At 45.0% G+C, this 288,358-nt stretch overlaps 2 protein-coding genes across 2 annotated transcripts; one reads left to right on the top strand and one right to left on the bottom strand.

Moving 5' to 3' along the window:
- The first annotated feature begins 19,182 nt into the window (after nt 1-19,182).
- On the top strand, nt 19,183-195,847 carry ERN2 (endoplasmic reticulum to nucleus signaling 2). Its single transcript, XM_069209679.1, has 22 exons — nt 19,183-20,167; nt 66,985-67,102; nt 87,924-87,957; nt 88,807-88,879; nt 94,135-94,207; nt 96,471-96,593; nt 103,982-104,083; nt 115,718-115,979; nt 117,965-118,043; nt 123,462-123,612; nt 124,243-124,364; nt 127,399-127,581; nt 153,486-153,762; nt 164,903-164,993; nt 165,646-165,835; nt 166,589-166,688; nt 167,775-167,974; nt 169,901-170,048; nt 171,325-171,452; nt 175,834-175,957; nt 184,080-184,147; nt 184,455-195,847. The coding sequence occupies exons 1-22, from the start codon at nt 20,099-20,101 to the stop codon at nt 184,644-184,646; spliced, it is 2,907 nt and encodes a 968-aa protein (XP_069065780.1). The 5' UTR covers nt 19,183-20,098; the 3' UTR covers nt 184,647-195,847.
- Nucleotides 195,848-205,148: 9,301 nt separating this feature from the next.
- PLK1 (polo like kinase 1) lies at nt 205,149-227,649 on the bottom strand. Its single transcript, XM_069209680.1, has 10 exons — nt 227,074-227,649; nt 220,498-220,666; nt 210,603-210,747; nt 209,943-210,036; nt 209,163-209,379; nt 208,502-208,654; nt 208,158-208,235; nt 207,028-207,182; nt 206,475-206,657; nt 205,149-205,999 (listed from the first exon to the last, which is right to left on the bottom strand). Exons 1-10 carry the CDS (start codon nt 227,452-227,454, stop codon nt 205,793-205,795), a joined length of 1,782 nt encoding a protein of 593 aa, XP_069065781.1. The 5' UTR covers nt 227,455-227,649; the 3' UTR covers nt 205,149-205,792.
- Nucleotides 227,650-288,358: the final 60,709 nt, after the last annotated feature.

Raw genomic sequence — 288,358 nt, forward strand, 5'->3', positions numbered from 1 at the left:
TCCGGTTTTTTGTGCCTTAACTACGTATGTTCTGAACAACGAACATGCGTGGTTAAGGTACATAGAAGTGAGTTGGCGAAGGTAAGTGGTGGGTTTAGGTTTTGGGGAGGGGGTGGGGGGTCAGGGGGTTTTAGGTTTTGGGGTGGGGTTGGGGGGGTGGGGCGTTTTTGGTTTTGGGGAGTGGGTGGGGGGTCAGGGGGTTTTAGGGTGGGGTTGTGGGGTGGGGCGTTTTTGGTTTTGGGGAGTGGGTGGGGGGTCAGGGGGTTTTAGGTTTTAGGGTGGGGTTGGGGGGTGGGGCGTTTTTGGTTTTGGGGAGTGGGTGGGGGTCAGGGGGTTTTAGGTTTTGGGGTGGGGTTGGGGGGGGTGGGGCGTTTTTGGTTTTGGGGAGTGGGTGGGGGGTCAGAGGGTTTTAGGTTTTGGGGTGGGGTTGGGGGGGTGGGGTGAGGGATGTAGGGTGAATGGTGCCTATTGCTAATGATTTTATCAGGAATGCCTTTACAACGAAATATCGTTGTTAAGGCATTCGTGGTAAAATCATTAGTAGTAGCAACGAGGTCGGTGTTCCGACCTCGTTGTTAAGGCAGTAGTTGTTTTTGAAGTCGTTGTTTCGTCATACAGTCCTTTTTGGTGGCCAGTCTCCCTATCACTAACTTTGTTCGACACTGCACCTCGAGAGAGAGCACCGCAACATCTTCATCTCGCCACCTCAGCAACTCCGTTGTTGAGTTTTTGCATCCATTTCCTCCCCTGCACCTCCTAAATGGTAACGTGCACTCCCACGGCTCAAGGCTTCACCACCAAGGACAGCCAGAACAACTCTTCACCTGGGCCCCACGAGCCAGGCAAAATTGAACTGACTGTCAAAGCATGGTCCTGGGACCCGCATCACCAGTGGTTTCTGCTGGACTCAACCTGCAAGTGACTGATTGTCACTAGTTGTTTTCTCTAATGACCACAACGTTAAAATATTGCAGTAGTGAATTGCACCAATATATTTTTACTTTAAAAAAATCATAACTCTGGTTATACTTATCTGATTTTGTTTGTTTTGCTGTCTACATTTATATAAAAATACTCCCTGTTTTTATAAATTGGTGTCAGATTTCTTTCAAGTCACGTCAGTTCCTTATCGTCCATATTGGTGCTCTGAAATGATCCTCTAGTAAAGCCTGACTGCTCTGTGCCACACTACTAGGACATTGTTGAGGAAGTATTAGTGTGAATTGAAAGGACCCAGTTTGGGGTATTGTGAGAATGTTGCATAGTGAGACCTAACCATCCCCACTACACAATATTCCACTTGTCTACATCTAGGAATCTGTGACACATATATTTATATATATATATATATACATATATATATATAAGTTACAATTGTGACAGGGGACTGGGTGGTGTCCTTGGATCTGCAGGACATGCATTTTCACATACCAGTCCTGCAGTTTCCACATATGTTGCCTGTGGTTTATAGTGGACTCAGGCCACTCCCAATTGGCTGTTCTTTTAACCTCTTCTCAGCCCCCCTGGTGTACATGAAAGTGATGGCAGTGGTCGCAGCCCATGTCTTCCTGTACCTCAACAACAGCCTGTTGAAGGCAAGCTTACTGCAGTCCATCACTGAGTACCTCTGGACGACGGTCCGTCTTGACATCTCTTAACTTCCATCACCAAACCAAAGTCCAACCTGGTGCATAAGCAGAGGATTTCCTTTATAGGGGTAATCCTGGTGTGCAGTAGCATTGAAGGCCTTTCCAACACTGCAGCGAGACTGGAATATTCAGGATATGTTCCTGATATGTCAGACTCAATCGTGGGCCTTGGTGAGGGTGGTTCTGTGGCTTCTTGGCCTCCTACTCTAGTGCATCCTCCTTGTCCCATGCACAGGTGGGCTCTGCAATGGAACCTCCATATTCAATGGATTTAGCACAGGGACAGTTTTTTCTCTACTTTCCGCATCAGGGAGAAGACAGCCAAGGACCTCCAGTGGTAGCAAGCGGGCACTAACCTCACTTATAGCAGGCTGATCTCTCTCCCCCACGGAGAGCTCACAGTAGTGATGGATGATTACCTGGCAGATATGGAAACCAGGTCTATGGCCTCCAGCAGAGCGCCGCCTCCATATCAGTCTATTGGGCTTTGAGCCATCCAGCTGGCTCTCATAACCTGCCTACCAACAATAAAGACAACATGACCGCCATGTGTTACTGCAACAGGAAGGTTGGGGTGGGGTTCTGGCACCTGTGCCAGGAGGGTCTTTGCCTTTAAAGAGTTATGAGCCAGCAGGGAATGTTCCTGGTGGGCAGTCACGTATCAGAGGCTCTGACTGCATTAGCGCTGAATTGAACAGACTTGTGGAGGAACACAGCTCGTCTGGTAAGGGTTGCCTCCTTTACTCCTCCTGTCGTGATTTCTTTGATTTCCCTGGATTGGGGCAGGAGAGTGTGATATCCAGATCTCTTGAGTTTGTCCATTTGCCATGCAATTTGGCTACCCCCTTGAGAGGACATTCTTTCTCAGCAACAGGGAACAGTCCTGCCCTCAGATGTCCACAACCTAGACCTCCAAGCATGGAGATTGAACAGCAGCATCTGACCTATTTTTTATTTGTCATCTGAAGTAATGGGCATAATCCTAGCAGCCAGATGTTCTTCAACAAAGTATACTTTGAATGATGGGAAAGGTTTGTCACCTGATGTAGGGACTGTAAACTTGATCAAGTATGGGCAAAAACATTTGTTATTTGTTTTATCTTTGAACTAGCCAGGCTTTGCAGTGGGCACAGTTTAGGGTTACACATCTGCTCTTTCACAATTTTTATGTTCGCCAACTCAGCCCACCCTTTTCAAACCACCTATTATAATGTGTTTCCTGAAAGGCCTGACATATGTATTCTACCCCACAACCTTTTAGAATGTTCCTTGGGACCTTAAGTTAGTGTTTTTCCTGTGCATGCCATTTGAGCCCATGCACAATTGTTCCTTTTGGCTTTTGACGAGATTAAGATGATGTTCCTACAAACGGTCTGGCTGGTGATTGCAGCAAAGTGGCTAAATGATATATTGTGCAAGCTTGGGGCTCAGCAACTGCCCCTCGAAAAGAACACTTGGAGACCGACCTAGATTAGTGCCAACATGCTGAGCAAGTGGTCTATCAAAGCAGGGACTGCCCGATGAAGTAGGAAATATATGGCATAACTGGCGCAACTATTGGGGGTACTGAGCATGGTGGGTGGAGCCGGGGAGAGAAAGATGGGCACTGCCGCTTGGAAGCCTGCTTACTCTGTATACAACAAAATGTAACTGGCTGTAAAGGCCTCATTTTAACTGTATAATAATGCTATATTTTAGCAATTTGCTGCTTTAACTCAAATGTACATGGAATGCTTGCTTCCATGTCACTCCTGTACTCACTGTATGTTGAGCAGTGTTTCAATAAAAAGAGTTAAAAAAAGATGATGTTCCTTATTGCGATAACCTCAGCTTGCCATGTTAGTGAGCAGCAGGCACTGTCAGTTCAGCTTTCTTACTCCATATTCTTTCCAGATAAATTGGTACTGAGAACTGTGGCCTAGCTTCTACCCAAGATGGCACTGGCCTTTTATACAGGACAATCGATCATTTTGTTGGCCTTTTTCTCTCCGATGCCTCCCTCAAAAGACAAGAGGCTTTTGAGCAAGCCTTAAGCTTTTACACTGAACGCATAAGAAAGTATTGTTTGGGTGGCCAGCTGTTTTACGGGTATCCCAGATGGTAAATCCTGTATATGAAATTGTGTTATGTCATGGCCAAGAATGCAGCCCTTGAACCAACAGGCTAATTCCGTCAGAGCTAAGGCTATGAGACATCTATAAGGTTGCAACGTAAGTGTCAATGGAAACCACTCACTGATCACTACTGTCTTCATAGTCCCAGCCATAGGGAGGGGGATTGTGCCTCCTCAGCCAAACATTACAAATGTTTTTCGAGTCCACCCTTCAGACCTGATACCTTTTCCGAGGTACTGATTAGGGTCTTAACTGCGGTTTAAAGTATCCATCAGAAGAACAACTTATTTACCTTCAGCAAATTATTTCTGTTTGACAATCCTTTATCACAGATTTCTCACTTCCCTACTGTCTCCCCATTGTGTGGAATAGATAGTTGTGCCTAAAAAAAAAAAATCCCAAGTTAGGATTCAGCACTCTGTCGCCTGCAATTTGTCTCAGGTGATCGTCGCCTGAGTGTGCCGTAATAGAACAATGCGGAGCTAGCGCCAGTGTGCTGGAGTGCCGTCTATATATGGCTCTGCTCTGTTACTCCTGGGATAGTGCGGGGTCACTGCAGATACATGTGGAGCCACCTGGCAGCATGCAGGAGCTATTGTTTGAAAATCTCTGGCATAGCTTGGTGCCTGGGAGTTTTCTTTAGGTAAGAAATATGCAGTTAGATAGTATACACCAGAAACAACGTTACCAAAGGTAAGTAGATTGTTCTTAGTTCTGCACTCTCATTGTTGGTACCATGCCGCCTAGTGGATGGACTGGAAAATGTTTAAAAGCTGTTAGGTCATGCTTTACATCTCAGTAGAGCGTACCTATGTATGCGTTTTTTGCAGAACACTCCCTTATCCTACATGCATATACACCCTTTCTACTTTTCTTCCTAATTGTATTCTTATGGGGTGCCTCGGTTCTGGTCTTGTTTTCAATCTTTGATTCTTTTTTTGTTCTTTTTTTCCCCTCATTTTATTTCTTAGGGTTGGGTAGTCTATGTTGCAACATTTCAACTTTAGGCCCTAGACATCTTGTCTCTGGCTGTTTGCTGCACCTGGCCTGGATAAATGCTGTGTCTCTTGTCCGAACAGTCAGTTATCAAGTGCTCCCCTGTACCCCTGAACAACCAGAACTGCATTCAGAGTTAGATTGTGGCTATTTCATATGAAATACTGGATTTAATCAATACCATAATCAAGAGCAGAATTTCAGGGCTCGCCCACCAGGCACCTTTTCCAATGGGGAGGGTTCTGACAGGCAGGGAAACCTAACCACTACATTAGGCACTCTCCCTTGGAGGCCCAATCTGACCAGGCCAGTCAATCTCCTGACGCCTCCCACCTTGCTGTTCCAACCCACCCCCATCCTCAAGACGCAACAGTCTGAGAAAGAGGCGAACATCACAAGAACCATGGACCCACACCAAACCCATTCTTAAGGCTAGCAATCCATAGAAGTCTTGTTGAGGGCCATCTTGACACAGGAGGTAGACTGATCGCAAGAGTAGGTTACCTTGCTGTCCAAAATACAAAGCCAGTTTGGAGGAGCAGAACCTTGCTCTTGACTCTGGTGTAGTCATGGGCTCAAGTCCCCCCAAGAAACCAGCCAGTACTGGTGGCCCATCTCATCACGCTCAACTTCTTTTGGATTCTCTCCTTGCTGCCACCTTTCCAGGGTAGGTGGATACATGGCAGATACATCAGATAGGCCTTATGACTGGGATCAAAAGCAGCTGGATCTCCAGTTGCCTCATAATTTCACTTCCCATAGTACCCAAACATAGTCTGTGGCTTTGTTTGCTTCCATCCTTAACTCGGGCTCCCTGGTTGTTTCCACTCCCTCTCAGTTTCTGGTGCCTACTGTGCAGCTACCAGTACCTTTGATGAAGTTCCTAATACCTGAAGATAAAGCCCTGCCCTGGTCCCACCTCAGCAGCAGGTGACCAGGATTTCCTGGATGCTCCTGTGAGGCTAATGGGGTGGGCGGGGGGCACGTGGAGCTCATCCCCTGACCTCCCATTAAGCGGATTCAATCTGCATATCCAGATACCCATCTTGATGCCAGCACTGAATACCATAAAAACCTGTATCCAACTAGTACTGCACTACCCATTAAGGCACTAGAATCCTGCCGATGAATGAAGGCTCCTATGATCAGTTCCCTTCATACCCCCCCACCAGACAGTTTTAGCACTAAGGCCCTCGATCTTTAAGTTAATTCAGGTGATTTAAAGAAAGCCAAGGTCCATGCTGACTGCCCCTGAGACCTTGGACATAAGTACTGGGTTCCCAAAGGGAGTCTGGTATTTCTCTAGGATCCCCAGCTCCATCTTCTTACCTCAAGGTGAACACTTTATCCTCCAACGCGGACGAGATGGGTAAATGCCTTTAAACCTGTATCAAAATTATTCCAGCTGACTGATTCCTAATGTCTGCTATGAGCTAGACCTGTATTACAGGTTTGATTGTCCTCCTCGCTCACAGAATCTGCCCAGGAAGGGTATACGTTTACACTGAGCCAAAAGCCAGGTGTCCTGGACCTCTTCAGCACTGCCACGAGGACCATGCACACTGGTCAGGAAAAAAGGCAGCAACTAGAAAAAATAAAACATCTGACCCAGCCCAGTGAGAAAAACCAAGTGAAAGCGTGGGAAAGTGAAATCTCATTAAATACATTTTTGTTTCTAGTAGACAATGTTTATTGTTTTGCATTCAGTCAGCATAGGGGGTAGGCCCACCATGACACAAGCATGTGTGAGCAGCTCTGGTGCTCATCAGTCATGTTTAGCTGCTTTTGAAGCCGATTCAGTCCCACTGGTGGGTGGCAGGGCACCCTCACACTGTTAATGGGCAATAACATAAGCCTGGGAGTAACAGCATCATCAAGATGGGTGGTAACTTTCTCACCACCTCGTGGACAAGGCAAAGTGGATACACAGGATGAGGAAAGGAAATTATGAGGGGTGGAACCTCAAGGTGATAGCTCAGTACACCAGATCAGGGGGAGGTTCACATCTCTCACCGCCCAGTTAAAAGTGACATGAGACGTTCTCGTTTAAAACCTTTCTATTTTAGTTCATCCCTTAGCTATAACCAGCACTTCTAGGCTATTTCTCACTCTTTTAACTTCTGCCGCCCCTATGCAGCCCTTTGCAATTCACCCTGTACCTTACCTGGACTATCAGCATTTCGTCATTTCTTTCCTACCTACCTGACCTCATTAGGGGAAGTGAACTTACGGCCTCATGTAAAGTATTGATTTGATAAAAGTGGTCACAAACAGCGAACCAACCTAAGTACTAATAGGTCAGTTCACAAAACACAGAATCGTAGCGTCGCAATTCGATCTACCTCATCATTATTCATGAGGTTGGTCACAAATTGTACCCACTAAGATTGGCCACAATCACAGAGACAATGGTCTGCTTGGGTCAGCAGACCACCATGTTTGTGATCGCTTTTAGATAAAGTAACCTTATTTTTTTTATGCAGCCTGTTTTCCTTAAAGAAGAATGAGATGTGTTTAAAAAAAAAAAAAAAAGTTACATAAACCATTTTTTAGGAGTAGGTAATTGTCCCATGAAAAATTACCTACTGCCCACGTTTCACGGAATGGGCCACTTGCTGGATACCTCTGTGGCTCATGTTCTATGGAACAGAATCACAGTGTTGTTGCTTTGAGACTAGTTCATAGCTCTCCAGTAGGATGTTGCAAGCAGTGTGAACCAACACCCCTCCCACCTTGGAGTGGTGGAGGGCTGAGTTGTGCATATACCTTATTAGTTTTATGTGTTTGGAATTTTTCCATCCATGACGTCATCAGTAATGGTTACTGCTGCTGTCAGATCCGCTTATAGGAGGGAGAGGTGATACCAGTAGAGAGGGTGAACTCCAGGCTGCGGGGTGTGCCTTTTATTAAACTAGAGGTCATCTTATGCCTGGTGCTTCATTGGGTCACCAGGAAAGCAGGGACATGAGCGCGCACCTTCCTGTGGTTGCAGTTACTTGAAACCTGTAAAAATAAAGAAGAAATGTTGGAGCAAAAAGACAAGAATGAAGACAAAAAGTTGCTAATTTCTTATGTCACGCCTTGTGTTCTTCCCCCTCTGGATTCCACAGCGTGATAGTGGCGGCAAAATACTTCTGAGGGGGAGCTGCTTGATTAAGCAAGCGTGGACTTCCTATTGATCAATGAATAACTGAAGGAACAGATGCTGCTGAGCCCGTGCACAGCTCTACTGCACGGGGACCTGCCCTTGTGCCAAGAAGGGAGTGCCCATGCGCCTGAGGGAGGGAATCTTTCTTCTCTTGGAACTGTTTCCTTGTACGTTTGTTTGTTCCCGAACAGAATATAAGCACCAGGCAGTCTGCAGAACCATACATGCCAACATTTTAGACCAGGAAAATTAGAGAGCTTGAAAAATAATCTGGTTTATGTATTTTCCTCATTGCGTTCTACCGAAGCAGAAGCAATTTCAGGCGGAGACAGCTAAAAAAAGCCATTTTGGCTGCAAAAATCGAGAGTCTCCCAAGTGATTCAGCTCTGTTGGCATGCATGCAGATCTCTGAGCCATCCCCAGCTGTGGCTGAGCTTGAGGGAGAGGTAGTGACCGTGTAAACAAACCCCCCAACTACAGTGTACGATGACTGCATAGGATATTGCCAGGATTAGGTGCCCATAATCTTCATTACACTGAGTGTGTCTGTTCCTAGTCCTTGTAATTAACGCTTGAGGGTGAACCATCCCTGGACTCAGGCTTCCTTTTTTTTAAAAACAAAACAGGTGCCTCCCCTACCAGCACATACTATAGAGATCATGTGTTCTGAAGACACCATCCTAGACATTGCATAAAGAAGACCTCAAACCCACGAGAACGCCCATTACACTGGAACCTCTGGTGTGTAGCTGGACTGTGACGACAATTACTAGGACTTATTGTATTGAACATACTTTGAGGATGGCTAGCTGGCTTCCCAGGAGCTATCCAGTATATAGACACTTTTCTTTCTGCTCAGGGGATTGCCACGCACCTGGTGGATCGAAATAGGCTGATGTAAAATAGGTGGACACCAAAGGTAATGCCCACCCACTGGTTGGCCACTGAAGGTTTTCTTACGAGTCTGACCTCTACTGACATCAATAGTGTGAAGATCAGGGACCACTTATTCAGAGATACTCTTGCCTCCAATGTAATAAGACCATTGTGTTGATGTAGATGAACTCCAATATCACCCTTTGGAGAAAAGATGGAAATGGCCGTTGTAGTGAAGCTGTTCTGTCCTTGAACATAAATCACATGTAATTAAACTGGCACGTCTCCCCTCTCACTTCTTGACAGCCATGTAATAAAAGACCCTCTGGTAGAGTATGCACATAACATTTCAGGCATAGAACTCACTTCCCCCAAACATTTCACAGATGTGATGGTGGCTAAAAACAAGACCTTGGTAGAAAGATGATTCAGCAGAATCTCCTCCAGAGTCTCATAAGGACAGTTGTGGAATCTATTTTTCTTAAACTATAGTGCTTAACATATGAGAATCAAGCTTGCTTGAACTTAGGACAACTTTGTGTTTTCTTCCATTTTGGGCGTGCCATTGTAGCATATCACATGATCATTTCGCTGTTAATATTTTCACTGTATTGAAAAGACTAAGGTTTTCTCAGCCACACTCAACATGATGTACCTAATCAAGAATATCCTAACAGTCTGAAACCGAATAACCTACTATTTAACAAAATCATGTCACCTGAATCGACTCTGTGAATGTCTGAGTCTAATGTAGTAGAATTGTGAGAGAATCTTCCAATGTATTCTGTAGTAAAATGTTTCTTCCTGCTTGTTCCCCATTGGTGCATACCCTGTGAACCATGTATTTGGATAATAAATGTATGACACCTTTTGTCTAAAGTCCTAAAAAAGAATGTGTTTTCTCTATGTAGAGAGCTTACCTTTTTTTTTCTTAGAAGGTGAATCCAGGTTGGATTTTCATCAAAACTTTAATGAGCTTGTGTATTCCTGTACTTAATACTTTTAAGTAAACCTTTCAACTAGAGTCCTTGCCTGTCATTCTTAATGCAGACATTTACAGCATTATTCTAATGAATGAGATTTAACAGAGATAGAGGCGGGTCCAAAGGGGTGCACCAAAGTCTGTTAGGAACTACACCGCTCCCGGTCTAAGCCTTTGGCAATCTTTTAGGCAAGTGAATGAGATGCAGGTTTGCATGCTGACACAAGGCAACCAAAACTTTTTCAAGGGTGGGAAGCAAAACATTCCAATGAAACAAATGTCCCTCTAACGATCTAAAAAAGCCATAATGGCTGCATGATTCCATATAATTGGAGAAGGAGCAACAATCTGCAGGAGCAGAAAAGATGTTCCACAATCTTTGGGTTGTATTGGTCAGTTGACTGTTAGTTGCCTGGGTCTACCAGTAAAGGTTTACCTCTCTGCCCTGGACTTTCAGGAAATACACTAGAAGGTCCAGTACCTGCATGAGGACAAACACAGAGTCCACTTCAATCCAAAGGGGATATGGGGGTGTTGAATTGATATTGTCTTATTGACATCACAAAAAAGTTGGTGTTGTAGGAACATGGAAATTAGCTTACTTTAGATAAATGGAGAACAGGGGAATTCCCTAAAGTTAACATCTGAATTATGTCCTGAAGTGATTACATTCTAAAGGAGATGTGAAAGACCGATATGTTGATGTTCTTCAAGTCTATGGTGGGTTGGTATGCACCATACACTTTTGGTACCTAAGAGAAGCCATAGAGCCATAGAACCAAGTGCCATTGTTCCCTGGCTTTGAATAAATGTACCCTTATGCAGTATATTCAAAATCTTGTGTTATTCATACTCAGTAAAACGCTTAATGTTATCAAAAACTTCATAAACATGCTACATATGATTACTGTATATTGTGTGTATAATATTCTTATGGACCACGTTTATACAAGATTTTGAAAAAAATAAACTTTTTAATGAATAATAATAAACTCTAAAAGAAGCTAGGAAACTACTAGAGTTGTGTGAATTACACATTTGAAATGTTCGAACTACATGAGTAATTATGGATCTTGGAATGTTTATGCATAATCTCCCCAAGGGGATGTAATATACATTGCACAATCATAGACATCATTGGGTATTGGTGTCTCTGAGGGCTTGAGCTTTGGGCTATTCTCTGATACCTGTCTCTTATGACTAAGGATGTACTATGTCCACCTTGGGATGCTGGGTGTGGCTTTCCAGTCATGATGAGAGAGGGACAACCGTTGGGGCGGCTCTGAAAGTCACGAGCTACCCGGGATTCATTGACATATCTTCTGTGATGATTGATTCAAGTGGGATCTAAGGACTCCTGCCAAGTGCAATAAAGAGCATTCGGCACTACACCAATATCAAGTTGTAGAAACAAATCTTTTGCCATTAGTTGACCATTTCTAACCACCTCTTTTTGTCCAGAGTGAGCTACCTGGAGGATTTGGTCAACACGAAGCAAGAGTGTTTGGTGTTTCCATATCCTCTTTCTCGCCTCACAAGCATTTATCAGAAACCTCTTGGTTATGATAGTTTCTAATTGTATTTAGGAGCAAGCATCCCCCTAGCTATAGTGAAGATTCTTTTTGCTCTATGGTTTGTTGCCAAGAAAAGATATTGTTGAGGATGCAGGAAAAGATCAAACAGACCAATTTGGGGACCATGACTTATAAAGACACGCTGACCTTTACAACATGAGCTGCATATACTCTTCAGTCTCTCTGCATGCTCTGCCATCCCTTCTGCGGCAGGGTGGGGATAGCATGATAGATAGTTGGCAGGATTCCTGATCCTGGACTTAAAATCTGTGTCCCTGAAATTGAAGGATTCAGTAGCCTGTCTGAGGTGTTGATTTTAGGGCTCGCCCTTGGACGAGAGGGACTAGAGGTATGTGGTGGTTGTTACTTGAAAAGACTATCCTTGCAGGTTGAGGTGGATGTGACAACACTCCTACAGTACAGCTATCGCATCTTTTTCAATGTGAGAGTACCTCTGTTTTTGTCATGGTAAGGACCCAGTGGATGAATGTGATGGGTGCCTATTCTTCACACTCTTGTTTCTAGTAGAATACTGCTCCCAGCCCTGTAGAGCTTGCATCCTGTGCAAGTCAGGTTCTTTCACTGAAGTCTAGTCTCTTTAATATACAAAAAGGTACACTGTTCCACAAGTGCTCAAATAGCCTAGGGCACCCGAGGTGTCAGGAGCAAGAGCCCTCAAGCATCACAATGGATGACTGGCATCATCATTGGGAATTGCTCCTCGCCAGGCCGGCGCTGCAACGCCTGACGGGCTCCCCTAAGAAGGGGGGTACTCAGCCGTACTGTTCTGATGGTTGCTCGTAAGTTTAACCTGATCAGACAGATATGCCTATATTCAGGCACCAGCATACGCTCGGAGAGAATGAAATGTAAGAATAAAATTGGTTATTCATCCCAAAAAATATTTCATAACTTTAATCAATATACTGGGATGAAGACCAAGATTAAAATCAAAAAGAAAGTAATAAACTGAGTGTTGATGCTCAATTACTCTCAAAGAGCAACAAACTGACGGGGACTATAATTTTAATAGTACCCTCAGGTTAGGGTCGACATGTTTCGCGTCGTGTGGTCCCACAGGATCCAGTGACGCTTCATCAGGACCAAAAGGAAAATTTTATATCAATTCTTCTCCAATTAAAAAAAGAGGAAGGTGGCGGAAATTAAATATATATACCGGTCACTTACACTTCAAGTAAACTGGCTACGTCACTGTCAGGTCGCCCTAGGGGACAGAGAAGGGTTTTGTCAAAAACAAAAGTATATACATACACCTAATAATACCTCTTATTGTGAATATCATGGTGTAGTTGTGCTATTCTCATAAGGTGGATCAAACAGTCATTAATGTAGAGAAATGGGCTTACCATCCCCCAATCAGGAAAGGGCTCCTTGAGAGGCACGTTTCGGGGACTTGGAAACACACTGCCTAATGGTAAATATAAGTCGTCAACAAGCACAAAATTATCATGTAACCAATTTACACAGATCGTATGGGTGGCACCACGCGCTCTATTGAGGGTGCGCAACATTAGTGAGACCTAATAGGTGCCACTCACAACAACATGAGTAACACAACAAATTGGGTGCGTCAAAAGTGTTAGTAGAAAACATTAAATGCAGGTACTCCGTATGAGGTTAGTAAAAGTCAGTGCAAACATCATAAGTGCCACACAAGTAAAAGCAGATGTCAAAAAATGTGCCCACATTAGTGTATTTAAAAATTATTAACTGGCGTCTCTGTGTCGTAATGACAGTTATAGCAGGTTATTGGCAAGATTGCGGGAGCACTAAGACAAACGATGCACCAAGAAGTAAAACAATGGGCGATATTATTGGCGTATCTCAGCTCGAAAAACGAGCTCTCGAATCACAACAGCATTACTCACGTCTGACTTTTACTAACCTCATACGGAGTACCTGCATTTAATGTTTTCTACTAACACTTTTAACGCACCCAATTTGTTGTTTTACTCATGTTGTTGTGAGTGGCACCTATTAGGTCTCACTAATGTTGCGCACCCTCAATAAAGCGCGTGGTGCCACCCATACGATCTGTGTAAATTGGTTACATGATAATTTTGTGCTTGTTGACGACTTATATTTACCAATAGGCAGTGTGTTTCCAAGTCCCCGAAACGTGCCTCTCAAGGAGCCCTTTCCTGATTGGGGGATGGTAAGCCCATTTCTCTACATTAATGACTGTTTGATCCACCTTATGAGAATAGCACAACTACACCATGATATTCACAATAAGAGGTATTATTAGGTGTATGTATATACTTTTGTTTTTGACAAAACCCTTCTCTGTCCCCTAGGGCGACCTGACAGTGACGTAGCCAGTTTACTTGAAGTGTAAGTGACCGGTATATATATTTAATTTCCGTCACCTTCCTCTTTTTTTAATTGGAGAAGAATTGATATAAAATTTTCCTTTTGGTCCTGATGAAGCGTCACTGGATCCTGTGGGACCACACGACGCGAAACATGTCGACCCTAACCTGAGGGTACTATTAAAATTATAGTCCCCGTCAGTTTGTTGCTCTTTGAGAGTAATTGAGCATCAACACTCAGTTTATTACTTTCTTTTTGATTTTAATCTTGGTCTTCATCCCAGTATATTGATTAAAGTTATGAAATATTTTTTGGGATGAATAACCAATTTTATTCTTACATTTCATTCTCTCCGAGCGTATGCTGGTGCCTGAATATAGGCATATCTGTCTGATCAGGTTAAACTTACGAGCAACCATCAGAACAGTACGGCTGAGTGCCCCCCTTCTTAGTGGAGCCCGTCAGGCGTTGCAGCGCCGGCCTGGCGAGGAGCAATTCCCAATGATGATGCCAGTCATCCATTGTGATGCTTGAGGGCTCTTGCTCCTGACACCTCGGGTGCCCTAGGCTATTTGAGCACGTGTGGAACAGTGTACCTTTTTGTATATTACATTATTGGGACACTGTACACTGGACCAGATAACCTCCCGGTCCCTCCCTTCTTTGTTTCAGTCTAGTCTCTTTAGTCACATCTTTGATTGGCGGGCTTCTGTGCTTCCTCTTCTCGCTTTTAGGGAACTACTTTTTGTTTTTGTTTAAGCACCATGAGAGTATGTGCGATTTTCTGCGGCCTTCCGCATGTCGCTCTCTGTCCATGTGCTTCTCTTCCACCATCCACGCTTGTGTTGCTCTCTCGCCATTGTGCTTCTGCCACGGCACTCCAAGTTGCTCTTTCACTGCGTACTTCTGCCCCCACACTCCACGTTGCTCTCATTCGCTCACGTTGCTCTCCCCACTAGCCATGTTGATTCACTTCCGCTCACTCCTGCAACCAACTTGTTCATTATTTTATTTTTTTAAGGGAACCCTTTGAGCTCCATTTCATGCTACTTTTTTCATTTACCGATCTATCTCGAATCAGTAAATAAAAAAGATAAAACAGTACCCTTTGCACGTGTGAGTATGTATGTTGAGAGAATACGTGTGCCGACAAAATAATGCAGCAGTCGGGTCATTAGATCTTATTTTCACTCTGATACACAGCAGTTGTAATGCTGTTCAACATCGCTAAAGTACTTAACAAACCCAGTTGGTCTCACAGGCAAGACCTACAGCTTTGCCACTAATTGTTTATTTTGGTATGTGTGGATGCCATCTGTCAGATCTTCCTCAGATTGCTTACTTAAAGCCTCCAAGATCAACAAACAAGGACAAGGTGGCTAGGCTTTTTCCTATCTGGCCGCTAAAAAGTGGAATGGCCCGCCCTTTGAACTACCTCTGCCTTTTAGTACTTCCTGTTCTGGAAAGCACTCAAAACCTGGCTTTATACTCCTTGAGCTCCTGGGTAGCTTGATTCATATTCGATTCTTAGTGTCAGGCCGCCCCCACACTTGTATTTCCACATTCAAAAAACGAATAAATAAAAAATAAAAAACATGCCTCGCCCTTACTTCTAACTTTACACCAGAGCTGTCGATTTTCAAACTGGGAAACCAGGTTTAGGTGTTGGTGTCGGCTCAACATCCTGTGATTCTGGTCAAATCACATAATTTCCCCATTCCTAGAAAATAATGTAACCTTGTGTAAAGTAACTGTGAAGTGCTCTTCGGGTCGCGTTTGCTCTATTTAAAAATTACAAACAAAATTACTATATTATGCTACTGCACTACAATTAGTAATAAGGCTAGCAGAAGCAGTTTAAAACTGGTCATACAACACTTGAAATGTATTTCTTATTCATGCCTGTAAACTCATTTGGCGACTCGCTCTCCTTTCAATTATATTCACACTTCTAAAAAGCAACATACCTCCATAGACAGACCTGCTTCAACCTCAAAAACATGTTTTCTCTATTCACTTTCAGAGCATCGCCATCTTATACAATTGACGTCATCCGCAATTGTTTGTCAACAGGTCTGCACATGCAGCCCTGCCAAGTTCCACGCATCAGGCGTTAGACTAACGCAAATTAGTTTGGTGGTCCGCATCACTGCACTAAAATGCATAAGTCATACATTTATAGCACCATCTGACACCCCGCTTGCACTGCTTGGCACAAGTTGAGATGGTAGGAGGAGCTGCGCTCCATTCGGCAAAGCAGTGCGACCCTGGTGCGCGGAGCTATTGGTTTTTTTTACTGACATTTTAACAATGTCATTGTCATTTTGTGGCTACTGTTTTTGCTATTTTTTCCAGGCTGCGGTGGGAAATGTCCACTTGTGCTTGTTCTCAAAAGCAGGTTACAGCAGCACGTTCAGTGCGTCTTCCAGTTTGCAAGCATTTCTCTTCTGTTACGGTACTTTGTTACCTTCATGTGTGTCTTTTAGCAGAAAATTTTAAAGTTTGTGCTGAAAACATCTGCACAGAGTTACTTAATAACGCGCTCCACAGCAGGAACTGAACTGCGAACTACAACTATGAACTGAGCGATGTGCAAATTAAACATTATTTTTCTTATCACGCTGCTGGATGCATGGGATGTATGCTCTGTGTGTGTTGACCACCCTTCACAGTGTTGCGAGCGCGCTTGACCTGCAAGGCTGACAGGATGTTTTTACATTTTAACAGCATGCAGGGGTCCCTGTAAGAAGCAAAAACTTCTGTAAGCCAGAGCAAGAAACTCCTGAGGAGAAGCGCCTGGCGCTCTCCATGTGCTCTGACACATCTTTACACTAAAGCTGTAGACCTTCACACTCCTCTCCGGCTGAAGCACCAGGGCACATATCTCAAAACTGTAAACAAAGCTAGCCAGCGAAGCGCTCATGTTCGAGAAACGCACCCAGGCATTGTTGGGATGCAGCTGTCAGGTGAGTCACCTTAGAGTTGAGACCTTTCCAAGAGAAAAAATACTGGTCATTAGTTAATGTTCAGAGTCCCCAAAGGCCTGGAGCTGACACTAAACAGGACTGGAAACAAAATTGTATTATTTATTTGTAACATGCTATTCTATATATGTTTACTTTAAGTATTATTCATGAATCACCTCTGTAATGCCTTTTAAAAGTGCCTATGTGGTCAGTAGTAAAAGTAGGTATGTGGTGCTCTCTCTTTGGAGAACTTCTGATATTACAAGCACCAGATTTGTAGTGTCCTTCGGACGCGTCGCAGAAAGTTGACCCTACACCTACAGAGACCCATCCCTCAAAGGCGGCCAGGCGCCTGTGCCCTCATCCAGGTACTTCCAGGTCTGTGAGTCTGTTTGGTTCTCCAGGCGATGCCCACAACACTTGAGTGGTATCGAGGTAGCTGAATCCCAGTCTGTCACCCTGCTTTTAGTGAAACTGGCTGAGAGCAGTGGCCCATCAATGACACCAAATAACAGATTGCACAGGGAAATACATTCAGGTCCGGTTTAATGCAATGGTAGCAAAGTTACATCCACTGCGCCATCTATTAACCACTGCCAAATCTCAATCTCCTAATACAATGTGCTGAAATGTAAATAAGCATCTATCAGCGGAGAGATCTTAATAGAAATAATATTTCTACTTGTTTTTATTGTTTTTGCAACACACAGCAAAGGGTACTACACTAAAGAGACAACGCATATCAATACTACTTGAGTATTCAGCAGTGTCACAGACTGCATCATGAAAGAGGTTGTAGGTTAGTGACCTTCCATTTCAGGTCTTCTGCAGCAGTTTCAATATATTTTTAAAAAACTTCTCATTGTTCAAAAGGGTATCTGTTCCGATATTTATCTCATCCCATGCACTTCATTGCTTGGTGTTACTCGTGAAAAAGTGTCACACATTTTGCAATTGAATGTCACTTTATCTGAACTGAAACCATGGAAATGTGACTAACAAGCTATGTGAAAACTTGCCAGCTATGGGGTCGGGGACAGGGGGGACTCGAGATTTAGAGCCAATGTGGTGCATTGCAACTGTTACTGAGCTGAGGTGTGAACTTGCAGGTAGCGGGTGCCGCAGCATGCTGGACCGGGCTGACGCTCCTATTAGTGATCATTTTCATAGAATAGTGACCGAGCTAAGTCTTTCTGAAATATTGGTGCTTTGCAGCAGTTTTTAAATCTTCTTAGAGTTTCTCGTTCCTCAAATAGGTGTAAGTTCTGATATTTATGTTTTGCTTGCCTTCAATGCTTGACTTTGCTCCCGAGAAAGTGTCAGTCTTAGTTGTTGAAATGTCACTCATAATTACACTGAAATTATCAAAAAAAAGCTACACATAGCAATCTGAAACCTTGGCAGCTATGCACATGATAAAATCTGGATCAGAAGGTAAGTGGCGCAGTAGTATGTATATGACCAGGGGCTGTGTGATGTACTTCTGAGCGATGTCATAGTTATGCTAACTGCTGGTTTTAAACTGTAACATTTTGTGTTTAGTTTGGTCACAAGCTGTTGACCCGTAATGAGTACCTAGCCTTTTTAGGGTCGAGCCTGCGTTGCATGCGCTCGCGCATGCATATCGCAGCGAGACGCTTTAGTATTTAGAAAAGGGCTCAGAGCCCTGTCAACTTCACGTCAGTGTTTTTTATTGGTTTGTGGGCTTGCCTAATAAAATCTGCTTGTTTTAATTAGTCGAAGGCACGCATATGTCATGCCTTTTCCGGTGGCTAGCCCTCCTCGAGCGCATTGACCAAGTACAGAAAACATGCGAGGCTCGCTGTTTTCCATCGGGCTTGTGTACTTCTTTTTCTCTAATTTACGAGCGCAATCTCGCTTGGCAGAAGTCGAGCGCTTTACATAGTTAATTTCACTTTTTCGGGTTGTGTACATAAATGCACTTTTGCCCGATAGGTGAAAAGTCTGGTTAGGAGTTTACAACGCGATCAGCTCTAACATGAGCAAACGCGAGACCCGTTGCATTGTAAATGCTTGTTTAATTTGCAAAGGGGAGTTCCCGCACTTCGTAGCACTGCTGCAACATATTTAAAGTTAGAGAACCAGCACTTATGGGAGGAAACGTGCTCTACATAGTGAGTATATGCACTTGTATATTTACAATTAAAGCCATGTCCATCATACGCTTGATGAGAAACTAGCTCGCTCCCCTAACTAAAAGTGGTTAGAACTCTTTCCTTCTTTCCGTCCCTATTCTGGGTGACAAAACCGGATGTCCGGGGTCAATGCGTCCGTCGTGTCAATCATGCCGTCGTGTAACCCCACCAGCAAACACTGCCTGGACTGCCGGCCCACATGCGGCTGTTCCATCTTTTTCCGGGGAAGAGAGGCGGTCTAATCAGGGGCGGTCCATTACGGCACAGGTGGGCGTCTTGGTGGGGGCGGGTCTTTATCCAGTAACCAATCGCAGGATCTTGTGGGAAGTGCTGTCGCAGTCGTTCGCCTGGCCCCGCCCTTTACCTGTCAGTCGGTACAGAGCCGGAGTTCGCAGTGCCTGTCCGCGTCTCCAGGCACGAAGTTGACTAGAGCCGGCAGCGAGGATGTGCAGTCGGATTTCAGGATGATGTAACTGGAGGAGCGCCTTCTGCAACCTCCTTCCTGGTTAGGAAAGATGATCACATGCGATTGGTATCCACTTCTGGAGCGACACCCCTCTCCTGAAACTGATTTCTGGAATCCACGCCTCTCACCTCCTCACCTCTCCTCATGTCCCTGGAAGAGGCAACTTTCCATGGACTTCATCCTTAACACTGCGCCTCATTCCTCTCACTAGATCCCATCCCTGGTACCTGGAACCCGCCACTGACACAGAACCCTGACACCATCCTCTCTTTGGAAGCCACCACAGGAACATCTAAAAGCAGCTCTCAGAGACTTGACTGTCTTCGGCTCCCGTTGGTAGATGCTTTAAGCCAGCTGTGGAATAACTGCCCCTGCTATCCTGTAACTGCCACCACTGGTACTGCCCTCTGCCACCTCAAGGACCCACCTTTACTGTTCCAGCCAATCAGCAACGGCCTCTGCGACCAATAGAATTGCCCCTGCTTCCATAGGAGCTACTTCTTTGCTATCACACAAATATAGTGTTTGACTATTTTAGCCTGTTTCTCTTATTGTTGGACTTTCTCTTCTAGCCCTGGGTATTTGACCATAGTTATTCATGCAATCAATCCGTGATCATCCTAATTATCCCCTATGCCATTGCCTACCCTGGAGCTAACTTACCACCGAAACCACTTGTGCTGATGATACGAGCTACCTTGCCAGCTGATGACCCTGCAGTTCACTTTTCAGTACCCCACTGACAGCCGTTAGTGATCTTGGGTGATATATTGCCCACTGCTGACCGTGGAGCTCCTCTGTCACAGTGTCGGACTTGGTCTGTGTGGCTAAAACATCATGGCCGGGGCCGCCTTGCCTCAAATGCTCCATTTGCTGGCTTTCCTTTGCACCTTCAGATTACTTCAGGTAAGGCAGCTCCACAGTCGTTTATTGTTATCAGAAGGTGGCTTTGGATTCTGCAGTTTCTGTGAAACGCTGTTGCTTTCCATTTAGTGTTCCTTTTCCTGGTGGTAAGCTTCACTCTTCACTCTTTATTAATAGCATTTATTGCTCTCTTTTTCGGACGATGGGAACCCGTGGTAGGCGTTGTTTTAATGCTAACAAGGAACCCTATTTGATTAACAGAAAAAAACCGTATATGTTGTTTTTCTTGAGTAGAGCATTTGATTCTGCGGAAGGTATGTGTTTCCATTAAAAAGGACGATTGTTTTGCACTCATCTGAGGGATTTCATATTGTTTTGACAACTGTTCGTTTGACCATATTAATATTTTTATTACAGTATACATGAGGGTTTCCTTGTGGGAAAGTTTATGCTGCCTCAGTTGGTTATAGTGATAAGCAATATGTCACCAAAAGACAAAATTGTTATTGCACAATGTTTAAGCCTACAAACATCTTTGTTGTTAGATGAAATCTAACAGATTATTTTTGTAGGCAAGAATTTTGGTGTTAATTACCCACTTTGACTAACCCGAGGGGTAGCAGATTTGTACTGTAAAATGCATGCTGACTTTCTATAAAAGAATATGTAGTTCCCTGTCAGGATCTTGTAATACAAATAAAATAATTGCAAGTGTGCATGTGTATTTTTTTCGCAGTGGTGGATGCTAATGTGTGGTTATTATTAGAAGATAGGACCAGGTTTCCATAGGAAATAGCTTTTTTGGTGTGATAATAACTTTGGTGCTGTTCTGAAGAATCTTCACAAAACGTTAAAAAAAGGTTCATCCACCTCAGCTCTTTCCTGGATTGTTTCGGGGTGATCCGTCAAGCAGGGTCTGAGAAAAAGGGAGTGTCCCACAATGAATTTTCCCTGTGCTATTTCCCATAGGAATTTAGACATAGCTACACCCAACACAGCTGATCAAATTTACACCACATTTGGTAGAAAGCTAGATCTTGATCAAGAAAATATGTTTTTTGTGATTTGGTGTAAATCTGTTAGGTAGTTTTTGAGAAATTAATGTTCACATTTTATAGATATCTAGTGACACAATATTCCCACCTCCTGTGCGTCCATATAGGAGAAAACCCGATTTGATTGCCTGATCCCACAGAATTGACCAATGTGAATGGCTGGCTGCAACAGAGAAAAATGTTGGCGTCTCCAAGTCCTGAACGCTAAAAAGAAAAACAATACAAGGGGACAGTGCAGGGATATCCTGAGCCCCCTAATCCCTGTGGAGGGGCCCAGAGTCCCACCCACTGCACACATGGGCCAAAATGTAAAAAAAAAAATCAAAACTATCATCATGATCCTTCTGGACTCCCGCTGAATGCAATGCAGCCCTGTGTTGTCCAGTGGGAGTCATGCCGGATCAGAAAAAAATGCTACATAAAGGTCTTTGTGCATGGCGGAGTTGGCCACCCACAGGGTGTTGGGTACAGGACCTGCGGCCAACCCCACACCAGCATAGCCACTTGGGCAGGAGGGGGGTCAGCCACCCACAGGGCTTGAAGCTGGGCCCTGAGGTGAAATGCACACTTTGGGGTTTTCTGCACTCCTCTTCTTTTAGTGATTTAACTGAAGACTGCTCAATTCAAGGTGGTTAGTTATATTCTTAGCTCTTTCTTCTATTTGTAGCTATTGCTCCCTTTTTGCTTACTTCTATTGCCTCAGTTTGTTTATTGCCCTTGTTTCCTACTTCCATTCTTGGATGCAGCTTCTCATTGTTCTCGCTTCCATTATTGGCTCGCTGTTCTTGCTTCCTTTGTAGGTCATTACTCTTCCTTCTGTTGTTGGTTCCTGCTTCCACTGCTCTAACCTTCTCTGTTCCTGCCTCTGAATTCTATTCTAAGGTAGCGCTTTCGTTCTCGACCCTGGCTTCCGCTCTTGGATCTGGTCTCCACTCTTAGCTGTGGGTTTCACTCAAGGCTCCTGCCTCTGTTCTTGGTTCCACCTTCCTTTTCGTCTCATGACTTCATTCTTGGCTCTTCCTTGCTTTGTTGTCTCTGACTCCATTCACAACTCTTTGCTTTTATTTTAGATCTTTGCGTTTGCTTGCATTTTTACTCTTTGCTATTACGTCTCTTCCTGGTTATTGCGTTAGCTCTTGGCACTTTACTCTTGCTTTTATTCTTGTCTTCTTGCTTTGGTTCTTGGCCCTCGTTTTCATTCTTAGCCCCTGTTTCCATTCTTGGCTCTTGTTATTTTGTTTCCACAACTGGCTCTAGCTTTCATTCTTTTCTCTTGCTTTCATTCTTGGCTTTTCATGCTTGTATACATTCTAAGCCCTTGCTAAAATTCTTGCCTCCAGTTCTGTGAGAACCGTTTATCAGCACAGGTTGTTTTGTACTGTCAGCGTGGGTCTGAAGAGAGTGGAACTGAGGTGGAAGAGGTGGTTTGCCCAGGCACTTTGCCACCCACATTCTCCCAACCTTCCTTTGGTCTGCTCGAGCCGGAAGAGAAGGAAGAAGGTGAGACTGCGAACAGCCTTGACGTCACCACGCTCATGTCTATGGAAACCCAGGTGAGTTGGCTGAACAAGGGGGAAGCGAGCACTTCTCCTGGTGCTGCACAACAGTGGATAACCCCTTTAGTTGTTCAGTCACTGCGGTGAATGATCGAATTTCAGTCAGGTTGTTCACGATGGAAGCCGTACATAATGATATGATAACCCTCCAACCAATTGGCAGCATTGCCTGAGGTGTATTAAATCATTGAGACATAGACCTCTGTTGGAGCTCATTCCCTGATGTTTTCCCAAACACATAGTTGTGGCAACCTGAGGTTTATCACCCTGCTGGGTCTCAATACATTAGATCACAACTTATTTGTTTTTAGAAGAATGAAAGCAATTTGTTTATATTGGTTTATTGCCTTTGGTTCTCTTACAGATGAACTTTTGCCTTGAGAGAGCTTAATCCCTATTTCAAATACTGTTTTCCACTTTTGCAATTCGAAAGAAGAATCAACATTCTCTCTTATAGTCCATATCTTAGAGTGCTACATCACTGCTGAAATAATCAGTTTAACTAGTTTTCACTTTTGGGCAAATGTAGGGCACACGCCTAGCTGACCCATAACTTGCTGTGGTCCACATCCACTTCCAAGTGAAACATTCACTTCCTGGTACCTTTGTTATTGTTTTATTTCCTAACACCTTTATGATCTTGAGTTCGGGAGTAAGTAACATCTGGGTCTGAGCGTTTGCTTCTGGCTCTGAGTTTACGAGTAGTCCAACTATATTAAGCTTTTGTCTATATATACCTAGTTGTCTTAATAGCCGAGTAAACTCATGCCTATAAAATTACAACTAATGGTGAACCAAATTCTAAAACGCAGTGTGCAGCCAGCGAAAAATGCAAATTAAAGGCAGAGGTCCGATGGCTTTCCACAGGTCCTGGTGCTTGGAGGTGTATATTTATTTAACAGGACACCTGCATAAACAATCACTTCACTAGCCTTCCTTACCTGCGGTCACCAGTCACACAGTGTTCCAGGTGCCGTGGTAGAATGGCAGACTACAGTAGATAGCTTGAGGTATCCTTCTTATTTCTCATTACCCATCACATTGCAGCACTAAGGTCCTAGTCGAAGATACATTAATCTCGTCAAGAGTTAGACATTTACTGACATGATTCTTGAGAGATGCATCGCTAATCAACTTGTTCAACAAACTTGGAAGTATCATTTTATTAACACCACAGCCAACCTCATCAGGATGATGGATGACACATAGTGCATGTTTGACAAAAAACAGCCCTGCTTATTAGACGTATGAGATCTATCTCCACTCTGTGGTATGGTTGACTGTGACATCATTCGTAATATTCTGAACAAGGGAAAACGTTTTAAAGACACAGTTCCCTAGTCACTTAAAAAACAGAAATGTACAGATGACAATTATCGCTTCCACCCGGACGTACATTTCAATTTGTAAAATTCGCCAGCCTTCCCTGAAGTACAGTGTGAAAGCTGCCCCAGGACAGGCTTCCAGGCTTACTTCTCAGAATTTCATGTGGCCATATTGTGAAAGCCTCATTCCCCATGAATTTTCAATTTAATGGAAAACGATTAAACAATTTAATTAATTTTGCAGTGAGAGTGGGAATCAGCCCTTGAATAAGCAATTTTAGTTTGCACTAACTTATGATTTAAAACAATACATAGAATTGCATTTTTTTTTTTTAAAACAGTGAATGAATATTTTGAACTACGTGAGTGTAAGTTGTGCACATTTTGTGGCAGAATTTCTGCAACAAACGCAGTGCATCTGTGAGACTAACTGTTTTTCTAAATTTATCCTGACAGAATATTGTGATAAAAACATCGACTACCATAATGTTGTAAAGGTAAGTATGGATAGGTAAGTACGGATTACTTAACACCACATGTATGTACCTTGGCAAAAGGAACATACATTTGGAGTTAAGGATAACAAATCTGTACTTGCTTATAGATGTTTACCTTCGCGATACTATGGTTGTTGATATGTTGGACATGAAATTCTGTATGGACGATATTTTGTCACCCAATGTTGTGGCATACAACCGTTGGCTATAATGTGGCTTTTTGGTGAGACCCTCCCAGCACTTTCCTAGCTGCGATATCAACCATATTTTATGATTTCTAGTCATCATCTTGTAATACATTTAATGGATGCCTCCACTGTAATATGCTATGCCCACAGCCATTGCGTGCCACCTTTCTTCTGCCTGAGAACACATATCAGTATCAGAGTGCAAGTGGAGAGCATCTTTCCACAATGTTTAGAGGGGGACAATGCCCTAGACCAGTGGTTTTTAACCTGTGGTCCGCGGACTCCTGTTGGGTATGTGAGGCCCCTACTCAGGGGGTCCGCGACTGCTCAGAAAATGAAATGATATTAACAGATTAATAAAGGGTAGCCCAGTTTTTTATTTCAGTGTGAAATGAAGGTCGGGTGGCAGTGGAGCGGTCATTATAGTCCGTCTTTGGGTTTTATGACACTGAAAGAATTGAAGGGCGATAAAGGTGTCATGGCAAACCGACCACCATGGCAAACAGAAAGAAAATCAGGACTGTAATGCAGGCAAGAAGAGGCCCTTTATTACAGACCGGGCTTCGCGGTGGCTGTTGAAAAGTCGACCTAAGAGAGAAGCAGGAGAAACTACAGAAAGGGAAAAGCAGGAGGGAGGATTGAGATGGAGTAGGGCGGACGAACGAGGAGTAACACAGAGGGAATGAGAGAAGGTCGGGGGAGGAGAAGAAGAAGGAAAAAAGTACATTTTTTCAATATAAAGTTTTTCCCCTTGCTGTGCAAAGCAACTACTCGATTAGAAACAGAAGAATATACCCAAACAGCATTAGTGAGCGAGAGAAATATTCAGCCGAGCTGAGACAAGATGGATGGATGAAATATAAAGCTAATGGCTGGGAAAAAGCCAGTGGTTGAAGCAAACAGACCCAAAGCCCACTGTAAGTGTATTATCTATTTGACATTAATTTGGCAGAAACAAAAGCTTTACACTGGAGAAGAGGAGAAGTGTGGCTCAATGGTTAGAGCGGCAGACCCTGATGCAGAAATCTGGCCCGGGACCAGGGTTCAATTCCTGCCTCGGTGGGTCTTGGGCTCAATTTCCTCGGACCTGATAATTCTCGCATCGGTGCCTAATCTAATTCATGGGTCCCACTCTGTAACTCTGGGCAATAACTTGCTTAATCTCCACAATGGCCCCAACAGTGCTGGGATGCCTGGCTTCACCTTGGAGGTTGCCCAGGAGTGGGCACTTCACAGGGAAAAGCCAGGAGGGGTTCCACAGCGGTATGCGTACAGTGCCTTGAGACCCTAACGGGTGAGTAGTGCGCTATACAAGTACGAAGTTTTTTTTACAGTTTTACACTTTCATGACCAAGGAGTTACTGACAGCACTTGCATTTGTGTTAGGAGGAAGGCTCTTTACCTTGAATGTGGACAACATCCTCAGTTGGCTAGTAGATGGGCTTTCACTTAAATTGGCGTCTCTCTGTCTCACCTTTGCCAGCTGGCTTTAATACCAAGCGCTGTTGCTTATGTTTCATCATTTTGTCCTATGGCCGTGTAATTACTTGTGCCTGGCTTTTGTGGCATATGTCTTTAACCAGGAATGCTTCCTGACACCGCCACTGACCCCAGCAGTGAACCGCAACTGGTAGGGTCTAGACTCCTGGTCTTCTTAGCATGGGCACTTTCCCAGTGTCAGTCTGCATGTTTTGTTGAGGACTTTCTATATTTCTTGTGTTTGCATTTTCCTGGTGTTTTACATTACCTTATCTGTCCTATTTTGTACCATTTGACACTTGATAGGCTTGTGTGTGGCCTGATGCACCTTAGAACGAGGCCGGCTGGGACTTGTTGAAGGTCATTTGTTTTGAACTGGACCTCAAGCTCAGGGATGTTCACGTGTGCTCACACATAACATCTTTTAGTTTAGATAGAAACACATTTTGTATTAATGCGAGGAGCCTCAGCCCAAGTGTTCCCCTTATGGATTCAAGACCACAATAGACCCATGCGCCGGAGAGTGCCCCTGCAGGAGCACAGCAAGCCAGGCAGAGTTGTTTGATGCCCATTGCTGGGCGGCAGCAGAGGCAGCTCTTTAGGAGCGCGTGTTCTGAAGAGGGGTTGCCGAGGACGAGTTTGGTGAGGATGGAGTCCAGCACTGACTGTGAACTCTGCACTCACGAGTGCAAGAGGGGCTGGCGAGGCCTTCATTCTTCCCACCACAGCGTCCAGCTCCTTCCGAGCTCGCCCCGTGGCTGCCTCCCCGGGGCAGGCCTGCGCGTGACGGCGGGTCGCGTGCGCGCGGACAATACAGGCCGGTGGGGCGGGGGCGCCCAGAGGCTTCGGCCCCTCACAGGCCGCGCCCTTCAGGGGCGAACAGCTGAGTGGGCCAGGCCTGCGGGTGAAGAGGAGGGCAGGCTACTCGGGCCTGCCCAGAGCCGTGCCCAGGGCAGAGCGAGGGAGTGGCACGAGGTGCACGAGACCGAGGTGGCATACTGTGCGTGTAGGAGGGGATGGACTGGGCCTCGGTGCGCGTGGGAGGGACACTTGACTCATACAGATTTCTCAGTCACCCTGTTGCATTTGGGGGGCGTTGTTTTGCCGTTGTGAGCCGATACCCACTTCCCTGAACAGCAGGACAAGGACCATGACCCGTCGAAAGCTGCAAATGCATGTCTCGCGACAGCAGCTCGAGGGACTGACTGAGGGCGCTGTCTGGGCTTCGATGCTCGTTAGCGAAGAAACGATACAGGGGTTAAAGTTGGTCAGAGCACTCAGTGGTAACTCACATACCCTTGTGTTCTATTGTCACGATGTCACCTGGATCAGAAATCAAATTTACGTTTCCGCTGATGTGGGTCCAATGTCGTGATATGATTTTCCTTAATGCCATAATTGTGGTGAAAGTTATGTATATTTTTCCAGTCTTGCCTACATTGCATTTATTTGGGATGTTGGAACTAAAACCCCCCCACCTCGTATTGGTCACAGAATGTTGGTAAAAGTGTGTGAGTCTGGATGCACGAGATGCCCGTGACTAGTGGCATCGTGTATGAATGAGAGGCTGTGGTCTGGGCATCAATGTATGTTAATCCGAGGTTGTAGTCAAGGAATCAGTGTCTGGTAATCAGACGCCGTCGACTGGGCATCAGTGTTCATGAATAGGGTGCTTGGAGTTAGCGACAGTGTGCGCAAATGAGAAGCTATGGATTGGGCGGCAATTTGCATGAATGAGAAACTGCAGACTGGACATCAGAGTGCGTGAATGGGAAAATGCAGACTGGACATCCGTGTGCGTGAATGGGAAAATGCAGACTGGACATCCGTGTGCGTGAATGAGAAACTGCAGACTGGACATCCGTGTGCGTGAATGAGAAACTGCAGACTGGACATCCGTGTGCGTGAATGAGAAACTGCAGACTAGACATCCGTGTGCGTGAATGGGAAACTGCAGACTGGACATCAGAGTGCGTGAATGGGAAAATGCAGACTGGACATCCGTGTGCGTGAATGGGAAAATGCAGACTGGACATCCGTGTGTGTGAATGAGAAACTGCAGACTGGACATCCGTGTGCGTGAATGAGAAACTGCAGACTAGACATCCGTGTGCGTGAATGAGAAACTGCAGACTAGACATCCGTGTGCGTGAATGGGAAACTGCAGACTGGACATCAGAGTGCGTGAATGGGAAAATGCAGACTGGACATCCGTGTGCGTGAATGGGAAAATGCAGACTGGACATCCGTGTGCGTGCATGAGAAACTGCAGACTGGACATCCGTGTGCGTGAATGAGAAACTGCAGACTAGACATCCGTGTGCGTGAATGGGAAACTGCAGACTGGACATCAGTGTGCGTGAATGGGAAAATGCAGACTGGACATACGTGTGCGTGAATGAGAAACTGCAGACTGGACATCCGTGTGCGTGAATGGGAAACTGCAGACTGGACATCAGTGTGCGTGAATGGGAGACTGGGTATCTGTGTGCGTGAATGGGAAACTGCAGACTGGACATCTGTGTGCGTGAATGAGAAACTGCAGACTGGACATCCGTGTGCGTGAATGGGAAACTGCAGACTGGACATCAGTGTGCGTGAATGGGAGACTGGGTATCTGTGTGCGTGAATGGGAAACTGCAGACTGGACATCCATGTGCGTGAATGAGAAACTGCAGACTAGACCTCAGTGTATAGCAGTGCGCATGAATGGGGAGCTGTAGACTGGACATCCGTGTGCATGAATGAGAAACTGCAGACTGGACATCTGTGTGCATGGATGAGAAACTGGACATCCGTGTGCATGGATGAGGAACTGCAGACTGGACATCCGTGTGCATGAATGAGAAACTGCAGACTGGACATCCGTGTGCCTGAATGAGAAACTGCAGACTGCACGCCCGTGTGCATGAATGAGAAACTAGACATCTGTGTGCATGGATGAGAAACTGCAGACTGGACATCCGTGTGCGTGAATGAGAAACTGGACACCTGTGTGCATGGATGAGAAACTGCAGACTGGACATCTGTGTGCGTGAATGAGAAACTGCAGACTAGACATCCGTGTGCGTGAATGGGAAACTGCAGACTGGACATCAGTGTGCGTGAATGGGAGACTGGGTATCTGTGTGCGTGAATGGAAAACTGCAGACTGGACATCTGTGTGCGTGAATGAGAAACTGCAGACTGGACATCCGTGTGCGTGAATGGGAAACTGCAGACTGGACATCAGTGTGCGTGAATGGGAGACTGGGTATCTGTGTGCGTGAATGGGAAACTGCAGACTGGACATCCATGTGCGTGAATGAGAAACTGCAGACTAGACCTCAGTGTATAGCAGTGCGCATGAATGGGGAGCTGTAGACTGGACATCCGTGTGCATGAATGAGAAACTGCAGACTGGACATCTGTGTGCATGGATGAGAAACTGGACATCCGTGTGCATGGATGAGGAACTGCAGACTGGACATCCGTGTGCATGAATGAGAAACTGCAGACTGGACATCCGTGTGCCTGAATGAGAAACTGCAGACTGCACGTCCGTGTGCATGAATGAGAAACTAGACATCTGTGTGCATGGATGAGAAACTGCAGACTGGACATCCGTGTGCGTGAATGAGAAACTGGACACCTGTGTGCATGGATGAGAAACTGCAGACTGGACATCTGTGTGCGTGAATGAGAAACTGCAGACTAGACATCCGTGTGCATGAATGAGAAACTGCAGACTGGACATCCGTGTGTGTGAATGGGAAACTGCAGACTGGACATCAGTGTGCGTGAATGGGAGACTGGGTATCTGTGTGCGTGAATGGGAAACTGCAGACTGGACATCCGTGTGCGTGAATGAGAAACTGCAGACTGGACATCCGTGTGCGTGAATGGGAAGCTGTGAACTGGACATCAGTGCTTATAAATGAGAAACTGTAGACTCGACACCACTGTGCATGGAGGAGAAACTGTAGACTGGACATCAGAGTGTATGAATGAGAAACTGTAGATTGAATATCAGTGCGTATGAATGGGAAGCTGTAGACTGGACATCAGTGCGTATGAATGAGAAACTGCAGACTGGACATCAGTGTGTATGAATGAGAAACTGTAGACTGGACATCAGTGCACATGAATGAGAAACTGTAGACTCGACACCACTGTGCATGAATGAGAAACTGTAGACTGGACATCAGTGTGTATGAATGAGAAACTGTAGATTGGATATCAGTGTGTATGACTGGGAAGCTGTAGACTGGACATCAGTGCGTACGAATGAGAAACTGCAGACTGGACATCAAAGTGTATGAATGAGAAACAGTAGACTAGACATCACTGTGCATGAATGACTGTAGACTAGACATCAGTGTGTAGGAATGAAAAATGGTTGATTGGACATCAGTGTGTATGAATGAGAAACTGTAAACTGGACTTCAGTGTGTATGAATGAAAAACTGTAGACTGGACATCAGTATGCATGAATGAGGGCCTATCGACTGGGTAACTGTGTGTATGAATGAAAGGCTATAGACTGGGCAGCAGTGTGTATGAATTAGAGGCTGTGGAATGGGCGGCAGTGTGCATGAATAAGGGGCCATGGACTGGGTGGCAGTGTGCATGAATGAGAGGCTACGGACTGGGCGGCAGTGTGCATGAATGAGAGGCTACGGACTGGGCGGCCGTGTACATGAATGAGAGGCTATGGACTGGGTGGCAGTGTGCATGAATGAGAGGCCATGGACTGGGTGACAGTGTGCATGGATGAGAGGCTGTAGACTGGGTGGCAGTGTGCATGAATGAGAGGCCATGGACTGGGTGGCAGTGTGCAAGGATGAGAGGCTAAGGACTGGGCGGCAGTGTACATGAATGAGAGGCTATGGACTGGGTGGCAGTATACATGAATGAGAGGCTGTAGACTGGGTGGCAGTGTGCATGAATGAGAGGCCATGGACTGGGTGGCAGTGTGCATGAATGAGAGGCCATGGACTGGGTGGCAGTGTGCATGAATTAGAGGCTGTTGTCTGGGTGGCAGTGTGCATGAATGAGAGGCTATGGACTGGGTGGCAGTGTGCATGAATGAGAGGCCATGGACTGGGTGACAGTGTGCATGGATGAGAGGCTGTAGACTGGGTGGCAGTGTGCATGAATGAGAGGCCATGGACTGGGCGGCAGTATACATGAATGAGAGGCTGTAGACTGGGTGGCAGTGTGCATGAATGAGAGGCCATGGACTGGGTGGCAGTGTGCATGAATGAGAGGCCATGGACTGGGTGGCAGTGTGTATGAATGAGAGGCTCTAGACTGGGTGTCAGTGTGCATGAATGAGAGGCTATGGACTGGGTGGCAGTATACATGAATGAGAGGCTGTAGACTGGGTGTCAGTGTGTATGAATGAGAGGCTCTAGACTGGGTGTCAGTGTGTATGAATGAGAAGGATTTGGACTGGGCCTCCTGTGCATGGATGAGAGGCTATGGGCTAGGTGGCAGTGTGCATGCATGAGAGGCCATGGGCTGGGTAGCTGTGTGTATGAATGAGAGGGTGTAGACTGGGTGACAGTGTGCATGAATGAGAGGCTGTAGACTGGGTGACAGTGTGCATGAATGAGAGGGTGTAGACTGGGTGACAGTGTGCATGAATGAGAGGGTGTAGACTGGGTGTCAGTGTGTATGAATGAGAAGGCTATATTGTGGTTGGCAGTGTGTATGAATGAGAGGCCATAGACTGGCTGACAGTGTGCATGGATGAGAGGCTGTAGACTGGGTGGCAGTGTGCATGAATGAGAGGGTGTAGACTGGGTGACAGTGTGCATGAATGAGAGGGTGTAGACTGGGTGTCAGTGTGTATGAATGAGAAGGCTATATTGTGGTTGGCAGTGTGTATGAATGAGAGGCCATAGACTGGCTGACAGTGTGCATGGATGAGAGGCTGTAGACTGGGTGGCAGTGTGCATGAATGAGAGGGTGTAGACTGGGTGTCAGTGTGTATGAATGAGAAGGCTATATTGTGGTTGGCAGTGTGTATGAATGAGAGGCCATAGACTGGGTGGCAGTGTGCGTGAATGAGAGGCCTGTAGACTGGGTGTCAGTGTGTATGAATGAGAGGCTCTAGACCGGGTGTCAGTGTGTATGAATGAGAGGCTCTAGACTGGGTGTTAGTGTGTATGAATGAGAAGGATTTGGACTGGGCCTCCTGTGCATGGATGAGAGGCTATGGGCTAGGTGACAGTGTGCATGGATGAGAGGCTGTAGACTGGGTGGCAGTGTGCATGAATGAGAGGCCATGGACTGGGTGGCAGTGTGCATGAATGAGAGGCTGTTGTCTGGGTGGCAGTGTGCATGAATGAGAGGCTATGGACTGGGCGGCAGTGTGCATGAATGAGAGGCCATGGACTGGGTGGCAGTGTGCAAGGATGAGAGGCTGTAGACTGGGTGGCAGTGTGCATGAATGAGAGGCCATGGACTGGGCGGCAGTGTGCATGAATGAGAGGCTACGGACTGGGCGGCCGTGTACATGAATGAGAGGCTATGGACTGGGTGGCAGTGTGCATGAATGAGAGGCCATGGACTGGGTGACAGTGTGCATGGATGAGAGGCTGTAGACTGGGTGGCAGTGTGCATGAATGAGAGGCCATGGACTGGGTGGCAGTGTGCAAGGATGAGAGGCTAAGGACTGGGCGGCAGTGTACATGAATGAGAGGCTATGGACTGGGTGGCAGTATACATGAATGAGAGGCTGTAGACTGGGTGGCAGTGTGCATGAATGAGAGGCCATGGACTGGGTGGCAGTGTGCATGAATGAGAGGCCATGGACTGGGTGGCAGTGTGCATGAATGAGAGGCTGTTGTCTGGGTGGCAGTGTGCATGAATGAGAGGCTATGGACTGGGTGGTAGTGTGCATGAATGAGAGGCTACGGACTGGGTGGCAGTGTGCATGAATGAGAGGCCATGGACTGGGTGGCAGTGTGTATGAATGAGAGGCTATGGACGGGCCATCTTGGTATGAATGAGAGGCTTTGGTCTGGGCCTCCTGTGTATGAATGCGAGGCTATGGACTGTGTGACAGTGTGCATGGATGAGACGCTATGGACTGGGTGGCAGTGTGCATTTATGAGAGCTATAGTCTGGGTGGCAGTGTGCATGAATAAGAGGCTGTAGACTGGGTGGCAGTGTGCATGAATGAGAGGCTATAGTCTGGGTGTTAGTGTGCGTGAATGAGAGGCCTGTAGACTGGGTGTCAGTGTGTATGAATGAGAGGCTCTAGAACGGGTGTCAGTGTGTATGAATGAGAGGCTCTAGACTGGGTGTCAGTGTGTATGAATGAGAAGGATTTGGACTGGGCCTCCTGTGCATGGATGAGAGGCTAATGGCTAGGTGACAGTGTGCATGCATGAGAGGCCATGGGCTGGGTAGCTGTGTGTATGAATGAGAGGGTGTAGACTGGGTGGCAGTGTGCATGAATGAGAGGCTGTAGACTGGGTGACAGTGTGCATGAATGAGAGGGTGTAGACTGGGTGACAGTGTGCATGAATGAGAGGGTGTAGACTGGGTGTCAGTGTGTATGAATGAGAAGGCTATATTGTGGTTGGCAGTGTGTATGAATGAGAGGCTGTAGACTGGGTGGCAGTGTGCATGAATGAGAGGGTGTAGACTGGGTGACAGTGTGCATGAATGAGAGGGTGTAGACTGGGTGTCAGTGTGTATGAATGAGAAGGCTATATTGTGGTTGGCAGTGTGTATGAATGAGAGGCTACATACTGGGCGGCAGTGTGTATGAATGAGAAGGCATGTCTCGGTAACTGTGTATATGAGTGAGAGGCAATAGACTGAGCAGCCTGTGCATGCTGGGCAGCAGTGTGCCTCACTGACAAGGCGTGCATTGGGTGGCAGTGTGCAGAGATGAACGTCTATGGAGTGGGCGGCAGTGTGCATGTCTGAGAAGCTGTGGATTAGGCTGCTGTTTTTCCTTAATAAATGTTTTTATGGGACAAAGTTGTTAGTCTTGTGCCCAATCCCTAGCCTGGAGGACCAGTAGATCCCGCGTCGTCTAGCCACCCTCGTTTGTTCTGTCCAGCGACGCTGCCAGCAGACAAAGCTCCTGCCACCATAGCTCTCCAGTTACTGAGACAGGCAAGCCCCTCAACCACTTTAAGGTGAAGATCCGAGGAGGAGGGTTTAGGCTGCAGTGTGCATGAATGAGAATGAGAATTTTTACTCTTTGCTATTACGTCTCTTCCTGGTTATTGCGTTAGCTCTTGGCACTTTACTCTTGCTTTTATTCTTGTCTTCTTGCTTTGGTTCTTGGCCCTCGTTTTCATTCTTAGCCCCTGTTTCCATTCTTGGCTCTTGTTATTTTGTTTCCACAACTGGCTCTAGCTTTCATTCTTTTCTCTTGCTTTCATTCTTGGCTTTTCATGCTTGTATACATTCTAAGCCCTTGCTAAAATTCTTGCCTCCAGTTCTGTGAGAACCGTTTATCAGCACAGGTTGTTTTGTACTGTCAGCGTGGGTCTGAAGAGAGTGGAACTGAGGTGGAAGAGGTGGTTTGCCCAGGCACTTTGCCACCCACATTCTCCCAACCTTCCTTTGGTCTGCTCGAGCCGGAAGAGAAGGAAGGAGGTGAGACTGCGAACAGCCTTGACGTCACCACGCTCATGTCTATGGAAACCCAGGTGAGTTGGCTGAACAAGGGGGAAGCGAGCACTTCTCCTGGTGCTGCACAACAGTGGATAACCCCTTTAGTTGTTCAGTCACTGCGGTGAATGATCGAATTTCAGTCAGGTTGTTCACGATGGAAGCCGTACATAATGATATGATAACCCTCCAACCAATTGGCAGCATTGCCTGAGGTGTATTAAATCATTGAGACATAGACATCTGTTGGAGCTCATTCCCTGATGTTTTCCCAAACACATAGTTGTGGCAACCTGAGGTTTATCACCCTGCTGGGTCTCAATACATTAGATCACAACTTATTTGTTTTTAGAAGAATGAAAGCAATTTGTTTATATTGGTTTATTGCCTTTGGTTCTCTTACAGATGAACTTTTGCCTTGAGAGAGCTTAATCCCTATTTCAAATACTGTTTTCCACTTTTGCAATTTCCATTTTCTTTGATTTGCAATTCGAAAGAAGAATCAACATTCTCTCTTATAGTCCATATCTTAGAGTGCTACATCACTGCTGAAATAATCAGTTTAACTAGTTTTCACTTTTGGGCAAATGTAGGGCACACGCCTAGCTGACCCATAACTTGCTGTGGTCCACATCCACTTCCAAGAGAAACATTCACTTCCTGGTACCTTTGTTATTGTTTTATTTCCTAACACCTTTATGATCTTGAGTTCGGGAGTAAGTAACATCTGGGTCTGAGCGTTTGCTTCTGGCTCTGAGTTTACGAGTAGTCCAACTATATTAAGCTTTTGTCTATATATACCTAGTTGTCTTAATAGCCGAGTAAACTCATGCCTATAAAATTACAACTAATGGTGAACCAAATTCTAAAACGCAGTGTGCAGCCAGCGAAAAATGCAAATTAAAGGCAGAGGTCCGATGGCTTTCCACAGGTCCTGGTGCTTGGAGGTGTATATTTATTTAACAGGACACCTGCATAAACAATCACTTCACTAGCCTTCCTTACCTGCGGTCACCAGTCACACAGTGTTCCAGGTGCCGTGGTAGAATGGCAGACTACAGTAGATAGCTTGAGGTATCCTTCTTATTTCTCATTACCCATCACATTGCAGCACTAAGGTCCTAGTCGAAGATACATTAATCTCGTCAAGAGTTAGACATTTACTGACATGATTCTTGAGAGATGCATCGCTAATCAACTTGTTCAACAAACTTGGAAGTATCATTTTATTAACACCACAGCCAACCTCATCAGGATGATGGATGACACATAGTGCATGTTTGACAAAAAACAGCCCTGCTTATTAGACGTATGAGATCTATCTCCACTCTGTGGTATGGTTGACTGTGACATCATTCGTAATATTCTGAACAAGGGAAAACGTTTTAAAGACACAGTTCCCTAGTCACTTAAAAAACAGAAATGTACAGATGACAATTATCGCTTCCACCCGGACGTACATTTCAATTTGTAAAATTCGCCAGCCTTCCCTGAAGTACAGTGTGAAAGCTGCCCCAGGACAGGCTTCCAGGCTTACTTCTCAGAATTTCATGTGGCCATATTGTGAAAGCCTCATTCCCCATGAATTTTCAATTTAATGGAAAACGATTAAACAATTTAATTAATTTTGCAGTGAGAGTGGGAATCAGCCCTTGAATAAGCAATTTTAGTTTGCACTAACTTGTGATTTAAAACAATACATAGAATTGATTTTTTTTTTTTTTAAACAGTGAATGAATATTTTGAACTACGTGAGTGTAAGTTGTGCACATTTTGTGGCAGAATTTCTGCAACAAACGCAGTGTATCTGTGAGACTAACTGTTTTCTAAATTTATCCTGACAGAATATTGTGATAAAAACATTGACTACCATAATGTTGTAAAGGTAAGTATGGATAGGTAAGTACGGATTACTTAACACCACATGTATGTACCTTGGCAAAAGGAACATACATTTGGAGTTAAGGATAACAAATCTGTACTTGTTTATAGATGTTTACCTTCGCGATACTATGGTTGTTGATATGTTGGACATGAAATTCTGTATGGACGATATTTTGTCACCCAATGTTGTGGCATACAACCGTTGGCTATAATGTGGCTTTTTGGTGAGACCCTCCCAGCACTTTCCTAGCTGCGATATCAACCATATTTTATTATTTCTAGTCATCATCTTGTAATACATTTAATGGATGCCTCCACTGTAATATGCTATGCCCACAGCCATTGCGTGCCACCTTTCTTCTGCCTGAGAACACATATCAGTATCAGAGTGCAAGTGGAGAGCATCTTTCCACAATGTTTAGAGGGGGACAATGCCCTAGACCAGTGGTTTTTAACCTGTGGTCCGCGGACTCCTGTTGGGTATGTGAGGCCCCTACTCAGGGGGTCAGCGACTGCTTAGAAAATGAAATGATATTAACAGATTAATAAAGGGTAGCCCAGTTTTTTATTTCAATGTGAAATGAAGGTCGGGTGGCAGTGGAGCGGTCATTATAGTCCGTCTTTGGGTTTTATGACACTGAAAGAATTGAAGGGCGATAAAGGTGTCATGGCAAACCGACCACCATGGCAAACAGAAAGAAAATCAGGACTGTAATGCAGGCAAGAAGAGGCCCTTTATTACAGACCGGGCTTCGCGGTGGCTGTTGAAAAGTCGACCTAAGAGAGAAGCAGGAGAAACTACAGAAAGGGAAAAGCAGGAGGGAGGATTGAGATGGAGTAGGGCGGATTAACGAGGAGTAACACAGAGGGAATGAGAGAAGGTCGGGGGAGGAGAAGAAGAAGGAAAAAAGTACATTTTTTCAATATAAAGTTTTTCACCTTGCTGTGCAAAGCAACTACTCGATTAGAAACAGAAGAATATACCCAAACAGCATTAGTGAGCGAGAGAAATATTCAGCCGAGCTGAGACAAGATGGATGGATGAAATATAAAGCTAATGGCTGGGAAAAAGCCAGTGGTTGAAGCAAACAGACCCAAAGCCCACTGTAAGTGTATTATCTGTTTGACATTAATTTGGCAGAAACAAAAGCTTTACACTGGAGAAGAGGAGAAGTGTGGCTCAATGGTTAGAGCGGCAGACCCTGATGCAGAAATCTGGCCCGGGACCAGGGTTCAATTCCTGCCTCGGTGGGTCTTGGGCTCAATTTCCTCTGATAATTCTCGCATTGGTGCCTAATCTAATTCATGGGTCCTACTCTGTAACTCTGGGCAATAACTTGCTTAATCTCCACAATGGCCCCAACAGTGCTGGGATGCCTGGCTTCACCTTGGAGGTTGCCCAGGAGTGGGCACTTCACAGGGAAAAGCCAGGAGGGGTTCCACAGCGGTATGCGTACAGTGCCTTGAGACCCTAACGGGTGAGTAGTGCGCTATACAAGTACGAAGTTTTTTTTACAGTTTTACACTTTCATGACCAAGGAGTTACTGACAGCACTTGCATTTGTGTTAGGAGGAAGGCTCTTTACCTTGAATGTGGACAACATCCTCAGTTGGCTAGTAGATGGGCTTTCACTTAAATTGGCGTCTCTCTGTCTCACCTTTGCCAGCTGGCTTTAATACCAAGCGCTGTTGCTTATGTTTCATCATTTTGTCCTATGGCCGTGTAATTACTTGTGCCTGGCTTTTGTGGCATATGTCTTTAACCAGGAATGCTTCCTGACACCGCCACTGACCCCAGCAGTGAACCGCAACTGGTAGGGTCTAGACTCCTGGTCTTCTTAGCATGGGCACTTTCCCAGTGTCAGTCTGCATGTTTTGTTGAGGACTTTCTATATTTCTTGTGTTTGCATTTTCCTGGTGTTTTACATTACCTTATCTGTCCTATTTTGTACCATTTGACACTTGATAGGCTTGTGTGTGGCCTGATGCACCTTAGAACGAGGCCGGCTGGGACTTGTTGAAGGTCATTTGTTTTGAACTGGACCTCAAGCTCAGGGATGTTCACGTGTGCTCACACATAACATCTTTTAGTTTAGATAGAAACACATTTTGTATTAATGCGAGGAGCCTCAGCCCAAGTGTTCCCCTTATGGATTCAAGACCACAATAGACCCATGCGCCGGAGAGTGCCCCTGCAGGAGCACAGCAAGCCAGGCAGAGTTGTTTGATGCCCATTGCTGGGCGGCAGCAGAGGCAGCTCTTTAGGAGCGCGTGTTCTGAAGAGGGGTTGCCGAGGACGAGTTTGGTGAGGATGGAGTCCAGCACTGACTGTGAACTCTGCACTCACGAGTGCAAGAGGGGCTGGCGAGGCCTTCATTCTTCCCACCACAGCGTCCAGCTCCTTCCGAGCTCGCCCCGTGGCTGCCTCCCCGGGGCAGGCCTGCGCGTGACGGCGGGTCGCGTGCGCGCGGACAATACAGGCCGGTGGGGCGGGGGCGCCCAGAGGCTTCGGCCCCTCACAGGCCGCGCCCTTCAGGGGCGAACAGCTGAGTGGGCCAGGCCTGCGGGTGAAGAGGAGGGCAGGCTACTCGGGCCTGCCCAGAGCCGTGCCCAGGGCAGAGCGAGGGAGTGGCACGAGGTGCACGAGACCGAGGTGGCATACTGTGCGTGTAGGAGGGGATGGACTGGGCCTCGGTGCGCGTGGGAGGGACACTTGACTCATACAGATTTCTCAGTCACCCTGTTGCATTTGGGGGGCGTTGTTTTGCCGTTGTGAGCCGATACCCACTTCCCTGAACAGCAGGACAAGGACCATGACCCGTCGAAAGCTGCAAATGCATGTCTCGCGACAGCAGCTCGAGGGACTGACTGAGGGCGCTGTCTGGGCTTCGATGCTCGTTAGCGAAGAAACGATACAGGGGTTAAAGTTGGTCAGAGCACTCAGTGGTAACTCACATACCCTTGTGTTCTATTGTCACGATGTCACCTGGATCAGAAATCAAATTTACGTTTCCGCTGATGTGGGTCCAATGTCGTGATATGATTTTCCTTAATGCCATAATTGTGGTGAAAGTTATGTATATTTTTCCAGTCTTGCCTACATTGCATTTATTTGGGATGTTGGAACTAAACCCCCCCCCCACCTCTTATTGGTCACAGAATGTTTGTAAAAGTGTGTGAGTCTGGATGCACGAGATGCCCGTGACTAGTGGCATCGTGTATGAATGAGAGGCTGTGGTCTGGGCATCAATGTATGTTAATCCGAGGTTGTAGTCAAGGAATCAGTGTCTGGTAATCAGACGCCGTCGACTGGGCATCAGTGTTCATGAATAGGGTGCTTGGAGTTTGCGACAGTGTGCGCAAATGAGAAGCTATGGATTGGGCGGCAATGTGCATGAATGAGAAACTGCAGACTGGACATCCGTGTGCGTGAATGAGAAACTGCAGACTGGACATCCGTGTGCGTGAATGAGAAACTGCAGACTGGACATCCATGTGCGTGAATGAGAAACTGCAGACTAGACATCCGTGTGCGTGAATGGGAAACTGCAGACTGGACATCAGAGTGCGTGAATGGGAAAATGCAGACTGGACATCCGTGTGCGTGAAAGGGAAAATGCAGACTGGACATCCGTGTGCGTGAATGAGAAACTGCAGACTGGACATCCGTGTGCGTGAATGAGAAACTGCAGACTAGACATCCGTGTGCGTGAATGGGAAACTGCAGACTGGACATCAGTGTGCGTGAATGGGAAAATGCAGACTGGACATCAGTGTGCGTGAATGGGAAAATGCAGACTGGACATCCGTGTGCGTGAATGAGAAACTGCAGACTGGACATCCGTGTGCGTGAATGAGAAACTGCAGACTGGACATCAGTGTGCGTGAATGGGAGACTGGGTATCTGTGTGCGTGAATGGGAAACTGCAGACTGGACATCCATGTGCGTGAATGAGAAACTGCAGACTAGACCTCAGTGTATAGCAGTGCGCATGAATGGGGAGCTGTAGACTGGACATCCGTGTGCATGAATGAGAAACTGCAGACTGGACATCTGTGTGCATGGATGAGAAACTGGACATCCGTGTGCATGGATGAGGAACTGCAGACTGGACATCCGTGTGCATGAATGAGAAACTGCAGACTGGACATCCGTGTGCCTGAATGAGAAACTGCAGACTGCACGTCCGTGTGCATGAATGAGAAACTAGACATCTGTGTGCATGGATGAGAAACTGCGGACTGGACATCCGTGTGCGTGAATGAGAAACTGGACACCTGTGTGCATGGATGAGAAACTGCAGACTTAGACATCTGTGTGCGTGAATGAGAAACTGCAGACTAGACATCCGTGTGCATGAATGAGAAACTGCAGACTGGACATCAGTGTGCGTGAATGGGAGACTGGGTATCTGTGTGCGTGAATGGGAAACTGCAGACTGGACATCCGTGTGCGTGAATGAGAAACTGCAGACTGGACATCCGTGTGCGTGAATGGGAAGCTGTGAACTGGACATCAGTGCTTATAAATGAGAAACTGTAGACTCGACACCACTGTGCATGGAGGAGAAACTGTAGACTGGACATCAGAGTGTATGAATGAGAAACTGTAGATTGAATATCAGTGCGTATGAATGGGAAGCTGTAGACTGGACATCAGTGCGTATGAATGAGAAACTGCAGACTGGACATCAGTGTGTATGAATGAGAAACTGTAGACTGGACATCAGTGCACATGAATGAGAAACTGTAGACTCGACACCACTGTGCATGAATGAGAAACTGTAGACTGGACATCAGAGTGTATGAATGAGAAACTGTAGATTGGATATCAGTGTGTATGACTGGGAAGCTGTAGACTGGACATCAGTGCGTACGAATGAGAAACTGCAGACTGGACATCAAAGTGTATGAATGAGAAACAGTAGACTAGACATCACTGTGCATGAATGACTGTAGACTAGACATCAGTGTGTAGGAATGAAAAATGGTTGATTGGACATCAGTGTGTATGAATGAGAAACTGTAAACTGGACTTCAGTGTGTATGAATGAAAAACTGTAGACTGGACATCAGTATGCATGAATGAGGGCCTATCGACTGGGTAACTGTGTGTATGAATGAAAGGCTATAGACTGGGCAGCAGTGTGTATGAATTAGAGGCTGTGGAATGGGCGGCAGTGTGCATGAATAAGGGGCCATGGACTGGGTGGCAGTGTGCATGAATGAGAGGCTACGGACTGGGTGGCAGTGTGCAGGAATGAGAGGCCATGGACTGGGTGGCAGTATACATGAATGAGAGGCTGTAGACTGGGTGGCAGTGTACATGAATGAGAGGCTATGGACTGGGTGGCAGTGTGCATGAATGAGAGGCCATGGACTGGGTGGCAGTGTGCATGAATGAGAGGCTGTAGACTGGGTGGCAGTGTGCATGAATGAGAGGCCATGGACTGGGTGGCAGTGTGCAAGGATGAGAGGCTAAGGACTGGGCGGCAGTGTACATGAATGAGAGGCTATGGACTGGGTGGCAGTATACATGAATGAGAGGCTGTAGACTGGGTGGCAGTGTGCATGAATGAGAGGCCATGGACTGGGTGGCAGTGTGCAAGGATGAGAGGCTAAGGACTGGGCGGCAGTGTACATGAATGAGAGGCTATGGACTGGGCGGCAGTATACATGAATGAGAGGCTGTAGACTGGGTGGCAGTGTGCATGAATGAGAGGCTATGGACTGGCTGACAGTGTGCATGGATGAGAGGCTGTAGACTGGGTGACAGTGTGCATGCATGAGAGGCCATGGGCTGGGTAGCAGTGTGCATGAATGAGAGGCCATGGACTGGGTGGCAGTATACATGAATGAGAGGCTGTAGACTGGGTGACAGTGTGCATGAATGAGAGGCCATGGACTGGGTGGCAGTGTGCATGAATGAGAGGCCATGGACTGGGTGGCAGTGTGCATGAATGAGAGGCTGTTGTCTGGGTGGCAGTGTGCATGAATGAGAGGCTATGGACTGGGTGGTAGTGTGCATGAATGAGAGGCTACGGACTGGGTGGCAGTGTGCATGAATGAGAGGCCATGGACTGGGTGGCAGTGTGTATGAATGAGAGGCTACGGACTGGGTGGCAGTGTGCATGAATGAGAGGCTATGGACTGGGTGGTAGTGTGCATGAATGAGAGGCTACGGACTGGGTGGCAGTGTGCATGAATGAGAGGCCATGGACTGGGTGGCAGTGTGTATGAATGAGAGGCTATGGACTGGGCGGCAGTGTACATGAATGAGAGGCTGTAGACTGGGTGGCAGTGTGCATGAATGAGAGGCCATGGACTGGGTGGCAGTGTGTATGAATGAGAGGCTATGGACGGGCCATCTTGGTATGAATGAGAGGCTTTGGTCTGGGCCTCCTGTGTATGAATGCGAGGCTATGGACTGTGTGACAGTGTGCATGGATGAGACGCTATGGACTGGGTGGCAGTGTGCATGGATGAGACGCTATGGACTGGGTGGCAGTGTGCATGGATGAGACGCTATGGACTGGGTGGCAGTGTGCATTTATGAGAGCTATAGTCTGGGTGGCAGTGTGCATGAATAAGAGGCTGTAGACTGGGTGGCAGTGTGCATGAATGAGAGGCTATAGTCTGGGTGTTAGTGTGCGTGAATGAGAGGCCTGTAGACTGGGTGTCAGTGTGTATGAATGAGAGGCTCTAGACCGGGTGTCAGTGTGTATGAATGAGAGGCTCTAGACTGGGTGTCAGTGTGTATGAATGAGAAGGATTTGGACTGGGCCTCCTGTGCATGGATGAGAGGCTATGGGCTAGGTGACAGTGTGCATGCATGAGAGGCCATGGGCTGGGTGGCAGTGTGCATGAATGAGAGGGTGTAGACTGGGTGACAGTGTGCATGAATGAGAGGGTGTAGACTGGGTGTCAGTGTGTATGAATGAGAAGGCTATATTGTGGTTGGCAGTGTGTATGAATGAGAGGCCATAGACTGGCTGACAGTGTGCATGAATGAGAGGGTGTAGACTGGGTGACAGTATACATGAATGAGAGGCTGTAGACTGGGTGACAGTGTGCATGAATGAGAGGGTGTAGACTGGGTGTCAGTGTGTATGAATGAGAAGGCTATATTGTGGGTGGCAGTGTGTATGAATGAGAGGCTACATACTGGGTGGCAGTGTGTATGAATGAGAGGCTGTAGACTGGGTGGCAGTGTGCATGAATGAGAGGCTGTAGACTGGGTGGCAGTGTGCATGAATGAGAGGGTGTAGACTGGGTGACAGTGTGCATGGATGAGAGGCTGTAGACTGGGTGGCAGTGTGCATGAATGAGAGGGTGTAGACTGGGTGACAGTGTGCATGAATGAGAGGGTGTAGACTGGGTGTCAGTGTGTATGAATGAGAAGGCTATATTGTGGTTGGCAGTGTGTATGAATGAGAGGCTACATACTGGGTGGCAGTGTGTATGAATGAGAAGGCATGTCTCGGTAACTGTGTATATGAGTGAGAGGCAATAGACTGAGCAGCCTGTGCATGCTGGGCAGCAGTGTGCCTCACTGACAAGGAGTGCATTGGGTGGCAGTGTGCAGAGATGAACGTCTATGGAGTGGGCGGCAGTGTGCATGTCTGAGAAGCTGTGGATTAGGCTGCTGTTTTTCCTTAATAAATGTTTTTATGGGACAAAGTTGTTAGTCTTGTGCCCAATCCCTAGTCTGGAGGACCAGTAGATCCCGCGTCGTCTAGCCACCCTCGTTTGTTCTGTCCAGCGACGCTGCCAGCAGACAAAGCTCCTGCCACCATAGCTCTCCAGTTACTGAGACAGGCAAGCCCCTCAACCACTTTAAGGTGAAGATCCGAGGAGGAGGGTTTAGGCTGCAGTGTGCATGAATGAGAATATGTGGACTAGGCGGCAGCTTGCATGAATGTTAGGCTCTGGACCAATAGGCTGTTAACTGTGTTGAGATGTGCATTTTTACGTAAACAAACACATTTTCCTATAGGTGTCCTGCACCCAGCCATAATTGTGGTGTGCTTGCAGTTAAGCCAACCCTTAGTTGGGCATACGCTAAGGATTACTCGGTGGTCTGCACTTAAAACCTATTGGATGCTGACAAGGGCTGGACGTATATCACAGCTGGGTGGATTCTGTTTAATACTTACATTGCCTCCAGCGATTGGGCACCTGTCAGTCCTGGGTGGACTCCATGGAGTACTTACCGGTGGCTTGATAGTGCCGCCAGATGCTGGGCCTATATCCATCATGGGTGCGCTCCATATAGTACGTAGTGGGGGCTTAACTGTGTCTACAGGGGTTTATGCCTCTGCTGCTCCTGGTTGGACATCTTTAACTTTAGCAGTGGTTGGGCTTCTGTCACTTCCAGATGCACTCACGCCAAAATCTCCTCTGGTGAAGCTCTCCCTCTTTCATGACATGTAAGGCCTGGAACACACTCCCAGAGAAAATAAGGTTCCTCAACATGCATCTAGAAATCATGAAAACAATACAGACCTGGTTGGTCTGAACTCGGCCTGCTTTGGGATGCGGTCTCTGAAACCATCACTCGCACTCGCTTTGCATTCTACTCCACACGTAAATTGCTCTTATCTGCCTCTGCACCAAGCCTTGAGCACATCTACTCATAGCTGACATCTTAACCAACATTCTTCTCTGGCCATGCTCAACAAATGGAGTTGCCAGTTTCTGGACCGTTCTGAAAGTGCTTTGGCACTTCGTCAAGAGGTAGGAAAGAACTATAGAAATATTATGATACAATACTTGGCAGCAGTGTGCATCAATGTGAGGCTTTTAGCTGACAGCATTGTGCATAAACTTGGGTCTGTGGGCTCAGCACTGTGTATGAAAGCGAGTCAGTGGACTCTGCACTCTGCATAAATGTGATCCAGTGGACTCGGCACTGTGCATAAACGTGAGCCTGCAGACTCAGCACTGTGCATAAACGTGAGCCCGTGGACTCAGCACTGTGCATAAACGCGAACCAGTGGACTCAGCACTGTGCATAAACGTGAACCCGTGGACTCAGCACTGTGCATAAACGCGAACCAGTGGACTCTGCACTCTGCATAAACGTGAGCCTGCAGACTCAGCACTGTGCATAAACGTGAGCCCGTGGACTCAGCACTGTGCATAAACGTGAGCCCGTGGACTCAGCACTGTGCATAAACGTGAGCCCGTGGACTCAGCACTGTGCATAAACGTGAACCCGTGGACTCAGCACTGTGCATAAACGCGAACCAGTGGACTCAGCACTGTACATAAACGTGAGCCTGTGGACTCAGCACTGTGCATAAATATGATCCAGCGAACTCAGCACTGTGCATAAACGTGAGTCTGTGAACCTAGCACTGTGCATAAACGTGAGCCAGTGGAATCAGCACTGTGCATAAACGTGAGCCTGTGGACCTAGCACTGTGCATAAACGTGAGCCCGTGGACTCAGCACTGTGCATAAATATGATCCAGCGGACTCAGCACTGTGCATAAACGTAAGCCCGTGGCCTCTGCACTGTGCAAAATATGATCCAGCGGACTCAGCACTGTGCATAAACGCGAGCCTGTGCACTCAGCGCTGTGCATAAACGCGAGCCTGTGCACTCAGCGCTGTGCTTAAACGTGAACCAGTGGACTTGGCACTGTGCATAAACGTGAGCCCATGGCCTCTGCGCTGTGCATAAATATGAACCAGTGGACTCAGCACTGTGCATAAACGCGAGCCTGTGGACTCAGCGCTGTGCATAAACGCGAGCCTGTGGACTCAGCCCTGTGCATAAACGGCAGCCTGTGGCCTCTGCACTGTGCATAAACCTGAGGCAGTGGACTCTGCACTGTGCATAAACGTGAGCTTGTGGCCTCTGCACTGTGCATAAACCTGAGGCAGTGGACTCTGCCCTCTGCATAAACCTGAGGCAGTGGACTCTGCATAAACCTGAGGCAGTGGGCTCAGCACTGTGCATAAACGGGAGCCAGTAGACTCCTCACTGTGCATAACGTGAGCCTGTGGACTCAGCACTGTGCATAAACCAGAGTCAGTGGACTCAGCACTGTGTATAAAGGCGAGCCTGTGGACTCAGCACGGTGCATGAACGCGAGCCTGTGGAATCAGCGCTGTGCATAAACGGGAGCCTGTGGCCTCGGCACTGTGCATGAAGACGAGCCTGTGGACTCAGCCCTGTGCATAAACGGCAGCCTGTGGCCTCTGCACTGTGCATAAACGTTATCCAGTGTACTCAGCACTCTGCATAAACGTGAGCCTGTGGCCTCTGCACTGTGCATAAACCTGAGGCAGTGGACTCTGCACTGTGCATAAACCTGAGGCAGTGGACTCTGCACTGTGCATAAACCTGAGGCAGTGGACTCTGCACTCTGCATAAACCTGAGGCAGTGGACTCTGCACTTTGCATAAACCTGAGGCAGTGGACTCTGCACTTTGCATAAACCTGAGGCAGTGGGCTCAGCACTGTGCATAAACGGGAGCCAGTAGACTCCTCACTGTGCATAACGTGAGCCTGTGGACTCAGCACTGTGTATAAACCAGAGTCAGTGGACTCAGCACTGTGTATAAAGGCGAGCCTGTGGACTCAGCACGGTGCATAACGTGAGCCTGTGGACTCAGCACGGTGCATAAACCAGAGTCAGTGGACTCAGCACTGTGTATAAAGGCGAGCCTGTGGACTCAGCACGGTGCATGAATGCGAGCCTGTGGAATCAGCGCTGTGCATAAACGGGAGACTGTGGTCTCAGCACTGTGCATGAAGACGAGCCTGTGGTCTCAGCACTGTGCATAAACTCGAGCCTGTGGACTCAGCACTGTGCATACACGTGAGCTTGTAAACTTAGCAATGTGCATGAAAACAAGCCTGCGGACTGAGCACTGCGCATGAATGCAAGCATGTGGACTCAGTATTGGAACCTGTGGACTGGCCTTCAGTGGGTGGATGTGTATCAATGAAGGCTGTAGATTGCCAGCCTGCGCATAGGTGGGAGGTTGTGGACTTTGCAGCGGTGTGCATAAATGGCAGTGTCCTCGGTCGCATTGTGTGTAATCACCCCCACCCCCTGCGGGGATCTGTTGGGCGGCACCGCAGTGGCCATCAGGGTACGTGCCTCTGGCCCAAGTGATGGGACATCCGAAGTGGATCAGTCTGAAAGGGAATTTCTGATACTGTTCTCCTCAGCTCAATTAGTAGTCACACAGTGGCTGGGACCTTCACGAATCCAGGCAAACGCGTGGCTTGTTTATTGACTGTCTCCTCCTTATGTCTCGTGACTGCGAGCGCGCGGGGTGGGGGGGGCGGCTCGGGCAGAGGCCTGTCCTCCTTCCGCCATAGTGGCTCTTTGAAGCTGCATGACACCGTCAAGAAATTCCAGTTTTTTTTGCCAGAAGTTCCAATGCTAGAAATGTTGAGTTACTTAATCTAAAGGAAAAATGTCCGATCCCGTTTTTGGCGGAAAAGTCAGGATTGCCTCTAGAAGATCTGACTCTATCCCTAGGACTTTGAAAGGATTGCTCACGTCTTAGTTTGGTGAAGGCTGACCTTAAAAGAATGGTTGAGATTTAATGCGGAGCCTGACTTTAAAGATAGCTCAGGCCTTCACCCCAGTAAGCCTTGTACTTAAGACAGCATGCTTATATTTCATTCCGCTGGGAGTCAACAAAGAGTCTTCAATGGTTGCTTGACATGTTGTCTTCTGCATAAGCACATGCGTATTGTGGATGCATATTTTGTAATCTTTATAGTTTGGTGAGATTTTAGGAGGCCCATCATTGCATTTGTACTGTACTAGAAGCCTGAGAAGGCGCTCAGGGCTGCAATGATTTGCCCACACCTTCTTAGTTTAGGAACATTCTCACTGCCTTGTTCAGTAGACTTTTAATTTTGGATCAGTGGTTTTGGGGAAAATCCATGTATATGATGTTAGATCAACCATTCATGAAAGTTCTAGTAGTCCGAACGTGGTGTCACCGGTGCCTAATGTCACCATGCTCCATGATCAGCCAGCAGGAATTGGAAGATTGTAAGACTGGAAGATGATGCTCTTGGCGACAGCATTAATCTAGGGGATAAAGATGAGACTTGAATTGAAAATACTTCCGATGGTTCTCACTTGCTCCCAGGAAGGATGGGCCTCCATGAATGAATGAATGAATGAATGAAGTCTGGTGATATCACGGAGGACGAGTGCACAGTGATGAAATCTCATAATCTCTTCACACAGCAACATGATTGTACCAATTTTAAGGTTGCTGTTTTCAGTTGTTCCACAGAATAAAACAGAGTTTTATTTTCTACAACCCATGTGACAAACATCTCAGAGGTGGTCTCTCCCACTTTCAGTGCCAAGGCAGCTGCCTGCTGCGCCCCCAGTAAGAGTGACCGATGTCAACTGAGGCATGAAGTAGGACCTCATTGCCAAGGGAACAGGATGGCAAAATGTCATTTGGCCGGGGGCGCCAAGTTTCCTAACATTGTTCCTGTTACACCAAGAGTGCCAACACCCTAGCATAGTCTGTGACAAACACGTTATATGTTCACATATGTGTCGACTGGTTCTAATTTAGGGGAGTTGGGATCATTTCCAGTTTTGCAGTTTGCTGAGGTTATTTGTTTCCTTTATACTTTCCTCTGTCTTTGCTTGTATGTTCAGGTTCTGCGTTTTCTAAAGTTGATCCCTTGTGCCTGTTGCAGAATCAACAAGAGTTCCAGTGCCCCAGCACTGAAAGGATGCATGTTACCAGAGGAATTCATGTCGCAGGGACACAGCGCCTCAAGTCTTGCCCTTTATATTTATTTATGTTTATATCGTTGTTTCGTCGAGCCCACTAGACAGTGAATACTCTATCTATTGCAGTCATATTGTGGCTTTTCATAAATACAGAGGAGCTTGGAGCCCGCCCATTGGTTGACTTCCCTGTCACTCTCATTTGCCTGCTTCTTATTCGTTCCCCAGCTTTTCGGTATTGTGTGTGCCGAAAAGCTGATGCACACCCTCTTTACCATTGCGTTGATTGGAAGACATCTCTGCTCGCGTTGCTTTCTTTTCAAGCAAGGCTGTTTCCTTTTGTGGTGAACACTCCATGAGAGTGCATGTGTTTTTGAGCCGTCTGTCTCATGTACGCCTCTCGCCATTTAATGTCCTGTGTTAATCCGCCCCCTCGTTGCATTCGTCCCCTTTTCAGCTGACTGTGTGTAGTATCTCCAGCAATCTGAGCCAAGGCGCCCCAAAACACTTAAACCTTGTACTGTCCGGTGCTGTTGTCTGAAGCTCCCCTAATCACTGAGAAATTGCCAAACCAAAACAAACTGAAGTTTAATGACGCTAAAGAGGTCCAGTCAGACAGATTAATGAACTGTGAAAGGACAGGGATAGCCAACTGACTCCATGAAGGACATTGGGAAAAGTAACTCCATGGACGAGACCTGAACCTCGAAATTCTGACCATAAGGCAATAAACAAGGATTCGAAGTTATTCGACTCCAACATTGACCTACGTCAGCTCATCCATTCCAGGTGTTTCACTTTCACGCTCTTAAAGACACGTTTACAACACAATAGCATCAGGACTACAAGTCCCAGAATGCAAAGTTAAAAAATGGTCTGAATGAACTACTAATGTGTGAATCTGGGAAATTTGAGCACTCTCTGCTTTTTTGCATCAATTTCATGGAGTACTCTGATGAAATGTATTACTTTCTGATAGCTTGTAAGAGCTTGTCTGTTCAAGGGCAGGTTGCAGGCTACTTCTAATTTGGACACTCAGTCAGCCACGGCTCTCTTGCCAGCGCGAGCAGCTCATAGGTCCAGTCCTTCTAATTGTATAAGGTCATTTGCAGTCCGGGATCACAGTGGGATAAACAGCACTACAAGTTCCAGATTCCAAAGGAAAAAACATGGACTGGATGAGCTACTCAGGCATGAACCTCAGAAATTTGCTAGGTTAGTTTCGGTGATCTGTTATCTCACATCAGAGTCACAAGTTCCAGGAGAGTCAACCTCTCCCAACCCTCATCCCAGTAGGCCTGGCCGGACAATGCCACCACCAACCCCGGCTACCTTATCCCACAGTGGGCTGTCTGTCCCCACTTACATGTAAACCCAGACAAGTATCTGAGCATCTGCTTTGAAATGCCCAATTTGTGTATGAGGGCCAGTGAACTATGCCTCTTTTATCAGGCGCTGCAGCAGCGGCCGCCGCAAATGTCAAGTAGGGATGTCGGGGGGCACGGGGACAGGGGAGACAACTTTAAAAAAGGAGAAAAAGCACTTACCTTTCTCGTTGCCGCAGCTCGCCGTCTCCTGCCGCCTTCCACTCTTCTTCTGGTGTCCCAGCATTCACTGGGACACCAGCACAGGGTCCCCAGCAATCTTGGCGCTGCTTTCATGCTAAACCTAGCATGAAAGCAGTGCCAGTATTGGTCTGAGCGGCTTGGACTGCCGCTCCGGCACAACCCTGGGGTCTGTGCAGTTTCTCCAGCCCGGCTGGAGAAACTTAAGTGTGCTTGTGTGTTTGGCCCGCTTGAGACGGCTGGCCTAACACACATGCGCACTTAGGTGAACTCTCTCCTCCTCCCACCTCCCACTACCCAGCCCCAAACCCTCCCTGCCCTGATGGCTGAGCCAGCAGATAAAAAATAAAACGATATTAAACTATTGTTTTAATTTTCATCTCCTGGCTGTTGGCCAGGGGGTGACGCTCCTCCGACATTGCGTAGGAGCCGCCCCTGGACGCAGTGGCTTATGGGGCTGCTTTTTCATGGTTATTAGCAGTGAATTAGCTTTGGTGAAGGCACGTTTTATTAATTTTATTAACTGCAGCAGCTATGTGGCTACCATGGACTTTTAGGAGGTTGTTCGTATTGCATCATATAAGAACCTTCAGAAGGGCATGAAATACCTTATTATTTTATAAAAAAATGAAATTGCCTTTGGTAATAGTAAAATCAAGTAACTTGATTGTGTTTAGTGTGAACTGATGCACCAAATGAGGAAATAACTAGCATTGGCATACCTAAAAGGTTTTACCTATGCGAAATCTATTGGCTTTGTTAACATTTTTGTACGTGTTGCACAGCAGTGTGAACTGCTGTGCAACATGAATTAAACTATATTTTAAAAGTGCAGTGATACAGCCAGCATTGACTGCATCATATTGCTTTTTTTCTTTAGGCCATGTTTCACAGCAGCCTGTGCTGCTGTGCACATTTGTAAAAACAAGCATTTTCAATGCAATGGGTCTCGCATTTGCATGAGTTAGAGGTATTAGCGTTGTAAAGAAAAATAAAACACAGCGCGATTGCACTATGTAAAATGCAGCGCGATTGCGCTGTGTGGAAAATAAACAGATAAAGTAGTCCGGACACCATGCTGAAAACATGGAGCCTCGTATGTTTTTAGTAGTTTACCGGTGCTGTGTAGGTGGGCTAAACACTGGAAAAAGCATGACGTATGCATGCGTTTCACAAATGAAAGCAAGTGGATTTTAAAAGGCAAGCCCATGAACCAATGTAAGTGACTGACATGGCATGGGCGTGGTTGGAAGCCCAAAGAGAGATTACAGAATGGGACGGAGCGCTTTGCACTCGCCCATAAAAAAAACAGTGCAGGGGTCGTGGGGAGGGTCAACACCGTTTCCAGCTCTCTCCCTAGTGCGCTTATCTCACACTCTCTGCGCTGCTCTGTCGCTTGTGTGCTTCTTCTGCCACTCCCTCAGTGATGCCCTTTCCCACAAGTGCGCACCCTTCTGTATTGCTTTCTTCCCTCTCTGCTTCTACCACCTCCCAGCTCTGCGTTGCTTTCCCTCTTGCCTGTTTGCTCCCCTGCACGTTTTGTTTTATTTCTGCACACCCTAAGTGTTTCATACCTCTCACACCAATGCGCCCACCAACTTTCTAAAAATAAAAAGCTTTTGCATGAGTTGATAAAACTAAAAAACAAGCCTCTGTGTCATTTTGTAGTTGTGTGTGGTGAATGCACCTACAAAACGTTGGGATCGCTTTTTTTCTTATTTAGCCCTGCTGCACAGCAGATCAGTGCCTAATTTGAGCCGGTGATTGCTGGTGGTGGCCTCCGGCACTCATTTTTGGAGACGAAACATATTTTTCCACATCAAACATTTTCCCGAGAGCAAAAGAAGGAAAAACAAACGGAGTGGAAAGACAGAGGAAAAGAAGGGCTTGAAAACAGTCACAAAGGGAGAAAGCAGGAAGTTTCAGGAGTGAGACAAAGGGGAGGGATGGGAGTGGTTGATAGTGGTTTAAAGAGGCATGAGGTGGGTTTAGGACCAGCAGCCTTGGATTTAGGTGCTGTGACTATTAAAGGCACCGGCTGCGGGCTTCTGAGTAGAGCCCTGGGCATCAGCGCTCTTTCTTTCACAAATTAAGGACCGCTGCAGATGTTGGTTAACATATTTAAAACTATTGACCAATTCAATGGGCCATAAAGATGAGACCTATTGCCATTTCTAGTGCTTGTTTTAAGGGATGCTAGTCTAATTTATTCAGTTGAACTGAAGCAAAACGGTAACGCCCTGACGTCACTGACTTAACTGAAGGCCTAGGGCTGGAAACCGGGTGTCCGGGAGACATGGAGCCTTGGAAACCCCTTGCTGTCGACAGTTGACTGCTCGCTTCTTGGCGGTGGCCATTATTCCCCCCTATGGGGCCTAGATTTACTAAACACAAAGTGGCACTGCGCAAGGCAAAGGGATGAAAATTGTAACGCCTCGCAACTTGTGTGCACAAAAGGTTTGGTATCGAAAATTGAAGCAACACCGGCGCAAAAAGCATCTGTGTGTGGACCATAGCGCCAAAAGCGTCATTAGCTTATTCAAAGGGGACACGATGGAGAAAGGGGCAGTGCAGACACCCGCAGTGGTCCAAACAAAACCACATCTACTACCGTTGTTTCCAGTGGCAGGTTCTGGGTTTAGGTGGAATCCTAAGTGCAAACACCAGGCAAACGTACCATCACACGATTTCTTCGAAAATTGCAAATATTACACGATTGTCGGCTGTGCGAGATTTGTATTCAAGCGTGTGCCTTGGGTACAAAACTCACACAAACCATCACTGGTCCTTCTTGCCTTTGAGCGTCGCACAAAGAGCATGTTTAGTGGGCGCGTGACCCGAGCAGTCATTGGGCACGTGGCATTGCATACATGGCGCTATGCTATTTCTGACGTGTGCTGAGTTTTGGGCGCAAGTGTTTGTGAGTCTCATAGATTGAAGGATGGCGGCCCAGCCAGCCCGTGCCTTAATTCGGTGGGTAAAGATGCTCGTTTGTGTGAAGAACAGCGAGAGACGACCTCGGGTGTTTGGCGCCAGCCCCGGTCGCCGTGCCCTGGAAGGCGCCTGGATCTGATGGATGGCGCATAGGTTGGGCACCGGCCGCGGCAGACCAGGTGGGCCCCGCACCTTTGTTTGCAGAGTTGCGCAGAGCTGGGCACGGCCGTGACACGTAGCACTCACACCACAAGCACGAGGGGGCGGCGGCGGGGAGGGTGACAAGGCCACATCTGCACTCAGATGTCGCTGTTCCTGGCTGGGAAAACCGTGAACCCGGATGTGGGTAATCTGAGGTTTGTCGCAATCCGGACAAACCTGATCTCCACCTTGAATGGAGAGGGTGGGGACCAAGTATCCATCTGCAGACCTCCAAGTCTGGCAAACCTCGGAGGCCGTTCAGGCTACCTGACTGGAACAAGGAGCCACACCTGGGAGCTATGGCTTTTAAGCCAAACGCAGTGTGTGCTTGGTATTAAACCTATACTAAAAATGGCAAAAACTGAACTGCAAGCCCCACAGAGTGACTGCTTTTAGGTTATAACCAAGTGTGACTGCAGGGGCCACACTTGACACAGGGCCCCCTTTCAGATATGATGCGTTTCGTGATGGACCCTTACATTGAAACTAGTTCCTTCAAGTGGAGTTGGCCGGTCAGAGAGGCCAGGGGATGTTTACCTGTCTAGTCGGTCTTTGCAGCTCTGAAGAGCTGTCTCTGATAAGCAGAGCATTCAAGAATCCCACTCACACATGCGTGAGCAGCTTACCCAGCCCTTGGATGTATTGGGATTTCCCATTCGCACATGCATGAGTAGTCTCCCCAGTCCATGTATGTATTGGGATTTCACATAGTGCAAACCTAAATATGAAGCAACAACGTGCTGTAAATTACATTAGGGCTTGGGAGATGATCTACAGTGTCATGTACATCAAGTGAGGATTACACAAATACATTTGACGGACCGTATTACATTTCACAATTTAGGCACAGGGAAATTAAATGATTTGCCAGGAACCCAACAATGTTGAGTCTACAGCTGAGGCTGGCACTTGAACCTGGCTACTCATGTTCCAAACACAACACCTCGAGCCGCTAGGCCATATCTTCGCTATATTATTTTCTTTGCACCCTGGTACTTATAATTGTGAATTTATAATGGATATAATCAAAACTAAAAGTACCGCAAGGCGTAGAGAAAATATGGACCAGATTTTCCACTCAGGCCTGGACCAGGAGATTCAATAGCTCAGAGGTGTATGGCATTTAGGCACCTAGAATTGGAGGAGGATTTTGAGGCCTCCCAAGTTTGATGGATTTGAGTTTAATGTCTGGATCTCAAGGATAAGAGACAACTTTACCTTGGTCTTTCACATTTGCTCCAGTTGTTACTATGTATTTCAGTTACTTTGGACACATGCTTGAATATATTTTATGCAAATGTCATGAATGTGCGATATATTGTTCCAGAGTTCTGTAGCTTCCCCAGCCCATTTATGAATAGCTCATACTCCACTTTATTATTTGCATTCTGGGAGTTGTAGTTCTAGATGTGATTTTTAAAAAGTATCAGTTATACTACAAATACAAATATTGCACACACATAAAAGTGGGAACTCCTGGGAGCATTGTACTGCTGTATAGTGCATTGCATGCTGTTGTTGGTCATATAATTCCTTCTCTGCTCGAAGTTTTTTATTGATGAAATTACCCAATTGAAGATGAGCTAGTTCCAGACTTTTCAGGCTTCAATTACAAACCTGCTCCAACCTGGAGTTTTATCATATCAAGTGTGAATATATCAAGTGTGATTGTATTTTGTGTTCTGGTTCTTGTCTTTTTTTTACCAACATAACGTCAGGAATGCAAGTATCAGAATGCAAGGTAAATGCAGCCAGGTCTCAACGAGGTACACACACCAGCTATGGATGAGTTTGAAATGTCTGAAACCTCTTGTAGTGGTCTTCAACAGGCCACTTTATTGGGATGCACAGAAAAGTAACCATAAGAATCACTAGTAAGAGAGGGGCTGTGACTCATCCTACCTGTTGATTACCTTAACTACAGCATTAGACTGGGCGGAAGATGTGTGCTTCCTTCTGCCATCTTGAAATGTAGTCGGTTGGTTAAGGGGACAAACCAGTGATGCCATATCTCAGATGTCGTAGTTATGGTCTGTAAATATAAAAAGTTTAAGTTTATGTCTTAATTATTGTGAAAGTCATATCTAAAATAGGCCTTAAGTGGCCTATTGTTATTGCACTGTGGTGAAGCCTGTGGATGGGTGTTTCAAGACACAGAATCTCATAGTTTAGTGTCAGTAGGCAAGAGTTTTAGATTTGGGTGCACCCCTCTGTCATACACTGGGGTAGAATATTTGCACTGTGATGATTCTTGTTAAGCCCAATTAGGAGGGTTGTATATTGTTTTGTCAAATGTATAATTTACATACTTTTAATTTGATGTCTGTATGACTGATGCTTGCCTTGTAGGGAAAGCCTACATTAAATACCGTAAGGTTCGGTTGTTTACGTTGATAAGCCAACAATAAAGGCTATGTACCTTGTTGGTTCATTTGGAAACGTGGTTTATGCGATATGTCGGATTGTTTACTATGAAAAGTTATAAAAGAGGCAGTAGAACTGACTTACTTATTGTATACTGTAAAGCATATTTTAAAGCAAAAGGCCTTTAGCGGTGCGTTTGTTAATACTTTGTAATAGAGCCTGTCACCAGCTACTTTGCTGCGTAGAATCTCATAGTTTGCTACAGGAGGCAGATATTTCGGTGCTGGTGCACTGCTTCTGACATTTTTTTTTGCGATAATCCTTGGTAGGTCATTTTAAGAGGGAGTGTATATGGTTCTATTAAACGTAATTGTGCATATATTTGTATTTTCTATGAATGCATGCCTGATGTTTGCCCTGCAGTATATCTTACACTGAGTATAGTAGGCCCTCTTTCTTTAGTAATAAGTATGCCAGCTACCATAAGTCTGATCTGTTTGTTGTGATCAGTTATGATAAAGGCAGCAGTCCCGGTCGATATATTGTGAAAGGTGTATGTTGAAAGCAATAGACATTTAAAGGTAGATTGTTGTCACACTGTGGTAACACCTCCAACAGCATATTCTGTTGCATGAAATCTCACAGATTACTGTGATAGGCCACCGTTTTGTTGTGGGCTGCCCCCTCTGACAAACCCTGTGGGCATAACATTTGCAAAATGAGAATTCTTATTAGACCCACCCATTTGGAAAAGTTAATTCAGATGCAATGCATCTGACCTGTTTTTTGTGAAAACGTATGGCAGAGGCATTATACCTAACATACTTATTGTGAAAAGAATATGTTAAAGCTAATGGGCCTCAAGAGTGGGTCGTGTTACACTGTAGTAAAGCCTGTCAGTGTGCATTTTGCTAGTTGACATTTTTGGAGTGCCTGACAACTCGGCAGACAGTGCTTCTGGGCTCCTCACTTGCTGCACATGTCATCTTCAGTGCACCGCATCCCATGCAGCCACTGCATCTAAGCTAGGCAGCCATCTAGTAATGGTATTGTCCACAGTGTATCATTATTTTACCATCAAGGTTAGCCCCCATATGTAGAAACAAGATGACGGCCATCTTGGATCAGTAATTCGATCATACATAATACCATACCAAGATGTCCACACACAACTGTCTATTTAAAAAAATATATATTTTCTCTCTGTAAGTACATGACCACCACCTTGTTGTGGCAGTATTTTAACTTTTCTGTACTTATATTCTATTAAATATGTGTGTGTGTTTGATTGTAGATGAGGAAGTGGTGAAGGTTAGAATCGGCCAGAGAGTGGAAGAATTGATAAATAAGTGAAAGGATGAATTACCGAATTCATAGATGATGAGGTATTGAGTGCCTAAACTCATCAATGACTGACGAAGCACTTCTATTTGTAAGCCAGGCCTATTGCCATTACCAACGCTTGTTAAAGGGGGCATTGATGAATGATGTCACAATACATCTCAAAGCCAAAGCGGACATGATGTGAGGACTGTTGGAGATGCAGAACTGAGGGTAAACAACTGATTTTGTTCTTTACACTGAATTTAAAGAGAAGCGCTCACTAGCACTGTCTATTTTACACTGCTTTTGCTGCCAGTGCGACCCTTGTGCAGCAAGTCCTTTTTTAGTTAATAGGATGATGCCTTCTGAGACTAGTATTTTCGCTCTCAACATTGTATATTCCTTTTGTAAAAATAAATCCCTCATGCAAAGCGCTGTTGACTAAGGTCCATTACTAACGGAAGAGGTCGCATGTGTCTTGTTGCCCACATGCAAGCCATGTCCGCATCAGATGCCCTAGCTTAGGTGGGAGAAGTAGGCACTGGGGAGGGGAAGTGTCGAGTAAGAACGAATGAGTAAAGTAAAGCTGAAAGACGGGAGGCTCTGTGTATGAAGCAAACACAATGTTCCGCGATAAGGCAGCATCATACATGTAATACATCCCAGGAATGTTTGCAGAGGGCAAGGGCGTGGCTGCGGAGTACGGCGCGCCTTAATGCTCGCTGCGGCCTAGGGCCACGCAGTTTCCTAGTAAGCTGGAGGCAGCCTTGCTCCACTGTGACCGGAAGCGGAAACGGAGCAGGCATGACACTTTCACCAGAATTAGCGCCTCCAGGGCCTGCGGTGTGCCTGTGACCAACAACTGACGCCCCTTTTGAGTAACATTTCACTAGGAAAGTTTTCCCCTGTGTGTTACATCACGCAGGCAAGCCGTGAATTGTTACATGTGAATCCAGAAAACAATTGAATATCAAAGAACAATCGGGCACAGCAATTGCCAGCAAATGCAAACGTCAATATTATATATAATTTACTTCTAGGTTAGCAAAAGAGCTCAGTGGGTTAGTGTACTTGTTGCTCATATCTGTGTGCAATAGGTGAAAGGTTTGAATTCAGCAGCTTTTCATACTTCTATGTCCTTAAAATGAGCACTGTTGGGTTACAGTACTATTAATTTTAGTGGTGTGAAACTACAAGCAGAGTATTCAAGTCTGCTCAGTCTGTGGCTCACTTGCCAAGCCAGATCCATACTTTTGCTGTGCATTCTGGTACTTGTAGTTCTGGATTTATAATGAAATAAACAGGACTTTAAGTGCCAGAATTGAAAGGAAACTATTGGACTTGATGAACTACTCAAACCTGGACTTTCTAAGTTTCTGAGTTCTCCACCAGACTTTGGGTGCACAGCTCAGAGCTCGCAAGTTGTCCGTGTATGAGAAGCTCATCCATGCCAGGTTTTTGGTTTGCTTTATGGCACCTATAGTCTTTTTCTCTATTTTAAAATCAGCACTACAACGCCCTGAATGCAGACAAATAATCTGGGCCAGATAAGGTAGTCATGCATAGGCCTGGAAACCTTGAGAGCATTATGGCACTATTTAAAAAGATGAATTGAATAATACAGAATATTTTGCAACTTTTAAACCTGGTGAATGGGTTCATGTGGGTACTCTCCTGATTCAAGAGGGGCAATGCTTAAAAGAACCCTGGTTCACCTCTATGTTCATTACCGTTTAAAAAACCGTCACAGGTCATTTTAGTACCAGATTTGGTGTTGTGGTTCCTATCTGCCCTGTTGTAAATAAACAGTCTATGAACTTATACCCCAACCTTTGTGTTTTACTGAAGGCCATCATGCTCTGTTTCTCCAACTGTTTTCATTTGAAGCATTCACCCACTCTCAAGTGTTGGTCTATCTGCTCTCATGACTGAAAGCCGACAGGCTATACCTAGTAGATATGCTGATGCCAGTGTTGTATATGATTTACTACCATTTTTCAGCATTGGAAGTCTCTATCATTCAGGAATTGTGAAACCTCAAGTGATACCATTTCCCTCCGTCAACTATTTTGTTAAAATAGCATATAATCGAAACAGCACATTTACACTTGCGAATCTGCATATGTGGTATATGCCATTCTGATTTAGGTCTCGTCTGCAGGAAGCTTTGACCAGTCTGTGGTCAAAAGTTGTATTGTGGACCATAACAACATATTATTTGGATTAAAGCCATCTCATTGCTTACCATTGGTTGGCTCTGTTGTCACTTTAATTTGCTTACTTCTCAATCAGTAGCCTGCCTTTCTCTTCATGTGTTTGTCCCTCCCCAGGAGCACAGCTTTTTTACCATGACTTGTTTCGTTCCACCACTCACATTCAAGGAAAACACTGTTCTCTATTTACTTTTTCATACAGCACTCCATGAGAGTGCTTGTGTTTTCTTACTCTCTCCTTGATGTGCTGCCCCCCTCAAAAATGCACGTGTCTGTGTTGCTCCCTCATCCTCACACACCCAGCTTGTCCCTTACATCCCACATTTGCTCTCACTCTCCTGTGCTGCTTTTCCTTACTGTATGTGCTCCGTGTTCTTTCCTCCTCTCTCAACCCGTCCATTGCTTTCTCTGTTCAGCTTTAAAAAAAAAAAAAGTGTATTATAAACCTCTTTGCCAAAAACCTTTCTGTTTCTTCCGTCCCCATGGGTTGGGGTGTGAATTCTTCATGTTTCATTCCTAAAGCTAATCTGAAAAAGAAACAATATGAGTGAGTGGAATAGCACACATTCTTTTCTTGAAGGCCCGAGCCTTATGTAGACCCTAGACATCTAGGATTGGATGAGTGAGTGATAGGATTTAAAGAGGTGGAAGTCACTAGCAAGTGAGTTCTTTGGTGTCCTAATGGTGTTTTTGTTTTACCGTTGGCTAGATAAACCCTTGGGTTTCCATAACCTTGGTGAAAATCACTGGAGAGTGGGTGGGTCTTTTCAGGACCCCACTCATGGGTGCCCGTTGGATGTGTAGAGTCATATTTGGACCAACATGTACCTGTTGTGTAGATAAGGTGTATCCCTCAACCGTTGGAATGATACAATCTGCTGTAACAACACTTGAAATAATGTCAAAAGAGTATTCAATGTTGTTAATTTGACAAATATGATTTTGCGGAGAGCGAGCCGATTATATTAATAAACTGTATCAAACTTGTCTTATGTAACTGTGCAGCTAAATAAAACATATCTATAAGTACCTAAGTATAATGTCTTAAGCCACTACAATTGATGTATGGCCAATCATATTGAAATAGAAAAGTTGTGACTATACCACCCACCTTTTTGCGTTTTGAAATACAGATTTTAGATACACGTTCTTAGACAGAGACTAATTTTGTGTATGAAAAGTAACTCATTGTTTCATCTGTAGGATACAACACAGTGCAATCTTTGTGTGCAATGTAGAGGTAAGGGGACAAAGTTTACAACGGTGACAATTAGAGTTGTCCTCAGCAACCCCTACATAGTCCTTTAGTTTCCAAACAGTGGAACTGTGGAACTATCTATGGTGGATAAGATGACGAGATAAGGCCATATGCACTTAGAATAAGTGTCTTTACACATTAGAAAGCATGTGTTATTGGTTCTCATCTCAGACAGCACATGTGCTTTCCCTTGCAAGACATTTTGTAAACAAAGGTGGGCTTAGAGCCCGCCCATTGCTTTGCATTCATTGTAGTTTGCTGGCTCTTGATTGGTCAGCATGTGCCGGTTTCGCTTTCTCTTTGTTTGTTTTTCTCTTCTGTGGAGTATGGCCCAAGTATGATTACTTCATTTTGATTAGTGCCCTTCCAGTGCTCAAAGTGGGTTGAGGTACTTTGCTCACTGTCCTGGATCCATCTTTGATTTTCTGGTGTTTGTGAACATCCTTCCTCCTTTAGTTGTTTTCCCTAAGATAGGATGCCCTTTTGCAGGAGATTAAACTCCACATCACCATTCACTAAATCATCTTCTAAAAAGATCCAACACTTTGCTGATGTCCTAGATATGAGAGTGCTTGGATGCATTGAGGTTAACTTGTTTATTTCCTGTCAGAAGATGACAAACAAAAGGACGTCCCTCAGTATAGACTACACAAAATGTTCATGCATTGCCAAATTAGCAGATCTGAAAGTATTCATTGGCCATGCCTTGCCTTCTTCTGCTAGAGGGGTGAAGGAATTAGCCACCGCTGCCACTCCAGCTGAAAGAGGATACTGGTCCTTTTCTAGGCACCACTTAGACCAAGGCGGCCAGGTAATCAGTACCCTTTTAAAGAAGCTGTAGCACAAGATTAATATAGGAATAATTCAGTCTCTTTCTGAGTCCTCCTGTAGCCCACCTAAACTTGAAATGTTGCATGCCACCAGTGATAGAAGATCTGCCTCCAGCAGGAGGTGAACTCACTGCTGGATCCCAAGAGACTTTGACCAAAACATTGATTTGACCAGGTATGAGTAGAGATCTTCTAGTCTGTAGAGTCAAAAGTCATTGACCCCGGTTTGCCACCTCCTGAGGTGATCGATATACCTCACTGTGCAGATATTGTCCACAAGCAAGAGAATGCCACGCTGCACCCTAAACCTGGCAGGGCATTTGAGTGCAAAATAGACAGCAGATCCAGGCATTAGGCGTAGTGGCCCTATCGTGAAATTTCAGCCAAGTAGAATATCTACAGTGCAAGGAATGCCTTTTGCAGCCTAGTGGTCGTTATTATCCTCTTGTTCTCCCAGAATGGTTTGTGTCAAGGAAAAGAGTTATGAACCATTTGACGTAGCCATTGTTTGCCCTAATCCATATCAGCTTGCTCTTCAGCCCAGTGATTCCCCTCTTTTCACTGACGAGACTGAGAGTCTCTTGCTGTTATGGCTTAGTAATGAATTGGCACTCCTGGAGCCTCCGAAGCTCAACAACAGGGACGACACACCATACCTCCTGGAAATAAATTAAAATAAGCCTCATCACAAATCCATCCTCTAGCCCACAAAGTAAATATGGATGAGCCAAAGACACAATAGCGTTACTTATGGCACACTATAACTCTTCCCTCTCATCTCTCTCACCTTGAACGTCTCATTTCAGAACTCTGGCATGAAGACAGAAACAGGATGTGGTATACTCTGCAGTATAAAGTGATGTGTTGATCTGCTGGCTGTTGGCACATTGCTGTTTTCTCTGGTGCCCTTCTTAATTTCAGTGGATGGTGTGGGTGTTGGTTTAGTCTGATCCCACATCTGGGTATCAAGCCCTTAAAGCTCATGGAGATCCACTGGAGATGGATGGTTTGAATCCTCCTGTCTCCCCCTTTGGTAAACTGATAGATGCACCAGAACCGATGTTGGGAGGGTTGGCCGGAGATCCTCTCCCCTAAGGAACTGTGAGGTTGACTATCTATAAACGTTAACAAGGGGATGAGGTATAGGGCAGTGAGACTCCAAAGAACAGTCACATACGATTTAATTCAGCTCAATTAAGGTAGCATCTGGACAAGGAGTATAATTGCACCTCCCAGGCATACCAGCATTCCTCCACAGACTGCTTTGTTTGAACATGGCTGGTAAGGCCTTCCAAGATAGTGAGGCATGGGGGGTCAACCCCTTTTCATCAAACCCTTACAGAGACCAAAGGAAGGTACACATATGTTTCTTAACAGCATCATAGTGACGCTACTGATGGAGTGGGCACAGAACACTGCACCCGATGAGGAAATTGTATTGGTGTTTTATAAATATTACTGATAGTTTTGTTTATCTTAAATACCCGGCGTCTTGATGAGTGTGTTCTTTGAAGTGTCTTTTGTATCCAGAACAATAAGGTACCTGTTTAAAGGTGCTACTGTTCAGCTTAGTGTCTCTCTGTAAACCTCTGTGGCTTGGCTCAGAGAGTGCAGACCACTAAGCTGGTAAGTTGTGTCTGGATAGGTTCAGGTAACACTCTTCCCTCATGGCTCTAAGCAAGTGTCCCGCACCCCACAAGGTCTTCTCTGGCCTGTCAGGCCTTCTGAGGAAGGGTCTGTATAGAGCATCCTCTTCAGTGTTAAACTCTTCTTGAATCTGCATTGGCTTCATAGACAGCTTCTGCTAATTTCTCTCGTGTTTGACCTGAGTGTGTCTAGATTGACCCAGGTCTCCGGTCTCTGCCTAAGCTTTTTGAGTATTTTGTACCCATAATATTTCTCCTTATGCATTAGTTATTCCTATTTCTCTGGCAAAACTGCGATCTCGCCTTGGTTAATCTATGTTGTCCTGTTAGGTCCTGTATCCTCCAGGTAGTAAATAAGTACCTTTAGTGAAGCCCTTAGAACTGCAAAATACTTGTGCTTGACCTGGCCTCAGCTGCATGTTTCCTTACAGTGTCTGCCTTATTCTGCCTGTCAAGTGGCTTCATCTGATCACCATATTCAAGATCTGTTTAATCTGGTACTAGTAACGGATTTAAACGTGGCGCCTACATTAATCTGATTCCAGTGATGGAGCTCCTGGTTATGTACCAGCACCGTTATGGTTCATCGGCAGAGGCGGTGCAGGTGTATGGCCCAGACTGTGAGAAGTCGGGGAAGTCCACAGAAGTCCAGGAGACAGGTTGATGTTCAAACTCCAAGTTTATTACAGAAGATAAGAAACTCCATCCACTCAGGTCTCCCTCCTACTTTGGAGTCCACCACAGGCTTTAATAAGATTACATTCCAAATTCTACCGGGCATGCAGGGTCCTAAGAAAACCATACATAAACCATACATAAAATGAGAAGCTACGAAAACACAGATAAAACAATACAAAGATATCACACTGTGCCGTTTTGATCAAGTACTGAAATGATAACTAGAATCCATACTTTATAGGGAAAAATGTAAGTAATTTTTATTGTTTTTCCTGGGATCACAATTTTCAGTTTAGTGCCTACATTCGAACCCATCTCCTCCGACTGCTTAGTAAATAGACCACATTTCCTCCTCTGTCCTTCATCTTTCACCTTACATCCTTCCTCGCCTTTCTCCACCTTCTTTTGACCCAGTGTCCTCGCCCAGTGTCCCAGAATAGGTAGACAGGAGAGTTCCATGTCTTCGGAGGTCGGACTGGCCTATAAGGCAATCAGGAAGTGCATGATGGGCTGCTCTCACAGATCATTGTGTGGGCCATTTTTTTTAGCAGTCTATGAACCTATTTTATGGCCACTTGGGCTTGTTTTTATTTCGCAGCCTACCACACAGCGCAGCTGTCTGTTATGCGAAAGACTTCTAGTGGAGTTTCGGAAAGTTGACCTGGGAATGCATTCTGTCCATCGCTTGCCATTGGCTTTGTGGTGTGGAACTCAAGTTTTCTTGCTTCCCATTTGCTGGATTTATTTGCTTTAGTCTCCCCAGCTTCATTTAGTACCTCACCATGCAAAAGCCGTGTTTACAGTATTTTTCCAGGAATTTGTTTTCTGTAATAAACAGGCTGTAAATCTTATCTCGTCACATTTCCTGGGCATTCAAAGACCGAGGTCAAATGTCAGGCACTGTCTTCCGAGGGCGCTTGTTTAACATGGGCAGAGGTGCCACGGGCCAATCAGAATAATCTTAAAGTTCTTATTAAAGACTACTTAATAAAATGCACTAACTAGAGCCACAATGAGTCAGTGGCGAACACGGAACCAGAAAAAAGCACAGCAGTGTGAATAAAAGGATTTTTGTAATTGTGCTGGGAGGATCTTCATCCCAAGGGCAACGTGTGTTTAAAGTGGGAGAGGCAGCGTGCTCTGACATGGTGTTGGGCTGAAGTGAGGGCGTTCAACTTTTAAATAAACCAAGACTATCAGGGCATAATTTCTCATGTTATATGTTACATGTCACAAATATTGTTATGTAATGCATGTCACAAACATTGTTAACTTATTACTACTCTTGTAATACAAGTCACAAATATTGTTACTCCAATTCCCTGAGTGGGCGTAATTCACAAAGGTCTTCCGCACTTGTGGCCGGACCTCCACAATGGGAAAATGCAGTGCGGGACCCGTCACAACTGGGGGGTCGCCTCCACGAGTGCCGAGGCCCTTTGTGAATCAAGCCCAAAATGCGTAACTGCAATGATAGATGTTTCCCCACTGTATCAAGATGCTATGGGCCCTATGTATGAAAACATTTTCTCATAGACACTGAATGGGTAAAAACCTTTGATACATCTGTCCCTATATGTTTAGCACTCTTTTTCAGTAAACACTTTTAAACAAAAAGGTCAGGTGCACCGATAGAGATTCTCTCAGCAGTCAATTCCTGACTCCCCCAAGTGGTGTGATGTAGTTAGTGCAAGAGGGTACAGCTGTTCCGCTTGCCTTGGTGCTCCAGAGCTATTTTGAAAAACATTCCCTGATGAAGATGTCTCCACTGTCCAGCTCCTTACGTAAGAGGAGCAGGGGACGCTGCTTGGGCCAAGAACTCTAAATATGTGTGGAGTGAACAGCATAAGTGAAAATGTACGACCCCCCTCGTCGGATGTTACATAGGGCCTGTCATTTTTCACCTTAGCCTACCATCAGGGCCGGTCTGGGAATCCAAAGCAGCCCAGGCAATGTTGTCAGCCCAGCCCCCGGGCCTGAGGGGGTGGTGCGGGGGGAAGAAGGCGAAGCACTGCTGCAAAACCGTCCCCCAGTAACAAAACCAGTCCCCACCCCTTCAAAACCGCCCCCCACCCTTCCAGCCCACCAGGAAACACCTGATGCCGCTACAACCAGTCCGGCCCTGTCTGCCATTTCCAGAAAACTGCAGGTCCCACCTTCCCAATGAGTCGCTGGTTTGGCCAGGTTTCAATATATGATTTCCAGAATGTTTAAAGTTAAGTTATTTGGTGGGCTTTCTAAATTTCTTTTATTTGTCAGTTTAGATGTAATCATTTTGTCTGCAACACGTTTAGCTTGGAGAGTGAATGTGAAGTGCGTCACAGATGTTTGTGTTCACTCTAATTCAGTATTAAAACTGCATCTGTTTTTTTACTGTGAGCATGTCTTTCACTAACACTAAACTTAGGTCATTCCTTCTTCCACGTATTGGTAACTCTACACTATGCATTGTCCCTTCTTTGATTTTTTTCATTGGTACTGAAGGCTACAATCTTGTCGTCTTGCAGTGTCATGCAGGAAACTCGGTGACCTTGCCAGAGTCTCTCCTGTTCATATCCACCCTGGACGGGAGCCTGCATGCTGTCAGCAAAGTCACTGGAGAGGTTAGGTGGACAATAAAGGATGGTAAGAAAAAGGCAATTATTAATTATTATTCACTCTATCGCAGTGGTTCCCAACCTGTGGTCCGGGGACCCCTGGGGGTCTGCGAAGCCTTCTCAGGGGGTCTGCGACTGCTTAGAAAATTTAGAAATATTGACAAATGTTGACAAATTAGGTCCCATGCTTCCAGTAATGACTCAGTGGGGGTCCTCGGATTCCATTAATGATAAAGTGGGGGTCCCTGGGTTCCATTAATGATAAAGTGGGGGTCCCTGGGTTCCATTAATGATAAAGTGGGGGTCCACAGAAGTCAAAAGGTTGGGAACCACTGCTCTATCGCATGTTTTTCTACTCTAAATAATTGACATCTATATGTCCTCTTTGGCCATATGAATGAGGTACATGGTCTCAAATGTGTGTCTACAACACCTGTGCTGTACTGTGCCTCCATGAGGCTCTGAGGATGCTGGAAGTGTGGGTGTATGACTGAGGCACTGCAGCAGTGGACGCAGGACAATTGGTTAGGTCTTACTGGTGTAAAAAGTCAAAGTCTTGGTACCCAGGTGGTTTTGCTTAAAGTCTAAACCCATTGTTTATGTTCTGGGTTCATTTTTCACCAACTATTACATTTTTCACCAGCCATTAAAGGTGTTGAAGGGGTGGGGGATACCGACAGGAGACAGCTGGTGACATGCTAATGCAAATTAGCATGCCAAAGGTTTCAGGCAAAGAAAATCTAACTTTTTAAAATGTACTTTTTCTAAATATTTCTTAAAACTCCAACTTCACCTGTGAATTGGGTTTTTAAGATTTTTAATCAACATAAAAAATCGGGGCCCCGGTTTTATGGTATTTATTTTTTTGCCATTTCTGTCTGTATTCATCCATATTTATTTTTTGCAAAATTCTTCTGTGTTTATCCATAGTTATGTTTGGTTCTGTAAAAAAGTGAAGTTGAAGCCAGTAAATTTGCACTTTTATTTAACCAATAATTTTACACTCATACTTGAATGCCTGGCAAGTTTCAGTGATATAAATGAACATGGTTGATAAATTAATACATTCTTATGATAACATGCATATTTCAGTATCAGTATAATGCACATCTACAGCTGCTTAAACCTCATTAGGAAATGTTTCCCTTAGTTTCTTATCAATCTGCCCAGCGTTTGGCCTGTGATTGGCAACACTTAAAATCAGTCAAACGCAACCTCATTTTCGTTTTTATCCATATTTAAAAATAAATACAGATTAGAAAATAGATGCTTTTCTGTCTGTATTTATCTGTAAAAATGGAAAACCGTGAGCCTTAATTAAAACATTAGTTATCCCAAACCAAAGATGCCAGAAATATTTTATCAGAAATGTAGTTTTTCTAATATAAACTGCTGGAGACTTTTAGAGCGAAAATAGCTTTTGGGCCCAGCCACAGTAGATACATGCTAAGACTAAATTCTTTCATGTACCACAATTTTTATATACAAGGCACTCTACCTTTGGGCTGCAAGGACTACTTAGTAGTGGCTTACTGAATATTAAAAACTAGAGTTATTTTCAGTTAAATGGGATATTTTGACAGGTTTGCCTGCACGTTTAGAAGCTGCAGCAGTCAGGAAACACAGGTAGGTCTGACGCCATGCTTTCCTTGTCAGAGTATTGGGTGACACTACATATGCTGAATTTCACAGGTAACATTTAACTTTCCATGCCATTGGTGTATTTTCTTCCACCACATGCTGGGGCCTTTCTAGAAAGGTCAGTAATCCAGTTGGGGATTAGTCGTTTTTACCATTTTTAGGGTTCAGAGCACATACACCAGGGATTTGACAGTAGCGTCCAGTGTACACAGTTCAAAAATCAGCAATACCAGTCTACATAAAATGGGGGTGATCATGCAAAAAGAGGGATTTTCTCACATGGATCACCTAGCTGAAAGGAATGGAGCAACTTTAGCCAATCCTCTGGCAGATGTCATTTTCTAAGCGGAAGGGATGTGGAAAAGTCACCTGCATCGGCGTGGTCAGTTCCAATCTCACATCCTGTTGTCAAGACCACTCCCTGTAGGGAAGAGGATCACCCATGTTCCCTCAGTTCTTGCCTTTTACGGTACTGTCATTATGTCATGCTCAGCCTTACCCGCTGACCATACCCATGGTAAACCCTTTTCATCTACGGATCCCACCTGGGAGAGGACTATCTCTAGGCAACCTATGGATGCATTCCAGCCTGCGAAACAAGGCACCAAGGTCCATCCTGCCCAGAGGCCACTCTTCTCTCTCCAACTTAGGGCCCGCTCTACCACAAAGACAGCTTCCTATGCTTAAAAACCTCCAACATAGAGATCCTTTAGCAACAGAGCCCACTGACAGCGGGTTCCTCCTACAGTTTACGCATTGACTTGTAATTTCCAGCCCTGGAATAACATACTGAGACAGTTCTCCATTTTAAACAACTTTCTCGCATTTCTTTTAGGATTTACCTTTACTCTCTGAACATCCATAGGATGTCTGTCCTAATGATGATTGATTCTTTTATCAGTGGAAACAATAATATATATGCATATGCCCTACCAGTGCCCTTCTAGTTGGTTATTGTCTTTTTATTATCACATTGCTGTTTCTTTATCCCTTCGCCCACTCGCACCGTGTGATCATTTGTTCACAGAGCACCACGTGATGTAAATGTAGATCCTGAATTACATAATTTGTATAAAAAAACTATTGTTATACACAATTGGAGTCTTGTTATATTCATATTTATTCGTCAATTTGAGATAAGATCTGTTGAACAATCAATAATTGACAAATCATCTAGTGTTAACTGAGGCATCGAAGGACTTTTGTTGCTTACTGTATTGCAATGTACCCTGCCCATCCGTAGGCTTATGTATTGCTTCTGTAGCTTTTCAAAATCTCGCACTCACTCCCTGCTCCCTCACTCTGCTCATTCTCTTATGAAGTGGTCTGCAGCTTACGGAGCTCTTCTCCAGCCATGAAGGCTTTGTAGAAATCTTCCTTCCTGGAATCTCTGCCTAATTACAGCCCCTTCTACTTGGTCAGGGCACTCAGCTCTCCAGTGGCAAGCCTCTTCATTGCAGACAGATCCACACCCACTTTCCCAAAAGATTTAGATGCAAAAATAGGCTGCGTTAGCTGTGGGTGGGAACACAGTGCCTAGTTCCTAGCAGTGTCGACGTCCAGTTGACACTTGGGACACTTGGGGTTAGACAGGGACGGAAAGGCTGAGGGTGATATGCATAAGTATCTTTAACTCAGTTATAAAGGTATGTCTTTAGCCATGTGTAAAGCACTCGGATGCTCATATAGCTATGTCCACGCTACAAAAATGCAGATGAGAAACTAAAAATAAATAACAGAATTCCGTGAAGGGCTGGGTTTTGCATATTATTCCTTCTGAGTTTAGCAGTGGATTAAGAGGGGCACAGATATTCCTAAAACACTGCCAGCTTTGACAACTACAGTCAACTAATTTCCAGGACATTGCCCTCAGCAGCACATGCGCAGATCAAAGCCCACTGAAACCTAATCATGCTTAACTTTTAGAATGTTATAGGAGTTTGCTGCGGGTTCAGTCCACACTTCGCTCTGTCTCTGCTGCCCCTGTCATTCTATTCCTTTCGCTGACCTGATTCCCTCACGACTCTGTTGCCATGCACAGCTCACCATTGCTCGCCAACTAGGTTTGCACAGAACTTTAGCTATTTCAGTACATACATTCCATTTTGCTATTTGTTTGAGTTGGGTAGCATTTCACCTTTAAGCAGAGATGGACTGAGTCTGAGATGTTGTATGTCCAGTATGAGTTGCTTGTTTGATTTTGTTATTTTCTTTGCATTCTAGTATGATTTCTTGTAGATATAACGAAAAACAATGAAAAGTGCCACTAAAAAGCACATGGCTACATATGTTACTTGTTTGCGAACAATTTATTTTTACAGTTGTAAATAAGCATACCAAGCTGTCCCCGTGGTGTGGAATTCCATATTCAGGATATATTGTTTGGGGTCAAGTACCAGATGATTTCCTGTTTACTTTGGCCAGTGGACCAGTAGGACACCCCCTCCAGCACAAATCCTTTGACTGCCAGTTTACAGTACCACAGTATGTCTTTGTGAAAGAAGCCTCTAAGGCAGTGGTTCCCAACCTTTTGACTTCTGTGGACCCCCACTTTATCATTACTAGAACCTTGGGACCCCCACTGAATCTTTATTGAAATTCGGGGACCCCTCCCACTGAGTCATTACTGAAAGCTGGGGACCTAATCTGTTAATATTATTAAATTTTCTAAGCAGTCCCGGACCCCCTGAGGAGGCTTCGCGGACCCCCAGGGGTCTCCGGACCACAGGTTGGGAACCACTGCTCTAAGGCAAGCTTTGCATCAAGACGTATACGTTGTTAAAACTTCTAAATATGTCTCAATAGTACAAAGTGCACTTTAATGAAATTGTGTGAGCTCATCTTTCACTACTGACAGCGGCTCCAGTACAAAAACATGCACACGTTAGCTAATTTAACAGTTGAGGCAAGTTTTCAGCTTTGAGTTTTCTGAACTTCATGTTGTTGAGTTCAACTCTCCATTGTTATGGTTAAATGTGTTCCAGAGTCACAGTTGTTTCACCTGAAGTCTCTTGAGATAGTTTCCTGGGAAGACTAAAGTAAACAATATTACACTAGTCTAAGTGTAAATGTGAGAGGTCATATTCAAGAGTAGGCAGACGTCATGATCGCCACCCTTGTCACAGACTTGACCAGCGGACTTAAAGTGAATTTGGTGCAGAAGAGACTCCCCAAATTTCCTACTTTTGCCAGGGCTGGAGGTGGTGTTCTGTGGTGTGAAAGCAGTGCTAAATTTGTAAAATAAAATACTGTGTAAGTGCAGGAGCCATCAGGTTTTTTCAGAGTCTGCTGTTGCCTCCACACAATACCACCACTGGTGAATACCAAGGCTGTCCGGTCTTGATTTCACCTCCCGCTATTCTCTTACAGCACCCTACACTTCCCCCCTCTATATCTCACTCTTGCGGGTTCTTTGGCATCCAGCTTTCATCCTGCGACACTGTTTTCCTATATTTCTCTTCATCTTTTTTCCCTTATTTTATGAATTTCTTTTTCTTGCTTTGGTTAGAGTCTTACGATGAAAAGTACGCCCAGGCTCTCTAAAAATGATTGCTGGTGCCCACTATAGCCCACCCTGGCACAAAGTAAGCACTTTTATAAGCCTGAAAATCAATGGCCCATACGACTAATTATCTCTGACCTCTAGGATCTCTGTGTTGGAGGTTTTCATGCATAAGAAGCTGTCTTTAATCTACTGGTCAAATTTCATACTAAGGCTGGTTGGATTCTAAGTGGAAGTAAATTTGGGTATTGTCAGTGTACATTTTTTACCTGTTGCTGCCAGGGTGCATGGGTATGTGTTGAAAAGCAGGCATAAGAGGAATACCCTTGATGAACACCACGCATGACAGTCAGTGTGGATGATTCCATTGATCTGATTTTGATCCTGTTAGTGAAGTTGCTTGCCAGGATCATTTGATTCAATTTTAGTTTGAATAACACATTCAGATATGCTACCATACCACGTTGCAGCAGTCCTTTACAGGGCTGGTGTCTGGGGCTATAACAAAATACCCTCTCTCCAGAGCGTTGAAAATAAATTCCTGCGCAGATTATTGTTGGTTCCAAAATGTATCGCAAACATCACCTGCCATGAAGATCTTGGCCAGCGCTTTTTGGAGGACAGGGTCTCTATGGCTCCCCTACTGCTCTGGATCAGATGTTGGTCAAACCCTATGGCAAAACTTGTCCAAGACTGTATTTCTGATTGTTTACAACTGGAAAATTCAAATAGGATCCCTTGGCTTATGTTTCTGCGAAATTCCTTTGTGAACCTAGGGCTTAGGTACATGTTTGACGAACCACATTTGTTAACTACAAACTCTAGGTCTGTTTTGAAGTCTACTTATTCCAACCATATATCAGAGCTGAGATTTTATAGTTCCCTGAAACTGAAATCTTTCGATCCCTATTCTCGGATTGTGACTGTTCCATGCCTTGAACCCTATTTGACCTGGTTCTCAAGTTTTAGAATAATTTCTCTTTTAACATTTTTTAGACTTAATCTAATTCATTTTAAGGTAACTTTCCCTGAACCATGTCTTTGGAAAAAGGATTTACCACTTTGTCCCTGTGATTCCAAATCAACTCAGAGTACCTTTCATTTTCTTCTTTTTTGCCCTTTATATGCTGCTCCCAGAGGGGCTTTCATTCTACCCATTTTATGTCCTCTTAGACCCATTCACTACAAGGAAGCTCTACTATATCTTCAGAGATTGCCAGATATTCAAACTTGTCATCATGTATTCAATTTTGTTACAGCTTCTTTAAGTATTAGGAAAAGGCTTATTCCGTTTTAAATTCGTTATATGTATGTATAGTTTATCATTTTAAGCAAATATTTGTATTTTTCTGATTTTGTGATTTTATTCATGTTTAGTATATTTATCTGTTTATGTTAAGGGGTTTTAGATTGGATGTTTATGCGGTGTTTCTAGTAATGGTTTTTAAGTTTTATCTGTGTTTTATAATATTTATAGATCGGCAAATGCGTTCTGGTTCACACTTTTATGGCAATCGCCGAATAAAGTTATTTGACTGACTGGCTACCATTGGAAGATTATTCTTTTCTGGTAACCTTGAGCCTAAACTTGGAAATGGGCAAATGGAAACAGCTGGTTGCCGTGTGTCTACCGCCTGTCTGTCCACTTCCGAAGATTTAACAATTATACGTTTATTTTGCCCGTATTAAAAGGTTGCAGTGACGCTTCAACTATGTTTTTCTTTTTCCAGCATCAATAGACATTGATATAGGTCATTAGCTCAAATGGGTACCTTTAAAGTGTTTTCATGGAGGAAGGACTTGGTTACACTTATCTCATTTGGTAGTCTATTCTTAGGTCAATGTGTATGACTTTATGAATTTTAAAAAGACCTGCCAAGAACAGCTGGCATCATCTGAGGTATCCCTGAAAACATCCAGATTTGTGTTTTTTTTTGCTTGATAGGAGGTACTTCCCTCTTGGGTTTGGTGTGATTATTGTGCATAATCACCCAGGATGCTAGAGTCCCAACCACTGCACCATCAGCAGCCTTGTAAACCCCCAGGTGGTGTACTCTTGCAAACCTGAGTCAAGTGGAGTTGCTTACATTTAATGTAATCAGTAGTTAGATGAATGCTCATCTTCAGCAACAACGCAGTAGACATTTTGTTGGGCAGAATGTCCTTTTCCCTCACGCAGCCGAGAGATTTGTATGATGTCATACTAACAGAGGGGGTAGGTAAACTAAATCTATTGAATGGGTTTTAGTCTCCACCATTTACTCGAGTCATTGTTGACTGTTTGACACACAGATGGTACCATTCCAAGCTGCAGCCTGGACTAACTTTTTTGCATTGCATTTATTCATAGAACGGACCTGTTGTCTTTTTTAGATGCTTCCCGAACGTTAATGGACCTGTGTAGACTTTAATTTCAATGCCTGCTCATTTCACCTGTTTCACTTATCACTCAATCCTAAAGAGTTAAACATTTGCCCTGTAATAGCAAACAGTCTGTCTGCAATTCGTAATCTTCAATCCAAACTGCATTCTCCATCGCAGATGTCATTCTGGTAGACCAAAGCTTTAAGATCATTGACCTGACCTTAGAGTGGGATGTTTGGATGACTACAGAGCTCTGGAGGGTATTGCTTCTTTATTAGGATTCATATCTTATTTATATTTTTAAAGCGCATGGCTACCCTAAGGCAGTGGTTCCCAACCTTTTGATTTCTGTGGACCCCCACTTTAACATTAATGGAACCCAGGGAACCCCAATGAATCATCATGGGAATCCAGGGACCCCCATCTGAGTCACTAGTGGAAGCTGGGGACCTAATTTGTCAATATTTATTAATATTTTTTAATTTTGTAGGCTCTCGCGTACCCCCTGAGAAGGCTTCGCGGACCCCCAGGGGTCCCCGGACTACAGGTTGGGAACCACTGCCCTAAGGCTTTCCAACACTGCGGGGAGCAGTATAAGCAGAGCATGCAGGTTTTTTGTGAGACGAGTCCTGCTTCAAGCATTTTTCTGAAGTGAGGTTCATCGTCCAGGTGTCGCAGCTCAAAAAAAAGTGAGGTTCATCGTCCAGGTGTCTCAGCTCAAAGGGGAGTGAGTTCTGAAGTTTGCGGTCCAAGTATGCAAAAGATCTGCCTCCCCATCTAGCTCTGTAGATTATTGGTATCCTCAGTAATAAGCCATAGGCGGACCTTAGTGATCTAGTTGCTTGGACATCCATGAATAAGACTTTATCCGGCCACATTCCCAGGCTCTTCAAAGGGGAGTTGGGGACAGGAAGATTCCCCAGAGAGTTTGGTCAGCTGGTCACTGGCTTGGGATCTAGGTTGTTTCCCAGGATCATTAACTCAGTCTTGTCACCATTCATTTTAGGCAACAGTTCACCATCCACCCGGCCACTTTTTCAAGGTAGGGGACTAGCTAATGTTGCTCCAGCTTCTTGCTCTTGGCGAGGGATAGAGCTAATTGTGTATCATCCTCGTAGGACACAATCGACATCCCAAACTCCTGCACAATGTCTGCCAGAGATCTCATGTGAATAATAAAGAGAGTGGGGCTAAAGGCTGAGACCCTTGGGACCCCACACTTCGATGACAGGACATCTGAAAATATCCAAAAACTGTTACTCGCCTTCAAAATGAATGTTATCTTCCAAGTTCTAAATTCTATAGCTTCCTAAAATTGAAAGTAGATATAACTAAGAAACAAAACTAGCTCAAATAGAAGGCATTTTTATGCTGTTGCTAAAATTTAAAAATCAGGGCAACGTGGCATTGAAAACATAGTATTTTTTGATCCACCCTTAATCTGAAGGCAATGAAAATGAACTTAATCGAAGACCTCAATAAATTCCACTTCTCACCTTTAACATAAAAGTAATGGGATCTTACATAGTATTACCCATTAAGGCAAAATAACATTGGCATTTTCTCAGTTCAGTACAATAACCCTATATAGGACATTTTGGCCTACCTGGAAGATGCATAAAATAGAACTGCTGCCAACTCCATCATGCAGGCACTGCCAAAGAAAGCAAATAGACTTGATTACATTCTTTGAGTGTACATTTATTAAACGTTACTGGGGTGAAATTTGGTAACTTTACCTAATATACTTTCAGTACAAATCTCTCATAAACTGTCTCTTCATTTCCTGCCTGTGCTATTCACACCAGCATTGCAAAAAATTTTTGTAGTCGTGCTATCATCAACTGCACTTGACATTATATTTTATCATTGGAAACAAGAGAACAGGCTGTCTAAACATACTTGTTGGGTGTGGGTAATGTACATACTAACTCTGGGCCACAAGGATCTCCTTTCCATTGACTGACACCTCTGAGACACATCAGACAAAAACCTTATTTAGTCGAACCACCATGACTATTTAACTCTTCCCCAAGTAGGGTCCTGAACGATCTTAGGAGAATGAACTATTTTTATAGCTAATAAATGCAAGATTATGCGCCATTCTTTGCCCCCAATTCTCTCATACTTTTTCCCGTGTATACTGGGTTACCCTGTTTTGTTAGTTGCTGTTTCTCCATTTTTATGATGACTGCCAATCCTATCAACTCCTCTTTATTATTCTTGTAATTGGTATTCCAACCCCTCCCCACCCTTCACACTTAATCAAATTTTGATACTGTAAGTGGCCTATAGTGGTTCCTGTATGTACATTTTAGATGTCTATGACATTTTTTCCAGCTAACCAAATAAACCAGTACAAATAACTTTGTTAGAGATGTATGTATATTTTGTGCATCAGTATTTCCCTAGCTTGCTTATTTATCATTTTATTTAATCTCCATGGACTGTCTATTAATTGGCTTAATTAATGATTCATGAACATAAAAAACATCATCTTTGTTAACATGGTTACACCTATTTTTCTTCGTTTAATTTCACAATTTTCATTTGTATTGCAACAAAACATATCCTTTGGAATCGCCATTGCTTGAGATGTACTGTAATTCATCTTCTTAAAGCATACAGAATGCGCTTGTGCCTCCCGAAGAACCTCTGGTGGAGCCGAGCCTTTGGTGAACCAAAGGGTACTTAAGGAGACCTCCTTTGTCACTTTGTCCTGTAAGTCTCCGGGTTTCGCCTCTATGGAAACACAAGAAAAATGTAGAATATCTAACCCCTCATCCATTATTTTCATTGTCATCCCATTTTCCATCAGAAAGCTCCTTTGTTTCTGTTCATGCTAGTGCTAATCCCTTGTCACTCTGGGCCCAACTTTAAACCTGTAGTAGAGAATGCAAATGTATCACCAAAGAGCTAAGTTAGTTGCTGGTACCAAGTAGGACTAGTATATTTTTCTGTTTTCGCGTATTTAGAAGGTGTTGTTGCACAAGCTGCAGGTTATTCAAATATTGTGTCTAAATCACCAGCTAGAGCACATTTTCCAAATTTAGCAAATAGACCCCTGGTTACCTGCTGCAGCCGCACACCTTTCAAAATCTTTAATATTACTGGTAGATCATGCACAGTTCTGCGCTGGCCTTCCTTAAAGTGAAGCACACTTTCTGTGCTCCAGTTTGTCGACATAGATCTTTAGACCAGACTCGGCTACTTGCACCGTAGGCTTTTATCAAGTGGTCAGAATTTGTTCATGGAGTTGTAGAATGATTTGGAAGATTGACTTTAAAAAGTTTTTTGCCAAGAAATGAAGGCTTATCGCTTTAGGAATGTGTCTGGACCCCTTAGGTTTTTTGTGGCATCGCTTGGATACCTTTCAGTCTTAAGGCCGTATTGTATGTGAACCTTGGATTGTGCTGAAAAAGGTCAATGCAGATAATTCCCACTGGAGTTCATCCCAGGTATACGAAAATGAGGCACACAATCAAGAGCACCACCACATAAAACATCTTGCATGCCAAAGGATCTGCCATACCACCTGGTTGTGGCCTTCACAAGACCCGCTGTGGCATGCACACTTGCATCGGTAAACTGTATCCCCTCTTCAGTTAGCTATGTCTTCAGCTTCACCCAGGTCCACACACATCAGAGCAGAGTATTTACGGGCTTTTGGGGGATGTGATGGGGTAGAATGACGTTTGCTATACTCTGTTTGGCAAAAGGGGAGCATGGACAGATTTCCAGTTTGTCTCCTTGCTGGGGTTTCTTATCTTATGCCTTCCAGGGAAGGCTTGGGACAAATCAACAGTGCAAGATAAATTGTACTGCAGAAGTCGTCCTTACCCTCCAGTGTTTTCTGTTGGTCAACTTTTATCAGCACTAAAGCCGAAGTGCCTTGAAGGAAGCCAGCACACTGTGCTCCTGTATAGAATATGTAGTCTTATAGGCCGTGCCTTGTTTTTTTCATTGGTGTTGTGCCTGTTTTAGTCTGTCCTTAGTTCCCTAGCACTCTTATAGCCTGGGTGACTGCTCTACAAATAATGTACATAGTATTTTACTGGATCTAGCTGTACCCTTCTGCCCTCTGCAGCATGGTGATGCCACTTGTTGGCAACATCACCATCTAAAGGAAAGAAATAACCAATTCAATCCGCGGGATACAGCTTTCTGCTTGCATTGAGAAAGCTTAGTTTACTTAATTAATCTCATATGTTTTTTCCTGTGGAGTGCAAACATACAGCTGATGACAGCTTCCTTATTCTCATATAGAAAACCGGGCATTAGAGTGATAATGACAGTGCTTTTCTAAGGTTTTGCTTTGTTTGTAACAGATATTTGCCGTTGGTCTTATTCATATACTGACTGCACTTCTATGATTTTTTTCGTGTCTTGGAGAGAACTAACTGTTTCTCATGTAGTTAAACAATGCTTCTTTTATAAGTACAAAATAAGCAGACCAAACAGTGGTGGATGGTATGCTTGAATTAATCTCTGCCACTGATAATCACTCGGGCTGCATACTAGTCCATCATTATTTTACACACCATGCCACCTCAGTTTGGACGCAGCTATATGCAACTCAACCTTGACCCTGCTCCAGTCTGAACAGTCCAGTCCGAACCGCCAAACCAGGTCCTCCCTGAACCAGAACACAAGCAACCCAGGACCGGTTTTGACCTAGTCATGGGCTCGTGAGCCGGGTACAGCTGGGTTCCTGTTACATAGTGTGCACGAGACCCATGTCTGGGCATACCCGTCCCACTTAAAGTGCCACAATAAGTATACCAAACAATGATGGATGGAATGCTTGAATTAATCTCAGCCACTGGTAATCACTCAGGTCCGCATCCCAATCCATTGTTATTTTGCACACCATGCCATCTCTGTTTGGACCCAGCTATATGCAAATCAGTCCTGACCCTACTTCAGTCAGAACAGTCCAGCCTGAACTGCCAAGCCAGGAGCTCCCTGAACTGGAATACTTGCAACCCAGGACCAGTTTAGCCCTAGCTATGGGTTCATCAGACAGGTATATTTAGGGAGAAACCCGTCCAAGGTTGCTTGTTTGCCGGTTCATGGAGAACCTTGTCTGACAGTTTGGGCTGAACTGTTGACATGAGGAGCAGAGTCAAGACTGATCTGCATATGGCTGGATCCCAACTGAGGTAGCACGGAGGGCAAAAAACAATGGATTGCGGTGCAGCCTCTAGAGATTGCCAGTGGCTGTGATTGTTTTCAAGCATTCCATCCATCACCATGGTGTTTTTACATTTCATGCCCTAAGTGTGGCGGGTATGCCCAGACATTGATCTCGGGCTCACTGTGCCACTGGAACCAAGCTATACCTGGCTGACGGTCTCCAACTAGGGCAAAACCTGTCCTAGGTTGCTTGTGTTCCCGTTCAGGGAGGATCTGACCCCGCAGTTCGGGCTGGACCGTTACCATGAGGAGCAGGGTCAAGACTGATTTGCATATGGCTGGGTCCAAAGTGAGATGGCATGGTGGGCAAAAAAACAATGGATTGGAGTGCGGCCCAAGAGGTTGGCAGTGGCTGAGATTAATTCAAGCACTCCATCCATCACCTTGTTGTTTTTGCGCTTGTATGAGTACAGCAAGAGCTGGCACTGTAACATCACCATCACAGCCGGCCAGGAAGACCTTTCTGAGCACCACTTTCTAGCAAATTCCCAGTGTTGTTATGGCGATTGATCGCCTCTTATCTGTTTATTGTGATACAAGGCCGGTTTACTCTTCAGAATATCTATTTCTAGTGGATGCCCAGGGTCTTTTATAGCTAGCTTCCTCTGTTCGCCTCTCTAGATCTGGCCCGCGCCGGTGGTCCTCCTGAAATCAGTTACCCTCTTGTCTGTATTTCTGCTGAATATGACAGTCGATCCTGAAGATCTCGACTTTTTTCACTTGTTTATTTCAGAATTTGGTGGTCACTGGTGGAGACCTTTTGTTTCTTCTCCTGTGCACTTCTGATTGATTGTGAGGGTCATCTTTAGTGAGCCCTCAGGATCTAGAAGACAGAACTAAATCACACCTTTTCTGGCCACCCTCAACTAGCTCCTTCTGAAAGCCAGAAGTCTTTTTAAATTGGCATTCATGGTGCTTCACCCAGCTTTTTCTCCTCTTTTATTCATTCCTTTATCCCGTCCTTCCTTTCACTCATCCTACTCTTTTCCCATCTTGATACTTCTATCACTCCCTTTCTGAAACACTTCATACATACAGTGCATCTGGACTGATTGACATCAGATTTACATATGTTCCACCATCCCCCTCCAAGTCTCATTCTTCCATTCAACACCAAACCAAACGTATAGATATGAACATGTATGTGTGACTGATGGTCTATTAGTTTTTGATGTTACAAACCAACAAGTTGAGGAATATTGATGGTCTGTTTAAACATCCATGTATGCCTTGGTCTGTATAATCAATATACGATGCATGTATCCTGATACACAGTAGTATTCTGTTTACACTTTATGTGTGAACTGTACCCTTTAAATCTGAAAAAAGTAGAAAAACTCTGCACACTGGAACTCTACACTTCTTGAAAAAGAAACGTGCCATTTCCAGGTGAACGGAATTTCTGTGGGTCTGTGGAACCCTGCTTCTGTAAGCTCCAAAGGACTTTCACGCAAACTTTCTCTGAGAGTGCCTAGAAGCCATGGCACATGATCCTCCCAGCCATCCCCAAAACGAATGACCACAAGCTGTGCAAATAGGAGCTGAAGCAACACTGACCCCTCCAGACCCTCGGTGGACTTTAGGAAAGTCAACTAGGCGGTCTCTCTTGCGCCCCGCCCCGAAAGAACTTGCCGACCAGTCCTCAAAGACTTCCTTTTCAAGTGGTCTGTGTATACTTGTACACACGATATAGGTGCCTGATGCAGTCTTTGTAACGTCATTACTTTTTATTTTGCTCTTATAATTGTTTCTTCTCTTTATATAAAGATCTCTGCCTCCCTTTCTAAGTATGGTTCGTGCTATACAAAAATCTTCAATAAATAACCTAATAAAATAAGTTTTCTGCAGAACCCCCCTTTCCTCGAGTGTTTGTTTTAATAATTTTAGGCTTGACTGTATTGTACTGCAACTCTCACTGGCATCATAATACATGTGAAAAGGGCCTTTGCAGAAACTGATATGGAAAGTGCAGCAAGATGGAGATGGTTCGTGATTCTGATTGGAGTTCATCGTTGACTTGCCAATGTCATGTTTTCGTTGTTAAATTAAGAGTTGTGCAAGCACAACTTTTCCCAACATTTTTCTGTGGTGCTGCAGTGATTGGCCTTCGACCAAGCTAAATGTGTCATGGGTCTGAAGTTGTTGCTGTCTGTGACTTGAGCCATTGTGAACACGAAGCATTGGTTGACAGGTTTTGGGAGTAATTTGGCCTACATTTAAGGGTTGGCCATCAGTGTGCAGAAGCACGAGGTTTTGTGGAAAGTTTGAGAATAAACCTAGCAGCTCATACCTATTAATGTAGGAGTGGTCAGTATTATAAAGATGAGGCTGTAAGAATGTTTTGTCTGTGGGCTTGTGGAGCGCGCCAGGGAGTTTGGCATATGAAATACGACTAGAAACAACAGTGAACCTAACCCTGCTCACTGTTAAATCAAACGGTACTCGTGTGGGTCCACCAACAATTAACAGGGAGTACCCCCTGGAGACACTGCCAAGTGGCCAGTGTGTGGAAGATTGGTGTAGGTGTGCATCCTGGAGCACTGTTCATCCGGAAACTATGACCTTGAGGGTCCACTATGTGGAATGCTTGAAAGGTGTTTTGACTACCATAACCTGTTTGGTGCAGGGTGTATATCTATAGACTGGTGACTAGTATCTGCCAGGTATGGGAGTCCTGCATTGACAAAGTGTTTATAAGATGTAGGACTCTACAAAGTTGTGACTGAGTCAGAGGGGCAGTGGGCGCTCCTAGCGTTTACACCAAAAGGGCCAGGGGGTCACAGGCGGTCAAGGTAGACACACAATCACTTGTGAAAAGCAAGGCTACTGCCTTATGAATGACAAGACAGCAAATGGTTAAAAGAGGACTCACAGCTGGTGACATGAGCAGGAGTGTTGCAGTGTTTTAGGGGCAGTGATAGCGCCTACTGCTGTACGTACACAGCCCATGAGTGAGTTGGGAAGGGGAAGAGCATTCAAAGTTAGCAACCTGGAAAGAAACCACCCATCCTTTAAAGGCCCACGTTTCATGGTTTGAAGGGAGGCAGATTTTGAACAGCTCCTTTCTCACGCCCGAAGGCTCTCCAAGAGGAATGGCTCAGTCCTTAGCCGACCTGGCACCCTGCCCACTGGAGGGTACGAAATGAAGCCCTCAGCAATTGCTGCCTAGAAAGAACAAGACTGATTCGACGTGTTTGTTTGCATTGGTGCTGCACTTGTTCCCACGTGAGAATACACATTTGTACGCGCCAATGAGAAATCAAATGCACAGACCTTTGTCAGAGACGCCTGGGAACTTGGGACTCTGCAGGCGTTCTGATGCACTTCTCGGTGGTTTCTGAATCCCCATGAGTTGTAAACCTTCTCCGTGCGAGCAAGGGGCCCTGTGGGTGCAGATTCACTGGCTGCTTTGAAGATCTGGCCACAGTGGTTGATGTGGCTGGGACTTATATGTTTTATATGGCAGTATTAAAGAAATTAAAATGCTGAATTGCAAAGCACAAATTCATGATTATACAAAAAGGCAGAGGGCGGAATGACAATGTCGATATAACTGAGTTATTACGGACACCTGATTACTCCAAAGTGGGCAGCGATTGAGTTCGTTTAGAGACTGGAGTATTCCGTAAATCAGTAACAGTGGTTTCTCTAAAGGGAAGCCAAAGATTGAGTAGCCATTGGCACCAATCTTTCCTGGGTCCATCAATCCGTGCATCCTCCTTGGTGCAGTAGTTACCATGCCCCTCTATCGTTGCACCTTTTTATGTGGTGTTTGATGGTGCCTGTGATTTATGGGACTCAAAGCATGCCTTTATGATTGTTGTTTCTGTGGGTCAACGTCAGGGTTGTAGTTTGCAAACATGGCTAGTTGCTTGTGAATTGGCTTCCCCTTGCATCCTTATGCCACTCCGTCATGACTAAATCTACATCTGGCCCCACCCAGCGCAGACTTTCCCATTTACCCTTAACTTGTACTTCTTGCCCTCTTCTGCTCCTTCTCTCTGTCTCCTACTGCCCACTTTCTCACAGGTTTTCTCCAGTCAGATGCCTAAGATCAGGTACCACCCTGTTCTGAGGACGATCCTTTCAGTCGAAAGGCTCCTTCATCTTTCCTTCCCGCCCTTTACCTCATTTCCACTTGGCCACTTCTAATACTTTTAGATGAGCCAATTTTTAGAACAGCAAACTTGTTCTACCCACCTTCCTTCAACGAACATGAGGCATGGACGATGCTTGAATGTAACGGAAGCATCGTGCGATAATACACTGTAATTTACAGATAGCACCTGTTCCCTTGAAGCTGTCACTAAATTTGCACAGACAGACAATTTTACTGATAATCCTACACAGCACACACATGATAATTTGGTGAAATTAGGTTTCTCTGAATAGTTATCATTCGTTCATCACCAAAGTAAAGTATCTTGATTTGTTTTGATCCTATTAAAATCGCTGTTTCCAGTACAATTTAGAATCACAAAAAGCGCTTCGTTTTTTTCCTATCTGCTGAATGCACACAGTTTATTTACAGATATTTACATTTTATTGTCTGTTGCAGATAAACGAGATCCTACTGCCTTTACTTTCACATTCCCTGTACTCCAGCAAGAATGTACCATAATTCACATTAAAAACTCCTCTCACTTTGCAGTCAGAGAAAGAAATGTAGACACCAATCCCATGTTAAAAGAATAAGCAGCGATATGTCTGAAGACACAGCCTGATTGATATTTGCCACAAATGTGACAAGACAAATCCCGAATATAATATTTATTTAATACTCAGACTCCCTGATCTGCTAAACATCGGCTCAACTAAGAGTTTGGGAAACACTGCCATAGAACATTATTTGGCACAACACATGCAAAAGTGTCTCTCTGTCTGTGTATGAGTAACTGCATGCATGCTGATATGTGTTTGAGTGGCTGTAGGACTGTACGCAGGGGTGGCCGTAGATATGTTGATCTAAGTGTGTGTGGATGTCAGTAGGTATGTTGCCTGTCCTACATTTTTGCATGGATGTCTTGGTTTTGATAATTTATGCGTAATAATATGTCTTTAAATGTGCATGTAATATGCAGAAATCGTGCAGCCGGCCTCTGTAACGGCTGCTGTGGTTGTATGCTAGATTTGATAGATAGATAGGTAGATTTTATTAGCATACTTAATTAAAACCAACGCCAATTCAACGCATCGCATTTATGAGCTATGAATACACACAAACACGTATGCATTAATATGATTAGAACAGGCGATTACAAACTGGCCGGGTGGGTTTGCCCCACTGGTTTTCTTAAAACTTAAAACAAACAGAAAATTGAGGACAGATCCTCCTTAAAACTTAACACAAACAGAAAGATGAGGACGGATCCTCGATTCTGATCTTAATTTTGCAATGTCAATATAGCATCCCGAAGTCTGATGGTGCTTGGTTACACCTCATACTGGATGTAGGACAATGACACCCCTATCAACCATGGCTTTGCACAGACCTTTCAGCTACCGGTTCGGCCGTGTTTGACAGAGATTTGCACGCTTGTCATAAACTTCGTCCCCCGGCAGGCAAAAGGAATCAAAGAGCCACTTAGCCAGCTGATGACAGCTGGTCTGCAGGAGCGTGTGCTAAGGGGCGTGAAGGTTGTGTTTCAAAAGTATTCTTCTTTGCTCCAACAGTGCTGGACATACACAGAAAAGATGCACAAGGGACTCTTGTTTGTACCCACAAAGACGACACGCTTCTGACCTGAATTGCTGTTTCCAGGAGGGAACCATATCTTTGGTGGCAATCGACCCAAAGCGCAAAAGCATAAATTGTTGTGTCAGCGTTTGCCTAAAAAAAGCTGAGAAATATTACTGGGATCTGAGAACTTTGTATGAAGGTAGTACCGCCCAGGCATGTTGTATTTTGGCAAGAGTGCTCTTATCAGTGATGAGTGACAGTGACCGGGTTGCAATGTTGACCATCTGGTAAAACTCCCTTTGCTCAAGCTCATGCCCCAGACAGTGTCCAGGCCCAGGTCCTTTATTGAGTTATTTAGATGGTTTCCCCATGAGCCTATGATATTGTGGCGCTGTTGTTCCTTGATTTCAAGCCAGCATAGATTGCCTATTGATCCTGTTTCTGCGGCTTGCAGTCGCCAGCAGAGTTTTACATACGCATTCTTGCTCTGGAATATATAGTTTTTTAACCCGAATTCTAGGTGAACCTGAGCTGGTGAAGCTGAGTAAGGGATCTGAAACACAACTTTGTAGGCCTTTGTTTGACTTTGATTAAAAACTGCTGTTTCTTTGCTCAGCATTATCTCAGCCCCATAAGTGACTGTTGGGATTAACCGTGCTGTCATAATGGAGAGCAGATGATTGTATAATGGAAAGCTCAGTTTTTGTTTTAGTGTCTTGAATCCATATGTCAGGGCTTGTGCTTTTGCTTGAGCAGCAACCAGCTGGGGTTTGAAGGACAGGTTTTTATCTACTATGAAGCCTAGATATTTGTAAGCGGCAACAACCTCCACCAGGGTTCCAATGATGAACAATAAGCCACATTTACGTTTCAAATCCACCAGTCTGACCACTTTGGTTTTATTCAGGTTCAGTTCTAAACCTTGTTTGATGATGTAACCAGTAAGTTCCAGCTGCAGGCCGATTGGAGTTTGACTAAGAAGCACAATGTCATCTGCATACTGTAACCATGCAACTGTGTCCTGAGCCAGGACCGGTGGATGTTTTGATATCGGGGAGAGAGCCTCAGTAAGATCGGCTAGGTATAAATTAAAGAGCATGGCGGGTAAAACACATCCCTGCTTTAGACCATTTAAAGTATGAACTCTGTTGGTGACATGGCTGCCTGCTCCGATCTTGACTTGCACCCAGGTGCCTGTGTAGAGTTCCATCATCAGGGTCAACCTGCAGCTGGATAGACCCAAGCTTTTCAGTTTTTACGACAGACGGGCTCTTGGGACCTGATCGAACGCTGACTTGAGGTCGATGAAACAGGCAAATAGCCGACTTTTCTTGTATCTGGACTTAAAGCCTAACAAGGCCAAGGCAGTCAGGTTGGTTGAAGTTCACATGCCAGCTCTGAAGCCAGTCTGGCTTCATGGTAAGTGTTGTCTCTCTTGGATCCAACCCAATATTTGTTACAGCAAACATGATGCATAAAGCCTAGCTTCAACGTCAATGAAGGCTATTAGTCTATAGTTCGTTGGAGAGGCAGGATTGCCCGTCTTGTAGATAAGATGGAATATGCTGCCTTTCCAGGCATCTGGAAGCATCTTGGAGCCATGGAGGTCGTTGAAAAGGAGCGCCAGATAGTAGGCCCAGTATGTTGCATCACCTTTGAATAGGGTGTTGGGAATACAATTCTGTCCTGCGGCTCCTGCCATTTTTAGCTTCTTTATAATGCCAATTAACTGATCGATATCAATGTCCTTGATGGCACTGACTTGGTCATGGTCTGCCTTTGTCTTGACTCTAAAGGCAAAATCGGACGGCCTTGAAGTGCTCCAGATTGTTGGTGGGGGGTCCTCTTCTATCTCCATTTGTGCTGGGGACGAGTATAGTGCCAAGGCATGGGTTTCCCAAGAGGCAGCGTCTATGCCTGTGATGGAATGACTTTGTTTCCCATGTACCAGCCTGTATGCTGGATTTAAATGTCTATGCAGGCATCCGTGACTAAGGTAGAGCACGCTCCGGCTTCCAACGTACTCAGTCATTGTTTCAGCCATGCTCAGTGCACACGGGCGCCTGTAATAAAAGTGTTGTTCCTACCTTGCAATGAGTTCTTCAGCTTCACCTTCTTCCAAACCTTTGTGCTATCTAATATATACTACTTATAGTACAAACTACTTACCTGTAAATGAACAGTTACATAAAGTAGTGTTCACACCATGTACTTCCAGCCTTTCATCAATTTCCCTACTTCAGCTGTATGATGATGTGTACATAACATTTGTATACCACACTTCATCCTGCTGGTTCATGCATTCACACTTTATTAATGCGCTACAAAAACTAGGCCTATTGGTTTTGCCCGTGCTTGTTTGCACTCTGCTGTCACCTCCAAGGAGTCTTTGTCCTCCGAGCGCTGAAGCTTCCTTGTTGATTCTCTGTGCTGGTCTCTGATTGCTTGTTTCTGCTTCCTTCCTAGATCCTATCATAGAAGCTCCTGTGTACTTGGCAGAGTAAGTCACTTAAATTCACTCTTTCAAACAACACCCTTTGTGGTTGGGTGTGTGGAGAGCATGGGAGGGAATTGTAACTTTAGCAATTGTGGTAATATGATAACTAAATACTATATGTGTGACCTTCCGTGCCCCCTGGGATTGAATAAGGTATGTATTTTCTAACGTAATCAGGCATGAAAAAATAATATTTTTTAAATAGGCATCGACCCCTGTCTTGCTGAATTAACAAAATGGAGCATCAGGACATTTTTAAGTTTTGCAGATAACAGTTGTCTAAGTTGTGTGGATAAGGGAGGAAATTGACCCACAGAAACCCTGCACCTTTCCAACACTTCATACCTCTTTGATGTTCACAGACACTCATGCACTTCATCAGTATTGCTTAGAGGCACAAATATATTGAACTGATATTGCTGACAGGCACTCCTAGACTTTTGTTGTGTTTTCCAGGCACAGCTCACACCTTGTAGTCTTTGCTTGGAGAAACAGCCAGGACTTTGCTGACTTCCTCTCAGATAGCCCTGAAGGCCATCAGTATTGCTTTTAGATTCCCTTGGACCTCGTTGACCGTTCTCAGTTTATTGGCATTTCTGATGCACCTCTACATCTCATTGACATTTCTGAGACACCGCACCTTGTTCACGTTGCTCACAGATGTCCCTGTACATCATCATTACTTCTTGCAGACCCACCTGCACTTGATGAGATTTTACACAGCTATTCTCTTACTTGCTACACTGGTTGTTTCAGTGGTTAATAGGTTTAGAGTTGCGCAAAGTACCGGTGAGATGTCTGGACTCCTATGGACCTACAAAGCATTAATTTCAATCACCCTTGTTCTTTCAGGCCTGCGTTCCTGCCCGACCCCACCGACGGCAGCCTCTACATAATCGGTGGGAAGAACAAGGAGGGGTTAATGGTGAGTAGAGCAGCGTTTAGGATTCAGGAACGTAGCTTCCATCACACAGATGAGTGACTGGCCAGAGGACTGATGAGGAAGAGTGTAAAGTGTTCCTGTTTGGCAAGGCAACATTCAACACAGTATCCAAATGATCATAGCTGTAGGTTATCTAACTCAACATTGTAGCACTGAAATTCCTTTGTATCATAAAACTAGAGGCTTAGCGTAATCTTTTTCAATATCTCGGGATCTTCTTGGCAGAGAACAAGTGAGATCAGTAGATGTTATGTCACTCTCTTATTAACAGAAAGGGAAATGAAGGAATAACGTGATTGACCAGATGGAAACGATTTTGTAGCAGTCCACTCTGCATTTAAGACAGAGTTCACTATCTGTAGCTCTTTTTTAAGAATTTGCCTGCGCTCAGCTAAAGAAGAAATGATTTGTGTTGCAATGAACTGGAAATTTAAAATATTAAAGGGTACATCTGGTTTGCTCCTTCGACTATTTGGAGTTGAATCATCACCAGGAAAGACAATAGTTAAGATTAGTTGGTGTGACAATGCAGGAGATTTGGTTAGTAAAATGGAGTTAAGCGAATGGCTAATTCACCAGAGATTGGTATTTCTATTTAAACAATTACATTTAAATCTTAAGCCCATTTCTGGAATTTAAACTTTATCTGATGAGCCTAGTTATTAAGCCATGTTTTGATTAAGGAATTAGCTAGCTTTTTTGGATTATCTGACACATAAATTCCCCTCTAAAATTGAGTTTGTCATTTTGCACTTCTTTTTTAATCAAATGTCTGTGATAGTAATTAAGAGAATGTGGATTGGGCTGTAAAACATGGATTGTGTCTGTTAAATACGCGTTAGGTTACGCGAAAATACCTTTTAATCTTTATTTTTTACCTGATTTTATGTCTTTAGACTTGGTAAACCATATCACAGATCTCTTGTCTATGGAAAAAAGCAGCAGTTGAAGGCAGAGTAGAGTGTCTTCCAAATCTATATATTATTAATTGATTTAGGCCCTCATTACGACCTCGGCGGTCTTGTTCGAAAACCGCTGAGGAACCGCGGTGCTGAAGACCGCCAGTGCAGGCGGTTTTCCGCGCGGCGTATTATGACTGCTGGCAGCCCTCCGTCCTTTTTCGGACGGAGAGCCGCCAGCAGCCATACTGGCGGTCGGCGGGGAAGTGGAGGTTGCTCCACCTCCACCGCCCGTCATCAGAACACCGCCCACCGAATCACATCCCATGATTCGGTGTGGCGGTGTTCTGGTGACGGTGAGCTGGCGGTGGAGCAGCTCCCATGGATCCCATCCCCTCCCGGAGGATCAACGAACAAGGTAAGTTGATCGTCCGTTAGGGGAGGGGGGTGGGGGAGTGTTGTGTGCGTGCATGGGGGTGTGAGTATGTAGAGGGGGTATGTGAGTGCGTGTATGCATGCAGGGGGTGATGTGTGTTTGAAAATGTGTGCGTGTCTGTTTGTATGTCTGTGAGTATGTGTGCGTGGATGTCTGTATGTATGCGTGCGTGTATGACTGTGTGTGTGTGTCTGTTGGTATGTTTGTTGGTATGTGTGCGGGTATGTGTAATGGTGGTGTCTGCATGCGTGTAGGGTGGGGGTGTGTTTCAATGTTGGGGGTAGAGGTGGGGAGGAGGGTCCTGCCACCTTTAGGGGGTGGGGGGAAAGGACTTAGGGGAGGGGGGTGTGGGAGACCCCATCAGTGCCAGGGAAGGAATTCCCTGGCACTGATTGTGCCTACCGTCATGGATTTCATGGCGGTTCCAAACCACCCGAAATCCATGGCGGTATGCAGGGTCGTGATACCGCCGGCGGTCTGGTGACGGCTGCCGGGCTGGAGACCGAAGTCTCCAGCCCTGGGGTCAGAGTGGAGAAGTGGCGTATGACCATGGCGTTAACCGCCATGGTCATAATTTCCTTTTTTTTCCTCTGGCCTGTTGGTGGTATTACCGCCACTTCTCCCCCGTCCACCAGGGTCATAATGAGGGCCTTAGAGTTTTAACAACAAAACTCTTGTATTTAAGTGGCTGCCTTCTATTGTTAATGTCATCACACTGTGGGCACTGTAGCATCATTATTATGCATATATGTGCATGTGCTTTTACAAATCTTTATTTGTTTTGTATGCCAACAGTGTTCTACATCATCAAGCAATATTTTTTTTTCTTTTTGCCGATGCAGAACAGGATCCACAAAAAACTTTGCAAAAGCCAAAAGATCAGGAGATGTAATTTGCCAGTGGTTGTTATTTTAATGTTTTTTAAAACTCTTTCCAAGGTCTGACCCTCTGAATGGTGCTGTGATTCTACACTCAGTAAATACCATATTCAGTCGTATTTTTATTTAGTGGGTGCACATCTTGTACTCAGGATTGTGCCCACTGTGGCTTACGGCCCTACGTTTGTGGAAGAGTGTTGGAAAAGGTACTGAGGAGGAGGGGGAGGAAGATTGAGGGAGCTGCAAGAGGGCGATGGATGGAAATCATGGAGGAGAGGAAAATAGAGGAAAATACATCCAAAAGGAGGGTAAAAGTGAATGAGAGGAAGCAAAAAACGACAAAGGGTAACATGAAGACTAAGGGTGAAAGGCAAGAAACATGGAAGAAGAGATGTGATCAAAAAGAAGATGCAGAGAGACATGTAAATGAGGTAATGGAACGTAAAGCAGGAGAAATATAAGGTGTGGTTTAGCAGAGATTGAAGAGACATGAAGGATGGGGAAAGTGAAGGACAACGAAACTATGAAGTAAATAGAGAAGGAATACTGATAATTATAATAATAATAATAATAATAAATCCGGAGCAAAAGGGAAAATAATTTTTTTGAGAGAGGGTTTTGTGCCAAGTCTCTTCTAAATTGGAGTAAGAGTCTGATGGAAACAAAGGAAACCAAGTTTTAAGGAAAGAAATGAGAAGCTCCTGGTATTAAAAATAGCAGATATTAGCAGGTTCTGATTAAGAGAAAAGGCCACTTTAATAAGCTTTACCCAGTGGAGGTTTCACTGGCACCCTGTATGATAAATGGTCTCCCTTAGGACTATTGGTAATGAACTTCATGTGCCATCCCTTCATGCCAGGGTTGGACCATGAATACTTCCTGTAAAGCTATTGTGACTGTTTCAAACTAAACTGATAATATTAGAAGGTAGATACAATCTTCCAAGAGAATGGCAGAGCTGCTCCTAGCATCCTAACCTGGAACAAGGTTTCTCATAAGTTACCCAAGGCCTAACTCAAAGACAACCAAAGCAAATATATTTTCAAGAGCAATGTTGAGATGTTTCTCAGGCATCTCGTAGACTTGAAGTAATGGAGAAAACAGGCATAGAACTACATTAAATCTGCAGTGATGGAAATTAGAGTGGATAAAATAAGAATGAAACCCGCATGACTAAAAATCAAGGACATTTTGTAACTGAACACTGGTTTTGAAGGAGCTTTTACAAGTCACTAAGGTAGTCATTCGCAGATGCTGTGTAATTCACCCATCAGCCAGTGAAAATGTTGCTTTAATGGCATAAACGGTTCACACGGAGCCTTGCCATGTAACAGAAACAAAGTAAAACCTTGGAAAAGTCCCATAGATTTAAACTGGCATAGAAAAACGTGGTGACAGTCCTAATAGGTATAGAGTTAATGCCGATGGGAGCTCAATGCATACTCACAACTCAGAGAATCAGAAATAGAACAAATAAATGTTTCAGAAAATGAGTCCACTAAACAAGTACATGAGTTCAACTGCCTTCTTCCAAAGTGATGTTGTTCTACTTCCAATTTTTTCCTTTCCCTTATGTTCCTTGTTGGTTCATTCCAAGCTAGCTATGGCAGCTTAGAGTGTTGGATGATTTCTGTCAAATTTTGCGAGGATGTTGGTGGATGAAGTATATATATGTATATATATGTATATATATTGATATCTAAGAGCGGCAATATGGTGAATTTTAAGCAGTTCCACTGCCAGCTGAAAGATTAAGCGTACCTAGTCAGTTGATCAACGTCTGAGTTGGCAAATAAGAGCTCTGCACTACTCTTAGGCTGGGCTGGCACTATCTTTATGAGAACTGGGTTGTTCGGTGACATTGAGCCTTTGGTAAGATATAATATTCAGCACCTTGATTTGATTGGAGCTAGCTTTTTTTAACTTATTCATTAAAACACCCCTGGGCCTGTTTCACAAAGTGATTTGAGCCTCAAAGTTCAACTCTGGAATAACAGTGGCCTAATGTAGGAGCACATGTTAACCTTTTGTGTTCACAATAACCATCATGTTGTAATACTATGTGGAAGCAAAGATGCTCCCATCTGTGGGAAGTGGATTTTAAAGGGAAGACGTGATGAGAATTTGGTGAACTTACACAGCCGTGTGAATCACTGGGAATTCAGGACCTCTCCAAGAAACCTTCTGACTCTGGGTACAGTGTACATTTCAATCCAGTGTGAGCCCATAATTGGTGAGGTTTTAGGGGAAGGGTTTTTTAAAAGGAAAACGAATTCCCCGTTAAGGAAAAAAGTTAGCATTGAAAATGCACATTTGCTTAGCACTGTACATTATGTTCATTCGTTTAAAAAGCAATACTTTTTGCATACCTAAAATAAGGGGAATGGGACTGATTTACGTATATGGCCCCAGACTATTTTGTGGCATTCATCATAGGCTCCTAAATTTACCTTGTGAAGGTTGCTATTTCTGACACCGTTCTTGCTGTAGCTTGAACAAGCTGGCATGGATTGTATCAAATAATGCTGAGGTTCTTACATTTTACCCGTTTGTTGACTTATCTGGTATCCACTACACACCGTAAAACCAAGAATAATTCTGAAGCTTTCTTCTTAGGCAGGGGTTTGAGTGACCACGTGCTCCCATAGTGTCTCCTGCTCGTGTGGTTGGTCATGCTGTTTCCTGGGCACCAGCCCTCTTCTAAGGGGGTGGATGGTTCAGGAGTCTCTATGCACCTATCACTGCCAGAAGATTCTCCGCTGGAGGATCCAGCCTTCATTTTACCTGTATTTTGCGTTATACAAATTGCAAATTTTCTGCTGTGACCCGCCTAAATATCTATTTTGGCCCAGTGCATTGTAATGCCAGATAAAGCCATGACCCCCATCTTCATTGAGAAATAACCCTCAACCCAGCTTTGAAAAGATGGGACCTATGGAAATAAGCTTGGAATGATGTCGATCCTCCAAAGTTCTCATCATGTACCAGACAACTAACCCCAAGTCTCATCATTCCATCTTCCAGAAACTTCCATTCACAATCCCGGAGCTGGTGCAGTCCTCCCCGTGCCGAAGTTCTGATGGTGTGCTCTACACAGGTATAATCAGTAATGGCTGTACGTTGTGCCATTGCCTGTGTGCATACTGGCAGTGAGTGTATGTCAGAAATGTTTTCCGGCATTGCTGGTGTCAACTCTATTCTAGATGGGTTTCTCTATTTTCTAGCAATGGAGCTGCCTTATATAGCACTAAGGGGGTCATTACAACCTCGGCGGCCTTTTGAAAAGACCGCCGAGGCTGCGGGAGCCAGAATACCGCCATTGCCGGCGGTATTCCTGGCTCCCTATTATGACATTTCCGCTGGGCCAGCGGACAGTAACAGCGGAAAAGTCACATCAACATTGCTGCCGGCTCGTAATAGAGCCGGCGGCAATGCTGATGTGCAGCGTGTGCAGTAGCACCCGTCGCGCATTTCACTGCCCGAAATTCGGGCAGTGAAATGCGCGACGGGGCTATGCCTGGGGGCCCATGCACTGCCCATGCCAAGTACATGGGCAGTGCAGGGGCCCCCAGGGGCACCCCAAGTCCCCTTTCCGCCAGCCTTTCAATGGCGGTGTTTACCGCCACGGACAGGCTGGCGGTGAAGCCTGGCGGTATAGTGGAGGGGCCGGCGGTATGGCCGTGGCTATTGCGCCACGGTCATAATAGCTGGCGGAACACGGCCTGCCTGTTGGCGGTAGTACCGCCAACTTACTGCCGGCCGCCAGGGTCGTAATGACCCCCTAAGTGCCATGGAACAGTTGTGCCTCATGCATGTTTTGGAGCTATAGATGTTATGCATTTTTGGGTTGTTTGAGTACAGTCCTTAGGTAATGACTTGCTTTCTGGAGCTTCTATACCGTCTTCTGGCAAGTCTTTGCAATCTAGATCTGGTATGTGTTATGTAGCAGTTGGTGTGAATTCCAGTGCTATGAGTGAGTGTTCACAAACTTGTTTTATTACGAGTTCATGATTTCGCCTTGCAACTATTGATGTGATTTTTTGGGCTTATTTGTTTTTTTCTGGAGATTTTCGTTGGTTTTGGAGCCGTCATGCTTTCTGAAGCCTTTATTGTTTGTTTTACAATTGTCTGTATAATCTAGAACTGATTGGTTGGGTTTTATAGCTGTCAAATTGCTTTCTTGTGATGCTTTCTTGAGATGCTTGTGTATGCTTCTTGAGTGTTTATTTGAATCATGGTCTATTCCTGCAAGATTCATCTGCAGACTGCTGCTGTTCTTGTGTGTTCTGATATGACTGGTAATCGCAAGCTGATAGCGTGCAACTGTGTTTTCTAGCAATTCTATTATAGTGTGTAAAAGTGAGGATGCGTGTTAAGCTGTTTATGTAGTGTTTGAAGTTAAATATCCCTTAGCTTCAATTCTAGAGTTGGAGTGTTTTCTGATATCACTGGTATTCTTTCTGGTGCCCCTCTCGTGCACTGTAAAGACTCTGGGGGTCATTCTGACCCCGGCGGGCGGCGGTCGCCGACCGCCTGGCGGGAACCGCCATTGGACCAAAGACCGCTGGCGGCATTCCGACCTTCCCGCTGGGCCAGCGGGCGCTAACAATTTTAGCGCCCACGGCCCAGCGGGAAGGGGGCCTGCAACATTGAAGCCGGCTCCGAATGGAGCCGGCGGTGTTGCAGGTGTGCGACGGGTGCAATTGCACCCGTCGCGCTGTTCACTGTCTGCTATGCAGACAGTGAAAAGCAGGCTGGGGCCCTGTTAGGGGGCCCCTGCACTGCCCATGCCAGTGGCATGGGCAGTGCAGGGGCCCCCAGGGGCCCCAGGACACCCGTTTCCGCCAGCCTCTTCCTGGCGGTGTAAACCGCCAGAAACAGGCTGGCGGGAAGGGGGTCAGAATCCCCTGGGCAGCGCTGCTTGCAGCGCTGCCCTGGCGGATTCGCCCAGCCAGGGGAAATCCGGCGGGAAACTGCCGGACCCGGTTTTCTGACCGCGGCTTTACCACCGCGGTCAGAATGGGCAGGGAAGCACGTGCTTCCGTCATTCGCGGCCCTGGCGGTCTTTGACCGCAAGGGTCGGAATGACCCCCTCTGTCCCTTTTGACACTATCACAGTATTATGAGACTGCTCCTGAGTGTTCTGTAGCTGTTACTTTTATTCTGATAGTTTTGTGTTTTACTGATGGCAGGGTGAGAGTCTTTGATAGAACTGTGCTCAGGGGGATCTTTGGTGTGTATTAATTGCTGCAGGACTGCAGTGTCGGCGAATGTCTGCTCCATGGCAGTACTTATGTTGTGCATAGAAGTCCAACCGTCTGCTTCATCTCTTAGTTGTTCAACATGTCCTATTCATGCAGGGAAGAAGCAGGATACTTGGTTTATTGTCGATCCCAAGTCAGGAGAGAAGCAAACCACGTTATCAACAGAATCCTCGGAAGGCCTGTGCCCCTCTGCCCCTCTACTCTACATTGGTCGCACACGTGAGTACATGCATGTTTGCTTGTGTCGTCCAGAACCTGTAAACATTCCATTCCACACATACACACTCTGCATGTCCAACTCAGAACATATAAACTACTCCATAACACAGTGCACAAAGAAACAGCTGCTGTATAATTCAGAACAAAAATACCCTGTCCCTGCCATTCAGTACACAGACGCAGTGTTTCAACATTCTAGCCCACTAAAAACACTGCCTCAACTATCCAGCCATGTTTTGACCCTTTTCAAGGGTGGCTAAGGACTTTCAAGACTGAAGGAAGAGAGAGGACCCCGTTCCTGTGTAGGGAGCCAAGTAACCAAAGGAGTGCTACCACTTCTGACCTTATGAATCCAACAGTGCAGAACCAACACCACATTTGAAGATCTAAGATTTCTTAAAAGCCCATAAAATTTGACTAAGGAACAGAGATGGTATGATCCATCTTTATGTGGGGCTTCTTACGACAGTGCAATTACGTGCATACTGCCCTTTATGCCAACTGGCATGTAGGCAGCAATGAAGGGCCTCCACTTTTGTCTGTCTTGGACAAGTTTCTATATGGTTCCCCAGCTGTGGTTCGGGGCTTTGTTTCTGGTTCCACAGTTTGCCTCCAGGTGCTCTTCAACCTGCCGCTCTTCCGTTTCCCTTCTGGGATCCCATGGACAGCTGTTCTTGTGATGAAATGTTGTTCTCAACTGATGGTGTGTCCTAGCCAGCACCATCTTTTTCTCGTAATGATGGTGTCTAGGCTCCCCTGTTTGCATCTGCTTAGCAGGTCATGATTGAGGCAGGGTTCGAGGGCAGAAAATGTGCAAGAGTCTTCTAAGGTTTCGAGTGTGTAAGGTAGACAGTTTGGTGTTGTCATTAATCTTCAGCATTCTGATCCATACAAGAGTGTGGACAGAAAGAAGGTAATGCCTCTGCATGGTGTGGGTGCCGTACTGAAATGACTTCCACACATTGTACTGTATGCTAAAGACATTCCTGGCCGTATTCAGTCTTCTTTTGATGTCACTGCTGCCCCTTCATCATGTCTGATAGTAGTTCAGCCTTCAGTCGTGGCTAGGTCCTCTCTATCTACCTTGATAGGTGAAGGGTTTGGGATGTTGAGTGGCATGACTTATGATTTCTTTGTGTTGACCTTCAGGCTCACTTGTTGTGCATAGATGTTGAAGCGAGACGTCTTATCCTGCTTGTGGGAGAGCAAGCCTAGTTCATCCTCATAATCAGGGACCTCCAGTGTATAGAATAAGGTCCACCTGATGTCTATGGGTTGATCTTCATTTGTGTATTGCATCACTCAATAACTAGGTTGAAGGGCAATGCTGATATTACGCATTCCTGCCTCACATCAGTCTTGACTTCACTGCTATACGTGATGTCTCCCAGTTTACAGGTAAAATTATCATAGAAGCTCTTGATGAGGATAACAGTCTGGTGGATACTGTCAAAGGCTTCCTCATACCCAATGAAGTTCACGTATAGTTGTCGGTGCCTCTCTGTGCACTGCTTTATGATGTTACGTAGAGTAAGGATCTGATCAACACACCCTCTTCCCTTTCAGAACTCACTCAGCCTCTTCTTTTCTTGATTGCTTGTCAACTACATCAGAAATGTGCTGTCTAGTGATTTTTGCCAGGATTTCACTCAGGATTGACAGAAGGGTGATTCCTCGCCAGTTGTTACAGTTGGTGAATACTTCCTTCCTTCCAAGCTTGGCGATGATGATGCCTTGGTTCCAGCCATCTGGTACTTTCGTTCCCTCCCAAATCGATGTAAACAGTGGTTGGAGGATCTTGGCTGGTATTTCAGGGTCTGCCTCCAAAATTTCTGCCTCAGGTTGTCTTGGCCAGGAGCTTTTCGCTCTTGAGAGTTCAGGTAGCCCTGACAATTTCTTCTTTCTGTGGTTGGGGCTACTGTTCACCTCCACATGTGGAAAGATGTCCAATTCAGAGACTTGGTACAATCCAAAATGAGAAATAAAATTAGCCCTGGCACAATCAGAAAGGCTATCACGATTGCATTGTTATAATGAGAACACTTAAAAATAAGGAACACGGAAATCCTCATTATTTCCTCCATCTTCAGATTTGCCTTACCATTTAGAACATGAAAACACTCAATGCATCAGCCAGAGCATTCAACTGCCACGTGTGCCATGCGAAACATACAGACTCTGTCTGCACAATCCAGAAGGTAAAAATATGATCTTCAGTGGTTAAAATATGGCAACACAAACAGTACCATGAAGAACATCCACAGACTGTCTGTACCCCCAGATCCTGCAAACCAACATGATATGTATCAACCAGAATACACAAGCAGTGTTTGTGACTATCCAAATAAGCACTGCCTACACTACACAAAACATACATGCATGGCCTGAACGGCCAGGAGCATGCACTTGCCTTCAGGAACATACACACACTGCCTTCACCATCAGAAGCATCCAAAGACGCTTAGGATGCCATTTCTTCTTTGGATAAGGAGTCTAGAGTGAAAGTGTAGAGGATGTAGCCCAGTGTATCTTTACCTTTTAAGTCTTTCAGACAGCAGAGTGGGGAGGTGGGACTCTTGAAACAAACTTCTGCTAGGGAGCCTCTTACCTGAATCTTGCCTGCCTGAACAACTCCACGTCTGGACACTGAGTAAAAGCCCACATCAGAACACCCAGGGTGGGTTCTCAGTTGCTGTGACAGCCACAGTAAGTTTTCAAGCTTCTAATGTATCGGAGAGATGCTTGATAAGAGGACAGGGGCAGAATAGTGTGGGCCCAACGGGATGTTTTGCATAAAGTCCCAGTACATATAATTTGCTTCCCAGCAGCCAGCCCTTGCTTGAGATGGAGACAGGAAGTAACAGTGCCATAATACCCGAATGGAGGCATGGTACCCTGATGGAGCTATGCCTAATGTAAGTCCTCCGTTATGCAGTCACACACAAACCAGATGAGTGGACATAGAAATAATAATACGTAAAACTGTTAGTACTAATTCTCAATATTTATTTACTAACTAAAGTACTTCTACCGACATATACGTTTTTTTAAGTTCCCTTTCAATGAGTATTCACTACAAATAGCTCAGGAGGTTTCAGGCCTGTGCCACAAGGATGACAGTCCCTGTGAAGTGATTGCTGAGCAGACAAAATACAAAACAATCAGGTAGGAAGGTGGGTGATTTCCTTGTGGCTCTTCAGAACTTACAAATTATACTGGTACTTTATAGAACCATCAACCATGTCCCACATCACCTAGGACATGGTGGCATGCTGTGTACCATGCAGAAAGAACATGGACATACCTCCAGAAACATCCACAACACATGAGCACCCTCCAGAGCATGCAAGCATTATGTGAACATTTCAAAACATGAAAGCATGATGAATACCATATAGGACTTTCAAACTATGTGTACCATTCAAGATGTGCAAACATGCCATAAGCTATTCAGGATATGCAAATCCATTCAGCACCATCTAGAACATACAAACACTGCTTCTAACATCCAGAACATACAAGCACCAAATGCACAATCTAGAGAGAGAGCACGCAAACTTTGCAAGTATCTTCCGGAACATAAACATATTCTGTACCATCCATGGTACATAGCAATTGGGAACAACAAAAAATGCATGTACGACAGGAAAAATCCACTCGACCACACGCCATGGTGAGTCTTAATTGATCAGGTTGAGCTATTTTTAATACTTCGTCTTACTCGTCCCTTCTGGCGAGTTGACACAGAATAGGTGTTCTGTTCAGTTGAAAAATGGAGGGGCAATAAAAGATGCATTTAAATCAGGTTCTTATGTCACATTTGCTCTGTGTTCACAGACAGAGGTCAAAAGTCAGTTTTTCTTACAATTACTTTTCCTTCTGACTGCAGAGTTCCAGGACTTTGTAAGGTGAACTGTGTGACCTGCTGCCTAGAATGTAAAATAAAAGGATATAGGGTGTCAGGTTTTTCCTAACACACAACATTTAAATGACTAAGTCAACTGTGCAAACATTTCAAAATATATTTCAGTAGTTGTGAAAGCTCTTTTTTTTATTTCTTTATGATGAAAAAATATTTTAACAGGATGAAAACAAATCAGAATACTTTACATGTTGATGTGCAAAGGATATGTTTTCTGAAACCCAATTTTCACAGATTGTTAATACACTATATAGTTTTATCAGTAAAGCTGCAAGTTAGTGGAGAGGTTTTGGGACATTTCTTGGAAAGTTACTGTGTGTAGATGGCAATATGTTACCACATCATGGTTTAGTAATTTATTTATTAAAATTGAATGTTTAAACAAACTGAGAAACACTCTTGCCCTGATGGCAATGTTGTTAGTAAACTAAAATAAGTCCTAGGTTATGGGGGCTAGATTGTTGTGATGCATGCAGCAAACTTTACTCTACCTAATCAAACAAAAGAGTTTTTTTGTACTGCAGAAATGCTGAGCTCACATATTTGAAGGTGCAATCATATGTGAGAATTAAGAAAAAGGCGACTCTGTAAACTATTTGCCTAGGATCACACAATTTGAGACCTGTTTACGGGTCAAGTCCATTACAGTTAGGACGAGTAGATTATTTAAGTTACCCGACCTGCAGGGCTAGTAACATCTTTATGATTTTTCGAGCCCTTTACCATTTAGGATGTACTAACATTGTCAGTACCGCCCGGAACACTTAAGTACTGCTTGTATCCACCAGAACATGCAAGCACTGCTTGCTCCATCCCTCCAGAGCATACAGACTCCGTTTGACTCATACCACACTTTCTGTACTGTTCATAACTTAGAAACTACAAGTACTGTCTGCGTTCTGAAAATGTCTCCAAAGCATTCCATCGTAGCCTGTACCTTCTTCCTTTCACATCAGTAAGATTCATTCTGGTCCAATTCTATGACGCAGTCTCTCCTTACCCTTCTGCTATTTCTCTTCTGCTGCTCCCTCCTGCTACCATACAGACAGTGCAAAAAAGCCAAACAACTTTTAGTATAGTGCTTGCGTGAAGTCTTTCCTTTATGGTAGTCTTTTGATCACTTGGTCACAAAAACTTGTAAGCAATTTCAAAAGCATTGTTGAATTCTTTATTTGGAATTTTCATCAATAATGGCACTTAATTTTCCAAGTACTCAAGACTGACGGTCTGTTTTTATGTATCTCACGATTTAGGCACTCATGGCTTCATTACGACTTTAGCGGTCCTGCCACCGGACCACCAAGGATGCAGGGAGAATGCCACCATCATGCCGGTGGCATGTCCCCCTCTACCCTTGTCTTATTACAATGTTCCCACTGGGCTGTCCGGCGGGAACATTGTACTACAACGTTCCCGCCAGGCTGACTGGCAGGAACAGTGCTATTGTATTTGCCAGAGGCCAATACTGTTGCACACCAGCACCATCAGAATGTGTACTGTCTGCAAAGTTGGGCAGGAAGGCCCCTGGCAATGGCTTTCCACCAGCCTTTCCTTGGCGGGGTGACCACCATAGAAAAGCTGGCGGAAAGCTGAGTTGTAATCAGCTGAGTACTACTCAGAAAGCCGCCAGCCCATCGGGAACAATGTTGCTGGCAGTGATGGCTGTCCCCATTAGTCTGTCCGCAAGGGTTGTAATGTGGCAGTCGGACCTCCACACTCGTAATGAGGCCCTCAGATATTTCATTTATTACCCATACAGACTCCACCTGTACTGCCACCTCTTCTACTATCCATATCATAATAACATTGTTTGCATCACCTAGAACATACAAATACTGCATACCACTCAGAACATAGGCCCACCCCCTGCTCAGCCAGAACACACAAGTACTCCATGTGCAATTCTGAAAATGAAAATACCACAGGTATATTCCACAACATTCAGTTATGCATTGTACCATTCCAAACATATCTAGACATCGAACTCCTGGTAAAGCTAAATGCCTTTGTGTGACCCAGAACATATGAACAGGCAGTAGTATTCAGAACACACACAGAGTGCCCTTGTGGTGCGTAGAACATGCAAACACTGACTGTGCCCTCCAGAATATACATTTTCTTCCATCCACAACACACGAACAATGGTGTGCATCTAAAGCACGTTGATTTAGTCTGTTGTAGTGAGAAAATGCAAATATTCTGCCAGAACCATCCAGACCACGAAGACACATCTTGAATCTTGTGATCAGGCCATGCACCCTTTCAACGTTAAATACAATGTAGGCAGGACATGTTAATGGAGCATTCACAAATATGGCCTCTCATCTTTGCCTGTACATAAAGAACCTCAGACACAGTTACATGCTAAACCCCATGGTTATACAACCTCACCTCATTAACCTGGCACTAGTAGCTGCATTTTGAGTGGAACATGAACAACCTCGTACAAAGCATCATAATCATGCACACTGCCTACCACAGAACTACACATCCAGTCAGCATGTAAGATTACCTGATACCTCCATCCCATTGAGACACAAACCACCTGCTGCTCTGTTAAGTACACTGCAGCCCACAGGTAGGCATAGGATGAGGTACTGCCACCCACTGCCATTCTGCTGTTGTGGCTGCAGGCATGGCGTGGTGGTGGTGGGAAAATGTCAGTGTGATGGTGGACATCAGCATAAAGGTGTCTTCCAGAAGCATTCACTCTGGGGAGTTCTGTCATTTTCAGTGAAAGCTTGCAGAGGAGGTGGGGATCCTGGGGATTCCCCAGGCTTGAGGGGGCTCATATTATCATGGTGATCCTTATGCTAATCATTTCTAGGGTGCCCTAGCACCTTCTAGCAAAAGGGAACCCCCAAAGTTTCCCTTTTGGTCAGAGGTGTTTTCCCACCACAGAGAAGGTTCTGGGATTAAACAAGCTGCCCACACTTCCAGGAAGTCCGGAAATCTACATGAATTTCCTGTTCCTGAGAAACACAAAGTGAGGGAAAATCTACCATCAGCCCAAAGCTTGCAGGCTGTACCACAATGCCTCCAGCATGCTTCTTCCATGCTAGAACAAGTGAAAGCCAAGCCTCAAGTGCTTCCAGGCAATTCTTATGTGGCGGGTGTCTGGCGGAGTAAGGCGTTGGTGACGGTAACACTATCTGATTAGCAATATCCTTGACTGTGCCCCGCGTGAAGCGATAGGTATGACCTTGTTAGTGGAACAATAGTGGCTCCCTCAGCCATGGTTTAAATAGAGACCTCCAAGTCTCCATGCACACTGCCTAACACGTACACACTCAACATCGCCTGCGGCCTACACTCTAAACACATTCGACGTATTGCAAATGTTACGTAACCTACGTATACACAGCCTAACACACAACTACACAGTCGTCAGGACCTTAAACTTTTTTCAGATGTTTGATACCTCCTAGAACTCAATGCATTTCAGTAATCTAATGTTTCTCCCTAGAATATATGATCACGATGTTTGACACCAAGTCCCGTGAGCTGCGATGGAACGCCACTTACCACGACTACTCGGCATCACCCTATGACGAGAGCTACAACTACAGTAAGACCCTACCCTTTGTCAGAAACATACAGTTCTCTGTTATGTTATGAAGTTTATGAGTGTTGAGGTTAAAATATGACGCCTAAAAAACTGAAAAATAAGCAATCCCTAATCATCTGAAAAACATATTTAAAAAGAAAAAGACTAATAATAGCTTTTTACCAGTAACTTCTGCCTATTAACTTTTGCCCTACCATACCAACATTTTTCATCACTAACAAATTTAAAAAAGTATGAACTTCCCGTCACTCCCTCTTGGAAGGACAGACCTTGGACTTCCTTCCAAATCTTACCTAACTTTAATGGTGAGGGGAGTCCCTCATTAGTCCTCTCTGGGTCCCCTTTCGCCTTGTACATTGTTATAATCTCATTTGCTCATTTTTTCAGTGAAACTGATTTCCCTTAATACATATTAAAAGATACTGAGTTAAGTTTTAAATTACGATTTATATTAACAAAACACAGGTAGGCTACAGGTGGAAAAGCTGCGGTGTCGATGCATGTATGGGTGCTTCGCTGACAGAAGCTGAACTGAATACATAGAGAGGCGGATGCTGCAGGATAGGCACCGAAAGGATGAATGAATGGAAAGACAGACATCAGGGTCGATAAATGCATGGGTAGATGATGACGTCAGAAAGGAGGATGAATGAATGGCTAGGTTGATGGCAGGAAGCACTATCGGCAAGTGTGAAAACTAATTGATGATAGCATATAAGCAGCACAGTGGATGAATGAAGGGATAGCTGGATAAAAGACAGAAAGGCGTCACGGTGAATGATTCAATGAACAGGAGAGATGGATACATGATTGGAAAGATGGGGGCGATGTAGGCGAGCAGATCGTCAGGACATAGGTACACACAATGTATTATCATCATTGTTTTGTTTATAGAAATCATAATTTAAAACTTAAAAGCCCAATTTTAACATAGAAATTTGATTTTATTGTGTGCAATTATTAGCAAAGGACCATTGTCTCTGTTAATATACCTTAGGTGTATTTCAAGCATACATAATGTATATATCATCTGAAAGAAACTTCTTGTTGCAGATTCCTTACCTTAGAATTTTCCCCCAGGCGTCAGACTGGATCCGGAGATTTTTTCTTCGAGCAATACCCTTGCGCATTAGTAGGTGGCGTCGGTTGACTCCGCGGGCACCGTTGGCGTCGTAGACGTCGCGATGACGTCGGGGGTAGTACATAGACGCCACCTCAGTGCAATGACGTCAGTTCTTTTCTTTCCGTGCCATGCGCTGAACTGGAGAGAGCTACCCTTGGTCACTTTTGACCGACTTCTGGTGACTTTTTGTGAGTTTTCGGTGCGTCAAGGAATGTCCCCGAAGACCGGCTTCCAACCGTGCGAGGACTGTCATCGCATAATGTCGGTGACGGATCTGCATCAGGTCTGTTTGTGGTGCTTGGAGCGTAACCACGACCCGAAGTCATGCTCCAAGTGCCGGGCCATGCCCTCGAAGGTCTTGAGGGAGCGGTCCTTTAAGCTTATGGCAGCCTGGTGCTCGACTCCGCGTAGGTCCTGGTCTCACTTGAGGGGAAGGTCTCAAGACCAGTCTCGGAGCCACCACCACTTGTCTTCTTCGAAGTCTTCGGGTCAAGGTAAGAAGAAGAAGTCGAAGAGATAACGTCACCCTTCGAAGTCTCCTCTGGATCCACCCTCGGGTCCCCACCAATGGCGATCGTACCATTGAGATCTTCCCTGGCGCTGGTTCGATTTTCGACGCTCCCGACATCGGTGGTGCCCACCATCGATGTCGGCCCGATCCTGATCCCCAGTGACTCGGAGTTGGACTGGCGTCTGCCGCCGCCACCTCCTTCTTCGGTGGGGCCTATTCACCCCTGGTTGGATTCTGGGCACAGGCATTGGGCGAGGCCAGTGGTCTGGATACCTCTCAGACACTGGCATGCTGTCTCCTCCTACCGTGGCTACGTCGGAGGGAGCAACTTATTCCATGGTGGTCAGTAGAGCGGCTGAAGTCCTCGGCCTTTAGCTGCCTACTATTCAGGTCAGGTCTAATCTCCTGACGGAGCTGCTTCAGCAAGGGGCTTCCACATCTGAACCTCTTCTCCCATTCAATGAAGCCCTCACTGATGTCCTTTTTGGGTACTTGGTCTAGACCCAACACAGGGGCTCCTGTGACAAGACTGTTGCATGCCGCCATTGGCCCACCCCGAACTACCCTAAATTCCTGTTCCAACACCCCATGCCTGAGAGCCTTTTTCATCCAGACATCCTCATCCTCGGGCGCATTCCCTTCCGCACACCTGGATAGGGAATCAAAAAGGCTGGAACAGTTTGGGAAGAAGATGCTTTCTTCTTCTAGTCTCGCGCTGCGGTCAGTGAACACTGCATGCCTTTTGGGCCGCTATACCCACTCCCTGTGAGATACAGTTGCGCAAGTTCTGCCTCAGATACCGGAGGAGGCTTGTGCTATCCTCTCCCAAGCTGTCACCGATGGGAGAGACGTGGCAAAGTTCACTATCAGATGTGGGCTGGACACAACCGACTCCCTAGGTAGATCGGTTGCAGCGATGGAGGCCTTGAGGTGCCACGCCTGGTTAAGTACATCTGGTTTCTCAGGGGATGTTCAACAGACTCTTATGGACATGTTCTTTGATAGCTCCCGTCTCTTTGGAGACAAAGCGGACACGGCTTTGGAGAGGTTCAAGGACTCCCGGGCTACGGCTCGGTCCCTTGGTCTTATCACTGCCCCTCGTCCCCAACAGTTCACCTTTCGACCCTTTCGTCCCTTTCGTGACCAAGGAAGGGGCTTCCTGTCACGTCCCCTTCCCAGCCACTGTGCCACCCATGCTGTTCAACTGCTGCCTGGGTGGGACGCGGAATCCCACGAGGTCATGGGTCAGGGAACCAGAGGCCTGCTCAGTCCACCCGTGCTCCTGCTGCAGCCTCCAAACCCTCCTAGCCTGTCACCTCACTCTGGTCCAGCTGGCATCAGGATTCGCCATCACCTGCCCCACTGGGAATCCTTCACTACGGACAGGTGGGATTTGGAGATCGTTTGAAGGGGCTACTTCCTCCCCTTTGAATCTGCCCCACCAGCCATGCCTCCATCAGTCAGCCGTATACCGTAGGATCATTTGGCACTTCTCCGCCAGGAAGTTGCGGCTCTCTTGGCGAAGGGAGCCATTGAGAGGGACCCTGCGCCAGAAGTACGTTGCGGTTGTTATTCACACTACTTTCTGGTGCCCAGAACAGACAAGGGCTTACGTCTTATCCTAGACCTTCGGGCCTCAATCTCTTCCTCAAGAAGGAGAAATTTAGAATGCTCACCCTGGCTCGGGTCCTGTCTGCCTTTGACCCAGAAGACTGGATGGTAGCATTGGACTTGCAGGACACTTATTTCCATATTCCCATCCTGCCTGTACACAGATGTTACCTACAATTCGGGGTAGGTCACAAGCCCTTTCAATTTACCGTGCTCCCCTTCGGCCTTATCAGCGCCCCTCGGGTGTTCACGAAAGTGATGGTGGTGGTTGCAGCTCATCTGCGCAAGTTGGGGGTTTCAGTCTTCTCCCTACCACGACGACTGGCTGTTCAAGGCGGACTTGCCCCAGAAAGTCATCTCCCACCTTCAGAATACGGCAAACCTCCTGCACATGCTGGGGTTCACTAGAAACACGCCGAAGTCACACCTGACTCCCTCTCAAACGCTTCCTTCCATCGAAGCTGTTCTGGATTCAGTGCAGTTGCGGGCCTATCCTCCCGAAAAGCGAGTCCAGGAACTTCAGACTATGATTCTGATCTTTCAACCTATCTTGGGTTTCAGTGAGACTGACTCTGAGGCTGCTGGGCCTCATGGCCTCCTGCATCCTGCTAGTGACACATGCCAGATGGCATATGCGGGTTTTGCAGTGGGAGAAGTTCCCAGCATCAGGGAAATCTCTCCGACATGCTCCAGGTTTTCGGTGGGGGCTACGAAAGACCTGCAGTGGTGGCTTTCGAATCCGCATTGGGTCAATGGCAGATGCCTCTCCCTTCCCCAACCAGATCTATCCATAATGACAGACCCGTCACTTCTGGGATGGGGCGGCCATATGGGAGAGGCGGAAATCAGAGGCCTCTGGTCTCCAGCGGAGTCTGGGCTCCATATCAGTCTTATGGAGATCCGGGTGATCAGGCTTGCGTTGAAAGCATTTCTTCCCTCTCTCAAAGGAAAAGTAGTGCAAGTGTTCACAGACAACACTACCGTAATGTGTTACTGCAACAAAAAAGGGAAAAGTAGCATCTTGGACCCTTTGTCAGGAGGCACTACGCCTCTGGACATGGCTGACACATCAGGACATTACCCTGGTGGTTCAACATCTGACGGGCTCTCTGAACGTCAGAGCAGACAAACTCAGCTGTCGATGCATAGCCGATCACGAATGGCTTATCCATCTGGAGGTGGAACGAGGTCTCTTTTAGCAGTGGGGAGAGCCTTGGTTAGATCTGTTTGCCTCTGCAGAGAACGCGCAATGTCAACTGTTTTGCGCGTTGGAGTTTCCAAGGTGACACCCGCTCGGAGACGCTTTGCGTCTAAAGTGGAACTCTGGCCTCCTTTCTGCCTTTCCGCCTATACCATTTCTGTCCAGAGTTCTCAAGAGGATCAGGAACGACCAGGTCCAAGTCATCTTGGTGGCTCCGGACTGGGCATGGAGAGTATGGTATCCAGAGATATTGAGCATGGCCACCGATCCTCCACTCAGACTACCCCTTCAGGAGGATCTTCTGTCGCAGCAGAAGGGGACGGTTCTCCACCCGAACCTCTCCAATCTCTGCCTTCATGTGTAGAGATTGAGCGGTGGCAGTTGACGGCTTTTGACCTTCCACGGGAAGTCTGTGATGTTATCTTGGCAGCCAGGCGCCCCTCCACCAAAACGGTATACGCCGGTGGTTGCCATAAATTTGTGGCATGGTGTACTAACAAATCTGTTGATCCCTTCTCTGCTCCTCTTTCTGAGGTTCTTTTGTTCATTCTCTCTTTGGCCCAGAAGGGCTCTGCTTTGGGTACCCTTAAAGGCTATTTATCGGCTATTTTAGCCTTTCTTAGGTTGCCCGATCAGCCATAACCCTTTAAGTCTCCTATTGTTTCACCCATTTGTTTCCTTCCACTCCGTTTATCATGCCTCAGTGGGACCTCAATCTTGTACTTTCTTACTAAATGTGTACGCCGTTTGAGATGATGCACAATTGTCCCTTATGGCTCCTTACTTTCAAAACCATTTTTCTTGATGCCATGACTTCTGCTTGCAGAGTAAGTGAGCTTCAGGCTCTTTCTTCTAAGCCCCCATTTTTGTCTGTGCACGCTGACAAAGTGGTGTTACGCACTAAGGCTTCCTTCCTTCGCAAAGTTGTTACACCTTTTCATGTTGGCCAGCCCACCACCTTGCCTACTTTTTAGGCACCTCCACATCCTTCTCATGAGGAGGAGAAACTCCACCATCTGGATCCAAAAAGAGCGTTGGTGTTCTATCTCAATTGTACTATAGGTTTCCGGGTGGACGATCAACTCTGTTGGATATGTGGGTGTGAAGAAAGGGAAGGCAGTGCAAAAACGTACCATCTCTCGATGGGTACTTCTTTGCATCAATTTGTGCTACGCTTTGGCAAAGAAGCAACCCCCTGCGGGCTTCCACCAGAGCAACTGCTGCTTCTACTGCATTAGCATGCGGAGTTCCTGTCCTGGATATCTGCCAGGCAGCTACGTGGGCATCCTTTCACATGTTTACTAAACATTACTGCCTGGACAGTCGGGTCTGTAGGGACGGCTGCTTTGGTCATGCGGTCCTGCAGGACTTTCTAGTATGATCTTGGTTCGCAGCCCATCTCCGAGGATGGCATTGCTAGGGTATCTATTCTAAGGTAAGGAATCTGCAACTAGAAGTCTCTATCAGACGTACAAGTTACTTACCTACCGTCGCTTAAGGGTATTGCTCGAAAAAAAAATCTCCGGATCCAGTCTGACGCCTGGGGGAAAATTCTGAGGTAAGGAATCTGCAACTAGAATATGTCTCTACCAGATATATCGTTACTGAAGGTAAGTAACTTGTACATTAGAGCTTGATTGTGCAATATAGGAATATTACATGCATATGACACTCGTCGTTGTTAATAAAAAAAAATAAGTTTTCAAACTTCAGCAAAACTCTGTCTGATGCGCATGTCCTCGGTGCACATTCTCTGTGCACCGTCTGCACGGTGCACGTTTGGCGGTGTGCACTCTGCCCCGGACAGAGTGAATGTATCCTGTGGAATTCCGTGCTGTGAGCCCTCTTAACTGTGCACATCCTCCGGTGTGCACAGTTTTTACAGTGCACACTTCACCTCTTAGCAGAGCTGCGCCCATTATGTTCACTCAGCCCTATATACAGCCGTGTGTACGCTTGGGGCGGGGGACTGAGGTAGGAAACACTCGAGGGGCCATGTCAATGCCACCTGTCACTACAAACCTCCACCTCAGTCGATACATAACATCACTGAAGAGTGAAGACTGGACAGTTTCTTTGCATTTTTTAAATAAGAATATCCTGCCTGTTAAGTATGTCTATAGTACGATTCCGAATCAATAACTGTGCATTTTATCCGTGATGTAAAACAGTTATGTTATTTATAAAGTAAAACTAGGGAGGGGACTCCGGGAAATCTTTCAGAGTTTTTATGTAACTCTGTGGAATTCCGCAGAGTAAAACTCAGCGAGTTCCACCCAGCCCTAGAAGAGACCCGATGACGCCCTCTATCTGCCCAGATGGGTTGGATGGGTACAGGTGGTCCAGCTAAAGAGTGCCCTAGACTGAGGGCATGTCACTTCACACGACCAAGGTACTATTAACCAGCCTTCTGTTTTTCCAGCTGCGCTCAGAGCCACAAGGCAGCATCACTGGCGTTAGCGCGCTAAGAATGTATTATATAATACACTTATTTTCTGGAACTCTTCTCACAGAAGCACTTGCCCAGTTAAGTCAACAAAGATGTTGTATGTGTCGCACTGACGATCAAAACACAATAAATAGAATATCAAGCTTTTCATCAATTACTTACCCTTCCCTCCTCCTCTGGACTCGCCACTTTCACCATCTTGTGCCTCATGCTTTGTTCATCTTCACCCAGTGGCGTAGCTCCCATTAGTGAAGCAGGAGCAGTGGCACCGGCCCCAGAGACCTGAGGTGCCCACTAAATCCTGCTTATTGTCGTATTTTATATCTTGAAGGGAAGCTAGGGAGCCCATTTCCTTCCCTGCAGTAGGGCCCATGATGACCCACTGGCTAGCGCTACTCTCTTCCGCTCTATGGCCCTCATTATGACTTTGGCGGTCTTTTTGCATGACGGCCAAATCCACAGGCGCCAGGAGACCGCCAGTGCTGGTGGTCTGCTGCCTGCCATAGCACGGGTACTGCAAGATTTCTGGCACACTTTGGGTGGAAATCCACGAAATAGTCGTGTTGGCGGGCAGAGGTGCCCTGGCGGTTCCCCCATGTGCCCCACCGGTTCCCCCATGTGCCCCGCCCCACCATTATGGGCCATAATATTGCCTGGCAGTGTCCTGCTGGCGGGGCGCTGCCGGCAGTGGAAGCACCCCCTTGCGTTCCCTGCCGAATGACCTTCTCCCCGGAATAGGTCAGGTGATCGTCCGACAGGTGAGGTAGGTGGGAGGGTGGGGGGTGTTGTGTGTATATGAGTGTGTGGTGTCTGCGTGTATGCATGAATGTGTGTGTTGAAGTGAGTGCGTGTTTGCAGTCAGTGTGAATGCGTGTGAGTATGCAAGTGTGAGTGCTGTGGTGAATGCGTGTTTGTCTGCATGTGAGTATGGGTGTTTAGATGGGTGTGAGTATGCCTGCATCAATGCGTGTATGAAAGGAGTTGTTTATGCATTTATGAACGATGTTGTGAATGCGTTCATGGATGCGTGAGTGGATGTGTGTATGTAAGTGTAGGTGAATGGACGTGTGCGTGGTGCGTGAGGGTGTCTGTGTGCATGAATGGGGGGTGGGCGTTGGGGGGCAATGTGGCTGAAGGGGGGTTGGGGTGGGGGGGGGCGATGTGGCTGAAGGGGGAATGTGGCATACGGTGTGGCTGGAGGGGGGGTCTTGTGCTTGTTGGGGGGAGGTACTGCCTACCGGTGACAGAGAAGGAATTCCCTGTCACCGGTAGCCCTTCCGCCATAGTTTACGTGGCTGTGCTACCACCATGGAAACCATGTCGGAAGGCAGGCTCCTAATACCGCTGGCGGTCTTCCGTGGACCGCAGGGTCGGAGATGATCATCTCCGGCCCGGCCGTTCCGACCTCCATGGCAGTATGATCGGAGATGTTGCGGGTTGGCAGAGGCCAACCCGCCACACTCATTATGTGGCAGTCTGCACCACCAGCCTGTTGGCGGTGAAAGTGCTACCGTGGCCCTGTCGGACAGTAGACTGCCAGGGTCATAAAGACCCCCTTAGTCTTTTGTCCACCAGGCACAAATATCAACATGACCAGAAAAAAAGTAACCATTGAAAGAACAAGGGGGCTTGAGATGTGGTCGCATATCTACAGCGCCTTCTTCATGCTGGCCCCTGAAAAGCCTGAGGGAAGGAGGCTCAAGCCCTCATCAGTGCATCTGCAGTTTTTTTTACGGACGTGCACGCATGTGCTGTCACATGAAGGACAGTGCAGGCAACGCGTGCAACTTTCATCTGCAGTGATATCTAGGACAGTCTCTGTGGGGCGGGCCCAGGTGGGCTACAGGCAGATCACCAGCAGCATTCCCAAACCTCTCACGAGATTACCTTGTAAATACTCAGTTTGCTTCCAGTGGCATTTTCATTTCAGTAGCCCTCTTCTCTCAAGCCAGCCGGAGTCACTTAAGAGCAGGATTTTGCATTCCGCTTTCCAAAAGCTGCAACTTCTACTCAAGACATGCTCGAACCCCTGGTACAGCATCCATTTTACATCCATCCATTCACTCCTCATCCCTACTTCTCAACTGTGCTTCTCATCCATCATCCCTACTTCTCATCCATTATACATCATCCCTACTTCTCATCCATCATCCCTACTTCTCATCCATCATCCCTACTTCTCATCATCATATGTCATCCCTACTTCTCATCCATCATCCCTACTTCTCTTCCATCATCCCTACTTCTCATCCCTGCGCCTCATCCCTGCTTCTCATCCATCATCCCTACTTCTCATCCATCATCCCTGATTCTCTTCCATCATCCCTACTTCTCATCCATCATCCCTACTTCTCTTCCATCATCCCTACTTCTCATCCCTGCGTCTCATCCATGCTTCTCATCCATCATCCCTACTTCTCATCCATCATCCCTGCTTCTCTTCCATCATCCCTACTTCTCATCCATCATCCCTGCTTCTCTTCCATCATCCCTACTTCCCTTCCATCATCCCTACTTCTCATCCCTGCGTCTCATCCCTGCTTCTCATCCATCATCCCTACTTCTCATCCATCATCCCTGCTTCTCTTCCATCATCCCTGCTTCTCTTCCATCATCCCTACTTCTCATCCATCATATATCATACCTACTTCTCATCCATCATACATCATACCTACTTCTCATCCATCACCCCTACTTCTCATCCATCATCCCTGCTTCTCTTCCATCATCCCTGCTTCTCATCCATTATACATCATCCCTACTTCTCACTTCTCATCCATCATCCCTACTTCTCAGCCATCATCCATCATCCATCATCCCTACTTCTCATCCATCATCCCTGCTTCTCATCCATCATCCCTACTCCTCATCCCTGCTTCTCATCCCTACTTCTCTTCCATCATCCCTACTTCTCTTTCATCATCCCTGCTTCTCATCCCTCATCCCTGCTTCTCATCCATCTTCCATCATTCCCACTTCTCGTGCCTCAGCCATCATCCCTACTCCTCATCCATCATCCCTACTCCTCATTCCTCATCCCTCAGTCATACCAACACATTTTCAGTTTGGGAAACACACCTTCACACTGATTGGTTGGGAACAGCCAATCAGAGATATGAGAGAGAGCTGCATTCTATTTCAATGAAAAACAGCCTCTTCATTGCACATGGTGGGTGAAGAGGGAGGAGAGGAAATGCAACTGTGTGTTTGTTTCCAGTGAATTCAAGGCTGCACAATATTTCATTTTATTTAACTCAGTGTTTTTCTGTTTGCATAGGCCTCTGAGTGCACAGCCTGGGCCATAAATCAGCTCTTGGTGAAAGGGTTATACAGGTCATCTACAGGTCAACCGAAAACCTTTCTGGTTTCAGTTTCATATGTAGAAACAAAATGTTTAAAATCAACTCTGGTGACAGTGCAATCCAGTTCATCCAAACCTTTTCTGGTTTCATGTTTATTTTTAACAAATAAAATGTTTAAATCTGAGCCTGCTTTTTATTTGTAACAAATAACATGTTTACATCTGAGGCTGCTTTTATCTCTGAGAGCTGTTTTTTTTTCTTTTCTGAAACCAGAAAGATTTTCCATGAACTGTAGATTAACTGCATAACCCTTTCTCCAAGAGTTGATTTATGGCCCTAGCTGTGGGCTCCTCCTATTTCCCAAACTAGCAGAGCTGTAAGAATGCAGCTCTCTCTCATAACTCTGATTGGCTGTTCCTAACCAATCAGTGTGAAAGTGTGTTTCACAAAACTGAAAATGTGTTGGTATGACTGAGGGATGAGGAATGAGGAGTAGGGATGATGGATGAGGAGCAGGGATGATGGCTGAGGCATGAGAAGTAGGAATGATGGATGAGAAGTAGGGATGAGAAGCAGGGATGAGGGATGAGAAGTAGGGATGATGGAAGAGAAGTAGGGATGAGAAGCCGGGATGAGGAGTAGGGATGATGGAAGAGAAGCAGGGATGATGGATGAGAAGTAGGGATGATGGATTAGAAGTAGGGATGATGTATGATGGATGAGAAGCAGGGGTGATGGATGAGAAGTAGGGATAATGGATGAGAAGTAGGAATGATGTATGATGGATGAGAAGTAGGGAGGATGGATGAGAAGTGAGAAGTAGGGATGATGAATGATGGATGAGAAGCAGGGATGAGGAGTAGGGATGATGGATGAGAAGCAGGGATGATGGATGAGAAGCAGGGATGATGGATGAGAAGTAGGGGTGATGGATGAGAAGTAGGGATGATGTGTGATGGATGAGAAGTACGGATGATGGAAGAGAAATAGGGATGATGGACGAAAAGCAGGGATGATGGATGAGAAGCAGGGATGATGGATGAGAAGTAGGGATGATGGATAAGAAGCAGGGATGAGACGCAGGGATGAGAAGTATTGATGATGGAAGAGAAGTAGGGATGATGGAAGAGAAGAAGGGATGATGGATGAGAAGTAGGGATAATATATGATGGATGAGAAGTAAGTAGGGATGATGGATGAGAAGTAGGGATGATGGAAGAGAAGTAGGGATGATGGATGAGAAGCATGGATGAGAAGTAGGGATGAGGAGTGAGGAATGAGGATGTCCTAAAATGGATGCTCTACCCTGGGCTAGAACAGTACTTGGCTCCCTGCCGAGGGCCAGGAAAGAAACAAATAACACTGTCGCCACCTGCAGGATAATTAAGGTATTATAACAGGACCACAGACGTGTATATTCTTTGCTTGTTTTTCTAGAAATGGCACATTTTGCTTCCAGTGGTGATGGCCTGGTTGTGACAGCAGATCGGGAAAGCGGAAATGTGCTGTGGATGCAGAATTACGGCTCACCAGTGGTTGGCGTGTTTCTCTGGCAACAGGAAAGTCTGCGCAGAGTTCCTCATCTGAATGTTGCCTTGGAAACCTTGCGTTACCTGACCTTCAACTCCCAGGACATCCGTCTCATCAAATGGGGCTACCACTCGGCGAAAGAGATGTCATCCACCAAGACCCAGCTCCTGTGAGTATGCTTTTGGGCCAAGCCAGGTGAAAGTGAGGGTGTCCTGGTTAGAAAGTTTGTACCAGGAATGTGTCTTTGCTGGTATAGGGGTTCTCGCCAGGGAGGTATCCTAGTCGAGAAGAATCCACATTAGGGAGATGTGCTGTTTAGGAGAGGAAACTGCACAGAGGACGTTTTCTAGTTGGAGAAGCGTAAGGGGCATGTGAGAGTGGGATGGCTTGTTTGGGCCAACTTTGGGATGTCAACACAAGGGATGTGCCCTGGTTGGAAGAAGGCTATAAGGCTCATCCACTGACTTGGGTCATTTTTATTCTTTTTGACAAAATACAGACCATGTATGCAGCTTGTTTACCCTTGAATGTGCTACATGATGATGCTCTCCTTAACAGTCTTTGAACTATCCTGCATTGGCAGAAGTACCCATCATGTTGGCCCCAGCACAGCCTTCTGGGACAGGCTGTGGTAAGGGATGCTATTTTTTCAGGGTCAGCATTGTGGGTGAGTTTGTGTTCACTTCATCTAATCGAATTGGAGAGAGTGAACTCAACGAGACTCACTAGCGTGCATGTTTGCACTGTGTTGCACCCAGCACGTCAGTGGCCCTTAAATACTGTTCAAAAACAGGCAGAAATAAATGACCCCATGATCAACCCTGACAAGCACCAACTCTTCATTCCTGTTTTCACTTCACTTAAATAAAAGGGATGCTGGCCTATCTGCTATACTGCTTTATTCCAGACTCAGATAGCTGTCAGTCTAAGCCACTCTGATCACAAAACAGCGACTCTTTGAGTGGCTAGCCCTCTTCCATTGTTACGTACTGTTCCTGTGACCTCCTGGTAGTGTTGTGATGCCAGTTTACATGGGATCCTTCCCTAGTGTCATAGTTTTGTATGCTGTCAATGCCTTAGCTACCGACTCCAACTTTTATCCTTTTGGCCATGGAACCTATCTTTAGCCATGCACCCTATCTTTGTGTTTTTAAAGTGTTCTTACCACTGAACATAATCGTTGAATCAGTATGTTAACCAACATCGGTGTGGGGGCAACTCCATAAAAATACCTAGCAGTCATTAGTGCGCGGTTCATCAAGCCTTTGATGGGCCTGGCCATGAGGATGTGGGTTAATGTAGTGCAAAGGGTGCCTTTGTCGTGCATTAGTACAGTAACACTGACCGATACCTTGTAGGATGTAAAACACATCGCAGAAGGTGTTTTAGCATGCGCCATTGTCGACTGCCTCTGCGTTGTTGGGGCAGATGTCACAGCTGCTACCTTATTAGGGTTTTAACATTGGTCAAAATCTTTTTATGTTTTAAAAGCTACTTTAAAGCATGGTTGGATGCCCATTTGTCCTATTTTTCTGTCATATCACCAATTGCTCTGTGATCAGAGCTCTGTGAAATCTAACGGTACTCTGTGGATGAAGGAATACCTTTGCTTTAAAAGCCATTGGGTCCTATCAGACCAAATCAATATAATTCAGTACGTAGAGAAAGAAATGGAGTTGGAAATCTTGGGTCCGATTCACAAATATTTGTATTAGAGGAGGTGTAAAATGCTCTTGACTTAATCCCTAACTTTCATAGAAAAAGTCCCACCTAATAATGGAAGAAAGACTTTGAGTCAAGCACTTGGATTTTTGTCCAAATGTTTTGTCTATTGCTATTGTCTGTCCATTCAAGTTTGTTTAATCAGAACTTCTTCAAGCCTAGTTTGGGGTATCTCCTCTGCCTCGTCTCACCCTTTTTTAAGGTGAAAATGTTTAAGTTCTTAGGTGTTTTTAGCATCAACACTTAGGACATTAGCAGTTGTATCTTAGATTGTTTCTCCTGTGGCATGCTGCTCCCAAGATGTTACCCAGGTCATAGACGAGGTGTCTACAACCATGTGCACAGCCAGATCAGACATTTTACTGTAGGCAGAGCTCTCTGGGTTGTTGCTATACTGCAGGTTGTTTGATGGAGTCTTTTTCTGCAATACAGGCCAAAGCTCTACGTAGGAAAATATGCTGCTGGGTTCTACGCATCGCGGTCTCTCATCCATGAAGGAATGGCAGTTGTGGTAAGACCTTCATGGCTTCAGCTCTGTTAAGTACTTGAAGTGCCTACTTTCCAACTGCTTTATGTTAATGTGCATTCCTCTTTCAAGGAGTGCTGCGTCTTTGATTTCTCCCTGGAAATGGGATAGCCCACTTCCCCTTGCCATTTTTGTTTGTATATTTGATTGCTGCCCTTTTTGCAGGGTGATCTCTAAGGCTTGATCTTATATCATCAGACCTTATTTTCTTACACATTTATTTAAATAACTGTTGCATATGATCAAAAAATGTTGCATGAGTTAATCAAAAAATAGAAATAATAGGAAAACAGATTAAATATTGCATTAAAATAGACTTGTCTAACCAGACACAGTGAAATGCCTTAGATACTGCATAACCTTGACTTATACAGAAGCTGAAGCAAGAGAGTGACGGGGCAGTGCTTATGCTTTTAGGACAGAGAATTCTTGAGGGTCGAATATTTGAGAAGGAGAACAAAAGTGGATAGTTTAGGGCTCCCGCAGAGCTGAGGGTAGAGGATAAAAATACTTGGGTGGAGAAGCTAATATATTGGGCGAGTGAAGGGGACAGCCAGAGAACAAAGATCAGAAGGAACGAGGCAGCGCAGGAATCTGAAAATTGGTCTGCACCACCGCAGAGGCTCTGACAGTTCAGCCAGTGCATCTCCAAACTCTTGCCCCTCGCGCCCTACATGTCCTGGGATTTGGAATGGGATAGGCATGGGAACTGTAGGCATGGGCAGGAGGAGATATGTACGGATCATGGTTTGGCCTGATAAAGCCTTTGTTTATCTTAAAAAGATCCTGCTCTTCACCCTGGAATCTAATGTCTGATTTTCAAAGTGGATAATACTTTGGGTAGCCAAATGCCAGTCAGTATACCTCAGTTCAACAACATTTTCGAACTAAGGGCCCAATTTATGTCTTGGGCGTATATAATGACATCAGAGTATATATACTACCAAGATAAGAGTCCACCTGCCAAACTTAAAAGCGAGCGTACCATAGGTTTACTCACAGCAGAGACTACTCAGTCTCCACTGTGATTAAACCTTGCTGACGTCCCAGTGGCGTGCGGGCCATTTGCGGCAGACCTCTAGCTCCACCCGCCTAATTTAGATGGGTGGAATGAGGGGTCGGTTCTCATCACCGGTCAGGGCTAGGAAAACCATGGCAGTCACTAGTAACTGATAATGTCTGAAATAAAAGTGACACATTAGCTTTACTTATCAGACATCCTGCACGTGAAAGGTATCAGTACAGTCCTAAAAGCTACCAGCCAGAAATATCCGTGGGTTAATACACATTTTGAAGATTTTGTGGGAATAAGAAGTAATCATCAAAGTTGCGAACATATAGAATAGACCAGGAGGAAGATCAGAAGGTGGTACAGACAGAAAACAGACTTAGACAACTGCCTGTAGGGCACAAGAGTGGGGAGGTAAATAAGGAAATAGTATTTATTTACCAAACTCACTAATGCCTATCACGCTGCTGATATGCGGGTACGGGGTATATTGTTTATGAATCGGAGTGCGGGGTATATTGTTTATGAATCAGGCACAAAGGCAGTTTCTGGAGTTACAAATGAGTTCACTAAATAAAATTCACTCAAGTGCCAGAGAAACTTAAAAATATGACAGTGCTTAGGCAAAGGCAGTAAGTCTAGGAATTTTCAGAAAAAGTTTGCTGGCTATTTTATAAACATGTTCTTAATATTCTTACAAATGCTTACATTTTATCAACAAAGGAATGAGGAGTATCAAAAATAATGTGAACAGATGACAAGGCTGAAGCACAAAACAATCGAAAATATGAAATATTGTTACTGACCATGATTAGATTAACATTTTTGTTACAAGTCAGTTTTAAGTAAAACTAAGCATTACATTTACCCAGTAAGTATGGAGGTGCTTTGCCTCAGCACTTGTGCTGCTCAGTCTGACTTACCGAGGATTTGTGAAGTGTAATTTCATAGATTGCATAACAGACATACACGTGGCCTAAGTACATTTGAGTCCAATTAATATCTACTTGTGGTTCAATATTTTTAAACCAAGTGTATAACTTCAACCCAGTATTAATTAGCATGAACAGAATCAAAACGTCCCCAATAAAGGCCAGTTATCTCCTCACTTCGCTGCAAAAACACATCAGCATTGTATAGAGTCCACAGGTAGTCAGATTCACAATTATAATTGATTGAAGGTCGTTTGGCACACCCAACAGTTGGAGATCTAAAACAGTTTGAGGATTATCAGTTAAACAATATACCCCACACCCACATCTCTGCAGCGTGATAGGAAAGAGCAGGCCGTATTCCTTCGGAACCAACGCCATAAGCATCCCCCAAGATCATGTGTTTGACTGAGTGCCAGATAGTTAAACTGAAATATTTTCTCCCATGTGTACACCCCGTTCACTTATTATGTATTACTAGGCACCATCTGTCCTCAAGGAGGTGTGAATCCCGGTGGGTCAGAAATAGGCAGGATCATCTCGGACCATACAATCAAATTTTCTAATAACTTTTAATCTCGCCACAACTTATGTCTCACAAAGGCAGTTTGATAAAACAAGGAGAAAAATAAATTTTCAGCTAGATCAGCAAAGATTCAAGAGGGACAGTCTTTGCTTAAGGGCAGGCAGCAGAAAGTCTTGAAATGAGCCTAAGGAAAACATGGAAGGGATTGGATGGCCTTGATCTCCTCTTAAGGCATTAAGAAAATGAATGGGAGTTGAAAACCAGACTGGCACTTTAGAAGATTAAAATAGAACATGGAGTGTTAGAGAAATCAAGAGAATGGCTTCTGCGTATGTACAAAAATGTTGGTAGAAGGTGTACAAGCCAAAAAAATACCTAAAAGCTAGGGAACATCAGAAGAACAAAACATCTGAGTTTGAGGGTTAGATTTGGGTGTAGAGATAGACAACAAAGATTGAGCAGGTTAGTTATTACTTATAACATAAGCAGGGTGGAGAAACGCTCAGTTTGTAGTTCTTACGATTCACAGAGACAGGCATGATTGAAGTGGGTCCAAGACACTGCTTAATTTGTGCTTGTTGTTTCCGGTGCTGATCACCGGCACTTATATTTGAGGGCCGAGGCTTATTCTTATGCCTCAAGCATTTGCTGCGAGCAAAAGACACATAGAGGAAAGACGGATGAAGGGAAAAACGAAAAAGCGTCACAAAGGTGAAAGTAAAAAGCTGCAAGAGTGAGCTGAAGGGGCAGGGAGTGGCTTTATGTGGATTGAAGAGGCCCGAGATGGCTTCAGGATTACGCTGCCTCAGTATTCCATGTTCACACATTTAATTACAGCCGCCGCTTGTTTAAGAGGAGGTCTTTGGGCACCAGCACCTTTGTATTTACAAAGTAAGCACTGGTACAAGATACAATGTTAAAAGTGATATGCAAGCTACTAGTCTAGAAATATGAAACATAATGCCGGTGATATCCTTCTTCCTAAAGACCCTACTCGAGATTGCCTTGCGATGGATGGCTTAATAAACCTTATGTAAGAACTGCAGTAGCAGGTAATCGAAGAATCAAAGTGCATTTATTTTGACAGTTAGACAACTACATGACATGCAGGTAATATTTCAGGGACCCATTGGGTGGAGTTCACCTGGAAATGTCCCTTGACTTGAAGCATGAAATTATGTGGATGGGCAGTTTCCCTAAATTCTTAGGACAACAAAATGTAAATCTGGTCCTAAAATAGGACTTGCAGACATCCAGGGACAAGAAATGTTTTGATGAACCTCACCTGAAATATTGCAAAATTGTATAGATATTTGCTCAGACGGTTTGAGGGGGGAGGTTGAAGTGGAAAGAGGAATAACTTGATTAATCTGTCAGATTGAGTAGTTTCTAATCCCAGTACAGAGATAACGCAGAGTAACCATGTGTGGCAAAGCAACAAAGGAATCTTGTGGATTAGAGGAATCCAGTGTGTGAGGATTGCATTTAGGGCCAGGTGTAGGTATATTCCAATTTGCGACTTGCAAATTGCGAGTCAGAGCGACTCGCAATTTGCGAGTCGCAAATTGGAATGTAGGATGGTGTCCCTGACACCATCTGCGACTCGCAAGGGGGTCGCAAAGGCCCACCTCATTAATAATAATGAGGTGGGTCGCAATTTGCGACCCCCTTGAGACTCGCGGCACTCACAGGGATGGTGGCCTGCTGGAGACAATAGACCACCATGTCTGTGACTGCTTTTAAATAAAGCATTTTTTTTTTGTAATGCAGCCTGTTTTCCTTAAAGGAAAAGAGATGCATTACAAAACGAAAAAATGAAACGTTTTCGTTTCATTTTTTTGAGAGCAGGCAGTGGTCTATAGCAGTGTTGTCCAACCTTTTTATCGCCGCGGACCGGTAAATGTTTGATAATTTTTCCGTGGCCCGCTTGTCCCATTGTGTGACAAGCGGGCCACGGAAAAATTATCAAACATTTACCGCCCGCCACAGTGGGGCGGCCCGGTGCCGATTGATCCACGGACCGGCACCAGTCCACGGCCCGGGGGTTGGGGAACACTGGTCTATAGGACCACTGCCTGCTCTGAAAAAATGTTTTCCATGCCTTTCACAAAGGGGAAGGGGTCCCATGGGGGCCCCTTCCCTTTTGCGAATGGGTTACCACTCATTTCAAATGGGTGTAAACTGCGATTGGTTTGCGACTGCGTTCGCGGTCACAAAGCAATCTGGCATTGCGCTGCGACTCGCAATTAGGAAGGGGGCTCCCCTTCCTAACTGCGACTCGCAAACCCGTTTTGCGATTCGGTAACCAGGTTACCGAATCGCAAAAGGGGTTTTGTGCATTGCAAAGTGCAGTTTGCACATCGCAAACAGTGAAATTCGCTGTGTGCGACGTGCAAACTGTTTGCTACATCTGGCCCTTAGACTCAGCGCCTTCAGGTTTCCTAATCTCCCTAGGTTTTATCTGTTTCCAAGAACCAAGGCTGCTTCCATCTTGAACGGTCTCTGTTTGGAAACTCTTTTACCTACTTTATGCACCGATTACAATTGTCCAGAAGCCAAGGCGCTGTTTATCACACCTGATAAGAGCTGACTCCTGGGGATTTTGGAATTTATTGGGTGCTAGACCTATATCTATTCCATGTTTCGGGCAGTAAAATGCATATTTTTACTTTGATGCTTTCTGCACCAAAATCTACATTTCACAGTAGTACTATACCCCTTTTCCTTGCTAAATACTGTCAGGTTTCAGCTGTCGAAATGTAATGTAGCTGCAGATTGTACTGCATCAGCAAGGGGTCAAAAACTCCTGTACACTGAGAATCATGGCCTTTGTCCCATGGCCCCCAGCTTTCTGTTGAGTTTCTTACTGGTTTTGCAGTCTTTTATATGATACTCTTTTTAACATCTCCACTGAACAGTGTTTCTTGCCTCCTTAGCCCCGGGGGATCACATTGGCACAGGGAGATGGTCCGACGACAGAGGATGTGACTTTGAAAGAGGCAGCAGAGTGTGACATCACACCCAGCACAGATGTGCGCTACCCCCACGGAAGTGTGGTGTCCATCCAGAATCAGTGGCTTCTCATAGGTGAGTTAATGTATGATCACAATAAAACCCTTGTTCCACCACTGTCACTGCCTGTGTTTGCCATCGCCATCAGATCCTCATTTATACGATGATTTATAGAATGATCCCTCCCCTAGCAAGGTCATCCATTGCAACACATGGTGGTTGCTCTTTCTGCCCGGCCCATCTGGGTACCCTTCGTAAGAGAGTGGCATCTCACTCTGACCTGCAGCCTCTCACTCTGTTTGGTCACTCGAGTTTAGGGGTACACCATACTTTACTTAGATAATGACTCGCCATCACTCTGTTAAACATGAAAATCCCCCGTCACTACCTCTGTGTTTTTCAGACTAAGCAAATGGTGATAATGCTTCCTTCTGTAGTGGGCAGTAAGCTCTGCTCTCCGTGTATAGTGGGAAGGATAATATACCTTCCTGGCACTCAGATCCAGTTCTGCTTTTGGAACTCTGCATACCACAGGGGTATTTTCTGCCCATCACCCAATATGACATTTGCCATTCTTTTTTGGTGTGCCCTTTGAGGGGGTCACTGTTTCTTCTTTAATTCTAACTTTAGTTGAGCCTTGCCCCATACTAAGCCACAAGAAGCTAGACCATGTCTGTAATGTGACTTTTCTTGGTCCCTTTACAGGACACCATGAGTTACCTCCCGTGGTTCACACCACCATGCTGCGTGCTTTTCCTGAGACCCTGAGGAAAGACACCGAGACTATAATCTCAAAAGCCCCTGGAAGCCGGACCCTCTTCGATGATGTATGACAGCACTTACTGTTACTTTTTGGGGTCTGTGAGCGTTTGTGTTAGTGGGGCCTTCACATGTTTATGTTGTTTATTCTGTAGATGGTAAATATAGCCATTGGTTTTATGGTTTCTTTTCAAAATGCATGGTGCTTTGTAGAAATCAGGGCACTAGACACTTGTGCAAGTCTATTACCTTTTTCAAATCCCCCATCAAAATTATCTTTCACTCCTTTAAAATCTTGTAGATCTGTTTTGAAGAAAAACATGCTTGCTAGAATGGTAGCCCCGTGTAGAGCATATCATTTTGTCAATTAGTTGGACGTTTGAAAAAGAAAAGGAGAAAAACATCAGAAAAGTGAAACATTGCCTCAAACGTTTTGAACACCATCTGAAACATGAGGAGGACCTCTTTTTTAAAGTCATGTTTTTATTTTTTTGTCATAATATGCAGTTGAAATCACACAAAAAGAATGGGTTGACTTGTTTTTGATGGGGGAATAGAAAACAACAATAAACTAAGCTCTCACTGACTATTTCCATAATTTGGTCATATGTCATTTGATTCATAAACCTGCAGTCTTGCCTGCCCCAATCTACTTTGTAGATTTTAGTTTACAGACCACATGTTCCTTGTAGGTTATTATGCACCAGATATCTCATAGATATTGCAGGCCACACTCTTGTGAACATTCTGATCTGCTTACTCATTCCAACCTAAACACACCCACTCTTATCACCACCTCTGTTTTGTTATGAAAGTATGTTTATACACTGGTGGTAAGTGATGTCCTGTACAGATAGTTTGCTAGTTTGTTAGTTTTTAAAAGTTTCATTTCCCAACAGTCTCCAGCCTACCTGGTAATAACCTCTGCGATGTTGGAAGATACCTGGCAGAAAAAAAACGAGTGGGCCACAAACAAGATATACAATCCACAGTTTCTGGGCCCAAGCATCTGTGTTCTTCCACCCACTACAGTTGCTGTGTAAACCAGGGAACGGTGCAGCTGGAATGTAGTGTAGTACATTGTTCAGTTTTGTGCTGCATTGTACTGCAAACCTGTAGTCCTTATGGTTCCTCTCTATTCTTATCTGATCGTTTGGGCCATGTACCTTCCTGCATATTTTGGCTATTTACGAGGCCTGGCCTGCCCTAATGTTGATTTTAATTTTTATAGATGGTGACAAAATTTGAAGATCCAATTGATTTCACCTTTAGAATCACGAATAAAGAAAGTGACAGGGCACTGCGCATTCCACCTTCCAATACCGGAGTTTCTCTACTTTGAGTTTCTCTCTGCTAGAGTCTCAGTCACTGCACTGGTCAGCCGGCTAGCAGTCACTAGCCTCCACCAGCATAGAGGCTGCTGGTTTGGAGAGCCCCCTCCCTCTTAATGCCATTTTCACCTGCACATCTCCCTGCTTGGTGAGCATACCTAACGCACAGTGATTTTCCCACCTCTTGTCGCTCTTCGGTTACAGAACTGGTTCCAGTATGAAATCCCTGAAGACCACGACATTATGAAGGGCTGGTTTCTCGCTGTCTGCGATACAACTGAACATAGGCACTCCAGCATCTCTGTACTTAATTTGCCCCCTTTGTGCTAAAAGCAATAACTATTGATCACCCGCACCTGGCAAGCAACATGCATAATATTCCACATGTTCTGGCAAAGTCTGATTCTGCCACATGCTACTCCTGGTATGCCAGGCTTAATATGGACGCTCCTTCTCTCTCTGCTGTATGTCAACCTGAAGGTTTCAATCCTCCTCCGCTGTGATCCTTTGTTTGCTTTTTGTCTCAATGCAGCTGTATTTCTTCATCTTCTTGTTTCGAGGTGACTTGCAAATAGCCTGGGCTTAACAGCTCCCTGTCGTCTTTTGAGCGCCACAGTTGCCAACTATTAAAGAAACAGGTTTTCTGATTTGCTGTTATTGTCATCCTAGCTGGAATCATTGATTGTATGTGTTTGAGTGTAAACCTATCCACTTAGATTGTTTCCCTTTTCTGGCAGCCTTGTCTTTTGGCATTGCCACCCCTGTATTTTATTAGATGTTGCAGAATCTATGAGGAGAAATCACTGTGCACCAATATGAATGGTACCATACATGGTGATGTGGACCTGATTACCAATATCCAAGAATTCCTGTTGTGGATTTTTATCAATATGTGTGTGTGATCGGATGGCTTAGTGAAGTTACCTTCTCAGTGTGGCTACCAGAATATACCAATGTCTGTTTCGTCTATTGCCCTTACGTGGTTGGAACTTCCCTTCAGGCCTGGTTTCTTAAGTATCCATTTCATTGTAGACTTATTGCCCGAAAGCTCAAACCCAGCATCTAGATCGGTGTACCAGCCTCTGGCACATGCATCTCTTCTGTCAACCTGATGACCCTGTTTCACCAGTCTGTCAACTCCCAGGACTCTTGCTGCCTTCCAGGCAAAATATCTGTGCCCACTGGTTCCCACATTACTGGTGCAGCACACTGCCTACTCCTCTTGCAGCCATCAGCACCCACGAATCCTCACTGACAGGCATTGGCAAGCAACAAAGAGGCCATGTCTGCTTGTCAGGCACCCGTGGCTCTGTCCTGCGTCTCACCCTCTCACTCAGTCAATGCTACAAGCAATCCATCACATGAGATCAGTTGCACTGCTTCACATAGACAGTGGGTTGTCCATACACCAGATATATCAATTTTTCATGCAGAAATGATAAGGGTAAATAGAAAATCTAGAAGGTTACATCTGCCGTACTTACAGATCCTAGGATAATGTCATGTCAACTCAAGCTATAATTCTGTGTCTCCCTTGTTCACCTGCCTCTCCTGAGACTTTTGGCTTTGTGTGCTTTCATTGTGAATCTTTCAGCGCAACTCTAATTAGGACTACAATATTTCTGCAAGGGGATATAACTAATAATCTTATACAAGTGTTCAAACCCCATGTGGACAGTAGAACTTGCTGATTGGGTTGCATTATACTTCGGATGAGTTGTGTGGAGTGATTACCCTGTCATTTTGATTTTTATAATTGTGTTGTTTTCAGTTTCTGACTCCAAATGGGTTGGACAATCAGCCCATGGACAATGAAGACAGGCGCTACTTTAATTCCGACAAGCATGAAGGCAGCGAGATCCTCCCTGACTATGGGGGTCAGGATCTCATCACTGTAGGAATCATCACCATTCTTGTGGGAGGCTGGATCATATTTGCCATCACATACCCGAGGGTAAGTACAAAGATGCTACGTACACAGATTCAGGATTTGCACAGGCAAGCAGTACAGAGCACACATAATGCTTGGATATTGCAAATGTTGAGTCTGGGAGCAGGAGGATGTTTTCCATACATTCAGTATAAGTTGAATTCTAGATGTACAATGGACTTACAGTCTTTTATGTGGCAGATACACTCTGGGGCATGTATCATGTAGAATGCTAAGATATTGGATATAATTTCCTGGTAGAGGGTAAGGGCAGTACCCAAGCACATGCCCCACATTCAGTGTAAGTACCCTCCACTGGTATAGGACATGTTCAGTACCCGGTTCTAAATAAGTACATCTTCTAGTTACTCAGCAGATACAGTGTTCAGTAAAAGGGAGGTTCATTATCTGTGTAAAAGTTATGTATCACCTCCAGATTTATTACAGGTACACTCCTCACACACATAGATGGTGCAATCCCCAATTACAAGACGTTTACATTTTTGTATAGAAGATTAAAACTATCCCCATGCAAAGTACACTTTGAGGTACTTGATTCATATTTTTGCAGATAAAACTCTGCTACAGTTCGCAGGTGTAGAATAGGTAAAATGTGATAGACAGATGTAATACAGGACATTTACAATCCCAAGCTGCAGGGCAAGTGCCATTCTGAGAATGGTAGAGGTTCCGTACCCATAAACAAAGTGAGTATATCCCAAGGTTCTGTCTGGCACAAGGAGCACGTGCCCTATGTACGATTCTTAATGAGCAGTGATTAGATACTTTCCATCTCAGGTAGAGTTGTGCCATGCCATAAATGCATTCATGTAATGCAGAGCCTTAGATGTTATTCTGTCTCAAATAGGTAACTGGAGAAATCTATTGTATTTAGTGATATATTAACATTTGAAGGTGTACCGTACAATTTGTCACTTTGACTGTATCTGAAGACATTTGATGCTGTAATTAAAGAGCCAGCATACGGTAGATTTACATTGTGTACTCGATATTCACCCAGCAGAGTCATGTCCACCTGGGGAATTGCTGCCACAACGTAGAGTAGCAATGACCCCTCAAACACTATGTTGTAATCACACATTTGCTGGTGTAATTTGTTAAGACATAGTTTAACCCAAATTTGATATTATCGATCACTAATTGGAGTGGAGAGGGCACTTATGGAAAGGCCCATAAGATGACATCATAGCTGTGACCTTCTTTTGGTTCTTAAGTAAGATCTTGATTTTGGGATTCTGTCCTGACCAACTTGGGTTCATTTATTATTTGATAGACTTAATATAGACACTGAACAAAGAGTATTGGCCAGAAGCCTCAAAATAAGATACTGATTATTCTCTATAGCAGTTATCTAAATACTGGATGAGAAGGAGTTTGAAGGAGGAGGTGAAAAAAGCAGGCCACCTTTTAGAGCTTTCCCAAAGGCTAAAATCATTGAAGTGAGATTTAAAAAAATGGGTATAGATGGGCAAGTTGGGGCTGGGGATTTTATGCACCTGGAATGGAGTCTTGAAAATGCATCTGGCTCTGTGTGGAGGCAGAAGAGCAACATTAGTAATGGGGTGATATTGTTAAAGCCACTAGTGCTCAAGATCAACTGGCCATCAGCATATCACACTTCTTTTAGAGGTGAGTCAGGTTCCTGGGGTGTGAGCTGTTGGGATGGAGTTCACATGGTCCACCCTGTGCACAATGTGATCACTTGTCATATGGCTGATTTATGCATGAGTTATTGATACTACTCGGCAGCCAAAGAATGAATGGAAATCCTCCCAAGATTCAGTTTTATGTTCAAAATGAACCCACAGAATTTAGCATTGTAGTAAATTTAGAGAAATGGACGCTGGTGTAAGTGCAAAGGTTGGAAGGCGGTAGGGTCCTTTGGGATCGTCAGAAACTCTTTCTTTCGTGGATTCAGCTTCAGGTGATTCTGCACCTTCCAAATCTGTATTTTTCTCCTGAGCCATTCAACAAGTCTGGTAAGTTCATGCTAAATTGGTACATTCATTAAATGTTGACTATCACCTGCATTTTGCCAAAGACACCATGGATGCTGCACAAATACTGGAGAAAGGCTCATGGTTTGGAAAAAACCACACGGTACGGTTGAGCCTACATTCTGTGACCTTGAGTATGTCAGGGAGAAAGGATACAATCTGTTTTAGGACTTGAACATCATTGTCCATTCATGGTTACAAAGTTTTTATGGTTCAGTGGTTCACAGTACCATGCTCCATGGAGCGGTTAAGGAGGGTGTGTAGGAGGCAAGGGAAATTTCTGCTCTCTTAAGAGTGGTATTTTTATTTTTACAGTGAGGTCTGCATCCAGTTCGGTAGTATCCTACTAGCTTGTTATGTGAGAGAAATGCTGTCAGTAGAAACACAGTGCAGCTCTCAGCGGACTTCATGTCAAATGGGCGAGCCTGTGATAGGCTATAGTTGTTGAGATTGTTGTTATCAGCATTTGGTTTCTTTACCGTGGATGTGGGAGGATTCTATCTTGAGGGGTCCTTCTGTACTCATAACGTTACAGTGTATTTGTGAATTTTGATACTGGAGAATTAGAAAAACTTCAAGCTATGTTAAAGAAAAGTTTCAATTCTATTGAAGGCATGGACGAGAGGATTATACCTTCTTTCTTCACCTTATTTTGAATAGCAACCAATAATGAACAACACCGACATTCACTACAATTCCCATGAACCTCCGATAAATAATAGTCTACAAACAGCCAATCACATTTCATCTGATAGAGGCTTCTAGCTGCAGATTTCTTACCTTTGAATTTCCCAGGCGTCGGACTGGATCCAGAAGAATTTTGCAAGAGCAGTATCCCTGCTCGCTGTCAGGTGCCTTTGTTCGGTTCTGGGCAGCATCATCGTTGGCGCCAGAAGTGACATTGCAATCACCTATATAGACGCCACCAGGCGCACAGATGTCAGTTCTTTTTTTTCCGCACCATTTAGCGCTGATCTGGAGAAGAGCTACCCATCTGTCTCTTTTTGACAGGTATTTTTTGACATTTTGTTGAATATTTCTTCCTGTATGTCAAGAAATGTCATCTGGAATGGTAGGGTTTGACCCATGTGGCGCCTGTCCATGTTGGTAATGGACCCGCACCATGTATGCTTACGGTGTCTCGAGCATGACCACGACCCTAAAAGTCTTGCTCGGACTGCCAGGCAATGGTGCTGAAAGCTTTGAGGGAGCGGTCCCTAATGCTGCTTACGGCTTGGCAGTCGGCGCCGGTTAACGTGACTCCCAGTAGGGCTCAGTCCCGATCGAGAAGAAGGTCACAGGACTGATCCAGGAGTCACAAGTACTCTATTACCCAGTTCTGAACATCAGCATTCCAGGCACGGTTCCGTAGAGCCATTGTACGGTTCAACTTCACGCCTCCCTCAGTTTCCAGAAGCCGGAGTGACCTTCACTCAAATCAAAGACTTTTATGAGGCTATGCGCCGTGGATTCGAGCGGGCCGACCCCTCAGGAGTGCTTTTGGACCCTGTGGGGTCAGAGGAGGCCCCATCAGGCTGATGGCTCCGGCCTTGGCTTCGATGGGGTCTTGTGGTGGATCAGATCATGGATCCAGACCGGCGCTGGTCATGCCAAAACAACCTTTTCCAGCGTCTGCCCCGACGCCGATGCTCTTAGTTAGCCCCATTCTCAACCCCAACAACTCGGAGTCAGAACAGGCATTGAGCAATGCCAATCCTGGCTCAGACAAAGCCCTTTGTCTCTCCGTCATTGGAGCTGCCAGGCATGGGGGATGAGTAGGAGGAGTCACTGGACCCTTATAATACCAGTTAGACTCCCCAACATCTTTGGACTGGTATGAGGAACTAGGAGAGGCCAGTGGACTGGACACCTCTCCAGATACTCGCTTGCTTTCTCCCCCTAACATGGCTATGGAGGAGGGAGCATCCTACACAGTGGTGGTGAAGAGGGCAGCGGATGTCCTTGACCTCGAACTTCTTTCTGGGGTGGTCAAGACTAACATCTTGACGGAAGTGCTTAAGCCTGGGGCTTCATCATCTGAAACCCTATTGTTTTTCAGTAAAGCACTGACTGATCTCCTGCTGTGAACTTGGTCCAAGCCCAGCAGAGGGGCTCCTGTGATCAGGATAATTGCCTGCCACCATTGCCCTGCCCCAGGTGATCCTAGTTTCCTCACCCAACACCCTGCCCCTGAGAGCTTGGTAGTCTAAACCTCAACTTCCGGTGGTGTGTTCTCTGCTGCTCTCCCCGATAGGGGATCCAAAAGGCTGGATACCTAATGCAAAAAAATGTTTTCTTTCACCAGCCTAACATTGCTGTCTGTGAACAGCTCTAGGTGATACGGTTGCGCAAGTGCTGCCACAGGTCCCAGAGAAGGCCCAGACCAAACTCCTGCAAGCAGTGAAAGATGGGAGAGATACAGCAAAGCTGTAAGGCTGAGCGGTTTCGTCGATGGTGGCTGTTAGGCGCCAAGCCTGGCTGAGAACATCTGGCTTTTTGGGGGATGTCTAGGCCAACCTCATGGACATCCCTTCAATGGGATTCATCTCTTCGGAGTGTTTAAAGGACTCGCTACCCACGGCCAAGTCCTTGGGCCTCACAGTGACCCCTCGACCCCAGTCTGCCCTTCGCTCTCTTTAGTGGCTACGGAAGGGCCGCGCCACCATGCCACCCCAATGCCAGCCACCGTCCTGCGCAAGCTCCTCAAGCTCTGCGAGGGCATGGGCACTGTACATTCTGACCCTGTGGGTCTGGTAGCCGAGGAAATTCAAGATGCTCAGTTTGGCTCATGTCTTGTCTGCCCTAGACCAAGGAAACTGGATGGTAGTGCTGGACTTGCAGGATGCGTATTTCCACATCCACATCTTACCTATCCACAGGCGTTACCTGCTGTCCAAGGAAGGCCATGAGCACTGTCAGTCTACCGTGCTCCCCTTTGGCTTTACCAGCACCGCTTGGGTGTTCACCAAGATGATGGCAGTGGTTTCAAATCCTCTGCGGAGATTAGGGACGCCAGTCTATTCTTATCTTGGCGACTGGCTATTGAAGACGGGCTCGCTCCAGGCAGTTGTCTCCAACCTTTAGACTATGGCAGAACTCCTGCATTTGCTGGGGTTCACTATCAACGTGCCGAAGGCACACCTGACTCCTTCTCATATGCTGTCTTTCATCAGAGGTATTCTGGACACAGTGCAGTTTCGGGCTTATGCTCCCAAACAGTGAGTCCAGGATATTTATGCCATGATATAATGTTTTGACCTCTATCCTGGGTTTGGTGAAAATGACTCAGAGGCTGCTGGGCTTTATGGCCTCCTGCGTCCTGCAGGTGAGTCATGCCAGATGGCATATACAAGCTCTGCAGTGGGACCTGAACTTCCAGTGAGCACAGCATCAGGAAAATCTCTCCGACAAGATCCAGATCTTGAAGGGAACTGCAAAAGTCCTTCAGTGGTGGCTGACAAACTGCAATTGGGTCAAAGGCAGACTCCTCTTCCTTCCCCAGCCAGATCTGACTGTAGTGATAGATGCGTTTCTCCTGGGATGGGGCGGCCATCTGGGAGAGGTGGAGATCAGAGGACTCTGGTCTCCGGTGGAATCCGGACTCCACATCAAGTTGTGGCGCTCCGTGCAATCCAGCTAGCATTGAAAACATTTCTTCCCTTTGTCAAGGGGAAGTTGGTACAGCTGTTTCCGGACAACAACACCGTCATGTGGTACTGCAACGAGAAGGGTGGGGTGGGGTTGTGGACTCTCTGTCAAGAGGCCCTACATGGATGGACATGGCTGGAACAGCGGGGCATAAACCTGATGGTTCACCACCTGTCAGGTTCTCTGAATGCCAGTGCAGACGAACTCAGCAGTCGATGCCTAGCAGATCACAAGTGGTGTCTCCATTCAGAGGTAGCACAAGGACTCTTTTGGCAGTGGGGAGAGCCTTTGTTAGATCTGTTCACCTCCTAAGAGAACGTGCACTGTGAGCAGTTTTGCGCGTTGGACTTTCCAAGGCAGCTATCGCTCAGAGACGCTTTTCATCTTGAGTGGAGCTCAGGCCTCCTGTTTGCCTTTCCTCTGATATCACCTCTTCTTAGGGTTCTCAAGAAGAATAGGAATGCGCGGGTCCAAGTAATTCTTCTGGAAATGAACATTGATCCTCAGGCTGCAAAGTGATGAAGTGAACTGACGAATGTGTGTCCAAACTAGGGCCCTGAAAGGGAGCATACCTAACCCGAGAAATCTGTACTCGGAGCGGGGAGGCATGGGTGGGTCTGTACAAAATCTGCAGCTAGATATTTTCTCTACTATATAATGCTTTACCGAATGTAAGTAACTTGCTCATCAAGTCCTCTGTAACCCTCTATGACATTTTCCTCTCCCTCTTTCTTCATTTGACATCAGCTGCTAAACCCTAATGTTTGTCACGCTTGCTTCTGCTGTCCGCCTGCACCGCAAAATAGTGTCCTCTATTAATCAATGTATCTATCTCAGCATCCTCGTACAAATGCAGCAACATTTCATGTCACCAGGTATTTCAGACATCCATTATTTCTGTAAAATATTTTACTTCCTCCTAAAGTTAAATTCACTCGGCAGGATATCAAGACACAATCAAATCTTTTATATCCCTGTTTCTTCAGAGTGGAATAAAACTTACCTGTGTCTTTAATATAACTGAGGTTTTCATTTACGATAGCTAGGGAATATTGTAGTATGTGCCAGAACTGGAGTCAAGGACTATGATAGTCTAAAGCTTACTGACTACTTGCAAAGCCATATCCCGTAATTCTGTATTGGCTTACTACCGAAATACTTGAAGATGGAATAGAGCAACTACTCTGCTGTAGTCACAATACCCTCAAAGCAGTCGCCAAGAGCAATGGCCTTAGACTCTATGCATCCCACGGCCAAGGGTGCCCAAACATGGACAATTCAATTATCTGCTTCCAACATCTCCCGTTGTGTTCACCAAAATACCATAGATGAAGAAACAGTTGAAAAACGTTTTCTGTTGAAAATAAAATTGTCATATGCCTGCAGGACTAATCTCCTGTTGTCTTCTCATACGTCTAGTACACTGGACCACACAGACCCTCAGAGAGTATTGGAAGTCTGGGTACGATATCACTATGACATTTGACTTAGTTTGTCTAGCGACAAAATAAGTAAGCCCAAGTGGGATAAACACAATCCTAGAAATTTCAAATGCTCAGACCTTAGGTATGTGGTACCAAGTATAGGAGCAGAGCACGTTTCCCTGATAGCTTTTTCCTACAAACACATTTATTCTGTTGCTGAGACAGAAACAGGTTCAACAGCTTGTTGACATCAACGAGTGTGGGTTATATCGGACCCAGAGTTACTGAGAGCAGTATACCTCTTAACAATCGGAGAACATTGAGAAGCACCACAGCAGAGACCCAGCGCACAAGAATATGCCTTGCTGAGGTGACTGATCTAACGGTGTTTACTGGCCTGTAAATATGACCCTCAGTGGACAGTTCTGACAAGAAGCTCAGTCCATGGTCAAGATCAGACCTCACTGGATGCAGATGCTATTCCTTAAAACGCCAACTAGTCAATCTCCTCCTAGGCGACTTTAAACTCTTCACCATACTGTCGACCCATGCTCTTTCGATGGGATTCTCAGTCAGCCCTGAAAGGACTGGAATCATCCAACATCCCCTGTATTCCTCAAAGCCATCAGCTGGAGGGATCCCTTCCTCCACCAATCAATGGAAGGAGTCTCAGGTGTCCATCATCAGGTTTTGATGGGGTGAGAGGGATCAAAGAATCTCAGGAAAGTTCCACAAGAAGCCATGCTTGTGATCTCCAGATAGGCATGATGAGAATCAGATCCAACTACTTGCTCTGGACCTGATCTGTCAACCTTTGCTATGATGGCAAAGGGTAGCATTCTGTGCTTCATTCATGAAGAAAATAATATGTCGCCACTGCTCTAGGTCTGGTCTTCAGCTGAAGTACATCATGAGTTAATGATCTAGGCGAGTTGAAACCAGGTTAATAACACAAATGCCATATCTCAAAGTAAGTCCTTGAAAAACCTCTGGAGAAAGCCTCCACATGGTGGAATCCTGGAGTTTCCTGGTTTGACAATCCACCACCTTTTTCTGTTGGTTGGGCAGGTATTCTGCTGTCCCCACCACCTCATTCTGCAGCCAGAGAGGCCAAAATTCCCTGCCTGGTTTAGTCAGATTTCAATTTTGCTTTTGAACGTTTTCCTCTCAGGTGACTTTTGTCTGAGATATTGTTTGTCTTCAACAGGACACAACACTTTGCTCACTAAGTGGTCTAGCACCTGATTGCATAAGATGACCCAGAATTTCCAAGCAATTGATATGCAAGTCTAGCTGTTCTTCCGATAACTTTCCTCTGGTAGTCAAATCTCAGCACCTGGCTCCCGAATCCTGTCTGCTGCCATCTGAGTATATGACTTAGGGGGTCATTCTAACCCTGGCGGTCCGAGACCGCCAGGGCTAAAATGACGGAAGCACCGCCAACAGGCTGGCGGTGCTTCCTGGGCCATTCTGACCGCGGCGGTAAAGCCGCGGTCAGAAAACCGGGTCCGGCGATTTCCCGCCGGATTTCCCCCGGTTGCCCAAATCCTCCATGGCGGCGCTGCAAGCAGCGCCGCCATGGGGATTCTGACCCCCTTCCCGCCAGCCTGTTTCTGGTGGTTTTTACCGCCAGGAACCGGCTGGCGGGAACGGGTGTCCTGGGGCCCCTGGGGGCCCCTGCACTGCCCATGCCACTGGCATGGGCAGTGCAGGGGCCCCCTAACAGGGCCCCAGTATGCTTTTCACTGTCTGCTTAGCAGACAGTGAAAAGCGCGACGGGTGCAACTGCACCCGTCGCACACCTACAACACCACCGGCTCCATTCGGAGCCGGCTTCAGTGTTGCAGGCCTCTTTCCCGCTGGGCCGGCGGGCGCTATTTTGGCTAGCGCCCGCAGGCCCAGCGGGAAAGTCAGAATGGCCCCAGCGGTCTTCCGACCGCGGAGCGGCCATATGGCGGTATCAGCCAGACGGGCCCTCGGTTGGAATGAGGCCCTTAGTGTGGTGTTGACCGGAAATTTTCCGATATAGTCCAGCCACTACGGGATATCCTCACTGGCTTTGTTGAAGTTGTCCAACAGCTCTGATCCAGCGAACCCCTTCCAGAGATGACATGCCTTTATCTTTTTGAGTGCTCTTTAGCGGAGCGAACTTATGAAGTTCCCTTGTGTGGAGGATTAGTGGAGTCCCACCAGACGAGTGGGCTGACCTAAGGATATTCTGATCTTCACCAAAGCTTTCCTGAGAATCAGTTGCCTATTTGCTACCTTCTTGTTTGCCAGTTGAAAATTTTTCTATAATGAACCCCAGGAAGGTCATACTTTGAGTTGGCATTGGTGCTGATTATCCACTTTGAAAATAAATCCCAGATCCTGCAGAAGCAAATTCACCAATTGTAGTTGGAGGCAGGGCTGTTGTGGACATTGGTCACTTATCACAATGTCGTCAAAGTATACTATGAGCCTTATCCCACACCCAAAGGTGCTTCATGACTTGTGTGACACCTTTAGTCCTTTAAGTGTAAGTGCAACATCCTATCTGCCCGTTGAAGGACATCACTGAGCAGATTTATCTCTTCCATCATGAAATGACAGGAAAACAGCCTCTGAGATCTCGACGTCTCTGAGATATATCATTGACTGCTGGTTCTTGTATTTTTTCTCCACCAGCAAAAAGTTGCTCATGAAACTTCTGAATGAGTGATCAAACTCATAGTTGCCCCTTTTGCTTCAAAGTCCTTCACCTCCTAGTATGTCCACTCCGGCTCCTTCTCTGAGAAAGTGATCGTCATTGGTCTTCAACATTGTTTCTGAGAACCAAAATTTAGATCTGGAATCTCCTTCCAGGATGGAGGATCCATGTATTGCTGTTAGATCCTGCCATTTGTTTATGAATTTTTTGACTCTATTAGAATGGATTGGATTTATTGGACCATCTGTTTGATGGATTATTAGTTCCTATGAAGGAGCACCTGAACTGAAGTGCCTACCTCTCTTCATGTGGAGAAGTAATTTAAATGTTATTGATTCTGGCATCTGTCCTCTCTTTGATTCCTGTCCTCTTCCAGGCCCTTTGTTCAGGAAGTGGCTTATGAGCACCTTCTGTCTCATTTGACTTCTCCAAAAACCTTCAGGCCGAAGACTTTCTTGATGGAAGCCTGTGCTTTGTCCGTCAATGTGAAAGTGGAAATCAACTTCTGCAGTTCTTTGAGAATCAGTTCACCCTAGAAGCCCCATTAGGCTACTGGTCCTGCCTTTGACAGGGCTACGTCTCTCAGCTTTAAGTTGACATTGATAAGGAGTGATCTACATTACTCAGTGGATAAGACACAATTAGTGTTACCAACAATGATGATGGGTGTGACAGCATCTAATGTGATTTTAGCCTGACACCTTAGGCTCCTTGCTGTGTCAAGGATCTTCGTGAAGATTCCGGATACATTAAATAGTTTGTGCTGGAAAGTGTGATGCACTAGTCAATTAACCTTTTTGGGTCCTTGAGAATTTTTCTGAGGAATATGGCCATCGTACTATTGATTTCAGGTGTTAGTTCCATTTTGTTCTCTGGAGCAGGGTGAGGGCATTCCTCCCTAAGACAGCTCCATACCTCTTTGTTGAAATGTTTTCACAACAGACTCACATACTGAGCCATCTTCTCCATCAGGTGTCTCCTTTATCGAGCATAGGAGATAAGTACCCTTGGATCCTTCATGTCTGAACATAGCCTGGTGTATCACTAACCCTTCAGGCTGTCAGATATGTGGCGCATATAGTCGGGGTTCAGGAGACAGCCCCTGCCCTTATTATAACCATCATCTGAATCCCTTGCAAATTACCCTCTGTCCCATCATCCGTACTGGGGATTGCTGACATGCAAGACTCAGAATTAGGGGAATCAGTGTCCCCAGGACTTCCAGATGTCATCCCTTTTTGACTATTTTTACCATCTTACATGCCTTTTTACAGAGCTAGGTAAACTGCCTCAAGTCTCTCGATAGTGCCCATCTCAGCTGGTTGCTCTATTTTTTCTGTTGGCATGTGCCTCAGCTGGAATATGCCCCTGTTGCCTCTTGGGTTCAGAGGTCTTTGGGAGGTCTCCATTGTCATCCCTCCATGAGACTTTAGGACAGCTGCTCTTAACCTTTTGACTCCTGTGGTCTCCTACTGAATCACTATTATAACCCTTGGACCCCCCACCTAAGCAATCTATATGATTTGAACTTCACAACAATGCACAAGTGCACAGGAACAAGTACACCAAAAACATAACAATGCACAAAAGTACAGGAACAAGTATACCAAAAACAAAACAATGCACAAAAGTACAATAACAAATATACCAAACCATTATACAAGTTATGAAATATTTTATTTAAATCACAAATAAAAACATTAAAAAATCTGAAGTTTAATTTTAATGGGAGTTTGAAGTTTTTCAGTATTTGGTTACATTTCTACAGATTGAAGTAACATACTAGGCTCTAGCACACCACTTTATCTTTTTTTGCTCTTAATGCGTGCCGTGTTTGACACTATCAGTCATCCATACTTGTGGACTTTTGCTGCTTCCACAAATCAAGCTAAGGATACTGTTAGAAATTGGGTTGTAGGTTGACTGGGGTGTGAGTCCTGGTTAGGCAGCAATCACAATCCTATTCCAGGTAAGGCACAATCAACCGCCAAATTAACCTGTGCTCACTCTGTGGTAGCTTGGCACAGACTAGTCAGGCTTAACTTGAAGGCAATGTGTAAAGTATTTGTGAAACTCTTCAAACAGTACGCCACATAAAGGATCCCACACCACTTTAGAAAATAGAACTTAAATAAAACAAGACCAAAACGACAAAAATCTAATCAGTAGAAGTTGAGATATGAATTTTGTAAACTGTAAAATAGTGCTTAAAAACTAAAAGCACCAACCGAGGATGTCTGGTCGTACTGGACCGGGACATAGTCAAAAGTTCAGGCTGCCGTGATGGATTGCAGGCCCGCTACAGGGACCCAGTTAGACCTGCTGAACCAAAGTACCTTAAATCCTGGTTGTTGTCATGGAGGGTTGGGTGGATTCGACAAACAGAGTTGCGTTGTACAGCAGAGGCGATGTGTTGGGTCTGAAATGCAGTGAAGCTGCAGGGCAAGGTGGAGATGCTTCGACGTTGAGGATCCTGTTGACGAGGTTTGTAATATGAAGTGCAGTGTTGAGGATGTGTGGGGCAGTTGAGGCGCTGCATCGGTTGTGACCCTTGCAGTAGTGGATGTGTTAGTTCTGATTCATGCAACAGCAGCAGTGCATAGGTTCTGCTTCTGAAGCAAAGAATGTGTCAGTTATGCTGGAGCAAACATGCTGGTCCACTTCCAAGAGGTCTAGAACTTGGGTGGTACCTCTTGGTAGGTCAAACTCACAGATGACAGAGTCCAGGTGCAGAAGCAGGGTTGTTGTAAGTCTTTTATCTCCCTGAGACTTCAGATCAGGAGGCCAGCCAACTAGCCCTTGGCGTTACTCTGGGTTCTGTGTTGGAGAGATGTAGAACCAGTCCTTCTCACTCTCAGGAGAGGACAGTAGGCACAGGTCAGCACAGCAAAACAGGAGTCCAGCATAACAGGAGTCCAGCATAACAGCAGTCCAGCAGAGTGGCAGGCCTTCGGTAGCACAGCAGTCCTACTTCCTGGCAGGGTATCCACAGGTCCATAAGTGTACTGAAGTGGTGGTATCTGAGGTCCTGTATTTATACGTTGGTGCCATAGTTCAGGAAGATAGGTGAAGCTTCTAGACAGTGGCTTTGAAGTGCAAGGAATTCCTTGCCTCCCTTGCCCTGGCTACAAGCCGGCTGGTGTGATAATACAGGGTCATTAAGCCCTTTGTGTGTGGACAGGACACAGCTTATTCAGGTATGAGTCTGTGTCCAGCTCCCCCCTCCCATCCTGCCTCGGATGACCCATTAAGTTGCACCTAAGCTCCCATTGTGCGTGGCTGTCTAAGAGGAATATACAAAGCCCAACTACACCCAGTCATGTGACCAGAGACTATGCGTTGGTTGTGACCTGCGCAGTAGAGGATGTGTCATTTCCAATTTACGCAACAGCAGCAATGCATTGGTTCCGCTCCTGCAGCAGGGAATGCATTGGTTCCGCTATAGCAAACACCCCAGGGCAACTTCCGAAGAGTTCCAGAACTGGGGTGGCACCGATTGGCAGGGCAGGCTCACAGATAACAGAGACCAGGTGCAGAAGCAGGTTGGTTGGAAGTCTTTTATGTCCCTGAGGCTTCAGATCAGGAGGCCACCAGCCAACACTCTGGGTTGCAGAGTTGCAGGTCCAGTCCTTCTCAATCCCAGGCGAGAGGGCACTAGGCACAAGTCAGCACAGCAGGGCAGGAGTCCAGCAAGACAGCAGTCCAGTAGAGTGGCAGGCCTTTAGTAGCACAGAAGCCCTACTTCCTGGCAGGGTATCCACAGGTCCAGAAGTGTACTGATGTTGTGGTGTCTGGGGCTGCAGGCACTAAAAGGCAAGAAAATGCCAGTGTTCTAAAAGTGGCATTTTCCGAATTGCAATTTAAAATCCGACTTCACCATCAGTTAGGATTTTAAATTGCGTTCCCAGAGACACCAAACGTGAAGGGGTAATTTGGAAGTTACACTTATAAAATGTAATAATTAGGCAACTCCAGTGTTAGCCCATGGAAGATATAGACCTTGGAGTTGTGAAAAATTGATTTAAGAGTTTTTCACTACCAGGACATGTGAAACTTAACAGTACATGTCCTACCTCTTAAATATACTGCACCCTGCCCTTTGGGTCTGCCTTAGGGGTGACATATGTGTACAGAAAGGGAAGGTTAGGACCAAGCAGCAGGTTTATTTTGCTAGGTCGAAATGGCAATATATTCTGCACACATAGGCTCTGCAGTGGCAGGCCTGAGACATGTTTAAAGGGCTACTTATGTGGGTGGCACAATAAGTGCTTCAGGCCCACTAGTAGCATTTCATTTACCAGTCCTGGGCACATGTAGTGCGGTTTGTTCGGGACTTATAAGTAAATTAAATATTCCAGTTGTGGATAAACCATTACCATATTTTAAGGAGTGAGCACATGTACTTTAGCCCTGGTTAGCAGCAGTAAATTGGTCACTGCCCTAAGGCCAACAGCAAAAAGGAGGAGTAGAGACAAAAAACTTCGGCAGAAAGCCATCCAAAGGCTAACAGGTCTAACAGAAACCAATTTAATGCTTAGCCTACGATTTCTAATTCCTTCACATTTAGCAATCATTTTAAAATTTTCATTTTTACATTTTGCGTTTTATGTATACATACTTTATAACTCTGCCAAAATTATTTCATTTTCTAAACAGTCGTGGACCCCCTGAGAATAGGTTGTGGGACCCCAGATGTCTGCAGACCCCAGGTTCAGAACCGTTGCTCTAGGGCATTGGCAATGCATCCCCAATCGCTGAAAAGGCACTCACCTCAAGAAATAACTTCATCCACCTCCTCTGTATATAATTTTTGCATTGCTTTCGGCATTAAACTGCATTATTCAGGTAATTCAGATGGGGGTAGGAAAATGTGTATATATATATATATATATATACACTGCTGCTTTCGACAATGCCACCGCATCTTAGACATTCACTTCCTCCTTTTCCTCCAAAGACAGGCACTCCGGGAGCAATTTCAGACTTATTTAATACAAATATGTGTGGGTGTGTGTGTGTGTGTATATATATATATATATATATATATATATATATATATATGTTTTATATATATAAATGTTCGATGGCATGTGTAGCTACAGATACACATGCTTTGCATAAGTCCGCCATCTAGTGTTGGGCTCGGAGTGTTACAAGTTGTTTTTCTTCAAAGAAGGTTTTCGAGTCAAAAGATCAAGTGACTCCTCCTCTCAGTGATAGTGCACATGGGCATTGAGTCCTTTGTTAGATTGTTTTCTTTCTGCCATTGAGTTCGGACGTGTTTCCTCTCACTCCGGTAGATCTTGGTTCCGTACTATCTGAATTTCTCTCTTCTTTTCTATACATGTCAGTATGGTTTTGATTGGGTTTTTCAATGTCACATTTGATCCGATTGTAATCGTCGGGGTCGATTGCACGCCCTTTAGGGGTGACCTCTCCCTTCTAGGGCCTCATTCGATGCGTGGTAGTCGAACAAAGTAAGCCTGATGGAACAGGCTCCATTTCGCTTTTGCCCTCAGTGTCACGCCAAGTTTCCATACACCGATCAGCACTCAGTGTGCAATCTCTGTCTCTCTCTGGATCACAGAGAAGAGAACTGTAATGCTTGCCGGTCCTTTCGTTCTAAGAAGACTCTTAGGGATCGAAGAGCACGTCGATTGGAGATGGCGTCCAAGTCGTCGGATCAAACGCCCAACATCTTTGGGGAAGAACTAGCACAAGAGGAATTGGTACACCATGCGACCATTTCCATTGCAAACTCCGATTCAGATCGAGATTCTGATGTTGACAGCCAATTCATCCCACCGGCACAGAACGTGAGTACATCAGCCCCTTCCAATCACCCAAAGATAATCAAAAAGACTTCGGCACTGGTCTGGGGTCCCCCACTGCTTGCCAGCCATGGTCCGACCGGAAAAATAAAATCGGAGGACCAACCCTTGGGTTCGCGGCCGAAACAAAAGACCAAAGTGCATTCGGCACCGAGCAAATAGCTTGCCACACCTGTTTCGGTATCAAGCCGGAAATCAGAGACTTCCTCCTCAGAGCCAAAAAAAGTAACAACGATTTCAGAGCTGACATTTTTGGACCAACTCAAGCATTCGGTATCCACACTTTCAGAGCTGAAACTTGTGGGTGGTAAATATGCTCCAGTTACTGAGGAGTCTTCAGAAATAAGGCTCATATTGGAGGTAATGGACGCTAAACAGCAAAAAATCCATATACATAAGGACACAGGAAGAATCATAGCCTCGCCTCCTCCAACAATCAAAAGAAAATTGACTTTCCAAGAAACTTTAGAAGCTGTGCCTCCATCTACTAAAATATTTAAACAAAAGGAGAAACCAAAGGCACCACAACAGCCTTCACCACCACATTCTCCTTTACTTTATGCTTCTCCACCACCAGATACTCCACCACCACCATCTTTAACTACACAATTTTCTCCACAATCCCCTATTTGACCACATGGGGATGATTTATATGACACTCAACAGGATATAGATCCATGGGACTTATATGACACAGATCCCATCCCTCAAAATAATCCTGATTTATTCCCCGCAAGACCATGTCCCCCTGAAGATACCACTGCCTACAATCAGGTAATAGCTAAAGGAGCTGCGTATCATAATGTTCAGCCACATACAGATCCCATTGAGGATGATTTATTATTGATACCTTAACCTCTACTCATAAGGAGTATCAGTGTCTACCTATGCTCCCAGGCACGCTTAAACATGTAGAAGACATTTTCAAGAACCTGTAAGATCCAGAATTATTACAACCAGGATTGAGCAGAAGTATAAACCTGCACCCTCTGATCCAGTTTTTATTAGTGCTCAATTACCACCTGACTCTATAGTTGTTAGTGCAGCAAGAAAGAGAGCTAATAGCTAATCTACAGGGGATGCTCCTCCTCCAGACAATGAATGTCGTACATTTGATGCAGCGGAAAAAAGAGTAGCAACTCAAGCTGCTAACCATTGGAGCATTGCAAACTCTCATGCACTTTTAGGAAGATACGGTAGAGCTCATTGGGACCAAATGGAAGATAGGCTATTTCCAATAACCAAATCAGATCCGCTATAGAGGCAGCAGATACAGCAGCAAGGGGTATCAACACCATTGTCATCATTAGAAGGCACGCATGGTTAAGGGCGTCAGGGTTTAAGCCAGAAATAACAAAAGGCAGTGTTGAGTATGCCCTTTAATAAGCAACACCTATTTGGGCCAGAGGTTGATACCACAATAGACAAGCTAAAAAAGGACTCTGATACAGCTGAAGCTATGTGTGTGCTATACACTACACCTACTCGGGGAACTTTTCACAGACCGCAGTTGAGGGGTGGTTTCAAACCATCAACCACAGAACCATCCACATCCCAATGGAAACAAGAGACACTTTTCTACAACAGGGGCTCCTTCAGAGACTCTTACAGAGGAAATAATTGTAGAGGGAAAGGTAAATCAACCGCCCCAAGAGGTTCTTCCACCTCAACCAAACAGTGACTTTTTACAAATCCCCACAGAGCATACATCTCCTGTGGGAGGAAGACTGGAAAATTTGTACCCGCAATGGCACAACATTACTACAGATCAATGGGTTCTATCAATTATTCAACATGGTTATTGCCTAGAACTTATCTCTACTCCACCAAACATTCCCCTTCGCTCGCACAAATTTACTCTGGAGCATCTCAATTTATTAAAACAGGAGGTACAATCACTACTACTCAAAGGTGCCATAGAGATGGTTCCTATTTCCCAACAAGGGTCGGGAGTGTATTCACTATTCTTCCTCATACCAAAGAAACATGGTACTCTCAGTCCAATCTTAGATCTCAGACCCCTCAATCAGTACATTCTTTCAGAACACTTTCACAGGGTCACTCTACAGGACATCATTCCCCTACTACAGAAACAAGATTACATGACAGCATTGGATTTAAAAGATGCTTATTTCCACATTCCCATACATCCAGCAAATCAAAAATATCTAAGATTTGTTATAGCAGGTAAGCACTACCAATTCACAGTACTACCCTTCGGAGTAACAACAGCACCAAGGGTATTCACCAAATGCCTAGCAGTGGTTGCAGCGTTCCTCAGAAGACAACACATACATGTCTTCCCGTATCTGGGCGACTGGCTTATAAAAGCCATACAATCCAAATATGTCAACAGCATACACAGTATACAGTGGACACCCTACATAACCTAGGATTCACAATCAATTATCAGAAATCTCACCTGCAGCCAGCCCAAATACAACCGTATCTAGGAGCAATTCTGAACACTCAATCAGGATGAGCATACCTAAACCCAGTGAAAATTCAAGCATTTCACAATCTCATATCTAAACTGCAATACAACCACACTTACACAGTGAAGTTGGTTATGAAACTATTGGGAATGATGGCCTCATGCATAGCAATAGTACCCAATGCACGCCTACACATAAGACCACTACAGCAGTATCTTTATCAACAATGGTCTCAGGCACAGGGTCACATTTAGGATCTAGTGTTGTTGGACCGCCAGACTTAGCACTCTCTGCAATGTTGGAATCACACCAACTTACTAAAAGGGCGGCCCTTTCAGGACCCTGTGCCAGACACTATAATCACAACGCATGCATCAATGATAGGTTGGGGAGCCCATCTCAACAACCTCACCATACAAGGGAAATGGGACTCAATCCAACAAACTTATCACATAAACCTTTTGGAATTACTAGCAGTGTTCCTAGCACTCAAAGCTTTTCAAACACAAATCACACACAACACTTTGTTAATAAGGACAGACAACATGACCACAACATATTATCTGCAAAACAGAGGGGGCACACTCATCTCCATTGTCCCACTTGGCACAGACAATTTGGAAATGTGCACTTCACAGTCACATTCAACTACTAGCAGAGTATATTCCAGGGATCTACAATCAACCTCTTAAGCAGGATGCAGCAACAAGTACCCAAATGCAAAATTCACCCACAGTTGATTCAACAATACTTCCAAATGTGGGGTACCCCAGACATAAACCTCTTCGCCACAAGGAAGAAACGCAAAAAGCCCAAACTTCGCATCCAGGTACCCACACCCTCAATCCAAGTGCAATGCTTTATGGATCAATTGGTCAGGGATATTTGCTTACGCTTTTCCACCTCTCCTACTAATTCCATTTCTGGTCAACAAGATCTGTCACACCTCCCTCACTATGATACTCATAGCTCCCACATGGGTAGGTCAACACTGGTACACAACACTGTTGGATCTGTCCGCAGTAACACATCACAAGCTACTAAAAAGACAAGATCTGTTGACCCAAAACAAAGGTCAAATCAGGCACTCCAAATCCAGTATGCTCAACCTAGCGATTTGGCTCCTGAGGTCATAGAATTTGGCTATTTACAGCTTTCATCTGAATGTATGGATATTCTAAAGGAAGCACGCAAAACATTTGGTATATTACTGTCAGCCCAAAAACATTAACCCACTTAAAGCGTCAGTACACAATATTGTCTGTTTTTTGCTTCACTTACAAAAAGTAAATCTTGCATACTCTCCTATTAAAATCCATTTAAACGCAACAGCTCCTGCCTGGAATCTTAACATAGTACTCACAGGACTCATGGGTCCACCAATTGAACCCATGCATTCTTGCCCTCTTCAGTTTTTGTCATGGAAGGTTGCTTTCTTAGTAGCAATCACTTCTTTAAGAAGAGTTAGTGAAATTCAAGCATTCACTTTAGAAGAACCTTTCTTTCAAATTCACAAAAATAAAATAGTCCTTAGGACAAACCCACAATTCCTACCAAAAGTAGTTTCACCATTTCATATCAATCAGTCAGTGGAATTGCCAGTCTTCTTTCCACAGCCAGATTCAGTTGCTGAAAGAGCTCTTCATACCCTTGAAAAGAGCTCTCATGTATTATGTAGATAGAACAACAAATTTCAGAAAGTCTACACAACTCTTTGTGGCTTTTGAACAACCTCACAAGGGTAATCCTATTTCAAAACAAGGATTAGCCAGATGGATAGTAAAGGGTAATCAAACTTGCTATCTTTAAGCTAAAAGACAGTTACTAGTATCTCCTAAAGCACATTTTACTAGAAAGAAAGGACCTTCGCTTCAATGGCATTCTTAAGAAATATACCAATGGCAGATATATATAAAGCAGCCACATGGTCTACACATTTACGAAACACTACTGTGTGGATGTGCTATCTCGGCAGCAAGCAAACGTTGGACAAGCAGTGCTTAAAACACTATTTCAAACTACTCCAACTCCTACAGGCTAACCACTGCTTATTTTAGGAGGGGACTGCTTTACAGACTAAGCAAAGCATGTGAATCTGCAGCTACACATGCCATTGAATGGAAAGTATTCTTTTATATGTATATATATCTGTACATATACATTTCTACACTCTTTAGTTCACCCTCCTGCGGGAAAACAATCTAACAAAGGACTCAGTGCCCATGCACACTATCACCAAGAGGAGGAGTCACTCGATCTCGTGACTTGAAAACCTTCTTCGAAGAAAAAAAACTTGTAGCACTCCGAGCCCAACACTAGATGGCGGACTTATACAAAGCATATGAATCTGCAGCACTACATGCCATGAACAGATGTCTACTGGGTAAGTAACATTTTCCATATAGTACAGATATCTATCTATCTATCTATCTATCTATCTATCTATCTATCTATCTATCTATCTATCTATCTATCTATCTATCTATCTATCTATCTATCTATCTATGTGTGTGTGTGTATATATATATATATATATATATATATTTATATATATATATATTCACTGAAAAAACCCAATGGGTACATGGACATTATAGTGAGGGTCTGCATTTACTCGTATAACATCATAGAAATTCAGCAGTTATAGTTAGAGTTATTTCAAGTAACTATAACCCACGCCCTAAGGTAACTTTGACTTGCGCCCCCACATGCACAGTTTTTTCTTCAATAATTTGACTGTTAATGTTTCATTAATATTTTTAATGACGTTATAGAAGTTGTCATGTGTGTTCTAATATCTGGGGTAATTAGCAGTGCATGGCGCGAGCTATTATCATCTTAGAGCGCGAGTTATAGTTACTTGAAATAACTCTAACTACAACCGCTGAACTTCTATGGTTTTGTGTGAGTAAATTCTGAACCTAACTATAACGTCCTGTAACCTTTGGTTTTTAAGTGAATTGCTATGGGTTTTTAAATTCTATAGACCAACTATAACGTCCCTGTAACCTTTTGCTTTTTCAGTGAATTTCTATGTTTTTTTTTAACGTAAAGTAATTTCAATTACTATATGTTAATCCGACCACTGCTGCGCATGGCCAGGCCTTGCAGCCAACTACCTATAACCATCCAACTCTGCACCATGCACGGCCTTTGGCCATTTGCGGCAGGGGATGGCCGCAAGTACTGGCCGCTATAACCAGTCAACTCCCTGCCAAGTGCCTTTGGCTGTGCATGGTGGGGTTTGGTCGCAGGAGCTTAAAGACAACAACATTAAATACATATATATATATAGAGGGGCCGCACACAGGCCCTGCTCCCGGCCTCGCTCACCACCACCTCCCCGGACCTACATAATAAAAAAATTAGGGAGGGCTGCACAGACATGGGCCTGCGACCACCACCTCCCAAGGCTACATAATAAAAAATCTTGGGTCATGGGACCACCTCCTACCTGGGACAACATAAAAAAAATATTTTGGGGGTCGCACGGAACCCCACATACCCTAGGGGCCACCACCTCTCCAGTGCTGCAATTTAAAAACTATGTGGGGGGTCCATGTGGACCCCCCTGGGTACCGGGGACCACCACTTCCCCGGAACAACATAAAAAAAAGTATGGGGGGGGGGCTGCACGGACCCACCATGCCCCGGGGACCTTCATCTCCCTGGGGCTACATTTTATAAACTTTGCGGGGTTCGATAACAAAAATAAATATATGTGCACGAACCAACGCCTGCCGCCCCCCCCCTTGACCCGGTGACCATCCCCCCATCCCTCCCCGCCCCGGGGGCTACATTAAAAAAAATATGGGTGGGGCCGTGTGGACCCCGTTCGTCCAGAGGGTAACCATCTTTTTGGAGCTATTTCAAAAACACATAATTTAAAAAGGAATGGGGGCACGAGGGGTCGGCGGGGGCCCCCTGCATTAATTTAATAACTTCCTTTTGCACTGAGAAGGTGGCGGTCCCTTGAAGCTGTAGGGGGGAGGGGCTGCATGGGCCCCTCTCATTCATTTAATAATATATATTTGTTGCCCCCGGGGGCTGGAGGAGGGACGTGCTGGCCCACCTGCATTCATTTAATAACTTACTTTTGCCTTAGGAAGGTGGTGGTCCCTGGGGCTTTCTTCCTATATTTTCACTTTGCCCCCGCGATCTGGCCCACCCGGGGACAAAGTGAAAAGCAAGTACGAGAGACTGTTTTCTTTTTTTTAATCACTGTGAAATATGCGGATCTGCTGTGATTTTCACTGTGATTTAAAAAAAAAATACTTTGAAGTCTTGGGGGTGTCCCTGGGGGACCTAGGCACCAAGGCTAATGGCTCCTCCCTGGCCCCTTTTCTTTTTTTTTAACTTTTCCTTTGGAGACTCAGGGGAAGCTGAGTGTCAATATAGCTGCCAACACTTCCTGGTTTGAGTGTTGGCAGTCAATCAGATCACTGCAAGAGATCAGGAGGATTTGCAAAGCCTTTGCGCCTCCAGATGTACGAGTTTAGTTTTCTTTTAATATTTCAAAAACTACTGAACGGATTTACACCCAAAAAAAAAGGCTTCTTTCTGGAACCCAAGGTACCTTTTTGCCAAATTTGGTGTTCTTCCGTCAATCAGTTTGGGCTGTAGTCATGTTCAAAATCCGTATGGGAATTAAAATAGGAAATGCACTTTTTTGACACTCTCCCACCCCTCTTTTTCTCGTCCCCCACTTGAAGGATCATCCCAAAACTTCCCATGCTCAGCATGATTCTTGGACACACTTTTTTGGAATATTTTGTGAAGATCCATCAAACTGTGCCAAAGATATAGTCAAAAAATGTTTTTTCTATTGAAATTAGGCCCGAACTATAACTACCTACTGGTGACCGCCAGTAGGTAATATACATACACAGAGGGCAGTATGGGTTGCGAGGGAGGTATCATGCCTGAAGTTGAAAATAATTTTCAGTGCGAAGAAACCAATTTGAGATTTATGATTGACTATCTAATGAGAAGAATATAGTACCTTTAAATGCGAATGTCATGTGATTCTGATGCACGCTATCACCACTGAGAAAGGCAATTATGCAGAAATGCTTCTACTTGAAGTAATAAATTGTGCTGTTACCTACCCGTGAGTGCTCCAGTCCTTTGGGAATTGATTGAAATATTAACACATGAATGGCCACTATCACGAGGGAGGCACCCATGAGAAGAGTTTGGCAGTTAAGTGGTTATTGATATTATATTATATGTATATATATATATATATATATATATACATATATATATCCTAGGGACACTAACACCCTCTTTTTCAGTACTCCAGTTTAGGCGTACACCATGACGTGACTATCCACTTTAAGTACAGACCCAACGAGAATCACAGTACAGGTCGGGATGCGCACCCGATTGTAGGCATGAGTCTTGAATTTGCTGCTGATCGCTCGTTCAGGCTTCACGCTTGTGTCAGCCAAAGAGTTCGGAAGAGAGACAAGAGCTTGTGCTCTCACTCTGGCAGCCAGTGGACCTCTTTGCACCGGACCACATATGGTGAGGCCACTGGGGCTTCCATGCGGCGGGTAAGTTCGCCCGAAAACTGACAGTCAGGTGTGTCGAGCTGCCTTCAGTCTCAGACTCACGCGCACTGCTATGTTCAATCTAACACAGCATGGCATAAATGTAGTTCTACCACAGACTAACACAGCAGGATGGACACAAAACATGGCATGGTCAGGTGAAGGAGTACTTCTCTGCTGTTGGAGCAGTGAAGAAAGAGGCAGAAGAGAACGTCACAGAGGATTCAATAGGATTTGATGGATTATGATTGGTTAATGCTTCTGGATTATAGATTTTCAGAAGCTCAATGTTAGTGGTAGTGCTCTTTATTATTGGCTGCTGTTAAAAATAAACTGAAAAGAGAAGGCATAATCCTTGCCTCCAGTCCTGACAGAATTTGGCAGACTTCAGGCATTTTTCTTTCGAGTGCAGGATTATTGCGAGGGCCACAGGGTTTTCAGAGTGCCCTTTTAGTGTAGGCGTCTCCCACGAGTAGCTTGTGAGCTACTGTAGTTCTCGAGCTACCTGTTATTAGCTCTTCTGTGTGCCACCCAGCCTACTTACTTAGAAGCATTTCTTCCATTCAATTAATATATATCAAAATTGAGAATGTGTATTCAAGACATAAATGTGTTTATTATTAGAACTCATAAGCTGATGTTTGAAGAAACCAGTTTAATTTCCAATATATTTTTTAAAACTGATGTTTGAGGGATAAATAATGTGTCACTGGGGAGATGTATTTCTTATATTGTATTGTATATGTATTGCTACTATGTCATAACAATAAAATACACACTCACTTTTTAAACCTGTTTGACTAAGTATATTTAGTCATGGTTCTGTTTATGTATTGTATGTACATATATGTGTGCATATGTGTGTGTGTATTTATGTGTGTATGTATGTGTGTGTGTATGTGTGTATGTATGTATATATATATGTGTTTATGTTGTTCTGTGCTTGACATGTTCGTGGGTCATTGCATGGCTCCTGGGTGGGTTGTTATACTAGATATCTATGAATCCCTGCTCTCATCTTATCACACTTATCTATCCATCATCACATGTCATGCCTCTATCAATCTATCCTCCATTCCCACTCTGACTCATCCCAAATCCATTCTACTACTTTCATCTCCTAAATAACTCTGCCTAAGCTCTTTCCTCCGCTTCCACATCTAACTCACCAAACCTCACTCTACTACCATGACCTCACAAACAACCCTACTAAATTCTCCCTCATTTATCTCACCCTGCTACTATGATCTCCCTAACCCTTCTACAGACTATTCCCTCCTCTATCCCCCTTTACTCATCCCAAGCCTTTGGGATGAGTAAATGAGGGATATACTCTCAATTAACACTTCTGGATTTCTTTCCTCCTCCACCCCTCCATTACTCCAGTCAATCTAACTAAAAAACTCTCATATCCGTGGCCCAAATTAACTCATAATAATACTAAAACTATACTCATATTTCCCGATACTAATCCATCACTAATTCTTGTTGGGTTCCGGAGTAGCGTGCTACTCGCCGAAAAGCGCTTTGACGCCTCGTCAGGGGTAGTAAGTGCTATATAAATACTATTACAATACAATACAATACAATATTATAATCTTGGTGCCAGGGGCATTGCATCTGTGGCTGTTATATATCACCGATGCACACACATTCCAAATCAACAAAGCCTTTTTTATTTACGGCACTGCTGGCAGCCCTGCCTGATGCACTGAGATGATCACTGCAAGCAATCCCACCTATGGTGGCTACCGATATAATCTTGTCTGGTGTGGTCATTGCAACATTAATATTGGTAGATTTTGATAAATTTCATTGAACATAAGTAATTCCTATTAAAGAAAAGGTTGGAGACCCCTGTTCTAGAGTGTCTTAGCACACTGCTCTCAGCATCCGCATTCTATTGTTAATTGGAATTTGATGTAGGAGGCATTGGCCTTGCAGATGTTCCCTGTCGCTGTTCTTTGTATTGGTTTGTATATTATGTTATATATTCTTTCAAATTTTTCCTTTCTGAGTTTAGATCATCTTTAGTTTTATTTCTGTTTGAGAGGAATCAGCTCACCACTGATGCTACACACGGTTCTATTGTGACCAAGTTTAAATCCCTGCCTTCCTCCTCTGCGCAAAGATGAATAGCTTAATGTACACTATATTTTGACTTATTCCTTGTGTACCAGATCGTCAGCTTTAGCTGGAATCCATTTTCATCGGCCAGACCCAAACAGTCTCCTAATTATGAATCGGAATGCTTTAGATGACATTAATGTACAAATAATACCATAGAACTCTTAGGAGGCCGCAATAACCTCTGTGTCTTTGTGACAGAAAATGCAGACCCACCAGCAGCTGCAGCAGCTGGAGCAGCAACTGGAGGAGAAGCTGCTGCTCCTCCAGCAGCAAGTGCCATCGTCTCCAGATTGTCTGCCAAGCAGCAGCTTGAACCCCCAGTCACTTAATTCTACTGATGGGGCCACTCAGACTTCAATCAAGAAGCCTTCCAGAGAAAGCGGGAGCCACGACCGACTGATGCAGCAAAGAGAGAAAGCCTCAAATGAGGGGTATGAGTTTCTCCAACCAGCTGTTGACCCGGGAGCTTCCGGAGGTACATATGTGCACACATCAGAGTGATATAGTCCAACTAAAAACAAGGTGATGGAAGGAATCTTGAATTGATATTAGCCACTGGTGATCGCTCGGGCCACATTTCATAGTTTTTCACCCACTCTAAGCAGAGACCTGTCATATATAGATAAGTTTAGGTCTTTCTCCAAGAGGAACAATCCCAGTCGAAAAACAAGGCCAGGTCCCCTCCAGACAGGCACACAAGTAACCCCCAGATCTGATTGGTTACGACTCAGATATAACTTGGCTTGGCTTTTCGGTCTGGACTGTTCCTATTGGAGGAAGACAAAATCTGATTTGCATATGGCTGGTTTATGTCTCAGGTGCAATAGTGGGCTAAAAAACAATGAACTGGATTGTGACTAAGAATAATTGCCAGTGGCTTAGATTAAATAAAGTAATAAATTCTTCATGTTTTTGTTTTCCACATTGGAGTGCTGACACACTTGTTTATGTGCCTGTGAGGGAGGAAGCACATGTATGTTTGTACTGTATAGGGTTTACACTAATTTGCATGGGAACTGTGTGGTAAGCATGTGTTTCACAGGGAGGAGGAGCTCAGGCATGGCTACATTTTTTTTTATTTCTACCTTTTACATAGCATGAACAGAACACAGTTTGCTGCAGCTCTGATAAACTGTAAAAAAATAATAAAAACAAAAAAATACATAAATATATAATATTATCATCTACTTTAGAGAAGAGAAGAGTAGAATACAAACACAAATAAGTCCAAGGAACAAAGCAGATAATTGATTGCACAACTACATTTTTAATGACTGCTGGAAAAACAGTAGGTTAGGCAAAAAGTGTGTTTGAACACAAAGTGCAAAAAAGTGGCTGCTGTTTTCAGAAAAAGAGCTCACACGCCAGAAGTTCTCCAAAATGTGTGTACAGCTAAGCAAAATTGGGATCTGAAGTTTGGAGGACAACTAGAGGGAAGATCACAGGTGAATGGTCTTGTACGCTGAATAGGAAACCTTCATCTTGACCAAAGCAATCAGGGTACAACAGTGCAAATTTGTCAGCAAAGGTATATCATGGTCAGTGTGCCTAGGGCCCACAAAAAGCATGGCTGATGTGTGAAGGACTACCCTCTGAAAAGTAAGATTTAGGCCTTCCTGCAAGAATAGCATATCCAGAGTCTCTTCTGGAACTAGAGAATTCCTCAGTAGCAAGGCAAATGTTCAGCTGTTGTAAAAGAGGGGTCTTTATTGAGTGCAAAGCAGAATATGGTCATTTGCTGTCTGAACCTAATGGTTAATGCATGGTTTCATGGGTAAATATGAATCCAGCAGACTGGATCAGAAGTGTAGTCACTTCATCCAGGGCCTGCTTCCATGTTCATATCTGGAGAGGCAAGATGCACCTTTTGGTCAAGTGAACCGATGTTCGGTCTTAAAAGAAGTGCACCTCAGAAGATTGACCACCATTCACACATGTAAGACATCCCCTTCAGACAAAAACCATATATGGATGACATGTTAAGGTATAATTATGAGGTAGCCGCGTACTGCCTCATTTGAGTGCTCAGTACCTTCGTATATCCCACAGTTACTCCTGATAAATATGTAAAAGCATAGGAGCCAATATTGTTGCATTTGGAATAAGAGAGGTGCGTTTGGTTTTACACTGGAGTACGATGCAACACAAGTGTTTACGCAAATGATGGAGTATGTGGCTATTAGTATTCAGTGCCTTAACAACTTTGTCTGGACGGTCAGAGGCTATGTATATACTTCAATAGGCTGAGTTTATATGTCTACAGAAAACCTAAGCTGACAGATTCGATTCCTAGACTCAACACATCTGCCCAGGACTAAGAAAATAATGCCCAGTGATCAGTGGAATAAATTGAAAACCATTTCTCAGTCTCCTAAATTTCTCGGAAAATCAAATTTCACGCCCTTTCTCAGCAGTGACAAACACTTATTTGTGACAATATAGCCTCCTTTGCGGCTTGAAACTCCTAATCCAATGAAACATAATAAAGAATCCACAATTCATATTACTCCCTCATTTTCTTTTTCAAAAAATAATATTTGTAACTTTACATTTATTACCTGATGTTTGACCCCTGGAAACGTGGGTTGGGGGTTTTATAAACAGAATGACAAAAAGAGATAAAAATAAGCAGGAGCTAAGTTGCTACATTGGGTTACTCACTCCCCATCACCCAACTCCACAAGAAGGATTCCGTAGCAAAATCTTGCTAATGACTAATCTAGTCTTCCCGTTGCCCATGAGAAATGTTATGGCTATTGCATGAATAAATAGAGATATCAACCTTCTGGTCTCAGATATCTCCCAGAGAAGCAGACATCTGGCTGCTTCCTAGACTATTCAGTTTTAGCGTGTTTGGCCGGTTGGTGGAGGAGAGTATCGTAAAGTTTTACATTTCATTTACGTTTGCCTGGAGAACTTGTTCTCCAGCCCATGGTCTTATAGCTCGAATCATGGGATCATTAGAACCTGTTGGCCTTATAGTTACCTCTTTCCTCATAGTGACTGCCCATTAGTATGTCCCAGCAAATTTCCTTTTTTTCAGCCCAGAGTAAGCTGAAGCGTATCCCAGGGTGATTCCCGTGCCAAATCCTATTTTTCAAGGGACCTTCCGCCATTTACAATGCAATGGAACAAATTTGAGAAGCAGATGGTGTCATGGAGTGGTCCATGGGCTATTGTGTGATTTATGTCATGCACCTTTCTCCTGCCCAGGGTCTCGTAGCTCAGATTTAGAACCAGTTTGAATGGTTGTCCTTATATTCACATCTTTGTTCATAACGGCGGCTCATTAGTCTGTTCTAGCGAATTTTCCTTTTTTCAGCCCACAGCAAGCGGAAGTGCATCCTAGGATGAATCGGTGTTTTTTATCTCAGTATTCTCGGCCATTCACGATGCACTGAAAAAATGTGACTAGCAGGCGTTGGTGCACAGTTGTCGAGTTGTCTGTCTTGTCCATCCTACTCAAGGCAAATGGGCCCATGTATCAGAACCGTTGTGCTTGGCTGCTGGAAGCCACTTAAAATCCATTTCCATAGGTGTTTTCTTTAGAAATAAGGCAGGTACATTTGTGCCTACATGAGACTATGCTGCAGTACATGTGTTTGTGGTTGTTAGTACGTCAACCACTGCCCTTACAGCTGTTTGCGTCGAAGTTAGCTGGCTATATGCATGTTTTTGTAGGCACTACTGTATACTTCTGCAGAACCCCTCTAGATAGATTGGCTCAACACACCTTTCCAGGGCCCAGAAAATAATGTCCAGTTTTTAGAGGATTAAAATTACAACCATCTGTCAGCATTTAACATTTGCTGGGAAATTAAACTTGTCACCTTTTTTTTGAAATGTCAAACATATATATTTCATAGCTACATTTTTGAGTGTCTGATCTCACCACTGTTATTGAAGTCTTTCTAAGTCCTGTAATCAGTTTAATCAGTTTAAGAATGTAATTGCTCCAGGACAAACAGTCTCTAGTATAGTTCTATTAAGCCAGAATCCATACTTCTGGTTCTCCCAGGAGCATGTCAGATTTGGACTCTGTTGCAGTTATGTCCTACATACTTTTTCGGGTGTGGCATTGAGATTACTACTTGAGGGGCACCCGGCTTTAGTCAGGTTGCCTCCCTCTAGAAAGCACATTAGGTACTTAGAATTCCAAAGAAGTTGCTTCCCTGTGGGATCGGTGTGTGCTTAGCTTCAGGCTCTAAAACCCATGTCTGTGTTTTACTCTTATCCCTTTTACCATGTTCTGGGACTAGGAACCTTGTATGAACAACCCCTGCTACAATGATGACTGGTCAAGGGTTTGGAGCCATATTATGTAAGCACTCCTTCTTTGTTAATTTTAGTTGCAGTCTCTCTAAACTGATATGAGGGAGTAGGAGAAAGAGTGCAGGAAGAACCCTGCAAAAACAAAAAGTAAATAAATAAATAAATATTTTTTGCTGGATTTGCTTGACACAAAGGTGGAGTGTCTTCCTGAAGCCAGCACCACTGTGCACAGTCTTAGAATGGCTGATTCAGGTCCTACAAGTGTTTTTTGGCAAAAAGTGAAACATTATTAATGATTTTGGAACATCTGTTCTTGGACAGCTACTATTTATTAGTCAGCACATCCTGGTTACATAATATACAACATTTGGAAGAAAGGAAAACAAACTTGTCAATGCTGATGGTAAATATGGAAAAACCTGTACAGGCAAAACGATTGTAGTTTATTGATATATTGATATGTGCTGTGTTACGTAACATCAATAGTGAAATGTGCCATATTGGCATGGCACAGTATTCTACAAATAGTTTCAGACAGAATTGCATTTATTTTATATAAATAGATAATCCTTAATTGGGGAACATCAAGGAGTGTTGCATATGACATCCAGATATGTGGGCTCTTAATATGATTTGGCAAACTTGTTTTCTGACAAGGCACTTATGCCCTCATTACAACCTCGCCGCCCGCCAAGGTTGAACCGCCAGGCGGCCGCAAATGCGGCCACACTCCCGCGGGGTCTATTATGAGATCCCCGCAGGGCCGGCGGGGATCTCGGCCGCAAAACGGGAGCCGGCTCCAAATGGAGCCGGCGGTGTTGCGGCTGTGCGACAGGTGCAGTTGCACCCGTCGCGCTTTTCACGGTCTGCATAGCAGACCGTGAAAAGCTCCATGGGGCAGTGCAGGGGCCCCCAGGGGCCCCACGACTCCCCTTTCTGCCAGCCTTTTCATGGCGGTTCTTACCACCATGAAAAGGCTGGCGGGAGGGGGACTCGTAATCCCCTGGGCAGCGCTGCCCTGGGGGATTTAAACCGCCGGGACCAATGTGGCGGGAACCGCCGCAGTCGTAATTTCCCTGGAAGCACCGCCAGCCTGTTGGCGGTGCTTCCTCCAAAACAGCCCTGGCGGTCAAAGACCGCCAGGGTTGTAATGACCCTCTAAATACCTTATTAACAGTGAGGTGGAAGAGATAATCTGTCACAACTGTGGTGGGTGTCCCGTCCTCCAAATTACAAGTGTGTTTTAGCTATTGGCACTTATAATACAGCGGCTGAGAAATTTGCCACGTTTTGAACGATTATCCCGCCACCAAACTGTAAATAAGGCCTCGTACTAGAGCCAGTGTTTAAGCGTGACAATTGAAATATCAGCACCCTATAGCTATCAAATAGAAATCACTTAATAGCATTAAATCAATTCTATCTCGTGTATTGAGGGATTAGAGGTGGAAAGACTTGTATAATTTTCTAGAGAGAAAGGCAGTGAAACATCGACTCTGTAGAAGTATCCATTGATGTTGTGTAATGGTGCACTTGGTACTCATATACTATAGATAATTTTGTCAACATATGTTGTTGATATTTATAAAAAGTGGTGACACTTTTTTGCTTTCTTGTATTTTAGATTGCATGCTTAATATAAGTACAATGTGCTGATTATTAAGAAACAATAGGGGATGTCACCTCTCTTTTAACTGAATAAATCAACTGTCGTACAAATGGATAAATCGTTAACATTTCTTACTGAGTTTTTTTCCTAGAAAACATATAGCACAAATCTTGTAGGACTACCGGATAGCCGTTTTTGTTCCAGGTCATCTTGCACTCCAGCACATTCCTCATCTACTTGCGTTTCTGACTTCCTGGGTGGAAATCTCTCTCCTCTGGGTACTTTACTTTCATGCTCATGCTAACGGACTGCACCCTTCCTGAAATATGAAAGAGTCATGCTTTGTGCTGTACCACCACTGACACCCCGTTGGGTCTGCCTTCTGACAGTTTGGCATTCTATGATATTTTTTTTAATGGACAGCCCATATGATGTCAAAGTTTTTTAATTTCTGGACTGCAAGTCTAAATCAAGACCATTTATCTGATAGAGGCTTCTAGTTGCAGGTTCCTCACCTTTGAATGTCCCCCATGCGTCAGATTGATCAGGAGAATTTTCTGATCAGTACCCCTGCGTATCTTTAGGTGGCGTCAAATGACTCAACGTCCTTCGTCGGAATCATCCGTGCCAGATAAGACGTCATGGGTCCTGTATAGGCGCAACCCCGGGGCACTGACGTCAGTTCTTTTCTTTCCATGCCAGCTAGCGCCAATCCGAAGAGAGCTACCCCTCAATCAGTTTTCGTCTGGTCTTTTTTTGATTTTTGTTGTATTGTTTTTTTGAGTTTTCTACTCCGGTTGCGTTGAGGAGGTCATAAGGTTCCTCAAGCTGATGGCAGCCCACAGCTTGACTTCCTGCAAGTTGAGGTTTCGGTTGAGAGGACAGATCTGGGAGCACAGCGTAGTCTTCCAGTATTGTTGTCGCACTCCAAGTCCTCGGGGCGATCGGATAAGTCGAGGCACAAGAAGAAGAGCAAGAAGTCAGAGCGTTCTTTGACTTTTCTTCATCTGTTGGCCAATACGACGAAGAAGCAGCTGCGCTTTAGGCCTCTTTCAGAGGAACCTCCATCTGAGCCTGAGTTTCCGCAAGCTGGAGCGACACCTGCCCAACTTCGAGAATTTTTATAAGGGCATGCATCTCATTTTTGGATAGCCCGACTCTGTGGGAGTGCCTTAGGGCCCCATGGAGTCGGAAGTGCCCCCTTAGGGTTCCACACTGGTGGCTTCAACCTTGGTGCTGAGGGGCACCCACGGATCCAGTTCTGGATCTGGACTGGCGTCTGTCGTACCACCCGACCTTCCACAACTCCGGTCCTGATGCTCCCAGCACTGCCTAGGAGCGCGCCATCCACATTCTCATTGCCCATTCCGAAATGGAGCCGGATGGGTGTCATACGACGCTGACTCTGACGCTGGCAGGAGCCTTGCCTCCTATGTCGGATCCTGAGCACCCTTATTGGCTAGGTTACGGTTAGGCATGGGAGGGGTCACTGGCTCCTTTACAGTACCAGCTCTGATACCCTATAAACTGACGTGCAGACTTGGGTGAAGCCAGCGGACTGGATACTTCTCCAGATACTAATATTCTTTCTCCCCCTACTGTGGCTACAAAGGACAGAGCTTCCTGTTTTATGGTGGTGAGAAGGGCGTCCGAGGTCTTGGACCTCAAGTGACCTTCGGTGGCAGTCAGGACTAACCTTCTGACAGAGGTGCTTCAACCTGGAGCTTCCACTTTTGAACCCATACTCCCCTTTAATGAAGCCCTTATAGATGTCCGACTGGGTACCTGGTCCAAACCCAACACAGGATCTCCAGTGAACAGGACAATTGCCTGCTGCCATCGCTCGCTCCGAGAGACCCAAGCTTTCTGCCGCAACACCCCGCCCCGGAGAGCTTGGTTATCCAAGCCTCCACTTCGCAGGGTGCGTTCCCTTTCGCACCCTGAGATAGGGAATCAAAAAGGTTGGATACACTTGGGAAGAAGATTTTTTCTTCCTCCAGCCTAGCATTGCAGTCTGTGAACACCCAAAGCCTTTTAGGCTGTTATTCCAACCTCTGTGTGATACGGTTGTGCAAGTGCTGCCACAGGTCTCGGCAGTGGGGTAACATAACTTGAGGTGGCCCCCCCTGCACAGTACATGAAGGCACCCTCCTCCGGACTCATTCAGGAGCTTGCAGGCTAGGTTACTGTGCTCAGGGCCTGCCCGCAAAATGGGGGCTGCGGTGCCATTTGTTACACCATTGGGTCCTGGAGGAGCCTGGGATGTACTCCTTCAGGCAGTTTCCAATGGGAGAGATGCAGCAAAGTTCACTATCCGTTGTGAACTGGACACAACCGACTCACTGGGCAGAGCAGTTTCCTCTACAGTGGCCGCTACGGACCACGTCTGGTTGAGGACGTCTGGCTTTTCAGGGGATTCCAGGCTACTCTGATGGACATGTCCTTTGATGGCAAGTGCCTCTGCCCTACTCTAGACCTCCGGTTTCTCAATCTCTTCCTCAAGAAGGAGAGGTTCAGAAAGCTCACTTTGGCTTAGGGTTTGTCTGCCCTGGAACCAGGAGACTAGATGGTAGCATTGGACTTGCAGGATGCTTATATTCATATTTCTGTCCTGCCTACCCACAGATTTACTTGCGGTTCACGGTATACCATGGGCACTTTCAGTTCATGGTGCTCCCCTTTGGTTGTAACAGTGCCTCTCAGGTGTTCACCAAGGTGATGCCGGTGGTCGCAGGTCATCTGTGCAGATCAGCGGTTCAAGTCTTCCACTATCTTGACGACTGGCTGTTGAAGGCGGGCTTGCCCCAGACTGTAGTCTACCACCTCCAGACTATGGTGGACCACCTGCATTCACTGGGGTTCACTATAAATGTGCCAAAGTTACACCTGACTCCCTCTCAGAAGCTCCCTTTTATCGGAGCTGTTCTGGACACAGAGCAGTTTTGGGCTTTATCTCCAGAGCGGTGATGATTCTGAGGCAGCTGGGCCTCATCCCCTCTTGCAGGTGACACATGCCAGTTAGCATATGTGGGGTCTGCAGCAGGACTTGAAGTTCCAGTGGGCACAGGGGAATCTCTCCGACAAGGTCCAGATCTGGGAGTGAACTGCACATGATCTGTTGTGGTTTTTAACAATTCACGATTGGGTCGGTGGCAGATCTCTCTTTCTTCCCCAACCAGATCTGACAGAAATGACAGATGCGTCACTCGTGGGATGGGGCAGCCATCTGGGAGAGATGGAGATCAGAGGCATCTGGTCTCTGGCGGAGTTCAGACTCCACATCAACCTGTTGGAGCTCTGTGTGATCCAGCTAGCATTGAAGGCATTTCTTCCCTCTGCAAAGGGAAGATGGTGCAGGTGTTCACGAGCAACACCACCGCCATGTGGTACTGTAAAAAGGAGGGCGGGGTAGGGTAGTGGACCATTTGTCAAAAGGCTGTGCGCCTCTGGCTGTGGCTGCACAGCAGGGCATATCCCTGGTGGTTAGACATCTGGCAGGCTCGCTGAACGCGAGGGCACATAAATTCAGCTGAAAATGGCTACCTGATCACAAATGGCATCTCCTTCTGGAGATGGTGCAAGGTCTCTTTCAGCCATGTGGAGAGCCTTGTTTAGATCTGTTCGCCTCCACAGAGAACGCGCAATGTCAGCAGGTTTGCGCATTGGAGTTTCCACGGCAGCAGTCACTCTGAGACGCTTTTTGTCTAGAGTGGAGCTCTGGCCTCCTGTACGCCGTTCTGCCCATACCACTTCTGCCCAGAATTCTCAAGAAGATCAAGAACAACCGGGCCCAAGTAATCCTTGTGGCTCTGGACTGGGCACTGAGAGCCTGGTATCCCGAGCTGTTTAGCATGTCCATCGATCCTCCGATCAGACTGCCTTCGGGAGGGTCTTCTGTTGCAGCAGCAGGGGAGGGTTCTGCACCTGAACCTGTCCACTCTCTGCCTTCTTCTATGGAGATTGAGCAGCGGCAGTTGACAGCTTTTGACTTTCTGCCTGGAGTTTGTAACGTTATCGTGGCAGCCAGTCGTCCCTCCACCAAAACGATATATGCCTGTTGTTGGAAGAAATTTGTGGCATGGTGCACAGACAATCTGTTGACCCCCTTTCTGCTCCCTACTCTAAGGATCTGTTGTTTATACTTTCTTTGGACAAGCAGAGCTATACTATGGGCACTCTCAAAGGTTATTTGTCTGGAATTTCTGCTTTTTTGAGGTTGCCTGATCAACCTTCTTTGTTTAAATCTCCTGTTGTTAGTAGGTTCCTTAAAGGACTTAAACATATGCTTCCTCCATCCCCATTCATTATGCCCCAATGCGATCTGAATTTGGCTTTGATATTTCTGATGTGCGCTCCTTTCAAGCCTCTCCACAATTGTCCTCTCAGTCTTCTCACTTTGAAAACAGTTTTCCTTGTGGCCATTACAAATGCCCGCAGGGTGAGTGAGCTGCAGGCATTGTCATCTAAGATGCCCTACCTTTCCATCTATTCTGACAAAGTGGTGCTTCGCACTAGGGCTTCTTTTCTACCAAAGTGGTTACGCCCTTTCATGTAGGCCAATCCATCACCTTGCATACTCATTATGCATTATGCACATCCCTCTAAGGAAGAGGAGAGACTCCAGCGCATGGACCCAAAAAGTGCGTTGTCGTTCTACCTTGCTTGTACAAAAGTGTTCCGGGTGGATGATCAACTCTTAGTCGGTTATGTGGGTCTGAAGAACGGTCAGGGAGTGGAGGAGTGGACTATCTCCAGATGGGTCATACTCTGTATTAAGATCTGCTATGCACTGACCAAAAAGCAAACCCCTGAGGGCTTGCATGCTCATTCTACTCGAGCTACAGCTGCAACCACTGCGTTAGCACGCGGAGTTCCAATCTTTAATATCTGTAAGACAGCAATGTGGGCATCCTTGCACACATTCACCAAGCCCTACTGCTTGGACAGTAAGGGAAGGGTACTTTGGTCATTTGGTCCTGCAGGACTTTCTAGTATGATCTTGGTTCACAGAACCACCTCCCGGGATGGTATTGATTGGGTATCTATTCAAAGGTAAGGAGTATGGAACTAGAGGTGTCAGATGAACAAGTTACTTACCTTCAGTAACACCTTATCTGGTAGAGACATATTCTGGTTGCAGGTTCCTTACTGACCAACCCATCCTCCCTACTCTGCACACTGATTTCAAGGGACGGGGACTGTCATTTCAGGGCCTTAGTTTTGATGCACCAGTAATCAGTGTTTCTCATGGCTCTGCGCTTCTGGCATGGAGAGTCGTGAGAAGAAACTGATGTCAGCATGCTGGGGTGGCTCCTATATAGGACCTGCGACATCATATCTGGTGCAAACGAAACTGACAGCGGACGCAGATGTTGATCGACACCACCTAAAAGCTCACAGGGGTTCTGCTCAGAAAATTCTGTGGATGAAGCTGACGCCTGAAGAAAATTCAAAGGTAAGGAATCTGCAACTAGAATATGTGTCTACCAGATAAGGCGTTACCGAAGATAAGTAACTTGTTCGATAAGCTGTTATCATTTAGATGATGGTCAAATGTGTGATCTGGCTGAATGTCTTCTCTTTGGACAACGGGTATGTGTGGGTGGGGGGCGATCTGTGTGTGTTTGTGTGTGTGTGTGTGGTGTGCTATACTTGTGCAATGTTGGCACATTGAAAATGTGCTCTATATATATATATATATATTACTACTTCTCACATGTGTCTGTTCTTACAGATGACATTGGTGAGATGATTATCGTGGGGAAGATCTCATTCAATCCGAAAGAGGTGCTGGGTCACGGAGCTGGAGGTACTTTTGTGTTCAGGTAAGAGAGTGACAAGGGATAGAGGCAAGTTTTGTGCTTTTCAGTAATAGAACCAACATCAGTGTTACTCTAGTGATGCAGATTACCCCCAAATCACTTTAGCAACTGAGGCAACCATCATAATGTTCCACCTATTGTACTGATGTTTACTTGGCTCCTGTGGTGGATGGTCTTACACAGATGTGATAACTGTTCAGTTTTTAAAGAGCTTGCATCGGAGTGCTAGCACACCTTTGCTTGAAAGAGCTGTCAACAAAGAGTTATCCTGACAGACTGCGGCAGACTTTGGAATTCATGGTTATTTTGCCAGAACGGGTAACACTCTCAGATGTTAGTTAGTCTGACACCTGCTAGTAATAATCTCTGGCCTGTATTACCCTACCACATCCAGATGGCCCTCACAGGCTCTTATTATAATGCCAGTTGCTGGTAGTGCTCTCAGATCATTGTTATTGAGCAAGTCACTAGCAGAACTCTGAGATCAGTCTTACTGTGCCAAACACCTGCAGTGCTCTCAGATTATTTTACTGGTCCGGGAGCTGCATATGCACCCACAGAGGTTCATCATGCCAATGGGTGTGCTGTCTGCCAGGATGGAGGGAAATGCTCTTCTCTCTCATTGTCTTTCTCAAGGATCTCTCGCTCTCTCTAGGGGCTCCTTTGATAGTCGACAGGTGGCAGTGAAGCGGATCTTGCCAGAATGCTTTAATTTTGTGGACCGGGAGGTGCAGCTACTGCGGGAGTCCGACGAGCACCCCAACGTGATACGCTATTTTTGTATGGAGCGGGACAAGCAGTTTCAGTACATCGCCACTGAGCTCTGTGCTGCCACGTTGCAAGAGGTGAGGACCTGTCTCATGAGGGCAGATGGAGAGTGGGTATGGGTATTCCAGGTAGTGGAGAAGAGAATTGTCCTAAGCTGTCCTGCAGACAGGCTGGCACCGCATGGCTTGCTACTGTACGACACAGTCCAAAAGGCACAGGCAGGATAAAATGCGCCCTCTGGGCGCATGCTGCAGAACACTGGGTAGTACACAGTAAGGTATATTGTGCAGCTAGATGTAATAGTACATCCCACACAATATGTCATCACAGAATTAGGAGAATTTCCATAACCTTTATTTTTATACAGAATGACTTTTGAATATAAATTATGTAGGAAATATGTAACAATGCATTAATCACATTTTGTTCTTCTTCATTGTCTCCCCTGCCCATCCTGTTTCCCCTAAACCTCCACTGTGTTCCTTCACCTTCTTGTTCACTCACCCATTCATCTATTCAATGATCTCCCTCATTACTTATTTGTTTCTTGCTCTTTGTCTTTTCTCATCTTGTCTTTCACTGCACCGGTCTGCTTTGCTATTCTGTTTCTCCTAACTCGATGTCCCCTCTTCCTATACTCTCACTTCTCATTCCTCCTCCCTCCCCTGCTCTAACCTGCTTCCTCTCCTGCCATTCATATATATACTGCACCCTTCTCCATCCCTCCCAACTTTCCTTGCCTCTCTACTGCGGATTGTTGCCTTCTCTTGTCCCTTCACCTCCTTCTCCTTTTTCCCTTCTCTCCTTCCTGCTTCCTTTCTGACCCTCAGTATGTTGAGAATCCTGACTTTGACCGATGTGATCTGGACCCGATATCCCTCCTTTCTCAGACGATGTCCGGCCTGGCACACCTGCACTCCTTGAATATCGGTGAGGACTTTCTGCATGGTAGACTTGGCAAAAGTACAATAATGTTACTCCAGTCACCGATAAGTAAAAAAGTAGTGAGAATTCAGCACCAAACTAACAATTAAAAGATGCATTTGGATGCTGTAGGACAGGCCCTGTATCTAGTCCAGTCTACTTACTCATGGCTGATTTAGGCATCCAGTGATGGTCAAGTTCTTTTATGTACATGGTAAAAAAAAGAGCTGTTTTTACTCACAGTAAGCTGGGTATTCAGCATCCTGGTTCTGAGAAATATGCTGTGATCTTTATTCTTTGTTTTCATCATATTATAGTTACATGTCTGTATTAAAAAAAATCATAAACTGAGTAACATGACGATCCATGTGAACACATCGTTGTAGATATGACTGCTGGAGGCTTGACCTTGGCGAGAAAACCTTTAGAGATAAAGTCATCTTTATATTTATAAACACTTAAAAAACAATCAAAGGGATTAATGTTATGCTTGTGTAGTCTGTAAATGTATATTTTACATATGTTTACGAGTCTGTTTTTGAAATACAAGCAAGTGGAAAAGCACTATGACAAATCCATTGTATTTAGACCGACTGTATTTCCTCTTCTTTAGCAAGTAATTTCTGGTTAGATTGAAGTTTCTTGGAACCAGGACTCACCTCATTGCACGCTTTCCGTCTGTCAAAGTAATCTCCATGCACCAGCTGTCTTTGTTGCCCAAGGATCCCGTCAGCTGCTTCCTAGCCCAGTCTAACATGTATTTGCTCGTCTCAAGCCTTCTCGAATTTCTTACTTGGCTCTGTAGGGTTAAGGTGGACCAATATGAAAAGTATTGTTGAAATCATAGAGGATCACATTGATTATATTTTCTGAAGTTGAGCTCAGGTGCAGTCCAAAAAATAATAAATTGTCTGGCATGGCTCAACTCTTGTGATGCAATGCTGCACCTGGTCCTTCACTAGCATAGTTCTCAGACATCAATCTGTCCTTTTCTTTTTTTTAGTGAACTCTTTGATTTTCAGCATTGACAGGGTGGGGTGTTGTGTCTCATGTTCCTTTGCAGGACACTCTCTAAACCTCTCTCTTTTTCAGTTCATCGCGATCTGAAGCCCTGCAATATCCTCATCTCATTGCCCAGTGCACTTGGGAAAGTCCGAGCCGTCATCTCTGATTTTGGTTTGTGCAAAAAGCTGGTGCCAGGACGCCATAGTTTCAGCCTCCGCTCTGGGATTCCAGGCACTGAAGGCTGGATTGCTCCAGAGGTTTTGGTGGAAGATATGAAAGAACACCCTGTAAGTACGTCCTTGGCAGCACCTAGGCCTCTCATAACCAGTGTTTCCTAGCTTTTCTGGATTTTGAACCATGTGCCAGTACATTCAGGCATTTACTCCTCTGCTGTAAGGCTTTCATTGTCTGTAGCGTTTGAAGAACACTTTGTGGGCTCAGTTTCAGTGATTAACTCATCATGGTGATTTAGAAAATAAGGCTACCAAAAAGGTGGAACTACATGAAAGAAACCATAAAACAAATATATATACATTAAATAAACTAAAGTAGAACACAACAAAATCCTTTATCATAAGGCATTATATAATGTTCATTTTTCTGTTGAGTATTCTGTTCATTTAAAACATTGTTCCTTCAGTGTGTGTGTCATTTTGCCCTGGGCAGCCCTGAAGATGGCAATTCCCAGGTGGTGGTTTAGTGGACTGTACATGACATAAACAGGTGACCGCAGCAATTCCCCCATTAGGTAGCTGGTTAAACTCCCCTGTCTCCGTTGCCTGTGAGTGACTCCCATGATGACCGTCTCACAGAAGAACCCAGTAATTGCCAAGATATTAACTATAAGGCAGTCAGTTTCTGTGAAAAATGGAAATCTACGTTAATGCAGTTATTGCAACAAAGTATGCTGGCCAAATCACTGAGTTCCAGGCAAGAGCTGACACCCTAAATGTAGTCTTCCTTCTGCTTGGCCAAAGCCTTCTAGTCTTTTTTCAATAACAAAAAAGATCCATTCCACATCATACCTTAAGGTGTCTTCTCTTCCCATGGTTGCAACACCTTCCTGCAGGTAGAGGTAGGTCAGTGAAATGCCAAGTCTGCCGTCTGTGCCTCAGCCGAGGATTAGTAATCCCAAAGACGTCTGTGCTCAGGTGGTTTTCCTCCTTGCACCTCAGCTGACTTATTGTTCCCCTTAAGGAGAGGTGTCTTTCCTCCGCTATCATCATTGGTCCCAGGATCCACTGATGAACATGGTACTGTTTTTTCTAGATTCACATGGTTGGCCCGCTCCTTTCAAGTATGTGGATCTGAGTCAAGGCAGGAGGGCATGCCTTTATCTTGTCCTTTTGTGATATCCCTTGAAATTACATGATCTATACAAAATGTGATTGCAATGTGTTATACTAGTTATTTTGAAACATAATAATTAAAAAACACTTATGTGGTGGTCGCTTGATAAAAATCTGATAGAAAAATAATGTTGTTTAAAGTATGCAAGCCTGAAACTTGAATGACTCATAGTAATCGAGTTCACACATTGGTGTTAGTGATTTAGGCTGATTTTCAAAAGTACAGACTGGAATTGAGACTTTCTTCTCCTTGATTTATGACCAGACTGGTTATTCCTTATATTTTGTCTTTCCAAGTATGTCCCTTTGGAATCAATACAGTGAATACATCTGACATCCAGAATCTAATGAGATAAAGGGTGGGCTTTAATAGATGGGTGAATGTCTCACAATCGCCGGTAGGAATGATGTAGTATTAATACTATATCCTGCGTTTTTGCTTAAGGATATCTCAGATTTTCATAATAATTTGCTGATTTGTGTGCCAATCATTCCCTTTCTCCTTCCTTTCCATATCTTGTTGTGCTTTTTTATTTTCTTATTATTTTAAAGTACACTGTGGATCTTTAAGGCGAATGTGTGACTGTACCTTAAATCAATTAAAGCAATTATAGAAAGCTACACGTATGGATAGGGTGGTAGAAATGCAAATTAGTGTGCACAATAACTGGGCAATATACATACTTTTCTTCAGCATGATCTCTATCTGCATTGTGAAGGTGGTCATTTGTGTAATCATCATCTTCATCACAGAACCTTTATTTTAAATATATACCTTGGCAAATACCAAAAAAGGTTTTGGAGAATCAGCAAAAGTTGATTGCAATAGTTTTTACAATTGTTTCATGTATTCTTCTCTTTCAGACGAATGCAGTGGATATTTTCTCCGCAGGTTGTGTATTTTACTATGTAGTGTCGCGCGGACAGCATCCATTTGGGGACAGTTTAAGGCGGCAAAGCAATATTCTGATGGGGAAGTACGAGCTGCAGTACCTGGAAGAGGAGAGTCATGGTAAGAGTGACATGAGATATAAGAGCATATTCAGAGCTGAAGGTGGAGCCTTGGCCTAGGGAGATCCTTTCAGAACAAGGCCACTGGGCTTTTAAACAGAACACTTCCATCACCCTTGAGAGGTGGTCACTTCAAAGAGAGGCTAGGGAGGGAATGGGCTTTCACCCTGTACTTGCTTGTGCCCCCTGGATATTATCACTCCAGAAGGAGGGCGATACGAATGGGGATGCTGACACAACATTTCTACCACCTTCCAGGCAGGATCACTCTTGCAAGAGCCAAGGGCATGAACCTTCTACTTGCTTTTCCCTCCTAGATATTATAGCTCCAGAAATAGACCAATGATTTAAATAGGAATGTAGAGACAGCACTTCTACGACCCTCCAGAGGGATTCACTCCTGGGAAAGGCAAAGGAAGTAGGGAATGGGCACAGTCCCTGTACTTGCTGTTACTCTACATAGAGACCACAGGCGCGAATGGGCATGGAGACAGCACTTCTACTATCTTCCTGACAGAAGCAAGGGAGGGGAGTGGATTTGCTTTTACCTCCAAGAGCCCTTATTTCTCCAGAATGGGAAAGGAGTTTGAATTTTTATTTTACTTGAAAGCAATGAAACTTTAAGGGGAAAAGGGTAAATTTGTAATGGGCCTAAATATTAATTCTCTTCGTAGACCTAGAGTGGGTCAGGCTGGGAACTGCCCTTGCTGCTGGATTGTCTGGAATGGCTTGCACAGCCTATTGTGAATTTGTTGCACAGTGGATGTTATAGACTACATCTCTTAGACTCTTCACTTTATCGAGAGTGCAATGTCTATGACTCTCTGAGAGAGCAGTGGAAATGTAGTGAAAGTTTGGTGTCTGGGCTCTGAGAGATCCTCTGGCTATCTGTGGATAGAAAGGATGAAAGGCAAGCTGAACTCATTACATATAACATTCTACTGGCATACGTGTGTAGGTACTTCCTGTACAGAAGAGTTTCACATCCTCCTGTCCTGTGTTAACCTTACCATCTAGACACAGTTTTTACTGTGCGCACACATATATATAACCCACCCTCTGTGAAAAAGATTGAGAGTGCTGCATGGCCTCACGTCTAGATGAACCAGATCTTTGTCTCCATCTCTCATACACACTCACTCACTCCTGTCTGGTCACACTAATCTAGGATGCTCACTTGATCCTTTTCAGCAGGTTCAACTCAGTCTACCTGTCATAAGATGCAGTACCAGTGTGATGAGCGCTTTTTATAAATGTTGTTTTTCTTCTCCTTGAAGAGGCTATCGTGGCCCGGGACCTGATTGAAGCAATGATTCAAGAAGAGCCACAGCTTAGACCCTCTGCACAATGTATCCTGAAGCACCCCTTTTTCTGGAACCACGAGAAGCAGCTGCAGTTCTTCCAGGTGAGACCCATAGACTTCCTACTGCATCAGGCTAATGAGGGGAAAGCTGTGTACACACAATGTAGCTGATGTCTCATTTAACCTGAGAACAAGCTGCAGTGCTGAGGAGGTCTCTTCTCTCCCTGGCAGAGTGCTGCAAAGGCCGTCTTCTCTTCATCTGCATACCCTGAGGTTCTCTTTTTTCCTTGTGCTACTTCTGGGATTCACTTCTCTTCCACTGTCATGGCTCAAGTGTCTTCTGTCCTTGTGCCCGGGGCCAGGGATCTCAGTTTAAACAGACAGATTGTTGATTAACTATCATGCCACACGCAGCCTTCATGTTGCCATCTGTATGACATCAAAAGGTTGGAGAGCTCTGTAACTTACGGAACTGGTATCCACAAACTCAGTTTGAAAAGCGTTAGTTTGCTCAATAGTAACTAAACTGAGGTTTATGTTCCTCATTTGAGTATCATAGCAATTCTGTATAATGCTTGTGTATCTGCTGGAGTTGCTGTGGATAGCTGAGCATATAGGCAATGAACCAGTCAAAGGCATAATTAAATAAAGGAATGTAACACAGAAAATGCAAAGTAGGCATACAGCAATGAAATGTATATCTTGACTCAAGATAGAATATAAAACATTTCCCAGTATGGCAACTGGATGATCCTCAGGACAGAGTAAAAAAAAAAAGAATTTTCATTTTAAACAATGATGTCCAAGGAATGTGTCTCAGGCACAGCCCAGCAATGACTATACTTTCTGATAGAGACTTTTAGCCATATATTCCTTTCCTTAGAATTATCCCAGGGGCGTCAGACTGGATCTGGAAAATCTTGAGCAATATCTCAACTACAAACTCTCCATGGTCCCACGTAAGCCCCATTCTGCATTCCGCTCTTCTGTGGCTACAGTAGAGGCTGCCAACTGTGTCTATTTCCAAGACCAGATATCTGCCCAGCCCCCCCCCCCACTTTCCTCCTCTGACAACTGCAGCCTCTAAACTCCTTTGACATGACCTTGCAACATCACAGCCAACAAGTCGACAGCAGAATGAAGCAACACCTGTTCCACTGCCAGTCCATAACTTCTGACAAATGGGTGCTCCAAATTGTTCAGTGGGGTTACGCACTCCATTCTCAGAAACCCTGCTGCCCATGCCACCATCCTCAGATCAGCTGATGGAGGACCACACCTTTCTTCTGTGTCAGGAGGTGCAGGCTCTTTTGGCCAAAGGAGCCATCAAGAGAGTGCTGAAATTAGGAGTGAGTTGTGGTGGCTATTCCTTCTGCTTTCTGGTGCCGAAAAAGGATGGAGGCCTCCAACCTGTGGCCTCCACCCAATATGAGACCCGCACACTCAATTACTTCCTGAAAAAGGAGAAATTCAAGATGTTCATGTTGGCTCAGGTCCTGTCTGCCCTGGACCCTGGAGACCGGATGGTAGAGTTGGACCTGCAGGACGCATACTTCCTTATCTTCGTCATGCCAACCCACAGACATTTCCTATGGTTCACGGTGAGCCATGAGAATTTTCAATTTGCTGTGCTCCCCTTTGGCCTCACCATTACTCCTCAGGTGTTTCCGAAAGTGATAGTGGTGGTTGCAGCCCATCTGTGGAGGTCAGGGTTTCCAGTCTTCCCCTACCTCGATGATGGGCTGTTGAAGGCAGGCTCGCCCTAGATGGTCGTCACCCTCCTCTAGACTACAGCGGACCTCCTGCCATTCACTAAGGGTCACTGTCAGCGTAACAAAGTGACACCTGCCTCCCTCTCAGAAGCTCCCTTTCATCAGAGCCATTCTGGATGCAGTGTGATTTTCCTTCTATTCTCCAGAGCGGCAGGTCAGCGATATTCAGGATATGATTCCAATGTTTCAGGCTCTATCCTAGATTTCAGTGAGACTGACTCTGAAGCCTTTGGGCCTCCTGTCCTCATGCATCCTGCGTGTAAAGCATGCACGCTGGCATTTGCGGGCTCTGTAGTGGTGCCTGAAGTCTCAACGGCGCAGCATCAGGGAAATCTCTCTCACTTGGTCCACATATCAAAAACACTTGCAAAAGACTTTAGTGGCAGACCCAGATCTCATATTGGGGATAGATGCGTCCCTCCTGGGTTGGGATGGTGGTCTGGAAGAGATGGAGATTAATGGACACTGTGCTCCGGCAGAGATCTGCCTTCATATCAGTCTGTTGAAGTTTCAGGCCTTCCTACCATTCATTAAGTGGGAGGCTAGTACAGGTTCTCATGGGCACTACCACCACCATGGAGCACTGCAACAACCAGAAAGTAATGAGGTCCTGGGTCCAGCGCCAAGTGACAACAAGGGGCTGTACAGCTCTAGAATTGACTGGAATGTCAGGGCTTCTCCCTAATCATGAACCACCTGACAGGATCTTTAAATTCCAGGACAGGGGAGCTCAGCCAATAGCACTGGGCAGATCACGAATGGCAGTCACACCTCGAAGTGGCACACAGCATCTTCCAACAGTGGGAAGAACCCTGGCTAGATCTTTTCACCACATTATCAAAACCTCTGCACGCTGGAGTTTTGAAGAATGCTGTCTGTGGGAGGCCCATTTCTCTTAGAGTGGAGCATTTACACTTTTCCACCTCTGCCTCCTGTCCGGATTCTGAAGAAGGTCAGGAATGATTCAGCATAAGTCATTCTAGTGGCTCAGCATGGTGCCAGGACAGAGGGAACCAGGAACTTCTGTGAATGAGCGTCTGCCCTCTACAATCAGGCCACCACTTCAAGGAGGATTTTCTGTTGCAGCAGCAGGGCAGAGTTTGCACCCTCACAATCTACATCTCAGTGTGTGGACATTTAGCAGTGGCAGCCAACTGCATTTGATCTACCTCTTAAGGTTGTGGATGTTATATTTGCTGCTCTGCATCCTTCTACAAAAGTCCAATTACATTAGGTGCCGGGACACATTTGTGGTCTGGTGGGCATCCTGCAAAATATACGCACTGCAGGCAAAAAGTTTGGATATTTTGTTATTTGTTTCATCTCTGGTGCAGCAAGAACCTGCTATGGAACAATCAAAGTTTTATTTGTCGGCCGTTTGGCTCTTTTGCACATGCTGGATCATTGTCCTTGTTTAAATCGCCTGGTGTGATGTGGTTTATAAATGGTTTAACCCTCATGTTTCTTCCAAAACCATTTGTGGTGCCACATTGGGATCTTAATATGGTTCCAACTTTCCTCGTGTACACCCTTTGATTCGAAGCACATTTGTTCACTGCGTCTTCTGACTCTAAAGATGATCTTCCTCATCACGATTACTTCAGCGTGTTGTGTGAGTGAGCTGCAAGCTCTGGCGTTGCAGCCGACTTACACCACTTTTTCCTGTATAAAATGAGGTTGAAGACTAGGGTAGCCTCTTTTGCCAAAAGTTGGGACTCCTTTTTACATTGGCCAATCCATCACCCTCCCTAATGTTCTTTGCTCCTTCTTCACTGAAAGAGCAGGAGAGACTGCATCAGCTGAACCCTGAGAGCCTTGAGTTTTTACATCGATTGCAACAAAGAAAATCAGGTGAGCAATAGCTTTTTGTGGCTTTCTCTGGGGCAAAGCGGTGCAGAAAAGAACTTTGAGATGTATAGTCCTCGGTATTAAGACCTGCAATGCATTGGTCAGAAGCAACCTCTGGAGGTCTTGGAGGTCCAAGGTTGCTACCACTACATTAGCTCTCTGAGTGCCTGTTCTCGATACCTGCAGATTCCTCATTGCCCTCCCACCTCCCCATTCTCTGGAATGGTCTCTCTCTTTCCATCCAAAAGGGTCCCAATTCAGAGATCTGCACACTGAACGAGAAGTATGGACATTATTTAAAGGGGCCATCCAGTGTAAAGAGAAACACATTTTTTTTTACCCAGTCCTCCATCTCTGACAATAACCAAGAATCACACAGTTGTGCATTTCTTAACAAGCACCAACAGTAGGCATTCTAGAATGTTCCTTTCTTTAAATGGTACACCACACCCAGTGTGGGTGCTAGTCTGCTGAGGTTGTGAGTTCCCAGAAGATTTGCGATCATTCCTACTGGACTGTTTTCTTGGACGACTGCCAGTTCTGAAGGGTTATTGCTTTTGGTGTGGTGGGCTCCAGGAAGGACAGGACAAATTATGGGGCAGTACAAGGAGCCACACCGAGAGCACGCTGAGTGGAGATAAGGGCACTGGTCCCATGGGTGTTCAGAGCGACTAGTGTGGAATTTGGGTCTGGGGTTTCATTCGAGGATCTGAAGCTAGAGGAGCAAAGGAGGTCTCTCCAGGACAGAAGACTGAAATAGAGTCAGGACACACTTGAGGACTGTGACAGGGAGCATGGCAGTATTCTTTGGGGTTATGATGAGGAATCGAGTTCCATTTTGCGTCTTCTGTTTTGTTTTTTAGGATATCAGTGATCGAATAGAGAAGGAGCCAGCTGATGGGTCTATTATGATGGCTCTTGAGTCTCACGCTCGCTCGGTGGTGAGAGTAAACTGGAGACTGCACATATCCATCCCACTGCAAACAGGTAAGTCCATATCTTGGGCAAGGAGCGAGCCGGCCGGGGAGAAAGCTGTGGGACTACTTTTTATAGGTGGGTTGGCTTTTCCTTTGGTGGAGAAAAGAAGGTGCATGAGAACTAACAGATGTTAGGCAGAGAAGACAAAAGAAAGAGAGAATAAGGAAAACCTAGCGTGAAAAAATAAGGTAATGAAAGAGAGGAGTAATAGAATGGAGAAGGGGATGTGGATAGAGGGTTGTAGTCAAAGGAAAGACAAAATAAGGCAACAATGAAGCAATGAGTAGACGCCAGTGGGTGAATCAATGTGGATTCATGAAATAAAGTCCTGAAACTAATGCAACAAATGGGAAGCTACTAGATTACATAGGAAATGCTAATGCTTTTCAGGGTCTATGAAATAATTTGTGCAGCACTAAAATGACAAACATGGAAGCTAAACCTGTAGAGATGCTCAGATTTGAACGTTTTTTCAGCCACATAAAAAAATGCTGACTGCTAGACAATCCTATCTTTATTTGCAAGCACATTTTAGTTTATTAGGTCGCCTAACATAAATAACTCTTCATAGACATCCATCAATTCCCTATGCTTGGCCGAACACCCTTTATTGTTAAACAAGAAAAAGTGATTATTGGGCCCTGCTCCAGTTGACTAATCAAGAGAAAATGTACATTCAACATATTAGATACGGGAGCTGATTTTAGAGTTGAGTGGTAACTGCAAATCCGCCAATTTGTGGAAGAAGTGGGAAGTCTGTTTTATGATCCAATGCCCATGGAAAATCTGCAGGTGGGATTCCCTGTGCTGTAGAGGTAGTGTGGCAAGGAATCCTCTTGCCACTTCCTCCTAAAATCTGTAGCTACCACCCAATCCTTAGGTCAGCTCCACGGTGTGCAGTTTCATTAAAGTGATCAGGACTAAAGACCCTCCCTAATCACCTCTTAGTTTACCAGAGATCCCTGACCATAAATGGCCCAACATCTCCATGCAGAAGCATTTACCTTAAAGGGAAGAGGAGAGTTTTTTTGTGGTAAAAAAATGATCACCATTGTGATTGAGCAAGACAATTACATAACACTAGTCCAATTACATGGTTTGGCAATCACAGAGCAAAAATTGTGTTTCCCACAAAAAGGTGCCCTTACAGAATTTAAAAACCAGATGTCCAACCATGAACAACAGGCAACAAAAGACATGTAAACACAGGAAACAGCAATGTATTTCAGGGTTATGAAGTACCACATGCATGTAACTATGACAGTCTGTCATCTTGTGTACAAGTGTGCTTGTTACATGTTTGTACTCTTTAAAATACACAACCCTGTGGGTGTTTAGAACTGCAGTCACTTGAACTGCACTCTATTAGCTTATTTTCAGTGTTTCTTATTTGTCAGTGTTGATGAAACTTGGTTAAATCAACTTTTGGAGGGGGCATGTGACTAGACAGCGAAGTGTAGAATTTAATTGTCCTTGATTCCAGCAAATCTAACATCCATGTGATATCCTGATGTGCTCCTTACAGCCACTGTGATTCAAGGCAGGGCCTGTGACAGGAACGTATTCTGCCCACCTCCCTGGAACCACAATATAAATTGGATCATTCTCCTTATCTTCTACTTGGTCCTGGTCCGTGTAGGCGTCAGTGCTGGGGTAGCTTTGAGCAATATTGCAACCCTGTACTATGGTGTGAGGAGGTTAGATCAGAAAATATAAGGGTGTTGTGGCTGTGGGGGCATCTTAAGTCATTGTTGAAAGTGAAGGAGTCCTAAATAAACCAATTACCTATCACAAACTTGCCATCCTCTTCATCACAGAAACATGGTCCTCCCTCAAATTATGGCACATCCTAGATGTCTTTCTTTGCATAGGCTTCTGCATCCATCTTGTGGACCGTGCACACAGGGAGTTTTTGAAAGTGAAGGGGTCCTTCCAATTATTAGTCAGTCCTCAAGGTCCTGCACTCTAGGCAAACAAGATACACTCAACTCTGTGGAGAAAACAACATCAAATTTCCAACTCAGACTACCACCTTCTATTTCATCTACAGGCCCCCCGGCAGAACAAAAGTTTCATTGATGAGTTCACCAATCTTCTCGCCACCTTGTCCATCCAACATGCCCTTGCCACCCTCCTAGGTGACTTCAACCTTTCAGACAACACAAGCTCAAAGTAAAAATAAAAAAGAAAGAAAAAAAAAAGAAACACCCTCTTCAACTTGAATTAACACAGTGTGGTACGGTCACACAACTAACACACTCCAAAGGTCACATCTCAACCTTATCTTCTCAACATGACCAACAATTCAATGTAGACTAGCCCTATCTTTGGGCTGGACCGACCATTTTGCCACCCTTATCTCTCTTCTCAGCGTCCTACCAACAAACCAAGGTTAAGCCAAAACAGAAGAACAAACCTTCAGATCTTTCAAAGAAATCTCCATTGACAACCTAATGCTTGAGCTCATATCTCATCCTATCAACTCCACATCTGACACCAACACCCTTCTAAACAACTTCAGTACTTTTTGGGGAAACTGTGTGCTCCAATTAAAACACTCAAGTGCAAGACAGAGCCTTCAGCATCCTGGTACTGTGAAAACCTTGCTGACAATAATTGATTGATCCGTAGACTTGAAATAAAATGGAAGAAAAACAGCACTCTAGATGACCTCATTATACTGGAGTACCTTCACTCAACACACACATCTCATCACGTCAGCCAAAGCAAAGTACTTTTACAGCACCATTAATGAAGCCACCAACAGAAGCAGGACACTTGTCAAGATAATCAAGCACTGTATTAACCCCATGCTAAACCCAGCTCTTCCTCACTCCACAGACAAGTACAATGCCATCAAACTCTTCCTCAGTGAAAAAATGCCGAAGGACCGACAGCAGCACAACAATATCAAGCCTGCTTTATTTCCTACGCCCACTTCTCCCCATAGAATCAAGCAGTGATCATCCTTCAAAGCCCTACCTCTTGTGGATTTTTCCAACATACTCAACTCTCTCAAAGCCACATCTTATGAAGATGATGTCTTATACACATCGTCCTTAGGCAAAGCTCTCTCTGGGGACACTCTCTCACCCCTGCTCACCATTGTCAGTGCCTCCCTCACTTAAGGCATCTTCCCAGAAGCTCTCAATTGAGGCCAGATCCATTACTCTTATAGAAACCTACACTAGACCCTGATGAACTTGCCAACTACTAGCCCATCACTCACCTACAATTCATTAGCAAGATCATTGAAAGGCAATCTAGCATTTAAGATCGCATTAATGCTAACCACCTCCTGCACTACTACCAGTGTAGCTTTAGATTACACTGCAGCACAGAGACCGATACCTTAAACATCATAGGCAGTGCCCTCCTGAAGACAGGTGAAGATGACCCTGCCTTGTGATACTGCTGTAGCTCTCTGCTGTCTTCGACACAGTCAACCATCCCACCCTCACACACACCCTGTAATCTCAAATGGCCTCCACCAGTCCTCATCATCTAAATTATGGATATCAGCCTCCCATGCTGGTTGGAGGGCTGTTAGTGTGGGTGAGCCATTGATTTCCAATGAGCGATATAGTTTGGTTATTTCATAATTTCCCAAATCCCAGACCTGTGCTTTAGCTCTATATTTAAAGTTTATCTTTGATGACCTTAGGCTAAATTTAGTTTCGAGGGCGTAGACTGCCATGCGAACTTGGACAGAGATGTTAAGAGAAAACAAGACAGCGGGAGCCAGAGTCCAGAATGGCCTACTTTTGTCAGAGCCCCAGGGCACCTCTAGTCTCTGAACCGCTTCCAGCTAACTGATGTGTGAGTTGGGGATGAGAAGAGGGTGGCCCTGGTCAGTGGAAGTGCAGCTCCCTGTCTGATGCCTCGTTGGAGTGTGTGCTTTCCACATTACACTGCAAACATTACTTAAGGACAATGCCTTCAACCTACAAAATGGTGCCACCCAAGTTTGATCTGTGCAGCTTTTGAGGGAGGGGGCTTCCTCGGAACCACCAACCCATTGTACACCCCAGGATCTGGCTGCAGCTCACTCTTTACCCTGGACAGAACCAGATGCCCAGGATGAAGAACCAGCTACTTGTAGCAGCACTGGCACAGATAAGCAGGTATGGTGTTCATGGCTGAGGCCTTCTGTGTGAACATGAGTGCTGGAAATGTTATGTGGGAGGTGCAGGACTGTGCACACTGCCTCTAGAGTTCCACCCAAGCATCCGAAGATGGCGGTTAGAGGAAAGGCTGCCCTCTTTCAGTCCTGATTGACACCCACTAAGGACGATAGTGGAGGACCAGTGGAACAATCTGGGAGCACTAGGATCTGACTATTGCAAGAAGAGTTGATCATTATGGCAACCCAGAAAGAAATCAGGGTGGTACCCAAATCCGGATTTGTGAGGCACATGCAGTAATGCTGTATGTCTATTAAGTTGCACCCTGGTGAGCCACTTAAACCTGGCAGCTATCCTAGATGTGACTGTGGAGGAGACCTCCCTACATATGAAGTAGGAGGGCCTGAAAGAGGTATGAATGATTTTAAGGGACGTGGATACTTTTAGTGGTTGAACTGCTGAATGAGATTTCACTAACCATGCTTGTTCGGCATATTGTGTAAACATACCGGCCACATGTATGGAGGAGATTGTTGTTTACTTGAACCACCTGCTTCCTATATTATTGTAATTGTATTTATATAGCACCTCCTACCCCTGACAAGGCATCACAGTGCTTTTTGGCGAGTAGCACGCTACTCCGGAACCCAAAAAGATTAGTGGTGGATTAGTATAGGGAAATATGAGTACAGTATTACTCTTAGTATAGGAAGGTATGAGTTAATTTGAGCAGAGGACATGTGAGTCTGTTAGTTCATTTGAATAGAGTAATAGAGGAGGGAAGAATCCAGAAGTGTTAATTTGGAGATCATAGTAGTAAGATGAGGTTTGGGATGAGTAAAGGAGGGGAGGAGGATGTAAGAGTCTGTAGAAAGGTAATAGGGAGATCATAGTAGTTAAATGGGATTTGGGATGAGTCAAGGAGAGCTAAATGAAGGAGAATTTAGTTGGGCTGTTTGGGAGATCATAGTTGTACACTGAGGTTTGGGTGAGTCAGGAGGGGTAGAGGAGGGAAGAGTATGAGAAGGGTTATTTTGGGGATCATAGTAGTAGAATGGGTTGGGGTGAGTGAGAGTGGAGGTCGAGGATAGATCAATGGAGGTATAGGGTGATGGTCAGACAGAGTAAAGCTTTCGAGAGAGTAAAATGATTTTTTTCTCTTGTACAATAGGATTAGACTAGTAAATATATAGATAAGTAATTATATAATCAAGGGAATAAATGTGTAAGGAATATAGGCCCTCATTCTGACCTTGGCGGGCGGCGGAGGCCGCCCGCCAAAGTCCCGCCGTCAGGTTACCGTTCCGCGGTCGAAAGACCGCGGCGGTAATTCTGACTTTCCCGCTGGGCTGGCGGGCGGTCGCCTTCAGACCGCCAGCCAGCCCAGCGGGAAAGAGGCTTCCACGATGAAGCCGGCTCGGAATCGAGCCGGCGGAGTGGAAGCTGTGCGACGGGTGCAGTTGCACCCGTCGCGTATTTCACTGTCTGCGCAGCAGACAGTGAAATACATGTAGGGGCCCTCTTACGGGGTCCCCAGCAATGCCCATGCCAGTGGCATGGGCACTGCAGGGGCCCCCAGGGGCCCCGCGACCCCCCCTACCGCCATCCGGATCTCGGCGGTCCGACCGCCGGGATCTGGATGGCGGTAGGGGGGGTCGGAATCCCCGCGGCGGTGCAGCAAGCTGCGCCGCCGCGGAGTATTCAATGGGGCGGCGGTACACTGGCGGGACCCCGCCAGTGGTGCCGGTCCGACCGCGGCTTTACCGCCGCGGTCGGAATCCCCATTGGAGCACCGCCGGCCTGTCGGCGGTGCTCCCGCGGTCCTCCGCCCTGGCGGTCAAAGACCGCCAGGGTCAGAATGACCACCATAATATGTTGAGATTTAAAGCTATATCTTATAAACACAGACTTTCAAGAAGGTAATTTACTTGTGTAATTTTATCTTTCCTCAATATTTCAATAGTGAAACGCTTGTAGATAAATAGTTAAGATAATATTTACCTATTGTAATGGATAAAATAAAAACAGAGACTCATAATCATCTAATCATGCAACCTATATAGAAACTATGCAATGACCTTTGAACATGTTAAGTGTAGAATAATATACACACACATATATATATACATAGATCGTACACATATCCATAAATATATACATTTTATTGAAGTAAAATATACATTTGTTAAACAGGCCTAAAGAGTATGTACATATTTTAAGATAAAATAGTTATACATTTTTGTACAAAGAAATACACATAATCCTATTATAACTTGTTTATGTACGGGGATATGCAGTCCATTGCTCTTTCAGTATGGAGGTTATGTAGGAAAGAACCGATTCTTGAGTGGTCTTCTGAAGATAAGATAGTTATGCTTGGATCTTATATTTGGAAGTAATGAATTCCATAGTTTGACTGCTTGAACAGAGAACGATGCACCACCTATTGTCTTTTTCTTCTATGGTGGTGTTTTGAGGCGGGGTGCCATTCTTGAACAGAGGTTTCTTTGTTGAATGTATTTGGTGATTTTATTCCTGGTGAGAAGCGATTCTGTTCTATGTATTGCTTTGTGGGTGATACAGAGCAGCTTGAAGGTGGATCTTCTGGCAACCGGTAACTAAAGTAGGGCCCTCAAGGCAGGGGAGTTGTGGGCTAGCGGCTTTATATGTAGGAGTAGTCCGGCCGCCGTGTTATGAATGTATTGTAGTTTTTTCATAGTAGGTAGAGCTGATCCACGGTAGAGGCCATTGGATAATGTTCCTATGCTGGTTTGGTGGCTGAACTGTTGTGCCTCTGAAGTGCACTTAATGCAGAAGGTAGTTTACCTGCTACTACACCCTTTCTATGTAAGAGCACTTAATATTGCAAGGGATTTTCTGAAATACTTGAATTGTGACAAATACCATGGCTGTAACACCTTGATATACTCAATCCTCTTTGACACTAAAGGCCACCACATCATTTAAGAATGGAGGCACGGCTACACCTTTGGTCACAAAAGACCTATTTAAAGCCAGGGCCTACCTAACATCTTAAACATTTAGTAGCCATCCACCTATTTGGCATGGTGGTGGGGACAGCTGTTCCTCTTTTGCTAAATCACTACACTTGTCTGGACCTTGGGCTCCTAATGAAGACTGTACTCAGACGTCAGTCATTTTCAGAATGTTACTGCCATTTTAGTGGAGTTAGAACAAAGACTTTAAATCATCACTTGATGCCATAGAGCTCTATACAGCCTGACTGTCCCTTACAACATAACATTTGCTGCATAGTTCAAAAAGATATGCACAGAACTAGCCCTTTCCAGTTCCACCCCAAAGTCTTGGAGACTCAGCCTTTTCACATTTCGGGACCCGCTGGTAAGGATCCCCAGGATATTGAAAAATGGATGCTAAGCTCCTGGAGATGAAAACATCATCCATTAATGGAGCCTAATATTGCTTAGTAACAATTCCATGGGGATTGGAAAACAGATTCATTCTTTAGAGTGGGATGTTAAGTTGCAAGCACTGCCTGCTAGAAGAGCCGCTGTGTGAGGAAACAATATAGCGAAACTTCCCAGAATGAGGTGACCACCTACCATTTCAAGAATTTGTTTCTTAGGGCATTTTGTTCTCATTCATGCGTATAAGGCAGCCCCTAAGAATTTATGGGTTAAGGTGTAGGTTCACGTTTAGTGCTAATAAAATACAAACTATAACCTAGAGAGAGGTAGAGTAAAGAAAGGGTGAAAAGTGTGAGTGAGGAGTGGGAAGTCATTCAGGTCAACAGAACTGACAATCGAGGGAAGAAGTGGTAAACAAAAGGTTCGGACTATTGTAGAATGGAGACAGAGACAATGGTATAAGCGGCCTTCAGCCCTTGATCTTGGTGTCTTGGCATCTCAGTTTCTGTAACCAGTTTCTAAGCCTCAAATCTGTGTATTTGTGATTTTTGCATCAGAAAATTGTCTGAGGATGATATTTCATATTTTATTTACATTTATTTGTTTCAATGATTTTAGACCTAAGAAAATTTCGATCTTACAGAGGGAACTCTGTCCGAGACCTTCTCAGAGCCATGAGAAATAAGGTATGTTTTACTTTTCCAGAGATTTGACACTTTGTTTCTCTTGTCATTTTCCCCCAGAAACAATTACTCTTCTCCTTTCTCACTAAACTTTCACCCATAAGGACTTTCTTGTCTGGCATGCCATTGCAGGTGTCAGAACCATGCATCTATTACTTCTCTTCTGTCTCCCTCTCAAATACCCCAAAATTGTCTCTATGTAATCATCTCTGATCTGGGTCTCCATCACCTCTGTGCATCCCATGCTTCATTGGTGAATATTCTGCTTCTTCACTGACACTAACATGTTTTATTTGTTTCGGTTACTCAGAAACATCACTACCAGGAACTTCCGGCAGATGTGCAGGAGACTCTAGGAGAGCTACCAGAACAGTTCATCCAGTATTTTACCTCCCGCTTTCCACATTTACTTCTGCACACTTACAAGGTAATGAGGATCTGTGCCACAGAGAGGATTTTTCACTCCTATTACTATCAAGAAACAAGGCAGCCAAGCAGATGAACTTCTATAGGACAGCAGGGAAGCTGGTGGAGGTCACATGCCAATGGAAAAGGATACTGATCCTACTATATGGTCTTTGAAGGATGCACAGCAGCGGGATCCTGTGACCTTGCTCTTCACAGCAACAGCATCTGGAGATCTCCCAGGCACTAGAGATTGTGGAAGCGTCAGAGCCATAAGGTCAGTAGATCTGACCATTTACCAGACATTGTGAAAACTGCTGAGTAGTGAGATCCAGAGAACCTGTCTATGGACTGAAGCCTAGAGGAAAGGGTGTGTGTACAGCAGTGGATTTGGATACTGCACCAGAGATGGGTGAACTGTCACTGCACTGAAGATGGAAGAACTTGTTTCTTCACAAAAGATACAAAGACCTAGCCCAGCGCTGAAAACAGAAGTGATCTGTTAGAGCACCAAAGGCAAAGAAGAATGGCCTCTGCACTAGAGGAGGGAAACATGGTGTAACGCTTTAGACGGAGAAGATCTGTCTTTTGCTATAGGAATGGGGAGTCCTGGCTCTCAACTAGCAAGGTTAGAGAAACTGGCTCAGCACCAGAGAAGTAAGCGGCCTGACTGTGCCTTTGAAACTGTTCAGGCTACATGGGGATGCATTCTGCAAATCTAGCCTTGTGTCAGAGAAGAAAGTTCTAGTGTTGCACTACAAATCGACATTGCACATTAATGGAATCTGTTAAGCGGCTTTTCTGCTACCTAATGTTATACTGGAGAATTAATTGTAAGAGGGTAACCAGAAACTGGACCCTCACACGAATAGAGACCCAGGGTGTGCTTAAAGGGTATCCAATTGCTTACTCTGCCACAGAAATCAAGTAGCAGGTAAATTAATCGTCTTGCATAAATTGGGAGGGTTTCGTAGAAATGATATTCCATGTCCCCACTGGGTCATAGACGTGGAATTAGGGCTCACTGAAATAATATTCCAAGTTCTGTCCTCCATAGAAATTATGGATTAATTCCAATAATATTCCGTGGGGTCTGCCCTGTCATAGAGGTGTGGTGAAAGTTCTTCCCAGGGTAGAGATGGAGAAGAGTCGTGGGACTATCATCAAGCCCTGTCGTATTAATGGGGGATCATTGGAACAGTATCTCAAGACACTGGCTAGGCATGCTGTAAAGATGAAGGGGGAGTCTTTGGCTCTCCCTACCCAGCTGTAGAGATGTGATGTTTATTGGAACAGTGTCATAAGGTCCTAGTTTACCCTGCTTGAAAGAAGGAAGAGGGTCAGAGGAATAATTTCACGAAGCCATTGCCTGTTGTTGCGATTGAGCAAAGTTCATTAGAATGATATCACCAAGCTATGCCCTGCTGTATATTTCACTAGCCCACGGCTAGGCCTCCTGTAGAGATGGGGGGAGGGGGTATTTGGAATGCTCTGACATAGATGCTTGGAGGGTCAATTAAATTATGTCATTAGCCTCTGGCTTGGCCTGATGAAGAAATGGAGGTCAGTGGAGTGATATCCCTAGGTCCTGGTCTGCAGTGGAGGCCAGGGTTTGGCAGGAATGGATCAAAAGACCCTGTCCATTTCCTCAGATGTCCGTGCAAAAAATACCTTACATGCCTCACAAGAATGGGGCCTAAAGCCCCTACACTTTTAGACATGGTTCTGTCCTAGTGGAGGCAGCATAAAGAGAGAGCACACAACCTAGGGTTCACAGGGGAGGGTGCAGAAGGATCACTATAAATGTTGTAATGTTTTGGAAGCACTAGCATTACCATTCTTTGTTTGTAGCTGGGCGTGATTTTCTGTTTTTTTAAAGGTTTATATACAAAAGAAATGAACTTTACACCCTGAGAGCTGCTTATAGAGCATTTAGCTTTATATTATTTTACAAATCAAAATGTGATACTAGTTGATCAGAAAATTGACTAGAAAGGGAGCAGACCCACAGGTGGAAGAGTCAACACATTTAATTTATATCAGAAAATCTCCATTCATTTTAAACAAACCATTGCGAGATTCCAGTTCTGGAACACATTATCCACATCCCTTGAACCATTTCACCAGTTTTACAGCCACTTCCGGGCTTCCTCTCGTCCCTAGATCCTGCAACCCCTCCATTTATTTTAGTCGCTCTCTTCAGCCACTCCCCACCATTCCTTCAGTAATTCCAGAAGTACCTATTTAGTTTGGTTTTAAATAAATGTCATTCCAGGTAAATAGTTCAAACTAAGTTAATGGCCCGACTTATTGTTATCTACACCGAATGAATTGATATAATGCCACTTGAAAATAAATTAGCATTTTTAATCATTTTGTTTTTAACCTAGTGGATGCAAATCTGCTGTAATTTACTGCCCTGAATTCAAGTAGAGGGGCATTCCCAATTTGGCCAGCAACAGGAGTTACTGTCGAAATTGAAATTACAAGAGATGTTAAAATATAACTCACAGTGATTCCCACCAGGAAATTTCTCCGTCTGAAATCTAATGAAATTTTCAAGTGATAAATCACCCAAAAATTGAGAATTACTCCAAGTATCGGGTGAGCTAATTCCAATTTGCCTCTTAATTTCCATTGTTCAGGACATGTTTAATGTCTGACTTGAAATACTGAGAAAATTCCACATCCCACCATTACTGATACATGCTGAATCTGTAATTCTGAGTGGAGAAACACCAAGGAGTGTCTTGTTGAACTGTGTTCCCTTCAGTCTCTCCTGCCATGTTGCCCATGCTTGCAGCCATCCACATCATTCCTTCAAGTCGTGGGAGGAACCAGCTTTGGTGTGAATGGACAGAGGACGTTACAGCTCATGCAACTCTGAAGGCAGCACAGGAGAGCAGCACATATTTTTTTCATGGGCACATGGCATGCTGCTCTAGAGAAATAGTTCCTCTTGTACTTAGCGGATGGTGAGTTATTGGAATATTTCAGATTTTCTTTTCATAACTGCCTGTATAATTCTGCTCCATGTTGGCTCCATACCGCCCTAGACGTGGCAGTGGAGACGAATATAAGAGCCGCTCCTGCGTGCTGACATCAGTTCTTTTTTTTTCTACACCTTACAACATAAATCCAAAACTCAGCTTCTTAATTTGTTGGTTTTGGACGGCGTTCAGATTTTTTTAACAGTGTAGCCACCGAAAAAGTTGTGGCACTCCTGCAGGAAGTTGATGTTGGTCACGGTCCTACACGAGAATTGCCTTCGGTGTCTGGACACAAGACACCCAAAAACGATTCAAGACATGCAGGTGAAGTTGTATGTCGCCAAACACAAGTCATGGCCTTCAAGTGGATCTCGCTTCTGCTCCAAGTCGCAGACCAGGACTCTATCCTGGCCCCCATGACTGTCCCACTTCATGCTCAAAGTTTCAGTAGGTGTTGTGCCAATAGTGTGGCTTTCTCTCCAAATCTTGCCTCAGACAGGACATGCTCCTTTCTCTGCACCTCATGTGCAGGGAGCCCTGCTTCAGCACCAGCAGGCCGCCGCCTTCACTTACCTCTCTGTAGCCAGCCTGCTGAGGCAGTTCCTTCACGCTGCCATCCCCTCTCTGGGGAAGTCTGTCAGCATATGTCCTCCTTGGTTCTTCTTCCCATAATTCCCCTAATAGGAGTTCTGGGAAGGAAATAAACATCCCACTCCAAGATGGCTGCCATCATTTATTTTCACAGGGGGCTTTCCCAAGCCTATATGGATCATCCATGTGACTTTCGATTGCTTCCCGTCTCTGGCTATTTAAGGGGAGGAAATGGACTACTCTTTTCATTGTACCGCCTTGAGTAGTCATCGCAGTGTTTCCTCACTCCAGGTTTTCCTGGTTTTTCCTTTGTTGCCAGTTCTACAGCCTTTTTCCCTGCCCTGGTTCTTCAGGTTATTCCTATTGCCTCCTTCTCCAGTCTCATGTCTCCTTTCGGATACAGATTTACTTGGCCAGTTCCAAGTTGGTTATGTATGTACTGCAGATCTTCAGAACACTTAATCCTATTTTGCCCTTTTCTTCCTCGAAGGCCTTCCAGAAACACCAGGCACTGTCCTTTTTGAATGAAGGATGTGCAGGAGTGCCTGAAATCGCTTTTGTTGGAATCTCCTATGTTCTGCTTTTCAGTGTGCCAGTCCTGGTACGTTTACCAGAGGAGAAGACAGCAAAAGACTAGCAGCTTCTTGATTCTGGTGCCAGTAGCCTATGTTTAGAAGAGAACTGGGCTAAAGAAAGCAACATTCCTCAAGTTCAGAAGAAGTCCCCAGAACAGGTTCATACTGTTGAGTGTTCTCTCTTAGCATCTAACCCAGACAAAAAAATGATGGCTTCTTGAAGACTGATCTTTGGTAAACATCAGGAAACCGTAGCCTTTGACCTTATTGCTTCACCAAATCATGTCCTTATACTCGGGGGTGCCATGTGTGGCTCACCATAACCCATATATCAACTGGGAAACAAACAATATCCCTCTCCTCCCAATTCTGTCATCAACACTGCTGTTCTTCTCATTTTTATTGGCCTCCCAAAGGATTTGGCTCAGTTGGTGGGGCGGATCTTGGAATGATAAATCTTCTTCAAGGAAACGTCAAGGGAATTTCAGGAATTTGCTCATTTATTTAAAAAGCTTAAATAATTATTTTTGCCTCCTCATCAGGAACTAGACTGTGCTTTTCCAATTGAACCCAGTTGCACTATTCCCTTCTGAAGAATCTACTCTCTCTGAGAAACCGAAAAGGGGACCTTAAGGCAATACCCACAGGAAAATCTTCAAAATGACTTGATAACCCGATCTACATTTCCTGCTGGTGTTTCAATTTTTTTTTTTTGCACCCAAAACATCCAGTGAACTTCGGGAATCGAAGATATTCTACAGTCTGTAAGAGGTTCCAAAATCTTCACCAAATTTGACTTCTGAGAGGCTTATCATCTGCTCTGCATAAGGTGAGGGGATGAGTGGTAAACAGGTTTCAGGGTTCCTATGGGCCACTTTGAATACTATGTAGTGATTTTGGGTTAAGTAACCTACCTGCTATCATTCACTATTTTATCGACCATATCTTTTGTGACACACTTAGCTTATTTGTTGTGGTCTAGCCTGACAATATCCTGGTTTATTTGCAAGACCTTAATGAGCACCAACAGCATTTTGTCAAGTTCAGCATATGCTTCGCCAGAACCAACTTTTTTGCAACCCTGAGAAGTGCAAATTCAACAAACCTGAAGTCGAGTACTTGGGTTTTCTCTTGACCAGCTGTGGAGTTTCTATGGATCCTAAAAAAATCTCAGCTATTTTGGATTGGCCTACACCCTCTAACATTAAAGAAACGCAATGCTTTTTGGTCTTTGCCAATTTCTACCTGCAGTTTATCGGTGACTTTTCCCAGTTAACTTTAAAATCACTTGCATATTAAAAAAAGAGATGCTCAGCCAAGGTTTTAAGTGGAATTCTGTAGCTAAAGAAGCCTTCAAGAACTTGAAATTAGCCTTTACCTAAGCTCCTAATCTAAGACATCCTGACCCTTCTGATTAATTAATAGTCAAAACCGATGCCTCTGACCCAGCCATTGGAGCTGTCCTTTTGCAGCTTCGAAAGGATGATGGTTTAGAACACCACATTTTTTTTGTTCGGCTCAGAAAAAAATTATTCTGTTTTATAAAGAGAACTTCTATCAATGAAGATGGTGCGCACTGTGTGGAGACATTTTTGATAGGAGCCTGTGACCCCTTTAAAATCTGCACTGACCATCTCTTTCCAACTAATCAATAATGTAAGCCCTTTCTTAAAGATTCCTGAACTTTAAATTCTGGTAAATTTCTTACTAAAACATACAAAGGCAAGAAAAACAGGTGTTGAAAAGGATCAGCATGATAGGGTTCACTTCGGAAGAGTGAAACACAGGATGAATTTTCAAATTCAGGTGTAACTGAAATTTGAAGGCCACAGGGATTATGATATGAACGATTTAGATGGTCCTATAAAATCGAGGCCAGGTGTCGGTAATGGACACTTCAAATTTCCACCTGAGGTGGTAAATGCAAACCTCACCACTAGGCACCCCTTCACAAAATCTATTTATGCTGGGCCCTGGGATAGATTTGTAACCTGGTGCAGTGTCTGGGACACAGACCGTGTACAGGCAAAGCGATCAGATGTCCTATTTGTTTTGTCCTAAGCCTAGCAAAGACCTGCAGTGGGAACTGTTAAAGGTCATTTTTCTGCTTCTTCTACCTTTCTGCCTTTGCCCGATCAACCATCCATGTTCAAATCACCTGTTTTGATGAGATTTGTTAAAGGTTTGACCCACATGTTCCTACCAAAAACATTTGTGAAGCCACAGTGAGAACGTAACTCATGTTTACACTTTTCAAGCCAGTTCACAGCTGCTCCCTGTGTCTCCTGACCTTGAAGATTGTCTTCCTCTTTGAGATTATGGCAGTTCATCTTGAGTGAACTACATGCACTTTCAGTGCAACTGTCCTACACCAACTTTTTGCCAGAAAAATCGGTGCTGAGGACTCAAGTGGCCTTCTAAAAATTTTAAATCCCTTCCACGTTGGGCAATCCATCACTCTGTCAGTGTTCTTTTCTCCCTCTCCTTGCTTGAAAGAGGAGGGTCTCTGGAACAAAGAAGGGGGATTGCTTTGCAGAAGAGGACCTTGCTGAGGTGATAGTCCTCCGCATTACGATCTCCTACACATTGGCCAAGACACAGCCCCCAGAAAGTTTGATTTCTAGGCCCAAAACTACTACCACTGTGTTGGTGCATGGATTGCCTCTCCTTGTATCTGCCTGGCGTCAGTGCCCACATTCACAAAGCACTTGACAGCCATTTCTGGTGGGCGGGAAGGACGCTTCGCCCACCCAGTTTTGCAAGACTTTTTGGTCTGAGTCCACTTCATAGACACTCCATCTTGTGGAGGAACTGATGTAGTATCTATTATGAAGTGAGGAATCTGCAGTTAGAAGTATCCATCAAAAGTGCAAGTTACTTAACTTTGGTAGAGCTCTTTCTGGTGGTTAATATATCTAACTAAAGAATCCTTAGTGCTTTCCAACCATCCTGTTCTGTGGTCTCTTTTTAACACCTAAAAAGGTCCCACTATAGTACTCAGCACACTGTAACTGACAACTGTTCATGTCCCAAGTCTGAGGGTGCTAAAAGCAAAACACAAGAAACTGACAGCGCACAGGGGAAGCATTTATATGCAGCTCTACTCTGTCATGTCTGGGGTGTTATGAGGACACCACCACCACACACCTAGAGGTGTGTGGGAACACTGTTGCAAACATACCCTGTATAGGGCCTGACCGACAAGTTACTCCGTCACAACGGGGATGGATATCCTGTCCGACGAGATCTAAATCACAACTGGATATAATGGGAGTAGATTTAAGCAGACGGGATATCCATCACCATTGTGACGGAGTAAATCGTCTGCCAATATCTAAATCAGGCCCTTGGGTCTGCGCACCTGGAGAATATTTCAAGGTGAGCAATCTTCAGTTATATAGAGCATTCACAAAGAAAAAACATTGCTTAAAGTAATTAACTTGCTCCAAGACTATCCTGCCACAGGCCTGGCTCTTAAAGCATATCATTTCAGTGGGAAAAGTCAGCAAAAACTCCATCTGTACAAAGACTTCAAAGAAAATCTTAATATACAAATAAGCAGACTCGTTATTACAATAGCTGCCACACCACCGTGTGAAGTTGAGCAAAATGTTTGGAGCAGTCCATTCCAGCTTTACAGTTCTCCAGTATCAAATATCAAACCATAACCTCAGACTGCCTGGCCAGCAGTCACAGAGGGTCTTGGTACACAGAACATGTCACATCAGTTTAACTTCTGATCTCTTCCTCCATCTCCTTGTTCCTCCATATGCCTGAGCATCCTTTCAAGTAGTGGAATTGGTCAGAGCACCTCAGCATAGAAAAAGGGAATGTGTGCCCCAGCTCAGTGCTCATTTCCCAGTCTTCTTGTCTACCAGAATGGGATTCCATTGTAGACACAAGAAGTAGGAAGAGCTGAGTAAGATGCCTGTTCTGACTAATCTGCCCCCTTCGGCTTTCCTGGTCATTTCAAACAGTAGAACAGATCCCAAAACCCTAACTATGGAACCAAATATATTGTTCATCAATGCTTTGCTAAACTGTGCATCGGCCTTCTTTGTATAATGCGGGTGGGTAAGCCAAAGTGGTTGACTATTACACAAACTTTATAAGAAAATGCAGCTGAAAATCCACTGATCCTGTCTCATCTCCAACTGCGTAATCGTTTTTACCAAGCTGTTGAAAGCCTTGAACAAATTGTTGCTCTGTATAAAAGATGCCATCCAGTGAAAAACAGTATTTGAAGCTGTGTTCCAGCCAAGAACATGCTGACCAAGCATCCTTTAGTTAGAGCATCCAGGTGTTCACTATTTGTCTACTTTCAAAGCAGGCCAGCAAAAAACAGGGAGATTTTAATTTATTGAATATTTAGAATGTCTGTCTCTCATGATGTTTGTTAGAAAGGATAAATCAGGACAAAGGTTTTATCCTTGTCTAAGTGTGCATTGTTCTTAAGCAGATACTTGCAGTTCACTAATCCGTCAAGCAGACTTTACATCAGAAAAGCTGCCTTCATTCTAATCGGTATAAGATCATTGAGTCCTTTGGTTGAAAGGGGCTATGAGCCAACACAGATACACCAGTATTCAAATCCTGATGTGTTTGAGCATCACTCAACTGAGCATTGTAAAAGAATGAACATCTCAAAATACATTTTGACAACATATATTTTTTTAAGAGTTCAATTATATAAAACTCATCAAAATGTAACATATTCAGCATTCAGTCTGGACACCACAATTAGCCAAGTAAGACATTCATGAATGAAGACGGTTGCAAGAAAAAGGCATGCGGGTTGACAGTTTTTGCCTATAGCTGGAGGTAGAATCTTCTATGCTTACTCTTTATGATGTCTGCAGACAATCTCATAGCTACAAGGAGATAATAGATCATGATTTTAGGAACCAAGCAGAACGGTTTACTGAAGGGCAGGTTCCATGTGAGGGAAGATCTAGGAGGCAAAACCTGTTAAGTAAGAATATAGTGACCAGAATAACCCTGACCAGAGAGCAGTGTCTGGGTTTGTAGATCAATTTGGAATGATAGAAATCCTCAGAGAATAGGTGACGTGCCACAAAGCTGCCAATCCAATACCTTGAGAGCACAGAGATCTAAGACACCCAGCGCACTGATTGGTCCTGGATCCATTATATAGCATCCTAATGCCTATTCGCCACTTATGCATTGAGAATCCCAAACACAAAAATTCAGGTGTAGATTTACTAAGATTTGCGCATATCAGTGCTGTGTGAAAATCAGCTGTGTTGTTGGAATGGACAAAAATTGTGCTGTGTTGTATTTGAGATGTGTTGGACGCTGATGATGTCATTGGTCATGCAATCATAGTTAACATTGTTCTCATGTGCAGGTATACCTAATTTGGCATTGTGCCACGAAGGATATTGAGCAGTATCATCGCTGTCATTTTGTACTCAAGATTTACCATTGAGTAATATAGTCAATGCAGACAGCCACCAAGGGTTAGATCATGTTGTGTTATTTCATGATTGTTAGACATATTAAACATTACAGAATAATGCCATGTCACCCAGCAAGGTTTTGGCCATTGTTTGCACCTCTTTACATTTGGCTCCAACACTACACGCAATACTAGTGGGTGCTACTTTGCATGACTTTAGTAGGTATGGGTAAGCAACGACTCCAGTGCTCGTTTGTGGAGTTCCCGTAATGCCCACTCTCATCCATTATCAAATGTATTATGAAGTGTTTCATTCTACGTGATGCAGTACCATTTAGTAGAAGAGCGTTTAGAGCAAAAACATTTTGCGAGTGAAAGTTGAGAAGTTCTGTCATTTGAATTGTTCATGCGAACATCCTTGGAGAACCTCAGTCCATATTGGCCCTTAGGCTTTAACCACAATGAAGGAATCATGATCTCCACAGTAGAAACAGTGATTACCTCTCTCAACTTGTCATGGATCATCTCACGCCCATCATTGTCCCACTGCCACCTCTAGACTAATTCTTGTGCATACCCTTTCCCCCTCTCCCCCTTTCCCTTACACTCAGGACACACTTCTTCATACCTTCTTCTGCAGGTGCACAATTCTAGATCCATCCGAGAGCCAGTTTGCAAGCTGCATGTCTCTGCTGTTTGGAATAGTGGTAGGTGAACAGTGCGAGTGTGTATGTACTGGAGCAAACAATAATCCTGAGATGGAGTCTTAAAACAATTAGTGAGTGTACTCTTACTTATGCCGGCCAACAATGGGTCCCTTTCCTATTTCGATAAACTTGAGGCATTCTTTTTAATTGCACAGGTATCCCTAAATTATTCTGTCCTGATGATGACCTTGACATGTATTACCAACACTGAAACTTTGTTGATGATAAAACAGACTGTATTTAAGCTTGCAGAGTTGTAGCAATATGATTGACACCGACAGATGCTGTTCCATCTTTAAGATTATTTGTACTTGCACTGTTTATCTTACATTGGGAACAAAGTACTTTTTTGCCTGTTCAACTAACTACTGTGTGGATTACTGTAGGTTGCCTTCAGCGCATTATTAGTAGTGACTATTGTAAAGCTCCTAAACCACATAGATTTTGTTGATTAAAATATTTTGTTCATGAATTTGAAACTGGAAGGTTAAATGACAACTTAGTGAACCACAGCATATCTGTGTGATTAGCCAGGTTTCTATTGGGTTGACCTTGTTTGATACTACTGCTGCGATTTGGGCCAGAACACTAGTCTTGAGCAAAACTGATCATTTGACTTAATGTTTTCTTTTTAGTTTTTAACAATTGGGTCAAAGTTAAATGCACCCTCTACCATCTTCTTGTTGCAGGCATACTGTAAACGCTCTGGAAGCTGGTTTTAACATGATGTGTTTACATGAGTGCAGAACCTCAAGGCCCACTAATTAAGCATGCCAGCCGGGCTTGTGGAGGCAGGTTTTCTGTGGGAAATAGTTTTTGGGAAGTTATTTTTTAAAGCTTGTGTAAGGGTTTTTGTATTTTGATTGTGGTTCGCTTATGGGTGAGGATGTCTGCAAATCTTTCCTCAGGAAATCAATAACTGGAAACCAATGTTGTGTTTTTAAATTAAATACGTTCATATTTACTTTGTATTAATGTTTTGCAGAAAAAATAAAAACAAATAAATAAAAACTCACACAGCAATTTGTGGAAGAGAGTAACAAATGATTTAAACATTGCCAGTATGTATCGCCAGGATACTCAGGGAGTAGCCAAGGGATGCTTTGTGCATTTTCTGTATTATTATATTTGAAAATCAGTGTCCAATAGGCCAGGCTGGATTTTTGAAGATTGTTTTTATGACAAAGCTCTGCCACATTTTTTATTTCAAAACAGAATACAGGTTATCTCGTGGTATGTGAAGGTGGCTCTGAAACACAGGATTTCTCCTCCAGGAACAAGAATTTGTTCAAGGCTTACAGGGTCAAAGGTATGGAATCTTGACACCTTAAGGATGATGTTCTCCAACTACATCTTCCCTAGCTTCGCCAACATGAAAATCTCTGCTATTCCCTATTCTGTTGAAGACCATCGCCCATAATCAGGTGTTTGTTCTCTGAACACCAATGCCTCATTCTGTGATCGCTGGTATTGTATGATCTTTTTTGATGCACAAATGCAGTGTGTGGGGACTGTAGTAGACACACTTCTACTTTAACCTCTACCTTCTCCATTTTGCCACTAAGTTTTAGTCCTCTAGCCTTAAGAATCCTCTTTCAAAATGTCTTACAAAACAAGTCACATTTTATCATGGAATAGATGGAAAGCATAAGAGCAGGTACTCGGCGTGGGTCTGCAGCAACCTTCTTTCTCCTACAGGACACTTTGCAAATAGGGAAGGCAGTCTGACAACGCCTGCAGAAAATGCAAAAAAATACTTTACTCTACTAATCAGATGGCAAACGTGTGAATATGGGGGGGAGAAAAAAAAATTATCCGCATGAGAAAATCGTCAGAAAATAACACTCCTCAAACACTCTGGGTGTTATTTTCGGAGTACATCTTACATATTACAAAATGCTATTCACAAACCTACGTGCGAGGTCTCAGCTGTCGCCTCTCCTTTCTAAGCAGTGATCTCCACACATTGGGATTCTTTTACGTAGAAAATGTGGGGGAAATCCTAAACCTGGGAATTGGCTAGTAATTGCGGACTACTTACTACTACACGGGAGGGGATTACAACAAAACACTCGGCCAGAAAAGAGAAGGCTCATTGCTGTTCAAACACTGTACTTCTACTGCTAAAGATGCTGCAGCGGAAAAGGACTCAGAACTCTTGCAAATGTACTCCAGCTTCGCCTTGGAGTAAGTCCAACACCATACATGTCTGAACACATGGCCCCCTGGCCAATATGTTCTAAGCCCCTTGTCAACAAGCCTGGTGTTATGGCTTATGGCTTATTGTACCTCTCTTGACCACACTGGGCGGGGTGCTGTCTATTCAAGCATTCATCTTTGAAAGTGTGAGAAGCACTTGTGATCATGGCTGAGTAAACATGGTCAGCTTGTTTCACAATTCCCATAACTTAATACATTATCAGAAAGTGTAACTGGTCCCACAGAGCACAACTCCTTTGAAAGAATGATCATTTAACCTTACCGGTGTACAGGTCATTTGCCCCCTCCCCAACAAATTCCTTTAGCTTGCAGATAAAAAAAAAAAACATACATAGCCTAGGAGTTCGTTTAGTCTTGAATCCTCACTCCGGCTCCAGTCAAGGAGACTCATTCTTTTGTAGTCATAAAGGACTTTTGTACAATGCAGACACCAAAGCTTCACAAAGCTAAGCCAGTCCCAACTTTGTAGGCAAAATCATATTGCCTGCTGGAAAGCATCAGTTCATAAAATAACTAGAATGCAGTGTGTGGATTAATTTAAGCCAGGGTAGGCTCAATGTGGTATACTTGACCCATATGCAGCTATGGAAAAAAAAATGAACAGTAATACATCTATTAGTAACTTCCCAGTTGGCTCGTACAGGAGCAAATGATAATTAGGGCTCAAAATAACTTACCTTTCATGACTATTTTTGGGAGAAAGTATGTAGCTGCAGATTAGTCACCTTTTGAACATTATCCAGTGACCTGACTGGATCCACTTTTCTGTAGTACCTAAGCGTGCTGGTAGGTGGTGCCAGTCCACTGTCAAAGTAATGTGTGAGGCCTATCTAGGTGCCCCTCCCACACGCTGTCAGTTTCTTTCAAGTGTGTCTGCACCGCCGAGGGGCATATCCCCAAAAATAAATTTATGTGACCAGTGTGCAGATTCCTATACTTGGGTTGTTCAGTGAGGACTTAGTGGCGGGTGGGATGTATGGTGGAAGGTGTGTTGGAGAAGAGAGGAAGGGCAAGGCATATCCCCTGCGACTGATCTGAGGTTATAGCCCAGGAAGATTTAATGGATCTTATGAGAAAGTAGCGTCTTTCTAGCAAGGTTACCCCCATTTTTGGCCTGCTTATCAGTGTTTTAACTGTCAGTGGGATCCTGCTAGCCAGGACCCCAGTGCCATTGTTTGTGGCTTACTTGTCAGTCTGTTTCACCGTTTGGCAGTATGCTGGACTGTCACTGCAGTCCTGCTAATCAGAACTCCAATGCTCTCTCTGGTTCCAAATTTGTCCTTACATACTGGTAACTCAGTATTCCACTCCAATTTGGTATACTGGACCCCCCCTCCCCTTATAAGTCCCTAGTATATGGTACCTAGGTACCCAGGGCACTGGGGATCCTTATGGGCTGCAGCATTTCTTTTGCCACCCATAAGGAGCTCATACAAACACTTCTTCAGAACTCCCATTGCAGCCTGAGTGAAATAGTGTAAGCAGTATTTCACAACCATTTTTCACTGCACCAGGTCACTTATAAGTCACCTATATGTCTAATCTTCAGACCGTTAAGGCTAGGTGCATAGTACCTGTGTGTGAGGGCTCCCTGCCATAGCACAGGTGCCCCCACATCATCCAGGCCCATTTTCCTGGACTTCGTCAGTGCGGGGGACGCCATTATAAGTGTGTACTATATATATATATATATGCATATATATATTATAGGTCAATACCTACATATAGCTTCAAAGTGGTAACTCCAAATATGGCCATGTAAGGCGTCTAACAATTGGGAATTGTAACCCCAACACGGATTCCAGTATTGGTGGCACAATTCCATGCACTCTGGGGGCTCCACCTTGACCCACCCAGTTCTGCCATACCAGTCTTCTGAGGTTTTTGGTTGCAGCCCCAGCTCAATCCCAGGAAGGCAGAACAATGCATTTCCTTTAGGAGAGGGGTGTTACAGGCATGGGAGGAGTATCCTCCCAGAGCCTCTTAAAAAGCTTTGAAGGGCACAGATGGTGTCGCCCTTGCATAATCCAGTCTACACCGGTTCAGGGACCCCCAGTCCCTGTTCTGGCGTGAAACTGGACAAAGGGGAGTGACCACTCCTGTCCATCACCACCCCATGGGTGGTGCCCAGAGCTCCTCCAGAGTGTCCCTGGGTTTTGCCATCTTGGATTCCAAGTTGGTGGGGCACTCTGGAAGCATCTGAGTGGCCAGTACCAGCAGGTGACGTCAAATCTCCTCCTCCCCCCACCCCCCCCCCCCCTCCCCGGTAGGTGCTTGCCTCCTGACCAATCCCTCTCTCAAGGATCTTTAGGGTCTGTCCTCTGGGTGTCTCTTCAGAGTCAGATTGCAAGACTCCAGCAGTAATCCTTTACTTCATCTTCTGCCGATGGATCAATTGCTGACTGCTCCAGGAACTCTATAAAACTGCAACAAAGCAGCAAACACGACTTCTGCAACATTGTATCTTCAGCTCCTGCCAGCAACTGCAACAGTTTCCAGGGCGTGCATCTTCCGGGGGCTGCCTGCCTTCAACCTGCACCAGAACCGAAGGAATCTCCCGTGGAGTAACGGAGTTACTTCCCTGCTTCAGCAGGCACCTCTCTGCAGCGACGACCAGTGGCTTGGACCCCCTCTCCAGATGACAGGTGTGAATCCAGCAACACGGTTGGTGGACTAAAGTGACTCCAACAATCCCACTGTCTAGCTGTCCAAATTTGGCAGAGGTAAGGTCTTGCCTCCCCACGCAAGACAGTACTCCCGTGCACCACGTGACTTGCAGTTGCTAAGGCTTGTGTGCGACCTTCCAAGAAGTTCTTCGTGCACAGCTTAGGCCCCCCCCCCAAGCACTCCATTCTGCGATGCACAGCTTCCTGAGTGGTTCTCCAGCGGCGTGGGCCTCCATTTGAACCTCCTTTGTCCCCATGCTGTGGGACTCCTGTGCACGCTGCCTGGTCTTCTGAGGGATCTCAGAGTTGCTGAGAGCTCCCTCTGTCTCCCCCTCCTGGATAGAGGCCACTAGGTCCCTCCTGTTCTCCAGCAGCACCATTTTACGCTAACCGCAAGTTTTGCATGTGCCCAGGCTTGTTGGCAGAATCCAGCGACGCAAACCAGACTGCAACACAGAGTATGGTCTTTCGTGTGTGTATAAGTACTGTGTGAGTACAGTGGTATTGCAAGAGCTTTGCATGTCTTCTAATTCAGCCTTGGCTGCTCTGCCTACACCTACCTCTAGACAGCCTAGCTTCTAGACACTGACTACATTTCACTAATAAGGGATAGCTGGACCTGGTGGAAGTACCTTTGGTACCCACTACAAACCAGGTTAGCCTCCTACAGATCTTGCCTCCTTCCACATGGCTGTGCTCCATTAAGCACATGCTAAAGAGGTTTTGCAGGATGGACAGTGGACTGAGCAGCTTGTTGACCTGGACCACAGAAGCAATGAGCACCACAGCCCCAAGCTCAAATCTGCTCGGTCCCAAGCAGAGGCTGAATATGCCAGTGATATGGAATTGCCCTGCAAATGAAGCAGTATGGTTGGTGGGGCTAAAGAGCATACTGTGGCCCCAATTTCATGGGACTGCTCTAAAGTGGAATCAACCTCGTCACCAAACAGACAAGTACCAACAAAAGGCATGTCCATAAGAGAGAAGTAGACATTGCCCGAAAAGCTATTTAATCAGCCATGCAGAGCAGCGAATAGCCACACTTGTGCTAGTGGTTAGCCCGATGGAATCTGTGGTGTCCAAGCCACGATGAATTATGAACTTGGCTGCATCATAGCCATCTTAAAGGGCCCAGGCAAGAGCAGGTCCTATATCTTTCGGTTACACCAGGAAGGCTTTGAACAATTGAGTTGCAAAGGGTGTGGGAGTAGGATCAGGATCCTAGGAGACAGCTGGCATTTACCGAACAGAGCCAACTTGGAAGAAAAAAATCTGTTTGGACTCCATTATGGGGAGTGGCAAGAAGTGTTTGGGTTAGATTTTCTCATGGATGCTTGAATCACTAAAGGGAAAGGGTGCCAAGACAAAAATGCATGGTGGTCTGTGCCCTAGTGTGTCAGGGGGATTTGCCCTAAGCTCCCACAAAGCGGTCAGTTGGTGCCTCATAAAAATGGCCAAAGGGGCTCAGATGATGGTTTACCCTGGCTAAAGGACTGTCAGCACATTAGTTTTACCCTCCACTGTGGAGAGCTGGAGGTTCAGTACTTCAGCTGCTCAACGCATGATCATGGTGTAGAAACTAGATTCTTCAGAGACCTGGCCACAGCATGACAGGAGACCCGATTCAGGGGAGATAGGCCACTTGCCTTCTGAAAGACATACAAATTGTCCTCATGTCGGACTGAGCAAACCCATCACCCGTTTCATAATTGTTTTAGGTTAGTGTTCTCCCTTATGGAGGAGAGAGGAGGGGTGGGAAGCAGAGCATCACCCAGACACTGCTTCCATGGAGGAAGCCTTTTTTCCTTTCATGCAACTACTCTATTTTGAGGTCTTGCCCAAGACAACACAAGCTTAAAGGAGCTTAGAGCCTGCCATTTTATTACTATTGGCTGGCTTAGTTACTCGTTACATTGCTTCTCATTGGTCAGCATGAGCCACTTTCAAGTGGGTCACTTCCCTGGAGCATGGACCAAGTACTGCTTTCTTTTCTGACTCTTCCTCTTGAGGGTGCTCCCACAAAAGATCTTCCTCACATGAGATCATCAGGTAACAAAGTACACAAAAACACCAAGAAAAAGCATACTTCTGGTCCGTGGCAGGTCAAGGTGACTTTTGGTCTTCATTTCTTACCGAGGCAAGGCTTCCCCTACTCATCCCAATGCCACCTGAATTGCCAGGTCCATCTGCAACATCACAATAGAAGCTTTTAAAGGGGCCCAGTTGTGAATTTAACACCCTTCCAGCTCCCTCTAGTGCACCTTCAGGCCCCCATGGATCCAAAGAGGCCTGCAGTCAAATTTCCAGTATTGGAGCTACCGTCTACGCAGTCTGCATCTTAACTACACTGCAGTGTTTGCCCGGGCTCTGTGGCAGACACCCACTCAGACTTTGAACACAGCACCACAAGCCATTCTGATTCATGCTATGTCACCAGCTCCAATGATTGATAAACCATCTGTTCCTCTTTCTCCACACAAAATCAGACACAAGCTTGACTAAATTAGTCAAGTGCCAGCCCAATGCAATTGGTCCAGCATCATTATAATTAAGACAACACACTGCCTCTCCTGAGAAGTCACCTACAAAACTTGTTTGGATTAAGCTGAACAGAGACAGCATAACTAATGAAGTTAATGCCTAATAGGACAGCCTAAACATGGACTTACAGGTTAGTGGATTGACACCATGTGAAACTGGGTTGAGTTCACACTCCACAAACACCCCCTTTTGTGGAGCAAACAGACCTCGAGTCTATCTTGACACCTAGACAGACATGCTGAATGCCTCATGTATCATGGCTCCGAGTATTCTGTGCGCAGATTTGAGATACAATGATTTAATGAGACTTTTGTTTTAAGGTTGAGCTCCAAACCATTGTCATAACTAGGTCTGGAGGGACAGGCATTTTGACCATTTAGTCCTGCAGCACTTTGTGGTCTGACCCATGTGACCAAACCCACCACCTTGGTAGGTGCTGCTTTGGTATCTAGTCACAAGATGGGGAATCTGCATTTAGAATTATTGGTCAGAACATTTACTTTCAGTAATGCTCTTTTTGGTCAATACTCTAACCAGATTCCCCACTGCCCTGTGGGATGGGCTCAATCTGATAATTTGCAGGGTCACATTTGATCAGTTGCTAAACTCCTGGTCTGTACAAATTGTGACGAAAGGAAAGACATCAGCACACAGGTGCGATGGGGCTCCAGCATCACTTCCGGTGCAGGATGAAGTGGACGCAGAGCTGCATGTCGCACCTGCTGGTACTCGGCTAAGGGCTCTGAAAAGATCTCTGGATCCAGTCTATCTGGGAGACTTCACAAGATTAAGACTCTGTGGTTAGATAGAGCATCCAGTGTTACCAAAGGTAACATTTTGACCTCCTTTGAGGTCTTTGTTAGACTGGATTTGATACTCCGTAATCCGATGCAAAAGCCAATCATTTGCTGCAATGACAGGACGTTTACTGGGAAGTGAGCCAATGGAGTAAATGCTGGATATGGCATTTCCACTAGTGATTCATAACTAGCAGTACCTCTGCAATAACATGGTGTGTAATCTGTAAGCAGGTAATGCTTTGCGCTTGGAATCAATGTGCAATTGGTTTGGTAGGTCATCGAGCACCTGAAGAGGACGCTGCTTTCATTTGTCTTGTCATCTTAAGTAGCCTTCTCACTGCCAATTACTATTTAGCCAGGCAGCAAAAGCAGATTATTATTTTTATTTTTTTTAAGGATGCATTCAGTGGTGACGGATCAGATTGTATAACGTAGTTTAGATGGCAACAGCGAAGCTGTTCGTGGCTTTTACCAGCCCAATAAACCCCATTCAGCATCAAGAGTAGGCACTGCTGTGGAGATACGCAGATCTTCTAGCCTGCATGAAGACTAGGTGTTCTGCCAACGAGGGGGCTACAATGCAGCCCAGAGCGTAAACATTAACTATTTAAAAAACATGTACATTGCATCACTTCAACGGCACAAAAGAGTGGTGCGCATTCCTGGGGCTATGCTGGAATATCTAGGAAGTCATTGGCCGTTTGCATACTTGATGACCGGGAATAGTTGGATGAAAAGCAGGACAGTGAGACTTTACTTTCAAAGCCTGGGCAGCTTGGTCATCAGTTCTAATAGGATGGCACCAGTCAGCGTGGCCGTGCCCCTTTTGTATTGCTAGAAGGCCTTTGCCTGTTGATGGCATTGACCAGATAGGATCGTTTTTGCTGGTTGCAAATTCATCTGGCCCTCGGGCTTATGGTTAAAGCCAAGCTTGCCCACTCCTGTATAGACCAGAATTTAAGTCCCCAGCAGCAGTGTCAGGTCCTGGGGAATCAGCAGTTTTTGCAACCAGATGGGCATATTAAAAAAAAAAAGTTACTGACGATAGCCTGGAACAAGGATTTGCAGACTGTCCACAGGATTGGCTTGTATTAGGAAGAGCCAAAGACCGGTAACATTTTCATGTCAGTTGCAAGACATTTTGCCTCCATGTTTGGCTGTAATTAAAAGGGCACTGCGTTGCTTTTCATGCAGACACCACCACTAGACAGTTTCTGGGAATACACCATCTTAATTCTTCAGAAGCGCTATGCTAACAGGCTGAGATTGCCAGCTCGGATTCAGTTCAGATTAGTGACTCCCTGAGGACCCACGCTCAGTGGGATCTGCAGGAAGACTAAGGTTGCCCGAGCAGATTCCTCATTCTCTTGCAGGGTAGCAAATTAGTTACTCCATAACATTTGCCAAGGTAGTGCCCGGCTGGGCAGAGACAATTCAGTGGCTAATGGAGAAAATATTCTAGGCAACTACTGCTAATTCTTGAAGAACTGGCAAAGTTGCACCAAAGGTACAGGAAGCCAAGTAAGGCCCGAGCAGACATGAGACTTAACATACAAAATACAGTGAATTGTGCAGCCAGTATGCAACTGCAGACCGCATTTATGTCACAGGAGCTGGGTGGGATTATACAAATCCAGATCCATGTTCTCCTAGAGGCAGGGGGGTCACACAAGGTGGCCTACTTCTTTAACAGCAGGAAAGGGTAATGTGGGCTAACCTGCTGAACTTAAGCCTTGTGCTCACCTCACAACTGAGATCATAGAGCATGTTGCAATGCATGGGTTTGGCAGGTCAGCTGCTGAAACGGTCCTTGTCAATGGCTTCGAAGTGTGGCATAAGTTACCAAACCTGGTGGAGGACATGTCAAGGGAATCCAGCGACAGGACTTCCCATTTGATGCAGGCATAGTACAGGTGCAGAAATTATATTCCACAACATTTAGTTGTTAACAGTCTCACCAACAGGTGGGCAGACCCCCATGCATTAAAAACACTAGTCCGGAAATGCAAATAAGCAGAATTACTAACTGCACGTTCCAAGTAAAGCCTGTTTGGTCCTACTAGAAAAGCCAAATGATACAGCAAAAAGCATTTTAATTTTAATCTATTTAATATACAAAATGTCACTGGCTTAAGCCAGTATTTTCAAAGAGGCACGTTTAAAAGAACAGATTAAACAGAGCAAGACCAGGGTCTCAACATAAAGAGAACATACAGGACAGGCAGAAGTCTCCAAAACAACACTGAAGTGTAGAGTTCAACAAGTTCTTGATTAGAGGCTGTTTTGAAGGTTAGAGTAGAAAGAACCAGATGTGCATTTGCCTTGCGGCTTAAGGTCACACATACAATTGTGCATAATTCAATCTGATCTGGCCTGGGGTCGCCAGCATTAGACATTCACAAAGACTCACTCCCCACAGTGGTAGGCCACCAGTGGAGACAACGTTAGGTTTCCATTTGTTGTGGCTTTAATCCCTGTATCTTCTGTCCAGGAAAAATCGGGCACCAGATCCAGCATGTCGTAGGAGTGATCTGGGGAGCGGAGGTTTACAAGTGTTCAAAGTCAGTTGGTGTGTAGCTCAAAACAAGAGTCAACTGCGGGAGTAAATATACTGCCACCTTTAAATGAATGGGACATCTGCAGTGTCCGACAGGGAGTTGACCCCCACTTAATACATAAAAATACAACTATTTTTTTTTTCAAGTGCAAACTGCAGTCACAGGTGGGGCAAGGTCTAAGCAGAAGGCTTTGCACGTGCAGATCCAGATTGTGTATTTTTGAGCTTTTCCACCATGGTACGCGCATATCTCAATCGACTCGCTAGTTCCTTGCAGCAACCGTGCTCCTCTATCAAGCTTAGCTTGTAGGTGCGGAACTCCCGCTTCTCATCAATGTAGGCAACAGCAGCCATCAGGGGACAGAGTATTATCTTTGTGTGATCCTGCAAGAACATAAGGAATTTAATCAAATCAGCACCTACCACCACAAAATGTGACTGTCCTTTTATACTTCATGCAAAGAAATTGATCTATCCCTCTCCCATTCGGGAAGGGATCCCAACTATGTCTGCTATATTTACCTTATTTCATTCCTACAGGTGCACTCAGCGAATGGTTTGAAGAGTAGCCACTATTTGGCTGGAGAAAACACTACACATCTACTTACATTATAGTCCTTCGTACATATCCAAGTAAATTTCCCATACCCCATAATAGGAGTTAAACTGCATTGTGTTAGCATGCAACCCATTAGTTCAACATTTACAAGACAAACTCAAGACGAGTGGTAGGTTTAGTCAGCCAATTAAGCTTGCCCAGGTCCCCTACAGCAGCACAGGCAACAACGGCAATCTTGAAACCTTAGTTAAGTTTGATAGTGTGTACCCTTCGATTGGTTTTAGGAGCAGCAAGTCTCACCTGGAAGAAGTTGATCTGCACAGTGCCATTGCTCAAGTGAAGAATGATTGCACTTCGGGTGCGGAACCAGGTTCGGAGGTAGGGCAGGCGAGCCAGCTCATCGCCCTCACGCGGGGTGATGTTGGCCCCAGCCTTCAACAAATGCTCACTCATGTAGTTCCTGAAGTACTTCAGCAGTGTGATCTGAGGAAGGAGGAGAAAAAAAAAAAAAAAAATCATTTGAGATGCAGCACAAACTCCATCCACGCAACACTGAGTGGTGACTGACAGTCTAAAACCCACAAATGAATTGCACCATCAACTTGAATGAGACAAGATAATCCTTCCAAAGTATTAGGCACTGAAATGTTGAGAATTCATGCATTTAACGCCAAACCACCTACACATGTGCAACTACAGCAAAAATAAATGAATGGTGCAGGCGCAAACATCTTTATGACAGAAACTTTCCAATACAGCTACTCAACTTTGGAATAGAACTGAAGTGAATTAAAACGCGTGCATCTGCTCATGCAGAGTGAGAAACAGTGCCAGGAAAGAAACCAAGACTCACCTTCTTCGTCAGGACTGTGGGGTAGGACCTGACGTTGAGATACGACTCTGCATTATTCCGCTCAATATACTGCAGGCTGTCGCCATCGTTGTACATGATCAACCGGGTGGAGTCATTGAACAGAACTCCGACACTATTATCACACAACTGGTAGCCTGCAGGAGAAAGGAAGAATTAACGCCTATATAGCAAGTCTCTACGTGAAATAAAAAAGACACAGCTTGCAACTCAAATGTGCCAGGACAATACTGCCATGAAGAATGTGCAGACGTGAGCCTGGAGTTAATGAAGCCCTATGTAGGTGTTTACAGCAGGTGACGTTTATAGCGTACATTCTAGGGAAGAGATCTGCACAGTTGTTACCACCTTTCAGCCAAATGACAGGCAAAAGGAAATGTTCATTGGCGCTCTGCAGATGCTCAGAATAATCTGAACAAAGTAATTTTGGTTAAATATCTTATTCCCCATCGGCTAAAGGACAGTTGTCTTAACAGTGCCTCATGTTGGAAACCATCAGAATATTGAAGAACCCATGTACAGTGGAAACTGGTTCAGAAGAACAAAGGAATTAAACATGCATGTGTCCTTTAAGCTGGGACAAAGGACCTACCCTCAGTAATTCAAGAGATTACAACTATTATGGGACACGTGTTTAAGTCTTTGAAATGGAACACTGTCACCAAACTTTCAAATCCCCTTTGTGGAGACTCGTTTTGGTTTCATCTGAAGACAAGCCATTTATGGGCAACTTTGAAACCGAAAATCTGATTTCATTCACAGGAACTAAAATCAGGCTGTCAGTGTCATTCATTACAAGAACTGAGGCACTCTAGAGCCGCACTTTAAAAGTTTAGTGATCCCACCAGATGCCCATCAAAATACACCCCGCCTCCTCCAAAAAGATCTGGTATAGTGATGAATAAACACAAAAGTGCTACATTTCCTTTAAAAGGACAGTGTTCCAGGATGTCACTACTTTTATTCAAGGTTTATGAATACCAAGGAAAGCCCCAGTGGTCAATTTCCTTCCATTACGATAGTTTTCTGTGCAAGCACTGGGTAACCTTTGCTTTGTCAACCCTAGTCACAGCCGTAGTTGCATGCCATCAACAACAAAATAACATACATACCCAATCCATACTTGTCAGAATAATCGACCCACTTGCTAACCCAGAAAATGGGATTGCAGGCAGGATCCTCAGCCTCCTCTGAAAACAAAGAACATTGATGAACAGGGTGAATAAAGGTTTGGCTACTGGTAACTCTGAATAGTGCAAAATCCAGTCCGATCCAAGAAAACAAGGAACATGGTCAATTTTCCAAATCGCACCCCAATCACGAATGCTCGATCATGACTAGTAAATGGCCAGCATCACCAGTTACACAAGAAACACCAGGTATAATCTCCCTCATTCCCCCAACTAATACAAGTGCAACAAATCTACACCTCAGATGTCACACTGCCTGAACTCACCTTGTCGGATGACTGGCCGCTCTGAAGGCTTGGCGGCATTGACACTGGTGAGCTGCTGGAACATTTCCGAGAGGTAGCAGTCAACGGGCTCTGAAATCACCTCATCATCCTTTTCGGAAATTGCTTGTTTCTCCACCATGGGACTCTCAGGACCTGGACAAGAAAGGCTTAGGTTAATCAACTCCAGTTGAATCTTGCCATGTAGTACTTCACACTTCTCAGCAATCTAATCTCCGCTCTGGAGATCAGGACAAAAACCATATATAAAACCTGGGCTGACTATTTTGTAGTTGTCAAGAACTCTGCAGCGGTTGGGGTACTTTCATATTTACACAGAGACCACCAATGCCAACATGAAAAAGTATTCCATAGAGTGGCCAATCAAAAGGAACGTCTGGAATGGTGGTGAAAAGCAACTTTAGCAGCCAAGTGGTCGCAATTATGAAATCCAAGGAGGATGACCCCAACGGTGAGATTCAGTGACGAGTTGAAGGGTAGTGCACGGTGCAACAGCTGCAGACCATGGTCACTGAGGTTTGCAACAGTTTTGGTTGAATGTACATTCAGTCACCCTCAACTAGATACGATTTCAAAGCATTCACCCCTTTCCACAGCCGCCGCCCCCCCCCCCCCCCCCAGTGCAGGACATTTTCCCTCTTACCTTTGTTGAGAGCAGCCAGAGGTTTACGACTGGGCTCAATACTGCTGGGGGCAATAGAAAAACGGGGGGGCACGGTCAGACAGGTGGTGGGGAGCCGGACTGGGATATATCCAGACGTGAAGAAGTCGTCCGTCAGCAGCTCGTCAATGGTCGGGCGCGTGTTGGGATCAGATTGCAGCATTTTCGAAATCAGATTAGCAGCTACGGGGTTAATGTGCTGCAACAACAACAAACGCAATGAGCTGAAGCCCGGGCAAAGAGTAAAATCTAAACTCCCTCGCAAAATGCTCAGGACAAGCAATCACCGGAGCCAACTTTCTGAAAGTTTAATATAAACTTGATCAGGTACCAATGAGGATATTGGGAATCCACACTGATTTCTCAACCCTTTGAATAAAAAAAAAAATAAAAATAAAAAAAAAAAAGTGAAATGTGCCCCCACTTCTTGCCTCCCACATAAATTTGCACGCTCCAGTTAGCTGAAAGCGCCATCAGCCGAGCTCAGGTTAGACCGTGGCACGTGTGTGCAATTCTGGGCAAGCGCTCAGCCAGCCCTAAAATTAGGGACTACTGTCTGCATATTTGACCATCTAAACACCAACCGAGACCAGACTGCAGCGGTGGTACCTCTTGTACCCATCATGCACTTCAACCCTACAGTGGATCGGTCAGCAAGTTACTCAGGGCCGCTACAAACCTAACAGCAAAGACCACTGAACCGAGCATCCAGCTGCTCACAGCGCTGCCCAAGACCTGCCTGAACCCTGCACACAACCTCACCTTTGGGATAGTGTACTCATTCTTTTTGATGCGCATGTAGGTTTCCTTCAGACAGGATGTTTCAAAGGGCGGCTTGCCAACAAGGAGTGTGTACCTGGAGGACAGATCAGAACACATGACTGAAGGTATTACCAAAGTCACAAACGCTGGCAGCTGCTCAAACTGAGCTTAAACCACAGGGGAGATTGCTGTTTCTGGACAGTGGGTAGCTAAATATTTCGACACAAGTCTCCCCATGCTTAATCTACACCCTGCCCAAAATGTTAGTATGTGTAGAGCTCGCTGCACTTCACTGCAGTCTTCAAACATTGAAATCGCCTTTAGAGGCATCAATTCTCATAACATCTTTGAAAACCAGCCCCAACCCCCCCCCCCCCCCCCAAGATTCCAGTACAATCTGTTTGAGGATTACCCACAGCACTTTAACCACCCATATTAACTTGTACAGTTTTAAGCCACAAACTGCTTTTAAAAAACCCATAAAGGAAGGTCGATGTGTTCTGGAAAACCAGGACTATCAAGGCCTTAAATGATTTTGCCTCCAACCCGTTCAATGAAAGCAGGATTAGCTGGTGTAAGAGGGCTGCACAGTAAGCCAAGACAGTCCTGCGCGACATTTAACAGGAAGAACGCTGACCACCTCTTCAGAGCTGTACTTACAAGATACAGCCGAGAGACCAGATGTCCACCTCAAAACTGTGACCCTTTTTGCCGAGGACTTCAGGAGCGATGTAGTTTGGGGTCCCGCACAGCGTTTTCTTCCGTTCACCATCAAATTCTATTTTCGTTGCCAAACCAAAGTCACCTAATTGAAAGGAAGCACATTTTAGATGACAGAACAATGAGCAATCCTACCGAACCATAACAGCTTGGTGCTTAACCCCCCTATATTCAAATGCTTTGATTATTCCACCACCTAGTGGTGTGGCCCACAAAACTGTTTAAAGGCAAAAACGTTTGTCAGCAACCATAGGTGGAGTTATGACAGCATTTTAGGCAGTCATGCAAGCCATAATTTCAAAACAAAATACAAAGCTGACCATTTTTGATGCCAAAGATGAAATGTTGTGAATCACATAAAGATCACTCTTAACTTGAAGGATATGAACGCAGCATGTTGGTGTGTGTTAGTCAATACCTGTGCTTTTGGGCGTTTATTGGTACAGTATATAGTTAAACCATAAGCATTTTGTTTGGTGTAAGTTTTTTTGCGGTTGAAACCATAACTTAGAAGTCAGTGGTTTGACTTCTAATTCTTAACCATAATTGCACTCTACCCGTTTCACCCCCAAATGATTCAGATTTTTTTTTTTTTTTAAACTGTTAAGTGCTTCGCTAAAGCTAATCATAACTATTTTAACTGGTGTTTAGTGAGTGATTTTACACCACACCCAACAATAACTACATATTGGAAACACACCCCTTAAGGGAGGTGGGCAAGGAACCAGCATCTAACAAATTTGTACTGATTTTGCAGCATAAATCTCCTAGAGCAGTGGTCCCCCAACCTTTTAATTTTCGTGCCCCCCTCCCCTGATCATTACTGGACCCCTCAAAAAACAGGTTTAATTTAACTGCAACTCTTTTGGAGTTTTGCTGTTGATGTGGTACAGTCTCAAGCCACAGTATTAATGGCCGATTTATAAAGGTGGAAAATACACTTTACAATGGGAGAAGGGTGGGGATTCCATGTCCTCCTGGGCTCCACAGACCACTCAAGCATTTAAGAGTATCATTGGCTGAGAAGATCCAGCTTTTTTTTTTTTTTAAGATTGAATTTTTCTTATTAACAAGATTAAAATACAGTTCCAGGGAAGCATTGTTTCAGTTGGCGTTCAAGTTGCCCCCACCCCCAAGTGTCTCAATAGTAGAGCGTTCAGTGAAAGTGAGACGGCTGGGGGGTGCAGCTCAGCCATTCCCATCGCCCTCCCTCCAGCAGCCAAGACTGTGTACCGATTTACTATGTGTGCATCTAAAAGTCTGTGCATTGTCCACAGACAAGAAGGGTGTTGCTACTCAGATCTCTAGCGTCCCAGCTCAGTCGTATTCTACAGTTTCTAAGTGTGTGAACCTAAGGCAGACTCCTCCTCCCATGCTGCATGCACAGGTGTAGAGCTCTCAGGATTGGGGACTGGGTACTTTAAGCTAGCCAGGATTACCTCCAACTCCCTATGCCAGGTGTCTACCCTTGCGCCTGCCGGTGCACTACAGCATATCACTATTCCCCTTTTAGCAAGTAGGAGAGAAGTCTTGAAACTGCTGGAAGACTGTTCTGGATGCAAGGGAGCCTAGTAGCCAGTGTGTTTGCGAGACTGGACATTTCTCAACAGCTTCCGCTAGCACTTTGGTCTCCTCCCAGTAGGGGCACAGGCCAGGCCCATAGCTTATGCGTGAAGTCCACCCCATCCCTGCAGCACCTGGGACAAGCCGCGTCCAGGCTATGGTAAAAATCTGTTAATGTTCCCAGGAGTGAGGCATGCCTGTTTTTTTGTGGGGACAAAAATACATTTGCACCTAGCGTTCGTAGAAACTCCTTGGCATTCGGTCTAAAATTCTCAGTCTGTAAGTTATGGGGGTCCTTAGGGCTTTCTTCCACTGAGAGATCCAGCCTTTGTTTTGAAATAAGAAATCGAAATGTACTTAGGATTGAGGAGTTTAGGCTGATAATCCATGTGCTATAGAATTGGTTTTAGAAGGGGGGGGGGGGTTCCTAGTAACCTTTTGATCGCTAGAGTTTAAGTATTTTTCACTTTCTACTCTAGTGTGCAACTCTGGAAGACTAGTGTAGTCCTGGTGAGGCTTACGACAATTAGGATTTTAACAAATTAGATACAGATAACTTCATTAGTTAGGATCTCTACTGTGCCACATAAGCAGTTTCCACTTGGCAGCACAGAATTTGTGAGGCGTCCCTTTACCTCTCCAATTAAGCATTCTGCCAGCATATGTAAAGGCCTAAATTCAAAGTTCTCATGAGCAATACTACAAGATTGAGGCTGGTGTAACCAAGGTGACTAGTATTTTCCTGTTTTATTAGCAGGTCGATTGATAGGGATTATATTTGGTCTATTCAGCAGATGTACCAGGTCTGGCGTGTCCCCTGTGAATGGTGGGTTAATGGTGCTTCCTATACTTCAGACAGATTTTCTCACTTGTTTTCAATTCAAGCAGTGAGGAAAGAAACCGTATCTGAACGATTGTGCATTTATCCTAGACTTCCTAGTGAAGTCATCTCCCTCGCACACAAAAAAAAAAAAAAAAAAAAAAAAAAAAAAAAAAACGACATTTCGGTTTTTGGACCCAAACCAGAAGATAAAGTGCACAGCATGCGAATCTAAAAGAGATTCAGGCTGCAAAACGTTTCCATCACTAGTAAAACCACATTCAGCAACACATCCATGCGCGCATTTCGATCAGTATTAAACCTCACCGTTTGTGGAGGTCTTAAAATATTCTTATGCTCACCTTGTTGGAATGCCAAGAAATCTACCAAGAGTGTAACTCTTCAAAAAAAACTGTAAGAAGGAAGTGTGAAATCTCACTTGGTGACAACCTTAACAGTTCAGCAACTCCCATCATTTTCATGGAGGTAATTCGAATGCCATCTCATGAAGATTTGCAACTCCCCTGGTTGAATGTGAGCCACAGAAACGGTATGCAATAGGAGATTAGTTGTGTAGAAGTAGGTGCCCTATGTTCAGCTCAACTCTAGTACGATTCCCTCATCTTCCAGTTCTGCATGGCAGAGTCAATTGTACAAGTTAAGTCAGTACAATTATAAGGAAACCTGTTTGACCTAGTTTTCTGGAGCAAGGTTGATAAATAACCCTTATGTTGATATAATGTACGTACAACAAGCATAAAGTATTCCATCTCTGGACTCTTGTATCTTTATTTAAAAAAATAAAAAATGTAAGCAATTCTTAAAACGCATGTCCAGATTTTCCCGAAAATTTTAGTTTTTTCTTCCTCCATTTTTTGACCCCTGTTTAAGCACCCCCCACCATATTTATGCTGTTGAATAGATGTTTAACTCATGCCTACGAATGCTATGTGGATTGATATTTTGTTTTTATTTGTAATAATCGTAAGCAAGCCCAGACACTGCTGCTTTTCTAATTTATTCCCATCACTATTTCCTGTAAACTGTTTTAACAATAGTGAACATCGAACACTGCCGCCATCATCCAGCGTGACGTTTTGATGCTTAGGAGCCAACAGGGCTCTCCATTAAATTAGATTACCACTTTGCAATGCCATGGTGTGAATATTTATTCATTATTATTTTTTTTTGTTTTATTAAACATAGTGGGGGGAGGGGTTTAGTAAGTGGGGGTGGAATGAAGTTGAATGGTAGACTGATTTCCTATAATTCCCATTTGTCTCATTCTACCACACAAGTTAACCCTCAAAACACAGAAGCGCCCTAAAAACGTTCACATTGCCCCTTATACATCATTCAATCCATGCTACATTCGCACCACCCGAAATAATTCCCCTTTTAAAATAGGGCCAACGCCAAAGCAAAGGACTGAAGAAATGTTTGCCATCACGTGTTTTACAATGGTAGAGGCAGAGCTTAAAACGTCCCTTCTTTAAGAATCTAAAGTTGATCGTGCAAGAAATAAGGATTAAGATGTTCACATAGGTGACCAAGCCAGCTTATCTTCCATTTATCACACCAGTACCTTACACCAGGTCTGGGCGATCACAGGATTTCCTGTTCAGAAACCTGGGTTTGCTCCGTCCGGTTCGAGGCACCCAAGGTGCTGCACAGGCAACCACAGGCCACTCAGACAAGGGAGTCCTCGAGTGCCAGGCAGAGAAGGTGGGCTCCAGAGATCCCGGCCCCCGCATCGAAACGATAGCCCCAGCAGGGCAATAAGAGGCCACCACAGGTGTGACTCAGATGGAGATCGAGCAAAGGAGTGGTGCAGACGGACAAGGAGGGGTGCGGCTCACGGGGCTGCCTGCCGCCGCTTCCCTCTCCCGAGAAGTGGGAAATATGCTCTACCCGAAGGACTGGAGCACCACAGGTGCCCAAGAATGAGGTGAGCCAGGAACCAGGGCGACGTTGCACTGGGTTTAATCTCGGGCAAGGGAAGCCTAGATAAACTGCGCACGGAGCTCTCCGCCACAGGGAAAAATGGACGGCCCAGTGAACCACCAAGGTGACCCTGAAGGACCAAAAGGCAAGTACGGACGATAGGACCCTAAATAAAACCTTATTGGAACCGAAACCAGGTAGGAAACTCCCATGGTGTGATGTGGGGGTGAGGGGCACAGTTGTGTCCCGTTTGTGCTGCTCTGTGCCAGGCAATATTTACAATGTAGTCTTGCCAAGTTTGATAACAAATAAAGTCCATAAACCTTTACCACTACAACAGAGTTAATTCACTGACTGGAACAGATAATGAGGAACACATCCGCAACAGACACTAGTCACTAACCCTCCATCAGGCCAGCCCCAGTTAGCACTTCAAGCCAGCTAAGAAAACAAAACCATATGGTTAACTATCCTCAAATAACCACTTGCATCCGAGTCAAGGAGGCAATTGCGGTTTTAATTGTCTTCACCCCCTAATGGCTGCAGTCCTTTGTCTTGAAAGACAGCCAGGCACCAACAGTTATGGAAGCTGCCACAGAAGGTACAGTACCTCTTCACCCATTGCAAATCTTGCCCTTTCCAAAGTCTCTGGAGCATACACCCATTAACACACTGAACATCACCCAGTCACATCCTTATGTGATCACACAACACACTTAAGTCTTCCAAAAATTTAAGTTATGGAGCTAGTGACCAGTCTACATTGCCAAAGTAATGTTGGCTGCTGCCTGTTGACTTCCTCATAGCAGCCTCAACTTTCTATCAAAGTATTGTTGATTTTTGCCACACTTTAAAAAAAAGAAAATTTGCATTACCAAATTGATTCGCAGTTAATTCACTTAGCCGCCTCAATTCATAATACTAAAGCAAGGGTCACATGTATTTTACGAGTGATGCGTTAATCTACTGGGGTCAACGTTAAGCTCCATTAACTATCAGTCCCGAGTATGGTCTCGCATGGAGACCAAAAAGTCACTGATTTCACTTCTTTGATCAGATTCTTGGAATCAACTGATACAAAATACAAGTTAATGAGTCCCTTCTTGGCCTATAACTTACCATAGTCGATACTCCTGCCACAAGGGGGCTTCCGAGTTTCCCCAGCTGTTGGGACGGTCTGTAGCATGGCAGCCTTCATCACCAGCCATTTTCACTCCAACCTATTACCTTTTTTTGGCATCAGTCTCGACTCAAATAACCTGCAGCCCTCCAGACTGACTTCCACCATGCCAGTGAACATTCTCATAACACTTGCATGATTTACATAGAGGTAGGTGAAGCCTCATGTAGGCAACAACCACAATCCTAGTCAGGATTAGCCACAAATCAAAAGTAACCTGTGCTTAGCCCTCTGGTAAGTGATCTACCCTACCCTACCCCCCCCCCCCCCCACCCCCACATGTGGTTCCCCTTCAAGGCTCCAAACTCTTGTGGGGAGACAAAAGACAGGACGGGCCAGACTTGATGTCAGGTTCCTTTGTGGGTGCCAGAGGCAAACCCTTTGAAGTTTAAGTGGGACAGGGTACAGCTTCTCCCACTCATCCTGTCCACAACCAAGACCCCTTTGTACCACTGAGGAATACACAAAGCAAACAGCAGGGCCATTCACAGTCATGTGACTACGAACACTGGCAGACGGCACTGATGGTTGGATGAAAAAGACAGCTGCCTAGAAGTTGCATTTTCAGAGTTTTAAACTTAATCAGACTTCACTATTAAAGAGGATTTTAAATTACAATTGAAGTGCACACAGCATCTCCATCTGCTCCAAATCCAAGCCTAGCATTTATTATATGTAATCCTGTGTTAATCCATGGGAGTGATAGGCCTTAGCGAAAAAAAATATTCACTGCCAGGGCATGTAATACTTAAATCCACATGATCTATTTATTTTTTAAATACATTGCAACCTGCCCTATAAGCCCTTAGGGCTTACCTTAAGGGTGACAGGTTTTAAAAAGGAATGTTTAGGTGTGGCAAAAAAGTCTTGGTCAGCTCAAAAAAAAAAGTCTTAAAGTGCAGTACAGTGTCCGTCCTAAGATGTCTAAAGTGCTACTGTAGGGGGTGGAACAAGAGTGCTACAGGCCCACTAGAAGCATTTAATTTACAGGCCCAGAGTAAATGCGGTTCCATTTACTAGGGACGTACAATTATATTAAGCATGTTAAGTCAGCGAGTTCAATTTTGCCAAGCTTGAATGAGGGAGTACCAGCACTTTAAAATGAAATTGGTTAGCAGTGGTAAAGTGCACAGAGTGCATAAGCCAACGGGAACACACTAAGCAGTTTACTGATTTTCCAATCAAGCACCTAAACTATCAATCTTTAACAGGAATTGTTAAATTTCATTGTGCCAGATTCTCACTGGCTTCGAATATTCCAACACAAACTTTTTTTTTTTTTTTTTTTAAGTGTTACATCTGGGTTACCTTCCATGCAGTATGAAGCTCCATCCGTTATCCAGTGGTGTTCCTTGTTTTGTGCCACTGTTAGCTTTGGTCAAATGTACTAGGGCTTTGGTGCCTATAGATATGGGCCCCATTTATCTACATCCACCACGACAGCTCACACTAACAAGTACCACTGGTTTCCTACTGTTGTATGCAAGGCACACCCATGCTTCAGATCTGCCGTACTACAAGTAAAACAAGCATCGGTAATGCCAACAGGTCTGACTTTAAAGAACGTTGTATGGTAATGTGAAGCAAAGTAAATTGCATGGAAAGATTATGGGTTTGCGTGGAAACAAAGAACTGTAGAATTATAATTGGGGTAGGTTAAAAGGAAGGTTAGATAGATGGTTGCACTCAAGCCAGACCTTAAAAATCTATGCAGGGTACGACTGCCCTTCAATATGCCAGGAAGAGAAGGGGGGGTGCAGGACCAGAGCTCCTCCCCTGGTGATTCTCACTTGTCAAGCAAGTCCACAATTTCGCCATATTGGTAAAGTAAAGGTGCCATACTGTGAAAGCTACGTTGCTAACTTGCAATTACTGACTTTAGATCAGCTTTCCCACTGCTCAGGTTTAGACTCCCATGGATATACATCAACCTTGCAGTGGTAGGGTGTGCTGAGAGGTAACCATGTGTTTGAAGGCTGAACTATAGGGTCTCTGGTAATCTGGAGCCCTTTGGCAACAGGTGGACTAAACTCTGCACCATACGTAGTACTGAGGCAGCAGCAATCACGTGAACACAGCCCAATGTCACAGGTGAGAGCGTAATTCAGTTTTGCTTATGATCACGCAACCCTCAAGACCTGAATGTACTGGTGAAGTGTGACTGTCGTATGGTTAGACACTGGCTGTGCAGTTCATGTGCTGCACATTTCTGCCCGAGACACTTGCGGGATATTAGCCTAGAGTTAAGATATGTACTACTTTGATCATGCACAATATTTTAGTATGGACCTAGTTACAAGGGCCGTAGGTGGTTTACAGACAGTGGCATAGAATCATTACAGAACTTTGCTATAATGGAAGACCTGAATACGTTTAACAGTGTTGTAAAGTCTGAAGAACATTTCAGATCTTTTGGTAGGCAACTGGGTTAGAATGTGATTAAGGCTGAAGTTAGTCTGAGCTTGGCAAAGGAATGTAGGATAATGTCTGTTCTTGTTTGAGACTTCTAGAACTAGACAGTTTTGCCCCCTTCTATTGTTCGTTTAATTTGGAGTTTTTTTCCGGTGCAACAGTCTGGTTTGTATTGCTTTATGGGTTATGAAAGGTCTCTTGAATTCAACTCTAATCTGAAGTCAGTGAACATGTCTTATGATGGAAGAGACGCAAGAAGCTGGACAGCTGCTGGTGGAGCAGAAGAGAGACAGGCCAGTCGGACAAACATGATGCCTGTAGATGACAAGAGCTCAAGGCACTGAACTGTGTGGCTGAACCTGGTAACTGATGAAGGGTTCCAGCTTACTGGGCTGATGGGGTTGTAGGAGGCTAGCTTGGCAAGAATATTTAGACTACTTGTTCTAGGATGCAGACCCCACTCGTGACATGGGTGCATTGTTGCCTTTGCACTTTTGGATTAGTGTGGACAGTTGGTAGTAAAGATGAATTGGGTCTTCCTAGGATTTCTTTTAAAGAGTGGTGACATCCACTTATTTTAATTAAGAAATAGTCAAGACCGGTCATACTTTTGTCTTGAGACAGTGTAGTTTTAATCAGAATACTGATGACCGATTTATTGTCAAGATTGGCAGCTAAGTTGTCAAGATTGCCTACTGTGCAATATGCTGCTGTGCTTTCCCTTTTAACACTTTCATTGCCAGGGATTATATGAATGTCTGCTTTTTAAAGCTTGTACATACACACCCACCACAAGGGCAGTGCAAGGGGTGTGTCCATCACTTACGAAGCCAACTTTATCTTCCAACTCCTTCATAAGCTTTTGATGGTAAAGCTTTAGCTACTGTGGCGAGGTCACAAGTCTCACACTTCAAGCGTCCATACTGTAAGTAGAGATAAGTAAAGATTTTGCTTCATCACAAGACTGGCTATCTAGATCAGTTTCTCCTATTATCACACCGAACCAGACTGCGGCTGAAATACCCTCTAAGAGGGCATATCTGCTTGCACGTGTGATCAAATCTAAGGTCCCTACAGTGGTAAACATCTGGGAAATCGGCTGAAGACCAAATTGCCAAGTCTTTGGCACTAGAAAGGGGTAACTTATGCATGTTCATGCTGGAAGTTATATCTTCATGTTGGTAGCTAAGTGGGCTTCATTGGCTACATAATATTTTATTTTTAGGAGTACCTGGAATAAGCCATTGAAAAGCATGGAGGAAGTGTTAAGACTGATCCCTCGCCATCTAGGTTGCTGCATGGATTGGCTCAACAAAACAATGAACCACCCAAAAGTGAGGGGTAATACAAAGCAAGGAAAAAAAAAAAAAAAAAAAAAAAAAACACATTAAAAAGACAGAAAGCCAACTTCCATGTGGGATCCGTCTAACCAAAAATTCGAATTGGTGCTTCCCTGGCTGCAGCTAAACATACAGAACGAGCCACAAGTTATTTAGGCCAGCTATTCAGGGGCCAAGTACTTTCCTGTTGTGGATAGGGCCCTCCAGGCCACACCTTCCACATACAAGATGAGGAAGGGAAAGAAAGGTTATTTAGAACTGGAGATTGCAGTGAATCAATTTTAACAATTGCTGCAGTAAGCTTAATGGAGAAAAAAAGCATTCTGAGGTTAAACAGAAATAAGGACAACTCTGTTGAACAGTGAAGATTACATTCAAACTATAAACTTGGACAGCAAATACCATGCATAACTAGTGTTCAGTAAAGTGGACAAATCAGTGAAGGGTCTGACTGAGCTCCCCTTCTTTCTAACTCCACCATAAGTCAACCAACGAAGATGCGAAGAACACCAGATAGAGCATATCAACCAGTGCAATAGCACTCAGATTGTGACGCTGAATTGGACAGAGCATTACCTATTTTCACCTCCATGTCATCATTGAGGAAGAGGTTACCCAGCTTGAGATCCCGGTGGATGACCCGGTTACGGTGTAAGTACTGGCACCCCATGATGGTTTGTCGCATGTAGTATCGGGCCTCTGGTTCAGTCACCGCTTTCCTCCTCTTGTGCAACTCCAGTAGAGACTGCAAGGATAATCAGAGCATGATAACTGGCATCTCAAACAAGCAGCCACTCTCTTCCACCTAAAGTGAAGATTTCAATCTGGGTCAGTCCATGCATACTGTAATGGGTGGCAAAGCAGGGGCAGTCACATGCCCCCAGTTTGTGTGGCTACAGAAAATGCACCATTAAGACATGGTATTAACCCCACCCCCTTTAAAGGGTGCAAAGGATAGTACATATTGCTAACGAAACAGACTACCCTCTTTCAATTCTCTACAAGGGAAGGATATGGGTACGGTGGTCAACACAATGGCAGTGTCCCAATGATAGACTATACACATTTAGGACCAAAGCAGAGGGGATATGGTCTCATACTGGGGTATGATTTTACTAATGTAAGGAAGTGTCATGTGAACAACCCATATACATGTTCACTGCCGTAGGAAGCTAGCTCTACTTATTCTATATCAAAATGCGTGCACAGAGACCAGGGGTTCCCCAAAGGCTAAAGTAGATAACACTAATGCTCTCTTGGGTAGTGTGGTCGAGCACTTAGGCTTATCAGAGGGTAGTGGAAAGCATTTGCTGTGCAAATAGGCAATAAAGGAAGCACACTTGATGACTAACTCCACGGCAATGGCTTTTATATAGCCAAAATACATGTTACTTTATTTCTAGAACCACAAGATTCAGTTTGCAGGCAAGTACATTTGCAAGAATGTATCAAACTTATGTATCAACACCAATTTGTTTCAACTTGGCAAGGTAAACGGTTTAAGAAAATAGCAAATATCTGTTTTAAAAGTTGACACTGAGTACCCACGTCTTTGGATGGCAGACCTGGCTGGGGGGGGGGGGGGTTTAGGAGAGCACTGGGGAGGGGGACCAGGTCATCACCAAACACCCTCAGCTGCACAGGGTAGGGTGCAAACAGCAAAAGAAAGGGACCAAATCCAGTTTGAGTTAGAGTATGACTGACAGAAGCAACCACGAACCCTGTGGTGGCAGGACTAGGTTTGCAAGGCTGAAAAGGACCAGCAAGGTCCAGGGGACTCAAATCAAGGTGTATAGTCCAGAGTGACCCTCAGTCTCTGGGAGTCTCACAAGGAGGCAGCCCCCACAGGTGACCCATGGGCAGTCACATGAGTCACAGTGAAGCCCCCTCAGCACATCTGAAGAGGAGTCCCAGGTCACTGGAGCAGCTGGCAGGAGACTGCTTTGCAGGGAACAGTGCTGGAGGCTGGGGCTACATGGAGTCTGAAGATCCCTTGGAGGAACAAACAAGCCTTGGTAGCTGCAAAAGTCGCAGTGCACAGGGATACTGTCCTGCAAGGAGAGGCCAGGGCTTACCATCTCCCAAGTTGGATAGATGGTAGAGAGGACCAAGGGAACCACTCTAGACGACCATCTGTGATGCAGGATCCATGCAGTTCCTGAGGAGAGGATCCACGCTGCCAGTTGGTGCCTGCGAATGCAGGGGAGTGACTCCTTCACTCCAAGTGAGATTCCTTCTTGTGCAGGCTGAAGACTATGCCCTCAGAGGATGCACAGCAGGGAATTGTTGCAGTTGCTGGAAGGAGCTGGAGAAATAATGTCACGAAGTGGAGTTGTCGTTTGAGTTGCAGATGGTCAGTTCCTGGAGGGGCCAGTTGCGGTCCCGGTGGCCCAAAGATGAAGTAAACTATGCAGAGGAGTCCTGCTGGAATCTTGCATGTTGAATCTGAAGACCATGGAGGGAAACCCTAAATAGCCCAAGAAGCGTGATTGGTCACCTAGCAGGGTGGCCACCTATTGGGGGGTCGGCTGTGACATCACCTGCCTGACCTGGACACTTCTCCCAAGGGCCTCTGCCCACCTTGGATTCAATGCGGCAGGATCAAGTGGACACCTGGAGGAGCTCTAGGCACCACCCCAGGGGTGGTGAAGGACAGGGGAGTGGTTACTCCCCTTTCGGTTGTCCAGTTTTGTGCCAGAGCAGGGACTGGGGGTCCATTGACTGGTGCAAACCAGTTTCTGCAAGAAGGGCACCATGTGCACCCTTCAAAGCATACCACTGGCTACCCCTCCAAGCCAACAAACACCTATTTCCAGAGAGATAAGGTGTTGCCTCCTCATCCCAAAAGAAATACTTTATTCTGCCATCCTTTGCTTGAGCTGGTCAAGCCATAGAAACCTGTCTGGGGTGGCAGCAGAGCAGGCTATGCAGAAACCACCTGAAGACTGGTAGGAGCAACGCAGGGGGTCCACCAAGGAGCCCCCAGAGTGCAAGGAATCATAACCAATACTGGCAACAGATTGGGGTATGATTCCGACATGTCCTATACCAAACATGCCCAGGTTTGAGTTAGTTATGTAGCTGGACACAGGTAGTGATCTGATCTTCTTGGTCACTGTCCTCAAAGCCAAGATGGAAGATTTTGCAAGACGGGGGTCACTTCAGCTCTGAACACTTTAGGGGTGGTCCTAGCTGAGGTGCTCACTCCTTGTTTTTCCACCAGACTTGCCACCAAAAGTGGGGCTTTGTACGGGGGCAGGCATCTCCAGTAGCTGCAGCACTGGAACAGGAGGCCAGGTGTTACAGTTCCTTGGGGGGGTGAAGTCCCTCCACCCGGCGCAGGCTTTGTTTCTGGCCATAGAGAGCACAAAGGCTCAAACCCATCTGGTCAGAAACTAGTTTGGAAGTGGCAGTCTGGCACAGACCGGTCAGTCCTGCACTAGAAGTTTGTCTAAAATACAGATGGCGTCTCTAAGATGCCCTCTGGGTGCGTTTTTCAATAAATCCAACACTGGCATCAGTGTGGGTTTATTGTGCTAAAAAGTTTGAAATCAAACTTCCCAGACTTTAATGGAGCCATCATGTAGCTGTGGAGTTCGGAATGACAAACTCCCAGCCCATGTACTTCATTTGTTGACACTGCACTCACAATGTGCAAGAATGGATTTAGACACTGTAGGGGCATATTGCTACTGCAGCTATGCCCTCACCTGCAGTACAGGGCACCCTGCCTTATGGTTGTAAGGCCTGCTAGAGGGGTGACTTACTTAAGCCACATTCAGTGGTTTGTGGGCATGGCATCCTGAGAGGGGATGACTTTCTCCCCACCAACACGCAAGCTGCAATGGCAGTGTGCATGTACTTCGTGAGGGATCCCCAAGGTGGCATAATACATGCAGCAGCCCTTGGGCCCTCTCTGGCCACAGGGCCCTTCATACCATGGGTACCTTTTACAAGGGACTTAACTGTGTGCCAGTTGTGGGAGCAATGGTATGGTTTTAGGGAAAGAACACAGCCCACTCAGCATTAATATCAGGCAAAAAGTGGGGGTAACCATGCCAAAAGGTGCACTTTCCTACAACAGATAAAGGCATATATGTATATAATTAGATAGGCGGTGTAATTGACTTATTACAAACATAAATGTCCATCTTTACTCGTGGCAACACATGTTTACCCACTGCCGATTAAGAGGGTTCATGTAATTGAAAGTTTTGGGGCATATGGCTATGAGGGCCCACTGCAATTAAGCAGCAGTGGATTACCAATTGAAGTGTCATTGTTGACAAAGTTGTGCGGCAAAAAAGGCAGATTATGAGGTATAGTCTGACGCAGTATTTAATGTTTTTGGGTTTTAACACCTACTCAAAGTCGAAAATGTTGCACCACAGCGTTAACTGAACAGCCACTGAAAGGTGACTAGTTCACGTTTGCAAAGGGACCTGCTATTACACAAGCACATCAGGCAGTTTCTGCTTAGATTTTATGTCACTCCGATCAAAGTACTGTTAGTCAAATATGTAAAGTATGTATCAGATGGCGGATTATGTGGCAAATTCACCACTGAGGAAACACCACTGCCAGAGAACTGCATCATTCAATGGGCCCTGGGAGTCTTCTAGTGGTCGATTTTAGGCTACAGTACGGGGGCTCGAAAATGCACAATTATCGTTTTTCCTCACAGACAAGTGGGTCCCATCGACTCCAACAATATGGAAAGATTGTTGTCTGTCACTAGGGGAAGGTCGGTACTAATCTATAAGTAGAACATTGATCAGTAATGCAACAACCTGAGAGTTCGTGTTGCATTACTAAGTGACCCCCCCCCCCCCCCCAACTATGCTTAAGAAACCATGCAAAACCATTTATGCCTATATGAAAAAGAGGGGGCAGGTTCCTAAAGAGTCATAAACATGCTCCTGCAAATATACTCGTGATTTGGTGGGGATTTTCAACTTTTGTAGTTATTTGTGAAGTAAACGCACGCCGGAGATTCTTGGTGCCAAAACCAAATGTGGGCAACTAAAAACGAAGCGAAGGATTACAGATTAAAAAGGAATGTTTTCCCTTGACAGCAGCAACGGCGAGGGCTCCATCGCCAACGGATTTAGGGGTGTTAAATACAAGCTCACCTCCGGGCCAGAAGGTCCTGGTCTCCTACACACCATTAAGTGCCAGTGCCTAGGTTGCTCTCAAACGCCTGCTTGTGCCACTTCTGAATGTCAACACTGGCTACTCTGGATTCCACCTCAGGCCTCCGTCATCTGCCACTAACTCTCCCTGTCCCTTCATCTCAACTTGAGATGCCTTTTCATCCTCGCGTTCTCACTTTCTCGTTTCCCCCGTGTTATCTCCCTCTTGGTAGACGTTCAATTACAATTAATCTAGGTCCTCAAAAATAAACTGAGCTGAAAGGTATCATAAGAATGTCTTAAGTTGAAGTGGTCTGTTAACCACGCTTGGCTTAATACTGACTTTGGTATTTATCAGATTCTCGCATAAACAATGTACGCTCTTAGTTACCCAACCTTTGAACTAATCGTATTTTATGGGTTAAGAATACTCTGCGTGTAAACTACTCCGCAGTTTAGTACTCGTTTTGTTATACTGCGGATATTATTCTTATATCTCTGCCGCCATGTCGATTTATAAGAATGGGCATGGTGCAGTTCAAAGACACTTTGCTTCATCTTATACATAAACTGAAGCAGCCAAGAAAAGCCAAATGTCTCGGATTATGGCGAAGCTTCAATCAACACCAACTAGAACAGGCCAAGGATGGCCGTTGATACCCCTTCTGACAGGAAGATGTGCCGGTACCGAGTGCTCCCCATTCTGCACAAACTCGGCGTCGCCCCGTCACTATATTTTGCATTCTCGACCGCGAATGACGTCAGCGGCTATTTAACTCGAGCGCAGTGCGCATGCGCGGCCCTTTAATCCAGTCAAGATACAGGATAGAATGTTGAGACAGTTGGAGCTCGCGGCCCGCGCAATCTCCCGCCTCCGTGTTTCCCGGGATACCGAGGGCCAGCGTCACGCGGTCCCTATGGATGCTGAGCATCCAGCCTCGAGCAGGGGATCCCAGGCAGAGCTACAGCCCCTGCCCCCACGCTTTACACACCCACCGCTCTTCGTGCATCTGACATACAACCACACCCCATTAACACCTACTTGGCTCAAAATCCATAATCTACATCCCCGAAACTACTCTCCCACGCCCCCCCCCCCCCCCAATAAAACACGTTCCCATGACTTCCCCAATCACCACTAAACCTTCACATAACGCCGTTGACGATACAATCGGACGCTGCTACGGTCCACCACGAATAGCGAGACTACGAAAATCAGTGTGTGCGTTTGCAAATCGTAATACTTAATCTGCTGGTTTCATTTATATCAGCTTCTAGTACCGCAACACTCCCGATCGTGACAGTATCTTATGGTGACATTTCCACTGAAGTTACGCTTTTTGCAAACCAATGAGTGACTTCGAAAAAGATTTAAGTTTCTATGACAGGGCAATGTTCCGTTCAGTATGGGTAAGGTGCAGCCAAGATGAGTGCAAGCCTGCAGGGTGGGTTGACATTTGTCCCGCTAGTTGACGGAGGATGCTCTGCTTCAAACATTGTACAGGATCATGGTATGTGCGCACGACCATGACACGACGAGTTTAAATAGCTGTTAGCTCAGCTGGTCCAGGCACATGGTGTGGTGCCTTGATCGTATTAGGGCCAACATATAGGGTAGGGCGGGGCACGATTTGACACCGCGCTGTTGTAAGTGCATAAAAAGCAACATGTGTATGTGCAACGTATAGAGCCACGCGTTTAATGCTGAGCGTATCCTAACGGGCAAAGGGCCTAGAGGCCTTCATGCAGGAGATGCATCACATCTAGACAGTGGCCTCTAGGCCCTTTGCCCGTTAGGATACGCTCAGCATTAAACGCGTGGCTCTATACGTTGCACATACACATGCCCTCCGAGTTGTAAAGCTCTCGTCTCTCACTCATCCCTAGTCACCCCTCCATGGACAGCAACCCTTTAAGTTACTCCGGTGTCTAATATTGTCAGCACCTCCTTCCCACACCGGTCCCAGGTTCAGCCCTGCATCCCCGACCCTCCGCCTCCAGTGACCCGGGCGCTCTTTACCCTCCGCCGGCAGAGCTCCAGCACCACGTAGACGAAGTCCTGGTCCTCGAAGAAGCCGCTGAAGCCCACCACGTGCCGGTGGCCCAGGCTGCGGTGGATGGAGATCTCCATGCTCATCTTCTCCTTCTGGTGCGGCTTCAGCAGCAGGCTCTTGGGCACGATCTTACCCGCCAGCACCTCCTCCGTCTCCATGTCCGTGATCTCGAAGCACTTGGCGAAGCCGCCCTTGCCCAGGAAGCGGCCGCGCCGGTAGCGCCGCCGGGTGCGGGGGTCCACCAGCGTTTCGGGGATCTCCTTGGGCGCCGGGGCAGCGGTCCGGGCAGGCTCGGGCTGCTTCATGACGGCCAGCGGGGCTCCGGCCTTCCCGGGGATGGCGGACATAGCAGGGTGGGGGGTTTGGGGTTAAAGTCCACAGGGGGTCTAGTCCGCAGTGAATGTCCACGATATGGAAACAAACGGAGCACCAGCGAGAGCCGTGAGGGCCTTTTCCGTTGAGGTTTGCAAACTCTCTGCCTTTACTTTCCGACGCCCTCCTCCTCTCGTTCCCCTGTACTTCTCTCTCTGACTCCGTTCCACTTTCAAACCCACCCGCCGGTTCGTTAAGAGTCGCTTGCGCGCACCTGATTGGTGCGTATGATTTAAAAAGTCGCTGGCCCCGCCTCTTCCGCACCGCGCAGCTCCATGGGACGTGGAACTTTAAACGCGAGTACAACAACAACAAACTTTATTGGCAAGCGGACGCCGTTCGGTGTGACGGACACAAACAAAGGACTACGGCACACTAGGAGCCGATGAGCAGAGGGCATAGAAAGAGGACTACAACGCTAGCTGTAAGCGGGACTGGGTCAATATGCGGTGAAATGCGTGTGAACGAAGTTTGGGGTATGTGAACGAAGGAAAGACACTGCTCTTTAAAACCCAAATAATGAGCGGTAAATCTAGGCAAGTGTAAGTGTTAGAATTAGTTTTTACTTTCAAGATAATGCAGTTTCACATTTCGTGGAAAACATACATGCCAACATTTTATGAGAGGAAAGAGGAAGATTTGAAAAAAAATGTTTTTTCTCCCATTGTCCTCTGCTGAAGCGGAGACAATCTCAGGCGGGAGACAGACCAAATTAAGCTATTTTTGACTTAAAAAATTGTGAGTCTCTTGTCTGAATTATGTCTTTTGGCAAGTATGTGATTTTTACCGGTTCAAAGTAAAAGGATAGGCTTCGGGGCATAAGTTGAATGCATAACCAGCAGAGGCAGTACCCATGCATGTCACACAGAGTGATGTCAGAGTAAGCGACATCACAACTCTATAGCCAGGGCCACTGGAATTATGCAGTTTTATGTACACGTACCACCAAAGATACAGCATCGGATATGGGTTTGAAATAGAACCTCTTGAACATGGATTTGGATGACCAGTCCGACACATTCATGATATTCTCCAGTCTGCCACCTACCTGAATGGCTTTAGAGGCCATTGCTCCCCTGGGGATTGAGGTCCAAATTGACGGACATCAATACCCGCCTCCGCCGTAGTCCAGCTTGCCCACCTGGCTATGAAGGGGAAAGAAACCGCTTTAAAAGTTTTTGTGAGAGCAATCAATACCTGTCTCTCCCCCGACAGTCTGATATCCGCAGCCATCTCTTTGTCATAGTTTACGATAATCTTGGAAAGCTGGGTAAGATACTGACCTATTTGTTTTGGTCCTCCTAGAAATTATGAAGGGTACCCCTTCCCGTTTGAACATTCTGGAGGATATATCCAAGGCCCTGACATCGGAAACTCTTTTGCAAGATATGAAACAGAGGAGGGTGGGAAGCTTAGCTGATGGAGAGATACTAAATATCCTCGCAGCTCAAAAAAAGCTTCAAAACCCGATTGACATCCCTTAGGCTAGCATACCTGATTTCGGGAGGTTTATGAAATCTGATACCCTTCATGAGTTTACACAACCATGGGTGTTCTCCCACCTTGCGATTGTCAATGGCATTTTGCCCTGTGGAGATTGTGGATCTGAATAAATTCACTGTGCGATAGGCCAGGCATGTTTAGGACATCAGTAACTTCTGTCCCCAGCGCATCCATAGTGTCCAAGCCGATCAACATCTCATGATAGTACTGGAAGCGCAAGACACTTTTCAGTTTTGCTCAAAAGTCTTCTGCACAGCCGTCGCCTGAAATTCTCCAAGCCATGAGTCTGAGATGTCCCTGGAGAACTAGCGGGTGTTGAAAGCTGGAAGGATCCCATACAATCTCGGGACAAGATGGCATCTCTATCAGTGCTGCCCAGGACATTTCCAGCAAAGATGGGAACCAGGCTTGCGACCTCCAAATTGGGGTTACCAGTATTATTGTTGCCCTCTGTCGTTGAACTTGGGCTGCCATTCTGGGAATCAGAAGGAACAGAAGAAAGGTGTACGGTTGCCCTGTTGTCCAATCTTGGATGAATGCATCCACTGCCATGTCTCCAGGGTCCAGTCTCCAACTGACGTAAAGGGGAAGCTAAGACACAAATAAATCCACACTACATGGGTCCCACTTGTTCATCTGAGCCAAGAAAATTGCTCAAAGTAGTTGCCAGTCACTGTAGTCCTTGATGTAATGGGAGTTCCAGTCCGCAATCGAGTTCTGTATTCCTGGTCGATACTCCGCCGTCACCAATATCTGGCATTGAAGATAGTAGTACCAGAAGTCCTTTTCCAGTTCCGCCAGAGCTCTTGACCTCATGCCCCTAGCCGGTTGATGTACTGGACCACCGAGATGTTGTTCATACTGAGAAGAATACAACACAAGACCCTGTCTTGGGTGAGGGAGTGAATGACAAAGGACCCCACCAGGAGATCCAGACAGTTGATGTGTAGTTTCCCTTCTGTCCGTTTTCCTCCCATGGAGATCTCTTCACAACTGCCCCCCCAGGCTTGACGGCTGGGTTCTGATTCTATGACTAGGTCCGGGGCTGATCCCAAGATCGCTGTGCCACTCCACGCTTCCATGTGGTCTATACACCATTGCAGTTTCATCTTGGCTTCTGGCATCTGGGGACTCAATTCCGAGTATGTAAGGTCATTCTGTAAATGGATTGCTTTTAGTCAATGTAGCGCAGAGGACCAGGGAAAATCATCTGTATAGAGGATGACAGCAATCCAACAATTCTGACCAGCTGTTGTAGGGATATCCTGTCTCTCCTCAGGACCGTGGTCAGTTCCTTCTTGATCTTGCAGATCTACTGTTCTCAATCGGAAGTTGATGAGACAGTCCAGAAAGTTCATACTTTGCACTGGTTTCAATTCTGATTTCTGACTGTTGATCACGAACCCCAAGTTCTGGAAAAGCGCAATAGCAAGTGCGAGAGGAGTTGTGACCTGGATTGATTGATGATGAGGATGTCATCCACATAGATGATCAACCTGGCTCCTTTCATCCTGAGGACTTCCACCATCAGACGGAGGAGCTTGTTGAAGCACCATGGTACAGATGACAGTCTGAACAGTAGTGTCTGGAATTCATATATCTGGTTCCTCCACGCAAACTGGAGGAAATGTCAGTGATGCGAGAAAATAGGCACTGTTAGGTACGCACCTTCCAATCTTCCTGTAAAAGAAGGTCCCTCAGTAGGTGAAGTCCTTTCATTTTGAAGTGGCAGTAAACCAGCCACTCGTTGAACTATTTCAGCTTTATTACTGGTCGATCACCCTTGTCTTTTTTTCTCTACAAGGAACAGATTGCTGAGGAATCCATGTTGATAAAGTACCGACCTGCAAGTTGCCCCTTTGCGCAAGACTTCCTCTTGCACAGTTTCTAACACCCATACGTCTGAGGTAATTTTGGCCCATTTGTGAAAAAACAGTTTCAGTCTCCCTCCACCCCCCTGAGTCTTTGAGGGAGAGAGGATCTGCCTTACCATTGAATCCTCCTGGGGCGTTGGCCCCTCCTCTTGCCGCACGTCTGGTTCTGCCTCTCCTGCTTCCCCAGTTAGGGAAGAAGGCACCTTGACAACCACCATGCCAGCCGTTGTTCCTTCTGGGTTGGCCTCTGTGGGAGCCTCTGGTTGGCCATAGGAGCCGTCCCCTTCCCTCCCGGCAAAAACCTTGCCTAAGAAAACTTTCTTGATTGACAACTGGGCCCTGTCCCATGCTTATAAGGTGGCCACGAATTTTCCCAGCTCCTTCACAAAGGGTTCTCCAAACAGGTTGGGCTGTGCCACCACCCCTGCTTCTGACGTGGCCAGTTCCCTAAGTTTGGGTATAATCTTTATTAGCAAAGATCGCCTCCTTTACACAGAAAGGGCACAGTTGGCATTTCCCAGGTGGCGCACTGCCCTCTGTGCCCAGCCAGCTACAATGTCAGTAGTTAGGGGTTCCCTTGATTGTCTGGAAATTTCAGCTGTTTCAATGATTTTTGCGAAGGGTCCCAGTACATCAAGAAGTTTATCTTGACACACTCTCTTGGAGCAGGTAATCCCCTTTTTAGGGTTTTTCATATACTTGGAGAAGAACGTGTGCATCTTAGGGTCAAGGTTTGAAGTTGCGGCAACTTTGCAGTCTAGGGGAGAACAGGGGCCTTCTGCTCGGAGCCAAGGGCGCACTTCGTTGTCCAAGGGTTGTCTGATTTTGCCAGCCACATACTCGGCCACTTTCTGCTCAGGGAGCCACTCTGATGATCTAGGATGATACATTCCTTCGGGATCGAACATATCTGTGGAGCATGACTCTCTTCCGTGGAATTGGAGGCAGGTGAGCCGGGGTACCAAGGGGCGTCCGGAATCCTGCTCCTCGTCTGAGGAACCACCTTTGTCTGTTTCTCCCTCCTCTTGTTTGGGGGACCCCTTGCCAGGGTAAATATTGGGAATGACCAAGTCACAGATTTCTCCTTGTAAACCCTCCCCCCTGTGTCATGTTTTGATTCCAAGCCTCCAGAAACCTGTGACATTAATCTATCCACGCTTTCCTGCAAAGGTGCAAACACCTTGGAAATAGCCATGGAAAGCAGCTTGTCCACCTCTGCAGGGAAACAGGCCTGGGTAGGTCACCTCTCTTCAGATTCAAAACCAGGGGTGTATGCATGGTCTTTAAAGGAGTCCTTGGCGGGAGGGTGTGTGCACCTAGGCAGGACTTGCAAATATCGCCCACAAACCCTTATTATATATGGGCAGCCCCCTCACAGATGCTCTGAATTGCTTATACAGTAAGTTTTATGCAGAAAACGTGGTCACCCCGTGAAAAAAAATGGCAGTTGAGGCCCGTGAAGTGCTTATAATAGTTTTTGCGGAGACTGGGTATTCCTAGTAAAAACGGTAGTCAGGACCTGGATAATGGGACAGACCACTTAGTAGTGTAATCAGCTGGTTGAGCAGCCACCGAAATACAGACCATGTTTGCACTGTCTGCAAGTGTTGGAGGGCTAAGGGCAAGAGGAGAGCTCCAACTGGGAGTCTCCTGAGTCATTGCCCTATCGTCCACCACTGAACTGAGGAGCGCTAGGAATGCCGCTCCCTCAGGAAGCGATTCGCTCGATGAGAACCGCTAGTGGCATGAAAGTGCGCCCCTAGTGGACCCACTGTGTATAAAGAAGCATGCTCGGGCTGGAGCCTACAGCGCAATGCTGAAGCACAAGTAATTATCCCTAGTCACCAGTGCTTAATTTGTGCTTGTCGTTTCCAGTGCTGAGCACCGGCACTTATTTTTAAGGGCCGCGGTTTATTCTTCTGCCTCAAGCATTTGCTTCGAGCACAAGAAACATATTGGACAGAAGGAGAAGAGAAAAATGAAAAAGCTTCACAAAGGGAGAAAGTACAAAGCTGTAAAAGTGAGCTGAAGGGGCAGGGAGTGGCTTTATATGGATTGAAGAGGCTTGAGCTGTCTTCAGGATTACGCTGCCTCAGTATTACATGTTCAAACATTTAATTGCAGCAGCCGCATGTTTAAGAGGAGGGCATAGGGCACCAGCACCTTTTTATTTACAAATAAAGCACTGCTAGTCCCAAACAAACAGTGCTAATAGTGGCATGCACAATAAAGGCACTTTCGTAATCTCCACTAAACCCACAACCCCAAAGAGAGTCAAGGAAAGCAGGAACTTAACTGATGCTAAAAGCGAAGAAAGAGGATGGGTACACAACGCCCTCTCTCTCTCTCTCTCTCTCACTCTCTCTCTCTACTGCAGACTGTATTATGATTGGTTAATGGTTGTCTTGGTTGTCAACACTACTGGATTCATGGCAAATGTAGTGATTGCTTTTTCTTGTAGTTTGAAACTTCTGTTAATAAAAAGTGAAAACAGTAATGCATAATCCTCGCCTCTGCTCCTGACATACAAATGTGTGTGAACGAAGTTTGGCGTATGTGAACAAAGAAAAGGCACTGCCCTTTAAAACCCAAATAATGAGCAGTAAATCTAGGCTAGCCAGTTAGGGATTATGTATTTTTTATCATAAGAGTTAGAATTTGTTTTTACTTTCAAGATCATGTAGTTTCACATTTCAAGAAAAACATACATACTAACATTTTAGAAGAGGAAAGTGGGAGATTTGAAAAAATAATCTGGAAAATGTATTTTCCTCATTGTCCTCTGATGAAGCAGAGGCAGTTTCAGGTGGGAGACAGTCAAAATGAAGCCATTTTCACGTAAAAAATTGTGAGTCTCTTGTCTGAATCCGGTCTACCGGCATGTATGTGAATTTTGTTTTCGGTGCGTTTGGAAGGATAGATTTCGGGGCATAAATTGGATGCATAGGCAGTACCCAGACACGTCACACTGCATGATGTAAGAATAAGCAACATCACAACTCCTTAGCTGGGGGCATTGGTTTTATTTAGCAAGAGAGAACTAAATTATGCAGCAAGATTTACTGAACTACCCAACAAGAAAATGAAAATTATGCAGCATAATGCAGCACATTTTGTCATAGTATAATTTTTATTCTTTTGTATTTTTTAAACATGAACATAGTCTGGACAAAGGTTTCACCTTAAATGTTTTAGTTGAACATCCAAATGCAAATGAAAGCTCAAGAGTCATCCGTTGCTAAAGTGCTTTCTGCTGCACATCAACGTGCATTGCCACATTTTTAGTAATGTTTTATCCATTTGAGCTAGACACATTTTTTAAAGAAAATCTGCAAATTATGCAGGTAATGGATGTGTGACAAATGCTGCTAATCCTGAATTATGCAAAAAACTGCAGTGGATGCAGAATCAGTTACAGTGGCTCTGACTATAGCTTCACTTATATGGGAATGGGCAGACCAGGTCTTTGCTGAGAGAGCGTTCTGTGATAAACCACGTTTGGCACCCCCTCCCATTCATCCTCTAGTAGGCTCTTTAAATGTGTGTTTTAAAAATGAGATGGGTAGAGGGAAGGTGAGGGGGGCAAGAGAAAGAAGCACCACAAGAAGAAAAGCAGTCAAAATGCAGACACGGGCATCAGCAGCCTCCAGAAACAGTGTTTGACTCCAACTGGGAGTCTCCGGAGTCATTGCCCTATCGTGCACCACTGAATTCTATGTCAGGACCGGAGGCTCAGATTATGCTTCTCTTTCTATGCTTTTAATAAAACAGCAGCCAATAAAAAGCACCTCAACAAAAAATTACAAATCCCATGAACCCACCATAGCACCATAATGACCATAGAGTCCAACCCTATAAAACCTTCCTGACATGAAGACTCTTCCTCTTTCTTTGCTGCTCCGCAGCCAGTTAAGTGTATACTTCTTAGCACGATTATCTGTGTTGTTAACATTGTTGATTTTGTTTCTCTTATATGCGCGTCTCGCACGTTTTTCAATTACGATTTCCCACATGTATTAATTTTATATATTTTGAAGTTATTTCTGGAATGTTATTCACCGGCGCCTTGCCGCCGCGTTGACTGGAGCAGTACTTGCTGGGGAGCCTTGAATGTGCGACCTCGCCGCACAGTCCTATTTTTATCTCTGGGTGCGTGCCTCGGTGTGCGTGAGCCGGACAATGCATTTTTCCCTCTTCTAAGGGATTTCCCGACTCGTGCGCCTCATTGGCTTCTAACACCCCTATGTGGCTTCTAGCACCCCCGTGTGTTCTGGAGTTCTGAACACTGTGGGCTTTCAATTGATTATGGGCCTTGTTCCTTGTGCTCCCCCTGAACGCCCTGCGGTTCTGTTGTTCTCCCAGGGTTGTAAAATTGTTAGAGGCTTTGCCTAGAGCTGTTGAGTGTTCCCTCCACACTCTCCTCCTATTTCTGCTGCATTTGGGGTCAAATTTTTACAGCTCCCCCTTGGACCCTCTTTGAGCTTAGTGGTGTTTGGCATTTTATATATATATATATATATATAAACACTCCGTGTCGGCGTGTCGGCCCTGCTCCTGACCGTCAGCGGTGCTCGTTGAATGGCGCGCGCCACCTCGCCTTAATCTCCGCACTTTCTTCCTACCATATGGAAGGACGGCACTCCACGGTCATCGCGTCCTTGTGCAAATAAATCTTGCTAGACTATTATTATGCCTGTGGAGTGCCGTCCTTCCTTATGGTAGGAAGAAAGTGTATATATATATATATATATATATATTGAACGATATAGATATATTCTAGCTATACTGAGTTGCCTTCACCCTCTTTCCAGCCATACATGAAGAATATCAAGAGGGAGATGAAAATTATTATTTTGAAGAACCTCACACAGGTTCCTTTGAACAGGATCTGGTGCAGGCTTTGGACGCAGGCGTGCGCCAAACCGCTAACGATGCCTTGGCTAAGGCTATTACTCCTTTGAAGCACCACCTTTACGGTTTTGCTCAGCAACAGGGATGGCTTCCTCCCACTGGAGATCTCAATGATGAGTCCACATCTCTACCAGCTAAAGAGATTCATTCTGAAGCCTTCCAAACACTTGCAGCTTCTTTAGCTAATGAACACCCCTATGGTATGTCTGCTGCACCCCGCTCTGAAGAGTTATCAAATGGCTCCAACGCCTCCTCTTCTCAAGAATCATCAAAAACTGATTCACACCCTCCACGCAAGCATAAAGCAAAAACCCATCATACCTCCAATCCGAAGCAGGCTAGATTGCTAACTTTTGAACTCTAATAGGCTCTTTAAATGTGTGTTTTAAAAATGAGATCGGTAGAGGGAAGGTGAGGGGGGCAAGAGAAAGAAGCACCACAAGAAGAAAAGCAGTCAAAATGCAGACACGGGCATCAGCAGCCTCCAGAAACAGTGTTTGACTCCAACTGGGAGTCTCCGGAGTCATTGCCCTATCGTGCACCACTGAATTCTATGTCAGGACCGGAGGCTCAGATTATGCTTCTCTTTCTATGCTTTTAATAAAACAGCAGCCAATAAAAAGCACCTCAACAAAAAACTACAAATCCCATGAACCCACCATAGCACCATAATGACCATAGAGTCCAACCCTATAAAACCTTCCTGACATGAAGACTCTTCCTCTTTCTTTGCTGCTCCGCAGCCAGTTAAGTGTATACTTCTTAGCACGATTATCTGTGTTGTTAACATTGTTGATTTTGTTTTTTCTTATATGCGCGTCTCGCACGTTTTTCAATTACGATTTCCCACATGTATTAATTTTATATATTTTGAAGTTATTTCTGGAATGTTATTCACCGGCGCCTTGCCGCCGCGTTGACTGGAGCAGTACTTGCTGGGGAGCCTTGAATGTGCGACCTCGCCGCACAGTCCTATTTTTATCTCTGGGTGCGTGCCTCGGTGTGCGTGAGCCGGACAATGCATTTTTACCTCTTCTAAGGGATTTCCCGACTCGTGCGCCTCATTGGCTTCTAGCACCCCTATGTGGCTTCTAGCACCCCCGTGTGTTCTGGAGTTCTGAACACTGTGGGCTTTCAATTGATTATGGGCCTTGTTCCTTGTGCTCCCCCTGAACGCCCTGCGGTTCTGTTGTTCTCCCAGGGTTGTAAAATTGTTAGAGGCTTTGCCTAGAGCTGTTGAGTGTTCCCTCCACACTCTCCTCCTATTTCTGCTGCATTTGGGGTCAAATTTTTACAGCTCCCCCTTGGACCCTCTTTGAGCTTAGTGGTGTTTGGCATTATATATATATATATATATATATAAACACTCTGTGTCGGCCCTGCTCCTGACCGTCAGCGGTGCTCGTTGAATGGCGCGCGCCACCTCGCCTTAATCTCCGCACTTTCTTCCTACCATATGGAAGGACGGCACTCCACGGTCATCGCGTCCTTGTGCAAATAAATCTTGCTAGACTATTATTATGCCCGTGGAGTGCCGTCCTTCCTTATGGTAGGAAGAAAGTGTATATATATATATATATATATATATATATATATATATATATATATATTGAACGATATAGATATATTCTAGCTATACTGAGTTGCCTTCACCCTCTTTCCAGCCATACATGAAGAATATCAAGAGGGAGATGAAAATTATTATTTTGAAGAACCTCACACAGGTTCCTTTGAACAGGATCTGGTGCAGGCTTTGGACGCAGGCGTGCGCCAAACCGCTAACGATGCCTTGGCTAAGGCTATTACTCCTTTGAAGCACCACCTTTACGGTTTTGCTCAGCAACAGGGTTGGCTTCCTCCCACTGGAGATCTCAATGATGAGTCCACATCTCTACCAGCTAAAGAGATTCATTCTGAAGCCTTCCAAAAACTTGCAGCTTCTTTAGCTAATGAACACCCCTATGGTATGTCTGCTGCACCCCGCTCTGAAGAGTTATCAAATGGCTCCAACGCCTCCTCTTCTCAAGAATCGTCAAAAACTGATTCACACCCTCCAGGCAAGCATAAAGCAAAAACCCATCATACCTCCAATCCGAAGCAGGCTAGATTGCTAACTTTTGAACTCTAATAGGCTCTTTAAATGTGTGTTTTAAAAATGAGACCGGTAGAGGGAAGGTGAGGGGGGCAAGAGAAAGAAGCACCACAAGAAGAAAAGCAGTCAAAATGCAGACACAGGCATCAGCAGCCTCCAGAAACAGTACTTAAATCCACTTTTGTTTGGGGCCACATTGGAATAAAAATGCTGAAAGGCAGCTCCTGCGTCCCTGTAGAAGTCTGCGCTCTGGGCATGGGCTCAGCTCGCACATGTTAAAGGCCGGTCCTGGTGTAAGGTTAACGTCGTACACATATATCACTTTTAGGAAGTTGTATTCATTAACATCACCATCTGCATCAAATGTCCTGCTTCTCTCAGTTCGTCACAGCAACTGCCTGATGACAGCACCATCATTCCAAACTGCAATGTGGAGTGCACACCCTGGCAGCACGGCGCGAGTACCTAAACACAACATATCTACTATATTTATAAAAACACAAAAAATATATACAAACAATGTTAGACCTGACATCCTTAGGGTAGTCTCCCCCCAACCTTTTGCTTGCCTCCCTCCATTTTTCTGATCTCGTTTTTGCTGGTTTTAGGACTCTGCACACTTTACCACTGCTGACTAGTGCTAAAGTGCCTGTGCTCTCTCCCCTTAACATGGTAACATTGCCTCCTATCCAGTTTGCATATTTCATTTACCTATAAGTCCCTAGTAAAGTGCACTACATGTGCCCAAGGCCTGTAAATTAAATGCTACTAGTGGGCCTGCAGCACTGATTGTGGAACCACATATGTAGCCCCTTAACCACGTCTCAGGCTTGCCATTGCAGAGCAGTGTGTGCAGTTTCACTGCCACTTCGACTTGGCATTCAAAACTACTTGCCAAGCCTTAACCCCTCCCCCTTTATTACATGTAAGTCACCCATAAGGTAGTCCCTAGCTAGCCCGCAGGGCAGGGTGCTATGTAAGTACCATGTACTTGTAAATTTTACATGTCCTGGTAATGAAAAACTCCCAAAATAGTTTTTCACTATTGTGAAGTCGGCTCCCCTCATAGGCTAGCATTGGAAATCCTCATATGTAGTTTTAAGTGGTAATTTCTGATATGAAAGGAGTGGCTTTGTCATGTTTTGTATGGTTCAGAATGGTACTGAGAAATCCTGCTTACTGCTGGAGTTAGATTTAACATTGCTATTTTAGAAATACCACTTTTTCTAAGTAGGCATTTCTCTGCAGTTACTGCTGCCTGTGCCTTACAGCCTGTCTCCAATCCACTTCCGGTCCGTGCTGGTTGACAACTCCACCTGTGCATTCCACTCAGACAGCCATAAACACAGGGCACTCAGCTGCATCTACATTCATCTGCATACTGATGGGTCTTCCTGGGAAGGAAGGGTGGAGGCGCTCTCACTTACATTTCAAAGGCCAGTGACCTGCCTGCACACAAAGGACTGATAACCTCCCACAGGGCTCCTGGCAGACAGGACTCGGTTGAAAAGGGAACCTGTGCACTTCAAAACCACTCTTTGAAGTTTCCCACACTTCAAATGCACTTTTGGGTGTATATATACTGGGTCTGTGACACCACCAAATCAGAGTACTCTCCTGCTTGTTGCCCTGCTGCTCCCTGACTCTGCTGGAAGGACTCTGCCTTCCCCTACAAGTGATCTCCAAGGGGTTGGACTGGGCTTGCCTCCTGTTAAGAAGTCTCAGGGCAATCAAATACTTCACCAGAGAGAGAAAATCCACTGTATCGGAAAATCGACGTAACGCCTGCAATATTAGACACAGCGCCTGTCTCGTGGCTGAAAAATTGCCCCATTGCTTACCAGATCGACCTCTTTCATCCTCACAGCTGTTTAGGATTTTCCACCCATCGTCACTGAGCATTAAAATATCCCCACACTGCAGTAAGGAGCCAGGGCTGCGCATGTGGAAATCAATGCATCTCCTTGCCCGTTAGTAAAGAATTGACGCATCACCTCCAGTGCACTGGAAAAATAGATGCATCACTTTAATTTCAAATGCATCACTTCCTCTGAGGCCCTCTGAATTGTTATTTTTGACGCATTCCAGGTACTGTGTGATAAAAAGATACAACCACTGATTCTCATGAATTAAGACCCATTTAAACCTTTAAAAAGTGATATCTTGCCTTGTGCACAGTCAATCAATTGAACAGCATTTTTAAAGTGCAACACTGTCACCCTAAGGGGTATCTGGGTGCTGTGTCTCTGTCGAAGAGCCAGGTCTTGAGTCTTTTACAGAAGTCTGCCAGCGAGGGGGCTGTACAGAGCTAGGGGGAAAGTTTGTTTCAGGTCTTGGCACCAATGTATGGGAAGGAGCGGCCAACGCTGTGGGTAAGACGGTTGGGGAGGGAGTGTGCGAGGGAGAGTGAGGAGGAGAGGAGGTGTCTGGAGGGTTGGTGGAAGTTCAGTCGATGATTGAGATAGGCAGGCCCTAGGTTGTAGAAGGCTTTGTAGGTGTGCATTAGCATCTTGAACTGACATCTCTTCTGGATGGGGAGCCAGTGGAGATCTCTCAGGTGGGGTAGAGGTGTGTGGGTTCGGTGATGTGGGTTAATTTGTGGAGGTCTAGGGTAAGTCTGGCAGCAGTGACCTGTATGGCCTGGCATCTTCTGAGGAGCTGGGTGGAGATGGTGGCATAGAGGGTGTTGCCATAGCCGAGGCGGCTGGTAACGAGGTTCTGAGTGACGGTCTTTCTGGTGTTAGTTGGGATTCATCTGACGATTCTGTGGAGCATGTGAAGTGTGTGGAAGCAGGAGGAGTTGACTGTGCTGACTTGTTGTTTCATAGTCAGTTGGCTGTCAAAGATGATGCTGGGGTTGCGTGCATGGTCGGTAGATCTTGGTGTAGGTCCAAGTTCTGCCGGCCACCACCTGTGGTCAGAGGCAGAGGTGTTTTTCCCCAGATATCAGTACTTTGGTTTTGTTGGAATTGAGTTGGAGGCAGCTGTCTCTCATCCATTTGGCTATGTTGGTCATGGCGTTGCAGAAGTTGGATTTGGCGTTGGAGGGATCCTTGGTGAGCAAGAGGATCAGTTGAGTGTCATCTGCGTGGGAGAGTATGTTGAGTTGTGGGATCTGACAGTATCTGCAAGAGGGGTCATGTAGATGTTGAACAGGGTGGGTCTGAGGTATGATCCTTGTGATACGCCGCATCTGATGTCTTTGGGTGAAGAGTTGAAGGGAGGCAGTGGGATGCACTGTGATCCACTTGAGGGCATCTTGCTGTATGCTTATTTTGTAGAGTTTGTCGATGAGGGTGTTGGGGAAGATGGTGTTGAACGCTGCACTGGGGTCGAGGAAGATTGGTGCTGCAGTTTTTTCCATGGTCGAGGAGTGTTCTGATGTCGTCTGTGGCAGCGATCAATGTGGTGTCAGTGCTGTGGTTTGCATGGAATCCTGATCGTGAGGCATCAATGTAGGAAGGTGGCCTCTTTCTAGCCTTGTTACCCCACTTTTGGCCTGTTTTTGAGTATATGTCAGGGTGTTTTCACTGTCTCACTGGGATCCTGCTAGCCAGGGCCCAGTGCTCATAGTGAAAACCCTATGTTGTCAGTGTGTTTGTTATGAGTCATTGGGATCCTACTAGCCAGAACCCCAGTGCTCATAAGTTTGTGGCCTATATGTGTTCCCTGTGTGGTGCCTGACTGTATCACTGAGGCTCTGCTAACCAGAACCTCAGTGTTTATGCTCTCTCTGCTTTCCAAATTTGTCACTACAGGCTAGTGACTAAATTTACCAATTCACATTGACATACTGGTACACCCATATAATTCCCTTGTATATGGTACTGAGGTATCCAGGGTATTGGGGTTCCAGGAGATCCCTATGGGCTGCAGCATTTCTTTTGCCACCCATGGAGAGCTCTGACAATTCTTACACAGGCCTGCCACTGCAGCCTGCGTGAAATCTGTCCACGTTATTTCACAGCCATTTACCACTGCACATAAGTAACTTATAAGTCATCTATATGTCTAACCTTCACCTGGTGAAGGTTGGGTGCCAAGTTAGTTAGTGTGTGGGCACCCCGACACTTGCCAAGGTGCCCCCACATCGTTCAGTGCAAATTCCCCGGACATTGTGAGTGCGGTGAGACCATTACACGTGTGCACTATACATAAGTCACTACCTATGTATAGCGTCACAATGGTAACTCCGAACATGGCCATGTAACATGTCTAAGATCATGGAATTGTCCCCCCAATACCATTCTGGTATTGGGGGGACAATTCCATGATCCCCTGGGTCTCTAGCACAGAACCCGGGTACTGCCAAACTGCCTTTCCGGGGTCTCCACTGCAGCTACTGCTGCTGCCAACCCCTCAGACAGGTTTCTGCCCTCCTGGGGTCCAGGCAGCCCTTGCCCAGGAAGGCAGAACAAAGGATTTCCTCTGAGAGAGGGTGTTACACCCTCTCCCTTTGGAAATAGGTGTGAAGGGCTGGGGAGGAGTAGCCTCCCCCAGCCTCTGGAAATGCTTTGATGGGCACAGATGGTGCCCATCTCTGCATAAGCCAGTCTACACCAGTTCAGGGATCCCCTAGCCCTGCTCTGGCGCGAAACAGGACAAAGGAAAGGGGAGTGACCACTCCCCTGACCAGTACCTCCCAGGGGAGGTGCCCAGAGCTCCTCCAGTGTGTCCCAGACCTCTGCCATCTTGGAAACAGAGGTGTTGGGGGCACACTGGACTGCTCTGAGTGGCCAGTGCCAGCAGGTGACATCAGAGGCTCCTTCTGATAGCCTCTTACCGCTCTTGGTAGCCAATCCTCCTTCCTTGGTAGCCAAACCTCCTTTTCTGGCTATTTAGGGTCTCTGCTTTGGGGAATTCTTCAGATAACAAATGCAAGAGCTCACCAGAGTTCCTCTGCATCTCCCTCTTCGCCTTCTACCAAGGATCGACCGCTGACTGCTCCAGAACGCATGCAAAACCGCAACAGAGTAGCAAGACGACTACCAGCAACATTGTAGCGCCTCATCCTGCCGGCTTTCTCGACTGTTTCCAGGTGGTGCATGCTCTGGGGGTAGCCTGCCTTCACCCTGCACCAGAAGCTCCAAAGAAATCTCCAGTGGGTCAACAGATTCTTCCCCCTCCTAACGCAGGCACCAAAGACTGCATCACTGGTCCCCCCTCATCCTGACGAGCGTGGTCCCTGGAACACAGCAACTCTGTCCAAGTGACTCCCACAGTCCAGTGACTCTTCAGTCCAAGTTTGGTGGAGGTAAGTCCTTGCCTCCCTACGCTAGACTGTAAAGCTGTGTACTGCGTGATTTGCAGCTGCTCCGGCTCCTGTGCACTCTTCCAGGATTTCCTTCGTGCACAGCCTAGCCTGGGTCCCCAGCACTCCGTCCTGCAGTGCACAACCCTCTGAGTCGGCCTCCGACGTCGTGGGACCCCCTTTTGTAACTGCGCGTGGACTCTGGTTCACTATTCTTCTAAGTGCCTGTTGGGGTACTTCTGCGGGTGCTGCCTGCTTCTGTGAGGGCTCTCTGAGTTGCTGAGCACCCCCTCTGTCTCCTCCCCCAAAAGGCGACATCCTGGTCTTTCCTGGTCCTCAGCAGCACCCAAAAACTTCTACCGTGACCCTTGCAGCTAGCAAGGCTTGTTAATGGTATTTCTGCATGGGAACACCTCTGCAAGCTTCATCGCGACGTGGGACATCTGTCTTCCAAAGGAGAAGTTCCTAGTCCTCTTCTTTCTTGCAGAATTCCAAGCTTCTTCCATCCGGAGGCAGCTTCCTTGCACCTTCATCCGGGGTTTCCTGGGCTCCTGCCCCTCCTGAACACTGTTGCGACTATTGGACTTGGTCCCCTTGCCTTGCAGGTCCCCAGTCTGGAAATCCATTGTCAGTGCACTGCTGGTGTTTGTTGTTCTTGCAGAATCCCCCTATCACGACTATTGTGCTCTTTTGGGGTAGTAGGTGCACTTTACTCCTACTTTTCAGGGTCTTGGGGTGGGGTATCTTGGACACCCTGACTGGTTTCTTACAGTCCCAGCAACCCTCTACAAGCTCACATAGGTCTGGGGTCCATTCGTGATTCGCATTCCACTTTTGGAGTATATGGTTTGTGTTGCCCCTATACCTATGTTCTCCTATTGCAACCTATTGTAATTCTACACTGTTTGCATTAATTTTCTGACTTTTACTTACCTGTTATGGGTTTGTGTACATATAACTTGTGTATAGTATTTACCTTCTTACTGAGGGTACTCACTGAGATACTTTTGGCATATTGTCATAAAAATAAAGTACCTTTATTTTTAGTAACTCTGTGTATTGTGTTTTCTTATGATATTGTGCATATGATATAAGTGGTATATTAAGAGCTTTGCATGTCTCCTAGATCAGCCTAAGCTGCTTTGCCATAGCTACCTTCTATCAGCCTAAGCTGCTAGAAACACCTCTTCTACACTAATAAGGGATAACTGGACCTGGCACAAGGTGTAAGTACCTCTGGTACCCACTACAAGCCAGGCCAGCCTCCTACAATCCAGTAGGTTCTTTTTTCTAGGAATTCAGTGAGCTGCTGTTTGATGGCTTTCTCGAATACTTTGGCTGGGTAAGGGAGCAGGAAGATCGGACAACAGGTTTTGGGGATAGCTGGGGTCGGTGGAGGTTTTCCTTAGAAGGGGTCTGACGTCAGAGTGTATGCATCTGTGTGGGAATATTGCTGTAGAGATGGAAGTGTTGATGATGCTGGTGAGTTGGGGGCTGACTAGGTTCGTTATGAGGTTGTAGAGGTGGTGCGGGCAGGGGGAAGTGAGTGCCCCAGAGCGGATCGAAGACATGATGGCTGAGGTGGTCAGGGCTGTGAACGGAGACCAGGTGGTAATGGTTTGGCTGATGTTCGCAGGTTGGTTGAGGTCGTTGGAGTTGAGGGTGGGGGGTTGGAGGTTGAAATTGTTGTAGATGTTGGCGATCTTGCTGTGGAAGTAGTCTGAGAGGGTGTTGCAAAGTTCTTGGGAGGGGTGGATGGTGTTCTCCATAGCAGTGGGGTTGGAGAATTCTTTGACTATTTTGAAGAATTTCTTTGTGTGGTTGGCCGCGGAGTTGATACGGGTGGTGATGATTGTGTTCTTGGTTTCTTTGATGTGCTGGTGATAGTGCTGAGGGCTTTTTTTTTATCTGCTCCGTTGGCGGTGTTCTTGGTGGCCCACCATCGTTTATCCAGTTGGTAGCAATTGCGTTTGGTGGTCCTGAGTTCTGGGGTGTACCAGTTGCCATGTTTGGAGGTCTTGTTGTATTTTGTTGGTTTCAGTGGGGTGACTCTGTCGGCGCTATACGTGATCCAGGCGGTGAAGTTCTGGACAGTCTGGTCGAGGTCTGTTCAGGCCTGGGTTTGGGAGGTAGTAAGGGCCTGTGGCCACTAAATTTTGGTGACCTTGCTCCAACTGAGGCGGGAGGAGATCTGATGCCTGGTGACGATGTGATGTGCCTTGGTTGTGGTGAAGTGTACAACAGTGTGGTCAGTCCAGGTGAGTTCTGTGGTGTGGCTGAACTTGATTCTGTCCCTGATGGTGAAAATTAGACCCAATTTCTAACAAATAAGAAATAGGAATATATAGTAAAACAAACTATAAAATGCAAAGGAAATATAATAATGAGCCCTTACAAGAGTTGAACAGGTAATACCAAAAACAAACTTTAACATGGAAAAGAAATAGCATTGCAGAAATAAACAATATAATGAAGTAGAATTAAAGAGTATAATCAGACATCCATACAGGTTTATTTCTGATCCCTTTTCCTCCAGCAAATACCTCTTCCCTATTCTCCAATCCAGAGTCTTCCCCATCCCTTGTGGAGTTTTGCAACAACTCCTTTAGTTTAGTGTGGGCATCTAAATCCTTCTCTCTGCCCTCGTCTCTGTATCGAGAACCCGTGTCACATCCAAAATCATCAACAACATTGGAGGGAGTTTTGGAATGTACATATTTTTCTCCCTTAAGAATAGCAATACATTTAAGAGTCCAAACCTTTCCATCTCTTAATCTCACAGCATTGTTTTAAATATTCACAACTTCAAATGGTCCCAAAAATAGACTTGTTCATTTTTTAATCTACATGGCTTCTTAACCTTTACTGACATTCCTACCTTAATATTGGTTCCCCCAATGGCACCTCTTCTATGTTCAAAATTGGATTTATACATGTCGTGATTATCCTTTATTGTCTGTCTCACAACATCGAAATCCATGTTGACTGCAGAATTTTCCACTAACCATGAAGGATTCCTTTTAGTCCCCGCTATCCTCCCCCTAATAATTTCAAAAGGGGTGCAGCCTGTCATCTCATTAATAGTGGTATGATACATCCATACAGTCTTGTGTATTTGCAGCTTCCACTTATCATTCTCAACACCTGCAGACTGTATGGCGCCTTTGAGCACTCGGTTGAAAAGGTCAATCATGCCATTCTCACCAGGGTTATATAGAGATGTGCGGCGATGTTTTATGCCTACTCTATTAAAATAGTTTTTAGCGTTTCTTGATTGAAATTGTACACCATTAACTGTAATAACTGGAGTAGGAACACCTTCCTCTGTAAAAACACTGTCCAAAAATGTAGAACAGCAACCATGTCCACTTTGTCAACTATCTTAATAGTAGGCCACCTAGAAAAAACATCCATAGGACAAATGACATAGTTAAACTCGATGCCTACATGTCCCATAAGGTCCACCTCAATAGTCTCCCACGGATTCCTTGGAATACAAGGCTCACCCATGTTATGCCTTAAAGTTTTCAAAGATTTATCAGCATTGGCACAAGTAACGCAATTCCTGACATCACGTTCTACAAAATATATCTAATCCTGCCCGCCAAAACCCATTTTGACCTCCTACTTGGTTTTCACTATCTCTCCTTATCCTTCATGGAATTGCATGGTAATTGACTTCCTTAACTTGACAGAAGGAACTGTCCTATCACCGCTCCATAAAATACCATTCACTTGGGATAACTCATTTCTGACCTCCCAGAAACACCTCAAATCTGACCCTAAAGATCCTTGTGCAGGCCATCCATCTTTAATGTATCTCAAAACATTCTGTATTACACTATCCTTTGTATACTCTTCCTCCCAGGTTTTCTTCTCAATGAAAGGAATCCCTTCATCATGCACCAAAGTGCTGTGATAGTCTTTCCCCTAACCACACATATTTTCCTTCATTGGCAATGGCATTCTCGATAGAAAATCAGCGGACACATTGGGCCTCATTACGACCCTGGCGTCAATGTTGTAGGCTGTTCCCTGCTGGGCCAGCGGGAAGAAACATCGATTCTGCCCGCTGACCCAGCGGGGAACTCGTAATGGGGCCCGCGGGAAGGTGGCCACACTGGCGGCAACCTGACCGCAGGAGCTTGCCAAACTCATAATGACCTCCATTGTCTTTACTAGGCACATTAAAATATCCTGTATATGAAATCCTGAAGTCTCATAGACATTCTTGCTATACGCGCAGATGCTTTAATCATGCCATCCGTTTTGAGTGACCTGACCAATGGTTTAGGATCACCTCTCAACAAACACTGTGTTTAAGTGTTCTAGAGCCCACACACAAGCTAAAGTCTCTCTTTCAGTGAGAGCTATAGATGCATAAGCAATGATAGATTCAACTCCTTCCTCCAATTTCTGGGATAAAACCACACCCAACCCTTCAGAGCTGGCATCAGTGGTGATGGACTGGTGAGATTCGGATTGAAACTGGACAAAGCATTAGCTTCTGCAATGACAGTCTTGACATCCCAAAATTCTCTCTCACTCCCTTTGCACCAGTTAAATTTACCCTTGTTCTAGAGCAGCTGCCTTATTTGAAAAGTTATGCAAGAAATGATTTTAATATACGTGGCATAAAATTCTGTGAAACCTAGAAAGGACCTCACATCATCTTTACTAGTGGGTGCAGGTGACGATTGTATTGCTTCCACCAATTCCAGTTTGGGTTCCATGCCACCCACACTCAATATCTGACCTAAATACGTCATGGATTGTACTGCAAATTTACATTTGGAAAATTTACAGTTAAACCCAAGGTGTCCAAAATTCTTAGCATGCACTCCAACAAATAATCATTTGTCTTTCCCATAAATCAAGATGTCGTCCTGAAAACACTGGATGCTGAGTAGCTTACCAAATAATGAATGCATTAATCTTTGGAAAACGGCCGCACCCAACTCTAATCCAAAAGACATTCTCTAATATTGGTAGCAACCCACAGGAGTGATAAATGCAGTGTAACTCTTACAGTTCTCCCATAAAACAATTTGATGATACGCTGTGGAGAGATCTGTTGGGGAAAAATAAATTGCTCCTTTAACTGAAGCCAACATCTCTGAAATACATAAATAGATATTCCCACTTGCCTGTCTGGCAATTGCCATCAGAGAAACCCATTTAGATGCCTCAGCCAGTAACTTCTCCAATTCATTTTCCACTTCTTTCCTGGCAGTCTTGGGAATATTCCTTGCCTTAAAAACTTTAGGAAATGCATCTTTTTTAACACAATGTCGTGTCCTATCTTGTCACTGAAAACCCTGGGAAACCTTTCAAGCATGGCATTGCCCGTACACTCACTGTCTTCCAGCACCATTATCGGTTCAGGGCTGTTAGGGTTTAGCATCATTCCAAGTTCACCTTGGCGAACCACCCCAGAACGGAAGGCCCCCTACATATAGCTTACCAACACTCTCTCGGTTTTTAAACCTAAACACTAATTTGCGAAAACCCAACATTTCAATTCTCTCACCTGAGTATCCCTCAGGAGAGATATCAGGCTCTTCCAGCACACTGCCTATTTCCTCAGCAAATTTAGATTTCCAAAAATTCTCATTAATAGTAGAATACGGAGTTCCTGAATCAGCGTAAATTTGTATATCCACCCCACCACTAGTCATGTCACATAACAGTTTCTTCTTAATCGTTGCATTGCCCACATTACAAATTTAGTTTTTAACATCCTTAATATTTAGGTCTAATCTTTTATCCTCCAGTTTGTCAAAAGTGCATGTTTCATCATCACTTGCATCACTCACACACTTAACTTTTTGCTTATTTTTTCTCCTGCACACCTTAGAGAAATAACCCATCATGCCACAATTGGAACACTTTTGCTTTAACGCTGGACACATCTTGCTATTAGCCTAATGCAAGTTGCTGTCACACTGACAACACCTCAAAACTCCTTTTTGTCCCTTCTTTTAGCTTCTCTCTGTGCTTTTTCTGTTGCTTGTTACCAATTTCTGGAACCTCCCTATTTTTTGATTTGGCTTTGTTATTCACCTTACCAACACACTTCTCACGTTTGGTACCAGAAACAGTTTGTACAACTTTAGCACTTCTACTAGACATTTCAGCTTTCCTGACAAAAGCCAAAATGTGCTGTAAACTAGTGTCTCCATTGAGCCACAGTCTCTCCAGTACAGATGCATGTTTCACATGCATTATAACTTGATCCCTATTCAAACGTTCTTGTAGGACCCAAACTTACAATCCAGGGATAAAGCTGCACAATTATCAATACTTTTGTCGTTTTCCTGCTTCCAGTGGAAAAAGTTGTATCTCACAATACCAATACAAACCATGGGGGAGAAACACAGTAAAAATCTGCGATGACACAGTCACTAACATTTCTATCCCCCTACCCACCAGCCTCTTTAGTCATTTGATCAAACGCTTTTAATCCTTCTGGACCCACGCAATGTAAAAAAATTGTTTCTTCTGTCCAGCTTACATTTTACCCTGCCCATCCACCGTTTCTATGTAGTTCAGGAAAAAAGCTTTCCATGCAGCCCATTTCATACATGGAACACCCCCTGCAGGCCAAAAAAAGATTTTGTAGGGGACAAGGATACATTTTGTGCACACCTGGTGGTGAGAAGGACTGGATCAAAGAAACGTGAGAGAGGTTAGTACACAGAAAAGGCTAACCAGTGTGAGAACTTCACCTTGCGAGAAACACCAGTAAAATACAAGGTCTGGATCACTGCAAGCACAAATCAGTGCCCACACTTCACCCTCAGAATTGTACAAAGTAAATGCAAATGCAGAGACAAATAAGGATGCCCACACATTTATTTTTAATATTATGTATTTTTATTTCTTAATACAACTTTACAACAGGGCGGTGCTCCTTTTCACATCATTACAGAACATAATTGTTGGACACTATACATAGTTAACATAGGTGGCAGAAATTTGAGACAATTTGGCAAGCACAGCAGCATTAATGTACACAAAATAATACTGGACGCTCGACATCAATCAGGGCGACCTCACATATTGGTAGTACTCGTCCAATAAGTATCCTGGCATTAGCCTAGTATTATAACGTGTCACTTCAACCTGTCAGTGTCACATCTTGATATTCTAAAGTCTAGCAACCTAGTCTCACCATAGAGAAAATGTGTCGGTATTCCTCTATGAGCATAGACAAAGTATTAGCATTTTACATTTCTGACTGCAACGAATACCATTTCAATGGACCCCAAATGTCTTTAGGTCTGGAGGAAGGAGGCATAATTTCTGCATATAAATTAATAAATCAAGCCAGTCCTCAAATTTCTGAAAGTGACCCCTGACCCAGCGACAATCAGTCTCTTCATTAAGAGCAGCGCCGGGGCCAGCAGCTTCTTGTGGGAAGTGGTATTCTCTGAGACCCAGCCGAGTAGCGCAAAGTGACTCGCAATTTGAGTCCTGCCTCATCAAGGGCCAGATGTATCATGAAGGCCTTTTGCGATTCGGAATTTGCGATTTTTAAGAAATCGCTATTTCTGACTCGCAAAATGCCATGTATCACATTTGCGAATCGGTAATAGCGATTTCTTAAAAATCGCAAATGCTATTCCCAAATCGCAAATTGCGATACTGGCCCCATTCGCACCTATGGGCCTATTGGCCCATATCTGCGAATTTTTTGCATTTCCAAAATTGCGATTTCTTAACTAGAAATCGCAATTTTGGAAATGCAAAACCCCAGGGTGCTGGGGGCCTAAGGCCCCCACTGCTGCACCCCAAAAGGGCATGTGTGCTTTGCATGTACATTTTAAAAATGCATTTTAAATGCATTTTTAAAATTTGCACATGGTTACCACCAAGTTCAACTTGCTGGTAAATAGCGATTCCTAAATGCCCAAATCGCATTTAGGAATTGCTTCATACATGTGCTAAGGAATCGCAAATAAGGAATCCTTATTTGCGATTTCTTATTTATAGAGTCGCAATTTGTGAATCTCTAAACAGGGTCGCAATTTTAAGGAATCGCTATTTTAGCGATTCCTTAAAATTGTGTTCAGAATGTCTTTCATACATCCTGAACTGGCTTTTTGCATTCGCAAACGGGCATTTGCACCGATTGCGAATGCAAAAAACCTTGATACATCTGGCCCCAAATATCAGTGAGGCAGGACAGATTGCGTTACACTACGGTTGGTATTTCGTGAAACAGCTTAATTGTAAAAGATCCTTTGATCAGCTTTATGGATTCATTCTTTGACACATATTATCTTGTATGTGTCATGGGGAATTACCACTCACCTGGAGAACTGTTCCCGACCATTCTGCCAGGACCAGAAGCTTCCGAATAAGCTTCTCTTTTTTCACTACTTAAACACAGCAGAAAATCAGAGTACAAAAAACACATTAACCACGTATCCCATGAGTCATTGCCATACCATCATCACCCCACCACCAATCATGGCCCTCCGCGTCTGTATAAGACCTGGGGCCACCATAGTCCTTTCACTGTCTTTGCTGCTTAGCAGCCACAGATAAGTCCCTGTTCATTGTATATGCTAGCCATTACATTCTAATTGTGTGAGTTCAAGTTTAGTCACACATGATGTTCTCAAGAAGCCCTTCAGAAGTTTGTTTTCAGGGTTGTATTTTACCTGATCATTGTTTTGGAGACCGCATCTTCATGTGAGGGTCGGCATGGATTAGGAGGGGAGGAGCTGAGAGGATGTGCAGGTGCTTATGCAGAGTGAAGTGCAGTCCTCTTTTTATGCTGGGCTGCCTTTCGGGCAGGTGCAGGGTGCCCATGGCCAATTCAATGGAGGATGGTTGAGTAAAGTAGTTGCCGGTTCTCCCTTTCGTTTAACAGACATCATTAATTCTCCTTCTATGCCGGAGTGGTAGACTGTATCCAGATTCTTTTGCCCAACAGCTTAGAACGAGAAGTTCGCTCCAAAGTGCAAGCTGAATACCCCAGAACACCTCTAGAGGGGAAAGTCGCTGATACACCTGAAATTGACCCTAACGTGTCAGTCTTCATGAAAATATTCTCAAAAGAACCTAAAAAGTGTATTGATCTCACTTGTCAGGTCAAACTGCTCGATCTATCGAGTCCACTCACTAAAATACTCAATATGGTGGTCCAAGCCAAAGAGACAAACTTTGTTTTCAATCCAGATTCGGTGGATCCAATGCACATATGCCTTCTAGGCGACGCAAACAGCGCCATTTCTTTGGAAAGACACAGATCTCTTTTGATGCACATTGATCCCAAGTTAGCAGAGCTGGCATCATGTGAAGCGGGTCCTTTAATTAACAGCCTCCTTTTTGGATACACATTAGTAAAAGACCTCAGCAGGTTTGTTGTGACTTTCCCAGCACTGGATAAAGCTTAGACGTCACTCAAGAAAGTATTTGACAGTGGCCTATTTGCCAGGGCTGGACCCTTCCGTGGTTGAGCGCAGGCTGTGATATCTACTTGACCTCTGCCAGGGGTTTCAACCACAGAGGTCGAGGAACTTGGGCTGGCACAGGAATCACTACCTCCGGAGTTAGAGGGGACAGTAGCCGCTGCCACAAGAATACCTATCATGACAGAAACACATAAACAGACGTCACCTATGCAGGTAAATATCATCTCAATATCCTTTGCAATACTGGGGCACAGAGTGAGACACCTCATCCACAATTGGCAATTTTGCATTAAATATTCTATTCTATGTATTCTACATTTTTTCCAGATAGAAAGTAGACACCAAAATTCAGGAACTCCAGCGCAAAGAGGATATCGTCCGCTCTCATCCTCAACCCGGGGGATTTGTCAGCACCATCCTCTTAGTGCATAAAAAAGGAGAGGGCCACCGATTAATCTTAATCCCAGGCAGTTCAACACGTGGGCGGTTTATCACCACTTCAAGATGGAGGGCATCCATATTCTGAGAGATCTGTTACAGGAAAGAGGGTGGAAGGTATGTCTTAACCTTAAAGGCGCTTACTTGAGAGCGCCAATCTTTCTCTCTCACTGGATATGTCTCCAGTTCCAATGGAGACAAACCTGGTGTGAATTGAGGACTCTTCCTTCTGACCTGTCATTTGCCCCTTTGTGTTTTACCAAGCTTCAAAGGCCAGTAGTGCAGGTGTTCAGAAAAAAAGGAGTAAGATTCATTGTTTATCTGAATGGGGTGTAGATGGTCCCCTGGGGAGCTGCAACTCCACATCAACTGCCTGGAACTCCTCATAAGATCATTTGCAGTCAAGACCCTCTCCCTACACAAGATGAAATGCTGTATCCTCCTGCAAAAGCACAACATTTCTGCCATGAGATACATCAACAACTGGTTTAGAAACACTAACAAGTTCCTAAAACCTGGCAGAGATTACCAAAGATGTTTGGCATTATAGCCTTCAGCATCGCATATCAGGGACACTGGAGTATATTCCAGGGCAGACAAACACTGTGGCAGATTGGAACTCATGCTTCCTTCAGGAGACCAGCGACTGGAAGTTGCATCCCCAAATCTTGCAATTCCTTGATCAGTTGTGAGGTCCGTGCATTGCAGACCTGTTCATCTGACTGCTGAATGTGCAATTACCAATATTTTTCAGTTGAAGACCATACCCCTTAGCAGCGAGATGCGATGCTTTCCTGCAGAATTCAGCCAGAATTTTGCATTGCACCCTAACTCTATTTGTAATGATCCTGAGAGTTTGTAGAAAATAAATCCATTAAATTTGAAATAGTTATGGAACACGATTTAACAAAAATGTGAAAAACTCATTATCTGCTTCATTGAATGACTGATTATCTAAAGTCTTTTCTGTTGCTGCGAGTCCTTCCGAGTGAGGAATACTTCCATACAGGTTCATAACATCCCATATGAATAATAATGTGTCTGTCACCTTCTTGTAACTTTACGTTTTGTAGTTTCAAATGTAGGTCTGCAGCATCCTTTAACATGTGTGAAAAATGCAGCAGTATTTTGTCAGTAAATAGTTCTCAAGGTAATTCATGACTGGTACAAATATTGATCCATTATATAAAAAGATCAATCTTAAAGTGGATCTGTTCCACTTTTATAAATATTCAGTACACCTTAAAGGACTGGTATATGTGGTGCTTTTTTGTTCAACATTTGTATTATTTTTAGAATCAAATATGGAATATAGAAGGCCTGAATACTAAAGGTGAGATAATAAACATGACTTTAATCTGAAAGGCATTATCATGACAACTTATGTTGCAAAGCTTTATAAGAAAGTGAAACAACTTTCAGTAATTAGATAAATAGAAGAAAATATGGAGTTAATGAAGCGCCCAATCAGCTTTCACAGTGGGTATTTCACGGATCTTAAAGACATAGACCCTCATTATGACCACGGCGGTCGGTGGTAATGTGGCGGTAGTACCGTCAACACGCTGGCGGTACTTACTGCCACATTATGACATTGGCGGGTTGGCTGAAGCCAAACCGCCAATGCACCACTCGGACCACCATGGCAGTAGCAGCCGCGGGGCTAGAGATAAAAATCTCCAGGCTGGCAGCTTCCATAATCCCCCCAGCGGTATCATGACACTGCCTACTGCCATGGTTTCCATGGCATTCGTAACGCCACGAGAACCATGGTGGTAGGCCCTATCAGTGACAGGGAATTCCTTCCCTGTCACTGATAGGAGGCCCACCCAACACCGCCCAGATGCCCCCCACCCCCTTCATCCACGCTCCCCTTCCCTTCCAACCTCCTCCCATACACACACTCATGCAGACACACACTCATTCACACAGACATACATGCATGCATCCATTCACGCATACAGGCATTCACATTTCCATTCATACATGCACTCACACACACATGCATACACGCATGCAAACAACACTACACACACACATTCACGCACACACTCACATATACATGCACACACCCCCACACACACAAACAACACCCCCCCTTCGTCCTCCCCTGTCAGAAACCCGACTTAGCTGGATCCAGTGGGTGTTCCGTCAGGGAACAGGACGGGGCGCTGCTACCGCCAGCAGCGCCCACCAGCAGAACACAGCCAGGCCGTATTATTTGACATAATACAGCTGGCAGCGGTCTACTGGTGTGGCGCTGCTGGTGGTAGCAACGCCACCTTAACGCCGTCCGCCAGCATGGCCCCAGCTGGATTTCCACCCTTCTTGTGTCGGAAATCCGGCTGTGGTCATAATATTGCAGACAGATGTTAGCCGCGGCGACGGCCTTTTGGCGACCGTCGCCGCGGCGGTAGCCGGTTTTTACCACCAATGTTGAAATGAGGGCCATAATTCTGAACTATGCTTAAAACACGCACTCTTTAGGAGTAGACATTGTGTACAAATTCTCCATTAACCTCTGTGAGCCAAAGGGCATTCTGGCAACTTCATAACAGATTTTTATTGTTATCCACCTCAGTGGTACTAATTTTGTCGACCTCAGGATGATGAAAGGCTGAGTGGATCTTCCAAGATTTGAACCGATAGGAATGAGATCAGACACATTCCTGAAGTGGATGCGTCAGTGAACGGAACCACCAGACCCAGAAGATTCCTTCATGTAATGGTGACTAGCCAGGTGCATGCTTGACTGTATATTTAAATACATGTTAAAAATTCTGAACCATGAATCCCATCAAAAAGCTAGAAATAGTAATGAAAATTGCCTTTCTGTTTCTGATTTGTCCTGTAAATACTACTGAACAGAAAACGCAAGGAAAACCATCTATATTTTTGCTATACATCTATCTTTTCTTTGATCATTTGCTAATTTGCATTTGCTCGTTCCACAGTAATAGTCGGTATTAATAAAGCACCCTGTTTGTAACTGTGAATCTTGGGAGTCTGCTTGCATCAGCAGAGTTTGTTGAATGCTTTTAGTAGCCAGCCAAGTGCAGAGACCTGTCTTGGAGGATGACAAAGTGAATGCACAGAATGGCAGAATATCAAAGGGTAATAGATACCTATGAATAGGTAGTGTCAGGATTGAGAAAAAGAAGCCACTGGTAGCCAAGAATGTTGTGCTTGACAGAGACCCTGAGATATTTGCATGTTGAAGATGTCAAAACCAGCAGCGAGAGCCTGCTGAGAGCATCTGTACGGTTCGCGGGGTGAGAAGGAACTGCATGCTGGAAATTATCAGACCTTTGCAAGAAACTTGAAAAAACCTATGGAGGGATTCAATGAGCCTGTTGTGATTGTACTTCTTGTGTATGAACCTTACCTTTAAAGCAGAGGAGCAAGGCAAAGTCCATCTGGTCATCACTACGTATGTCGCCCACTGGTACCTGCAGTGCTTTGCAAGGTCAGCCTTTACTTATTTGGTGTGAGTGTTCATTGGGCTATTGAGTGGCCATTGGACGAACTGCAAGTCGTGTGTTGTCAGCTGTGGATTTTGGGGGACACAGAAGCACTGGATGGTTGATTAAATGGATGCTCAGTTTGTTACGTGCAGCTGTTATTCTGTTAGGCAGAGGTGTGGAGTAAGATGATTATCTATGGTGTAATGCGTGGCCTTAATAGAACTGAAAATTCTTGATGCGCCAGCTTGAAATTTTTTCATTCTATGTAAAGACCAGAGGCTTTCGATTATTTGTTCAAAACTGTTCCACCATCATTGTATCTACATCTACAATTGGTTGGTGTTAAAATATCTTAAATGTAGAATTGGATGACCAGTCCGCTGCTGCCATGATATCATCCAGTCGTGAACCCAAGAAGTATGCTTCAGATGCCACAGCCCCACCAACTGAATGCACTCCTATGGAAGACACGTGTCACTGGTTCAGCATGAAGCCACCTGACCAGAGTCGCTGAGGGAACTGGGACAAAAGGCATCTGCTGAGCAATAAATAATTGACCATCAGGGTCTTGTCTGAATTTATAGGTGCAATCTTCATATGCCTTTAAACATTTTACAACACACACTTTATGATTATCTGGATAAGCTTGATATATTACACAACGAGAATGAGTTTTAGTATGGTTAGAGCAGGGGTCTCCAACCAGTTGATTGCGAGCTTCCGGTAGCTCGCCAAGACCCCCTGAGTAGCTTGTGCCGGTAGCCTCTGAATTTAGTAGCCCATGAACGTCATTAACATTTAGGCCTTTTTTTAGGTGATGTTGCCCGCCCTCACCCAAACCAGCTGCTCAGATTGGCTTAACTGAGCTTAGCTGGGGAAGGCCGAAGAGGATGGCATTTTTATTCCTGGTATATCCATCTCTGCGCCACCTGGCTATCACACCCTAGCACGGCACTTTTCTTGTGCGAGAGTGCCGGAGTGCGGCAGGCGTGGCAGAGCGGTGTGGCCGGAGCAGGAAAGGGATGCAAGCAGTATTGAACTGCTACAAGGACCCGCGCACCTGCCCTGTTTTGCCTGCCACCGATCAAGCAGCCGGTAAGAGCCCAGTGCAGAGCAACACCAGTCCATGCCCCGGCCTAAAGTTTCATTTGTTGAGGCAGCTCATTTCTAATTAATGCCGCTGATGCTTAAAGGAGATATAACGATTCACACATATAAAAAAAAAAACACTTTTGTGGCCCTGGCACGCAGGGTTACAATAATGATTATTGTGATGCCGCGTACCAGGGCCACAAAAAGTGTTTGTTTTTTATATGCGCAAATCGTTATATCTCCTCTAAGCAGCGGGGGCAGTATTTCATATGGATTATTGTCATGCGTGCCGTGGCAATAATTCAAATGAAATACTGGCCCCGCTGCTGCTGATGCTTGCAGGAGATAAGCTCCTCTAAGCAGCAGCGTGGCCAGTATTTCCTATGAATTATTGTAATGCTTGCTGTGTCAATAATTCATATCAAAGACTGGCCACATTGCTGCCGATGCTTACAGCAGATAAACTCTTCCTCTAAGCATCAGCAGCAGTGGGGCCAGTATTTCATATGAATTATTCTCACACTGCGTGCCAGGGGTACTAAGAGTGTTTGTAACCTCCTTGCCCTCGCCCACCCACTCCTTCCCTCCCAAGCTCTTCTCGTGCCTGGCCCCTCCAGCCCCCACCTGCCGCTCCTCCCCCTCCTCCCTCTCTTCCCCCCTTCTTGCACTGATTGTTGGGCAGGGGTGTAGCTTTGTCAGTAAGATTGGGGGGGGGGTGAGCTTCAGATTTCCCAACAATCAAGCAGGCACATAGGCCCTCATCCTGACCTTGGCGGGCGGCGGAGGCCGCCCGCCAAAGTCCCGCCGTCAGGTTACCGTTCCGCGGTCGAAAGACCGCGGCGGTAATTCTGACATTCCCGCTGGGCTGGCGGGCGGCCGCCTTCAGGCCGCCCGCCAGCCCAGCGGGAAAGAGGCTTCCACGATGAAGCCGGCTCGGAATCGAGCCGGCGGAGTGGAAGCTGTGCGACGGGTGCAGTTGCACCCGTCGCGTATTTCACTGTCTGCGCAGCAGACAGTGAAATACATTTAGGGGCCCTCTTACGGGGGCCCCTGCAGTGCCCATGCCAGTGGCATGGGCACTGCAGGGGCCCCCAGAGGCCCCGCGACCCCCCCTACCGTCATCCGGTTCCCGGCGGGCGGACCGCCGGGAACTGGATGGCGGTAGGGGGGGTCGGAATCCCCTCGGCGGCGCAGCAAGCTGCGCCGCCTTGGAGGATTCCAACGGGCAGCGGAAAACCGGCGGGAGACCGCCGGTTTTCCTGCACTGACCGCGGCCAAAGCGCCGCGGTCAGAATGCCCTGCGGGGCACCGCCGGTCTGTCGGCCGCCGGGGTTAGAATCACCCCCATAATGTTGAAATACATTATAAGACAAGCCAGGCACAAGAGGGGCTTAAGGGGCAGTGGAGCGGGAGGGTATTGCAGATTAGTAGGGGCACTAAGTGAGAGAAAGAACATTATTTTGTGAAAAACAGCATTTTTGAAGTATTCTCGAACAGAGTGAAGGAGAGAATGTGTGTGCGTTTTTGATTGTGTGTTCAAAATTCATGGTATAATCCTGGAGACACCTCACCACACCCGAGTAAAAGCCCCTGCTCCCAACTATTTATCGCAGGATACATTTGTTAGGGGAGTGTACCACCCCACACCACCCCCTGAAGCTACACCCCGGTTGTTTGGACAACTCCGGTCGCTTCCCCTCTTCCATTCCTCATAGAGAAGTCATCGCTCTGCCCGGTCTGTGTGAGAGAGGCCAAGCGGAGATAAGAGGCCCCGCGTCCGGTTTCACTGCTGGTTCCTTACAAGGCCTGGGTGTACTTCAGAGCCATCCTGTGCCCTGCTGGAAGCGAGGTGCCAGGAGTGTAGCTTATCTAGGGAACTCTAAGTATTTTGTTCAAATCACAGTATGGCCTCTGAAGAAATTAAGCTTTAAGTCAATGAAGCTGGGCATGAGGGTGTCTCTAGGAAAAATCCGCGAGTTGCTTGGCCTGTTAGTAGCTCACAAAGACTTTCATTGACCAGAAGTAGCTCTCACTACAGAAAAGGTTGGAGACCCCTGTGTTAGAGAGTCTAAATGTCACACTAGAGGCTGAGAATACTCTACTTGTTAAGCCCAGTACTTTATCTGAAACTCAGCTACACAAAATGAGACACTAGAGAACAGTCAGCTTCGCTGATAATTCTGTTTTGGGCTGGTCCTCATTCAAATGCCAGGATCGTAAGAATCTTAGTTGATCCATGTTCAGGACCAACAAAGTATTGTTTATTGTTGGCTCGAGTGGGGAATAAGCCACGTTATCGGTATTTTGTAGGTTTTGGTGCCAGCGGCCTGATTCTGCAGGCTTGCTGTTCTAGGCTCAAGACATGACCACAATTTTTGATGACATGATCTGCTTATGGAAGCAAACAACAAATTTCTAAAACTTGGGTTTAAAGTGGTAGGGAGTGTGTTAGTGAAACTAGGTGTTATGGCCTGCCTGTGGGTGCTTGGCAACACATAGGGGGTCATTCTGACCCTGGCGGTCATGGACCGCCAGGGCCAACGACCGCGGAAGCACCGCCAACAGGCTGGCGGTGCTTCCGGGGGCATTCTGACCGCGGCGGTAAAGCCGCGGTCAGAAAACCACTGGCTTCCCGCTGCCCCAGGGAATCCTCCACGGCGGCGCTGCAAGCAGCGCCGCCATGGGGATTCCGACCCCCTTCCCACCATCCTGTTTCTGGCGGTTTTCACCGCCAGAAACAGGATGGCGGGAATGGGTGTCGTGGGGCCCCTGGGGGCCCCTGCAGTGCCCATGCCACTGGCATGGGCACTGCAGGGGCCCCCTAACAGGGCCCCATTGAGATTTTCAGTGTCTGCTTGGCAGACACTGAAAATCGCGACGGGTGAAACTGCACCCGTCGCACACCAGCAACTCCGCCGGCTCCATTCGGAGCCGGCATCCTCGTTGCTGGTGCTTTCCCGCTGGCCGGGCGGGCGGCCTTTTGGCGGTCGCCCGCCAGCCCAGCGGGAAAGTCAGAATGACCGCCGCGGTCTTTTGACCGCGGTACGGTCTTCTGGCGGTTCACTCAGGAGTGGAGCGCTGTGTCCTTGGTGACATGGAGTTATCGAGTATCCTTAATTATATGAAAAAAGAAGGCAAAACCTCTATACTGGAGGGTAAATATCAACACTGGAGACAAATTATGATATTAAATCACAGTAACGCCTTCCTCCCGCTGTTTTCCTCGCGTGTGAAGCATGGACCCTGCAGCACTATGAATAGTATGGTGTCAAACGGGTAAACTGCTGGCACCTTGTACTACTACAAAGTTTATAATGCCGATAATGTTTCACCATGTACTTTTATGTCTGTAGTTTCTTTGTTTACTCTAGTCTGTCGGACAGGCCTCCTTCGTGGAGGCCGATAATGGCCAAAGAATGGTTATGTTTTTTACCACAATGTCAGATTCAGGCTGGACCTACAGCGTTAGACCGATTAGATCTACGTTTAAGGGCAACCTGTTAGACCTCTAGCAAAAGCTCTGTTTTCAATTGTCTCTTTTAAAGGGCTTTTTCATAGAAATTGGTCTGCCTGGGCTCGAGAGAGGACACATCTTTGTGCTCTGATAGGGCCCTTTCTCTGGGTCCCCGCCTCTCGAAAATAGGTAAGGGAATGGTGCAGCGAGAAAACCAGAGGCTGTGGGAGACTTTTCACCTGTAGCCTGTGATTTGTGCTATTGCAGCAATCAGAGAGGTATGATCCCTCAGGAACACAAGATGGTACCAGGCAAGTGTTGAAAATGCCCTGCTGGAGGCTATGGCTTCCAGACTTCTCGGCGACACAATGGTGACCTTAACGGAGACCCTGATGAGGGAGTCGAATAGCATCGCACTCACCAATGGAAGGAAACGTGTGTGGCCATCACTCCAGGTAGAGGCCAGCCAAGCATCGACACTGTGGCATCAGACCAGATGAGAGGAGAGGCCTGTCTGGTTACTGGAGGTTGTGAGCTTAACCACCAAGTTGGCAGATGTACCAATCATGGTGGCTTTGAGGTGATGCAGCCAGTTTTGAGGGTGGTGTAGGCTGGTAAAGTGGAGCCAGCAGAGTTCCATCAAGGAGGGGCATATGTGGTCATGATGCTTCAGGCCCGTAATGAGGGGTGCTGTGGCATGAAGAGCTGTAGGGGTGGCCACCGTGGAGTCTGAATGGGTGAGGCACAGGTCCTTTTCACCATCCAGATGTAAGAGTACAAGGGCTTCAACCGGAGTTCTGAAGTTACATTCTGGGGGAAATGGTTTAAGTACTTAAGTTGTATTATTATTAATAATAATTCACAGTCTGGTTTGGTTATTTCACACCATCTAAAAGCATAGACAGTCAGTTAAAATATTGTGAAAAATTATTGTTCAAATTCTCCCAGACCTGACAAACTAATAATATATCACATTTTTTTTCCAAATTCATGAGGTTTTTATAAGGGTAGTTTTTATCAGTATAAATAAGGTTTCAAAAACATTTTACTCACTTTTCTAAAATATTCGCTACAATGACGCTGCATGTGGGGAACACTGTTCCACCTTACGGTCCTTTCATAAGGTTTTTTTAAGGGTAATCACAGTACTTAGTATTTTGTTCTGAAGTTGGGAGAAATCTTTATTAGCAGATAATTAGGTATTGGAAGTAAGATCTCCTTTTATCAAGTTCAGACATCTCCGCTGCTTCACTTAGCTCACATGCCTTATGTTTCAAGAGAGCTTTAAGCTGAACTATATTGAGTTCAGTTTCTGTCAAATAAGTATCACTTTCTAACAACGAAATCCATCTAATGCAGAGGCAAAGAAGTTGACTCATCCTTTAATCTTATTGCTTCTTCAACTCCTGGTATATAATATTAGATCATTTTTCACCTTCTTCTTGGCTCAGATTAAAGTACAACAACAAATAACCTTCTTGAGACACTTGGTTCCAATGCATCAATAGAAAGCATAAGATACTAGAACAAGATTGTCACATTTAGTTGAATGATAAGAATCATCTTGGGCTTACGTACTTGTTGGGATGCAAAAGTCCCCTGCATGGTGATGGACGTGCTCCCCTGCCATGAGTGCCCCAGCTGCATCAATATCTAGATACCTGGTACAGATTGTTAATGAAGGGCGAACATGAATCATCCGTGTGCACAAAGACATAAGCTTGTCTCATGGTAATCCAGTCTGCTGAGATTGCGAGGGACGCACTAAGCGATACTCCCATGAAGGAAGCGAGCTAGTGCCCTCACTTTGAGTTAAGTGATATGACCACGGGGCGGCAGCATGCCCTTTTTGTGTTCTGTAGGATCAGTAATATGAACAGGCCTTTTTACTTTTAATCACAGGAGTGGGTTCTCCTAGCCCACTAATGTAAATTCCATGGCCATTTGCTTAGCTCACCCTTGGCGTGCATAAATTGTGTGCAGCGCCTAACAGCACGTAATACATGTGTGTGTGTGTGCAGGGACAGCACATGATACTTGCCTGTGTGTCCTGGGTTGCATGAGTGTGCCTTTGGATAGCACATAACATAGAAAACTGTGGGTTCCATTTTAGAAGCACAGGGTTGCAAAGGCTGGAGAGGTGGGAACTACAACCCCCTGAATGAGATGCACTCGGAAAGGGTGACTAGCAAAAAATTTAGATTTACTCCTTGGAGAAGGAGTAGATTTATACAACAGTAAATGTAAACGTGTAAATGTACCTTTGTGAATATGTGCTTAACTTGTTCCAAGTGTCGGACGGCTGGGAGGCATCCGACGCTACAGTGCTCATGTGAGTTGGACGGCTCCCAGCTATCCGCACACATGGCACTGGAAACCTTTCTGGTGCGGGCTCCTGAGGAATTCCCTTCTAAAAGAAACAGCTTTGGGAGATGGGAAAAAGCTTCCCCATCTTTGGAGGCTGTTGCTTTTGATTCAGTGAAATGGCGTTCAGTGCGTACAGCGCTCTGACATCATTTCACTGAAACCGAAAGTGAAATTAGCTGATTGCCTCATTTCACTTTCACTGCTTCGGTGCTCAGAGCGCTATCTCAGCCCCCGAGCATCGAGGCAGATGGTATCCAATGATACCCCTTTCAAGTGGATCCCTGCTTGGGGATCACTGCAGGAAGGCTATACCCAAGCAGGAATCCACCCATCAGACACTAGGGAGGGGGAGCGGACCCTTGGGGAAGGGCTTTTCCTCCGCTCTTAATAATTTGGGCATATTCAGTCTTTCTGCAGCCCGGGAGGGCAGAAAGTCCACTCGGAACCAGGGATTTATTTTTTATATATATTTGGGGGGTGGGTGCTGCCCTGAATGGGCATTGTGATGCCCCCAGCCCTCCCAAAAAGTGGCACAATCTTTCTGCCACCTCCTGAAATCACACATTTTCCCTACATTTCTATGATGGAAACTTCCAGAATCCACAGGAATCCCAAAAAATCCTACCACCCATCATTGCCCCATCTATACTGATAAAAACTCTGTCCCACTTGTGTGGATGCCCAAAGCAGAGTTAGCCTGAAAACATATTTTAAAAAATTGCCCTTTTGGACCGGCTTTGGTTTGCCCAAAATTCCTACATGTTTTTGGCCCTTCCCTGTCACATGCACTAGGCCCACCTACCCACATGAAGTATCATTGGTATCAGGAGACCAAGGGCAATGCTCGGTGGTGTGCAGTGATCCCACGCACAAATGTAAGCATAATGTGATTTTTTAGCTAAATTAATTAATTTGTTTTGTGCCTCTCCCTGTCGCGGGCACTTGGCCCACCCACACATGTGAGGTAGCATTTTTATCGAGATATCTGGAGGAATGCTGGGTGGTAGGAAATTTGTGGCTCCCTCAGATTCCAGAACTTTCCATCACAGAAATGTGAGGTAAATATGTTTGTTTTTTTACACAAATTTTGAGGTTTGCACAAGAGTCTGGGTAACAGACCTTGGTGAGAGCCCCACAAGTCACACCATCCTGTATTCCACTGGGCATCTAGTTTTAAAAAAAGTACAAGTTTACTAGGTTTTCCTAGGTGCCAGCTGAAGTAGAGCCAAAAAACCACAGCTACCCACTTTGCAAAAAACGGGTTAGTTTTGCATGGAAAGTGTTGATGTACCCATGTAGCGTTTTGGGCCGTTTCCTGTTGCAGGCATTAAGCCTACCCACACAAGTAAGGTACCATTTTCATCAGAAGACTTAGGAGAATGCTGGGTGGAAGGACGTTTGTGGCTCTGTGCAGATTCCAGAAGTTTCCGTCATACAAATGTGACGAGAATGTGTTTATTAGTCAAAGTTTGGGGTTTGCAAGGTATTCTGGGTAAAACAACCTGAAAAAGTCACCCCATCCTGGATTCCCCTAGGTGTCTACTTTTAAAAAATGTACAGGTTTGCTAGGTTTCCCTAGGTGCCAGCTGAGAGCTGAGGTAGGGCCCGAAAACCAAAGCTACCGGCTTTGCAAAAAACGGGCCAGTTTAGGATGGAAAAATTTGGTGTATCTATGTTGTGTTTTGGGCCATTTCTTGTCACTGGTGCTAGGCCTACCCACACAAGTGAGGTGCTATTTTTATTGGGAGACTTGGGAGAACACAGAATAGAAGTACAAGTGTTATTACCAATTGTCTTTCTCATTTGCGCCTTCCAAATGTAAGACAGTGTGTAAGAAAGAGGTCATTTTGAGAAATGCTGTCTAATGCACATGGTAGTATGGGTAACCCCAAATTCAGAGATGTGCAAATAAACACTGCTTTTTGAACTCCATATCTTGTGCCCATTTCAGAAATACATAGATTTCCTTGATGCCTATTTTTCACTCTTTATATTTTACCAAATGAATTACTGTATACCTGGTACACAATGAAAAACCATTGCAAGGTGCAGGTCAGTTAATTGGCTGTGGGTACCTAGAGTTCTTGGGGAACCTACAAGCCCTATATATTCCCTCAGCCAGAAGGGTCCAGTGGACGTAACAGTATATAACTTGTGAAAATCTGCCGTAGATAGAAGAAGTTACAGATGAAAACCTACACACAAATTGCTCAATTTCAATATTTATTTTTTATTCAACTGTTCTGTTTTCTGGAAAAACTTTGAAGGATCTACACAAATATCCCCTTATGGAATTCAGAATTTTGTCTGCTTTTTAGAAATGTATAGCTTTCTGGGATTCACCATTGGTTTCACACCCATTTCTACCACTAACAGGAAGGAGGTTGAAAGCACAAAAAATGAGAAATATGGGCTGTGTCCCAGTAAAATGCCAAACCTTTCTTGAAAAACGTGGTTTTCGGATTCAAGTCTGCCTGTTCCAGAAAGCTGAGAAGATATTTTAGCCCTGCAAACCCTTCATTAATGTCATTTGCAGGGGGAAAAACTGATGCTTTCTTCTGCAGAACTTTATTCCCATGTTTCCCCCAAAAATCTAAATTTGGCTGTATTTCTGCTCATTTTTTGGTCCTCTCCAGGGGTATTCGCAAACCCTGGGTACCTTTAGAGTCCTCAGGATGTTGGAAAAAAGGATGCAAATTTGAGGTGCATACCTTATGTGGGCAAAAAGTTATGGAGGCATAAGTGCGAACTACCCCAAATAGCCAAAAAACAGGCTTAGCACGGGAGGATGGGGGGGCTGGCTGTGAAAGGGTTAAGGGTCTAAAAATGTAAACATTGAAAACTCTTGGAGCGTTGCAAATGACATTTTTAAAAATATGTAGCTAGATATCAGTACACTTATGTGGTCAGACCAGCAGATGGCACCAAAGCTGTAAAATTCGAACAAAATATATAAATCACTGCAATTATCTGACATTCATTTTACATAGGCAGGTTTGAATTTAAAAAACACGCATAGTAATGGTATTGGACATTGACAAGCTCAGCCATCATGGTAAGTCTTGCAGCCCCCAAACCACATACATTGTGTGGAATAACTGTATTTATTTCTGTCCTAGCAGGAACCATAAGCAAGGCATGTGCACACACCTGTAAACTCATAGAGTAAAAAAAGATTATGCTCCCAAAATCATTTTAAATATAGTTTTAAGGTTGAAACAACCTCTTGTGGTTATGATAACCCCAGAAACGAGATATCTACAAAAGCCATTTTGTTTACTTAAAACAGCAAATACAAAAGTACATAACTGACTAAGGCGCTCTAATACCCTCGGGCCAGTTTTGCACTATAGAAACTTGCAAAAAACAAAAAAGATTTTAAAAACTGCAATGTAAGAAACAGAATTGAGAGTTTTTCAGCGTGCCCTTCTGGAATCTCAAAGCATGACAATTCGCTGGTATGTTCCTCTGAAACAGCTGGAAACCCTACCTCCAAGAAGGACGGAGGAACTTTTGAGCTAATGGGGTTCTGAATTATGGAAGCGTGAGGTGATAGGACTGTGCTCTTGTCTGATCGCAGTGGTGTGAGTTAAGAGCCGAACATTCCAGAAGGTTTTAGTTACTTCTGACGTCATCTCTGAGGAGGCGGGAGCAGAGGCTACGGGCACTGTCCGTGTGGCAGACCCCTGGGAAGCCTCTGCCCAGTTATACCTGGCATACCATTACCCCTGAAGGTAGAGGTAAACCGCACAGGGTTTGGGGTGCTACACCACCCTAAAGAATGTATTTTGTGATAAGTAGTTGGGTACAGACAGTGCTTAATTTGTAAATAAAAAGGTGCCGGTGCTCAAAGCCCTCCTCTTATACACGCGCCTGCTGCAATTAAATGTGGGAACATGAATACTGAGGCGACGTAATCCTGAAGCCATCTCGGCCTTTTCAATCCATATAAAGCCACTCTCTGCCCCTTCAGCTCACTCTTGCAGCTATCTGGTTTCTCCCTTTGTGACGCTATTTCGGTTTTCCCTTCATCCATCTTTCCCAAACGTGTCTTTTGCTCGCAGCAAATGCTTGAGGCAGAAGAATAAGCCCCGGCACTCAAAAATAAGTGCCGGTGCTCAGCAGACACAACAAGCACAAATTAAGCACTGGGTACAGGTATGGTGAGGTGTCTGTCGGATTTCACTGGGAATTTTTACACACACAGACAAAAACGCACACACTCTTTCTCCCTCTCTTTTTTTAAAGTTCCTGAAAATATTGTTTTTTTTTTTGTTTTACAAAATATTGTGTTTTCTCCCTTTGTACTCCTAGCAATCTGCATTCCTCTCCCTTTTCACTGCCTTGTAGGCCCCTTTTATGCCCCTGCTTGTCGTATAATGTATTTAAACATTATATGCCAGATTGGTTGTTGGAAAATCAGAAGCTCCCCCCCCTCATCATACTGACCAAGCTCCGCCTCTGCTCACAGGCCAGGGCCCACAGAGCGACAGGAAGGAATGGATCTGAGAGAACGCCAGAGCTTGATGGCCAGTCATCAGACCAGGTGGAGCTACTGGTGAGCTGATTTCCTCATGTTCCTCGTGTTAATGGCCGGTTACGTACCATCAACCTTCATTACTACGAGTCAAAGACTTAACTATCACAATCCGGTTTCTTGTCCCTCCCAACCCATTGGATTATTGGCTTCAGATAATTATCCTGGAACTACAGGAAGTGAGGTCACTATCATGACTTTAAGCTAACTGACAGGAAGTTTATGACCTCCAGATTGGGGGGATGGGAAACGCTTTCAGCTTTCTTGAACTTTCTGGAGGGAGGAGACGAGTCTCATAGAGGAAAGACTGTGACAGGAAGTCTGGCGAGGAGGTAAAGAGCCCATCTTCACCAGGGGCAGAAGGTTTAAAAAAGTTGCTGTACCCGGGCTCCCGGGTCCTTGGTGGGGAGTAAGTGGACAAAGCACAGCGAGTCACCACTATGGCTATGAATGAATGATGTTATTTGTAAAGCATGACAGCTCCTCAAAAAGAGTGTCCCGGTGCTGCAATCAGTGTAATGTGTGTGTGTGTGGGGGGGGGGGGGGGGGGTATACAAGTTAAAGAGATGGGTCTTCAGAGATTTCTGGAAAGAAGGCTCATTTTCTATGCGTCTGAGCTGCAGTCAGAGGTGAATCCATATTTTACCTGTTTGTACCAGGAATAAAGGCACCGCCATGTTAAGATCTTTTGAAATGGGAGTCGATATCAAGTGTGCCTTACAAGACCAAAGGTTTCTGCTAGGATGGTACTTTTTGATTCTTGTTGTCCTGGTAAATCGGACCTGAATTGTACAGGTCACAATGTGCTAGAGTAAGGCCCTCATTATGAACATGGCGGTCCAGGCCGACATATATTGTTCGTGGCTGAACCGCCACTTTGGAAGTGCCGCCAGGCTTCCGCCACCAGGCAGCCTGGCAGTGGCAGCGTTTCAGATCTGACAGGGCAGCGCTGCACGCAGCGCCTGCCGTCGGATAATGAGTCAGGTTCCACGCGCCTTTCCCTGGTGGTTTACCCCGCCAGGGAAAGGCTGGCGGAATGAGTGACTGGGGGCCCCTGCACTGCTGATGCACTTGGCATGGGCAGTGCTGGGGCCCCCATGCACAGCCCGGCGTGCATTTCACTGCCCAATTTACGGGCAGTGAAAGGCACGCTAGGTGCTGCTGCACCCATCGCACTGCTACATTGCCGGCGTCAATGTTCAGGCCCTGCATACAGCTGGGCCGGCTGGCGGAAACACTGTTTCCACCCACCGGCCCAGCTGGATGTTCTTTATGTGGCCGGCGGGGGGTTCTGCGCACTGGCGCTCTTCTATTGACCGTCAGTGCCGAACTCAGCTGGCTTTCCCGCCGAGTTCGTAATGACCCCCTAAGTGTTTGAAAATGATTCTTTTACAGACTGGGAGCCAATGCAGTTTAGCGCGAAACGATGAAGTTGAGGTACCCTTTTTACGATTATAGAGCAGACGCTATGGCGAAGGAGCGTCGCCCTCGCCAGCAGCAGCAGCTCCAAAACTTTTACAGTAAAACCATAATAAACTATGTTTATTGTGACTTTACTGTAAAAGGGGCAGGGCCATGGGCTATGACAGGGACAGAGGGGAAATGCACAGCACTCAACCTCAATGCGCATGTATGTTTGGCCGGCCGTCTCGGGCCGCCCAAACATACATGCGCACTGGGCTCTCTCCAACCCGGCACTGTGTTGCCAGGTGGAAGAGAGCAGGCAGAGACTCTCACTCTGCCTCCGAGCACCCTAGGTGGGTGCTCCGCCCATGCTAACGTTGCTTTCATGTTGTCAGGAGCATGAAAGCAGCATTAGGATTGAATGCAGGGCAGGCCGGGATAAATGATAAATGATAAATTAATATATATATATTTTTTTTTGGTCGCCGTCCTGCCCTGCCACACGTGCGCCGCCCCTTTTCCCACCCACTATCCGTGACTGAGCAGAAGGACTGCAGTGTTTTGGATCACCTGAAGATGGTGGCTTAGATTTTCAGGCAGACCCAAGTGTAAGACATTTGCGTAGTCTAGCCTGGAAAGAATCGTGGATCGAACTACTGTTTTGCATGCCTCCCAGGGAATAAGGGGTAGGAATTTTCTGAGGGCCCTAGGGAACCATATACAATTTTTGGCAACTGAATGGATCTGATTTTTGAAGGATAAGTTGTTTTCAAAAATTACTTCCAGATTTCTTTCTGAGTCGCTGGAGGGGTAGTGGGTCCGTCCCTTGGCCAAGCACTGGATTAGCTCTGGTTGCGGTTGAACCTTAACAGAAGGATTTCCAATTTATCCGGATTGCATTGGCTTTCCTTGGGCCAACCTGTGGCTGCTTCCATAGAATTAGAAAAGGATCCTTTTCTGGTATCTGAGTTGCCCTCATAAGAAAACACCAGCTGCAGATTGTTGGCATAAGAGACAATAGTGATACCAAAAGACTTCACCAGGGTGGCAAAAAACATGAAATAATGTTGGACTTAATGAGGAGCCCTGGGGAACTCCACATTTGAGTGGTTTGGTCTTGGAGAAGTGAGGCTCTGTCTAGACCGGTTGTTCCTTCTCTGTTAAGAATGAGGTCAGTCATTCAAAGGCTTGTCCCCTGATTCCACAATTAAATAGGGGTTCTAAAAGAATGTCATGGGCAACTGTTGAATGCCGCTGACAAGTCTAGAAGAACCAGGGCAGCATTTTGTCCTTTATCCAAGGACACTTTTAATGACTTGGAAACTTCGAGCAATGCTGTTTTGGTAAAGTGTCATTTAGCTGGATTGGGAAGGGTGTAACAGATAATTGCATTCTAAGAATTCTGAGAGTTGTTTGTTCACAACTTTTTCCAAGATCTTAGTGACTGCCGGGAGGAGGGAAATGGGTCTGAAATTGGATAAAATCTTGCTGTCTGCGGTTGGTTTCTTCAATAGTGGAACAATGCTGGCTTTGTTCTGTACCAGAGGTGCCAAGCCTGTCTGAAGGGAGGGTTTAAATTCCTTTGCATAGACAAGACATGGAACGTCTGTTAATTGTCTCAGGATATTAGGTGAGGAAGGGTCTAGAGGTGAGCCCAATTTACAGGATAGGATCAGATTTTTCAATTCTTCTTCATGTGGTGCAGAGAATGACACCTGTTAGTTAGTTGGGGTGGAATCGAAAGGAATTAAGGACGGGTCAAAGGTAGAGGGAGTCAAGGGCACACCAAGGCAGGTTTATATTTTGGCAATTTTTTATTCAAAAAAGTCACTTAACACCTGGCCAGTTTGGGGGTAGGAGTGACCATGGGGCGTGTGCTTTGGCGTCCATAAAGCAGGAGATAATCTTATAGATTTCTTTAGGACTGCTGTCGGCCTCAGCAATTTTTGAAGCATAAAAATTAGAGCAGGGTTTTTAGGTCGAGCATAGCAGCACGCAAGCCCTGCTTTTCCAACATGTTGGTATGTATCTGGGCTTTGAACCACACCCACCCCATGCCCATCACTTTCACTCGTTCATGGGCTTGCCTTTCAAAAATACTTTGTTGTCATTGGTAAATGCTTTACGTTTGTCCCTCCTTGGGGCAGTTTTGTTACTGCGTTGGGGACCGACCCTGTTACATGGATAATTGCACTTTTGCCAATAACTTTGACTGCGAGCAAACTTCTTTTTCCTTTTGTGTCTCTCCTTCACGCACACGCTCATGGCGGCTGTGGCAAATTGAATTGTCTCATTTATGTCAACTGTTTTACTTTTTATTTTCAGTTTGTGTGGCAAGTAAAGTCAAGTTAGGAATTACAACACTAAAAGCTCTAACTCGAGCAAACGCGAGACCCATTGCATTGCAAATGCTTGTTTATATTGTTATATCTAAAGGTCACTTTATAGGCCGTTTTGTCTACATCAAGCTATTCTCTTCTCCAGTATCTCTTAAGTTTTTTTTACAGTTTTTTCTTTCTGTGCCTAGTTTAAAGGAGATCCAGGGCGCAGTTGGGGTGGTTCTCTGCTTTTTTAAAGAGGAGACTTGTTTAGGGGCAACATAATTGGCAGCATCCAGGTGCCAATGATACACTAAGGTCGCTTCTTTATTGGCGTCACTTGAAAGCCTAGGTGTCTGGCAAATGAGGGTTTCTTGTAGGGTGGTCGTGTTCACTTTGTTCCAGTGCCTAATGAAGGAGATTTTTGGTTTAGGGTGTGTGGCACCACACGTTATGGGGGATTCCCACATAAACCTTAATAAGAAGTGGTCAGACCAGGTTATTTTGATTGGCATCTCTAGAGTGATCAGTGCATTAGACAGTATTAAATCGATGGTGTGAGTTGCCTTGTATGCGGGCCTTGAAGGAGTTATAGCAAGGTTTAGGGCTGAAATAGAAGTCTAGAAAAGTTCTGGTCTGTTTGTCTTCTGACTTGTCAATGTGGAGATTTAAGTCTCCCGGGATAGCAAAATTGGAGCATTTTATTACTAAGGGAGTGGCTAGGGTTGCATCTGGAGAATCAATAACATTTCTTGCATAGCCAGAAGGACGATCTATGAGCGCCCCTGAAAAGAAGGACTGAGCGTTAGGGAACAAGTAGAGTTCTAGGGCCAGATGTAGCAAAGGTTTTTACCCATTCTGTGTCTATGGGAAAAAGTGTTCGTACATATGGCCCCTAGTGATTTGACACCCTTAATATTATCAGTGGAACAGCGAATGTGTTTTTTAAAAGCAATTGCTAGATCTGCCCCTTTTTTCCCTATCCTGTCTTTGTGAATGCAAGCAAAGTTTTCTGGGAAGACTATTTCAATATCAGGAGAGGAGTCTTGTTTCATCCAGGTCTTGGCCATAAAAGATACATTACAGAATCTGTAAGTGGGTTGTGAATGTGTAAGGACATGATGTTGAGTAGGGCGGCCCTCAAGGTAGACTGTGCCCCAATAGTGTCTGTGTTACCCTTAATACCTGTGCCTATAAAGTGAAAACAGGTTTTGCAGTTAATACAGGAAACTGACCTGTACATGGGGTAAGAACAGATTACAGATTTACAGAGATTGTTATTTATTTTGTGCCAAATCCAACCATTATGAGTATGTACTTGATGAATATATGGTTGTGCAGTAATAATTGTCTTTTCTGTATTTTCTGCCAGGGTGTACTTTGTCTCTACATTGTCTCCTGTTGTGAATGTTGTAATGTTCTGGACCTGCAGGTGTTTGTTTGAATGATCTTGTGTGTCAGCTATAAAAGGAGTGCGAATGGCCTGTAAATCGGTTGGTGCCTTGTTGTGGCTTTACAGCTCACGAGCTGTGAGTCATTGGTTCTGTTTTTTGACCTATAAAATATTAACAGAGCACTTCATTTTTGTGAAATCTCTTGATAATAAAATCTTATATATTGAACCATCACTTACCCTCATTCCCAATTCAACCAGTATGTATGTTATCACAAAAAAAACGTGCTCTGCTGTAATCTGGTGTCAAAGCACACCCCTGACATGCTAGGTGTCTCGGGTGAGACCCCAATGATGAAGCATGCCACCAACTAGGTTGGTGAGTGAGGGGTCCTTTTAACAAAACCTAATGGCATTTTTTTCACAATTTGAGTGTTTGGGACATCACAGAAGCAAGAGACTTGGTAGGGTGCTTGCTTCTTGTCTAGGCAAAATCTACCAACTCTAGATATGTTTGAAAACTAGACACTAAGGGGAGTGCAGGGTGGTGTGCCTCTTGTGGATCCCAACAAGTTTTTTCTTACCCACAATGCCCTGCAAACCTAAAAAATGTGACTAAAATGACACATCTTTCTTGCATTTCTGTGTCATATTCTTCCAGAATCAGAGAGAAACCAGAAATGTTCTACCATCCAGCATTTCCCTCGGTCTCCCGATAAAAATACTACCTCGCTTGGGTGGGTGGGGGAAGTGCCCACAACAGGGAAGGGCCCAAAACACAACGTGGTCACATCAAAATGATCCATCAAAAAACAACCTGTTTTTGCAAGGGGGCACCTGCGTTTTTGGTCTCTGTGGCCATCTAGAGAAACCTACCAAACAAGACATTTCTGAAAATTAGACACCTGGGGGAGTCTGGGGAGGTGTGGCTTGCACGGATCCTCCAACGTTTTCTTACCCAGAATCCCCTGCAAATCTCAAATTTTGCTACAAAACCACAATGTGCCTTCAGTGTGTCCTAACTAAAGACACATTCATGAAACATACAGTATTTGAAGGACTGTAATGCAACTACCTTTTTTGTCTAAAAAAACAAAAAGACAGTAAGAAACCACAAAACCCACAGGAGCAACTTCACTACTCATATCTATGAGAATACAAAACGGTAGATGTGACCTTGGGTGAACACATAGTGCACATATGTGGTAAATTCCTGAGACTTCAGTATGTAATAGCAATACTGCAGTCAAGCATATCTGCCAAAAGATTTTTGGGTTCATGTTTCTGGGAGAAGTTACCAATATGTTCAAAGATGGGATTCTGACTTTGAATGACTTCAACCATTATTCTACCCCATAATTTTAGCTGTGAGCTCCAGCACACCACACAAAATGGGGATGGCAAATTTGTTTGAATCTTGTTGGTAGGATGGCATTCAGCACAATCTTAATTTCATAAGTAGATGCCTGAGAATATTCTATTCCCTTTCAAAATGAGATGCTCAAAGTAGGGAGCAGGGAGGGAGCGAAAAAACAGAAAGAGCTGCACAAGAGAACCACTGTTAACTAAGCTACATTTAAGGGCAATTAAAAATTGTAACTCCTAAAGTGAGGGGTCTGGTTGCACTTGAGGGAGGACAGGTAAGTAGAAATAAGTAAAGAACTTGTCCTTTGTCTTTTCCTTGTCTTTTCCTTTTGCCCCCTTCAATATTTCCTCTTCAGGTCTTTTCTAGCTACCTGTTTCCTATTGAAGTTATTTCTCAATCTTTCTCATTTTGAATCCTTCTTATCTTCTCACGATTCCTTCACCCTGATGTATAGTTTTCTTATTTATCTCCCCAGCATGTAGGCTGTGACTTTATCAAAACTCCTTCTATTTAAATATATATGAAAAATATAAAGAAACCCTATTCCTCCTATCTTCTGTTCAGAAGTTTTATTCTGCCACATGATGGAAAATCTTTCTTCTCAAGAACCAACTTCAAATTATGCCCAATAAATTGATTCTTCACCTTATTCTCTTCATCTTTATGTCCTTGGCACTTGCCTAACCATCAACCTTTTCTCTTTCTGTGTGAGGATTAAATAGCATCTCCTGGTGGAGCTTCCTTAGACACTGATTCCTGTTTTCACGCTCTTCCTTCATCTTATCTGAATTTGCCTCCAGGACGTCATTTGTCCTCCAAAGGTCTTCTGGCGCTCCACTGCATGCCTTGCTCCACTGTGTCTCCTTTCTGCAGCCTTAGCGGTCTATCAATATCTGCTTGTCCTGCGCTTCATGCTGCTCTGAGCATGTGGCTCATCTCCCCTTGAGCCCAACGAGTTCTTGGCTGTCAGAGCATTCCCTAGAGACTGCCCTCCATGTATCCCCCCCCTGTTTCCTCACTGCTGTCTTGAGAAAATTCTGTCTTTACTATGAGATTCCTCCCCTCTTAAGTTCTGCATTTCAGGAAGATTTTCTATTGGGAATCTTGACAAGAAATGTCAGTTTTTCTGCGACTGTCCAGCTTTACGAATGACCTGGGTGTGATGTTAAGAATCATTTCAATATATGGGAGGGCTTCTATTCTTCCTTTGTTTAATCTAGGTTAACTGAGCATGGTCAGTCAGTGGTGGTAAACATATGTCTTTAGTTTAGTATTTCCTAGTTGTTTGCATATGTGTTGCATGAGTTTATAGACAGAGCATGTCCCTTGATAAGCAAGTAATTGCATGGGAAATCCAGTACATGAAAATACTTCACTCGTAGGATCAGGAATTTGAGTAGTAGACATTTGTCTTACAAGGATAGCCTCAGAAACTCAGGTGGTATGAGTTACAATCACTAGTATATATTGAAACCCTTCAGAAAATAGAAATAGATGTCCCCCGGCATCAATGGCTATTCTTTGAAAGAGTTTATCAGTAATTGGCATAAGTTGTAAGGGGGCTTGCGGATTACGATTGAGATTCAATTTCTCACATACCTCACACTCTTGATTCTTTTTTATTTATGTGCAAACATCTCAGGCCATACAAAAAAGTTTTTATTATAGCCTTTACTGCCTTCTTTCTACTAAAATGTCTTCCATCTAAGGGTTTATCTGCTAGATATGGAAGCTGTCCTTGAAATGGTTTTCGTACTGTACTGTAGAATGTCCTTGATTGCAGGCCTTTTTCCAGGATTCCTGCAAAGTTGAATCCTCCCATGGGGATATTCGAAAATTCTGTCCACCCCTTCCTCTCCTAAGAGTGTTACAGCTTGATTTTTTCTTATTACTTTTTTACTCCCTTCTTTTTCACTTAACCTTATTGGTCGTGGGTAAATACGTAGAAAAGTCTGAAAATGCGAGCTATCAACCTCTAAAAAAATTCCTCATGTAAGATTGGGATTACCCCAGTTCAAGGTTCTGACATTTCTGTCCCAGTCAGAATTGAAAATGTCACTAGTGGGAATTCTCTTGGATCCCCACGCACATATTTGATTTTCAGATCTCGCACAGTAGGTAAGTAATCCTCTGCATCCATCCTATGTCAAGCACCAAATCATAGTGTTGCACGAAGATCATCATATGTTCATTCACTTGAGGAGTAAAGCCCCCATTTAGCTTATGATGGGTGGTCCACCGCCTGCCTGGGGACTTTCATTGTCCTGGAGGACTACTACGTTCAAGCAGCCAAACTATGGAATTCATTACCCCCAACTATAAGAGACACAGATAACTTTCTTATCTTCAGAAAACTACTCAAGAATTGGCTCTTTCCTTCATAACCACCATATTCAAACAACTATGGACTGCATATGCCTATGCTGATAAATATTTTTTTCTGATTATGTGTATATTTCTACTTATGTATAGTTCTTTAGAAAATATGTATCGCTATGTCATAACAATAAAATACATACACACTCTTTAAACCTGTTTAACTAAGTATATTTACCCATGGTTCTAAATATGTATTGTATGTACAGATATGTGTGCATATGTGTGTGTGTATGTATGTGTGTGCGTGTGTGTATATATATATATATATATATATATATATATATATATATACATGTGTGTATGTTGTTCTGTGCTTGGCATGTACGTGGGTCATTGCATGGCTCCTGGGTGGGTTGTTATACTAGATATCTATGAATCTCTGCTCTCATCTTATATCACACTTATTCTATCCATCGTCATATTTCATGTCTCAATCAATCTATCATCCATTCCCACTCTGACTCATCCCAAATCCATTCTACTACTGTCATCTCATAAATAACTCTGCCTAAGCTCTTCCCTCTGCTTCCACATCTAACTCACCAAACCTCACTTCACTACCATGACCTCCCAAACAACCCTACTAAATTTGCCCTCATTTATCTCACCCTGCTACTATGATCTCCCTAACCTCTTCTAAAGACTCTTCCCACCTCCATCCCCGTTTACTCATCCCAAGCCTAAATCATATTACCAAATATTCCCAATTAACACTTCTGGATTCTTTCCTCCTCCACCCCTCCATTACTCCAGTCAATCTAACTAACAAACTCTCATATCCGTGGCTCAAATTAACTCATAATAATACTAAAACTGTACTCATATTTCCCAATACTAATCCTTCACTAATTCTTGTTGGGTTCCGAAGTAGCGTGCTACTTGCCAAAAAGCGCTTCGACGCCTCGTCAGGGGTAGTAAGCGCTATATAAATACTATTACAATACAATACAATACAATACCTGTCAATATTTAGAGGCCTGCAGGGATCTCTTTGCTTTCAGAGGAGGCAACGCTACAGCAACTCCTGTGAAGGCATTCAGACTTTGCAGAGCGGCCATCTTGTTTCATGCAACAGCTCAACAATTTTTTTTCTTTTACAAACAAAAGTCCCAGAGTGGGGGGTTATATTTGTAAAATAAAAAACTCAGGATCTTGACACCCTGGCAGTTATCTCAAGAAGATTTGAGGACCATTATTCTTTTTTTTTTTCTTCAATGCCATCAGACTTTTCCTGGGTGAATGATCTATGTAGTTACACCAAGCATCCCAAGTTTATTGGGCCATATGTGTAAGGTTTCCATCCTCAGAGCCAGCAGGGGCACTGCTCCAGAAAACATGACTGTCTGCCCGACCTTAAGTAGAATGGGTGGACCATCAGTGTAGCAGACAGGGTCCTCCACCATGTTTGTGATGGAGAACCCTGTATGCCAGACTCTAAATTAAACCCTAAATCCTTATCTGTTTCCATGAAAACTTCTTCTGCCATGATATTTGTCTCTCATTATCATGTTGCTTCAAGTCTACCAGACTACTAGACCTATGCATGATGGTTAATAAAGTAGGGTACCATCAAATTAATGTTTGTACTGTGTTTGCCCCTAACACAGACTCCTCAAAGTTGTTTTTTGATGTGCAAGCTAAAATGGCACTTTCCTCCAGGTTGGTTATTCTAACGGGGACCTTTAATGGCATTATCCACCATGAGAAAAGATACTGCCAACCTGCACTGACCTCGAAGACTGGACCAGGTCTCAATGACTAATGCTCTATGATTGGCCAATTGTCTGCAGCTGAAACCACTCTAAGGACAAAGCCATTACTTTCTCTTCCCCAGTGCAAATTGATTATTTTCTTTTTAGAAAAAGCCTACTCGCAGTAGCCAAAATAACCTTTTATTTACTTCTTAGTACAGAGTTATGCACCACTAATTTTTAAATTAAGTTTACTCGCAATTTCCAAAATACATTTCACATGGGCATTTAGACACTTTTTGCTTGAAGAAGAGTATTATGTTGTTGAGGTGAAAAACCGTTATTAAAGAATTCTTTCTTATTAGCCTCGTTGGGTATACTATAAAAGCCCTTGCGTGTGAGTTTACTCTTCAGAGCATGACTCATCTGCATAAAAAGGTTTGGGACAGACAGCTGTCCAAGTACTATTAAAGTACTAGTCCAAGAGGGAGGGAGGGGCTTATCCCAGTATATGATGGGGACAGACTTAGCATTCCTTTGGGGAAGCAGCTAACATCCATCTACGTGAAAGGTGTTGCTGAGCAGAGTCAACCATCCAGATACCACAGGTTCCAGCATGCTGGCAAACCTGTAACCCTGGAAATGCTACCCTGCTAGGGACTAACCATCATTCCACACTACTCAGTGAACAGATAGAACAAGATATTTAGGAGAGAGTGTGCCTTTAAGATAGGAAACCATTATCACAAACAGTAGAACTGCTTGCACAAGTACCTCGGGATTCTTGATAGGCCATTTTGGAAAATGTAAAGCATTCAAATTAAAAAAATTAAGCACTCCATCCATCACTTTTTTTAATACTTTGATGTGTCACCCTAATTGAGATGGTATGCTCAGATGTAGGTCCTGTGCACACTGTGTCAATGGAACAAAGCTAAACCAGCATATGAGCCCATAACTAGGGCAAAATTGGTCCTGGGTTGCTTGTGTTCTGGTTGAGGGAGGACCTGGTCTGGCAGTCAAGGCTGGTGTGTTCTCATTGGAGCAGGGTCGAGACTGATTTGCATATAGGTGAGTCCGAACCGAGGTGGCATGGTGTGCAAAATAATAATGGATTGGGATGCAGCCCTAGTAATTACCACTGGCTGAGATTATTTTGAGTATTCACTCCATCCCTTTTTTGTATCCTTTGGGATAAGTGGCTGGGACTGATGTATTATTGAGCGAGTTTTATAAACTGTCCTACAATGGAGTGCCATTACTTTTTCTTGCAGTTATTCAAAAAATGATAGGTGGGTCTCCGATTCCAGCTTCATGGGACCTATTTTTTAATGGTGCTGATAAAGAAAGGAACCCCATCTTTTTCTTGGCTCATATTGGCCTATTTTGTTGCATTGTAGGGATGACAAAGCATACATCCTCCAAATTGCTAATCATGCACCTTTGACCCACTATGAAAACCCTGTTTTATCCTATGAGGAAACACCATGGAAACAAGAATTTGACAGCCATGTCCATCAATTGAACCCGCGTGTTCTCAACAGCCAATTGCATTATTAGGCTTAGATGCCTAGATTATGGTTTCCCATCTAGTTTTTCGGCAGATAGAGGCACTCTGTGAAGCCCTGTAAGGGATGTTCACTATCGCTGGTCATCCTCATTCCAATTTAGCATCTCTTGGAGTACACGGCATAAGGGGCAGCTTTCACTTTCCGGGTATGTCTTTTATACGATTCCATTTCTTACTGTTTTACATACAAATGCTGATATTGCTGCTATATTTATGCCCTTCGGAGTGTCCAAGCTGTTGTCTATGTGGATGATGTAGTGATTATGGCCGCTCATCTCTTGCAATTCTTCCTTTTCAGAGACAATTGCTTCTGAATTTGAGGCCTTTTAAGGTTACAGAATAATGAAGGAAACACGCTAAATTCTTAATATAGGGGAGGAAATATGAACTTTATTCAGTACGCCTACTGAAAAATATAGGGATTTGGTTCTAGTAAGAATACAAGACAACAAGGAAAAATAACTAGGATACATCTTTAAATGAGGTGGGAACATGCCACTTTGCTATCTCAAGCAAATCTAATAATGATGTTGATCCTGCCTAAAAAATTATGGTGGTCATTACAACCTCGGCGGTCTTTTAGGAAGACCGCCAAGGGACCACCGTGCGGAAAACCGCCAGTAGTGGCGGTTTGCCGCTCGGCGTATTATGACCGTTGGCTGCCCTCTGTCATTTTGCCGACGGAGAGCTGCCAACAGCCATACTTGCGGTCGACGGGGAAGTGGAGGTTGCTCCACCTCCACCACCACTCCAACAGAACACCGCCGAGCTAATCACGTCCTGTGATTCTGCGCTGCGGTGTTCTGTTGGCGGTGTGGTGTTGGCGGAGCTGCCCCCATGGCTCCCGTCCCCTCCCGGAGGATCGACGGAACAGGTAAGTCGATTGTCCGTTAGGGGAGGGGGGTGGGGGTGTTGTGTGGGTGCATGGGGGTGTGCATCTGTGTATGTAGGGGGGGGTGTGAGTGCGTGTATGCTTGCGGGGGTGTTGTGTGTTTCGGAAATGTGTGCATGTCTCTCTGTATGAATGTCTGTATGAATGTCTGTATGGATGTGTGTGTGAATGTGGGTGTACGTGTCTGAATGTGTGTGTGGATGTTGGCATGTATGTCGGTGTGTGTGCGTGTATGTGTGTTGGTGGTGCCTGCGTGCGTGTCGGGTGTGTATGTGTAAGGTAATGTCGGGGGTCAGGTGGGGAGGGGGGCCCTGCCACCTTTGGGAGGTGGCAGGGGTGGTGGGGGGTGTAGGGGAGGGAGTCGGGGTGGGGTGGGGGGTGGGGGAGACCCCTATCAGTGCCAGGGAAGGAATTCCCTGGCACTGATAGTGCTTACCGCCATGGATTTCATGGTGGTTCCTACCGCTGGAAATCCACGGCGGTAAGCCGGGTCACAATACCGGCGGCGGTATTGTCACGGCCGCCGGGCTGGAGACCCAGGTCTCCAGCCCAGCGGTCGTCTCCGCCCTGGCGGGCGGAACGGGGAAGCGGCGGATGACCATGGCGGTAACCGCTGTGGTCATAATACTAAAAAAAAGACCGCCAGCCTGTTGGCCGTCTTACCGCCGCTTTAACACCGTCCGCCAGGGTTGTAATGACCCCCTATGTCTCTTTAGGGCACTTCCAATGTATTTCTCTCACTCATTGTTCAACTAGTTGGAAGCTGCTTTTATCTGGAGTCTCATAAACCTAGGTGGGCCTTGCACTTTCTACAGGTGCTCTTACCGAGGTGGGGGATAAGCACCTGCAAATGTTCAGCTTTATGATTGTACGATTGGGCAAAGTTGGGAAATTGACTCACTAAGGTGTACATGGTATTAAGTTCATTCTATGTCTGTGTACTTTAAAGGGCTTCCTTCCGTCTGCATATTTAGATATGAGGCCTCCATTGGCATCCAACACGTATTAAGATCAGGAGGTTGACGGCTTATTTCATGTTTGGGGCAACATCTGCAGACAATACAAATTGCCAACATATCACTGGGGCCCATGTCCGTGGAATATCCAGCACTCCCCCAAATCAGTCTCCCTTGTATACTTTGAAATTGCAATTGACACACTGTTAGTTTCAGCAGGGGGTTATTTAAGTGATAAATAGATCTGCTAAATAATTTGGCCATTCCTTGGTATGACATTTTTAAAATATCTGCAGCTATGTGACTGTTTTAGTTAGGAAATCTGTCATGCTTCCCAATTAAATACCAGTAGTTGTTTCCAAGCTGAAAAACTCTTCTCAACTGGGTATTTCAACTTGATATTGGATGTTTTCCTCTCAGGTCAATGTTTAGTCCACGCCACAAAGCCTCTTCCTGTAGAGCAGCTCAGAGGATGTAAGAAACCGTGATAAATGTGACGGAAGTGCCTTTATAACGATATTTGTGAAAAGTAGAACGAAACCATTAAAAAGAGCTGTCAAAAAGCCTGGGTTCGTTTGCACCAAGTAACGAGGATGCATCGTTTCTGAAAGGTGCTCTCCGTTCCTTTGTGCATTTGCAGTAAGCGCGCACATTATTACTGGAAGACTGGGAATTTAATTGTGTAATTTACCACAAACCACATCGACCGGCGTATTCTAAATGACGAGCGTAATGTGGGAAATGCTATAAACTGAAAACACGCCGTTTTACATCCAGGCACACTCCAGCCCTGACACATTATGCATTTAAGTCATCATTAGCATATCTTTTTACAGACTTCCTGCAAAAAACAAACCAGAAATTACCACAATGACGTAGACGGTATACCGTGCATTTTGAAGAAGACGCGCATTAAAAAGCAATTGACAATCAAACCTAATCATAGAGCGTGTGTTGTGTGAAGGACACCTGGCTACAAGGTCGCTGGACGCAGCGCCTCGCTTCCTGTTTGCGTCACTCCGAGGGCATCTGACGTCACATGTGCAGTTTGCGTGGGAAGGTACTTGTTAATAGATGCTCTTCCGAACGGACGTCTGTCATACGTGTTTGAGTTTGAGTGGATGCACAAGCATCCCGGTGAAGAGGACATCTTCAGATTTCCAGGGACATGCAGAGATTTCATTTCTGAAGGCCGTGGTCGTGGGCGTTTTCTGCAGACTTATAATTAAGGCTCCTATGTTTCCATTTTTACAGATACATACAAGCAGGGTATAATATATTTTCCTGGCCATATGGATTTTCAAATATGGATGAGTACAGATGAAAATGTCAAAAAATAAATACCTTAAATCAGGAGCCCTACTAAAGAGTAGTCTTGGCAGGGTTGGTGCTAGGCATGGGCAGGGTGGGGAGCTGCCCCGCGCTCAGCCCAGTGCTTAATTTGTGCTTGTTGTTTCCGGTGCTGAGCACCGGCACTTATTTTTGAGGGCCGGGGCTTATTCTTCTGCCTCAAGCATTTGCTGCGAGCAAAAGACACATATGGGAAAGACGGAGGAAGAGAAAAATGAAAAAGCGCCACGAAGGAAGAAAGCTGAAAACTGCAAGAGTGAGCTGAAGGGGCGGGAAGTGGCTTTATATGGATTGAAGAGGTTAGAGATGGCTTCAGGATTACCCACCTCAGTATTCTGTGCTCGCACATTTAATTACAGCAGCTGCGTGTTTAAGAGGAGGGCATTGGGCACCAGCACCTTTTTATTTACAAATTAAGCACTGGCTCAGCCACCAACGTGGGGCCCCCACACTAGTGCGACACAGCCAGGACAAGGGAGGAATGGAATGAACCCCAAGGGAGTGGAGCCCGTCCCAGTTGCAAGGAGACACATTCTGCAGGTTAGTCCTGCAAATAGGCACCCGCAGCACCCCCCTCAGCACCCACACATAAGCACCTGCTGTTTATCTCCCTGTCAGTATTAACCCTCACACCTTCTGTCCTTTATATGCTGTTTAAAGGTGTTTGTAGTTGGCTGAAAGGGAGGGGCTGCAACCCAAGAGGGGTCTGCATAAAGCAGCTTATGGAGCAGGGGCATCTACTGAGATGCAAACAGCCCTGAATGTGTATGCAAATTAGAGGCATCTTGCATATTCCCTTTCTGCTTGGAGCCCCCAAAATCCTAGAAGTGTCCCTGAGTCTTGGAGTATGGAATGCCACATATAGCAGCGGAGCTGCTTCATCCCTGAAGTTGTGCACAGTAGTAGTCAACAGGCTGAACATCTTCTTGTAAGAGGTGCGTGCACACACAGACATACCCCCACACCCCCACACATACATATCACCCCCCTCCCCTGTCGGAGCACCCACTTAACTGTTGTCAGGGGGTCCTTCGGCAGGAGATGGGTCGTGGTACTGCTGCCAACAGCTGCCAGCAGAACACCACCAGGCCGTATCACGTGTCATCACCTTACCGCAATCCGCCGGCATGGCCAAAGCCGGATTTTCACCATCCTTCTGGTGGAAATCTGGCTGTGGTCATAATAGGGCAGACGGCTGGTGGTCGCGGCAACGGTCTTTTGGCATCTGTCGCCACGGCGGTAGGCGCTTTTTACTGCCAAGGTCCTAATGAGGGCCACAGTGTTGGTTACTTGTTTGTGTTCATCCGTGTGTATTCAGTTTAAAAATGTTAATTAATTTATTAATAGCTAATTAAAACCATTCAGTATGTACAACAATACTTTTTCAAAGAATAGAAACAATTAATTGATCTGACATTTAAAAAAAACATATTCATAAATTTCACAAAGCTGCTTATTAAAATACCTCCTGAACTACCAAAACAAATAACAATTAACACTTTACAAGTTTGCAGCTCAGTTGCCGAACAATTAGTGCTAAAAACATTTTACGTTCACTTAAAAAGACTGTATCACAGGATATGTTTGCCATTTTTTAATTTTTGTACTTACTAAAATAGCAAGCAATATTTGTCTTTTGTATTTCTAGGATTGCACAACCTTTCCTATATCAAATAGTCCAAAGCAAAGATGTAGATATTGCATTCTTATCTCCCAAGGCATTCCCAGTTCGAGTTGTGTTAGGTACTTATTTAACTTGCAACTTCGCAAACCAAATCGCCATGAGCCTTCGCCCCAAAGGTTTCAAGTTTTTTTTAAAATTAATTAATATTTGCCTTCCTCAGATTTTCTACTCGGTCAGCAGTCTTATGACCGCATACGGTCACGACCGCCGGTGTTAAAAAAATCTCGCCGGAAGTCCTCCCAGCGACCGGAAATCTCACTAGGGAAACGCCACATCTTGACGCGCTCGCCAATTTACCTTTCTGGAGCTGCACATAAGGAATACATTCCACCATGCAGTGATTGGCTGAATGTGGCCTGAACTCCACGTTACAAGAGTAACACAGAGCTGTGCAAATTCTGCGGGCGGAGCGGAATATTTCGCCCATCCCTACATTTAACTTGGGGGACAGTCCCTTGGATTAGGTAACACATATTTGATGTCTGCCACATTTAGTTTGAATGAAATGGGACTAAATGTAATTTATGTTGAAGTTATTTTCTTAAAGTCTATGAAGCAGGCATGCAAATGGTTGTGTTTCTCTTCTATTTTATAGACCAATAGAAATAGTGCCACAGTATTTTCCATAATTCCGCTGTCCGACCTCAAGCTAGTTTAGAACCAGGGAAGCAGATTGTTGTCTGTTTTCCAGTTGCACAGTTCTTGTAATAGCAAGGAAGGATTGTATCAGAATCACTAATAAAAAGAATCCTGTATGTCTCACAGGAATGTTGTTGCCAAATACACATCACCTCAGAGTAAGAGGTGTGTGGGTTGCAGTCCACTTAATTTACTTAATCATACCTTTGGGGAGACTTAGGATTTCTGAATCTAGGCTGTATTTCACCGAAGTACAAAAACATAGTAATGATGACGTATGCTACCATCGATGGATAAGTGTCCCGCATTCTAAAGATAGGCTTATCCTCTAGGCTAGACAGCCCTCCATTATTTTTTCATTGTATGTAGGTTTGCTGCACGTTATCTTTTGATAGTGGTATTAGTATATTTAAACCTGAGATAAAAAACACTCCTTATGACCTAACACTTGACTTGCCTAATTTGAGATCTTACTGGTTGGGGGATCAAGCCCCTGAAATTCTATATTCTTGGCATGGTAAATGTTCTTCCTATTAAATGAACATTCAATTACAATCATATTGCAACAGCATGTGCACCTGTTTTGCTATACATATATGATTAAAATTAAAATGCAAACTATTCTTCTGTGAAAGAGCATATATTACTTTGTTTCCACTCTCTTGGGGAATAGGCATTTTCATTTAAACATGCAGCAAAGGAAGCAAATTCTCATTCTCTCTTCTCAGTCTCTATGTGTTTCTATACATTCCTTTTTCTCTACCTCTCTGTCGTATATTCTTAAAATATATAGGTGAGAGTTTGAATTCACCTATGAAAACATTACGAAATCTATTTTTTAATTGAATGTAATTACCAGATTGACCTCACAATAAAGATACCTTTTGGATCTGAAGGTTAAGGGTTCAACTCTCTGTTTGGTCGGTTGTGTGCACACTTTTAGAATACTGCTCCCCTTTCACAAGGTTTATTATCTTTTTCTTTTAGATTTATATATGAACTTGTCATGAACCGCAGGCCACTTTGAGCAACTGCTCATGAATTGCATTTTCATTTTTGTATATTTATAATGCTTATGTAGAACACTCTGCATGTCTAAATTATTTCTAGGTGCTGAGGCACGATGGATATGTTGTTACTGTAGATAGATGCACTTTGAATGTAAGCACAAACAATGAGAACTAGACTGAGAGGCACTGATTGCAAACACTGAGGCCTGTATAGGCACGACAAGCAATAGGTGTTGTAGGAGATGGCGCTGCCAAGGCTGCGGGTGAGGCCTCTTTTCCATGAAGCCATCGAATACCATTAGTGGTAATATGGACTTTGTCCTGATGGAAAATGTGAAGCATTGTATGATCACACGAGAAGCGAGAACACAAGCGCAATGAACATCACTGGTGCAGCCTACTAGAATAGATGAAGGATGGGGGAGAAGCATCCACATGGCTTTGAGAGATCGGCGTAGAGGCGCTACCTGTACTTCTTCTGGGACTGGGGGTGGCTGGAGTAACTCAGCAAGAAGTACCAGAGGGAGCGTCACAGATCACCCAGGGTCAGCTCAGGGATAATAGCGTGTGAGCTGCAAGGCGATCACTTGATTCTAGTAATCTAGCTACATGTGATGAACACTCTTCCAGAAATTAGAGGGTTTTTTGAGGGCCAAGTTACTGTTTCAGTGAACGTTGCTTTGCACATATGATCTTGGCCTGGATAGCCTCTAGAACACGGATACCTTGAAGCTCTCTCGGGGGTGGGGGGGTGTCATGGTTGGGCATATTGATGTGCTTACGCTGGCAGCAAAGGTCTGGGGAAGTGAGCCACAAATAGATCACTGAGTATTTTCTTGCCGAAGTTAAACGACATAGAGAAGGTATCCAGCAGGAAATGACATCAAATAAGAGGAGCGAGGAAGAAAGCAACCTGGAAGGATAAAACCAACTAGAGGTCTTAGGAGAGCTGTTCATAGCTACATAGACCCTGCAGGGAGATAACCAAACACAAGATGAGAAGAAAGAAGGTATAAAAGGAATACAATGGACTGTCAACCTCCCAGAGTACCATTACAATTAATAGCAGAAGGGATATAACTGAATCATTGTCTTCAATAAAATCTTAGATTTCCTCTGCACTAAGGCTAGAGATTCTGGACCAGATGTACAAACATTAGGAATACTGATTTCCTACTCGCAATTAGGAAATCGGTATACATAATGGGTGAATTTTTGTATTCCCAAATAGCGATTCCTAGTAGGTCGCATATTGACCTATCTCATGAATATTAATGAGGTAGGTTACAATTTGCAACTCATTAGCCATCACAGGGTTGGTGGCCTGTGCGGTTCAGCAGACCACCATGTCTGTGATTGCTTTTCAATAAAGCAGTCATTTTTTAAATGCAGACGATTTTCCTTAAAGGAAAAGGGGATGCACTTAAAAGAAGAAAATGAAACATTTACGTTTCAATTTTTAAGGGCAGGAACTGGTCCCATGAACCACTGCCTGCTCTTAAAAATATTTTTTAACATTCTCAAGAGGTACCAAGGGGAGCCTTTCCCACTTGCAAATAGGTTACCACCACTTTTAAACTGCCAGTAAGGTATTACTAATTTTCAACAGGAATTCAGTCTCAAAACAGTAATACATGCCATATCGTTTCGGTATTTGGAATCGACGGCTGACACACGACCCTTCCGAATACCAAATCACAAATACAAATTGCAATCAGCAAACAAGATACCGAATCACATTTTGCCTTTTGTACATTTTAAAAAGTATTTTTGCGGTTGCAAATGGCCTGATTCTATGAATGCTTTGTACATCTGGCCC

Source organism: Pleurodeles waltl, chromosome 10 (genome assembly GCF_031143425.1).
Source record: "Pleurodeles waltl isolate 20211129_DDA chromosome 10, aPleWal1.hap1.20221129, whole genome shotgun sequence".
Taxonomy (NCBI): domain Eukaryota; kingdom Metazoa; phylum Chordata; class Amphibia; order Caudata; family Salamandridae; genus Pleurodeles; species Pleurodeles waltl.

Bases quoted from the DNA above. Each gene is read 5' to 3' on its own strand.
- PLK1 (XM_069209680.1), bottom strand. From the start codon at position 227,454: ATGTCCGCCATCCCCGGGAAGGCCGGAGCCCCGCTGGCCGTCATGAAG. The intron at 210,748-220,497 runs GTAATGCTCTGT...CCTTTCAATTAG, and splicing joins TGACATGGAGGTGAAAATAG to GTGACTTTGGTTTGGCAACG. The intron at 207,183-208,157 runs GTATGTATGTTA...TTTCTCCTGCAG, and splicing joins TTCTGACAAGTATGGATTGG to GCTACCAGTTGTGTGATAAT.
- ERN2 (XM_069209679.1), top strand. From the start codon at position 20,099: ATGGCCGGGGCCGCCTTGCCTCAAATGCTCCATTTGCTGGCTTTCCTT. The intron at 164,994-165,645 runs GTAAGAGAGTGA...CGCTCTCTCTAG, and splicing joins GGAGGTACTTTTGTGTTCAG to GGGCTCCTTTGATAGTCGAC. The intron at 184,148-184,454 runs GTATGTTTTACT...TCGGTTACTCAG, and splicing joins TCAGAGCCATGAGAAATAAG to AAACATCACTACCAGGAACT.